Source organism: Podarcis muralis, chromosome 2 (genome assembly GCF_964188315.1).
Source record: "Podarcis muralis chromosome 2, rPodMur119.hap1.1, whole genome shotgun sequence".
In the NCBI taxonomy this organism is placed as follows: domain Eukaryota; kingdom Metazoa; phylum Chordata; class Lepidosauria; order Squamata; family Lacertidae; genus Podarcis; species Podarcis muralis.
Genome location: NC_135656.1, coordinates 109,034,210 through 109,277,456, shown reverse-complemented (window position 1 = coordinate 109,277,456; position 243,247 = coordinate 109,034,210). Strand labels below are relative to the sequence as shown.

At 45.8% G+C, this 243,247-nt stretch overlaps 9 protein-coding genes and 1 long non-coding RNA gene across 19 annotated transcripts in view; 4 read left to right on the top strand and 6 right to left on the bottom strand.

The window, feature by feature from the left end:
- Positions 1 to 20,167: 20,167 nt before the first annotated feature.
- On the top strand, positions 20,168 to 33,265 carry LOC114591959 (uncharacterized). The gene is made up of 5 exons (XM_077925260.1): positions 20,168 to 20,483; positions 20,894 to 20,997; positions 22,557 to 22,693; positions 31,674 to 32,026; positions 32,974 to 33,265. The coding sequence occupies exons 1-5, from the start codon at positions 20,241 to 20,243 to the stop codon at positions 33,091 to 33,093; spliced, it is 957 nt and encodes a 318-aa protein (XP_077781386.1). The 5' UTR covers positions 20,168 to 20,240; the 3' UTR covers positions 33,094 to 33,265.
- A 2,249-nt stretch (positions 33,266 to 35,514) lies between these two features.
- LOC144327043 (C-type lectin domain family 2 member D-like) lies at positions 35,515 to 44,084 on the bottom strand. The gene is made up of 6 exons (XM_077925186.1): positions 43,782 to 44,084; positions 38,961 to 39,112; positions 38,635 to 38,745; positions 37,972 to 38,165; positions 37,221 to 37,324; positions 35,515 to 36,794 (listed from the first exon to the last, which is right to left on the bottom strand). The coding sequence occupies exons 1-6, from the start codon at positions 43,919 to 43,921 to the stop codon at positions 36,632 to 36,634; spliced, it is 864 nt and encodes a 287-aa protein (XP_077781312.1). The 5' UTR covers positions 43,922 to 44,084; the 3' UTR covers positions 35,515 to 36,631.
- Positions 44,085 to 48,628: 4,544 nt separating this feature from the next.
- LOC114591957 (C-type lectin domain family 2 member D-like) lies at positions 48,629 to 57,150 on the bottom strand. Of its 3 annotated transcripts, none has more exons than XM_077925187.1 (5): positions 54,260 to 57,150; positions 53,554 to 53,667; positions 52,905 to 53,098; positions 51,978 to 52,081; positions 48,629 to 50,167 (listed from the first exon to the last, which is right to left on the bottom strand). In XM_077925187.1, exons 2-5 carry the CDS (start codon positions 53,558 to 53,560, stop codon positions 50,005 to 50,007), a joined length of 468 nt encoding a protein of 155 aa, XP_077781313.1. In that variant the 5' UTR covers positions 53,561 to 53,667; positions 54,260 to 57,150; the 3' UTR covers positions 48,629 to 50,004. The 3 variants fall into 3 exon arrangements, with proteins under 3 accessions (XP_077781313.1, XP_077781314.1, XP_077781315.1); XM_077925188.1 differs by lacking the exon at positions 54,260 to 57,150 and having other exon boundaries at positions 48,629 to 49,259; positions 49,991 to 50,167; positions 53,554 to 54,237; XM_077925189.1 differs by lacking the exon at positions 54,260 to 57,150 and having other exon boundaries at positions 48,629 to 49,259; positions 53,554 to 54,237.
- Positions 57,151 to 67,412: 10,262 nt separating this feature from the next.
- LOC144327044 (uncharacterized) lies at positions 67,413 to 72,277 on the bottom strand. Of its 2 annotated transcripts, none has more exons than XR_013392024.1 (2): positions 72,139 to 72,277; positions 67,413 to 68,057 (listed from the first exon to the last, which is right to left on the bottom strand). It is a non-coding gene; the product is annotated as an uncharacterized LOC144327044 (long non-coding RNA). The 2 variants fall into 2 exon arrangements; XR_013392025.1 differs by lacking the exon at positions 72,139 to 72,277 and adding an exon at positions 71,916 to 72,131.
- A 13,911-nt stretch (positions 72,278 to 86,188) lies between these two features.
- Positions 86,189 to 96,020, top strand: LOC114607759 (killer cell lectin-like receptor subfamily F member 1). The gene is made up of 6 exons (XM_077925190.1): positions 86,189 to 86,560; positions 88,965 to 89,063; positions 92,357 to 92,506; positions 93,441 to 93,595; positions 93,982 to 94,094; positions 95,422 to 96,020. The coding sequence occupies exons 1-6, from the start codon at positions 86,479 to 86,481 to the stop codon at positions 95,543 to 95,545; spliced, it is 723 nt and encodes a 240-aa protein (XP_077781316.1). The 5' UTR covers positions 86,189 to 86,478; the 3' UTR covers positions 95,546 to 96,020.
- A 6,396-nt stretch (positions 96,021 to 102,416) lies between these two features.
- LOC114592134 (C-type lectin domain family 2 member B-like) lies at positions 102,417 to 180,164 on the bottom strand. The gene is made up of 7 exons (XM_077925197.1): positions 179,982 to 180,164; positions 165,201 to 165,536; positions 111,031 to 111,182; positions 109,331 to 109,447; positions 108,087 to 108,274; positions 107,068 to 107,168; positions 102,417 to 105,382 (listed from the first exon to the last, which is right to left on the bottom strand). The coding sequence occupies exons 3-7, from the start codon at positions 111,149 to 111,151 to the stop codon at positions 105,268 to 105,270; spliced, it is 642 nt and encodes a 213-aa protein (XP_077781323.1). The 5' UTR covers positions 111,152 to 111,182; positions 165,201 to 165,536; positions 179,982 to 180,164; the 3' UTR covers positions 102,417 to 105,267.
- Positions 136,911 to 144,062, bottom strand: LOC144326751 (C-type lectin domain family 2 member D-like; the record flags this gene model as incomplete). Its single annotated transcript, XM_077923532.1, has 3 exons — positions 136,911 to 139,525; positions 141,011 to 141,114; positions 143,790 to 144,062. Coding segments are annotated over 3 exons (492 nt in total), but the record flags the coding sequence as incomplete, so codon positions are not given.
- A 2,243-nt stretch (positions 180,165 to 182,407) lies between the features above and the next one.
- On the bottom strand, positions 182,408 to 196,823 carry GTF2H4 (general transcription factor IIH subunit 4). Of its 4 annotated transcripts, none has more exons than XM_077925185.1 (14): positions 196,715 to 196,823; positions 195,308 to 195,444; positions 194,155 to 194,259; positions 193,761 to 193,892; positions 192,420 to 192,516; positions 191,593 to 191,681; positions 190,255 to 190,366; positions 190,086 to 190,154; positions 189,010 to 189,093; positions 188,282 to 188,414; positions 185,827 to 185,957; positions 185,564 to 185,611; positions 184,242 to 184,320; positions 182,408 to 183,116 (listed from the first exon to the last, which is right to left on the bottom strand). In XM_077925185.1, the coding sequence occupies exons 2-14, from the start codon at positions 195,436 to 195,438 to the stop codon at positions 182,944 to 182,946; spliced, it is 1,383 nt and encodes a 460-aa protein (XP_077781311.1). In that variant the 5' UTR covers positions 195,439 to 195,444; positions 196,715 to 196,823; the 3' UTR covers positions 182,408 to 182,943. The 4 variants fall into 4 exon arrangements, 3 of the variants coding, with proteins under 3 accessions (XP_077781311.1, XP_028575830.1, XP_028575827.2); XM_028719997.2 differs by having other exon boundaries at positions 196,604 to 196,757; XR_013392023.1 differs by having other exon boundaries at positions 183,064 to 183,116; positions 188,211 to 188,414; positions 196,604 to 196,759.
- Positions 196,824 to 196,834: 11 nt separating this feature from the next.
- On the top strand, positions 196,835 to 232,237 carry VARS2 (valyl-tRNA synthetase 2, mitochondrial). 4 transcript variants are annotated; one of them, XM_077925181.1, is made up of 30 exons: positions 196,835 to 196,962; positions 198,435 to 198,817; positions 200,782 to 200,866; positions 201,067 to 201,167; positions 202,102 to 202,223; positions 204,464 to 204,530; positions 205,178 to 205,275; positions 205,408 to 205,489; positions 206,182 to 206,301; positions 206,393 to 206,504; positions 207,773 to 207,861; positions 209,377 to 209,467; positions 210,318 to 210,445; positions 211,666 to 211,769; positions 212,646 to 212,727; positions 214,240 to 214,316; positions 216,052 to 216,139; positions 216,276 to 216,381; positions 217,144 to 217,214; positions 218,500 to 218,625; positions 220,669 to 220,773; positions 221,389 to 221,457; positions 221,567 to 221,645; positions 222,198 to 222,325; positions 223,230 to 223,382; positions 224,882 to 225,091; positions 226,470 to 226,581; positions 226,896 to 227,077; positions 229,174 to 229,323; positions 230,918 to 232,237. In XM_077925181.1, the coding sequence occupies exons 2-30, from the start codon at positions 198,539 to 198,541 to the stop codon at positions 231,017 to 231,019; spliced, it is 3,318 nt and encodes a 1,105-aa protein (XP_077781307.1). In that variant the 5' UTR covers positions 196,835 to 196,962; positions 198,435 to 198,538; the 3' UTR covers positions 231,020 to 232,237. The 4 variants fall into 4 exon arrangements, with proteins under 4 accessions (XP_077781307.1, XP_077781306.1, XP_077781308.1 ...); XM_077925180.1 differs by having other exon boundaries at positions 216,273 to 216,381; XM_077925182.1 differs by lacking the exons at positions 196,835 to 196,962; positions 198,435 to 198,817; positions 200,782 to 200,866; positions 201,067 to 201,167 and having other exon boundaries at positions 202,102 to 202,215; positions 216,273 to 216,381.
- A 7,145-nt stretch (positions 232,238 to 239,382) lies between these two features.
- Positions 239,383 to 243,247, top strand: part of LOC114592101 (E3 ubiquitin-protein ligase TRIM39-like) — a 7,939-nt gene continuing 4,074 nt past the window's right edge. Inside the window, exons 1-3 of the mRNA XM_028719988.2 lie at positions 239,383 to 239,957; positions 241,310 to 241,405; positions 243,152 to 243,247. The exon at positions 243,152 to 243,247 is cut by the window's right edge and continues 135 nt beyond it. Of these exons, the coding sequence (XP_028575821.2) occupies positions 239,499 to 239,957; positions 241,310 to 241,405; positions 243,152 to 243,247 (651 nt within the window). The 5' untranslated portion in view covers positions 239,383 to 239,498. The remainder of the gene's footprint in view (positions 239,958 to 241,309; positions 241,406 to 243,151) is intronic.

Genomic DNA, 243,247 nt, shown 5'->3' with positions numbered 1-243,247 from the left:
CGGGAGTAAACCAGAATGTCATCCAAGTACACCACCACGTACTTGTCTAGCAAGTCCTGGAACACGTGGTTGATGTACCGTTGGAACACAGCAGGCGCGTTGCACAAACCAAAGGGCATAACCAGGTATTCAAACTGTCCGTACCGGGTCCCGAATGCTGTCTTCCACTCATCCCCGGCGCGGATCCGAATCAAATTGTAGGCTCCCCGGAGGTCTAGCTTGGTGAACACCTGCGCCCCTTGCACCCGCTCCAGTAACTCCGAAATAAGGGGCAAGGGGTACCGGTCCGGGATGGTAATTTTGTTCAGGGCCCGGTAATCATGGCAAAGGCGGAGCTCCCCACATTTCTTTTTAACAAAGAGCACTGGCGCAGCAGTGGGCGAGGTAGAAGGTCTAATGAACCCACGCTCCAGGTTCTTGCGCAAGAAGTCCTGCAAAGCCTCGCGCTCTGGCTCTGTTAACGAGTATAAGCGACTCACCGGTAGAGGCGCTCCGGGCTGGAGGTCTATGCCGCAGTCAAAGGACCGATGCGGCGGCAGCTGGTCTGCCCCCCGTTCCTCGAACACGTCGTGATAGTCCCGGTACTCAGCGGGGAGCGTTGCAGCAGCCTCCTCAGTGGGCGCAGCTGCTAGCATCTCAGTCTCAGCAGGAGAACTGGGGTCTGGGAAGTGTACAGTCCGTTTGACCCAGTCAATCTGCACATTGTGAGCCTCTAGCCAGTCCATCCCAAGCACCAGGGGGAACCGGGGCATGGAGGCAATATCCAGAGTTCGCATCTCACGGTGCTGCTGGAGGCACAGGACCAGGGGCTGGGTCTCTTGAGTGACGGCGCCCGAACGCAGTGGCCGTCCGTCGATTGCCTCCACCTGTACCGGTTCTGGCTTGTTCCGAAGTGGCACCCGATGCTGGGCAGCAAAAGCAGCGTCCATATAAGAGCGGGTTGCCCCTGAATCCACCAGAGCATGGGTAAGAATCCATGGCCCTCCTGGAGGGTATAGATGTACCGGAACCATAAGGTGTTGTAATTCAATTGGTGCGGCCCCATTCTGTGCTGTTTGGGACCCCAGGTAGCCAGGGCCATCAGCTACTGGGGTTGGCGGTTTCTCAGGACAGGACCGTGCATAGTGTCCGCTTCCGCCACAATAGAGACATAGATTCCCCTCCCGACGCCGCGACTTCTCTGCGGGGGAGAGGCGTGGCCGCACTGCCCCAAGCTGCATGGGTTCCTCCAATGACTCAGCTGGGCCTGTGGGGCTGCTGGTAGACACTGGGGCCGAGAACTGGAGGTGCCGGCGGCCCCGAGCCTGACGCCGGTCCTCTAGCCGATCGTCTATCTGTAGACTCCGCTGAATAAGGGCGTCTAGCGTGGTGGGGCGTTCCATTGTGGCCAGCTGGTCCAGTATCTCATCTGAAAGCCCCTCGAGATACTGGTCCCGAAGAGCAGAGTCGTTCCAGGTCAAGTCCTGTGCCAGCAGCCGGAATTCTGTGGTGTATGCGGCCACCTTGGACTTGCCCTGTCTCAACCGCCGAATCGCCCGGTTGGCTTGACTCCCCTTCTGAGGGTTGCCGAACGCGGCCTCCAACAGATTGCAAAACCCCCCGTAGTCTGCCAGCAAGGGGGAGTCTTGCCTGAGCAGCGGCAACGCCCACTTGGCCGCCTGGTCCTTTAACAAACTAATCAAAAAATGCACCTTGGTGCGGTCGTCAGGGAAGTTCCGGGCGCGCCCCTGAATATACAGCTTGGCCTGGGCAAGGAACATGGGAAAGCTGGCCGGAGCCCCATCAAATTTCTCAGGCAAGGCCACTGGGTACTTGCCAGAAGCCGGGGCGTCGGCCCCAGGAGCCGGTAGGGTGTCCAAACGCTGCTGTAGTGCCGTAACCACGTTACTGAGCTGCTGCACGGTGTGCCTCAAGGCCTGGTTCTCCTGGGCTATTGCCAACAATGTAGCCGCTTGGTCAGCCATGGCCTCTGACTCTTCCCGAACGCACCCCAACAAAGAGGGAGTGCGGGTGTGGCGGGAGCAAACTGTGCTGGTCCCAGGGGGGATAAGGTACTATTACCGTAGGCCAAGATCAACAGGGAGCCGGGCGGGGTAGCAGGAACGATGGTAGGGCAGAAGCAGGAAGCCAGGCGAGGAACAGGAACACTGGTAGGGCAGAAGCAGGAGTCCAGGCGAGGAACAGGAACACTGGTAAGGCAGAAGCAGGAATCCAGGCGAGGAACAGGAACACCGGAGAGTCAGAAACAGGAAGCCGGGCGAGGAACAGGCACACTGGGAGTGCCGAACAAGGACTGGGTAAAGCAGATACTTCACAACGACGTTGCTCCCGCAACCTGGGACCGGGCTGCCTGACCTTTATCTTCTTCTAAGGCCGGGGGCGGTCCCGGCCCCCAGAAGCCCCGCCTCTCTTGGCCTTAAGGCGAGCACTCCTCCTGGGAGACACCAGTTCCCTTCGCCTCTCTGCCCTAAGCCTCTGCAGATCAGGAGAGGCCGAAGGGTTACTGGGCCCCGGGGGAGGCTCACCTGTAGCCACTGAGTCTTCCAGCACCTCTGGGGCCTGAATGATTTCACCTGGTGCCTGCTCTTGAGTTTCCTCAGCATCTAGGCCTTGCCCCAGTTCAGCCGGCCCTGGAGGCGGGGACTCCTGTGCCGGCTGGGATTCCTCCGGATCGCTCTCAGACTCGGAATCCCAGGCCATCACAAAGAGCCCTGCTGGACCAAAACAAAGACCTATCACTTCCAGCATCCTGTTTCTCAGAGCGACTGAACTGGTGCTTATGGGAAGCTGGGATCTACTTCTGGGGAAAGAGCACATCAACAGAAACTTGCCTATGCTTTCCATGGGTCACATTTGGCCAAGGTGTCCAAAAAGGTATCAGCTCACATTTGGTCTGCTGTTGGGTTTATCTCAGAAGCATTGCTCCACATGTTTGGTTTCACCTCCAGTCTAGGCCAGATTCCTTTCTGCCCTCTTCTTCCAGAGTCTCAGTTTTCCAGTCCTGTCTCCTCTGGAGTGAATTCCAGAGGTGCCCTCTTCTTCCAGAGTCTCCGTTTTCCAGTCCTGTCTCCTCTGGAGTGAATTCCAAAACTCAGGAACAAGTAGACCTTCCTAGAATCATCCCAGGGCTCCAGAAAAGGCTTTTACCAAAGAGGGCAGAGATACTTTGCTTCAGTGCCTTTAACCGAAGCAGGTTTACGTCCAGGATTCATTTGTCTCCCCAGTGAACAGGGGACTAGGTAAACATATACTGCTGGCATTCCCTTTCTGGCTATGCGCAGTGGGGCTTAAGGGGGACCCTAGCAAGAACCAAGATCCCCCTATCTCTGTGGAGAAGCCTTCTTAGGTACACAGCCTGTTCCCTGCATATCCCCTGGGCGCCTCTTCCATTACTCTGAGGCTTCTTACACCTGTTCCATCTCTTCCACCCTTCATTTTGCTTGAGCCACAGCAGCTGGACTCCTCCCCTACCATCAGGCATATGCCTAAGATTGCTCCAACCTTCTTTTCCTATAGGTAGAGCCAGATTAACACTGTTAGAGGACTTTAAAGCACTTGAAAGATTTGGGTGCCCCCGTATATATCCAACTCAAAATATAATCACAAGTAAGCCGTAAAATTATTTTTTTATTTTTCAAAATGAAACAAAGCTTACAGCAAGATGGGAAACCATGTTTATTTTTGTATACTTCCACTTTATCTATATTTGAATTTTTTTCTCCTCCTTTTTTCTAATTATAGAGTCTTTGATCAGATCCTCAAAACTAATCTTACGTAATACATCTGCTTCTGGCAATGGAAAATTTATGTAGTGTTCCCCTTTTTCCCTTTATGCCCTAAGCATGTGCTTAGTTTGCTTAATGGTTAATCCAGCCCTGGGTGGGGCCTCCAGGAAATGTCCACAGGTGGCCCCCTCAGGATCCATTGCCTGGTTGGTGTGGATTGAGGCCTACTTAAAAGGCCAAGCACTGGCAAAGGACTGGTGAACCCCGAGAGCCCATCACAGAAGCCAGCAACCATAGATGAGACATGCATTCCATATTAAAGACACAATTTCTGACAGAATACAGATGGCAGCAACATGATGGCACTAGTGGACACTTCCTCTGGCTATGATGAGCCACTGGACAATGCCAGGTGAAATGAAAGGAATTGGACAACCGTTTTGCCTAGGATGCCCAACTGTGCCGCCCAAGAATGTATGCCAAAAACACGAGAACTGCCAGTCTGAGTCAGTATAATGAACTCTTCAGTCACCAGCTAGATGCCCCCAAGAAAACTCACAAGTAAGAAATAATGGAGATAAGCATCCCCTCTGAGTGTCCTCAGAAAACAAAGTTGTACACCTGCCTCTGAATGGGGTGGTCCAGTCCCTGGTTGCCCTGGTTAATAGCTGTCGATACGCCTGTGCTCTTTGAACTAAGGATAGTCCACTTTGAAAGCTGCTTATGCTTGCGACCATTGTAGCATCCTATAGCAATGATCATGTGACAACTTCCTGTGGCAAGCCACCAGAGCAGAGTTGCACGTTCTTCTTGCATTCAGCCTGCACCAAGCAAACTTTTGTGTAGGTATCTGCTTTAAAGACTGGTGAGGGGGCGTTTTCCGTAGGAGGCATGAACGAAAAGGTTATTTTTAAAGTCTGAAGTGGGGGTGTTGTGGTGCTCAAGGAAATGACATGTGGGTGCACAATAAAGCCAATGACTTGGGGGGAAAGTATTAAAGATCCAAATATATTTCTGTGCCCTATCTATTGGGGGGGAAGGTAAAGGACCCCTGGATGGTTAAGTCCGGTCAAAGGTGACTATGGGGTGCAGCGCTCATCTCGCTTTCAGGCCGAGGGAGGCGGTGTTTGTCCACAGACAGCTTTCCAGGTTATGTGGCCAGCAGGACTAAACCACAACAGAACACTGTGATGGAAACCAGAGCTCATGGAAATGCTGTTTACCTTCCCGCCACAGCGGTACCTATTTATCTACTTGTACTGGTGTGCTTTCGAACTGCTAAGTTGGCAGAAACTGGGACAGAGCAACGGGAGCTCACCCCATCGCAGGGATTCGAACCGCCAACCTTCCAATCAGCAAGCCAAAGAGGCTCAGTGGTTTAGACCACAGCACCACCTGCTCCCTTCCAAACAAGAACAAAGAACAACCCACATGGAACTCGAATCCACAATCCCCAGCTCTGGTGGCTGATCCATTAGGCCACTGGGTCTCCTCGTATATGGGTGCTCCCATCCCCAAATAAATTATACTTTGCTAAACTTTAAAAGGTCCCAAATCCATTTTTGAGAGCAATGTTGTTGTCCTTATTCCACCAACATTCTGAGATCTTGGGCAAAGCACAGCAGTACAGAGGAGGCATATGACTTGCTTGTGGCTGGTTGGCCCCTAGATGGCGCTTATGTAGCTAACCTACCGAAAAACATGACATAATTGGCTGCAAATAATCGAGATGCAGACTTCTTGCAAAGCTCTAAAAAGAAGGGTCTACATGCAGGGATCTGACTTTCGAACGCTGCTACAACAGTGATAGCCCCAAACTGAAGGATGTCGTAACAATTCTGCATTAGGCCCTTTTATCCCAAATCTCTGAACCGCTGGTAAATTTCTGAGAGGTATTGTAAGGTGATCTAGTATAAAACAGTGAGACAGAGAGAGGGGGGGTGCTTAAACTAGGATATCATTGGAGTATTACCCCAGTGAAGTTATGTCATGTGAATCCAACCCAGTGAGTATGCTACGATGGGAAGAATGTGATTGGCACAATATTTTACCCGTGATCTTGTTCTGTGGGGCAGACACAGAATAGAATAGAATAGAATAGAATAGATTCTTTATTGTCATTACACAAGTGCAACATTGCACAAGTGCAACGAAATTGGATGCCATCCCTTAAAAACAACAAAAGCAAAACAACAACAACAACCAAACAAACCACATTCCAGCCACACCCACACCAACACCCATCAAACTCCCAGGTCTATCGAGTTACAGCATTCAAAAAGGCCACAGCTCTTGGATAGAAACTGTTTTTCAGTCTATTTGTCCTTGACTTGATGTTTCTATATCTCCTGCCAGAAGGCAGTAGTGCAAACAGACTGTGTCCCGGGTGAGATGAATCCTGCAGGATGTTGTTTGCTTTCCTAAGACAACGGGAACCGTACAGTTCTTCCAAAGATGGGAGAGGATGACCAATAATCCTTTGGGCTGTGGTTATGACCTTCTGGAGCACCTTCCTCTCCCTAGCTGTACAACTGGAGAACCAAGCACAAATACAGTATGTAAGAATGCTCTCTATGGAGCCTCGGTAGAAGGACACCAGCAGTCTCTCACTCAGATTGTTCTTCTTCAAAAGTCTGAGGAAATAAATTCTCTGCTGGGCCTTCTTCACCAGAGCAGTGTTATTTGCGCTCCAAGTCATGCCCTGATCGATAGTTACTCCCAAAAACCTGAATTCCGCCACCCTCTCCACCCGTTCCCTGTTGATATACAAGGGCTGAATGTCCGCCTTTTTTTCCCTGTAATCCACCACCAATTCCTTGGTCTTAGCCGTATTAAGAGCCAGATTGTTCTCTCCACACCAAACACAGAGCCGCTCCACCTCGTCCCGATAGGCGGACTCATCCCCTCCTGAAATGAGCCCTACCACCGTAGTGTCATCAGCAAACTTGATGATTTTGTTGCTGGAATAGATGGCTGTACAGTCATACGTATAGAGAGCATAGAGCAGGGGACTCAACACACAACCCTGTGGTGAGCCGGTGTTAAGGCTAAGGGCTGTGGACATATGTGACCCTACTCTAACCCTCTGAGAACGTTCTGACAAAAAATCCAAAACCCAGAGACAGGTGGAGTTGGAGAGTCCAATCGCCTCTAGCTTGGACACCAGTCTATGGGGGAGGATAGTGTTAAAAGCAGAGCTAAAATCCACAAACAGCAGCCTCACATAACTCCCCGGCTGCTCCAGATGGGACAGAGCAGCATGGAGAGTGGTGGTGATAGCGTCTTCTGTGGATCTATTTGCCTTGTATGCAAACTGGTAGTTGTCAAAAGTTGATGGAAGACAGGAAATAATGTGACGGCGCACCAGTTTCTCAAAACACTTCATGATGATTGGAGTCAGTGCAACTGGTCTGTAGTCATTCAAACTACTGATTGTGGATTTTTTAGGCAGAGGGACAATAGTTGACTACTTCAGGCAGGGTGGGACAATAGACTGGTGTAAGGACTTATTGAAGATCTTAGTAAAGACCCTCGCCAGCTGATCCGCACAGCCCTTCAACACCTTTCCAGTGATGCCATCAGGTCCAGCCGCCTTCCTCGGATTCGCCATCCTCAATACCTGTCTCACCTCATGCTCCTCTACCGTGAATGAGGGGCCCCTATGGGCTGGTGGCTGTAATACCGGCGTCTCAGGTGGCTCCCTCTCGAAGCGAGCAAAGAAGAGGTTAAGCTCCTCCGCCAGCAAAGGGTCACCGTCGACAGCACCAAGGTTAGGTTTGTAGTTGGTAATATGCTGAATCCCCTGCCACATCTGTCTTGTGTTGTTGCTCCTTAAATTATCCTCAATCCTCAGCCTATAATCCAATTTTGCCCGTCGAATACCCCTCTTCAAGTTTGCTCTTGCCACACTGTAAAGCTGCACCTCGCCTGACCTGAAAGCCCTGTTCCTTTCCCGCAACAGGCACTGGACCTCTCTATTCATCCAGGGTTTCTGATTGGGGTAAAACCGGATGGATTTATTTACTGTGACAGTGTCTGTGCAGTGATTGATATAGCACAGAACTGCCGCCGTGTGTTCCTCCAGGTCTGTACGATCGAAAATATCCCAATTGGTTCTCTCAAAACAGTCCTGCAGCTGGTGAATAGCACCTTCAGGCCAGATTTTAACAGATTTTAATATTGTGGGAGCCCGTTTCCTGAGTGGGATATATGCTGGTACCAGGAACAGAGACATATGGTCGGACTGGCCCAAGTGTGGCAGCTGTAAAGCCCTATAGCCGTGATTTACATTCGAATAAACTTTATCCAGTGTCTTGTCCCCTCTTGTGGGACATTTCACATGCTGATAGAGCGTTGGGAGCACTGTTTTAAGTTCAACATGGTTGAAGTCTCCCGCAATGATGTGCACAGCTTCAGGATACTTGTCTTGCTGGCTGCTGATAAGGCTCTGCAGGCATCCCAAAGCCAGGTTGGCATTGGCATCTGGTGGCACGTACACACCAGTTAACATAACAGCTGTGAACTCCCTAGGGAGATAGGCTGGTCTACATTTAACAGCCACATATTCCAAATCCGGTGAACAGTGACTGCCCACAGTCTTCGAATTATTGGACCAGCATTTGTTCACATATACACACAGCCCCCCTCCTTTGGTTTTTCCGAAGTCCATGCCTCGGTCATGACGATGTACCGCACAGCCTTCCAACTGAATAGCTGTGTCTGGTATGGACGGTTGAAGCCATGTCTCAATGACAAATAAAACGCAGCAATCTTTTACAAGGCTGTTCTTTGCTGCCTGCAGCCTCAATTCATCCATCTTGTTGGCAAGAGATCTCACATTAGCAAGAAATATGCTAGGGAGCGGTGGTTTAGATGGACTCCTCTGCAATCTTACCAGGACGCCAGCCCGACAACCCCGCCTTTGCCTCCTGTCTCTACGCCGCCTTCGCCTCCTCCCTGGAGGCATAGTAATCCATGGAGAGCCCGGTGGCCTGGCTACTCCCACAGGAACGTTATCTGGGCGAAAATAATCAGCTCTTACAGCTTGTTCACACTGTAACCCGACCTTCAGAAGTTCCTGCCTGCTGTAAATCTTTCTTGCCCGGCCAGACATACTCAGACCAAGTAAAAATAATAAAAACAAAACAAAACGCTAAGGGAGAGCACTAAGCCGCAGCGTCTATGCACGCCGCCATCTTGTATTGCAACCATTTTTAACCAAACGGCTTGTTATGCAGAGACTTAATCTTGTGTCTGACAGCCACTGCCTGACTAGAAAGAGCTCTTCGTTGCATGAGTTCTCATTGCTGGGATGAGGGTGCAAAGTTTGGTCTCTTATCTTAGCTGACAAGCAAAAACTTAAGATAAAGAGGTGTGAAAGCAGGTGGAACGGGTTTGCAGGTATATATGGTATGTGGAAGCCCTTCTTCTCTTACGTGGCCAGTTAGAGAGGTATAATACAACAGCCACAATGTTTTGGTTACATTACTGAGACGTCTCCCTGGCTAAGCAGCTCCTGGCAGGCATTGCTAAGTGGATGTATTTAAGGTACTTGTGAATTTTCTTGTCCAACATGTCAAACTCTAGTGCACTGTGTTGTTATTGTTGTGTTAAAGTTCTTTTGTTTAATTATTTATTGGATGATGTTATGCAGATGATAGATGATAGATTAGATAGATAGATGATAGATAGATAGATAGATAGATAGATAGATAGATAGATGATAGATAGATGATGATAGATGATAGATAGATGATAGATAGATAGATAGATAGATAGATAGATGATAGATAGATAGATAGATAGATAGATAGATAGATAGATAGATAGATGATAGATAGATAGAGATAGATAGATAGATAGATATAGGTAGATAGATAGATAGATAGATAGATAGATAGATAGATAGATGATAGATAGATAGATGATAGATAGATGATAGATAGATAGATAGATAGATAGATAGATAGATAGATAGATAGATGATAGATAGATAGATAGATAGATAGATAGATAGATAGATGATAGATAGATAGATAGATAGATAGATAGATAGATAGATAGATGATAGATGATAGATAGATAGATGATAGATAGATAGATGATAGATAGATAGATAGATATAGATAGATAGATAGATAGATAGATAGATAGATAGATGATAGATAGATAGATAGATAGATAGATAGATAGAGATAGATAGATAGATAGATAGATAGATAGATAGATAGATAGATAGATAGATAGATAGATGATAGATAGATAGATGATAGATAGATGATAGATAGATAGATAGATAGATAGATGATAGATAGATAGATAGATAGATAGATAGATAGATAGATAGATGATAGATAGATAGATAGATATAGATAGATAGATAGATGATAGATAGATAGATAGATGATAGATAGATGATAGATAGATAGATGATAGATAGATGATAGATAGATAGATAGATAGATGATAGATAGATAGATAGATAGATAGATAGATAGATAGATGATAGATAGATAGATAGATAGATAGATAGATAGATGATAGATGATGATAGATGATAGATAGATGATAGATAGATAGATAGATAGATAGATGATAGATAGATAGATAGATAGATAGATGATAGATAGATAGAGATAGATAGATAGATAGATATAGATAGATAGATAGATAGATAGATAGATAGATGATAGATAGATAGATAGATGATAGATAGATGATAGATAGATAGATAGATAGATAGATAGATAGATAGATGATAGATAGATAGATAGATAGATGATAGATAGATAGATAGATAGATAGATAGATAGATAGATAGATAGATGATAGATGATAGATGATAGATAGATAGATAGATAGATGATAGATAGATGATAGATAGATAGATAGATATAGATAGATAGATAGATAGATAGATAGATAGATAGATGATAGATAGATAGATAGATAGATAGATAGATATAGATAGATAGATAGATAGATAGATAGATAGATAGATAGATAGATAGATAGATGATAGATAGATAGATGATAGATAGATGATAGATAGATAGATAGATAGATAGATGGATAGATAGATGATAGATAGATAGATAGATAGATAGATAGATAGATAGATAGATGATAGATAGATAGATAGATAGATAGATAGATAGATAGATAGACGATAGATGATAGATGATAGATAGATAGATAGATGATAGATAGATAGATGATAGATAGATAGATAGATATAGATAGATAGATAGATAGATAGATAGATGATAGATAGATGATAGATAGATAGATAGATAGATAGATGATATAGATAGATGATAAATAGATGATAGATAGATAGAGATAGATAGCTAGATAGATAGATGATAGATAGATAGATAGATAGATAGATAGATGATAGATAGATAGATAGATAGATAGATAGATAGATAGATAGATGATAGATAGATGATAGATAGATAGATAGATGATAGATAGATTGATATAGATGATATATAGATTAATAAATAAATAGATGGTAGATAGATGATGGATAGATAGATACAAAGAATATATAATATATATGACTGTCAGCCCTGGGCTTGGATCTCCTATTAGCTCCTGGGGTCCATGATAGGAAAGCAAGTGGTTTATTTTCTTTTTGTTGGCTCCTTCCATGCAGCCCACATCACCAGATGCCACTGATGTTGTGAATTTTCACACGAATATAAATAATAAAAAATATTAGCACAAACGGTCATGCAAAGTATGAAATAAAATGAACCTTATGCCCAACTGCCCCCCTGCTCTCTGCATTTACTGCTAAGCAGCTTACAAACTATAAAACTCACTTACGCAGGGCGGTATTCGACAAAATGTTACTCAGAGTAGACCCACTGAAATTCATGCACATGACCAAGGCTATCTGCAGTATAGCATAGCAGTATTCAAAAGCACACTGCCTCCGACTGGCAGCATCGCTAGAAGCCACTGAGAGCCTCATCCTTCATGAATTCATCTAGTCCTCTTTTTAAGCCATCCATGTTGGTGGCCATATATTTGTTTCTTGCTCTTCCACCATATACAAGGTTGTATATTTTCCTCCCCTCTCTTCCTGCCTTTTATATTTGCACATTGCAACAGCCTGCAAGGCAGGCTAGACTAAGCTATACATTGCACAGCAGCTCTTGTCAATAGTTGCAGGGGGCCTAATCCAACACCTTTTTAGAATATGGCTCTTTAGGGGGATGGGTATTGTTTTTGGTTTGATTTTATATGTTGTGGTCTTGTTTGTGAACTGCCCTGAGACCTCCGGGTATAGGGCGGTGTATAAATTGAATTAATAATAATAATAATAATAATAATCCACTTACATTGTACCAAGCCCACAAAATCCTGTTGCAGTTTCCATCCAGCACCTCCTAACTAGGAACCTGGCAATTAGAGAAAGCTACCTATTGTTAGCAACTCTGAATGGCTTGCTAAAGCGATCAACAAGCCTCCTGTTCTAGTGTTTTGTGACAGGACAGCTTGACTTCACATCCTGCAGTATAATTTATATATATTTTTGATAATAATTTTTATTAGTTTTCAATTACACTCCAGAATAATAGCCTCATTATAACAACACCAATTGATAATACAATGATTAATACCAATAGTTCAAATACCAAATTATGCTAGAACTGATGGTTTGATTATTTGCATTATTTGTGCATTCCAAAATCCTATTAGTTTCCATTACATTCCGGTCATAATAATAATCCCTTATAGAAACCACTTCAATATGAATAACTTTTATTCGTGTTGACAGATTAAACGATTTATAAAAGTACAAGTGATGAACTCAAACTATACCCTTGTTCTTCCTGTGTGTGGCAATTATTCTGTCCGTGGTATTTCTTCCTGTCCTTGTAAGATGTGCAGTACAATTTATATCACTCAATGAACAAAAAACAAAACCCAGGATCTCACATCCAGTACATAAGTAAAACTGCAACTGACCTACACACACATTATAGAAACTGCTTTTTTTTTTACCCTGCAAACATGGAGGAAAACACTTTAATTCTGAGAAACAGGTTGCCGGACTTATCTATAATTGCTATAGTGGTGCAAATAGATCCAACAATGCTAGCAAAAAAAGGGGGGGGGGATTTGTGGATATAAACATGCAGAGCACATGAACACTATGCCAGAGGAACATCGCCCAGCTGTGAGGCGTGAAGGCCTCTCCCCGCAAGGCCCTTTCCACCTGGCCTTGTGTGAGGCCCACACTCACCAGCCCTACTGAAAAGGCTCCTGTGTGTCAATGTAATAAATGTATGGTTTTTAGTGATTACAGTAACTGTATCCATTGGGGAAGGATATGGTAGGGAACACAGTGTGCCGCTTCTGGAGTAGTTTGTCCACCTTTGGTCCCCACCCTGCACTCAGCTCTCACCTGTGGCTCCTAGAACCTGCCAGCATGCGACAGCACACACACCTGGGAACAGCTTTGTCTTCTTCTTTGGCGATCACTCGTAGCCGAGTAAGATTGTCTTCCATAAACACGGTTCTAACAATGAGTCCGTAAGTGACTGTGGAGGCCAATTCTGGATCCACACGTCCTCCAAAGTGGAGACATTGGTTCCCGGGCAGGAGTTGATCACGGTGTGGATTTGCCAAGTGTGCCTTCCTCCTAGCACGTTTCTCCCTTGCGTCCTGAGTTTGAGTGTATTCAAAGCCCATGACACCTTTGGTAAAGGCTGTTCTCCAACTGGAGCGCTCACAGGCCAGTGTTTCCCAGTAGTCTGTGTTTATCCAACTTTTTTTTTAGATTTGCCTTGAGACAGTCTTTAAACCTCTTTTGTTCACTACCGGCATTACGCTTTCCATTTTTAAGTTGGGAATAGAGTAGTTGCTTTGGAAGACGATAATCAGGCATCCGCACAGCATGACCAATCCAACCAAGCTGATGTTAACGAATCATTGCTTCGACACTGGTGCCCTTTGCTTCTTCCAGTACACTGATATTAGTTCGCCTGTCTTCCGACCCCTCTCACTCTCCAGGCTTCAGCGAACGCCTGCATTCGCACACACAGTTTCCCTTCATTTTTGGAGGGGAAAAAGTGCGTCCTATAGGGCAAAAAAATACGGTACTTCTCAGCGGAAGTTCCTCTAAGCCTTAGTCATTGAGGCACCGACCCCTCTCACTCTCCAGGCTTCAGCGAAAGCCTGCATTCGCACACACAGTTTCCCTTCATTTTTGGAGGGGAAAAAGTGCGTCCTATAGGGCAAAAAAATACGGTGCTTCTCAGCGGAAGTTCCTCTAAGCCTTAGTCATTGAAGACAGCAGGCTGGGTTTTTCTATGTTCATTTGTAAGATTACTAGTAGTTCTAGAGCGTCTGCTTGTTTGCTGTGCGTAGCCGAGCACCCTTTGCGCGATAGCAATGGACACCACAGGTGAAACAAAGGTAAGTGTTTACATTTTCCTGTTTTCCAACCCAAGTTAAGCACACCCTTTTTCTTGTCCGGTTAAAGGTTGAGTTGAGTACTGATAAGGGCTTGTTTCGAATGATGCAAGAGCAGCTGTGGGGAGCTGCTTCTTCAACAGGTGACACCGACGACTTTAAGCAGCGGCTGCAAGCTCGATCTGCTGTCGAAGGGTCTCCGCTGTGCAGCCATGGGGTTTTCGTTGTGGCAGGAAATAAGAGGAAAGAGGAAAGGGGCCCAACCTGCAAAACTTGCAATGCACAGGGAGGTGAGGAGGAGCCGCATACTCTTCATGGAAAGGTAAGGGTTTCTGCCTTGTCCTGGAGGAAAAACTCTCTAGGAACAGATTCTAGACTGGAAGCACATCGGGTGGGTGGGAGACGTTGTAATCGTAGAATCGTGGGGTTGGAAGGGGTCAGAGGGGCATTAGTCCAGCCCCCTGCAGTGCAGGAATCTCATTTAAAGCACCCAGGACAGATGGCCATCCAGCCTCTGCTTCAATGAAGAAGATATCTGATGAATATCAAGTGCTTGCTTCTGGAGTGTGGACCTTGGCTGTCTGTGTGGGGTGAGGAATAAAGGAGTTCTGGAGAGGTGGGGAAATGCTGTGCTGAATTCAGGCAGGGGGGCTCCCCTCACTTGGGGAGGAGGCTTTTGTGTAGCCTCTGTCTGTCAGGGACTGGGCAGAGGAGGAATGGGGGAGACCGTCACCCCAGCCTGACCCTTCCAGAGAAGAAGAAGACAGTTCAGAATTACAACAGGGGTTTGAGGGAGGTCACAGCTCAGAGGCAGATGAGGGGGAAAGCTGGGAAATAATGGGAGAGAAGGAGGAGGATGGGGATAACCAGGGGGGCCACAGCTGACACAGTGTCCTTAGAAAGCATTCCAGACCCCCCTTTCCAAAACATAGCAGGCCTTGGAAGTTGGAGGGCAAAGAGCTCAAAGGCAGAGGGCACTTTTCAGCACCCATAGGGATGATGAATGAGGAAATGGGAGAGACGGATGGGGTGCAGTTTCACTCAAAGCAACACATTATTCCAAGAGGCTGTATTCCCAAGCCTCTCTCTGTGAATACTGAATGAAGTTGGTCTATAGCTGTGGGCATCTCATTTTTTTCTCTTCTTTTAGCATGAATTTGGATTCCTAGGCTCCTGTTCAAAACTGAAAATAAAATAAAATAAACCTCCGATCCCCTCCTACTGGTGCCTGGCTGGGCTGCTCCTTCCTTTGGCTCCTCCCTGCCTCCCTTCTCCTCTGTGGCAACCCTTTCGGTTTGCCCAGTCAGCAGCTGAACTGTGTGCCCTGCTTTCCCTTGCCTATCTGTTCTTTTCCTGAGTGTAGCCACCCTCAGAAAGCAAACTCTAATTTTAATTTTATTCTTTGTACCCCGCACAAAATCTCCCAACATTCAGTTTTGTTGGATACCCACTGATTCTAGTGTCCTAAGAAGAGTGGGAGAAAGGCTTTTCTCTTTCCACATTCTTTGTGTCATGCATAATTTTATAAACTTCTATAGATGTACAGCTTATGCACAAAGGTAAAAATTACAGTAGCTGCCCTGCTGCCCTTTGCTTCTAGCTCTATGGAATGTGACACAGAAGGAAATTTGAGGGGGAAAGATCCCCCACCTTTTCCTTTCCCACGGCTACTGAGCATGCTCAGACCTCAATAGATCTTTTTTGGGGGGGCTGTCCTCTTCACTTAAATATTTGTACTTCTGCAAACCTAAATTTTTGATACCTCCCTCTTGTTTCTCATAAAGGCGTCTGGTCTTCTGCAAGCAAGGGTTGTTTTGCCTGTAAATAAGGTTTTCTATTATCTTTCTGAAGGATGAAGGATCTGCTAGATGGTGAGCCAAAAATGGTGGAACATGCCAATACCTACGAGAAACCTGTAAACGGAGCAGAACAAGTAACGCTTTTGCTTCAAGAGAACAGAGCAATTTATGATTCTGAATATTCAGAGAGGAGAGAAAATTCTGGTAAGCAAGTTAATTCTGATGCATGAAAAGTATTAAGATGGAGACTGGAGACAGATTGTAGTTGGTTGGGGGGGGTTTAAGAGCGAGCTCTTAAGAATCTCTTTTTGCAGAATGTGAAGTCATGTCATTCCATTTTGTAAGCAGGTTTTGGTAGTTTGCAAAATCCTGCCCAGCCTATGTAGCCATAGGTGACGATGGGCCATATTCACAACAGCGTGGCTGAAAATGAACGTGGGCCATTTTCAAATGAAACAAATAAATTGCATTTAGACTTTGCTACCAAATGAAGCAAAGTGGGTCAGTGAAAAGTGGGTATTAATGAAAAATCACCTGTAGCTGTTGTGATGATGATGGTGGTGATGTTAATAATAATAATAATAATAATAATAATAATAATAATAATAATAATAACCCCGCCCATCTGGCTGGGTTTCCACAACCACTCTGGGCAGCTCCCAACAGAATATTAAAAACATGATACCAGGTGCTTACAGGAACCTAGAACTAGAACATCGCAGGAAAGAGTGCGCACCTTGTAAGGAGGCTTGAGGTCCTATACCTCTCAGGAGGATTTCGGCATCCTAGAACTGCCTAAGATCTGCTTGCATTGCTCATGCCTATGGAGGGAGGAGAACGATGCAGAAACCCAGAACTGCCCAACCCCTAAGCCTTGAACACCCATCTCCTCGTTGCTTTTGGCAGGCCCAGTTTCAGCACCACCTGGCCTTGTTGAAAAGCGAGAGGGACAGCAGGGAGGTCCTCACAGTGAACCAAAGGAAAAGACTGAAAATGCTGCTGGTAAGTTTGCCTCCTTAGGCAAAGCTGTCTTTGATGATGATGATGATGATGATGATGATGATGATAAATACCCTGCCCATCTAGGTGAGATTCCCCAGCCACTGGGCGGCTCTCAACAGAATATTAAAAACACAATAAATCATCAAACATCGAAAACTTCCCTAAACAGGGCTGCCTTCAGATGTCTTCTCAAAGTCAGATAGTTGTTTATTTCTTTGGCATCTGGTAGGAGGGCATTCCACAGGACAGGCGCCACTACCGAGAAGGCCCTCTGCCTGGTTCCTAGTAACTTTTTAAAAGGCTCTCTGAATACTGTCATTCTGGGAGTAGTTGGCTTTTCTTCACTTCAGAAAAGCTAATGAAATGCAAAGATGCAAATGAGTGGGCAGGGGCTTGTATTAACGCCTGAAAATGGGGTTGCAAAAATAAAAATAAAAATGGGCATTTGGGATGACAGAGGGAGGGTCAGGAAACAGAGAATGCCTTTAACTTGCTGTATATATATGCTAGTCCTCAGCTACTGAGGCCCATCCTCATCATCTCCTATGGCTACTTAGGCTGGGCAGGATTTGGCAAACTATGAAAACCTAAAAGGATTGCGGATAAATGAAGATTCACCACCACAACTACCCTGGCTGTTAAATAAAACTTTTTTAGCCATTCTTTTGCTTCCAAGACCGAGCAGGCATTGTGGCATAGAATTAAATGAACTAGAAACTTTGTTTTTCAAAAAAAGAAAAAGGAAAAAAAGAATGAAATGTGGGATTCTGAAAAAGTTGGATTTTGCACCGAATATCACAAGTCGTAGTTCCACAGCACTGTATCATTCACGCTGTCTTGGCTGCAGTCATTCATTATTGCTTTTGTTCCCTCCATGCCCAGCATAGAAACACAAGCAGTTGCCCAAAGGGCAAATTGGGGGGCTCCCATCTGGCAGTCATGGTAGTTTCTATGCTGGGCAACCTTCTCCTCCCCCATCTCCCCCCCCCCCCCCATGCCTAGTGTAGATGAGGTTAAGGGAGAGACGAAGCCACCTGCCCCAATTCTAGCAGCTCACAGTCCATTTATCTGCACACAATTCCTCTTTCGCTATAGCAATCAGGAAAGTGGTTAAACAGAAGGTGGTTTTTAATATAGCTAAGCCTTTTGGCTACAAAGGATATGAAGATTTAAATAAATTGCTGCAGCATGACGACCAGAAAACCAATTGGTAATGACAAGGAAGTCCATATTCACTGCTGCCAAGCCCCATGCAGGGGCGTAGCTAGCTCCTCCGGTATCCGGGGTGGGGCGCCCTTCGGCCCCTCCCCCATTCCTATGCCAGTGGTCACATGAGCACAAAATGTCATCATTGGCTACTGCAGCATCTGGAGAGCATTGGCCCTGTTTAGATTTCAAGTTCAGTTTCAAGCTTTTATGTCTTTGAATTTGAATGGGTATGGTCAGTGCTTAGTAAGATCTAAGAAAACAGATGATGGCTGAGCTGGTTGAGGCATCTGTCTTTGCATCATTTTCTGTCTGTAGATGGACTGTGGGACCAGTTGAATTCTTCAGCTATAGATAAAAGATTGCTCTTTCTGATCAAATTTCTTATCTTGGTAGGTGTCTATCCCTTGGTAGGTGTCTATCTAGCTATTCCTAGTAGCGATCAGTTCTTGCCCCCAAAGGATGACCCCCAAAATCGCCTGCCCAGTTTAACAGCTGTGTGGATGAGCTGGATGGGGCCATCTGTGAGGTGAGGCCTCCAAGCCTTGCTGCGGGGATCGGGGGGGGGGCTGTCACTCATATCTCAGTAAGAATCTGACTGTCTGGGGGTCCAAAGGCTGCTGGCTAATGTGCTCCAACCCCAAATTAAGAAAAAGAATTTTGAGAATAATTTAGATAAAGGTACAGAAATATGTATGGTATGGGAGGCAAGTAAAGTATATATAAGAGGTTACATTATACAACATAACTCTTTACTTAAAAAAGAGAGACAGGAGAAAATACAAAAAGATTCTGTGTGAAATTAGATAAAAAGAAAAAGAGCTGGAGCAATTGCCAACAAATACAAATATTACCTGGCAAATAAAGATGCTGGAGAGACAATTAGCTATGCTAACAATGCAGGAGATAGAAAAAAATTGAAATATGCCAACTCCAAATTCCTGAATGCCCAAAAGAAATAGATATTGAAGTAACAACAACAAAGTTCTGGTATTAGTTTTGTGTGTGTGTGTGTGTGTGTGTGTGTGTGTGTTGTGATGTGGCTACATGTGAAACACCCCTTGTAGGTGAGATCTGTGTTCTTCTTACTTCTTCCCTACCAATGGTACATCAAGACCATTATTTGTGTGTGTTAATTTCCTTTCAGGGGGTCACCCTAATTATCGCCAGAAAAGAATCTCAACTGAATTCATTATTAATATCATCATCATCATTGAACTCCTCCTCCTCCTCATCACCATCATCATCACCATCCTTGCTCTTGCTGTCCCGAGAGGTGAGTTTTCTGCCTCTTTTCTTAGTGCTTTCTTCCAGGTCTGTCCCAGTCATGACCTCTGTCTTCCATCAGCACTTTGGCTTCTAATGGCCAGTTCACACTGAGCAGCAGCAGTTAGGAAAACAGTTGCCTTTGACTGGATCCGTATTATCCATGCTCTTGCCAATGGCTCTCTAGGACTTTGGAGGGGATCTTTCCCAGCCCTACCTGAAGATGCCAAAGATTGAACATGGGACCTTCAGCATGCAAAGCAGATGCTCTTCCCTGGGCGTGGGAAGGGAATGGCAGTAGGGGAAAACCACCCCAGGTGCCCTCACCGTGGGGGGTGATATTCAGCTCCCAAGCGTACCCCAAGCCGTTGAGGTAAGGGGGGGAGCTGCACCTCTTTGCCGACGGCATTCCCCCCCTTCCCCCTTCGTTTTGACAGCTTGAAGGATGTTTGGGAGTCACGGGCAGGCCAAATGTCCGCCATGGGCGGCTCACTCGTCCCCGGGGGGGGGGCTTGCTCTACCCCCGGCTGCAAGGCGCGCACACTGCTCCAGGTCACCCGAGCCTCTATCCCAGGTCACCCAAGCCTCAGTGGGAGGGCACCCTTCACACCACACACGCCTCGGGAGCGCCCACCCTGGGCAGCGTGGGCATATGCCACTGGCTCTTCCACTGAGCAACAAAGCTCCCCCAAGTGATGTGATTCCTCTACTGGTCCTTCCCATTCCTCTCTCCAAGATGCATCTGAATCCAGGAGCCACAAGAGCTGCTTATTGGTTCCTTCTTTGCCCTCCCTCCCAGCCAGAGGTTGAAATGTTATGTGCAGATCCCAGTTCAGAGCAGAACTTTCTCTCTCTTGCAGGGGGGAAATCCAACCAGACTTGCCCTGGTGTGAATTACTCTGCTGCTTTGAGAGCAGTGTGCCCAGCTGGCTGGATTGTCTATGGAGGGAAGTGTTACTTTTTCTCAGAAGAAGAAAGAAACTGGGCTTCTGCCCAGAGCTTTTGCATTTCCCAGGGCTCTTCTCTGGCTAAGATTCAGAATGAGCTGGAAAAGGTGAGACCAGCAAATGTATAAATGTCTGTGAGAATTATCTCCTGCACAACAATAAGGATGAGCTATCCTTATGGAAATATAAAGAGAATCTGTGAGGTAACTTGGCTTTGTCATAGCTTGATGCAAACAAATTATCCAACTTGCAGCCATTATGATCAAGGATAATAGGGATTGCAGATCAATTCCCCAACAAGTTCTCCATCCATGCCATATAGGCTTCCTTCAGCCCCTTTCCTATCCTCCTTGAACTCCTTCCTTCTGCTATCTAAGCCTCACTTTCTTTGCATCTCCAGTCTCACTGCCCAGGTCTGTGTTAGAAGTTCTTGTTCTCCTCCCACAAGTGGCATTATTTGAGGTGGAAGACTCATTTGGAGGCACTGTTCTAAGCTGTTTGTGTGTTTTCAACCAAGGTGTTCATGCTCCGGTTCAAGGGCGAAGCTGACCATTGGATTGGCCTCCGGAAGGACTTCAATGATACCTGGATATGGGCAGATAGATCAGAATACAGTAACACGTGAGTCCTTGGTCTTCTCCGAATTGGGACTAAGCAGGAGCCATGCTGTGTACAGTGAGTTGATCAAACCTGAATCTGCAACCAAAAATCACTCCAGAATGTGAACTTCAGGGAATCAGAATTGCACTCAAAGCATAAACCTCTAAGTAGCCTTCCTGATTTGTTGCGGTTTCTCACCTCTGACCAGACACACAGAAACCATCCCCACTGCCAACAAACTCCAGCTAATGCTCTTGAGCTCCTCTGGTGTAGAGAAAGTCCTTGTCCTCCTACTCTCATAAGACTTAAGGTCTTAAGCTGAACGGTAGGCAATTCAGGATGCAGTAATGTGTTTCTTCACACATTACAAATTATGGAATCGACTCCCACAAGATGGACAGCTTTAGCAGGGAATTAGACAGACTCATGGAGAACAAGGCTGTTGATGGACTCTGATGATGAGCCATCTGCTGCCTCCAGGAACTCAGGCAGTGTTGCTTTGAATACGAGTTGCTGTGGAACAATCATTCAAGAAGGTTCTAGTAAAAACGTACCGTTTCGCTCTATAAGACGCACTAGACCATAAGACGCACCTAGTTTTTGGAAGAGGAAAACAAGAAAAAAATATTCTGAATCCCAGAAGCCAGGACAGCCAGCGGGATCCCCTGCCCGGGAGAGGCTGCGCGTGGCTAAGGCTCCCCCAAGAGTCACACTCCCTTTAAAGAGCGTGCAGAGTCCTTCTGCCTCCTCGGGGAAAAGCCGCTCCATGGCTCTTTAAAGTTAGCGCTGAGCAGAGCCTCCCGCCTGCATGCGCTCCATAAGACACACACACATTTCCCCTTACTTTTTAGGAGGGGGAAAGCATGTCTTATAGAGCAAAAAATACGGTAAGTATTTTATTGCTTTTTCAGTAAACAGTGAAGAGAAAGGAAACAATGCAAAATTTCAAGTACAGATCATCCATCATACAACCAAAGTACAAAACCACACAGGGTGGAGCTTATCCGTGCATCAGATATAACATCCATAATGTTAAAGGTGGTTTCATTAGGGATGCAGATTTATGAGTATAATCAAGAAACATAAGCCATGTACTCTCACACTTTCTTAATCTCCTATCTAACAATCCTGCTATGCTCCCAGACCAGTCTGCCAGTCATGCATTGCAATCAAGCCATGCAACACAGGTCCCAAATCAATGGATTCAAGAAAGGAGATTCCAACCAAAACTCAGGAAGAGCTTTCTGGCAGTAAGAGCTGTCCGACAGTGAAACAGTCTCCCTTGGGAGGTGGTGGTCTATCCTTTATCGGAGGTTTTTAAATAGAGTTTGGATGGCCACCTGCCAAGGGTTCTTTAGCTGTGATGAACACAATGGGGTTTTCTTCTGAGTAGACATGTGTAGAGGATTGCACCATAAGTCTCTGAGCTGCAGAGTTATGAAATACTGATGATCTGGAACTAAGTTTCCATTTCTAATGGATCTGATTCTTGGCTACATGGTTCATGACACTGTCCCACCCATGCAAAACAGAGCAACAAACCTCCCTTGCCCATCTCACCTTTCCTCCTTGTGTTGCAGGTTGGTGGTGAAAGGAAGCGAAAACTGTGCCTATCTAAGCAAGGAGTTTGCCATTGCCTCCCGTTGCCACATACCAATAAAGTGGATCTGCAGTCACCCTGATGCGTATGTGAGGAATAAAAACTCTACAGCAGGAAAAATCAGATGACAAGAGAAATTATGATCAACCCCAGGGATGTAAGAAATCAGCAATTTCCATTCTGGCCCATTTTAATCACAATCAGCACTATTTCCACTCTGCTGCAGTTTGATTTCCTTCTAATGCTACAATATTTATCTCACTGTCTACTATTTAACATCGTTTGTGCAACTTGCATTCATTTCTGTGTAAAGGAAACATCAAAACAATGTAAGAAAGTATTTGATGACATATGCTTTGTATATATCAGGACGGCAACAACAATCAGGTGAACAAATACAGATTGTATTCACTTGATTCTCTGACCACAGAGCTGCCACAATTTCTGCTTGCTTTTCTGTTTTTGTCACAATTCTCTGACATGCTTAGGTAAGCCTTTCCATCGTATGACCTGGATACTATTTCTAGATGGAATGGCAGCAAATTGTATGTATGGAAACAATTTTACACCAAAGCTGGTGTGTGACAGGAGACTACAGAGAGGAGTGTTCAACTCTGACACTTGTTCACAGCTTCATACAAAACCTCAAATGATCTGAACTAGGCTTCAGTGCCTGCACACTTTCAACCTGATCTTTGCACAACATCAACTAGAAACTTGTCTTTATAATGAATCTTGAAATCTGTCACTAAGAAAAGAATGGAAAATCATAAACAGAGACTTTGGTCTTCTACATTGAACCTAGCCATTTGCTAACTAAGTAGAAAGGGAAGTTGATGATTTGTGGATTTATGCCATTATGGCAGAAATCCATGAATTGCTTCTTCTATTTCAGATTGTTATCAGAGTTGCAGAGATAACCACCTACAGAAAAGTTTGCTTGATGCAGGCTGAATGCAAGAAGAACGTGCAACTCTGCTCTGGTGGCTTGCCACAGGAAGTTGTCATGTGATCATTGCTATAGGATGTTACGATGGCCACAAGCATAAGTGGCTTTCAAAGTGGACTATCCTTACTTCAAAGAGTGCAGGCACATCGATAGCTATTAAGCAGGGCAACCAGGGACTGGACCACCCCATTCAGAGGCAGATGTACAACTTGGTTTTCTGAGGACGCTAAGAGGGGATGCTTATCTCCATTATACCCTGCTTGTGAGTTTTCTTGGGGGCATTGGGCTGGAGACTGAAGAGTTCATTATACTGAACCAGACTGGTAGCTCCCATGTTTCTGGCATACATTATTGTGCAACACAGTTGGGGATCCTGGGCAAAATATTATCCAATTCCTTTCATTTCACCTGGCATTGTCCAGTGGCTCCTCATAGCCAGACGAAGTGTCCACTTGTGCCATCATGTTGCTGCCATCTGTATTCTGCCAGAAATTGTGTCCTTAATATGGAATGCATGCCTCATCCATGGCTGCCAGCTTCTGTGATGGGCTCCCAGGGCTCCCTAGTCCCTTGCCAGCGCTTGGCACTTTACGTATGCCGCAAGCCACACCAGCCAGGCTATGGGTCCTGAAGAGGCCACCTGTGGACGTTTCCTGGAGGCCCAACCCAGGGCTGGATTAACCTGCAGGGACTGACCTGCTACTCTCCACCTGGCTTGGGGTGGGGCCTGACAGGCTCCATAAAGGAGTGCTGCTGGGCAGAGAGGGCTCCATTTTTGTTTTTGTTTAAAATTGTTTTTATTTTTATTTTTATTTTTTGCTTTTATTTTTAAATTGTGATTGATATTAATGCTGTATTCTTAGTTTTAGATTTTATGATTTATGTGGAAATGGTTTTCCATTTGATTGTGTACATTTTGATGTGTTTTATTTATTGTTTATTACTTTTGTTATGTTGGTAATTGTGTAAATGTTCTCATGTTGTAAGCTGCCTTGAACATTGTTTTAACCCCAAGCAAACTAAGGATGTACTTAGGACAACAAGGGAAGGGGGGAGCACAACAGAAATTTTCCGTTGCCAGAAGCAGATGTGTTACATAAGATTAGTTTGGGGGATCTGATCAAAGACACTGCAATTAGAAAAAAGGAGGAGAAAAAAGATCAAATATAAATAAAGTGGAAGTATACAAAAATAATCATGGTTTTCCATCTTGCTGTAATCTTGGTTTCATTTTGAAAAATATAATATAATTTTACGTCTTACTCGTTTCACTATTTTGGGTTAGATATATATGGGGCACCCCAATCTTTAAAGTGCTTAGGGCCTCTAAGGTGTTAATCCGGCCCAACCTATGGAAAAGAAGGGTTGGGCAGTCTCAGTCACATGCCTAATGTAAGGGAGGAGTCCAGCTGCTGTAACTCAGGCAAAATGAAGGGTGGAAGAGAAAGAAAGGATGTAAGAAGCCTCAGAGAGATGGAAGAGGTGCCATGGGGAGATGCAGGGAACAGGCTGTGTACCTAAGAAGGCTTCTCCACAGAGATAGGGGGATCTTGGTTCTTGCTAGGGTCCCCCTTAAGCCCCACTGCGCATAGCCAGAAAGGGAATGTCAGCAGTATATGTTTACCTAGTCCCCTGTTCACTGGGGAGACAAATGAATCCTGGATGTAAACCTGCTTCCGTTAAAGACACTGAAGCAAAATATCTGTGCCCTCTTTGGTAAAAGCCTTTTCTGAAGCCCTGGCGTGATTCTAGGAAGGTCTACTTGTTCCTGAGATTTGGAATTCACCCTTGAGGAGACAGGACCGGAAAATGGAGACTCTGAAGGGGAAACCTTGGATGAAGAGGGCTGCTGACAGGAATCTGGCCTAGGGGTGAAGCCAGACAACTACAGCAGACCAGATGTGAGCTGATGCCAGGTGTGACTCATTGAAAGCATGGGCAAGTCTCTGCTGATGTTCCCTTTCCCCAGAAGTAGATCACAGCTTCCCACAGCTCACTCGCTCTGAGAAACAGGATGCTGGAGGAGATGGGTCTTTGTTTTGGTCCAGCCGGGCTCTTCTTAGTTGCTGTACTGATTTAATAGGTGCACCTGTTTTCTTACTATGCTGCTGGGTGCCGAATTTGTGCTTCATACGTAGCTATATTTTTCCAACTGGCAAAGCCGGGTACCTTGTTTTGTTGTGAACAGTACTGCTGGTCTATAGCCACATAGAGATATAGTGGTACCACGGGTTAAGTACTTAATTCGTTCCGGAGGTCCGTTCTTAACCTGAAACTGTTCTTAACCTGAAGCACCACTTTAGCTAATGGGGCCTCCTGCTGCCGCGGCACAATTTCTGTTCTCATCCTGAAGCAAAGTTCTTAACCTGAAGCACTATTTCTGTAACCTGAAGCGTATGTAACCTGAAGCGTATGTAACCTGAGGTACCACTGTAGTATATAGAGACTATCAATAAATGGGCTTCCCAATTGGATTTTACCTAAGTTTTAACTCAAACTCACTGTCTCGTTGACCCTGATCTTGAGAGACCATTGATCGGAGAGCTTTTCTTATATTCCCTAGGGAAGACCTTCTGAAGCAATGTTGCTACTGTTAAGTCCCAGCAACGAAAGCTGTTCCATTCTAAGACTGGGTGTCAACATTTAACTCGAAAATTCAATATCTCAAAAGACACCTATAAAACAATGAACAAATGTATTGTGGATTGAATCAATCAGTTAAAAGGCACAAGGTTAATCAAATAAAAATGGGTTACTGGTCCTCAAGAATACCAGATGGCAAATCCCCAGTCCCCAAAACTAAGGGGGTCACAGGATGCCAGCAAGTGCAGTTTCTGGCAGAGAAGCAACAGTAGAATCAGATGGAGGGGGTGGCCAAGGACGCTGGTGCAGCTATAATTTAAACAGAGATGCACTCACTGGAGTGCATTGGTCTCAACCAATGATTCTTATGAGAAAAGGAAGTCTAAAAACAAAAACAAAAAACTTTGACAGAGACCACTTGGACCCTGTGTTGCTGAGCGTGCTAGTCGCTGTGGCTTGGAGCTGAACATTCACCTCAGCAGCTCCTGTTGCTGTAGCTCAGCTTCCTTCCTTTAGTTCACGTTCAGCTTTCTCTGCATGTGTCATGGCTGGGGAAATAGCATGTGCAGACCTAAACATTCAGGAAATGCCTTCCTGTTCAAGGATACCGATGCCTCGTCCTGGCAGGAACTGCAGTAAGTGGCTCACTTAGTCATGTATTTTTATTTTGTGTAGGGTAATTAATCTGCAGGCGGGTTGCAGAATCTGAGGTCCTTAGGTGTGTCTTGTGGGTCTCTGCTAAATCCTTGCTGCCCAATGTAGTTGCCTGGATAGTCTTCAGACCGATGCATCCTTCTTTTATTTTAGAAAATTAAACTTAAACTACAAAGGGTGGACATGCTAGAGGTTTACAAAACATGAACAGTATGGAGAGAATAGAAAGGGGTTTGTTTCTTCCTCTCCTTTGCATAATTCTCCAACCTTGAAGTCACCTAATAAAAATAATTGGAAGCAGGAGAGGCAAATGGAAGTATTATTTTCCTTCACATATTACAGAATGGGCTCAGTGATTGAATAAAGGCTTTGCCTGCAGAAGGATCACATTCATTTTTTAAATAAATTTTAAAAAAGATTTTCAATTGTATACCTTTCAATAATTTTACAATCATTTTAACATTTTGAAATTAACCTTCCTTCCCCTCTTTCTGCAGTTCCTTAAATTTATTTTTTATATTTTCTGCATATTCCAAATTAACTTAACGTAATCATTTATTCATCTACTTTAAATGTATACTCTTATTGAACTGCAGGTTATTATAATAATCCTGCCAGTGTTCTTATCTGTTTACACTTTGAAATAATTCAATAAACCTTTTCCATTCTTTTATTAAAAAAAAATGTTATCTTGATTTCTTCTATTTCTGGTAATTTTCGCCATTTCTGTGTATTCCATAAGTTTTTGTATCCATTCTTCTTTCGTTAGGACTTTCACACTTTAAAGCTCCATGTTCCTTCTTTTGCCCTGGAGATTTCCCCATGAAAACCTGCTCTTTAAAGCTCAATCGGTGCGAACAGCAGCCCACAGAAAAACCAAATTGATGTTTGTTGTGTTTTAGTTTAAAGAGGGGTTTTTTTGTGGGGAAGCTCCAGGGCAATAAAAGAGCACTCAGATATGGAGCTTTAAAGTGTGGAAATGTGCCTGGAAAGCAGGGGGACAGGTAAGTGTGGATAAGCCCACATATCTGTAAAAAGGTTTGAGGACCCCTCCAGGCAGGTATTTAACTGTGGATGTATTCAGCAGCATGTTATTGACACAAGAATAATGCATCTGTGGTGGATTTATTCTGCTGGTTTTGTAATGTTTCCCCAATTCTACCACATTACTGCTGCCTGGAGTGCAACAAAAGCAGGGCACACACATACAAATTCTCTCTCTCTCTCTCTCTCTCTCTCTCACACACACACACACACACACCAGAACTTCTGTGACATGAAAAATATGGAATTTCAGCAGGAAGACACAGGATAGGAACAGATTGGAAATGAAACAGTGTTGCCAGCAAAAAAAACACCCACCCTCTGCAGGAACAAACAAAATTGAAAGTCAGATTCTTTATGAGGGGCATCAGGAGCATAAATAATCATGAGTGAGCAGTAGAAATGACATCTTCAGGGGGCCAATAATAATAATAATAATAATAATAATAATAATAATTTTTATTTATATCCCGCCCTCCCCAGCCGAAGCCGGGCTCAGGGCAGGTAACAACAATAAAACAGTACAAAAGTACAGCATAAACACTCTAAAACCATTCATTGTAAAATTAATTAACTTGAAATTAATAACTTGAAGTTTGTTGAAGTGAAGGACATGAGGCAGGAGTTGGTAATGCAGGTGAGCTGTGCATAAGCAAGCTGTCCACTAGCTCTTCCGAGGCTCTTTTTATTAGCACAATATGCAAAACCAGTCAGATACATTTTGGACTGTGCCCTTTACATCTTCCAATCACGAGATCGTGGAGTGGTACAAAGTTATTTTGGCACCTGTTTCCACTGTGTCATTTTCCCCTTGAACAATGTATAGCGAAGGAGACAAAGGTCACAGACAGGGCACAGCAGACCACTCAGAGAACAAAGGTTAGATAGAGGGCATGATGTTCAGACAGCTGTGACTTTGTCTGCAGGTGGAAGTGTGCTCCACACCTGAAGGTCACACGTTCAGACAGTTGTGGCTTGTCTGCGGGTGGAAGTGTGCTACAGACCCAGCGGTCACTCCTTCATATGTTCCTGTTGATTGGTCCCAGTCAAGAACTTTGCAGCCATGTTCTGAACATGCATATGGCTCTGATGTTTTCAAAACTAGCCCCAGGTATAATGCGTCAACTACAAGCAAGTATCGGTGTTCGGTTTGAGACATTAGAAGTCTTCCTCCACCTGCATCCTAACCACCTGGCAGCTTGCATCATTGCAATAAGCTCTGGGCATAAGTGTGGGGCTGCTAAGCAGCAGAGGAAGTCAGGAGTGATTGTGTCAGCTGTCCAGGCCAGTGTTTTTACGGCACCAGACAGATTAGCTGGGAAATCACCCAGAGCAATCTGGAAATTCACCAGATTGACCAGTCTCTGAGGGCAGGCAATATTGTATAAACTGCCCTGCTTTGGGTGAAGCTAACATATCTGGTGAGACTGGTGAGACAGTGGAGAGAGTATGGCAGTGATGGGAAACCAATTCATGAACCAAGAGCTTATATATTGACCACTAATAATGAAACGTATGTTGTAGATATTTTCCCACATTTATTATGCTATTTTTTGTGATATACAAATGACATGAGAAGACTTGGTATACTTATTTGTATAACATTATTCTTGTTTATAAAACCAAATAAATAAAAAAATACAACGGCAGAATGTCATAGCTTCGATTCAGAGAAGAATTAGGTTTTCATAATTGCAAACAGAATTCTCTACTAAGAATCTTAGGTTTGATCCATTATCCTTTATAATTTGTGTTTGTCTACTGCATTCAATATTTTAGTTATGCACTGTATAAATAAGTAATAGATTTGATTTAAGTTGATCTTCTATCTATATTAGCTGAATTGCTAGCCTTTTAAAAAAAAAATGAGAGATCTCTTTTGGATCTCCTTTGGAACTGTACAAAAGCTTGTGTTAATTAAAACTGAATCTTGCATTGTGAATGTCATATTTAAATAAAACACTTTGAGTGTAACCCCCCCCAAAAAAAACCTCGACTTAATATAGAACAGGGTTGTTTGTGCAGGCAGTAGAACGCATAATTCATAATGTCACACCAGCATCAGTTGCAATCTCTTTACACCAAAAAGCATAGTTCTTTTATCAACTTTTAATTCTTACAGATGACCATAGGTATACACAGGGCCTTCACGTTGCTCTTGGAACTGCCTGCGCTGTGATTTTCCTCCTCACTCTGGCTGTAGTAAGGCTGAAAGTTTTGGGTGAGTAACTGCATTCTTAATGTTGGTTTCCCCAAGAATACCATATTTGCAATCCTGTGCAAGTCAAGCCCTGTTGAACTTAGTAGCGTTTGCTCCCAGGTGGGAATAGGATTGCAGCCTGAGAGTGTGAATACAGATAACGTTTCCTGGCACAGTCCAGTAAAAGTTGGCCATCCTGGAGTCTTTGCTTTTTGTCAAAGGCACCTTAGCAGCTGGTGAATAAAAAATAGTGTGAGCATTTCAAAAAATATTTATTTATTTGAGAAAAGATAAATTATGCATCAAATAAGCCCCAGCTCTGTGCTCTGAATAAACTGTGGGGAATTGTATTTCTTATTTTGCAACCCTAATGGTTAGCCCTATTTTCCACCTCTGTATTTTAATTAACATAATCAACATTATTTAATATTCCTCTGAATACTCTTTGATGCCCTGCTTGTTTAGCCCGTCAATGTGAGCAGCAGGATTCTTCATAATTTGATGACAGGTTGCAGGGTGCCAAACATATGTATCCTTTGTGAATTACATTTGGCTATGTAACAAAACAAAATGGCTATGTTTCTTTTCCTGTGCAACAAAAACAGACTGTATCCCAACAGTTGCCCATAGCATCTTTTAATACTAGAGCGGATATTCAGGACCAAATGCAATACTATAAAATGTATTTAGTTTTGCAGCCTAAACAAACACCAGAGGACACCAGCAGCAGCACTGACTCTGAATTTAAGCTACAGCTGAAACGCTATATGTGCAGCTCTCTAAGCCAGAGCGGAACAGGTAACCTCAGCCACTCATGGATGACTCATGCTATGTGTATGTGTACCAGAAACACTGTCTGGATGTCAGCCACTTCCATCTTCCGAATCAGATTTACTATTAAAACACCATTTAAAAATTTTACTTTTAAAATGACACAGAATTCAGATGTATTGACTTCCTCCTCCCCCTAGAAGGGCTGCTCAAATTAATTCTCAGCCAAAGTGATTATGCTGTGGTTCACAAATGTATTTTCCTATCTCTGTAATGAAAAGAACCTTGCAGGCTTCATTAACCTGCAAACCCTGAGAAGGACCAGGATAGCCAGATGAAGAACTGGAACTGAGGCATGTTGAAACTGTTGATGCAAGCAAAACATGATATTATATAGAAAGGAAAATTCCTGGATTCCAAGATCCAAGTTTGGGGCAAAGTAAAGTGTGGAAATATAGACTGTTAGACCTTTAAAATGTGTCTTTCCAATTGCGTTCCAAAAAAAAGTACCATCTTCCCTCAGCATAGGGAAAGTTCCCACATTTAGTACTTTAAAAATGATTTACTTACAAACTCTTCAAAGGTCAAGTTCATGTTCTTTTCCATACATCACTCAGAAAGGTTACACAGGCAGTAAATAGTTTAGTTCTAAAGAGGTGAAAGTTCATAAATTTTTGGTATAGGAGCACAAGATTGGCTTGTGAGTGTCATGCAGCCTGGCTAGAGCAACCAGCTTAGCCTCTTCACACGCTGAGTTCATCAGCAGTGGCATTGCGTAGGGAGGGCCAGAGGGGCGGTGGTCCCAGGTACATTTCCTCCTCATGCAGCCTTGCAGCATTACAAAGGCAGCATGAAGTCAGGTTCCCATGTAGTTTCCTCTCAAAATGCTTAACTAGCATCTGAGACCACTTGGGATTCTACATGTTACTCAAAACTCCTAGGAAGTTTATTTACTGAAATAAAGCTCCCCTTTGATATGAGACAATTTGTAATATGCAATAAATTCTCAGATTCTTCCAGGACGGGGAAAATAAAAGCATCCATTTATGCACAGAAATATTCTGCCTCTTGCTTTCCCTCTCTACCACTAGAGGATGCCCCAAACTGCAAAATATGCCCCAATGACTGGGAACTGCACAGGAACACCTGCTACTGGATCTCTCAAGTTATAAGAACCTGGACCGAGAGCCAAGATGACTGCAAAGGAAAGAACTCCACCTTGCTTGTGATTCAGGACCAGCAGGAGATGGTAAATATGCAGCTTATGAGAAAAGTCTAGCCACACAGGGATCCAGTTGAAGCAAAGCCCACAAGAGAGTGAGACTTCTGGCCAGGGATGTGGGACCTGTGGTCCTTCAGTTGTTGGACTTCAGCTCCAACAAGTCCTAACCATCCGTCAAGATGCTTTATTCCTCAACAGCACGTGTAACTTTGCTCAATGACATTTGTATAGATCTTGTAAGTGTTCAGAGGGCTTTACATGCATGAGCCAATTGTAATCCTTATAGCAACCTTTTTAAATGCTCAGTATTATTATGTTCCATAGTGCAGTTGGAAGACTAGAGGCTCAGAGAGTAGCTTGCTTAAGGCCACCTAGTGTGTTCATGTTATGGCAGAGGTGACATTCGAAACAGGGACTTCCTGGTTCAGACCTGGATCACCCTCCAATGAGGTGTATAAAAAGTAGCACAAAATGCACTTAAATTGCAATCCATCCATTCAATCCCTTGAGCCTTGCTGTCAATCCTGCCTTGGCCTAAAAGCTGCATTAGCCAGCCACTGCTGAAATCAGATACACATCTCCACAATATTAAATACACATTAGTTAAAATGCATGCAGATTTGTACAGAAGGTGCTTATACACACATACAGAAGTAGGGGACCCCCTCCTTTCCTCAGCTAAAAAGATTTCCACCCGGGTCAGTTGAAGATTGCTAAGGAGCAGGATGTTGAGCAATGAAGAGCTCCATAGAAATGAAGCTGATGGAACTGAGCATGAACTGTTGATTCAATGGTCAGAATGGCAACATCCAGTGCTATTTTTCTAGAAAAAGAGGTGCCAGAACTCACCATGAAGACCTCCCTTGTTTTCTTATAATGTTAACGGTGCCCACCTGAGAGGTGCCAGAATTGAGTTCCGGCAAGTTCCAGCTGAAAGAAAAGCCCTGGCAACACCCTTGTCTCTTCCATTATAGGCAATAATAAAGAATTTGACAAAGGAAACCTCGTATTGGTTGGGACTCAAAACAGCCAGACTCTCTGAAGAGTGGACCTGGGAATGGGTTGATGGATCCCCCTTCAATGGAGAACTGTGAGTAGTTCCAGGTGTGCACAGATGATTTCTGTAATTTTTTATTTTTTATTGATTTGCATGCTAGCAAAGAAGCATAGACCTAGTGATGTAAATAAAGCACAGAAATGAAAAAAGTGGGAGGCCATAACTACAACCTTCAAATCAACACATACACAAAGGCTGAACTACCAATATAAATAAAAGAGATGCCTTTACTGATGCTAAGGTATAAGTTTTCATCTGTCCCAAGAGGCGTCTGGTAATATCTGTTCGGATTATTTTTATTTATTAAATTTATATACCGCCCTATACCCACAGGTCTCAGTACAGTTACAACTTAAAATCACAATATGAAAACACAAAATACATTTTTATAAAAGCAGCCCAAGAGCCCCGCCCCCTTCTCCCTAATACCTGTTAAAAGGGCATTGGATGTCAATCAGCTTCATGTCAGTCAGCTGAGGATAAATAGCTCACCTCTTGGCATGAAGGGAAAGGTTTTGATGTGAAAATAAAAACAGTATTCTGATACTGAATGACACAGTCTTCTCTCTTTTGTTGTTGTTGTTTTTTTTAAAGCAACAACAAATCATTTCCTTTATTTTGCAGGTTTACAGTATCGGACCCTGCTAAAGTAAACAGCTGTGGGTTGATAAGGCGAAACAGTGTTAATTCTAACGCTTGTAGTACTTTATATAATTGGATGTGCATGAAAGCAGCTTTCCAGATATAAGCACAAAATGGAGCCAAGTGTTGGAAGGAAGAAACCATCTCATTCTGAACAATGAGTTGCCTACTGACTTCTTGTGCAGCTTGCAAGATCGCCTCCAGCCCAGAATAGTCTGCAGTTGCCAGGATGCTCCTTAACTGACTTATGGCAGGAAGCCTAAAGCCGTAGTAATAACTTGTGTATTATGGGTAAGGTTTTATTCCCCAAATGGGCAACTGTCATAAAATCCAAACCTTTGCTAGTGTATTGGGACAAAAGCAGCCAGTTTGTCAGTTCCCTTGAGTTCCCTTTCATTGATTTATATTAATATAATACTATTATAAAGCAATTAAGTGAAGAATCTGTAGCCAAAGGCAAAGGGGAGTTTTTCCAGATATTAGGTAAAGGTAAAAGGTAAAGGACCCCTAGATGGTTAAGTCACGTCAAAGGCAACTATGGGGTGTGGTGCTCAACTTACTTTCAGGCCGAGGGAGCTGGTGTTTGACCACAGACAGCTTTCTGGGTCCTGCCATTTACCTTCCCATCGCAGCAGTACCTATTTATCTACTTGCACTGGTGTGCTTTCAAACTGCTAAGTTGGCAGGAGCTGGGACAGAGCAACAGGACCTCACTCAGTCGTGGGGATTTGAACCACCGACCTTCTGATTGGCAAGTCCAAGAGGCTCAGTGGTTTAGACCACAGCGCCACCAGCCTCTTCACTCAGGGAATGACTAATCAAACAAATGAAGTGATGATTTGCACCCCCATCAGTGCACTGTCTGTGGGAGAATTTATGGATAGTAAATACCGTATTTTTCGCCCCACAGGGTGCACCGGCCCACAGGGCGCACCTAGGTTTTTGGGGGGGAAATAAAGGGGGGGGAATTATTTTTTCCCCAGGTGTGAGGCTGGGGAAGCTAGAGCTTCTCCCGACCCCAGCCCCCAGAACAGGCTGCTCTCCGCAAGCCGTGGGAGCCCTCCCGTGGCTTGCGCAGAGCTACCCGAAGCCCCAGCGTGACTGCTCAGCGCGCCTGGGCTTCGGGGTACAGGCAGCTCTGCGCAAGCCATGGGAGCCCGGCGGAAACTCCCGCAGGCTCCCAAGGCTTGCGGATAGCTTCCTGAAGCCTGGAGAGCGAGAGGGGTCGGTGCGCAACGACCCCTCTCGCTCTCCAGGCTTCAGCGAAAGCCTGCATTCGCCCCATAGGACGCACACACATTTCCCCTTCAATTTTGGAGGGGGGAAAGTGCATCCTATAGGGCGAAAAATACGGTATGATATTTATGGATAGTAAATTCACGACATGTTGTGCATTGTGGGAAAATATGACGAAAATGACCCACAGGTGATATTTAACACCTGCCAAACTAGCGAACATGTTTTAAAAAGAAAAAGGTAAATGTTGGGAATGCAATGAAGTAGAGGGATCCTTTTTCTACATGTCGTGGTCCTGCAAAGGAATCTGGGAATTCTGGGAAATAATAATGAATTTTAAAAGATATATCAAAATTACCTTCCCCAAAATGCATTCCTTTTGGGAATGGTAACAACAGAAGTCCCTAAGAAACAAAATAATTGATTATTATATGCCACCACTGCGGCTAGAATCTGATTGGCACAAAGGTGGAGAATGAGTATGGTACCCACCAAGGAAGAGTGGCAGTTTAAAATGCTTGAATATGCTGGATTGGCAGGCATAAAGAACAGGGCAAGGGAGAAAAAATGACAAAGAATATAAGGAGGATTGGAAAACGTTTATTGAATATTTTAAGAAGCAGTATAAACAAGTAACAAGTGCCTGGCAGTGCTGTGGTCCATGGGGTCACGAAGAGTCGGACACGACAAAACGACTAAACAACAACAAGTAAATAACCCAGGAGGAGGTCTTGAGTAAATCCAGCAGAATAAAAATCAACAGAATTAACAGCATTTAACAGAGAATGAACATTGAAGATTAAAAATTTGGAATACACTATTTAGCAGAAAGGTAAAGAAACCAAGAAAAGGGCAGAAGGGAAGCTATCAGACATTTATTTGTATGTTGAGATTGATATCAAAGTCGTACAACTGAGGGGTGGAGGAAAGGGGATGTGGGATAACAATCTGAAATAGAAGAAACAATTGATGGATTCCTGGCAGAATGGTTTAAATCCACAAATCATCAACTTGTGCCCTCTCCACTTAGTTCGCAAATGGCTAGGTTCAATGTAAAAGACCAATGCCTCTGCTTATGATTTTTCTTGGTGACAGATTTCAAGATTCATTATAAAGTAAGACAAGTTTCTAGCTGATGTTGTACAAAGATCAGGTTGAAAGTGTGCAGGCACTGAAGCCTAGTTCAGATCATTTGAGGTTTTGTATGAAGCTGTGAACAAGCGTCAGAGTTGAGCACTCCTCTCTGTAGTCTCCTGTCACACACCAGCTTTGGTGTAAAATTGTTTCCATACATACAATTTGCTGCCTTTCCTTCTAGAAACAATATCCAGGTCATACAATGGAAAGACTTACCTAAGCATGTCAGAGAATTGTGACAAAAACAGAAAAGCAAGCGGAAATGGTGGCAGCTCTGTGGTCAGAGAATCAAGTGAATACAATCTGTATTTGTTCACCTGATTGTTGTTGCCTTCTTGATGTCCACAAATGGCATGTCATTAAATACTGCCTTACATTGTTTTGATGCTTCCTTTACACAGAAATGAATGCAAGTTGCACAAACAATGTTAAATAGTAGACAGTGAGGTTAATATTGTAGATTAGAAGGAAATCAAACTGCAGCGGAGTGGAAATAGTGCTGATTGTGATTAAAATGGGCCAGAATGGAAATTGCCGATTTCTTACATCCCTGGGGTTGATCATAATTCCTCTTGGCATATGACTTTTCCTGCTGTAGAGTTTTTATTTCTCATATACGCATCAGGGTGACTGCAGATCCACTTTATCGGTATGTGGCAACGGGAGGCAAGGACAAACTCCTTGCTTAGATACGCGCAGTTTCCGCTTCCTTTCACCACCAACCTGCAACACGAGGAGGAAATGTGAGATGGGCAAGCCAGGTTGGCTGCTCTGTCTTGTATGGGTGGGACAGTGTCATAAACTACGTAGCCAAGAATCCATTAGCAAGCCGCATTGTGTTCATCACAGCTGAAAATCCCTTGACTGGTGGCCATCAAACCTCTCTTTAAAGATCTCCAATAAAGGAGAGTCCACAACCTCCCAAGGTTTGATTGTCAGACAGCTCTTACTATCAGAAAGTTCTTCCTGAGATTTAGTCCCCAACATATCAGGGAGGTTACTTAGAGGTTTATGCTTTGAGTGCAATTCTGATTCCTTGAAGTTCACATTCTCGACTGATTTTTGGTTACAGATTCAGGTTTGGGATCAACTCACTGTACACAGCATGCCTCCTGCTTAATCCCAATTCAGAGAAGACCAAGGACTCACGTGTTACTGTTTTCTGACCCATCTGCCCATATCCAGGTATCATCGAAGTCCTTCCGGAGGCCAATCCAATGGTCAGCTTCGCCCTTGAACCGGAGCATGAACACCTTGGTCGAAAACACACAAACAGCTTAGAACAGTGCCTCCAAGTGAGTCTTCCACCTCAAATAATGCCAAATGTGGGAGGAGAACAAGAACTCCCAACACAGACCTGGGCAGTGAGACTGGAGATGCAAAGAAAGTGAGACTTAGATAGCAGAAGGAAAGCTTTGCTGAAAAGGGAGGAAGGAGATTCAAGGAAGATAGGAAAGTGGCTGAAGGAAGAGTATATGGCACTTGCGGCCCTTGAGATTTTGTTGATCTATAATTCCCATTATGGCTGCAAGATGGATAATTTGTTTACATCAAGATTCAGGTTAGTAGCCGTATTGGTCTGATGCAGTCGAAATAAAAATAAAAATAATGAAAATAAATTCTCCAGGATCACCTTAGAGACCAACTAAGTTTGTTCTTGGTATAAGCTTCGTGTGCATATCTGAAGAAGTGTGCGTGCACACAAAAGCTCATACCAAGAACAAACTTAGTTGGTCTCTAAGGTGCTCCTGGAGAATTTTATTATTATTCTTGTTTGCATCAAGCTATGACAAAGCCAAGTTACGTCCCAGATTCACTTTATATTTCCATACGGATAGCTCATCCTTAGTGCTGTGCAGGAGATAATTCTCACAAACATTTATACATTTGTTGGTCTCACCTTTTCCAGCTCACTCTGAATCGCAGCCAGAGAAGAGCCCTGGGAAATGCAAAAGCACTGGGCAGATGTCCAGTTTCTTTCTTCTTCTGAGAAAAAGTAACACTTCCCTTCATAGCCAACCCAGCCAGCTGGGCATGCTGGTCCCAAAACAGGACAGTTATTCACTTCAGGGGAAGTCTGGTTGGATCTCCCCCCTGCAAGAGAGAGAAAGTTCTGCTCTGAACTGGGATCTGCACATAACATTGGCTCCTGTCCATTTCAACCTCTGGCTGGGAGGGAGGGGGGGAAAGGAACCAATAAGCAGCAATTGTGGCTCCTGGATTCAGACGCTTCTTGGAGAGAGGAACGGGAAGGAGTAGTAAAGGAATCACACAACTTGGGGGAGCTTTGTTGCTCAGTGGCAGAGTATCTGCTCTGCATGCTGACAGTCTCAGGTCCAATCTTCGGCATCTTTAGGTAGGGCTGGGAAAGATCCCCTCCAAAGTCCCAGAGAGCCATTGGCAAGAGCATGGATAATACGGATTCAGCCAAAGGCAACTGTTTTCCTAACTGCTGCTGCTTAGTGCGAACTGGCCATTAGCAGCCAAAGTGCTGGTGGCAGACAGGGGTCATGACTGGGACAGACCTGGAAGAAAGCACTAAGAAAACAGGCAGAAAACTCACCTCTCGGGACAGCAAGAACCGGGATGGTGATGAAGAGGAGGATAATAATGAATTCAATTAAGATGTGATTCTTAGACGTGATTCTTCTACTGTGATAATTAGCGTGACCCCCTGAAATGAAATTAACACACACAAATAATGGTCTTGATTTACCATTCCTAAGGAAGAAGAGCACAAAACTCACCTACAAGGCGGGTTTCACATGTAGCCACATCAAAACACACACAATAAACTAAAATCTTTCTCTTTAAAAAACCCCAACCAACTACAATCTGTCTCCAGTCTCCATCTTAATACTTTTCACGCATCAGAATTAACTTGCTTACCAGATTTTTCTCTCCTCTCTGAATGTTCAAAATTGTAACTAGCTCCATTCCGTTGAGGTAAAAACACAACTTGCTCTGCTAGGTTTACAGGTTTCTCGTAGGTATTGGCATGTTCCACCATTTTTGGTTCACCTTCCAGCAGATTCTTCATCCTTCAGAAAGATAATAGAAAACCTTATTTACAGGCAAAACAACCCTTGCTTGCAGAAGCACCAGACGCCTTTATGAGAAACAAGAGGAAGGTATCAAAAATTTAGGTTTGCAGAAGTACAAATATTTAAGTGAAGAGGACAGCCCCCTAAAAATAATAATAATAATAAACTGAGGTCTGAACATGCTCAGTAGCCATGCGGAAGAAGAGAGGTGGGCAATCTTTCCCCCTCAAATTTCCTTCTGTGTCACATTCCACAGAGCTAGAAGCAAAGGGCAGCAGGGCACCTACTGTAATTTTTATCTTTGTACATAAGCTGTACATCTATAGAAGTTTATAAAATTACAGTCATACCTTGTGTTGCATTTGCTTCAGGTTACATCTTTTCAGGTTGCATCCTGCAGCGACCCGGAAGTAGCGGAAAGGGTTGGAAGATTTAGGAAAAAAGAAAGTACTTCTCTACACAGCACATACTCTAAACTATGGCACTTGATCCCCCAGGAGACAGTGACTGCCATCGTGAATGGCTTTGAAAGAGGACCGGATAAATTCACTAGCCACCTGCCCTGTTGGGAGCACCAGTGTTTCCAAATACGAGCTGGCAGTTGAAGGCATGCAGAAGGTACCAGCACCCCTAGGTAGGGCTGGGAGACCTGTGCCTGGGGAGCCACTCCCAGTCAGTGCCTACACTACTGAGCTAGATGGAGCAGTGGTCTGATCCAGCAGAAGGCAGCGTCCTCTGCTCCTCTGCACCAAGAGGAAGGCTGGTTCAAAGCAATCTGCTCAGCCGGCACATGGCCAGACCACTTGCGGACCCTGAGAGCAGGTGGAGGAGGGAGGAGGAGGAGGAAGCAGGGGGTGAGAATTAGCTCTTTTCCAATTTACCCTTTTTTTTTTAAGTTCTCCAATTCGATTTCTTACTTTTGAGAGTTAATCGCTCCGGTGCACAAGCTCGGAGCTTCGCTCCTGGAGGTTAGCAATGGCATCCCGCTGCCTGCCTTTCTACCCTGCTGCTCTCGTCTCCTCTTAACAGAGGGTACCTGGCGGCCGGGGGAATCGCCAGATGGCTGTGCCAGGTTCCTGCCCCCTGGATCTCCTTCCAGGGGTCTTTGGGGGGCTGCGGCGCCCTCGAAGCACCCCCTTGTTCCCTCCTTGGAGCTGGATTCTCTCTCCGGAGGGCAATCCTGCTTGTCTTCACTTCACGATCAACCGGAATTCTAAAATGGTGTTGGATTAGGCTCCCTGCATCCCTGCATCCCTGCATCTATTGACGAGCTGCTGTGCAATGTACATCCATTAGCTTAGTCTAGCCTGCCTCGCAGGCTGTTGCAATGTGCAAATATAAAAGGCAGGAGGGTGGCAGGGGGGGAGAATATACAACCTTGAGCTCCTGGGTGGAAGAGCAAGAAGCAAATATATGGCCACCAACATGGATGGCTTAAAAAGAGGACTAGATGAATTCATGAAGGATAAGGCTCTCAGTGCCTTCTAGCGATGCTGCCAATCAGAGGCAGCGTGCTTTTGAATACTGCTATATTGGCAGCCTGCATATGCATTTGAGATCTGGTACCCAAGAAAAGAGCTAGACTGGGGCAAGGACCTTGCCTGCTATATACTGTGTTAGATTATATAATCTAACTGCAGGGCCAGCCCTATCATGAGGCAGAGTGAAGCAGCTGCCTCAGGTAGCAGATGGGAGATGGGTGGGAGAAAGTAATGGTGAGCTGTTGGAGAAGAGAGCTCTCTGTGCTGTTATTATCTGCCCTGTGGCCCCATAGCTCCTGCCCTCAGATATGGTGGAGGACACTGTCTGGTTACAACTGTAAGAGTCAAGTGCCTATCTGTGCATGGAATTGAGAGTGAGTGCTTTCTTGTCTTTCACTTTAAACAGCAAGATATTTGGGCCAACTCCTGGCTTCCGGAGAGGCTTCCTGTAGGTGGAGTTGTCATCCTGCCCTTGGCAACAGAACGTTGTTTCTCTTCAGAGACTGTGTGCCTCACTTTTGTTACTTTCAGCTAATCTTCCAAGATGGCTGGTGGATGGAGTGTATTGTAGATGTATAGTAAAAAGGGATACATATGTGCTTAAGACATACAGGCATGTGACTTGTGTTTTGCACTTGGGAATTGCAAAAGAATTCAAAAAAGTTATGTTTTAAGGAGTTGTGAGGTAGATAGCTAGGCCCTACTCTGTTTCAGCCGAATGATCCCAATTTCTGTCTGTGCTTCTCAGCGATAGCTGGGTGAATAATCTGGTATCACTGAATTCTCTGTACCTATCTTAGTTCTTTCTAACAGAGCAGAGCAACCAAGTAATACAACCCTGTTTTTGCTGAATATTGCCCATACAACTGGACTGGCTTTAGAAACAAATGCTACTACTTTTCGGAAGAAGAAGGGGATTGGAACTCCAGCTACATATTTTGCTTCTCAAACAATGCGTCTCTTTCTAGGATTGAAGAGGATGAAAAGGTGAGGTGTAGAAACATTGTCTGTCTAAGCTGTTTGATATATAAGTTCCCTTATATCCCTCTTAAAACAATAAACACATAGCAATCTTATTTAAAGTCAAAGCAAAGAAGCATAGACCTAGTGATGTAAATAAAGCACAGAAATGAAAAGAGGGAGGCCTTAACTACAACCTTCAAATTAATGCATGCACAAAGGCTGAACTACTAATATAAATAAAAGAGATGTCTTTACTGATGCCAAGGTATAAGTTTTCATCTGTCCCAAGAGGCATCTGGTGACGTCTGTTGGTATTATTTTTATTTTTATTTATTAAATTTATACACCGCCCTATACCCACAGGTCTCAGTACAATTACAACTTAAAATCACAATATGAAAACACAAAACACATTTTTATAAAAGCAGCCCAAGAGCCCCCCCTCTCCCCAATACATTTTAAAAGGGCATTAGATGTCAATCAGCTGCATGTCTATCAGCTGAGGATAAATAGCTCACCTCTTGACATGAAGGGAAAGGTTTTGATGTGAAAATAAGAACAGTATCCTGATACTGAATGACAGTCTTTTATTTTTTTAAAAGCAACAACAAATCGTTTCCTTTATTTTGCAGGTTTACAGTATCGGATCCTGCTAAAGTAAACAGCTATGGCAAAATAGAGTTAACTCCAAAGCTTGTAGTACTTGGATGTGCATGAAAGCAGCTTTCCCAAGATAAGCCCAAAATGGGGCCAAGTGTTGGAAGTAATAACCATCTCATTCTGAACAATGAGTTGGCCCCTGACTTCTTATGCAGCCTGCAAGATTGCCTCCAGCCCAGAATAGTCTGCAGTTGCCAGGATGCTCCTTAACCGACTTATGGCAGGAAGCCAAAAGCCGTAGTAATAACTTGTGTATTATGGGTATGATTTTATTCCCCAAGTGGGCAACTGTCATAAAATTCAAACTTTTGCCATATTTTAACAAAGGCTGTCAGTTCCTTTGAGTTCCCTTTCATTACTTTCTATTAATGTAATATTATAATGCAATTAAGTGAAGAATCTGAAGTCAAAAGCAAAGGAAAATTTACCAGATATTAGATTAAGGTAAAGGTAAAGGACCCCTGGGTGGTTAAGTCCTGTCAAAGGGGGCTATGGCTCGCTTTCAGGCTGCGGGAGCCAGTGTTTGTCCACAGGCAATTTTCTGGGTCATGTGGCCAACATGACTAAACCGCTTTTGGAGCAACAGGGCACCTTGATGGAAACCAGAGCACACTGAAATGCCGTTTACGTTCCCGCCGCAATGGTACCTATTTATTGCACTGGTGTGCCTTCGAACTGCTAGGTTGGCAGGAGCAGGGACTGAGCAACGGGAGCTCACCCGGTCACGGGGATTCGAACTGCCAGCCTTCTGATCGGCAAGCCCTAGGCTCTGTGGTTTAGACCACAGTTCCACTTGCTTTTGTGTGCATGCACACCTCTTCAGCTCGTACCAAGAACAAACTTAGTTGGTCTCTAAGGTGCTACTGGACATTTTTTTTTATTTCTACTGCGTCAGACCAACACGGTTACCTACCTGAATATAATCCACATAATTTTTGCCACCCCGTTGCCAAGCCAAACTCTCCTCCTTGTATCTTTGTGCTGTCGTTTCGCATCTTTCAGCACCCATAGCAAAGTCTTCACCCTTACCTTTAAAACTCTCCACCACTTTTCTCTACCCTAATCTTCTCCACTTCTTGTCTTGTCCTGCCCATAAGGCCGATTATACAAATAAATGAGGTTGTAAAATGGTGCCTGCTGCAGCGAGGGTTATAGTGGAGACATACTGAACTTCAAATGGCCGCAGTGCTCCACAAAAGAATCTCCCTCCCTTATTTATATCTCCTCCTACATTTGTCTCCTGTCCTTCTCGCTTCCTCCAGCTTCCCTTTCCCCAATCAATCCCTTAGCATCCTTTCTTCTGTGGTCTCCTCGTTCCTAAACCCACAATCGGAGTCAATTCCAGCCACACCTTGGGCGTAGCCAAGATTTTTGTTGGAGCGCGTTAGGTCTTTTGTGAGGCGGGGGAGCCTCAGTTAGCTATGTGTTTTTATATATTTTTATTGATTGCGGGGACAGCTGTCCCTCCCCGCCTGCCCCCTTTGCTATGCCCATGAACCACGCCTAGACACCTGCTCTTTATGTTAACCCCTGTGAATCCACAAAAGCTTCCCACCACCTACCTCCATCCGTTCGTTCCAGTCTCGTTGCCTGTTGGCTGTCCCAATTTGCGAAGACGACTGGCTACATTCCTCCTCTCTTCGCTGGAGCTGGGGGGTGGGGAGAGGGCGAGGAATCTACCTTCGATCTCCCCCCTTTCCATCCTGACCAGCCTTATTCGGGGTCTTTGCCAGCTCCAAGAAGAACTTGGCGCATAGTTTCCCGCTGCTCCCGTCCTGTGAGGCGCTGCCAAGTTCTCAGCCTCAACGCAAAAGATAAGCAGTCGCTCGGAAAATCAAGCCTCGGCTTCTCTTCTGGGAGAGGAAACTCAATAGGCACTCCCCTCTCCGTCCCTTCCCCCCCCCCCCGCCCCCCGCCCCTCTTTCAGGCAACTTCTCAGAAGTGTCCTAGCCACAACTCTGCTTCAGCCCTCATGCAAGACAAGGCGTCTCTCCCCTTTGCATCTTATGTGCCCTTCAAACACCACGCAGAAGGCCTTCTCGGTAGAAGTGCAAGGCCCTTCCATTAGATGCCAAGGAAATAATAAACTTTTAGAAGGTATCTGAAGGCAGCCCTGTAGAGGGATGTTTAAAATGTGTGATGTTTTCCTGTGTTTAAATTTGTTGGAAGACTGGTTGGGGCAAGCCAATCAGATGGGTTGTTGCTACTACTACTACTACTACTACTACTACTACTACTACTACTACTACTCATTTGGTTAGAGCATGGTGCTGATACCGCCGAGGCTCCAGGGTGGATTCCCGTACGGGGCAGCTGCATAGTCTTGCATTGCAGGGGGTTGGACTAGATGATCCTCAGGGTCCCTTCCAATTCTACGATTCTTTGATTATGATTATTATGTAAAAGCGACAGACAAGGCTTTAATGGGTGTGGGATTGCAGGACTTGTCTGTCTGTCTGTTCTGTTTGCATGAGTGTACACTGCCCTTTACAGAGGGAGGTGGGGAACCAGTGGTCCTGGGATAGCACACCCAGTAGAGCACGAGACACTTAATCTCGGGGTCATGGGTTTGCGCCCCACTTTGGGCAAAAGATTCCTTCCTTGCAGGGGGTTGGACTAGATGACCCTTGAGGTCCCTTTCCAACTCTACAATGCAATGCTTCTATGATTCTATGATGCGGATGCTGCCAGACTCCAGCTCCCCTCATTGCTGACCATGGTGCTGGCTGGGACTGATGGGAGCATGAGGCTTCAGGTGGAAGGATCCACAGGTTGGGGGGCAGGGAGGGGACTACTGAGGATGCAGCAGATTCGGCCTCCAATGAATGCCTTGGCCTCTGCCTCTGCTACAGTGGCAGCAGTAGCTGCAGCATGCGCTTTGCATTCTCAGGCAGAGGGGAAGGAAGTGTATACTGTGAACACGCCCTGTGTTGCCTCCGACACTGTTCTGCTCCCATGCACTGTCAAGCATATGCAAACTAGAGACGTATTTCTTGCCTGCTATAACCAAAACAAAAATATGTTGCATTAGACACGCTCCAGAAAAAGTAATTATCCCATCCACTTTAAGAAAGAAAAAGAGAAAAAGGAGGAAAAAGAGAAAAAGGAGAGAGAAAATAAGAATTGATAGTTTGTTGCAGGGCAGGCCCAAGACATTTTGGCACCTGTGGTATAAATTGGTGCACCCCTCGTCACCAAGGAGTAACTATTTCAGGAACAGGGGTGCTGACTAAAGAGGAATGTTTTTGCCTGGTGCTTAAGATGTATAATAAAGGCACCAGGCATACCTCCCTAGGGAGAGCATTCCACAAAAGGAAACCACGGCAGAAAAAGCCTGTTTGCGTGTTGCCTTCCTCTGGACCTCAGGCACACAAAGAAGGACCTTAGAAGATGATCTCAGGGTCCGGGTAGGTTCATATGGAAAGAGGTGGTCCTTGAGGTATTGCAGGCCTGAGCTGTTTAAGGCTTTATGGGTCGAAACCAGCACTTTGAAATGGGCCCAGAAACTTATTGGCAGCCAGTGCAGTCAGACCAGAATCAGTGTAACATGCTCAAACTCCCTTCAGATGTGAAGGAAATAAGCAGCTATCCTATCTTTAAAAGACATCTGAAGGCAGCCCTGTTTTTTTAATATTTAATGCTGTATTGTTTTTAACACTCGATAGGGAGCTGCCCAGAGTGGCTGGGGAAACTCAGCCAGATGGGCGGGGTATAAATAATAAATTATTGTTATTGTTATAAACTGTCTTGCTCCAGTGAGCAAACTGGCTGCTGAATTCTACACTCAATAAAGTTTCCAAACCGTATTCAGATGCAGCCCTACGTAATCTAACCTCAAGGTAAAATTTTGACCATATTGCATGAAAAAGAGTCTGGTTTTGCAGTCACCCCCCCAAAAAAAATTTCAGAGCTTGGGGGGGGGTGTATACTTTTTCCATAAAGCAGCTTACACTCTCAAGTAAAAACTTGACAGTAACAACTAGAAGTAAAAAATACAGTACAACTAAACAATAAACCGGCATAAAAAGTGGAGCACAGAATTTAAAATGGAAAGCATAACAGTATCAAGACATAAAGTAGGCTTGCCCTATTTCAGTAAGTAAAGAGGAGGACACACCAGAAGTTGTCGAGCTCAACAAACCCCGAAGTTGTTGAACATTTTTTTTACAAAAACGCCCAAAAATTGTGATTTATTTTTTTTAAAAAAAACCAACCCTGGTTGTCAATTGAAAATCTCGACTTATGGCAGCCCTACATAAAGTCCGCAAACAAAGCGAGAGACACAAATGACACTAATTTGGCACTGCCGAGAGCGAGGAGACTGTGATTCCTGAAATGCTAGGGATTGGACACTAGATTTATAGATTTTTGTTTTCAACAAAAAACAAAAACATGTTGGGGTTTGCTTAACTTTGTGCTAATATAAAAGGCCATATTCAAAAAAACCAGCAAGCTTCTAATAAAGTGTTTTAAACCATTCCCCCCCCACACGCATTTATAACCTGCCCTCCCCACTCCCCCAAGGCAGGGATTGCCAGGGTAGCTCTTTTAGGAGGTTGATCTGCAAAAACGAACAGGCAAACTTTGCAGGGCATGGGGGGGAAGCACCACCACCTGCTAATTAAGGTCTGTGCATAAAGTTACTGATGGCCAGCAGGGCTAACTAAATTTGCACCTCTGTCAAGTTTATTGTCAGAAGTGGTACGCAGATACTATCCATCTGAGCTGAGAATAAATAGCTCACCTCTTGGCGTGAAGGGAACGGTTTTGATGTGGGAATGAAAACAGTATCCTGATAACAACAAATTTCCTTTATTTTGCAGGTTTTCCGTATCAGGCCTTGCTGAAGCAAACAGCTGTGGGGTGATAAAGTGAAATGGTGTTATTTCTGATGCATGCAGTATTTTATCTAATTGGATGTGCATGAAATCAGCTTTCCAGCACAAAATGGGGTCAAGTGTTGGAAGTAAGAAACAATCTCATCTGAACAATGAGTTGGCCACTGACTTCTTGTGCAGCTTGCAAGATCGCCTCCAGCCCAGAATAGTCTGCAGTTGCCAGGATGCTCCATAACTGACTTATGGCAGGAAGCCTAAAGCCGTAGTAATAACTTGTGTATTATGGGTAAGGTTTTATGCCCCAAATGGGCAACTGTCATAAAATCCAAACCTTTGCTAGTGTATTGGGACAAAAGCAGCCAGTATGTCAGTTCCCTTGAGTTCCCTTTCATTGATTTATATTAATATAATACTATTATAATGCAATTAAGTGAAGAATCTGTAGCCAAAGGCAAAGGGGAGTTTACCAGATATTAGGTTAAGGTAAAAGGCAAAGGACCCCTGAATGGTTAAGACCAGTCAAAGGCGACTATGGGGTGTGGTGCTCAACTTACTTTCAGGCCGAGGGAGCCAGTGTTGTCCACAGACAGCTTTCTGGATCCTGCCATTTACCTTCCCAGCGCAGCAGTACCTTTTTATCTACTTGCACTTGTGTGCTTTCAAAATGCTATGTTGGCAGGATCTGGGACAAAGCAACGGGACCTCACTCAGCCGCGGGGATTTGAACCACTGACCTTCTGATTGGCAAGTCCAAGAGGCTCAGTGGTTTAGACCACAGCGCCACCAGCCTCTTCACTCAGGGAATTACTAATCTAACAAATGAAGTGATGATTTGCACCCCCATCAGTGCACTGTCTGTGGGAGAATTTATGGATAGTAAATATATTTATGGATAGTAAATTCACAACATGTTGTGCATTGCGGGAAAATACAGTGGTACCTCGGGTTAAGTACTTAATTCATTCCGGAGGTCCGTACTTAACCGGAAACTGTTCTTAACCTGAAGCACCACTTTAGCTAATGGGGCCTCCTGCTGCTGCCACGCTGCCGGAGCCAGATTTCTGTTCTTATCCTGAAGCAAAGCTCTTAACCTGAAGCACTATTTCTGGGTTAGCGGAGTCTGTAACCTGAAGCGTATGTAACCTGAAGCGTATGTAACCCGAGGTACCACTGTATGGTGGAAGTGAGCCACAGCTTATATTTAACACCTGCCAAACTAGTGAAAATGTTTTAAAAAGAAAAAGGTAAAGGCTGGAAATGCAATTAAGTAGAGGGATCCTTTTTCCACATGTGGTGGTCCTGCAAAGGAATCTGGGAATTCTGGGAAATTATAATGAATTTTAAAAGATATTTCAAAATTACCTTCCCCAAAATGCATTCCTTTTGGGAATGGTAACAACAGACGTCCCTAAGAAACAAAATAATTGATTATTATATGCCACCACTGCAGCTAGAATCTTATTGGCACAAAGGTGGAGAATGAGTATGGTACCCACCAAGGAAGAGTGGCGGTTTAAAATGAATTGGCAGGCATAAAGAGCAGGGCAAGAAAGAAAAAATGACAAAGAATATAAGGAGGATTGGAAAACGTTTATTGAATATTTTAAGAACCAGTATAAATAAGTAACAAGTGCCTGGCAGTGCTGTGGTCCATGGGGTCACGAAGAGTCGGACACGACTAAATGACTAAACAACAACAAGTAACTAACCCAGCAGGTCTTGAGTAAATCCAGCGGAATAGAAATCAACAGAATTAACAGCATTTAACAGAGAATGAACGTTGAAGATAAAAAAATTGGAATACGCTATTTAGCAGAAAGGTAAAGAAACCAAGAAAAGGGCAGAAGGGAAGCTATCAGACATTTATTTGTATGTTGAGATTGATATCAAAGTCGTACGACTGAGGGGTGGAGGAAAGGGGATGTGGGATAAGTTGTTTTTCTTTTCTGCTTTTGTATAAAAAAATGCAGATAAAAATAAAAAATAAAAAGGCATTTACATAACTTCTTAAAAGATCTTTTACAAAAAGAATCAATTTTGCTAATTTTCAAAAATGTTATGATACATAAATAAATACATTTTTAAAAGCCTTGAATCTAGATAACACCAAACTGAAATTTACACATGCTGCACAGATATTGACTCGTGTCCTCAGGGTTCTTTCCAATGAAATGTGGTCCTATTCGGAACTCTAATAACAATCTGAAATAGAAGAAACAATTGATGGATTCCTGGCAGAATGGTTTAAATCCACAAATCATCAACTTGTGCCCTCTCCACTTAGTTAGCAAATGGCTAGGTTCAATGTAGAAGACCAATGCCTCTGCTTATGATTTTTCTTGGTGACAGATTTCAAGATTCATTATAAAGTAAGACAAGTTTCTAGCTGATGTTGTACAAAGATAAGGTTGAAAGTGTGCAGGCACTGAAGCCTAGTTCAGATCATTTGAGGTTTTGTATGAAGCTGTGAATAAGCGTCAGAGTTGAGCACTCCTCTCTGTAGTCTCCTGTCACACACCAGCTTTGGTGTAAAATTGTTTCCATACAATTTGCTGCCTTTCCTTCTAGAAACAGTATCTAGGTCATACAATGGAAAGGCTTACCTAAGCATGTCAGAGAATTGTGACAAAAACAGAAAAGCAGGCAGAAATGGTGGCAGCTCTGTGGTCAGAGAATCAAGTGAATACAATCTGTATTTGTTCACCTGATTGTTGTTGCCTTCTTGATGTCCACAAATGGTATGTCATTAAATACTGTCTTACATTGTTTTGATGCTTCCTTTACACAGAAATGAATGCAAGTTGCACAAACAATGTTAAATAGTAGACAGTGAGGTTAATATTGTAGATTAGAAAGAAATCAAACTGCAGCAGAGGGGAAATAGTGCTGATTGTGATTAAAATGGGCCAGAATGGAAATTGCTGATTTCTTACATCCCTGGGAATTACTATAATTCCTCTTGGCATATGACTTTTCCTGCTGTAGAATTTACATTCCTCATATACGCATCAGGGTGACTGCAGATCCACTTTATCGGTATGTGACAACGGGAGGCAATGGCAAACTCCTTGCTTAGATACGCACAGTTTTCGCTTCCTTTCACCACCAACCTGCAACACAAGGAGGAAAGGTGAGATGGGCAAGAGAGATGGAGAGAATCAGAACTTACAGGGTTAAGAAGTTCTGAGTGACGTCTCACATTCTGAGGCGTGGTTTAGTATACTGAGGGGAGTGTTTCCTATGTCTCAGTGCTGTTCCGTTTAGCAACGGAGAGAGAAGCAAGATGTGTGCTTTGTCGCCGGGAGAATTATGAGTTGTTTTTCTACACGAATAAAGACTTTTGGAAGATAAGGAAGACAGCGTGCGTGCAGTCTGATTTTGCACACACACACAGCAACAGTTTCTACGCTGCGTAAACTCTGCTACAAGTAGCTGACCGGAGAGCTGAGGGAGAGTCGCGCAGAAGAAGCGTGTGGACTCCAAAGGCCAAAGGCTACACAATATTCCACAGCCAGGTTGGCTGCTCTGTCATGTATGGGTGGGACAGTGTCAAACTATGTAGCCAAGAATCCATTAGAAAACCACATTGTGTTCATCACAGCTGAAAATCCCTTGACTGGTGGCCATCCAACCTCTCTTTAAAAACCTCCAATAAAGGAGAGTCCACAACCTCCCAAGGTTTGATTGTCAGACAGCTCTTACTGTCAGAAAGTTCTTCCTGAGATTTAGTCGGAATCTCCTTTCTTGTAACTTGAATCCATTGATTTGGGGCTTGTGTTGCATGGCTTGATTACATTGCATGACTGGCAGGCCGGTCAGGGAGCATAGCAAGATTGTTAGATAGCAGATTAAGAAAGTGTGAGAGTACATGGCTTATGTTTCTTGATTATACTCATAAATCTGCATCCCTAATGAAACCACCTTTAACATTATGGAGAGATCTGATCCACGAATAAGCTTCAGCCTGTGTGGTTTTATGCTTTGGTTGTATGACGGATTATCTGTACCTGATATTTTGTATTGTTTCCTTTCTCTTCACTGTTTACCCAAAAAACAATAAAATACTTATGCTTTTACTAGAACCTTCCCCAATGATTGTTCCACAGCAACTTGTATTCAAAGCTACGCTGCCTCAGTTTTTGGAGGCAGCATAGGACTCATCATGAGGGTCCATCAACAGCCTTGTTCTCCATGAGTCTGTCTAATTCCCTGCTAAAGTTGTCTGTCTTGCGGGAGTGGATTCCATATTTTGTAAATCCCCCACCTTTCAGCTTAATTGATTGACCTTAAGAATTATGAGAGTGGGAGAACAAGGATTTCTCCTTGCAGGAGCGTCTCCACCCTCATCGTTCAGCCCGGACAGTGAGGGCCAGCGCCAAGGGCCTCCTGGCGGTCTCCTCACTGCGAGAAGTGAGGTTGCAGGGGACCAGGTAAAGGGTGTCCGCCATGTGGAACGCCCTACCATCAGATGTCAAATAAATAAAAAACTATCTGACTTTTAGAAGACATCTGAAGGCAGCCCTGTTAGGGAAGTTTTTAATGTTTGATGTTTTAATATTCTGTAGGGAGCCACCCAGATTGGATAGGGAAACCATGCCAGACGGGTGGGGTATAATCATCATCATCATCATCATCATCATCATCATCACCCCCATCCTCTTTCTCCACAGCAGAGGTAGCTCAAGAGCATTAGCTGAAGCTTGTCAGCAGTGTGGATGGTTTCTGTGTGTCTGGTCAGAGGTGAGAAACCGCAACATATCAGGAAGGTTACTGAGAGGTTTATGCTTTGAGTGCAATTCTGATTCCTTGAAGTTCACATTCTGGAGTGATTTTTGGTTACAGATTCAGGTTTGGGATCAACTCACTGTACACAGCATGCCTCCTGCTTAATCCCAATTCAAGAGAAGAACAAGGACTCACATGTTACTGTATTCTGACCCATCTGCCCATATCCAGGTATCATTGAAGTCCTTCCGGAGGCCAATCCAATGGTCAGCTTCGCCCTTGAACCGGAGCATGAACACCTTGGTCGAAAACACACAAACAGCTTAGGGCAATGCCTCCAAATGAGTCTTCCACCTCAAATAATGCCAAATGTGGGAGGAGAACAAACTTCTGACAGAGACCTGGGCAGTGAGACAGGAGATGCAAAGAAAGTGAGGCTTAGATAGCAGAAGGAAAACTTTGCTGAAAAGGGACGAAGGAGGTTCAAGGAGGATAGGAAAGTGGCTGAAGGAAGAGTAAGATGGATAATTTGTTTACATCAAGATTCAGGTAGGTAGCTGTGTTGGTCTGATGCAGTCAAAATAAAAATAAAAATAATGAAAATAAATTGTCCAGTAGCCCCTTAGAGACCAACTAAGTTTGTTCTTGGTACAGTGGTACCTCAGGTTAAGTACGTAATTCGTTCTGGAGGTCTGTTCTTAACCTGAAACTGTTCTTAACCTGAAGCACCACTTTAGCTAATGGGACCTCCTGCTGCCAGAGCACGATTTCTGTTTTTATCCTGAAGCAAAGTTCTTAACCCAAGGTAATATTTCTGGGTTAGTGGGGTCTGTAACCTGAAGCGTATGTAACCTGAAGCATCTGTAACCCGAGGTACCGCTGTATAAGCTTTCGTGTGCATATCTGAAGAAGTGTGCATGCACACGAAAGCTTACACTAAGAACACACTTAGTTTGTCTCTAAGGTGCTCCTGGAGAATTTTATTGTTATTCTTGTTTGCATCAAGCTATGACAAAGCCAAGTTACGTCCCAGATTCACTTTATATTTCCATAAGGATAGCTCATCCTTACTGTTGTGCAGGAGATAATTCTCACAAATATTTATACATTTGTTGGTCTCACCTTTTCCAGCTCACTCTGAATCTTAGCCAGAGAAGAGCCCTGGGAAATGCAAAAGCTCTGGGCAGATGTCCAGTTTCTTTCTTCTTCTGAGAAAAAGTAACACTTCCCTTCATAGCCAACCCAGCCAGCTGGGCACGCAGGTCCCAAAACAGCACAGTTCTTCACATCAGGGGAAGTCTGGTTGGATTTCCCCCCTGCAAGAGAGAGAAAGTTCTGCTCTGAACTGAGATCTGCACATAACATTTCAACCTCTGGCTTGGAGGGAGGGCAAAGAAGGAACCAATAAGCAGCAATTGTGGCCCCTGGATTCAGATGCTTCTTGGAGGGAGGAAAGGGAAGGACCAGTAGAAGAATCACACAACTTGGGGGAGCTTTGTTGCTCAGTGGCAGAGCATGTGCTCTGCATGCTGACAGTCTCAGGTTCAATCTTTGGCATCTTTAGGTAGGGCTGGGAAAGATCCCCTCCAAAGTCCCAGAGAGCCATTGGCAAGAGCATGGATAATAGTGATTCAGTCAAAGGCAACTGTTTTCCTAACTGCTGCTGCTCAGTGTGAACTGGCCATTAGAAGCCAAAGTGCTGGTGGCAGACAGAGGTCATGACTGGGACAGACCTGGAAGAAAGCACTAAGAAAAGAGGCAGAAAACTCACCTCTCATGACAGCAAGAGCAATGATGGTGATGAGGAAGGGGAGGATAATAATGGATGCAAATAAGATGGTACGCTTAGATGTGATTCCTCTACCCTGATAATTATGGTGATCCCCTGAAATGAAATTAACACACACAAATAATGGTCTTGATTTACCGTTACTAAGGAAGAACACAAATCGCACCTACAAGGCGTGTTTCGCATGTAGCCACATCAACACACATACAATAAACTAAAACTTCCATGATGAATTGGGTTGCTAATACCAGAACTCTTGATATTATTGCAATATCTATTTATTTTGGCATTCAGGAATATATTTCAATTTTGCTTCTATCTCCTGCGTTGCTAGCACAGCTGTCTCTGCAGCATCTTAATATGCCAGGTAATATTAGTATTTGTTGGAGATTTTCCCAGCTCTTTTTCTTTTTGTCTAATTTCACACAGAATCTTTTTGCATTTTCTCCTGTCTCTCTTTTTTAAGCCACGAGTTATGTTGTATAAAGTAACCTCTTATATATGCTTTACTTGCCTCCCACACCACACGTATTTCTGTACCTTTATCTAAATTATTCTCAAAGAATTCTTTTAATTTGGGGCTGGAACACATTAGCCAGCAGCCTTTGGACACCCAGACAGTCAGATTCTTACTGAAATATGAGTGACAGCCCCTCCCCTGCCCCACAGGAAGACTTGGGGGCCTCACCTCACAGATTGCCTCATCCAGCTCATCTGCAAAGTGGATGTTCAACTGGGCAGGCGATTCTGGGATTCATCCTTTGGGGGCAAGAACTGATCACTACTAGGAATAGCAAGAAGGGAAACAGGGATTGACCCTTGCCAAAATAAGACATTTACTCAGAAAGAGCAATCTTTTATCTATAGCTGAAGAATTCAACTGTTCTCACAGACCATCTACAGAACTGATATGCATCTTCAATTATCTGAGGCTATGCAGAAGACATTTCCCCCGGCCTCTGCAACGTGACTCACCTTCAATCCCTTTCAGTATATCTGAGGCAGGAGGGGAAGATTAATTTTTTGGGGGGAAATGATACATAATGAATTGAAGAAAATGTTTAAAATGACATTTGTAAAAAAAACCCAGAAGCATTTTTGTTAGGGATTGTGGGACAAGCCCTGCCAAGGAAAATAAGGAATTTACTTATGTATGCTACAACAGCGGCAAGAGTCTTGATAGCACAAGGATGGAAGAATGAGGAAACCCTGACAAAAGAACAGTGGCAAGAGAAATGGATGAACTATGCAGAACTGGCTAACATGACATATAAACTGTGAGATAAGGACAACTGTGACTTTAAAGAAGAATGGGAACTTTTTACAAATTATTTTAAAAGACAACAAAATGAACTGGACTCCTTGGCAGGTTTTGAATAAACATACACAAATTTATTGTTGATAACATGATGGACAGATATGGAAGGATATATACAATTTTATAATATGCAGAGAAAATATGTGCAGTGAAATCAGGGAGAGGAGCTGAGGAAAGTCCTTGGTGTGTGGGGGGGGGGAGAGTGGGGGGAAATAAAGGGGGGAAATTATGTAGGCGATTATATGGTTTGATAATTTGTTATGTTGAAATTGAGCAATAAAAAATATTTATAAAAAAAGAAAGAAACTGAACTTGAATAGTAAGCAGAGCCTTCCCAGACGCTGCAGTAGCCAAAGATGACATTTTGTGCTTATGTGGACTCCCCTGCCATTGCCAATTGCTTTTCTGGCCGTCATGCTGCAGCAGTTTATTCAAATCTTCATTATCCTTTGTAACCAAAAGGCTTAGCTATATTAAAAACCGCCTTCTGTTTAACCACTTATCTGGTTGCTATAGAGAAAGGGGAACTGTGTGCAGGTAAATGAGCTGTGAGCTGCTGGCATGGGGGCAGGTGGCTTCCTCTCTCCCTTAACCACGTCTGCACTAGGCATGGGGGAGGGGCCCAGCACAGAAACTACCATGACTGCCAGATGGGCAACTGCTTCTGTTTCTATGCTGGGCATGGAGGAAACAAAAGCAACCTATTCCAAGCCCAGCAAAGGAGTCAAGGGGACTTTTAATCTCACTATTCTACAGGCACCCCTCTGTGTTTCTAAGCTGCTTGAAACCAAAGTGTTTGAATTGCCATTTGCTCTGATTGAGCGCTAAAGAGCAGTTTTACCCAGGGGGAAGCAGCTGGACAAGAGAAAGCATAGATAAGTCCCAAGATGCAAATTAATAATAATAGTTGTTACTGTTATTAATTTTATTATCTATATGCCGCCTATCTGACTGGGTTGCCCGTCACTCGGGGCGGTTCGCAACAGAATATTAAAAACACAGCAAAACATCAAACATAAAAAAACTTCCCTGAATAGGGCTGCCTTCTGATGTCTTCTAAAAGTCAGATAGCTGTTTATTTCCTTGATGTCTGATGGGAGGGTATTCCACAGGGCGGGCACCACTACCAAGAAGGCCCTCTGCCTGGTTCCCAGTGACTTTTTAAAAGGCTCTCTGAATACTGTAATTCTGGGAGGTTTTTTTTCCACTTCAGAAAAGCTAATGAAATGCAAAGATGCAAATGAGCGGCCTGGTGCTTGTATTAATAGGGTTGCAAAAATAAAAATAAAAATGGGAATCTGGGGTGACAGAGGGCCATGAAACATAGAAAACCTTTAACATGCTGTATATATTTATATACTAATCCTCAGCTACTGATGCAAAAGATACTGGATTTCAAAAAAAGCAGAGAGATTGAGGCAATCTTTTGGCTAATATTTTTGCAGGGCTTAATAAGGATAATCCTTCAAACATGAAAGGCTTGTATACATTCCAGCAGCTGTATATAAATACATCTGAAAAACAGGCTCAGTTCAGTTAAACAAATCCCAATAGGATTTTCAAGAATGTGGCCAGAGTTCTGCAGAAAATAACGCCAGTGTGCCGCTTGCAGCAATTTCCACATGACTCTTGCTCAGACAGACCTCCAAGGACAATGTACAAAACCTCTAAGCAGCTTACAAGAAAGTCACATTAACAATGAAAACATTTTAAAACAATTAATACACTTAAAAAGAAATTACATGTTTTTACTACTTGTTTTTAACTGTTCTCATTGCTTAGAGGTGTTTTTTTTTCAATCAAGCAGTGTATAATTTTTCAGCAATGAACTGAAAAGAGACAACCATCTAGTTTTAGAGGGCGTGATCATTGATTAGAAATCAGCAAGATGCATATGTCAGATATTCCAGACTGATTAATGCAGCATATCAACATTACACACACACAGGCTGCCATATGTTTGGAAATTTCCAGACATTGCCAGTATTTGGCCTTTGAAAATTGCTTCTGGCTGGAAATTTCAGAACCAGTTTTAAATGTCTGGGGAAACCCAGGCATATGACAACCTTTCGGCAATTATCTGCATACAAGGAGGAGGCAAGGGGAAGAGTTGTATCTCAGTGGTTCAGAATGGACTTTGCATGCAAAAGGTCCCTGGTTCAAATCTGGCATCTGCGATTATTGCTGGGAGAGACTCCTGCCCTAAACCCTGCAGGGCTACTGCTTGCCACTGAGCCAGGTGGACCAGGGGTCTGACTAGTCAGAAGTTAGTGTCCTATGTATGAATGTACATCTATCGCAAAAAAGGACCGGGTAATTGAGCAAGAATTAAGAGGTGCAGGAATTTATCATTTGCATCAGCAGATACTCTACAGAGAACAAGACTAGCTCCTGTACAGACTCCACACGCTGCAGGTTTTGTGAAGTGGCATCGGCAAACAACACAATCTTACCACTTAATATTTTCTTCTAACTTACACAGGTGAGAACTTGGTCTTTCGAAGAAAAATATATTTGGGAAATGGAAGAGGAGAAAGGCACACACACACACATAATGTAAGCCAAACGCCAACAGGTTTCTAAACTAGGCATGGAGAACTGGGGGCCCTCCAGATGTTGGGGGCCTCCAACTCCCATCAGCCCCAGACTGCATAACCAACAGGGGCAGGAATAGTGGGGCTTTTAGTTTTAGGGATGCAGGTGGCGCTGTGGTCTAAACCACAGAGCCTAGGGCTTGCCAATCAGAAGGTTGGCGGTTCGAATCCCCGCAACGGGGTGAGCTCCCGCTGCTCAGTCCCTGCTCCTGCCAACCTAGCAGTTTGAAAGCATGTCAAAGTGCAAAAAGTGAAATACTTAGGGGTTAACATGACTGCTAAAAACGTGAACTTATTCAAGGATAATTATGAAAAATGTTGGACTGAAGTGAAAAAGGATTTAGAAGTATGGACAAATTTGAAGTTATCATTGTTAGGCCGAATCGCTGTGATAAAAATGAATGTGCTGCCAAGGATGTTATTTTTGTTCCAAACATTGCAAATTTTGGATAAGATGGATTGTTTCAAGAAGTGGCAGAAGGATATTTCTAGATTTGTTTGGCAGGGCAAGAAGCCTCGAATAAAATTTAAGATATTAACGGATGCTAAAGAAAGAGGTGGATTTGCCCTGCCAGACCTTAAACTTTATTATGAATCAGCTGCTTTTTGTTGGCTGAGAGAATGGCTGCTTCTTGAAAATACTGAAGTGTTGGATTTAGAAGGTTTTAACAATGTATTCGGATGGCATGCATATTTGTGGTATGATAAGGTAAAAGCACATAAAGCATTTAAAAATCATATTGTTAGAAAAGTATTGTTTAATGTTTGGATAAGATATAAGGATTTGTTAGGGGGGGGAGCCCAAGATGGTTGTCACCAATGGAAGCGAAGGCACAGAAAAAACTCAATATGGAGGCCAAATGGCCGAAATATTGGGAAATTCTGGAACAAGATGGAGAGAGAATAAAATTGCAGAGCTTTGAAAAATTGAAAAACAAAGTGCGAGATTGGCTCCATTACTATCAAATAATGGAGGCATACAAATTGGACAAAAAAGTTGGTTTCCAGGTGGAAAAATCAAAATTGGAAACAGAATTGTTAGATCCAAAAACTAAGAATTTGTCAAGAATGTATAACTTGCTGTTGAAATGGAATACTCAGGATGAAATGGTGAAATCAGCTATGATTAAATGGGCACAAGATGTTGGACATAACATAATGATGGCCGACTGGGAACGGTTATGGACCACAGGTATGAAATTTACGGCATGTAATGCCCTAAGAGAAAACTTAATGAAAATGATTTATAGGTGGTACATGACACCAGTTAAGCTTCAAAAAATCTACCATTTGCCCGATAATAAATGTTGGAAATGCAATGAGACTGAAGGTACATTCTTTCACCTTTGGTGGACATGCCCAAGGATTAAGGCATTCTGGGAGATGATTTATAATGAAATGAAGAAGGTATTTAAATATACCTTCCTGAAGAAACCAGAGGCCTTTCTCCTGGGCATGGTCGGTCAATTGGTGCCAAAGAAGGATAGAACTTTTTTTATGTATGCAACAACAGCAGCAAGAATACTTATCGCAAAGTATTGGAAGACACAAGATTTATCCACCAAGGAAGAATGGCAGATGAAGTTGATGGACTACATGGAACTGGCGGAAATGACTGGCAGAATCCGAGACCAGGGAGAAGAGTCGGTGGAAGAAGACTGGAAAAAGTTTAAAGACTATTTACAGAAATACTGCAAAATTAATGAATGTTAGATAAATGTTGGAATGAAGTTATATGGCTTTAGTAGAAATGTTACAAGAAATTAAGTATAAATAGATTATTAGAGCATTAAAGGGAAAAATAAGGTTAGAATGTGTTAAGGATAGAAAATAAAGGAAGATGGAAAGGAATTGCTGAAACAATTAATAGAAGTGGAATACAAAAAGGGAGGTGTGAGGAGGTCGTGGAAATTAGTGAAAGAAGGATAAAATATTGAAATTGGACTGTGCTTTAAATGGTTTTTGTTATGTTTTGTTAGCTGTATGTTAGTGTTTTGCAATGTTTTTTTGGTTTTTTTGTATTGTATTGTATTATTGTATGTTTTTTCTTTTTTGGATTTTTGTAGTGTTGTGTTCAATTTGTTGGAAAACTAATAAATATTATTATAAAAAAAAAAGCACGTCAAAGTGCAAGTAGATAAATAGGTACCGCTCCAGAGGGAAGGTAAACGGCCTTTCCGTGCACTGCTCTGGTTTGCCAGAAGCGGCTTAGTCATGCTGGCCACATGACCCGGAAGCTGTACGCCGGCTCCCTCAGCCAATAAAGCGAGATGAGCGCCACAACCCCAGAGTCGTCCATGACTGGACCTAAGGGTCAGGGGTCCCTTTACCTTTAGTCCAGCAACATCTGGAGGGCAAGAGGCTCCCCATCCCTGCCCTAATTCCCAGGAGAAAATATAGCTGCCTTGCAGACTACACGCTTGCATCCATACATACACACCACAACCAGCTGTCAAGGAGGCTCTGCAGCTTTTTCAACTTACCTGCCTTTCTTCTGTTGGACAAAAAAGACCTGGACTGGGAAACACCTTTTCCCCTTAGGGCAGCTTCTGTCTCTTCAGGCGCTCTCAGGCTGTGTCTCTCTACAAAATCAGCATCATGGCGTATCATTTCGCCTCTCTCATTGCTGTCCAGCACCAAGTGCCCAGGCAGAAGAGATCAATTCCCCTCTGACAGCACCTTAGAAAAAATAAAACATACTGTTGCACGATGCTACCCCAATTGCTTCCAGGGGTTCCAGTGTTTCCTTTTGGAAATGAGGCACAGCGAATTGGATGGTATGCATATTTTGCTACGATAATGAAGCAATGCAGCTGCAAAGTCCTAGCCTGAAGTGTAAACATGATGGAAATGTTGGGACTGCTGTGGGAACAGAGAGGCAGTCATTTCACAGTGCGCAGCACCGGAATTACCTCAGAGTGTAATATGAGCTGTACAGGAAGTACAGGAGGAGTTTGTGAGTCGACTGCTGGAATTTGATGAGTGCAGTCACGTTTTCTGTAACGCTGCAAAGACAGAAATAAAAGCATGTAAATACGTTTCTATCTATCTCTTTCCCCTGCCTGGGGAGGCAGGAAAGAGGGGTGTGTTCTTCTCACGTTTGAGAAGGATCGCCGATCGAGACCTTGCCTGCGTCTGCTGGGCAATGCAGCCAGGGAGGTCAACAGGGAACTCAAGCCGGGTGCCTGGGACTGCTGCCAGCTTCTCATGAGAAGGGCTTGATTCCCGACATATTTATGGTATGGGAAAGAGAAGGTTCACAAAGGATTTTTATAATCACATAATCAGAAGATCACTAATGAGGGTGTGGGAGAGATATAAAGATCTATTAGAACAAAAAACACCCTGGTGGCTATCACCAATCGAAGCTTTGTTGCTTAAACCAGTGTTTCCCAACTTTGGGCCTCCAGCTGTTTTTGAACTACAATTCCCATCATCCCTGACCACTGGTCTTGCTAGCTAGAGATGATGGGAGTTGTAGTCCCAAAACAGCTGGAGGCCCAAGGTTGGGAAACACTGGCTTAAACCACTTGGCAAAAAGGGGAAATGGCCTACATACAGAGATTTGCTGAAGGATCAAGAAGGAAAATGGAAATTAAAAGATTATGAGGAAATAAAAGACCATTTTCAGAGTTGGTTAAATTATAGACAACTACATGAGCTGTACAAGGAAGACAATAAGAAAGAGTTTAGTTATACAACTTCTAGATTTCAAAAGGAAGTTCTAGAAGAAGTGAAGCTGTTGAAGAAAGCATATAATATTTTGCTAGAATGGGAAACAAAAGATGAGGAGGTCAAATCAGTTATGATCAAGAGGCACAAGACATAGGACATAACATACAATTTGAGGACTGGGAAAAATTGTGGAAAGTAAATTTGAAATTTACAGATTTTTCTTTTGAAAGAAAATTACATGAAAATGATGTATAGATGGTATATTACACCAGTACAGATAGCAAAAATGTACAAAACCGGGTCAAACACATGTTGGAAATGTAAGGGAAAAGAAGGGACTTTTTATCATATGTGGTGGGAATGTAGAGAAATGAAAAAAAAAATGGGAAATGATATACAATAAACTGAAAAAAAATGTTTAAAATGACATTTGTAAAAAAAAAAAAAAAGCATTTCTGTTAGGGATTCTAGGACAAGACCTGCCAAGAAAAATAAAGAACTTATTTATGTAGGCTGCAACAGTGGCAAGAGTCTTGATAGCACAAGGATGGAAGAATGCGGAAACCCCAACGAAAGAACACTGGCAAGAAAAATTGATGAAATCGTGCTCCGGCGGCGCGGCGGCAGTGGGAAGCCCCATTAGCTAAAGTGGTGCTTCAGGTTAAGAACAGTTTCAGGTTAAGAACGGACCTCTGGAATGAATTAAGTACCTAACCAGAGGTACCACTGTATATATATTCTGATATCAGGTTTCAGAGCAAATCGTGATAACCGTGTTTTGTTTTGTTTTTAAAAAAATGACTTTGCAATTTACTGCATATTGTGCATGTGTTATTAAAAAAATCCCAGGAACAAGTGTGTCATTTGAAAGTATGTTCAGCACGGCTGGCAATGTTCTTCAAATACAAAGGGCACCTTTATTGCCAGAGAATGCCAAAATGCAAATTTTCCTTGCAAAAAATATAAACTTCATTTAATCATTTTTATTCTGTAAAATTCTATCCATCCTTACCGGTTTAGCCTGGGTTATAAAATAAATGTAAATTTTCCTGGCAATAAAAATATAAAATTTGCTTATATTTTGTTCTGATAAAATTTATCCATTACGTTCTTTCTTCTTTGGCCTGGTTTAGAAAAGGAAATTAACAAACAATCAAATAACTGGTGTTGTGCGATGCATACTAAGACTCAACAGTAAATTATATTTGAATATCCATTCAAATTGTTGTCTTTGTCCATGGAGTTTAAGGAAATCAGCCCTGAGTGCTCACTGGAAGGACAGATCATAAAGCTGAGGCTCCAATACTTTGGCCACCTCATGAGAAGAGAAGACTCAGGAAAAGACCCTGATGTTGAGAAAGATGGAGGGCACAAGGAGAAGGGGACGACAGAGGACGAGATGGTTGGACAGTGTTCTCGAAGCTACAAACATGAGTCTGACCAAACTGCAGGAGGCAGTGGAAGACAGGAGTGCCTGGCGTGCTCTGGTCCATGGGGTCACGAAGAGTCGGACATGACTAAACGACTAAACAACAACAACATCCATTCAAATATAATTTGAATATTTGTGACACTGAATTTGCTTTCCCCCCCTTGTTAAGTAGTGTAATTAAATTTTTAGGGAACCTTTGATATCAATGCTACTAATTACTTCTACAGCTTTAATTTTAGAGAAAATGTGCTACTTTTGGTACAGTACTACTCTAACGTAACAGTTGCAACAATATGTTAAAGGTTAAGTAAAAAATTATCAGGTTTAGAGTTATGTTCACCTTTACATACCTCTTCATTTTTCCAAAAACATTCCAATTCCACCCATCCACTCCCCAAGAAAAAAAACAGAGTTTTGCTCAATGGCTTCCAAATTTCCAGCTCCTTAACACCTCTGCAGTAATGTTAAGTCGTTTTTTTTGTTGCCTTGGGCAAGATAAAGTGACTAAGCAATTTAATTAATAACCAAATATGGTTCCTGCTATGTGGTGTCCTGCCATGCATAACCGGGAGGCCCATTTTTTGCCTTTCAAGGAAAATTCCCAGAGCTAGAAAAGCTAAAAATAAAAACAAGCACTAGGGAGCAGAAACCGATATTGAAAAGAAAAAGATCAAAAGCAGAAATCCATCTTGACTTGAGGAGCAGCATTTGCAAAAAGGAGAACGGCACGGGCGTAGCCAGGATTTGGGGGGGGGGGGGCAGAACCTCGGTTTGCTATGTATTTTTATTGATTTTTACTGATTAGGGGACAGCTGCCCCACCCATGCTCTACCCATGGAGGGGCAGCTCCCTCCTTGTCAAAAGGTCTAAAAAGGTTATTTTGCAATAGCAATTTAGCTGGCAACCATGTTCACCTCAGGCTATTTCCTAGCCTTGTAAACTGCAAAGCTCTTGACCCCATTTCCTGCCCCTGACCAACAATAACCAGCAAGAAAAATGCTACTCTGCCAATTGTGGCCACACCAAGAGAGGGATACAAGCCTTACCAGGATACCTGCAGCAGCAGGCAGGCGCCCACACCCAGGTAAGTTCCTTTGCTGAGCTTCTGCTGAGGACAAAGCAGCCTTCAGGATCCATGCAGTAATTAGCTGGGATGATGGGGAAACCCAGAACGGAAATGGCGTTTTTTCCCTGCTTTTTAAAGCATTCTAATATCACGCTCTCTGGCAGTGGTTTTCAACACTGGCCTCTGTCCCACTTTCCTTCCCTCCCTCCTCTGACTCACTCTCTCATGTCTCTGCCTCCTAAAGGCTTGCACAGCTGTTCGTTGCAGCAGCCCTGGCTACAAGCTCCCCAGGTGAGCTCCCCAGGTGAACGATGCCTCTGGGGCTGGCCAGGAGGGGGAGGTTGCCAGGAGCTGAGGCAGCTCAGGGACCATGGACAGCAGCAGCAGCTGCCCAGAGGCCTCCCAAGGAGAGGGGAGAGGAGGCTAAGGGAGCCCTCCACAAGGGAGGGTGTTTGAAAAAGGGTGAGAGGCTGCCGGCTCTGTAGGCAAGGGGTGACATAACTGGGCTGCTGAGCCTCGCAGGGGCGCCACAGAAAGAATGTAGTTGCTCAAGGGAGCCCTCAATAGCCAAAATATCTGTGGTTGTTTGCTTGTGGGCGATGTAATTCCAGACTATGACAGTTGTGCAGAGGTACAGTTTGGAAGGCCTGTTCGTGGGGAGCAGAGAAGCTCCACCTGAACTGAATTTGGTTTGAAAAAAACTTTCTGAGTTCACCTCTCTCTCTTCGTCTTTGTGCTTGATCTGGGTTAGAAGGCTTTGCTAACAATTAAACAGGCAGAGAATGGGCACTGCACCTGGGGAAGGGGAGAGTGCAAACAATGCAATGAATCATCCCTGCAGTGGTTTGATCACGGCTTGCAGGTTTGACTGAGGATACGTCAGGGGGCTTATTCCCACTTGATTCAAAACACTGTGATATATCGGGATATTGCAATGTTTATCAGGTGATATATCACAATGTTGAAACCCAGGTATCAGCCAGCCCTACTCAATAAAGGAGCAGATACTGTTACCGGGAAATAGGAAGGGGGGGTGAGAGGCCTTCCAATGTTGTTCTACTCAGAAGAGGAAAAAATCTCCTACTTTTTCTAGTTGGCATTGCAACTAATATATAGGACAACTATGCAATAAGGCAGGCTGCATGCCTTATCTCTGCGAGAAGCCAAGTTACAGGGAACCAGGCAGAGGGCCTTCTCGGTAGTGGCACCCGCCCTGTGGAACACCCTCCCGCCAGATGTCAAAGCGATAAACAACTACCTGACATTCAGAAGACATCTGAAGGCAGCCCTGTTCAGTGAAGTTTTTAATATGTGATATTTCAGTGTATTTTTTATCTTTGTTGGAAGCCGCCCAGAGTGGCTAGGGAAACCCAGCCAGATGGGCGGGGTACAAATAATAAATTATTATTATTATTATTATTATTATTATTATTATTATTATTATTATTATAGCATATGTTATGTAAGATTAATTTCAAGGATCTGGTCAAAGACCTTGCAATTAGAAAAAGTATGAATCCCTTCCCCCCAAATAAAAATAAAGTGGAAGTATAGATGGAAGCAGGAACGCGGGTGGCGCTGTGGGTTAAACCACAGAGCCTAGGACTTGCCGATCAGAAGGTCGGCGGTTCAAATGCCTGCAATGGGGTGAGCTCCTGTTGCTCAGTCCCTGCTCTTGCCAACCTAGCAGTTCGAAAGCACGTCAAAATGCAAGTAGATAAATAGGTACCACTCCGGCCGGAAGGTAAACGGTGTGTCCGTGCACTGCGGCTTAGTCATGCTGGCCACATGACCCAGAAGCTGTACGCCAGCTCCCTCGGCCAATAAAGCGAGATGAGCACCACAACCCCAGAGTCAGTCACGACTGGACCTAATGGTCAGGGGTCCCTTTACCTTTATAGATGGAAGCATTATTTTCCATCTTACTGTAGGTTTTGTTTCTTTAAAAAAAAAAAAGATTTTATTTAATGGTTTATTGTTGTTTATATTTTGGGGCACCAAAGTCTTTTAAGTGCTTAGGACCTTTAAAGGTTTTAATCTGGCCCCGGCTATACAAGGATAGGGATAACATGGCCAGTATAGTCCATGCCCTGGGAACCTTGAGACTGGATTACTGCAATGTGCTTCATGCAGGGCTGCCCTTGGGCTTGCTCCAGAAGCTTCAGCTGGGAGACAATGCAGAAGAGAAACTGCTGATTGGGAGGAAGATGACTGACAGCATGTGAAAACACTGATAACATCACAAGGGCAGCATGTGATAACAAGTGGCTGCCCTTGTGATGATGTGCAAAGCCCTGACCATAGGAAGCCCTGACCTTGATCCAGAAAAGCCCTGTTAGCTGTCCCCTGTATTACAGAGGCTTCACCAGCCTCAAGCAAAAGTCGGGCATTTTGTGGAACAGGAGAGATTTGGCAGAGATCCTCACTTTTGATTTTCAGGTGTCTCTTGAAGATATTTTTATGCCAACAGGCCTATGCAGTTGTATAAAATTTTACTGAGCAGCCAGTCATTTTAGTGATTGAACTGCTTTGAATTGTTGTTTTAAAAAAAACTGTATAAAAAGTTTGTATGTTGCTGCACACCGCTCTGATGTTGTATGAGGATGGCATATAAATGCTTATATAAATAAAATAAGTTACAGAACTGTAGCTAAGATCTTCACAGGACGCCTTTAGCCCTACTGCAACCTCCAAAACTCTTATCTTGTGACAAGGAAACTGGTGGCACCTACTCTTTTAAAATAATCTCATTTACTAAAAATGTATCTGCTGATATGTGCATATCTGACCACTGACGCCAGCTTTTAATGACCTTAGGCATGTGGATGCTTTACAGTTATACTTTATTGGGATACAGTGGTGCCCCGCAAGACGAACGCCTCGCAAGACGGAAAACCCGCTAGACGAAAGGGATTTCTGTTTTGGAGGCGCTTCGCAAAACGAATTTCCCTATGGGCTTCCTTCGCAAGACGACAGCCCATAGGGAAATCTCCGGGACAGCGGGGAAGCGCGTCTTCCCCACTGTCCTCGGACCTCCTCCCGCCGCCAGGCTTCGGAAGGCTGCTCCGAATCCTGGGGGGGGGGGCGGAGAGGTTTTTTAAAAACCCCGGGACAGCGGGGGACTTCTCCGCTGTCCGGGGCGATTTTAAAATGCTGCTGGGCGGCAGCGCCGCCGCCCGGCATTTAAAAAAACCCGGGACAGCGGGTTTAAAATCGCCCCGGGCGGCACGTTTCTCCGCTGTCCTGGAGGGCTTTTGAAGGCAGGCGGGGGGAGCAAAGACTTTCGCCCCCCGCCCGCCTTCAGAAGAGGTCCAGGACCTCTTCTGCAGGCTGGCGGGGGGCAAAAGTCTTTGTCCCCTCTGCCTGCCTTCCCAGGGGCTTTTAAATCGCCCCGGACAGCGGAGAAGTCCTCCGCTGTCCCAGGGCGATTTTAAAATGCCGCCTGCCAGCATTTTAAGATCGCCCCGGACAGCGGAGAAGCCCTCCGCTGTCCCGGGGTTTTTTAAAATGCTGGGGGTGGGAAGAAAAGCCCTTGTCCCCCCCCAGCCTTCAGAAGAGGTCGGGGGACAGACTGTCCCCAGACCTGGTCTGAAGTCGGTTTCCATAGGAACGCATTAATTGATTTTCAATGCATTCCTATGGGAAACCGTGCTTCGCAAGACGAAAAACTCGCAAGAAGAAAAAACTTGCGGAACGAATTAATTTCGTCTTGCGAGGCACCACTGTAGTTATTTTTTTATTTCTGTTTTTTTAAAAAAAAAAACCATGGGCATCAAACGAAAAGCAGTATGTAAATTATTTTAAATAAACAAACAATCCCCTGAGTGGATGGTGCAGTGGGCTGCTCCACCCACCTGAGCTGCCAGCAGCCTCAATTTTCCACTGATATGGTGTTTCGAGTGTATGTATTAATGGCAGGGATGCAGGTTGCCAACTTCTTTAGAGCGTGGGCCTATGTGGAATTTTGATAAGGTGCTGTTGGTAGGAATCACAAAATGGCTGCCATGGGGGCATATCATAACACAAAACTTGAGAAAGTGGTATACTCATTACCAATCCGTGCTGGTCCCCTCCAGACATCCATCTCTCCCTCTCCCTTGTCCTAGGAATTCCTTCTCTTTCCATTCTTTTCTCTCTCTCTCTCTCTCTCTCTCTCTCTCACACACACACACACACCCGAGCAATTTCTATTTAGCATTAAATGCCCTACCCAAACAATCTCTCCCCCTTCCCCCCACTTGCAGAGCTTTCCAGGGGTCCAAGGTGCTGTTCAACCACTGCCAAGGGATTATCTTATTCCCCTTTCCTGCCCTCCAAACACTTTCCAGTGAGGTACAGCCTGGTGGCAAATGTTGAATGCCTTGCTTGTTTAAGGCTCAGGTGCCAATGAGAGAGAACTATCTGATAACGGAGAGATAATTTAGTTAACAATTCTCCAGATACCACACTTCGCCTCCACAGCAGTTAACAACACCAAAAGAAACAGGAGACATCAGAAAACACTCAGCACAACAGAAGTCCTCAGAGTAATGAAGTAAATTTAGTTAAATAAATGTCTCCACTTTAAAATGTCATGAGTAACTAAACCGAACAACCAAGGACTAGGACTAGACAGTGTTTCCCAAACGTTTTTGGGCAACGGCACACCTGTTTACCGGAAAAAAATCTCGCGGCACACCACCATTAAAGCCCCGCCCCGTGACGTCAGCGCGCAGCGTCACGCCGGGAGGGACGCACAAAAGTGAAAGTTTTTTCCCTCCCCCTTGCCGGGGTGGGAGGAGGCAGCAGAGCGAGGGACTGAGGGACGGCGGCAGCTGAGGCGGCCACCCCTCGACGCCGTCCCAAAAGCCGCCAAAAAGCCCTAAAAAAAGAGGAGCAGCACAAAAAACACACCACACACGGGGGGCGTGTTCTAATTTGCTTCTAACTCCGGGTTAGAGCGCAGCACGTGGAGGATGGGTGGGGAAAGAGAGAGGAGGCGCACTGATAGAACGCCAGGCACGGGGGCCGCCAGGGAGAGCCAGCGCGCGCCCCACCCCGGACGCTCGCGGCCACCGCCATCCCTCCCTCCCAGGGAAGGCGGGATTAGAGCAAGCGCCCGGGCAGCAAGAAGCGCGCGCGCGCCGGCCCTGCCCTGGATCCCTCAGAACCGCCAGTCTCTGGGAAAGTGGGCTTGGCTTCAGAACTCTCAGGCAGCAGCACCCGCCGCCCGGCAAGGCTTCCCATTGGGAGGCGCGAATGCTTTAGTGGGCGGGGATTGGTGCAAATATAGGCAGGGCGGGCTGAGAGGAGGAGCCGCCGCCGAGGAGCAGCGACACCAGCAGCGTTTCCTCTCCCCCCTCCCCTCCCGTGTCAACAAGCGGGGCGCCTGCGCCGGGGGTTTGCGCGTCAGGCAGGCAGCCAGGCAGGCAGACGGCGAGAGCCCCGCGCTGGGCAGCCGCTGCTCGCCGCCGCCGCCCCGCGTCTCGCCGCCCGACTCGCCCGCCTCCCTCCCACGGCACACCAGCCGATGTCTCACGGCACAGTAGTGTGCCGCGGAACACCGGTTGGGAAACACTGGACTAGAGTAACAAATGATGCAAAAAGGCAGATAAACCCCTAGAATTTTACAATCTAAATTTCAACAGTGCAGCAATTGTTAATGAAGGGAAGGAGAAAAAGGGTGGGTATACAAACATAAAAAAGCTATAAATAAGTCAGAAATTAAATTGTTATAACAAAGGGGGGGAACTATGTAAAAACCGCTTAGAATTTTTTAAAAAATTTTTTGCTCTCCAGCACCACCAGGTTTTGCAGGCTTATAAAGCATGCAAAGCACTGTTTTTTGACTGATTGCAGCTGAGTCCAAAGAAGATGGTAAGACTATACTCAAGTCAAGTTACTAAACCCAGGAAGAGATTAAAACTAAGGGCTTAAATTGAGAAAGGATTCACGGGTTAGAGGTGGGGGTTAATAGAAATGTTCCGGGAGGGAGTTCTGAGCATTAGGGGGCAGATATTCCTGCTAAAGGAAGCCCTGTAAAACACAGTGACACCCACAGTCAGGTTTTCACACCCTCAGATACAGATCACTTCCCCAAAGCCCCTGGCCCCTTTTTTCTTCCAGTTTCAAGTCTCACTTGCTGCTTCTTTGCAGAACTGGAAAGGGAAAGCGAGAAAACCATCTGCTTAGACTGAGTGACTAACAGGTGTCTGTTGCTATAACCTTTGATCGGATGCATGAAGCCGTTATACCAAGTTGCTTTCATGCGCAAGCACACAAGAGAGGAGAGGAAGACTGTAAGCAGCATGGTCAGGAAGAAGTGAAACGCTGTGAAGCGCAAGCCGTGAGAATTACATTAACAGTGCCCATTCACACACGCAACATTATTGATAAATGCAACCATCCTTTTTCAACAGAGGAGCGTAATTTAATTTAATGAACTTCTGCGAATTTGCCAAAAGACACCTACCGTATTTTTCGCTCCATAGGACGCTCCTGACCAAAAGACGCACCAAGTTTTTAGAGCAGGAAAACAAGAAAAAAAAATCTGACTCAAATGTTGTACTAAGCTATTTAAAACAGCAAAGCGTGTGGCTCCTGTCCACTTTGCTGCTTTAAAGCGAGCCACGGTATATAATGAAGAGAATGGAAAAAGGACAGACATTCCATTATAAAGCAGCTGTTTTCATTATCACTGGGGTCAGTATTGGCAGCAGTCACAAAAACTAAAATTTGAGCATTTTACTGTTATTAAGAATATTAATAGTCAGGGAGAGAAACCAGGGCTGTGCAAATGAGAAGTGCTTGGAGTATGGAGGAACAGCAAAGAGATCAAATGATTGCGCTCCAGTTCCTAAATCTCTGAAGTTTTCTCAAAACAGGCATGGTTGTTTTGAAAGGAAGATTCAAAATGGAGTGACTGAGCAAAGAACAGAGGAGGAAAAGAGGGCAGGTAAATAGCTTCCATTCAATAACAAGAGAGCAAAATGTTTTTGGTTTGGTATAGGTGGACTGTACTTGTAAGAATTTGTACAATGAATTATAGATTTGGAGTGGTATATCAGTGCCTCTTTTCAGCAATAAAGATTAGCTGCTAGGAACACGGTCCACACACACACACAGGATGTCTGGTTATAGTTGTGCAGTTTAATCTGTTCCTGAGCCAGATGCCTGCTCGGTTTTAGCTGAGCTCACTATTACTGGTTTGTGGAGATGCTTTGCATGTATTTATGACTATTTCTGCAAAACTGCTACTTGAAGGAATCCCCAAACTTAATATTTTTAAACTACAAATGGAGCTCAGAATCCAGTTAGGCAATCCTCTGCAGTTGAATTAGGAGGCACTGAGAGACAGCAATTTGCTGCTCCCCACCCCCACCAAGCACCCCAGGAGCACACAGCCTTCCTTCTGCTTGCAAACCGTGTCGGGGCTTCAAGGGAAAGCAAAGGCTGTAGGCAGAGCAGTGTGGCTCCCCACCCCCAAAAAGCACCCCAGGAGCGCGGGGCAAAGGCACACAGCCTTCCCTCTGCTGGGAAGTCGGGGCTTCAGGGGAAACCTCCTCCCCCCACACCCAAAGAGCAGCCTCGGAGCGCAGGGCAACAGCGATTTGGCTCCAGGGACCACACATTCGCTCCATAAGATGCACAGACTTTCCCCCTTACTTTTTAGGAGGGAAAAAGTGCGTCCTATGGAGGGAAAAATACAGCAAATACTTCCACAGAATTATTCACAGACTCTTCAGTCCCTAACAGTTCTGGGTTCTCCCAAGGAGTTAACATAGGGATGCCAGTCACAGGTTCTTGCCATGTGCTGGGGCGACCTCTATACACACACATGTACGCGTGTTTCCCCCCCTCCATCTGGCCCCTTAATAGAGTAAAAACAATTGTATGATAGAAGCTAGGCAAAAGCCTCCTCCCCAAGTGAGGGGAGCCCTCCGCCTAAATTCAGCACAGCATTTTCCTGCCTCCTTTGCCATTAAGCTGTGACCTCCCTCAAACCCCTGTTGTAAATCTAAGCTGTCTTCTTCTTCTCTGGAAGGGTCAGGCTGGCGAGACAGTCTCCCCCATTCCTCCTCTGCCCAGTCCCTGACAGACAGAGGCTACACAAAAGCCTCCTCCCCAAGTGAGAGGAGCCCCCCTGCCTAAATTCAGCACAGCATTTTCCCGCCTTTCCAGAACTCCTTTATTCCACACCCCACACAGACAGCCAAGATCCACGCTCCAGAAGCAAGCACGTATGCGGCTTCCCAATTCCCGCCTCCTCAGTCACCTTACCTCTTCTTCATTGAAGCAGAGGTTGGATGGCCACCTGTCCTGGATGCTTTAAATGAGATTCCTGCATTGCAGGGGCTGGACTAGAGGACCCTCGGGGTTCCTTCCAAGAATACAATTCTATGATTTCAACATCTCCCACCCACCAGACCTGCTTCCAGTCTAGAATCTGTTCATATTGGGGTTCTAAAGATTCTTATCTCTGGGACAAGGCAGAAATCCTTACCTCTCAATAAAGAGCATGTGGCGTTCCTCCTCCTCCTCCTCACGTTTTCCGGGGTGGGCCACTGTACTCTTTCCTCTGGGTTCCTGCCACGATGTGAAAACCTATTGGCTGCACAGCAGAGGCCCTTCAATAGTAGCTCGAGTCCATTTGCAGCTAGCAGACTGGGGCACACCACAAGCTTGAAAGGGGCATTGTAACAATCTGAACTTTCAATTTTGAAACACGTGGAAACCGATCTAAACGTTAGCCGCAGCTGTTGAAGCAGTTGCTCACCGAGTAGCCAAACGAATCGGTGCAATGAGCAAAATGCCACAGAATCCACGACATTCTACCACAGCATCACTCAACCTGGGAGTCGTGAAGAGTTGGGTCTCTCCTGTCAGAAAACTCCAGTCAGAAAACTCCAGGAACGGGTCCTTGTGCCTTTGTTGTAGCTGCTGTTGCAGCCACTGGAAGAAAAATCAGGGGCCGGGGAAGCACAACGCTTGATATTATAGCGACTGCAAGGCTTGTTTGTTTTTTAATGCAGTTATTGAGAACTCCTTGGAGCTCAACATTTGTTGTTGGAAAAGCGGGGTGCAAATATCATTAAAAAAGAAATAGCAGCTGCGATCCTAAAATGAGAAAAGCGTGAAAACCATGATGAACGGTTCCTATACATTTAAAAAAAAGGTATAAAAGCAGGGGGGAAAGAGCAGCGTGTCTTCCTTGAAGCCTTTCAGGGTAGCCTGGGGGAAAAAAGTACAGGCGCTGAGGCGCAGCTGCTGTCGCAGGAAAACCGTTGCTGTTATCTTGAGAAATGCGTAAGAGCTGAGTAGGCACGGCTAGAATTGCTCTGCTCATAGCTTTGTAGTAGGTGTGGGTTTTCCACACAAACATGCACACAATTAGCATTTGGAAGCATTCCAGAATAAATAGCATCTACAGAAAGGAAGGGGGGAAAATAAGATTCTGCACGTTGGTTTAGACTTACCTAAACACAAATGGTTTAGGGATTGAAAGTTTATAGCGCAAACACACTCCATGTGCCAGCTGCACAACAGATGGAAATTCAGTCAAACCACGAGGCAAAGACAAAGAGCCACTGCTGCACATTACCGTATTTAGCAATTCACTGATAAATGTACCTATGTACTGGCTCAATCGGAAAATCTAACCAGAACATTTCTGGGTTCGGGTTAATTTTAGGACTGGGTTAGCGTTAGGGTAAGAATTAGAATCAGGTTTAGGTCAGTGTTTTATGTTTTCTTGTGATTTCGATTCATTTGCGGTTGGTTTGCTTTTTTAAATTTGTTGTGTTGCTGCTTTTTCACAAGTTTTTTCTGGAAAGTTTCAGTTTTAATTCTAAATGCTCAGCTGGGGAGCTAAGTCTCCCCTCTTCCCAGCTGAGAGAATCCTGCCCCCACTCCTGCTTGCATGCAGCCAGGGAATGCCTGGCTGCCTTCAGGTGGTGCAGCTTCCGGGCTGCCTCCACCTTCCCTGACCCCAGCAACTATTCAGCCTGGCTACCTTTGAGGAAGGTGGAGGCAGCCCGGAAGCTGCATCTGAGAGCCCCTGCACCACCTGAAGGAAATGGAGTTAAATGTGCATAATAGAAATACACCAGTTTTTAATTTGGTGGACCCTTGGAGCAAAGGGGAAAGGAAACAGTAATTTGGAAGCCCTGATTGAAACCATCCCAAATGGCCGGTTTCCTGCCATGGCTGCTGGCTGCTTTCCCAGAACACCAGACCCCAACTGTGCAGATTTTCAGGGGTAATATGGGGGTAATTATCCCTGCTGACCCCCCCAGGGTAGGGGGGGACTGGCCGTCACCCACAGTTCGTCCGATAACTGCCGCTCGCTACAGTATGCGGGGGCAGGGATGCTGTGTGAGGCTGCACTGCATGAACTGGCAACTCTCCAGAGTCATCGCTATTAAAATTTGGACTAAGAAACAGGCGTGTTCTGGAAAGGAGGAGATTTTTTTAAAAAACTTGCTAATTAAATCAGTCACTGGATGCCAGAGCTTTGATTTGAAAAGGACTTTCGTCGTGGTGCTTCATCGTGAGGTGAGCACCTATATCCTTTTCTACATTTGCTAATCGTGACTTCCCGAACCTCGCAAGAAAGGAATTCAATATTTAAGTTGCGTAGCTGTCGGTGGAGAGCCCCAATTAGAACTGGCAAAATAAGATCAGATATGAAGAGGCTTGGGCTGAAAAAAAATGGCGGCTATGGTGTAGGAGAAAAAGAAATGGCCTCCCCCCCGGGAGGGGGGGCGCTTAGGACATTTGGACACAATCAGGGGATATTTCACATTAAAAAACTGCATTTGGTTGCATGGATTTCCTTTCCCTTTTCAATATAAGGTGTAATGTGAATGCAAATGTGAAATTTTGATTTGGCTCATTTCCCTAGGGCCCGGGGAAGCGGGCGTGCATCCTTAGATGATCTAAGCTAAACATTCACCAAACAATTAGTGAAATATATTCCACGCCATTGCTTTTCTATGGACGTTCATTTATATTTGGAATACTAGCTCATTAGAAGTCTGAAAGACCTAAAGACTGCTGTGCCATAAATCTTATCAAAAGGAGGAGGATTGGCATCTGTTGAGAAAAGTGGGAACAGAGCCTGGAGCCTGGAAGATAAAGCGGAAAATCAAAGATGGGGTCACGGAGAGGACTGTGTGTGTGTGTGTGTGTGTGTGTGTATATATATATATATATATATTATGAGAACAACAGCAACAGAAGAAATTGCCTCCTGTGTTAGAATAGAAATGGATTTAATGGACACGAGAGTTCCACACCAGGAGTGCATAAAATAATGGTTAAGATTGGATTTATGAAGCTGGGGAAGAACAAAAGAAATGAACGCAGGAACATTGTTCCTGACATCCAGAACATGGGAAGCTCCCTTGAAATTATTTAATTCAGATTGTAATATTGGTTTTATTGTGTGTGTTTTAATATGGCAAGATTCAATTTGATTATCAATTGGAATGCCTTTAATTGAAAATTAATAAAACAAAATTACAAGAAAAAGAAACCGTCCCAAATGTATTAAGTCGACTCGGGATTTGAGTATTCATCAAGTAATTGTTTTAGTGAATGGAGCTTAATGGGGAGGCTTGCAAGCGAGAAGCAACTATTGCTCATGCATGCCTTACATGCCCGATTTTGGGGTTGCGCTAGGGGCTCCCTGAGCATGAAACCCCCAGCCCCCGAAAGTGCTACTTAACCCCAATTACAAGAAATGCGGGGGTGAGTTCCAAGGCACCTCTCGCATTTATGGGGAAATTTGCAGCTCGCCCGTTGGCAAGTCCCATCGTTGAAATCCCAGCAGACTTTGCGATGAGGATTATGCTTGGAGGCGAACTTAGGATGCCTGCTAGCCTCCTGCGGTTTGTTGTTATTTTCCGAATACACAATATCAAACCATAATGGCTGATCCAGCTGATCCCATCTGGTGTTGGATAGGTGGGAAGCATTCCGGCGAAATTCTGTGTCATAAGCTATTGCGACATCTTCTCCTGCCAGAGCATACACCTCCCTTACAATTTTGAGGTAGTTGATAAGATGCCACGCCCGCTTAGGGTAGGCCATGGATACCACTCCCATAAAAACATGAAAACCCTCAAGCCAATTGGCAAAGGACCTCTCGACCCGAGGTGCCCCATTCCGGCACTTCAACTTTCCCCTACCCATCGCAATCCATGACGGCACTAACTTGAATATGTCCACATATTCCCCGTTCAGAATTTTTGCCCGCAATTTTGTGCTCAAATGATAGCCAGGAACTTTGCCAGGAGCATCGTCTGTAGTGTTTACCTGTTCGACCAAAGCCCCGTCCTTCCACTCTAGAGTTCCCCCAAACCGTTTGCGGTGGGAGTTGGCTCTCCGCTCCAAGCACCAGTCTGGGAGGGACCCCAAATCCTCTCCTTCACCCCAATAACAACCAAGCGAGGCATCGCTATCATCTGAACTTGATGTGCCTGACTCATCATCAGAGTCGTCTTTGCGCCTTTTCTTCTTTCCTTTACCACTACGCTTCCTTTTGCACTTCTTTGCCGGAGACTTAGGCCCAGCCTTCTGATCCTGACCAGGCCCCCTCTTCCGCTTTTCAGCTACTGCAACCGAAACCCCTGAGCCACTCGGCCCCTGCACCATTGCAGCAGCAGCACCTTGAGACTGTGCTATTGCAGCCGCAGGATGGCTGGACACTTGGGCACCCTGAAATACACTAGCAGATGTTGTCGAGGACTGGTTAAACAAAACGGATGATGTGCTAGGAAGCTCTGGCGTCAATTGTACTGGAGGCGAGTGAGAATAGGTATGGCCTGGGGAAGTTGGCAAAAAACCCGGAGGCGCTGCCTGGGTTGAAGGGGGTTGGTAAGGCGAAAAGCCAGAAAAAGCCGGCGAAGATCCCACCACATGACCCTGGGTCGAGGACAAGGTGTGTGATTGGTTCAGTGCCCGAGCTTTGAAACTGTGGACCAAGCCTTCGAGCCCCTCGATGAAACGTATGAAGGCGTAACTGGGTCTTGATGCGGGCACTACGTCAGTCTGGGTAGGGGGTATGACTTCAGAAGTCACACCAACACTATTTCCCATTGCAGTCAGAGAAACTTGGCGAGGTAACAAACCAGACCCTTGACTAGCGTGGGCTTGGGCGGGAGGAAGCCTAACAGTCCCACGCCTGGTGCGTGGAGGGGAAACGGCCACCTTCTGCTTGGAGTTTACGGGCATGGCGACTTGGCCCAGGTACAATTCAATAAGGAGCTGAAATAACTAACAGATGACAGGACACACAGGCCGGCAGCAACGCAAGCAGGGCACTGAGCAGCGTTATAAAACAGGCTCAGCACTGTCTACACTGGCCAGCAGCAAGCACTACCCGGGCCAGAAGAAGTCAACTAAGGTCAATATTGCATAAGCAGGCCGGCAGCCAGCACCATCTGTGCACAGTGCAGTGTAATCAGCTAATCTCAATAGTGGCCACACTGGCAGGCAGCGGCACCTGTGCACAATCAAGCAAGCTCAGTATTACCTACACCAAGCTTAACAGATGGGACTTCAAAAGGACTGTCTAGTACTGCCTAGACACTGGCTGCAACACCAGGAGGCGGTCAGAGGCAGTATTGTTGACACTAAAAAGCCAGCAGCCTTGGGCTTAGCACTGACCACACTAACCAGCAACTATAAGCACAAAATGAGGAGGCAGGCGATCAGCAAGAATCACCAAACGATCAGGCGATCAGCAAGAATCACCAAACCAACTGCAGAATCCAAAAAGGACAAAACGTATTCAAATGAAAGCTAGAGTTATTATTATCACTTATTTCTTATTACTAGTTCTATTTTAACCTACTTCAATTTTGTTTATATTACTTTTATCAATTTTATTTTACAGTTGGGCAGAAAGTAAAAAGGCACATGGAGCAGGGAATATAAACCAGGACTTCCACAGCCCAGTGAGCGACAAGGGGAACTGGGCAGAAAATTAGGAGTGAAAACGCAGAATGAATCTAAACAAAAGTGTAACAAAGCAGCTCAGAATTAATAAGAGGAGGGAGAGATACAAGCCTGCAAATAAATAAAAAAAACCGCGCCTAAAAGCACAGAGGAATCCCAGCAAGCAAGTTGGGAGTTGACGAAAGAGCTGCTTCCCGCCGTTTACTCAAAACAAGGAACAGGGCCACGTGCCTCTCCCAAAATGACCGACTGCCCCGACCACGCTGCCCTGAATCAAAATGGCGACTAAGGCGACGCCCCTTAAAGACCAGAAACCGAATTGGGCAAACAAACCCAGAACAAAATAGGGCAACAGTCAGGATGCAAACTTTCAAGCCAAAAAGGAAGCAGAGTACCGTAGCTTTCCAAAGCAACCCCAAAGTAAGCAGAAAGCCCCTAGAGGCAAGGGACAGAGCCCAGAGACAGAGCAATCAATCAGGCCACACACAATCGGTGCCGCAAGCTCAAACAAGAAGCAAACGAACCCAATCGCTCTCAAAAGCACCCACTCAGTAAATGCAAATAAAGACGAGCACAGCCTTCCGTTCTCACAAAATCCACGGAGGAGAAGCAAAAGGGGTGTGCGCAGAAGAGTCAAAACGATCGCACCCAGAAAGAAGTCGCGCGCAGCTGCCCCCTTCTGTTGAAATAAAACGTGCCGCTGGCAAACTGTACAAGAAGCCTGCTGAGCAAAAAAAACCAAAAAACCCGCTTGCAGCCCAGCAACTGAGAAGCAGGAGCGCGCAGCTGATGGAGCCTCCGAGCAGCTAGTCGTGGGAGGCTTGCTGGAGACAAAGGCAAAACGCCTCGTGCAGCAGCAGCAGGGAGCAAAATCGGAGATGCAACTGTGTGATGGCCTGGGATTCCGATTCGGAGGATGAAACAGAGGAATCCCAGCCTGCACAGGAGTCCCCGCCTCCAGGGCCGGCTGAACTGGGGCAAGGCCTAGATGCTGAAGAGCCTGCACCTGTGGCAGTGCATCAGGAGCTGGCCCCAGGTGAAGCCCTTCTGGCCCTAGAGAGGCTTGACGACTCAGTGGCCACAGGTGAGCCTCCTCCAGGGCCCAGTAACCCTTCGGCCTCTCCTGATCTGCAGAGGCTTAGAGCAGAGAGGCGAAGGGAACTGGTTGCCCCCAGGAGGAGTGCTCGCCTTAAGGCCAGAGGAGGCGGGGCTCCTGGGGGCTGGGACCGCCCCTGGCCTTAGAAGAGGATAAAAGCCCAGTCAGCCCGGCCCCAGGTTGCGGGAGCAACGTCGTTGTTGGCTTCGGACCTTCCTGTGTTCCTGATCCCTGCTCGGTCTCCTGTTCCTGACTATCCGGTACTCCTGTTCCCTGCTCGGCTTCCTGTTCCCGACCATCCGGTGTTCCTGTTCCCTGCACAGCCTCCTGTTCCAGCGTTCCTGTTCCCCGCCCGGCTCTCTGCCTCGGACCTCGCCCCTCTTCGTGTGGACTCTGCTACACCCAAGGTACCTTACCCCCGGGACCAGCACAAACTGTTATGTAGTGTAGTTTCACCCTGGGCCAACAGGGGGATACTGTATATAGTTTTCACTCAGGTCTGTAGATAGTTTTCACTCAGGTCCGCGGCAGTTATTTTAGGCGGGAACTCTGGGGCTGTTGTGGTTACAATGTGACAGCCGGCTGCCTATAAATACAGGCCGGCTGAGCTGTTCACAGTCAGTTCTATTCCAGCTTACCAGAATAAAGAGCTACTTGAAGAAATCGCTGTGCCGGCTGCTATGTCAACCCACGACTTAACACTGGCGACGAGAATGGGATAGATGGACATCAGAGCACAGCCAGATGCGGCCAGCCTCTGAACTGAGCTGAATCACTGAGCTGAATCACAGAGCGAAATCACTGAGCGAAATCACTGGGCAGAACCAGTTCAGAGCTGACTGTTCTGGCTAGAGCACTGTGTTCCATCCATCGCCCTTCACGCCGGCATCGGAATCATGGCTTCACTTGTGCCTCTACCGCCGTTTGCGCCAGCCTCTGAATCATGGGACTCCTACCTCGCTCGGTTCGACTGCTACCTCCAAGCCAACGAACTGACAGCAGTATCACAGGATCGGAAGCGGGGCCTATTCCTCAGCCTCTGTGGGCCTGAGGTGTTTGCGACGGCCCGAGCGTTGGTTGCGCCTGAAGCAGTCCAGGCATCACCATGGGACACGATCCAAGAGAAGCTCCGCAACCACTACGCACCAAAGCCGTCCAAGATTGCTGCCCGCCATGCGTTCTACCACAGGAACCAGGCAGAGGGGGAGTCAATCAACAACTACACCACCGCCCTGCGACAGGCTGCAATGCACTGTGAGTTCCGAGACTTAGACGATGCCCTGATGGATCGAATCGTCTGCGGGGTCCGGGACATCCATCTGCAACGGCGTCTCCTAGCCAAGCCAGACCTCACGCTACAGAAAGCCATTGAGGAGGCTGTGGCCTCAGAAGCTGCTGAACGCTCCGCTCAGGAGATCCGCAAGTCCAGCAGCCTGCGTCTTGCTAGGGAGCCCGTTCCGGTGCATCATGAAGAGGCCAGCAGTGAGGAGGCATCCTCCAGTGAAGACGATGATGTGCACCAGACAAAGCGGGAGCGCAGGAAGTTCCAACAGAAGTCCAAGGGCCAACCGGAATGTGCTGGCTGCGGAGGCAACCATTCCCGTGCCAAGTGTCGATTCAGAGACGCCATCTGTAGGAGGTGTTCCAGAAGGGGCCACATCGCTAAGGTCTGCCGATCGGCTCCGTCTGACACCCCCCCTTCATCGACTCGCAAGTCCAAGTCTTCACTCCAGTCTGCCAAGGAAAGTTGTTTCGCTCTCACCAACTGCCGCTGCCCGTCTGGAACCACGATTGGCCAAACCGACTCGCCTACGAGACGCAAGCTGAACGTCACGGTGCTCATTGAAGGAGCTCCATGTGACATGGAGATCGACACCGGGTCTGCCCTGTCCATCGTGTCATGGAGCACCATCAAAAGACTGGTACCCAGAGTGTCCAAAAGGCAACTCGACTCTCACCGCGTACACCTGAGAGACTACCAGGGAAACGACGTTCCCGTGGTAGGCGTTGGCCGGTTCCGGATCGCCTTCAAGGATTTTTCGGGCCTGCTCCGGTTGGTGGTGGTCGAAGGTCAGCGGCCAAGCCTCCTAGGGCTAGACTGGTTTGATGCCCTCGGCCTGGAAGTCACCGGCATCAACTGCATCTCTAACGCAGAGACTGAGGGTCTGGTCAAAGACTTTGCCGAGGTTTTTGACGGCACCTTGGGCCAATATACAGGTACGCCCATCTCCTTTAGCCTGGATCCACAAGTCGCCCCCATCAAGCTAAAGCCACGCCGGGTTCCCTTTGCTCTCAAGGCTAAGGTGGACGAACAACTGGACAAACTGATCGCCCAAGGAGTTTTGGAGCCGGTTGACCACGCAAAGTGGGAAACCCCCATCGTCACGCCTGTCAAGCCAGATGGGTCGGTGAGAATCTGCGCTGACTACAAGTGCACGATCAACAAGGCACTTCAGCAGCACGCTTATCCGGTTCCTGTTGTCCAACACCTGCTGCATTCCCTGGGTGAGGGTAAGGTCTTCGCTAAGCTGGACCTTGCCCAAGCCTATCAACAACTGCCAGTCGATGATGCCACTGCTGAAGCCCAGACGATCGTCACCCACCGGGGGGCATTCCGTTGCCGCCGGTTGCAGTTCGGGGTGAGTGTGGCTCCTGGCATCTTCCAAGGCCTTATGGAGCGTCTCCTGCAAGGGCTTCCGGGCGTGGTACCATATTTTGATGACGTCTTGGTGTCTGCAGACTCACACCAGCAGCTGTTCGAGCGCCTCCGTGCCGTGCTGACCAGGTTCCAGGAGGCCGGGCTCAAGGTAAAAAGGGAGAAGTGCCAGATCGCCGTTCCACAGGTAGAGTTCCTGGGCTATCTTATCGATGCCTCCGGTCTTCATCCAACCACATCCAAGATCCGCGCTATCCAGCAGGCCCCCACTCCAAAGAACAAAACGGAGTTGCAGGCGTTCCTGGGGCTGCTGAACTTTTATAACATGTTCCTGCCCCACAAAGCCACAGTGGCTGAGCCTCTTCACCGACTCCTTAGCACTAAGACGCCTTGGGCCTGGGGTCATCGGGAGACGGCGGCCTTCAACGCGGTCAAGGCTCTCCTTTCTTCGGACAGTGTGCTGGTACAGTACAGTGAATCCAGGCCACTGGTCCTTGCCTGCGACGCCTCACCTTTTGGCATCGGGGCTGTCCTTAGTCACCGTTTTCCAGATGGAAGAGAAGCACCGCTCGCCTACTTTTCCAGGACACTATCTCCGACGGAACGGAATTACAGCCAGCTCGACAAGGAGGCATTGGCACTTGTGGCTGGAGTGAAGAGGTTTCATGAATACCTCTATGGCAGGACTTTTGACCTCATCACTGACCACAAGCCACTCCTGGGCCTCCTCGCCGGTGATCGTCCAACTCCACCGGTCCTCTCACCACGCATGCTGCGATGGACTGTTTTCCTGGCTGCCTACCACTACCGGCTCATCCACCGCCCGGGGAAATCGATGGGCCATGCCGACGCCCTCAGCCGTTGCCCTCTTCCAGCATTTGTGGAAGACCCGGCTCCAGCTTCATCGCTCCTTCTGATTGAGGATCTTCCGGCAGCGCCTGTGTCGGCTGCCACTGTGGCCTCCGCATCTGCCCAGGATCGCACCATCAGCCGGGTGCTCAACTGGGTGTGGAGGGGGTGGCCACAAGGGCCCTTTGCATCGGAGTTCCAGCACAACGGACCGCAGTTCACATCAGGCACGTTTGAGCGGTATCTTTTGGGACTGGGCATCCGCCATGCCCTAACGGCACCCTTTCATCCATCCAGCAACGGGCAAGCGGAAAGAATGGTGCGCTCGACAAAAGAGGCACTGGCGCGCCTGGACCGGGGAGACTGGCATGAGCGGGTCGCCGAATACTTGTTCGCGCAACACATCACCCCTCATGCGGCCACAGGGAGGAGTCCTGCGGAACTGCTTATGGGCCGCCGCCTCAGGTCACCGCTCGACCGGCTACACCCAGACTTTGCCGTGGCTGAACCCCCAGGCTGTGCCAACGCACCACGGTCATTTGTCCCAGGAAACCAGGTCTTTGCCCGGAACTATGTGGGGGACATCCCTTGGGTGCCAGCCACAGTAGTGGGAGTCACTGGACCTCGCTCGTACCAGGTGGCACTCGAAGACGGGCGCTTGTGGCGACGGCACATAGACCAACTTAGGCGCAGGGTTGGGGACTTGGACACTACCGAGGTGCCCCCAACTGCGCTTGCGGCTCCAGAAGAGACACGTACAGATGGCGAGGCCCCACCTACACCTCCCTCGCAAACTGCCAGCGTGGAGCCGAACCAAGCCGTCTCAGAACAGACTCAGACCACTCCACTTGCGGAGGCTCCACTCACAGCAGCGGATCCAGGGGAGTTGGTTCCAACGCCACCTAGGGTCGCACCACAGCCTCAGCGAGAACTGTGTGGCCCTCCGGACTTGGCTACCAGTCCCCGGCGGTCTGGCAGAGTTTCCAAGCGCCCAACTCATTTAAAGGACTATGTTGTTGGACAGGTATCACTGTTGGTCTAAGTATGGGAAATGTAACCGATATGCTTTTGTGCCTAATTGAACCATTACGCGTAGTGCTGTATATAAGGAAACCATTACGATTGTAACTAACGCCTTATCTCGGTGGGGAGGGGTGTTATGTAGTGTAGTTTCACCCTGGGCCAACAGGGGGATACTGTATATAGTTTTCACTCAGGTCTGTAGATAGTTTTCACTCAGGTCCGCGGCAGTTATTTTAGGCGGGAACTCTGGGGCTGTTGTGGTTACAATGTGACAGCCGGCTGCCTATAAATACAGGCCGGCTGAGCTGTTCACAGTCAGTTCTATTCCAATGTCAACCCACGACTTAACAGCAACAGCGACTGCACAGTCCTCTCTGGTCCTGATCCGAGGAAGAAGAAAGGAAGAAGGTGCGCTGAGATTAAATTGCCCGCGGCCACACCCACCCTGCCAGCAGATTGGCTGGGGCTGTCCCAGCTCGGATGACTCGCCCGGCCGTGACGTAGGAGGGGGAGGAAGCCTCCCTCCACCCCTACGCTGGAAACTGTCGAGGCGGGCCTGACTGGCCGCGACGCCGCCCCCCGTGGAAAAAACTATTTGTGTTGCAATCTGCCTCGTCCTCATGCCCGCAAGCCAGCAGAGAAACTGCCCCTACACAATGCTGCAAGGAGGATGCGCTCGCTTAGTCGACGCCTTGCGGCCCCAAAGGGAGGAAAGCAAAGCCCGACCCCGTTTGGAAATTGGGGGGTGCGCGTTGCAATCGCGCAGAGGGACCTCGGCTATGCACAGCAAGCAAGCAAGCAAACGCTCAGCTTTGCGCTCCAGTACTGCTAGCAATCTTACAAATGGATAAAGGCATTTTCCAGTAGCACCTTAGGGACTAGCTAAGTTTGTTCTGTCGTGTATCTGAAGAAGTGTGCATGCACACGAAAGCTCATACCATGAACAAATTTAGTTGGTTTCTAAGGTGCTACTGGACTTTATTTTTATTTATATATATATATTTCTACTGCGTCAGACCAACACGGCTACCTACCTGAAAATGGATGAAGGAAAACCCAGCCTGCGGCCTTCAATGCCTAAGGGAATCCTTCCCCCAACCCCACACGTGTAAATGATCTAGGTTAGGGTTACTCCAGGGGTTTTTGGAAGGCTGTCCTGCCACTTCCACCTTTTTTGGAAAAAAAACGGTTCAATAAAGCAAGTTCCCCAAAAGATAACCTCAAGCTGCTTTTATGGAACTCGCTTCAGGGTTTGCTTTTCTTTTATTATTTTTAGAGGAAGTGGGAGTAGCGCATACTGTGACTGTTGGACCCACTTTTGGTCTCGTCTGCTGCAGCCTGCCTTCGCATGCACGGGAAGTCCCTAAAACACCAAGAGTTTGAGACTCATAGGCTCCCCTTACCTGGTTTAGCCGGCCAGTCAAAGCCACGCTGACAGCTTCTCGGAACCGCAGGGGGAGAGCTGAGTGCAGGGTGGGGACCTGGACCGGATTTACGTATAAGCTAAACAAGCTATAGCTTAGGGCCCCTCTCGGGGGCAGCCAAAAAAATAAAGGGGAAAAAACTGGATATGCATTTCCAAAATAGAAGATAAAAAATGAATAAAATAAAACATACAGCAACAGTGTTTTGGGTTGTGTATGGACCTATTCGGTCCATAAATTACCTTATAGCATATATTCAACACAAAAAAAAACAGCTATAAAGGACAGGTGGACATATAAAGAGCCCCATTACCTTTAGTAGCTTAGGGCCTCATCAAACCTAAATCCGGCCCTGGTGGGGGACCAAAGGTGGACAAAACACCCCAAAAGTGGCACAATGTGCCCCCACCAGAGCTACCACCCCTCCCCTAATCACTAAAAACCGTACATTTATTACATTGACACACAAAACACATTTTAAATTCTCATCGCAAAATGTTATGTCTTCTGCCTTCCTCAGTTGCTCTGATAATAATGGTGCTGCTTTCAAGGTGGCATTTACAGACCTTTGCAGATGGAGTGCTCAGAAGACCTTCGTTCGCTAAAGCTATGCAAAAGTGGAGGCAGTGTAGTGTTAATGTGCTCAGCATGTTTATATCCACATATTCCTCCCCTTTTGCTAACATTGTTGGATCTATTTACATCACTGTCGCAATTACTGATAAATCCAGCAAGCTATGTTTCTCAGAATTAAAGTGTTTTCCTCCATGTTTGCAGGGTAAAAAAATTGCAGTTTCTATATTGTGATATATTGTGCATATTGTGTATATATATATATTGTGTGTGTGTGTGTGTGTATGTGTATATATATATATATATATAGTTGCAGTTTTACCCAGTGCTTTTTTCTGGGGGTACGCATACCCCTAAACATTTTGTGAATCTAAGTCTGGCCTGATTGAGGAGCAGTATTTCAATAAGAGTAGGAAAGTGAGAGTATCCCTAAACATATATTTTTTAGGGGGGAAAGCACTGGTTTTACCTGTGTACTGGATATGAGATCCTGGGTTTTGGTTTTGTTCATTTAGTGATATAAATTATACTGCAGGATGTCCAGGTCAAGCTGTCCTTGTCAAAATGCTAGAACAGGAGGCTTGTTGATTGCTTTAGCAAGCCATTCAGAGTTGCTAACAATAGGTAGCTTTCTCCAATTGCCGGGTTCTAGTTAGGAGGTGCTGGATGGAAACTGCAACAGGATTTTCTGCGCCTGGAACACGGTATGTGGATTAGGCCCCCTGCAACCCTGCATCTATTGACAAGAGCTGCTGTACAATGTACATCCATTAGCTTAGTCTAGCCAGCCTCGCAGGCTGTTGCAATGTGCAAATATAAAAGGCAGGAGGAGAGGGGAGGAAAATAGACAACCTCGAGCTCCTGGGTGGAAGAGCAAGAAACAAATATATGGCCACCAACATGGATGGCTTAAAAAGAGGACTAGATGAATTCAGGAAGGATGAGGCTCTCAGTGGCTTCTAGCGTTGCTGCCAGTCGCGGGCAGCATGCTCTTGAATACTGCTATATTGGCAGCCTGCATATGCATTTGAGATCTGGTACCCAAGAAAAGTGCTAGACCTTGCGTGCTATATACTATGTTAGATTATTATCTATTATGGTCACTTTTTAAGACCTTACCTGTGGTTTCACAGTTGAGACGCCGGAAAGGGTGCTTGCATTTCCTTTGCAACCCTGAGCCCCACATTCAAGAGAACTAGCCAGCATCTAGTCAAGCTCATTCTTTTTCATAGGTCTCTTGAGATTTAACCATTTGGGGCCATGGAAGATGAAGACGGCTACATGGCGTTAAGTCCCCAGCCAAGTAATACTGCACACTGGGCAGAAACTAAGAGGACACAAGGTATGGGTTTTTTAATAATAATAAAAAAATCTTCGTTTGCACTTTTATATTATTATTAAACAGTGCCCTTTCTGGGGCACACAACCCTCTCTGAATTAGGTTTGAGCAACTTTTTGGGGTATCACTGCTAGTTCATATTTTGTTGGTTGTATTCAACTAAGTTTTTACTCAATGTAGATTCATTGCAATTTATGCACCGCAAACCTAACCGTGTCTACTGAGGAGTAAGTTCTGCTGAATTCAATGGAGTTTACTTTCCAGGTGAAAGTGGGCTTAGGAGGATAGCCTTGGTCATGTGCATGAATTTCAGTGGGTCTACTCAGAGTAACCTTTTGTCGAATACCACCCTGCGTAAGTGAGTTTGATACTTTGTAAGCTGCTTAGCAGTAAATGCAGAGAGCAGGGAGCAGTTTAGCATAAGGTTCATTTTATTTCATACTTTGCATGATAGTGCTAACCTTTTTTATTATTTATATTTGTGTTAAAATTCACAACATCAGTGGCATCAGTGGCAGCTAGGGAGAGGCTGACATCGCTTGTTATTTGATATGGGACATCTGGAAAGGGAACCAAAAGGGGGAAACAAAATGATCTGGAGGGCCGGTAGAAAAAGAAGGCAAGGTCATGAATAAAGGCGCATAACATAAAGAAAATTTACAAAGTTCTCCTCTCCTAATCTAAGAACTAGGGTTCATTCAATAAAGCTGGATGTTGGGAGATTCAGGACAGACAAAGGGACAGTGCATATTGAAATTATAGAATCCACTCCTTCAAAACTTGGATGGCTTTGAAAAGGTATTAAACAAAATCATGGAGGATAAGGCTGCCAGTGGCAACGAGCAGTAGCGTCTTTTTAATCGTGCTTTTCACTGTTAAAATTTGTATGGTTGTGTTTTTAGGTTTTCATTGGTGTTTGTAATTTATTTAAACGTGAGCCACTTTGAGGTACCTTGCAATAAGAGTACCTAAGAAATATAACAATGTTATAACAGTCGTGCGCTCTCTGCTGAGTGGTGGCAAGAGGCCATGGGGTTCCAGGCATTCACCTGGGGTCTGTGTTCCTTTGGAGAATTGAGACACGGTGGAGACTGTTGTGGCTTTAAGAAATAATAAGGTCTAGAGCTGGCCGTGTCTTTGAGGCAGGAGAATCTGGACAAAAGCAAGGCTAGTCTAGAGCAGTTGATACACTTCTGAATATAATGCACTGTCTGCTCTGCACACTTTCAGTGCAATTTTTGACAGGGTCAAGTTGTTGTTGTTGTTGTTATCATCATCATCATTTATTAATCTTGAGGCCAGAGTGCTAGATACTTGTGGTACTGTTTTGTGATAAACTACTATTTCTAAAAGTTCAGGTTGAACCGGGCCAGCAGAAATGAATGCATGCTGGCAGTGTGATTTCTTAAAACAGCCCTGGGCCCACAAAGCCGGCTGAAGCCTCTTGCATTGCTACTTGTCTATCAGCTGCACAAATGCAACATTCATTGCAGTCCAACTGCAAACTAAAATAATGTTCCTTCCAGCACTCACCAGAGGAAGTTGGATGTGACACAAATTGTCATGCCCTAGAAGAGACCAAGATATCTGAGGGAACTTCTGGCCTGTTTTGAGCAACTGCGCTCCTCAGATGGGGCACTGCTGAAAGTATCATGCACTCCAGAGGTGTGCTTAGCATGGACTAGAAACCTGGCCTTTAGTGCTGCAGCTCCTGCTCTCTGGAATCAGATACCAGCCAAAATCAGATAGATATGCTATGTGTGATAATGTTCAGTCAACTACTGAAGACTTCGTTTGTTTGGGAAGGCTTTAACCCAGTCATTTATGGAAGATTCCTTTTGTATCTGATGAAATTGTGTTGCACTGCAAGTTTTATTGTTTTTAGAACCTGTGTTTTGTGTTTGGCTTTATTTTTAATCACAGAGACTGCTTTGATGACTTTATACTGTGAAGCATTCTTTAAATTTGTTTTAATAATAATAATAATAATAATAATAATAATAATAATAATAGCTGCTGTGGTCTACTTCTGGATACCAATTACTGGAGATTACAAGTGGAGAGAGTGGTATTGTGCTCATATGCTGCTTGCAAACTGCATAACAGGGTTTTTTTTGTATGTTCTGAGGTCTCCTCCGTCTGTGCCAGTCAGACATTGCAAAACCTTAGTGCGTGGAAGCCCCTGCAGAGAGCCAATAAGGCATGCTTACAACAACAGCTTCTCTGTCCTGAATATAATGATTGTTTCTGATTCAGGACATACGGTTGTTTCCAGGATACTCATGCCAAAAATATGAAACATGGCAATCTTAGTGCTGTGTTGAATATGTATTCGGAGGGGCGGGAATTAGCTGACAAGGGTCAGAACTGTGGCTAAGTTTCCTCACTCCACATTGAATTCTTGCAGGCAATTCTAGGCTAATCGCTCGGTACAAAATCTCGCTGGGGATATTAGGGGCAACCTGTGTCATTCTGGGATCGGCCGTGATTGCGCTGATCGTGTTTGGTAAGTTCTTAGATGTCTGTCTTCGTTTTCCAAAAAACAAACAAACAAACAAATCCAAAAACCCTTTATTTTAAAACCACATGGCATGTGTAGTGCACAGTTCCTTGATCAAAACTCTGGGGGGAAACGGAAATCATATTCAGAGTGAGGGGAGGGGGAGACAACGAAGGGGATTTGTGTGCCCTCCCCCAGTAAATGTTCAGGAAAGGTGGATCATCTTAAACTAGAGCACTTGGTATCTTCTCAGTTTAGATAGAGGTCGTCTGACTCTCAGGGCCGGCTTGCCCATGAAGCGAGGTGAGGCGTTGGTCTCAGGGTGGCAGGCCTTCAGACAGCTGGAAGGGGCGTGTGCCCACCCAAATAATGGCTGGCTGTGCTGACCATCAGACTAGAGCATGGGTAGGCAAACTAAGGCCCGGGGACCGGATCCAGCCCAATCGCCTTCTCAATCTGGCCCGCGGACAGTCCGGGAATCAGTGTGTTTTTACATGAGTAGAATGTGTGCTTTTATTTAAAATGCATCTCTGGGTTATTTGTAGGGCATAGGAATTCGTTCACCGCCCCCCCCGCCCCCCCCAAAATAGTCTGCCCCCCCAAAGGTCTGAGGGACAGTGGACCGGCCCCCTGCTGAAAAGGTTTGCCGACCTCTGGTCTAGAGCTCAGGGTGCGAGGTGCCTCTGCCCAAAGCTGAAACGCAGTGCCTAATTCTCTCCCTCTCCCTGGTGACGTCTAGTAATGCAAAATATTACGGTAGGCTTGTTGCATGCAAAGTGTTTTTCAGTCCAGGCAAGGGTCAACCAAGGGAGCAGGGAGGTGGGGCACTGTAACATTAGGTGACATCGTATTACACATAGCAGAAGATGTTGAGAGAGAGAGAGAGGGAAAACTCAAGTTTGCTGCTTTGGGCAAAAGACACATGACTATCATAATGTTTCATCGCAGCCTTAAGAGTTTGCATTTGCCCTGAGCAGTGGTGATTTGTGAAGTACATGCGCTGTTAATGGCAACCAACGTAGTCAAACCCCTTCTAAGACGATATAACAAAACTGTACTGTTGAGCGTTGCAGGCATTACAGCTTCCTAGTTAAGTCAGCTTTTTTCTATTTTATCCCTTCCCCCCCCCCCCACACAAAAAATAAAAGTTGAAGATAACATAGAGTTACGACCGTGAGGGTCATTTAGCATCTAGTTACAGATGGGTAGCCGTGTTGGTCTGCCATAGTCAAAACAAAAAAAATTCCTTGCAGTAGCACCTTAAAGACCAACTAAGTTAGTTCTTGGTATGAGCTTTCGTGTGCATGCACACTTCTTCAGATACCTATCTGAAGAAGTGTGCATGCACACGAAAGCTCATACCAAGAACTAACTTAGTTGGTCTTTAAGGTGCTACTGCAAGGAATTTTTTTATTTAGCATCTAGTTCACCTCTGTGGGGGTTTTGTTTTGGGGGGGGGGAGGTAGTTCCCTTTCTTTCAAGGAGGGAAGAAACATTTGTGAGTGTCTATTCTTTCATCCTTCAAATCATCTCTCTGGTGCTCTATCTACACCTCACATTAGTGGTTATTGTTGGAATTGGGAGGTACGTGATTAAAAGCTCCCCCCATAAGCGAGAGGCTAGACCAGGGTTGTCTAATTTTTTTTCAAAGAGGGCCAAATTTGATGAAGTGAACCAAGGGGCTGACCAAAGTTGTTGACCTTTTTTTAGGATTGAAGTTGTTGAGCTATTTTTACGATTTTACCACCGGAAAAAATGTACATGCTTGGGCTAGAAGGACTTCCTCTTTGTTTCCCTTCCTCTGGCAGGATAAGACCTTATTAATCAGACAGACCACTGAAAACTGAAGTGCAGATGATGTTGACCACCTAGCTGCTGCCAGAGCAAACTGCACTTTAGTGCTGGTTCTGAGTGGGTTTATTACTTTGCATTTTATAATGATGCTTTTAAAGCCGCCGTGAATCCCAGTTTGGAAGAAAGGTAGACTATATTAAATAAATAAGTAGGTATTTGGGGATGAGGGAGTGCAGTGTGACATGCATCTGCAACCCCATCATCTGGAGGTTTTCAAGGCTGGGAGGGTTAAATCATAGCTGTCAAGTGTCCCTTATTTGAAGGGACAGTCCCTTATTCCAGCGCCATGTCCCGCTGCTGTCCCTTATTGATGGATGTCCCTTAAATGATGTCCCTTAAATTTCAAAGGAAGCAGCTCCTCTCCCTCCCTCCCTGCCGGCCAGGGAGGAGGGAGGCTCCAACTGGGTTGCTTGGCTGTGTTGCTCACCCAATAAGAAGTCTAAGAACGACTGGGGGGGTGGAGCTTGCATGCCTTGTGTGTGGCTAGTTAATGCAAGCTGAAGAGTTTTTGGAATGCTGGACGCCATTTTGTTACACGTGCTGCTGCAGACTTTGCAGTGCAAAACCAGGCCGGGGAGCCATCTTAAGTTGAGGCTGCATAGGCCTTGTGGTGCATGTGATTCAGATTCTAGTCAGTTGAACCTCTGGTTACAAAGTTGGTTGGACAGTGTTCTCAAAGCTACCAGCATGAGTTTGACCAGACGGTAGGAGGACAGGAAGACTGGAGTGCCTGGAACAGGTGAGGCTGCAGGTCCCTTATTTTGGCTGCTGGTCCCTTATTTTCAAGGCTGCTGGTCCCTTATTTTCAAATCTGTAAGTTGACAGCTATGGGTTAAATAAAGATTTTTAAATAATGGTTCAGTTTGGCTCCCAGCCTTTGATGCTGGGAGGGAATACAGAGGTATAGCAGGTAAAAAGGGATGGCTTAACCCTTGCTGCTCCCATCATATTTAACTCGCAGCAGAGGTTTGCATCCAGAAAGGGGGAAATGACCTGGAGAACAGTATTTGGGGGGGGGGAGCAGCAGGAGGTGAGTTTTCCTGCAGTTTCTCCACTTCAGTGTCCCACCACCCAATTCATTTTAGGCCTCAGATGTTAGAAATCCAGTGATTGTTGTCTAAGGGCACTTCCTGACTGTCACTATTTTTGGGCGAGATTCAGTCCCCTACTGGCAAGATTCTGGTTGCGCAGTTGTCATGGATTGAGCACTTTTATGCAAGAAACCCACTTCTCTAAAAGCCTGGATTTAATTTAATTGTATTAAATTTATATACTGCTCTTCATCTGAAAATATCCGGGTGGTTCACAGTATTTATGGCAACAGGGAAAGAGATGGGGGCAGGGATGCATTTGAAATTGTGGGATAACACTTGCTTTGTGCTGCCTCGCACTGCTATTTATTGTAAAACGGCTTTCTGGTATCATCTGCCCCTCTGCGGCTCAAGCTTTGGAGAGAGGCTTATGGAAAGGCGAAACTTGGGGAACAGCTGCCAATGCTACTGAGGATGAAGCAGGAATCTTGAAAAACCCCTCGAGAGCAGATAGAAGCCCCTGTTCTGAACTGATGGCCATTCACCTGTGTGAGCCATTTACAGGTAAGCTCCCATCTCTTCCTCCTGCGATGCCTGAAACATTGGCCTATTATTGGTGAAAATGAGGTTCTTATGTAGGGACGGAGCTGAAAATAGTGAGATATTTGAGTCCCACATCCTTTAGGACTTCTGAAACTAACCTGTGCACCCTGAATTGGGATTGGACACTAATAGTCAAGCCGTGTGGCTGCTTCCTGCTCCTTCTCACAGCCATCCCCACCAGCAAACTGGCTGCTGCATTCTGTAGTTTCCCAAACAGTTTTCAGGGGAGCTTCACATAGAGCACCTTGCAGCTACCAGAGCATGGAGTATTGGTTCAGTCTTCATTTGTGTGAACAATCATAATACAGTGGTACCTCGGTTCTCAAACGCCTCGGTACTCAAACAACTTGGAACCCAAACACTGCAAACCCAGAAGTAACTGTTCCGGTTTGCAAACCTTTCCCGGAAGCTGAACATGCTCCGTTTTGAGTGTTATGCTTCTGATTTGAGTGCCACGCTGAGATCTGTCTTTTTGTTTTAGCAGCTCTTTTTTGTTTTGTTTTTGTGACTGTGTGGAACCCAGTTCAGCTACTGATTGATTGATTGATTGATTGTGTGACTGCAGTACATTTTTGCTTTCATTTTTCATTTTTTTATTTTCATTTTTTACATTTTCAATGAATTGCTTTCATTTTATGTATCAATAGTCTCATTAGATAGTAAAATTCATGTTAAATTGCTGTTTTAGGGGTTGTTTTTAAAAGTCTCGAACAGATTAATCCATTTTGCATTACTTTCTATGGGGAAGTGCACCTTGGTTTTGGAACGCTTTGGTTTTGGAGCAGACTTCCGGAACAGATTTGAGAACCATGGTACCACTGTATGTAAAGAGCTGAAATGATGACTAGACTAAAATAACCAAATGCCTTTTCTTTCTCTTTTTTCCTGCTTATAGAAAGTGCCAGGTGTAAGCTCTGTCCAAACAACTGGGTTGCACGGGAGGGGAAGTGCTACTGGCTTTCTAAAGAGAAATGGCAATGGCTTCGGGGCTACAACGACTGTTCCAGGAAGAGATCTCAAATGCTCGTGGTCCGGGATTGGGCAGAAATGGTAGGGAAAACAACATGACTATGGATTTTGCAATGCAGGTCATCAGTCAAGTGCTGTGTACAAAAATGTACATACTGGAGTTATGAAGCATGCATTATGAACCATGCATAAAAATGCATGCATTAATAAAAATAAAAAATGCACTGTATTAGGGAAGCTTCCTTTGCAAAAAAAAAATGTATGCATTAGGCAAAACTGCTTCTAAAATAGGTATATTAGAAGAAATTCACACACCCAAAATACTGATGTGAAAATGTAGAGAACTGTGTTGAAGGTTGGAAAAATTAGACACAGAGAAACTGAAACTGAACCATCCCTGCTCAACAGTTTTCGACAAAGAAACAAGAACACTAGCAGAATTACAATTTCCCTCATGTTATTGGCAGGAATTCATACAGGACTTCACTCAAGAGAAATATCCTGTCTGGATTGGACTTAATGTTACACATCTGCGCAACACCTGGACCTGGGTGGACGGCTCAGCCTTAAATCAAGCCCTGTAAGTGTTTTCCTACATTTGTACAAACACAACCTTTCCTGTACAGTAATAGCTTTCTCTGAATTGCAGATGCCTCATTTCCATATTAGTGCCTTTGTCTTCTCTACATTAAGTTAGCTTAGAACTAGTATTTTTCCTTTCCAAGTTTTATGTCCCTCCTATAATAAGTAACTTTTTTATTTTTCCTCTACAAATATCTCTCTCTCTCTCTCTCTCTCTCTGTGTGTGTGTGTGTGTGTGTGTGTGTGTAAGAGAGAGAGAGAGTGAGAGAGAGAGAGAGAGTGCAACAAGTAATGCCCACTCTCTAACCAAATTCACAAGCCGCACCCCACCCACCAAATTTCAGTAGCTTCAAACTTGGTGTTTAGTGTGGAATTGCAATGCTTTATTTGCTCTCCTTTTAGGGGGCATCCACAGTATTTCCCTTGCAGCTCTTCCACCTTTTCTCAGATCATAGCAAGATTAACTTTTTCCTAAAGAAAAGTAGCTCACGCTTCACAAGTTTCTTTAACACCACCCTACCATGGTAGGGGGAGGAATGTGGACATGGACTGTGAGATATTGGGAACATGAACCTATCGCAGCTCAGCACGTTGACACACAACAAGCACAGTACAAGGTCCTCAAATTGCGGGCCAGGCCTCCCTCACGAGGTACATTCAGACAATCAGGCTTGAGCAAGTGAGACTTCTTCCAAGGGCACATTGTGATTTTCCTCTAAAATTACTATAGCCACTCTTCTGTCATCTTAGTCCCTCAGTTAGGAGATTAGATGTTTGTGGGGTTAAAATCTGCAAACTGGGAAGTTCAGGTTAGCTTTCACAGTTGATTGCTGTTATCCATGGTTATATCTAATCTGAATTTCCCAATCTGGAGATTATATGTCTTGGAGAAACAGGATTAAATAAATGATTGGAGGATAGACTGCAGGCAGTGATTAGTTGTGACCACTAATTCAGACTGCTGTGTTTTAGATGCAGTATCCCTCAGAATATCAGATTTGGGGAGCAGAAGAAGGAAAATCCTCAGGAGCTTCTCAGAGACACTAGGCTGGATGGACTAGATCAGGGGAACCTTTCTTGGTCCAGCGGGCCAAATTCTTCTCTTATCACCTTGTGGTCCAACTTCCATAGGTGGACAGGACAATGTACCTGTCAACCATCTGGCATAATGGCATCAGTTGATAGACACCTGCTGGAGTCTGTTGGCAGCTCTTCTCAAGTTCCAGACAATTGGCTGGTCCCTGTTCCTGGACAAGATATACCTTTGGTCTAATCCTGCAAGGTGCTTCATGCATACTGACTAGAGGTTTTCTCTCTTTTCACAGGTTCCCACTGCCTCTTCCAGGAAATAGAGCCGGTTGTGGAGTTGTGAAATCTGGTCAAGTTCGCTCTGAAATGTGCACCGCTGAATTTAGGTGGATTTGTGAAAAAGAAGCCATTTTGTTCTAACCTGTGAAAGCCAGCCACCAACCTTCATATGCTAGTATGATAGACTCTTTTTATTTCCCTGAACCACAAAGGCTGGATGAGGAAGAGCTGCTATCCCAAGTAATCATCATCCCCTCTAATAAAATTAGGTGGTAGCTTCTGAACGCTCAGGGGACTCCTTAGATATGCAGACATATATATAACTTTGTAAATTAAATGTCCAAGTATTTTTATTTTTTAATTCCTGAAACAACCTCCTGAACTCTGTGACCCCCTTCAGTCCAAGCCCCATATCTCTGACACACTCTGTTATCTTGCAGTGTTCATTTGTTTTTCTAGTGCAGCACTGGATGTGGGAAGTACACACTTGAGGACTGCCTTCTGCACTGGAGCCGTGCTGGAAATGGGCAGGGCAGGGCAGAGTGGGATAGAGGCGTCCTACTGTATGCCATGATGTGGTCTGGAGAATTTCCCGTGTCATATCTTCACTGGTTTCAAAGTTAACCTCGCAATTCGAACTTTTGGCTCCCAAATGCCACAAACCCAGAAGTGAGTGTTCCGGTTTGCGAATGTTCTTTTGGAACCCGAACGTCCAACATGGGTTCTGTGGCTTACAGCAGGAAGCTCCTGCAGCCATTCGGAAGTTAAGCCTTGGTTTCCAAACGTTTTGGAAGTCGAACGGACTTCCGGAACGGATTCTGTTTGACTTCCAAGGTATGACTGTAAACATGCTAAATTAGCTTACTTTATAGGGCATCAGAACATTTTTCTATGTACATTATCCTGTGCAAATAACCTAATTTGCATAGAAATAGATAAGTAGGTACCACTGTGGCAGGAAAGTTAACAGCTTTTCCGTGCACTCTGGTTTCCATCACGGTCTTCCATTGCGCCAGAAGCAGTTTAGTCATGCTGGCCACATGGCCCAGAAAGCCAAGCCCAGGGCTAACAGTCATATATATTATATACTGTGTATCTATCTATCATCTATCTATCTATCTATCTATCTATCTATCTATCTATCTATCTATCTATCTATCATCTATCTATCTATCTATCTATCTATCTATCTATCTATCTATCTATCATTAGCTATCTATCTATCTATCTATCTGTATAGCATCATTCAATAAATAAACAAAATAACTTTAACACTTGAGTTTGACATGTTGGAAAAGAAAATCCACAAGCAGCTTAAATTCATCCACTTAGCAATGCCCACCAGGGGCTGATTAGCCAGGGAGACATCTCAGTAATGTAACCAAAACATTTTTTCTGGGGAAGTGGCTGTTATTTTATACCTCTCTAACTGGCCACATAAGAGAAGAAGGGGTTCCACAGGGGTACCTGCAAACCCGTTCCACCTGCTTTCGCCCCTCTTTACCTTAAGTTTTTGCTTGTCAGCTAAGGTAAGAGACCAAACTTTGCACCCTCATCTCTGCAATGCGAACTGCATGGATGGCAATGCACACAATGAGGAACTCTTTCTAGCCAGGCAGCGGTTGTCAGATACTAGATTAAGTCTCTGCGTAACAAGCCATCTGGTTAACAACGGTTGCAACCTCCTGTGTGTCTGCACCACAGAACAAGATCACGTGTAAAACGTGCCAATCTGGTTACACCCTTCCCATCGAAGCATACTCTCTGAGTTGGATTCACATGACATAACTTCACTGGGGTAATACTCCAATGATATCCTAGTTTAAGCACCCCCTCTCTCTCTCTGTCTCACTGTTTTATACTAGATCACCTTACAATACCTCTCAGAAATTTACCAGCGGTTCAGAGATTTGGGATAAAAGGGCTTAATGCAGAATTGTTACAACATCCTTCAATTTGGGGCAATCACTGTTGCAGCAGCGTTCGAAAGTCAGATCCCTGCATATAGACCCTTCTTTTTAGAGCTTTGCAAGAAGTCTGCATCTCGATTATTTGCAGCCAATTATGTCACGTTTTCCTCTAGCTTAGTTACCGGTACATGAGCGCCATCTAGGGGCCAACCAGCCACAAGCAGGTCATTTGTCCAATAAAGCAAATTTGCCTCCCATCCTCTGTACTGCTGCGCTTTGCAAGGGCATACAAAGCGGACTGCGGGCCGCCTCGGGTGCCACCCTGGGGGGGTGACAAAATGGCCCGCTGTCTCCCCCCCCCCCCGGCTGTAGGACAGCTGTCTGTATGGGTACCACATGTGCACAGTCGTGCAGGCGCTGCCGGGTGGTTTGCACCGCCCCTATAGGTGGTTTGCCCCGCCCCTCGGCACCCCACAACAGGTGCCGGAGAGGCTTTCTCCACTACTGGTGCTTTGCCTAAGATCTGAGAACGTTCGTGGAATAAGTACAACAACGTTGCTCTAAAAAATGGATTCGGGACCTTTTTAAGTTTAGTTAAGGATAATTTATATGGGATCACCCATATATGATGTGACCCAGTGGCCTAATGGGTAAGGCATCAACCTCCGGAGCTGGAGACTCTGGGTTCGAGTCCCATCTGGGCCGTTCCTTGTTCTTGTTTGGAAGGGAGCAGGTGGCACTGTAGTCTAAACCACTGAGCCTCGTTGGCTTGCCAATCGAAAGGTTGGCAGTTTGAGTCTATACAATACTTCACAGCCTTTGGACAGAGGAGAAGAGACCCAGAGAGCATGGTGTTTGATGTAGGCATGTCTAACAAAGGGACTTGGGGTTGAATAAATGTGCTGGTTTGAATGTTCTTGTCTGTGCAAGCGTATTAGAGGGGCTTGGACAACCCAGTCAGATGGGCAAGATATCATTGGTTGGCATCCATTTGTCTTGGGAGACAATGGAGGACTGTACCTTTGGAGGTGAGGTCAAGCTGTTGGATGGTTGTAGTGCCTGCTTGTGGCTGTAGAGACCGATGTGGGAGGACATGTTTTGTTGCATCTGGGGCAGGTGAAGACGTCCAATTGTGCTTCTGCAAATGCACCATGGCATTTCTTCTCTCTGCGCTCCTCCTCTGGTCACTGCTGTAGATGCACGACCTGGCTGTGTCTCTGGGCACTGCGGTCGTCTGCAAGGGTTTATGTTGCCAGCCTTCAAGTCATGTTTGCATACATCTTTGGTCTGCCGATTCGCCTTAAGCTGCCTGGGCAGGGCATCAGTGACTTCTTCTTCTTCTTCTTCTTCTTCTTCTTCTTCTTCTTCTTCTCCTCTCCCTGTGCTGTTCTGGGGTTATCCCACCCACCCCCAGGTAATTTGAGGGGCATGGGGGAAGGAGACCCCTTGCAAAGGGATGCCATTGACAGGGGTTCTGCAGACAGGGTTTGTGAGGTGAATCCCATAGTTTTAAATAACTCCTGCCTGGTGCTTTGTGGGTTGCAAGTGTCATGTAATTCTACTCAATATTGATCCAGAGCAGAACTCCAATGTATAGTTAGCAGAGTAAAAACTTAAACACATTGCAGGAGTCCCAAAAACAGACCAGAGACAATTATATTTCATCCAGCAGAGCTTTACTGCTACTGAAGGCAAATGAGCATAATGGTCACAAATCCAATAGTACATTCAGGATTGGCACAGTCCATAAGAAATCCAGTTGCAGCAGACTTAACTTAAACTTACAATAACTTACAATAAGTTAAGTCTAAACCTTAAGACTAAGCATACTATGTCTTCTTCTTCTTCTTTGGTGATCACTCGTAGCTGAGTAAGATTGCCTTCCATAAACACAGGTTTAACAGTGAGTCTGTAAGAGACTGTGGAGGCCAATTCTGGATCCACACGTCCTTCCACAGTGGGGACATTGGTTTCACTATGTACAGAACATCACACCAGAAGGAAAAGGAAAAGAGTTCTTCTTTTGCCTCACCAGGAAGTGGCAGTGCGTGGCAATGAAATTTGCAATTCTAAAGTAACAGGCCAGGGAATAACCCACCTTTGCCTGATTTGACAATAAAAACATGTATCTCTTATAAGGGGACGCTCAGGGCTTCAGAGAAAGCATGGCCACCATGGGGCTGTCCCTGAATAAGTTTGGCCCAACTCATAGCCACGGACATGCCTTAGACCTGGTGTTCACCTTTATGGACGTGGGTGATCCGACCCTAAGTAGTGCCATGGTCAGATCAGCTCCTGGTGCAACTAGATCAAGGGGGTTGGGTGAGCAGGTAGGTTCTCACTCTGGAGCTACCTCCTAGGATTCCCCTGCATGGAGAGAGACTTGGCTATAAAGACGATGCAAACTTTTCATGGGATATAATTAATGAACACCGAGGTGAGGGGGAAGGTCCTCTTCCCTTTCTAGCACCCTGCATCCCCCTCTGAAAGCTGAGAGCATGCAACTGAATCATGCAGGTGGCCAAACTTATTAAAAGGAAGATGATGAAATAGAAGTAATAGAAATGGACCGGTTAAAAAGTTAATGGCTTTTTAGCTTTAACTGGCTAGAAAGCACGTTAACTTTAAAAGTAGAAAACCTGGCTTTCCCAGGGGTTTCCCTGGCACTGCCCACTCTCTAAGGTAAAGGTACCCCTGCCCGTACGGGCTAGTCTTGACAGACTCTAGGGTTGTGCGCCCATCTCACTCAAGAGGCCGGGGGCCAGCGCTGTCCAGAGACACTTCCGGGTCACGTGGCCAGCGTGACATTGCTGCTCAGGCGAGCCAGAGCCGCACACGGAAACGCCGTTTACCTTCCCGCTAGTAAGCGGTCCCTATTTATCTACTTGCACCCGGAGGTGCTTTCGAACTGCTAGGTTGGCAGGCGCTGGGACCGAGCAACGGGAGCGCACCCCGCTGCGGGGATTCGAACCGCCGACCTTTCGATCAGCAAGCCCTAGGCGCTGAGGCTTTTACCCACAGCGCCACTCTCTAGGGCTCTCCATATGGCAAAATGGCATTTTATTGCCGCTGTCTTGGGCTTCTTGAGAACGGTTGCTGAACAGCTTGGTAGGTTTCTGGAGGAAACATTGGCTTTAGATCCATTTCAGTCCGGGTTCTGTCCTGGTTTCGGGACCGAGACGGCTCTGGTTGCCCTAACAGATGATCTCCGTAGACAACTGGATCGAGGCAGGTCAGTTCTGCTGATTCTTTTAGATTTGTCAGCAGCCTTTGACATGGTTGATCATGATCTTCTGGACCACCGCCTGGCCGACGTGGAGATACAGGGCATAGCCCGTAAATGGCTATGCTCTTTTATCTCTGGTCGGGGACAGAGGGTGGCGCAAGGGAGGGAGATGTCGCTACCCTAACCCTAACCCTAACCCTTGGTGTGTGGAGTGCAGCAGGGTGCAATCCTCTCCCCAATGCTTTTTAACATCTTTATGCACCCCCTTGCCCAGATTGTCCAGAGCTTTGGGCTGGGCTGTCACCAATATGCTGATGACACTCAGCTCTATCTGCTGATGGATGGCCACATCGACTCGGCCCCGGACACAGTGACCAGATGCTTGGAAGCTGTGGCTGGATGGTTTCGTGGGAGCCGATTGAAACTAAATCCTTCGAAGACAGAGGTCCTCTGGCTGGGTCGGGATGGTATGGAGATGAGGGACCAACTCCCTTCTCTTGTGGGGGCCCAATTAGTGCCATTGCCTTCTGTTAAGAGTTTGGGTGTAATCCTTGACGCCTCCCTTTCCACGGAGGCGCAGGTTACAGCAACAGCCAAGGCGACATTTTTCCACCTTCGCCGCATGAAGCAGTTGGTCCCTTACCTTTCCCGCCCCGACCTGGCCACAGTGATCCATGCGACGGTCGCCTCCAGGCTTGACTACTGTAATTTGCTCTACGCGGGGCTGCCCTTGAAGCTGTCCCAGAAACTCCAGCAGGTACAGAATGCTGCAGCGAGGCTCCTCACAGGGTCTCTGCCATGGGAGCATATTCACCCAGTGCTTTTCAAGCTGCACTGGCTCCCGGTGGAGTAAAGGGTCAGATTTAAGGTGCTGGTTTTGACCTTTAAAGCCCTTCACGGCCTAGGACCCTCGTACCTATGGGACCGCCTCTCCCAGTATGCCCCACGGAGGACCTTAAGGTCCATAAATAGCAACACCCTAGTGGTCCCGAGCCCTAAGGAAGTTAGCCTCAACCAGAGCCAGGGCTTTTCCAACACTGACTCCAGCCTGGTGGAACGCTCTGCCTCATGAGACCAGGGCCCTGCAGGATCTTATTTCTTTCCGCAGGGCTTGTAAGACAGACTTGTTCCGCCTGGCCTTTGGCTTGGAGCCAGTTTGATTCCCTCCCCCTCTTTCTTTTTCCTTTCTCCTCCTGTGATGAAGCTGCATTTTAATTGTTTTAATGTTGTATTTTAATCTTGCTTTTAAGCTGTATTCATTCAACTCGTTTTTATTATTGGCTGTTAGCCGCCCTGAGCCCGGCGTCGGCTGGGGAGGGCAGGATATATAAAAATTATTATTATTATTATTATTATTATTATTATTATTATTATTATTTTGGAGACGGAGATTTGGCCTCTTCAGAACTACACATCCCCAAGTTCCACAGCTCATCCTGGCCATTTCTGCACATTTCCCCAAGTCAGCAGGGCAGCCAGGTGGTGGCAGGAGAGAGAACAGGCACAAGCAAGCAGAGACATGGATCCCAGGAAGAAGGGCAGCCGCAGCCACTGCAATGGCTAAATCTGCAGACCCCAAAAGAGATATGCAAGGAAATAACCTATTTTTAATCTACAAGTTTATAAGCCTACTAGAGGTGAATGCTAGTGGGATTCTGTGGTAAAAACCACTTCAGAATTCTGGACATTGCTAGAGTACTGTGAAGTTTCCTGAACGAATAAACCCCCATTTCATATTAAAATACAAGCTTCAGTGTGTTAGCTTATTTTGTCACTTAGGAAATCTTACTTCCTGGTTATTCTGGTATCCTTATGATTTTCGGGACGCTCCCCTTCTGGCCGAGTCCCGTATAAACATTGGCACATATCCTTTTTTAAAAAAACATAATTTTTATTAACAGGCCAATCATATCACATTATTTCAATTCAAATTAGTTCCAAATTATACAGCCAAATTTTTCAATTTTGTTGGGGGTATCCATACATCAAGCTCCGAACGAGGATCCAAACATCACTTCTATTACTGCTTTAATTAAACAGTTCTATCCAGTTCTATCCAGATAGTCTCTTTATTACTTTCTTCATCTTCTTATTGTTGATCCTTTCTTTGCGATCTCTGATAATCTTCACAAGCAGGTTAGAGCAAACATCGTCTGTGTGGGTTTTACACACTCCACAAGTCATATCTTGGGACAGCCGCCGTTCCCCTCCTCCTTCAAAGATTTATCTTCGGTCTGCCCTTTAGTTTCCCCAAGCTCGCAAAAATTTATCATTTGCCCAATAATACATGTTAGAAATGTAAAGAGACTGAAGGTACATTCTTTCACCTTTGGTGGACATGCCCAAGGATTAAGACTTTCTGGGAGATGATCTATAATGAAATGAAAAAGGTATTTAAATATAACTTCCTGAAGAAACCAGAGGCCTTTCTCCTGGGCATGGTCGGCCAATTGGTGCCAAAGAAGGATAGAACTTTCTTTATGTATGCTACAACAGCAGCAGGAATACTTATTGCAAAGTACTGGAAGACACAAGATCTACCCACCCGGGAAGAATGGCAGATGAAGGTGATGGACTACATGGAACTGGCGGAAATGACTGGCAGAATCAGAGACCAGGGAGAAGAGTCGGTGGAAGAAGATTGGAAAAAATTTAAAGTTTATTTACAGAAACATTGTAAAATTAAGGAATGTTAGAAGGATGTTGGAATGAAGTTATGTGGTTTTAGCAGAAATGTTATAAAGGATTAAGTAAAAATAGATTGTTAATTGGTGAAAGGAGAGAATGTAAAGTTACATTATATTAAGATAAATTATAGGACAAAAACTGGGAAAGATGGAAAGGATTTGCTGAAATAGCTAACCGAACTAGAATACAAAAAAGGGAGGTGTGAGGTCAAGGAAACAAGCAAATGAAAGATAAGTTATGGGAAGGTTTGATGTGTTTTTTAATTGTTTCTATTTTTCTGTTTTTTCTTTTTCTTTTTTTCTTTTTCCTTATTGTGATGTGTTGTCTTGTTTTTGCTTAATTTGGTGTTTTTTCTTTTCTATTTTTGTAACCTTTAAAACTTTAATAAATATTACCTTAAAAAAAAAGTAAAATATCTCATAGAGGGCTCTGCCAGGTTAAATTCAAGTTCAATCATCATTCACATTCCAATGAGTCTTGGTTCTCCTCCCCCCGTCTTTCTTAAACAAGCCTGTCTTGCGAGACGCCATTTTAAACTGCGTCATAGAATTTTCCATTCTCCTATATTTACCAATCCTCTCTTCATTCATCATTAATTCATCCCACACAGTTTTTGAATTCCTGCTTATGATAAATAAAATATGGCGGTTCTTCTTTCTTCTTTCTTTGGGGTGGAGGGTTATTATTAATGCTCACAAAGGATAAAGAAAAGTTTTTTCCTCCACCCCCCTTCTCCAAACATACCAATCTCTTAATGGCGCTTCATCGCTTGATTTGTCCTCTCCCACCACTCTGATCCCAGAGATCCATTAATCAGCAGCCTTATCTCTCGAACTTTGCTTGATGTATGTGCTTCAGCTCCTTTCCAATTATATATTTCCAATTATATTTCCAATTGTGTTTCCGAGCTGAAACGAACCAGCACGCGCAGATTGGAGACGGCGTCTGGGAAGAGCCGACTTCACCGAGGACTGTGCCAAGTGGCCGGCACCCCCTTCTCTCGATTCTGGGGGTGCATTATGGCCACCGCTGGCAAGACTGTCCCCCCATCTCCTTGGGGGGGTCGGGAAGACTGCATACTTCCCATAGCAGCCTCTTAATTACCTCGTGTGGGTCGGAGAGATGTTATTGTCGGCCATCTTCCAATGCGCCACCTGGTGGCCCCCAACCATTGGCACATATCCAGTAAGATTATGTGCACACAGAATCAGCAGAGATCAGCAGAAGCAGAGTTGTGTTGGAATTGTAGCATCATTTTTTTTACAGCAAAGAAATAAAAGTAACTGTTGTGTGAGCAGCTTTCTCACACATCCTCTTTGTGAGAGACGGAAAGAAAGAACAAAAAGCAGAAGTTTATCAGCCTGACTTCTGTTTAAAGAGACATTCATAACAAATGTAATTATCTGGTCATGTGACCCTTTGGGACAGTACCAGTGAAAATACTGACAATGATACCATGACTTTTATAAAGTACACGGAAAGGGCAATAAGAATCATATATAATTTTCTGTTTTACAATTTAAAATACTCATTTTAACATCCCTAAAATATCAATGATTTCCCTTCTTCTCTTTCCATGGTTCATTTTGCGTATCATAAATCCCTGCATATTTTACAAAAACTAAACCATTCAGTATTCCATTATTGCATCCATCAAAACTTATTTACACTGTTGAATTTATCTTAATGCTGCCAAGGTTTTCAAGTATACATAATTCCACCCCATATATTCAATAAACATTTTCCAATCTTCTCTAAATGTATGTTCTTCTTGTTCACTTCTTCTATATGTTAAGTCTGTGAGTTGTGCATATTCTGTCAGCTTAATTTGCCATTCTTCTTTAGTTGGGACCTCGCTCATTTTCCATTTTGGGAATTTTTCAAATTGTGAGCTTAAAAAGGGATATAATTAATGATACAACCGAGTCTTTCAAAAATAAGGCACTTATTCTTTAGGACCGTGTTAAGAAATTGGTAAAGCTTTTGTTTGGGGGTTTGGGGGGTTTGTGCTTTTGTGCTGGGAAGACTCTGAGCTCTCTTCAAGCTTGGAGATGAGGTCTTCTGCATATCCAGTGTCTTTTGTTTTCACAAAATGAAGAACTGATGTTTGGGGCATTTAAGAAAGCGCAGTGGCCATCTGCTCCAAAATTAAACCTGCAACATTTATTATTACTATTATTATTATTATTATTATTATTATTATTATTATTATTATTATTAAAATTTGTATACTGCCCTTCACACAAATAACATACAACATAAAAATGCAACATGAGAATACAAAATACCTAATAAAACGAAAACAAATACAACCCCCCTCCCACAAATATATTTAAAAGGCCAAGGAATCTCCCAAAGGCTTGGTTGAAGAGAAATGTTTTCATCTGGTGCCTAGAGATATGTTATGATGGTGCCAGCAAGCCTCCCTGGGGAGAGCATTCCACAAATGTGGACACAGTAGAGATAGGATCCAAGCGAGGTATCAATATGCAATTTATTAAGGACTGGTTAGAAACCTGTTAAAACAACATTATGCTGCTTCAAAATCAACAGTGACCAAGTCAGGATTACCCTCCTAGGCAGGAGGATAAAAATGTCTGCAATGGGTACCAAAACCCCAAAACAGTCAATGTCTATCAGATATCCATGGAAAGGGAGTTCCACAACATTGCTGCACTAAATGTCCTGCAGTGAGGCCTAATGGAGCAGCATAACACCCCTACATTGACAGGCCTGTGGCTTGGGCTTGGGCTTGCCAATCGGAAGGTCAGCATTTCGAATGGGGTGAGTTCCCGTTTTTCTGTCCCAGCTCCTGTCAACCTAGCAGCTCAAAAGCACGCCAGTGCAAGTAGATAAATAGGTACCACTGTGGCGGGAAGGTAAATGACATTTCTGTGTGCTCTGGTTTCCATCATGGTGTCCCATTGTGCCAGACGTGGTTTAGTCATGCTGGTCACATGACCCAGAAAGCTGTCTGGGGACAAATGCTGACTCCCTTGGCCTGAAAGCAAGATGAGCACTGCAACCCCATAGTCACCTTTGACTGGACTTAGCTGTCCAGGGGTCCTTTACCTTTAACCTTCTACCTTCATACCAGCCAGAGCAGCTCCCAAACTGGTGCAGCAAATAGGCACAGATTTGGCCTGCCTCCATCCAGGGGTGTATGAAGGGGGGGCAGAGGGGGCGGGTCACCCTGGGTGCCACTTGGGGGGGGTTGACAAGATGGCCCCTGCCTCCCCCCAGCTGTAGAGCGGCCAAGGACATGCACAGTCAGTATGGGCGCATCTCACGCGCCATCCATACAGGCGACTGTACGGGCTGCCGTGCGTGCACACCCCATACATGATGCCGTATGTGCGCACTCCATATGGATGTCGTGCGTGCACCACCGGGCAATTTGCCCCGCCCCTCGGCGCCCCACCCCGGGTGCCAGAGAGGGTTCCTCCTCCACTGCCTCCATCATGTGACAGCAGCAGAACTGTTTCAGAATCCAATGGATCCTGTGCCCCCGCTCTTGAAACAAGTCTGTTTGGAGGGATTCTGCTGCCCTTTGGGGGGGGGAGGGAGAATACATTGGGGCACCGCTTGCCAGCAGGGCTCCCTCACCAGCATAGGCCAGAGATCTGGATGGGAGGGATGGGAGAAGGCGCATTTCTGCCTCATCCAAGCCCCCTCCAGCACAGCGGATCATGAGACAGAGGTTTCATTTCTAATTCTTTTAAAAAGAGACACAACTTTTCTCTCTGGGTGTGTATTTAATGGAGCAATATTTTGGGGAAATCTCCAATCACGCAACCGCCTCAAGATAATCTGAAACCTGAATCAGATGGATACCTTACCATTGGTTGAAATCTGAGCCATTTGCCCATTTCCAGGGCTGTCCTTCCTCCCTCTGTAGCCCAATCCAATAATCAGCTGGGTTATTCTTCAGTAGAAAATTCTGCAATTTTTTTTGGGGGGGGGGGGTGAGAGAGGCAACTCAGTATTTGACAGACCCTTTTCAGAACATCATCATTTTCAAAAAGAAGAACCTCAGAAATTCAATGTACTTGGCAGGATTTTCTTCAAATATACTAACATGCTTAAACATTTGCCACAGCAGTTGAGAAAAACAGTAATATAAAAGCTAACTGCAAAAACTAACAGTCTTTTTTTTTTTTTAGTCTTCAAGGCTAATTTATATTTTAATATTATTCATTAGGGGGGTTTTTGTAGCCGCCATTCCATGCACTCTCCCTCATATCCTGAAATGATGCTGGGCCCAGGGCATTGTGGGGGATACAAAATGGCTGCCAGAATGCTCCTACAGTTGCTTCTGTTGCCATGGCAACAAAAACAAAAACCTTTAGGCGACAGAGGGAGGAGGAGAAAGAAGCTGTGGCCCTGCAACTGCTAATGGCGAGCCCCACGTCCAAGGAAACTGTTGGGAGAACTTATCTTCCCTTCAGACAAATCTGTGGCGAGAGGGCCATTTATGCAGAGAGGCTGGAACACTGAGCACCATCTGGTGGAAAGGCAGGACATGAATTAGAAACAACCAAGCAAAATATGCTATGGCCTCATATACCACTTGCCATTACACGGTGGACTGTGTTTTACAGCCAAAGGTATTTCTAAACTCTCATCCATGGGAGCCTCACAGAAAATATATTACAGTACAGTAGTCCAATCTGAAGCTACAAAAGCAGGATGGTTCACTTAAAATGTTTTTAGACCACTTTTTAGTCACAAAAGAGAAATATCTAAATGATTCACGCAATATCTAGTAAAAAGCAGTGATAAACAAAGTAACGAAGAACCAGCACTCCACAATAGAATCTTGGCCTAAGTCCACAGGGCAGACTGGAAAGGCTCTCACCATTTCACTTGGAGTATCGATTGCCGTCAGGGAGCCACCATAAGAAGAACAGTTGCTCTGACTGGAGTTCCAGGTTGCCTCAGCAGTTGAAAAATAGTAGCACCGGGCTTCATGCCCAATCCAGCCTTGCGGGCAGGAGTTGGCCCATGAAGGGCATTGATCCCTTTGTGAGACTTTCAATAAGATACCTAAAAGAAAGAAAGAAATTTAAGAGCAGCTAAACTAACTGCACAGCTACTGCTCTGGAAATGGAGGGCCCTCATCCCCAGAAGTTCAGCTGGGACCTGGAAAACCCACACAATATTGAAGTGAAGGACACGAGGCAGGAGTTGATAATGCAGGTGAGCTGCACACAGGTGGGCTGCATGCAAGCTGCCGGCCAGCTCTGTGGAGCCTCCTTTTATTGAGACAAATATGCAAACCAGGCAGATACATTTTCGGCTGTGACCTTTACACATCTTCCGGTCCCAAGATCGTGGGGTGGTACAAAGTTATTTTGGCACCTGTTTCCACCGCGCCATTTTCCCCTTGCACAGTGCAAGACGAAGGAGACAAAAGGTCTCAGAGACAAAGGTTACAGACAGGGCACTGGAGACTACTGAGACCGCAAAAGGTTAGACAGAGGGGTGTGTGTGCTCCGCACCCCAAGGTCACACGTGCAGGCAGACTGTGGCTGCCTGCAGGTGGGGAGTGTGCTCCCTCCGGACCCCACTCCCCACTCCGCAATCATCCCTACACAATATAAGGCAATGCAAGGTGAATGCCTTCCGAAACAGAAGGCCTCTTCTAAGATGGTGCCTGACACCCACAGTTTCTGGAAGCTTTCATATTAAATGGGGGGCTGCTGCCCTGATTAAACACAGGACACATTTTTAGTTGATTAAAAAGGCTTTCCATTGATCAGTCAAGTGGTCATTGTAGTCCTAAAACCGTGATACATTATAGTCATAGCCAGAGCCGTCTCCTGCTGGTCTTACGGAAGCTAAGGCTGCGGTCCTCTGCACGCTGCAAAACACTAATTCACGGGCAAGCATTTTCAGGGGGGAAATTGGTTACATGGAAGAGGAGCCCCATCTCCCTGAGAATGCCACCTGTTTCCTCCACATTTGTGTTACCTTGGCAAAAAGGCATACAAATGCGTGTTTGCCAAGGTCCCACTGTTCTGCCTGTTAAAGCACAGAAGCAAACAATGACCACAAGGTGGCAGTCAAAGGTAATGAATAAGAGAAGAGCTGATAACTCACCGAGAACAATATTGCTAATAACAGAGAGAGAAAGTACAGCTCCGAATAAATACACAATCCAATCTTTAAAAGTATACGTTTTCCCCTTCTTCGCCACCTCTGGTTTATTTGCACCAACTACAAGGGAGGGAGGGAGGGAGAGAGAGAGAGAGAGAGAGAGAGAGAGAGAAATGCATATGCTACATGTCAGCTCCATAATCAATAATCTTTTGGACAGTTTTGTGAGTATTCTGAGCTAAAACAAACCAAAACCACACAACCTTAAGTTTTTGCACCAAGGTGATCAAAGTTATGTGCAATTCTGAAACCTGTATAGATTATGCAGGCTCAACGTATTAGCATAAAAAAGCTTTGCGGATAAATGAAGATTCACCACCACAACCACTCTGGCTGTTAAATAAAATCTTCTTAGCCATTCTTTTGCTTCCAAGACCGAGTAGGCATTGTGGCATGGAATTATATGGACTAGAACCTTTATTTTTAAAAAAGAAAAAAAGAATGAAATGTGGGATACTGATAAAGTTGGATTTTGCACCAAATATCACAAATCGTGGTTCCACAGCACTGTATCATTCACGCTGTATTGGCTGCAGTCATTCATTATTCTGCTAACTTGAAACACTTTTCAGACTTCTGGGCTATTAAATCATCACAACGGCTACAGGCATAGGCGCCGACTCCATGGGGCTTGAGGGGGCCCGAGCCCCCTCAAAAATTCGTTTGGGGGGGCTCCGCCCCCCCAATAATCTCCGGCGCCCCTCCAGCAGAGCGCCATCGCCGCCCCTCCGCCAGCCCAAAATGCACAGGGAGGGGCGGGCTGCATGCCTCCTGCCCTCCCTCCCGAGCAAAAGCTCCACCCAATTTCCTTTGGAGCTGATTAATAGGCGCAGCACGCTCTCCCCTATTCGCTCACGAGGAGGAGGCGCCACTTTATTTGCATATTCATGAGCTTATTTATTATTCATGAGCTTTCCCGGGCCCCCCCAATATTTTTTATAAGTCCGCGTCCCTGGCTACAGGTGATTTTTCATTATTGCTGTCTGGCAAGCTCACTGGACATTTGACCCCCTTCACTTCAGTTGGTAACAAAGTCTCCGTGAAAGTTATTTGTTTCTTTTGAAAATGGTCCACATTCATTTTCAGCAACACTATCGTGAATATGGCCCATCACCACCCTTGGCTACATAGGCTGGGCTTACAAAATGGAATGACTTTGCATTCTCTAAAAAGAGATTTTTAAGAGCTCGCTCTTAAAAAAAACCCAGAACCAACTACAATCTGTCTCCAGTCTACGTCTAAATAATAAATAATAATAATAAAATGTATTTATATCCCGCCCTCCCCAGCCGAAGCTGGGCTCAGGGCGGCTAACAACAATAAAATAGTGCAACATTCTAAAAACATTTCATTATAAAAATTAATTAAAATCAAATTGAAGGCAACCATTCAGCTAAAGTTCTGTGAAGATTGCGAAAGGAGGGAGTCAGGCTGCACCCTGACCAAAGGCCTGGTGGAACAGCTCTGTCTTGCAGGCCCTGCGGAAAGATGTTAAGTCCCGCAGGGCCCTAGTCTCTTGTGACAGAGCGTTCCACCAGATTGGAGCCACAGCTGAAAAAGCCCTGGCTCTAGTTAAGGCCAGCCTAACCTCTCTGTGGCCTGGGACCTTAATACTTTTCATGCATCAGCATTAACTTGCTTACCAGAATTTTCTCTCCTCTCTGAATGTTCAGAGTTGTAACTTGCTCCGTTCTGTTGAAGCAAAAGCGTAACTTGCTCTGCTCCATTTACAGGTTTCTCGTAGGTATTGGCCTGTTCCACCATTTTTGGCTCACCTTCCAGCAGAACTTTCAACCTTCAGAAAGATAATAGAAAACCTTATTTACAAGCAAAACAACCCTTGCTTGCCTACATGCTATTAGGAGCACCAGACGCCTTTATGAGAAACAAGAGGGAAGTATCAAAAATTGAGGTTTGCAGAGGTACAAATATTTAAGTGAAGAGGACAACCCCCTCAAAAAAATATTTTAAAAAATACATTGAGGTCTGAGCATGCTCAAGTAGCCATGGCAAAGAAGAGAGGTGGGGAATCTTTCCCCCTCAAATTTCCTTCTCAGCTACTTAGTGGAGGGTGTCGCCTTCCACAGAGCTAGAAGCAAAGGGCAGCAGAGCAGCAACTGTAATTTTTGCCTTTGTACATAAGCTGTACATCTATAGAAGTTTATGAAATTATGCATGGCACAAAGAAAGTGGAAAGAGAAAAGCTACTAGCCACCTGTCCAGTTGGGGGCAGCAGTGTTTCCGAATATTAGTTGCTGAATGGAGGAACCAGAGACCAAATTGCAAACATGTGCTGGATTATGGAGAAAGCTAGGGAGTTCCAGAAAGACATCTACCGTACTTCTGCTTCATTGACTATGCAAAAGCCTTTGACTGTGTCGACCACAGCAAACTATGGCAAGTTCTTAAAGAAATGGGAGTGCCTGACCACCTCATCTGTCTCCTGAGAAATCTCTATGTGGGACAAGAAGCTACAGTTAGAACTGGATATGGAACAACTGATTGGTTCAAAATTGGGAAAGGAGTACGGCAAGGCTGTAGATTGTCTCCCTGCTTATTTAACTTATATGCAAAATTCATCATGCGAAAGGCTGGACTGGATGAATCCCTAGCCGGAATTAAGATTGCTGGAAGAAATATCAACAACCTCAGATATGCAGATGACACAACCTTGATGGCAGAAAGTGAGGAGGAATTAAAGAACCTTTTAATGAGGGTGAAAGAGGAGAGAGCAAAATATGGTCTGAAGCTCAGCATCAAAAAAACGAAGATCATGGCCACTGGGCCAATCACCTCCTGGCAAATAAAAGGGGAAGAAATGGAGGCAGTGAGAGATTTTACTTTCTTGGGCTCCATGATCACTGCAGATGGTGATAGCAGTCACGAAATTAAAAGATGCCTGCTCCTTGGGAGAAAGGCTATGGCAAACCTAGACAGCATCTTAAAAAGCAGAGACATCACCTTGCCAACAAAGGTCCGTATAGTTAAAGCCATGGTTTTCCCAGTAGTGATGTGTGGAAGTGAGAGCTGGACCATAAAGAAGGCTGATCGCCGAAGAATTGATGCTTTTGAATTATGGTGCTGGAGGAGACTCTTGAGAGTCCCATGGACTGCAAGAAGATCAAACGTATCCATTCTTAAGGAAATCAGCCCTGAGTGCTCACTGGAAGGACAGATCCTGAAGCTGAGGCTCCAATACTTTGGCCACCTCATGAGAAGAGAAGACTCCCTGGAAAAGACCCTGATGTTGGGAAAGATGGAGGGCACAAGGAGAAGGGGACGACAGAGGACGAGATGGTTGGACAGTGTTCTTGAAGCCACCAGCATGAGTTTGACCAAACTGCGGGAGGCAGTGGAAGACAGGAGTGTCTGGCGTGCTCTGGTCCATGGGGTCACGAAGAGTCGGACACGACTAAACAACAACAACAACATACACCTGGAATTTCCCTGTCATAGCCAGTATTCAGCCCCCTTAAGCAGTGTCTGTTTGGAAATCGCTGAAAAGTGGTGTGCGGATTTTCACTTTTCGAAATATGGCAACCCTACTGGAAACCATGGGAGGTGAGAGTGTGCTCTTGCACTGATGGTCCCCACAGGCATCTGGCTGGCCCCAGTGAGAACAGGATGCTGGACTAGATGGGACATTGGCCTGATCCAGCAGGCTATTCTTATGGTCTTAAGCTAGTTTATACACTTCTCTCACACCTCTCTCTGTCCTTGATGCAGGCAGGCAAGTATTTGGATTTTGAAGCCACATTCCAGTCGGGCCAAAAGAATGGGTGTGAGATACAGTGGTACCTCGGGTTAAGTACTTAATTCATTCTGGAGGTCCGTACTTAACCTGAAACTGTTGTTAACCTGAAGCACCACTTTAGCTAATGGGGCCACCCGCTGCCGCCGCTCTGCTGGAGCACGATTTCTGTTCTTATCCTGAAGCAAAGTTCTTAACCTGAAGCACTATTTCTGGGTTAGCGGAGTCTGTAACCTGAAGCGTACGTAACCCGAGGTACCACTGTAAATGAGTCCCAAGGGAGACCCAGAGGGCTGCCAACAGAACAGCCTCCAAATCGGTTCTATGATCCCATCTAATGCCTATGGTTTCCGTCCCCATACTTTCCTCCCCTCTCGCGGGTTTTAGGGAAATCCTTTATTTGTTTACGCGCTCGTCCTAAATAGCGAGAGAGGAAGCAGAAAGGGCTTTGATTCCGAGTAAACCTGTGGGATTGGCGGCACGTGAGAGGGACGTGAGAAGGGTAGAAACATAAATCAAGTTCTGTCTCTTAATACTGCTCACCACCCCAGTAACTAACTTGGGGGGGGGGGGGAATGGCTTTAAGGCTCCTGTCCATGCGCATTCGCCAAGCAACATCTTGTTACACAGACGGTGACAAACTTCTTTAAGCACCTCCGGAACTGCAGCTTCGTCATCGCTTGTAGTTTTCTGCTCCTTTAAGCACCCTGCCCACCTCCTGCCTGCCGATCGGGCTGTGAGCGGCGAGGGAATCCAAAATACCAGTACGTGTCAGCCCACACCCTCAATGGCAACTCAGATGGTGCTCCGTCTTGCCTTGCATGTGGTCTGGATTGAGCCAGCCGGCTTTCCTTGGCGCGCTTTTCTATTGAATCACGCCGCCGCCGGCTGCTCTATAGCATTCTCATCTCCACGATGCCATTGGATACTCATACTTGTGATGAACACCTAGGCATACGAAGTTAAGTAGAGTGATCCGCTTGGCTTCCGATTTCATTCCCTCTCTCCTACATCAGAAGCAAACCTGCCCATACCCATAGAAACCCAATGAGAGATCCAGTATTTTAAAATAGCCGTGTTTGGGCATTCTCTCTTTCTCTCTCTCTCTCTCTCTGACCTGAAGTTGAGCTGGATCGAGAGCATAGCTGTCAACCTTCCCTTTTTCTGCGGGAAATTTCCTTATTCCAGCGCCGTTTCCCGCTGCTATCCCGGATTGTTAGATATCCCGTAGGCTGTCCCCGGGACAGGTGAGGCTGCTGATCCCTTATTTTCGAGGCTGCTGATCCCTTATTTTCAAATCTGAAAGTTGACAGCTATGATCGAGAGGAGGGAAAGTGAGGCTGACTGACCTTCGCTGCAGCCTGCAGGTACAGGAGAATTTCAGCTGGAAATTCAGTCCCGCCGCAGCCCCCACTCCAGAAGAGCGTTGTCTACACTGCAGGGTTGTTGCAAGTTTCTCTCTCAGCCCCGGCTCAACCCGCAGTGTGGACAAACAGCAGCGCGCAACTCCGCGGAAAAAGTTGTTGCAGGCCACCATGTCCGCCAACAACAGACTGGCTTGTAGGGCTTTTTGTATGTCCCTTCCAGTGGGTACTTTCTCGTGCCACCACAGTAGCCTATCTGCAGGAATCTCCGCAGCCGAGCCACCGCCGGAGCCCACTATCCCGAAGGCCTCTGGGATCAGAGGTGCCGCCTTCTCTCTTCTCCGACCCCCCTCCTCCCCGCCTGTTTGTTAAGTGCATCTGAAAAGCAAACTGAAATCCCACTCTCTGGGATGGCCACACTCCGATCACAGTGCCTACTGAAGCAGGTGCAATAAAATAAAACTATTTGGCTATAACTTCTGCTATTCACACAGTGACCGCTGTCAGAGAAGGAGCAGCGCCTATTTACAACTATCCTATTTAAGTTGATGGAGGAAAGGAAGAGCTTTACACGTGTTGGGCGCGAAACCAAGCCTACGAATCTGGGGTGTTATCTAGGCTGCGTCTCTCCCGCTCGCCCTCCCTCCTGCATTAGCCCTTTCCGCTCTGAGCTCGCCCGGGCGCATTTCTGTCCCCGTGTCTGTGCGCACACCTTCAGTGAAAAACTGGTCCATGGGGTCACGAAGAGGCGGACACGACTAAACAACAACAACCCCCACCTCCCAGCCACCCCCACTCGCAGGGATAAGACCCCCGTCCCCGTCCCCACAAGGGTCTGCTTACATCGCAGCAGGGCCTCGGTGAGCATCCGTCTGCCTCGGGATATAAGAGAGGAGCGCGCCTTCGGGGGAAAATGTCAGCCTGTTGCAGAATCGCAGCGCCTGCCGCTCGACACACCCAAGAGCCCATACGTCGCGAGCCCTCTGTCGGAGCTTCTTTTATAGCAAGCATCTAGCCCTGAACGCGCGCCAACCCCGCCCCTGCCCCCGCCCCCGTCTTCTCTCCTTCCTTCCAGCTCCCGTCCCGTTCCAAAGCCATTTCCTTTGACAGTCCCTAAGATGGGGGATTCCCTCCCCATGGAGTTGAGTCTGGCTGCTGGCATCTTCATTATGCCCCTTTTGGAAAATGCTGAAGATGCACCTCTCAACCCTGGCCTTGACACCCGACTATGTGTTTTCAGAGCCCACCCTGCTTTAATTGTTTTCCATTTTTAATTCTTGAAAGCTGCCCTGGAACCTGCTGGTGAAGGGCAGACAACAAAAATAATAATTTTAATAATCCTATGCACTCTTACCTGGGAGGAGATGACATAGAAATCAGCGGGACTTGTTTCTCAGTAGTAGGATGACCAAAATTGGACCAATTTGTTTAAGTAGCTTTAATTAACTTTTTAAAATGTTAACCTTTTTAAAAAGGCTCCAAGAATCAACCCTGTCTGGAAGCGATACCTTCTCTAGCCGTATTAGAGAGGGCTATTGTGGCGATCACACAGGGTCCCCGGACGTCTGACAGTCTATTGATCCCTGTGCCACCACTGTGATTGCCTCTTCGCTGCCACCACCCCGTTTCTCACGGGGACACACGGAGTCCAGACAGTTGTTAACATTAACAAATAATCAAGTTTATTTTAAAATGCAGGAACAAGTTTATGGTTTCAATTAATTTTCTTGTCAGTTTCTTAATCTTAGTTCCTAACAACTTCAAACTGATTATTCCCAACTATCTATCTGACTCCGCCTAACAATTCCTCTCACTCTCTCACAATACAACTCGACCAACCCACAGACATATCCTCCCTCTTCTCCTTCGTGGTCTTTTCTCAACTAACTTTCAAACAAAGCCGGCTCTCATTCTAACTCCTCCCTTTGGGTTCCCACTGGCCAATCACATCACACTCATTTAACCCTTTCCTTTTGACCCATCCTAGGAGGCAAACGCCACTGCAATACTTTCCAAAGATTTCCAGAGGCACTCTTCCCCTCCTTTTTTAAAAAAATCTCTCCCATGAACAGATTTGAGGTCTCTACTCTGCTGCCTCTTGCAGCCCCTGTGCAATGCTCCTTACAACCACAGAAGTTAAGGCTGCCCTTGTCTCTGCACTGCTGCTGTCCCTTCCCAGTTCTACCAGTCAGGGCTGACAGCTGGAACCTACCCTTAGGGAGGGCTGCATGCCCAAGAGTCCATACTTTCCAAATAGTGCCAGAGTCCAATAGTACCAGAATTTATATTTTCAAAAACTGAGCATTTGCCCTTTCCCCGTTTTTATCTCTGCTGCCCTAGGAGCAGTTTGAAACCTCCTTGGCACCCATGGGTATACAGTGAAATCCTATACCAGGGGCCAGCAACCTTTTTCAGCCATGGGCCAGTCCACCATCCCTCAGACCATGTGGTGGGCCGGCCTTTTTTTGGGGGGGGGGGGGATGAACGAATTCCTATGCCCCACAAATAACCCAGAGATGCATTTTAAATAAAAGGGCACATTCTACTCATGTAAAAACACGCTGATTCCTGGACCGTCCAGGGCCAGATTGAGAAGGTGATTGGGCCGCATATGGCCCCCGGGCCTTAGGTTGCCTGCCGCAGTCCTATACATACCGTATCTACTTGGAATGAAGTCCCGGACCCAGCTAAGTGGGTAAAAACATAAGAACAACCTGCTGGACCAGACCAAATCCCTATTTAGTCCAGCCAGAGGCATCCCTGGGGGTTGGGCTTGCTTAATGTCTTTGTGATATTGTGGACTACGTACAACTGCCATTATTCCTGACTATCGGCCCTGCTGGCTCAGGATTATGGGAGCTGCAGTCCAACAACATCTGGAAGGCTACACTTATCCAGAGCTACGATAAAGCATGTCATTTAAACAAAAATCTACTTGTAGGATTGTGCAAATCTCTACGAGCATATTTTAAAGTTATTTGAGCACTTTAGGTCAGGGGTCGACAGACTTTAGGCTTGAGGGGTCTGGGTTGTTGTTTTTACTTCATCTCCCTAAGTGGATGTGATACAAATTTAAAATGAGATAATTATTTGTTCAGGAATTTGTTTTGAGTACTAAAGTGGAACAGAAATTCTAATCAAAAACCCACTCCTGAAAAGCCCTCACCAGAGAGCCAGTGTGGTGTAGTGGTTAAGAGCGATAGACTCGTAATCTGGTGAACCGGGTTCGCTTCTCCGCTCCTCCACATGCAGCTGCTGGGTGACCTTGGGCTAGTCACACTTCTTTGAAGTCTCTCAGCCCCACTCACCTCACAGAGTGTTTGTTGTGGGGGAGGAAGAGAAAGGAGAATGGTAGCCGCTTTGAGACTCCTTCGGGTAGTGATAAAGCGGGATATCAAAACCAAACTCCTCCTCCTCCTCCTCTCACCCCCAAATGTTCATCATTTTAGGAGTATATTTGTGTTGGAAGGGGTCTTTTTGTGATTGCCATTGCCAAACAATTAGGATTCAGAAATCTTTGCTGATGGTGTATGTCAAAGCACATATTGGTAGATCTTAATCCACTTTCATCATGCGAAAGGCTGGGCTGGATGAATCCCAAGCCGGAATTAAGATTGCTGGAAGAAATATCAACAACCTCAGATATGCAGATGACACAACCTTGATGGCAGAAAGTGAGGAGGAATTAAAGGACCTTTTAATGAGGTTGAAAGAGGAGAGCGCAAAATATGGTCTGAAGCTCAACATCAAAAAAACGAAGATCATGCCCACTGGTCCCATCACCTCCTGGCAAATAGAAGGGGAAGAAATGGAGGCAGTGAGAGATTTTACTTTCTTGGGCTCCATGATCACTGCAGATGGTGACAGCAGTCACGGAATTAAAAGATGCCTGCTCCTTGGGAGAAAGGCGATGGCAAACCTAGACAGCATCTTAAAAAGCAGAGACATCACCTTGCCAACAAAGGCCTGTATAGTTAAAGCCATGGTTTTCCCAGTAGTGATGTGTGGAAGTGAGAGCTGGACCATAAAGAAGGCTGATCGCTGAAGAATTGATGCTTTTGAATTATGGTGCTGGATGAGACTCTTGAGAGTCCCATGGACTGCAAGAAGATCAAACGTATCCATTCTGAAGGAAATCAGCCCTGAGTGCTCACTGGAAGGACAGATCATGAAGCTGAGGCTCCAATACTTTGGCCACCTCATGAGAAGAGAAGACTCCCTGGAAAAGACCCTGATGTTGGGAAAGATGGAAGGCACAAGGAGAAGGGGACAACAGAGGACGAGATGGTTGGACGGTGTTCTCAAAGCTACAAACATGAGTCTGACCAAATTGCAGGAGGCAGTGGAAGACAGGAGTGCCTGGCGTGCTCTGGTCCATGGGGTCACGAAGAGTGGACACGACTAAACGAGTAAACAAATCCACTTTCTGCTCCACATTGCTCTATGGTACTATCTAAAAGCTAAATATGGTGTCATGAATAATTATGTACTGATGAGAAGTTTTGAATTCTGAGCTTCAAAACATTTCCGCTGAAAATCCACCAAAAACCTTTAGCCCAACCCCATTTTTCACAGTAGCTCCCCACCCCAGCGGAACAATACAACATTGACGAGAAAACAGTGGGTACCCAAAGTCATAAGAATCCATTCCATATTTTAAACATTTTTTTTGTTCCACTCATCCTTTTGAAAACATTTACACAACATTTATTCCATATCAAAGTTTTATTTGCTCCTTTATGTTTTAACAAATAAAATGAACCCAAAACACGAAAAATCATTGATGATTTTGAGATCAAATTTAGCTCATCCCATAGTTTTCTGGAATGGACCTGCTAAATCTCTATGCAGAAGCTCTAGAACTCACTTAGAATTTCTTTCACATTTTGTGTAAATGGGAGCTGTTGCTGATTTACACTCCCTGCAAGTATTACACCCCATAAAGGATTTACATGGCTTTAACTTCATATCTGAGCATTTTACTTATTGTCTGAAAATTGACATGTCCTAAACTCCTATGGAATAAATGTGTGGATTCATCATGTGGAGGCTTTTTTAACATTGTCATACCTGCTTTTAAATTTTCTTTGTTGTAAGATTCCAAACAATTTCCCCTTATAATATACAATTAATTTTCTAGCTTTCCTGCTATGCAAACTTTTCATTCCTTAATATTTCGCATTTCTCTTCAACAAATGTAACTTTAAAATTCATAGAAGTTTTGAAACAGACATTAAACTATGTCCAAGTTGAGGAATAACCAGAACATTAGTTAACAATAGTTCCTATATACTTTGCATACATAGGTCCTTTCCCCTCCACTTTTCTTTGAGTTCCAACAGCAAAGGTCATAAATTCCTTTGCTGAGGTCCAAAGTTCAAACATTTATCAGATGCTTTGCGCCAGAATCTATTACCCAATTAGCATTTACCTTTACAAGTCTACCATTACAACGTATGCAGAGAAATACACTTTTTCCTCTGAAAATATCCTCCTCTCTCTGTTGATTTGTAATCCAAAAGTTTGCTGTAAGCAGCATCCTGTATCTAGCCAGATGCCTGTTTCAGGCAAGACTGAGCAAAGGTGAATCAATGCCAGCACATTTACAGAGACTAAGAAGACTTTTTGCTGATCTACAGGAGAGAGATATACTCTTTTCCTCTGAAAATTTCATCCTCTGTTGATTTGTAATTCAAACATTTCCTGGGGCAATTTCTTTGGGGTGATTTTCTGATCCATAGTTGTAACAACTATGAATTCTATAAACTATATTTTCTTTTTGAAACCTTTTTTGTTTGATTTTACTACACAAAATTATATTTTAAAAAATCAAATGCATATCCATATACAGAGATTGCTCTGAATCACAGGACTTTCCCCCACCCCCTCTCTGGAGTCCCATTTTAAACATAAAAACTGTATCTTCTTCCATAATCTAACTATTATATCAATCCCTATTTTCCATCATAATTGTTATACTATGTGAAATCAAAATCCTGCCAGTGTTTCCATCTGCTTACAGTAGTCTTTTAAATAATTTACAAATTTTGCCATTCTTTTGTAAAGTTTTTGTCCTCTTGGTTCCTGAGTTTTCCAGTCAGCTTTGCCATTTCGGCATAGTCCACCAGCTTGGTTTGCCAATGTTCTCTGCTAGGGACTTTGTCTTATCTCCATCTCTGGGCTAATAGCATCTGAGTGGTTGTTCCATACATAAAAGTTCTTTTCTGGTCCTTTGGGATACTGGTACCTGTAATTCCTAATAAAAGCTTCTGGAGTTTTTTTATTAATAAAAGTTATTTTAAACATTTTTTTCCGTTTCATTATTTATCATCTCCCAGAAAGCTTTTACCACCTTACAAGTCCACCACATGTCATAAAAGGTACTTTTTTTTTTTTACATTTCCAGCAGATATTTGAATTTGCCATATACATTTTTGCCAGGTTAGAAGGAGTCAAATACCACCGGTACATGATTTTCATATAATTCTCTTTCAAAGTACAACAAGCTGTAAATTTTAAGTCTGTTTTCCATAACTTTTCCCAATCTACCATCTGAATGTTATGTCCTAAAGCTCTTGCCCAGTGTATCATTACCAATTTGAGCTATTCATCTTTTGTATGCCATTCTAATAACAAGCTGAACATTTAACAGTAATTTAACATTATTTTATAACAAGTCTTTTTTCTAACAAGCCATGTTGGTCTGCTGTAGTTGAAACAAAACAAAAAAATTCCTTCCAGTAGCACCTTAGAGACCAACTACTAAGTTTTTTATTGGTATGAGCTTTCATGTGCATGCATACTTCTTCAGATACGTGTGCATGCACACGAAAGCTCATACCAATAACAAACTTAAAGGTAAAGGTAAAGGGACCCCTGACCATTAGGTCCAGTTGTGGACGACTCTGGGGTTGCGGCGCTCATCTCGCTTTATTGGCTGAGGGAGCCGGAGTACAGCTTCCGGGTCATGTGGCCAGCATGACTAAGCCGCTTCTGGCAAACCAGAGCAGTGCCTGGAAACGCCGTTTACCTTCCCGCCAGAGTGGTACCTATTTATCTACTTGCACTTTGACATGCTTTTGAACTGCTAGGTTGGCAGGAGCAGGGACCGAGCAACAGGAGCTCACCCCATCGCGGGGATTCAAACCGCCGACGTTCTGATCGGCAAGTCCTAGGCTCTGTGGTTTAACCCACAGTGCCACCTGTGTCCCTTAACAAACTTAGTTGGTCTCTAAGGTGCTACTGGAAGGAATCTTTTTATTTTGTTTCAAGTCTTTTTGAAATCTTGATATCTCACAGCTAAATCCTTTCTTTTTATCTATATTGAAAATATCATTTAGTTCTGTAGGTCAGGGAAAAGACTTCTTAGTGTCTGTAAATGTGCTGGCACTTATTCACCTTTGCTCAGTCTTGCCTGAAACAGGAGTCTGAATAGATACAACTTGCTCTTTACCATTTCTCTAACATGCAAATTCTTTAAAGTAGTCCAAATTTCTTTTGCAGTTAACAGCCTTCGAACAGATAGTACCTGGGTGTCTTCCAGACCAAGAATTATTGTGGCTCATGCCCTCTCCTCTTTGTGAAGCCATTCAGGAGAAGGAGGGTCAGAAGCTGGGTCATTAACTACAGGGTCCCATAAATCTTCAATCGGGAGCAGCATCTCCATCTTAACACACCAACTGGAAACATTATTTTCTGTTAGTCTCTCCAGTGGCATACTGGTGTTCAGAAACACAGCCATTGTGAAACTTACTTGCTCCTCTCCTGCAGTTAAACTTTCTTCAGCTTCCACAACTACGGTACTCAGCCACACAGCCCCTAATTTGCCTCTGGGCTACCTGCAAAATCTTACCACCTTTGCTGTGCTGATTTATGGGACCCTGTACTGTTCAGGTTGCTTGTTTCCAAAGTGTGGCATTGACGTCAGCAAGATGGCCATTTTAACTGCAAAAAGTTTAGTCACTGCAGGAAAAAATGAAAAGAGCAAAGCAACAATCCACTTTCTGGCACAACTCCATTGAATGTAAAACTTTGAAGGAAACTGTAACAGGAAGTAGCAGGCAGCACCTTCTAACACAGTTAGAATGCTTTGCCTTTTTGCTAATAAAAAAAAGGTCCCTTTAATGATGCATTTAATAGGTGCCATTGGAGTAATTTTCTTTTCCCGGCAGCAAACCTGTGTAGACTACAGATTGTACACTTGTTGAATGTTACATGCAAGTAAGAATATATCCATAGTTTAAGTTGAACAAGTGTCAGTTTCCTCCATTCCAAACGCCATTCAGGAAAACAAGTATTTAAAGTAGAGTTTGACTTATATTACCCTTTACTGCAAGCAAATGTTCCACTGAGTTGCCAACTCATGTGACTGACCTGAAAGATGTTTGGAACAGGTGTAGGCCTCCCCTTCCCCTGTCTCACCCTCACCACACCCCTAGAACACCCCTCAGGATCAGAACCATTAAGAAGAACTAGCACTAATTCTGTGTAAATCTGAAAAGTTCAGGGCTCTGATATAACATGTCTAAAAATGCAAACTGTGAAATCAAAACAACCTGAATATTTACCTGCATAAGCCAAGGTATCAAATGCCACAGCCCAGGTAGAAAGGTGTTACTTCTGCAGAGATGTCATTCAGCAGACCCATCAGCAAATACAGTTCCTTAAATTCATGGAGCCAATAAGAAAATATATATCCACCTGTCCATATAGGCATACTTTCATGCCAAGGGATGCTCAGCCTTTTACTGTAGACATATCTGCCAAGCCTCATGGGTGAGCAGCATATGAAAATTCCAGTCTTCAGTGTCTCAGGTGGGCAACTGGAGAAACTTCTTCCATCCTGTTCTGCATAAGGTTGTGTGTGATGACAACAGATCCAGTAAAATAAAGGTTCTCTCAGGGGACCCATGGTGCTTATTAACCTGGAAAGAAGAGATAATAAGGTATGGTGAGATAACAATGGCTCTCAGGCTGGACTGACATGAAATTGGGCTCATTTAGACTGCCATTGCACTCGGCAAGTGAGGAGCCTGGTTTGTACGACACGGTAAGCCACATTAGGGTTTAATGGAACCATGCTGATGTGTAAGCACCCACGGAAGAACCTGCAGCCACTTTGCCCCTCCCTGGTCCTTTTTACTTTGACGCTGTGCAGAATTGCCTGAACCAGGACTCAAGGTCACATTTGGTCAAGGCACCCAAGGAATTTCCAGAGGAAGCAATCAACTCTTTATTGCCAAAGGTCACATACAAGTTAGGAAAAGGCATGTCCCTCACTCCTATGTCTCTCAGCCACTCCTAGGTATTCATCTGATGACTCAGTCACTGCAGCAGAGAGGCCACACTCCAACTTCAGCTTATGTACATATCTCCCCTATTTGTGCCATATCTCTAAACAATCATGATTTCATTATTTATTTATTTATTATTATTATTATTATTATTATTATTATTATTATTATTATTTGAATTTAGGTACCGCCTGACACCCAGAAGTTTCAGGGTGGTTCACAGAAAAGATCAACATAAAAACCACAATATATATAATCAAAATAAAAACAACAACCCAATAACACCCCCCCCAAGCCACATTTTAAAGGGGATATGATGTTGATCAGGTCCTCCAAAGGCCTGGTTAAAAAGGAACGTTTTTGCCTGGCACCTAAAGGTGCATAATGAAGGCACTCACTCACTGGATCATCACCTTGTCATGGTGAGTGGGCTTGCATGCTCCTATGACCAGTGGCGTAGCGTGGGTTGTCAGCACCCGGGGCAAGGCAAGTAATTTGCACCCCCTAATCCGTGGATTTGCGTCCCCTAACCCGTGGATTTGCGCCCCCTAACCCTAACCCCCAGATGTTGCGCCCGGTGCGGCTGCCCCCCCCTGCACCCCCCACGCTACGCCACTGCCTATGACCCTTGTGAGAGAAGCCGTCGGGAATCTCGTACTCCCAGCAGGGTCACCCAAGGCGGTAAGGTCAAAGGGAAGGAGCTAGTCAGAGAATGATCCAAGAAGTCCTCAATGGCAGAACAGGAGGATGATAACAAGCAGTATGTTACAACGGCTGTGAAGGTGGGTGAAGGCTACAGCAGATAGGATCTACCGGTTCCTCATGACTACTCATGCCATCAGAACAGAGCCCTACTGCGAAGACTGTGCGTTGATCAGCGTGCACTGATCTACACACATAAAACAAATTCACACACAGGCATCTTCCAAAAACCCAACCCAAACCCCAAAAGTCCTGTGGCGATCGGCAAATGGTAACGGGGGCAGGATCGTGAAATCTGGAAGTCCCTAGTCATGAACCGGCACATGGGCAGTGGATACAGATTCAGTCGTTCTTACTCAAGGAACGAGGCAGTTGAGCAGCTCGGCAGCTGTATCTGTGACTGAGGAGCCCTTTTTAGGACACTAATAAGTAACCAAACAATTAAACCTCTGTGTTGCAAACAATTATCAGTAATATCCAAGGCAACACAATGACCAAGTACAACAATGTGATATCAATATAAACTCTTTATATAATCTATACGGAACATTGAACAATATGAAATATATGAAATATGCACTCTCTGCAAAACCAAATAAACAGAAATCTTCTAAATCTCTGAAAGTCATGAAATGTGCACTCTTCATGGATTCTCTTGAAAACATAGAACCAAATAAACATAAGTCCTATAATTCTCTGAAAGTCTTTGTAGAATATGCAAGTCTCTGAAAGAAGCAATGGATCAGATTCTTATCTGGCGAAAACAAGCCATAAAGCTGCCGAAGTGGTACACAAACAGACGTAGTGAACTGTGATTCCAGATATACCCACTGTTTTGTAGAATTCTTCTTCAGCACAGCAGAAGGATACAGAAATGCTTCATAAACTGCAAATGAACTATTGAAACGATGACCTGCATATACACGGTAACTTACAATGTCAATTCAATATGAAATTAAACCAAAAGTACATACCCCATCTATATGGTGAACCACAATAAGCTAGGTAACCACTGCTACTGATTGCATGTTGCAAGAAACCTAAAAAGTCGACCCCAGGTGGTGCTCATAACAAGGAGATTGAGCTTGTTATACAGTACAGTTTAACAGCCAGAATGTAAAGAATCAAATAAAACAATTGAGATCTGCGTGATCTCAAATGAGAACCAGTGTGGTGTAGTGGTTAAGAGCGGTAGTCTCGTAATCTGGGGAACTGGGTTCGCGACTCCGCTCCTCCACATGCAGCTGCTGGGTGACCTTGGGCCAGTCACACTTCTCTGAAGTCTCTCAGCCCCACTCACCTCACAGAGTGTTTGTTGTGGGGGAGGAAGGGAAAGGAGAATGTTAGCCGCTTTGAGACTCCTTAAAGGGAGTGAAAGGCCGGATATCAAATCCACTCTTCTTCTTCTTCTTCTGTCAGATGCGCGTGTGGTTGCTTGAGAGTAAACAGGCAAGACTCCGACCTGTCTTTTCCAGGCTTTATTCTTGGTGCAAACTATTTACAGTGAAGAGCATCGCAAGTTCATGTCTGGCTCAGTCACTAGCAGAATCTGGGAGTGGTCAGTCTTTGTACCTCCCCCAGCATAAAAGTCGCGTCACCCCCAGCCTTTTGCTTCCCTCCCTGCACTGAAGCTTACTGCGCAGATTGGGCGCTGGCAGAGGCATACTTCCCACCTCTCCGGTTTGCTCAGGCTCGGTGTTGAGGCTCTTCCTAGCATCCCCTCATCCCTTCACCTCTTCTCCACTGGAGGAGGGGCTTTCCGCCTCACCGGAGGAGGAACTGCTTCACAAGATTTTCGGAGGCTCCTTATAACACAACTGCCCTTCCAACTCTCGCCTCTGAGTTGATGGCAGTTCCCTGACAAGATCTATTTCAGAATTAAGTCCTCCCGGATGAATGGTTTTGAACATAAAAATAAACCGAGATTCTTGCTGTCGTAACCGTCTTTTATCATCCTGTCTAATACTTATAGCTTTCTTATTCACCCACAATACTGTGAATAATAAATCCATGTCAGAATGGTTATAAGAAACAAAATGTTCTACAAGAGGCGCCTCCAAATTGGCATTACGAATGTGTGAACAGTGTTCCCCAATACGGACTCCAACTGCACAGGTCGTTTAAGGCTTTATAGGTCACTTGAGCCTTGAGTGACAGCAAAGGATCCAGGAGTACCCCCAAGCTATGAACCTGCTCCTTCAGAGGAAGTGTAACCCCATTAAGAGCAGGCGATCTCCCACCCATCTGGTCTAGGGAACAACCCACTAACAGTGCCTCACTCTTATCTGGATTGAGCTTCAGTTTGTTGGCTCCCATCCAGTCCATTACAGACACTGTAAAGGGGAAATAGAGCTGAGTATCACCAGCATACTGCTGACAATGTACTCCAAACCTCCGGATAACACCACCCAGCTGTTTCATGTAGATGTTAAACAACACAGGGGTAGGATTGAGCCCTGCAGAACCCCAAATTGAAGGTTCCACAGGGCTGAAAAGCATTCTCGAAGCAGCACCCTTTGGGAACAACCATCCAAATAGGACTGGAACCACCGCAAAGTGGTGTCACCCTCCCCTAGTTCAGAGAGTCGCTCCAGAAGGATACCATGGTCAATGGTATTGAAAGCCGCTGAGAGGTCGAGAACCATTAAAAGGGACATGTTTCCCTTGTCTCTATCTAGACAGAGGTCATCATACAGGGCAACCAAAGCAGTTTCTGTGCCAAAACCGGGCCTAAACCCTGATTGAAATGGATCAAGAAAATCAGTTTCTTCCAAAAGCGCATGGATGTGGTCTGTGACCATTCACTCCAGAACCTTGCCCAGGAAAGGGAGGTTAGCACCTGGCCAGTAGTTAGTTAGGTTTTCTGAATCCAGGTGAGGTTTCTTAAGGAGTTGTAGTAAAGTTAGTACTTCCCTAGTAGCTGTTCTTTGGTCAAGTGGAGAGTGAGGCCTTGCGGGAAACCAGTAAGAATTATGAGAGCCATCCTGTTGCTTTAATCTGTGGGCCCGTTGGCTCCAAGGGCGTGAGAGGACTACTATGGGAAAGGAATTGTCGGGCTAAATTGAAGGCTTAACACCTGTGTTCAAAGCTATGACCATACCCTCTGTAATGTTATCTATCCTTGATTGCTTGGGAATGTGCACCTGCCTAATAATAATAATAATAATAATAATAATAATAATAAATTTTATTTATATCCCGCCCTCCCCAGCCGAAGCTGGGCTCAGGGCGGCTAACAACAATCAAAATAATCCGACATTCTAAAACATTCATTATAAAATTAATTAAATCAAATTAAAATCAAATTAATGGCAACCATCAAGCCAAATTCTGTGCAGATTGCCGATTGCCAGAGGAGGGGGTCAGGCTGCGCCCTGACCAAAGGCCTGGTGGAACAGCTCTGTCTTGCAGGCCCTGTGGAAGGATGTCAGGTCCTGCAGGGCCCTAGTCTCTTGTGACAGAGTGTTCCACCAGATTGGAGCCGCGACCGAGAAGGCCCTGGCTCTAGTTGAGGCCAGCCTAACCTCTCTGTGGCCTGGGACCTTCAAGATGTTTTTATTTGCAGACCGTAGATTTCTCTGTGGGACATACCAGGAGAGGCGGTCCCGTAGGTACGAGGGTCCTAGGCCGTATAGGGCTTTAAAAGTTAAAACCAACACCTTAAACCTGATCCTGTACTCCACCGGGAGCCAGTGCAGCTGGTATAATACTGGATGGATATGATCTCGCAGCGAAGACCCCATAATGAGTCTCGCTGCGGCATTCTGCACCTGCTGGAGTTTCTGGGTCAGTCTCAAGGGCAGCCCCACGTAGAGCGAGTTACAATAATCCAGTCTGGAGGTGACCATCGTGTGGATCACAGTGGCTAGGTCAGGGCGAGAGAGATAAGGAGCCAACTGCTTAGCTTGGTGGAGATGAAAAAATGCCGCCTTTGTTATAGCTGTAATCTGCGCCTCCATAGAGAGGGAGGTATCAAAGATTACACCCAAACTCTTAACGGATGATGTTGGCACTAATTGCACCCCCAAGAGATGGGAGTTGCCCCCTCAATCCCATATCGCTCCGTCCCAGCCAAAGGACCTCTGTCTTCGAAGGATTTAACTTCAACCGGCTCCCACGTAACCATCCAGCCACAGCTTCCAGACATCTGGTCAGTGTATCTGGGGCCGAGTCAGGGTGGCCGTCCATCAACAGATAGAGTTGGGTGTCATCGGCATACTGATGGCAGCCCAGCCCAAAACTCCGGACAAGCTGGGCGAGGGGGCGCATAAAGATGTTAAAAAGCATCGGGGAGAGAATCGCACCCTGAGGTACTCCACACACCAAGGAGTGGCGCGATGACAATTCCCCCCCAAGCGCCACCCTCTGCCCCCGACCAGAGAGAAACGAGCGCAGCCATTGAAGGACTGTGCCCTGGATCCCCACGTCGGCAAGGCGGTGGTCCAGGAGTTCATGATCGACCATGTCGAAGGCTGCTGACAGGTCTAGAAGAATCAGCAGCCCCGACCCGCCTCGATCCAGCTGCCTGCGGAGATCATCTGTTAGGGCGACCAGAGCCATCTCGGTCCCATGACCAGTGCGGAAGCCGGACTGGAATGGATCGAGAGCCGATGTTTCATCCAGAAACCTACCAAGGTGTTCAGCAACCGCTCTCTCAATCACATTACCCAGGAATGGAAGATTTGAAACTGGGCGGTAATTGGATAGATCTAGAGGATCTAATGATGTTTTCTTTAAGAGTGGACGCACCACTGCCTCCTTCAGTTCCCCTGGGAATATCCCGGTGCCAAGGGACAAATTGATGATATCCCCCAGGGGGGCCCGCACCTCGTCTGGACACGCTCTAATCAGCCAAGACGGGGACGGGTCCAGAGGACAGGTGGTGGGCTTTCCAGCTCGGAGGAGTCTGTCCACATCGGCTGGGGATATCCGGTCAAAGTGGTCCAATACTGGACCCGAGGACAGTCGAGGGGCCTCCAGTTCCTTTATTGTATCCAAATTGGCAGGGAGGTCATGGCGGAGCAACAGGACCTTCTCCGCAAAAAAGCTCGCAAATGCCTCACAGCTGTGTGTAAGCTCCACCAGTCTCCATGGGAAGGGAGGAAACACCTTGATCTAGGTTCTGAAGGCTTAATTGGCTCAGCTGCGACAAGTTAGAATTATTAGCCCACAAGCTGGTCAATGGAGAATTCAAATGTAATCAAGGGTTCTGACTGGGCTTGGGGGTTTCTGATTCCATGTGCAAATTATGGATAAAAGATCTAGAGAATGGTTTGAAAGGCGCACGCTCTGCATTTCGCAAAGAATCGCCCGGCTGCTGATGTCCACCAGAGCAGCTGTCTTCTCGTCCTTTTGTGCTTTTGCGTTGAAGATTTTCTGAGACCTTTGGATGCGGATTTCTGAAAGATTCTAACTATCCTATCTTTGCCTTAGAATATAGAAGTGAGTCTCGAATGGATGTCTCGTATACCCCAGGTAGTGTGGTTGCTGACCTTGAGCCAAACATCCTGGAGAGTGATGTCAAATGGGCCTTAGAAAGCACTGCTAATAACAAGGCCAGTGGAAGTGATGATATTCCAGCTGAACTATTTAAAATTTTAAAAGATGATGCTGTTAAGGTGCTACACTCAATATGCCAGCAAATTTGGAAAACTCAGTAGTGGCCAGAGGATTGGAGAAGATGAGTCTACATCCCAATCCCAAAAAGGGAAGTGACAAAGAATGCTCCAACTACCGCACAATTGCACTCATTTCACATGCTAGCAAGGTTATGCTTAAAATTCTACAAGGCAGGCTTAAGCAGTATGTGGACCGAGAACTCCCAGAAGTGCAAGCTGGATTTAGAAGAGGCAGAGGAACCAGAGACCAAATTGCAAACATGCGCTGGATTATGGAGAAAGCTAGAGAGTTCCAGAAAGACATCTACTTCTGCTTCATTGACTATGCAAAAGCCTTTGACTGTGTCGACCACAGCAAACTATGGCAAGTTCTTAAAGAAATGGGAGTGCCTGATCACCTCATCTGTCTCCTGAGAAATCTATGTGGAACAAGAAGCTACAGTTTTAAATATTTTTTTATTAAGGATTTTCTTGTTTTACAGAAGTGTAGTGCCTCGTATTTTTTTCTTCTTCCATGTAACATTTTTACAAATCCGTTTCATTTGTTGAGGCATTAGGGGGAGAAGAAAAAAGAAAGAAAAAAGAAAGGGGGGGTGGAGAGAGGGAAGATGGATGGGGTTGGGGTTGGGTGGCGGTGTTTCTATTATGTTTAATGTGTGTAGAGTTTGGTGTCAGCGTTATTTGTGTCGTTCACTTGTGTACCTTGGGTGGTGAGAGAGGTTGGGGTTGGCCTAGGGTGTGATTGTTTGCTTGTGATTGGCTGTGGTGATCTTTGTTTTCGTGTGTGTGTGTTTTGGATCAGGTTAGCCATATTGATTTGTATGCTGTTGGTGGATTATTGTCATTGTCCTGTTGGGCTGTGTATGTGATAAAGGGGAGCCATACCGGGGTGAAGGTGTCTTCTTCTGTTTGTCCCCGTGTCAGTTTCAGTTTATTAGTTAATTTTTCTACTAGGGCTGTTTCCCATACTATTTGGTACCATTGGTCTATGCTTACTCCTGACAGGTCTCTCCAGTGTCTGGTTATGGTATTTCTGGCTGCTGAGAGCAGGTGGGTTATGAGTTCTTTGTGGTGTAAATGGGCATTGTTGTCTTGGAAGATGTTTAGTAGGGCCAATTCTGGGGTGATGTCTATTACTTGTTTAGTTATTTTACATATTTTCTTGTATGGCATATTTCTTGTACAAGAAGCTACAGTTAGAACTGGATATGGAACAACTGATTGGCTCAAAATTGGGAAAGGAGTACAACAAGGCTGTATATTGTCCCCCTGCTTATTTAACTTATATGCAGAATTCATCATGCGAAAGGCTGGGCTGGATAAATCCCAAGCTGGAATTAAGATCACGGAAAGAAATACCAACAACCTCAGATATGCAGATGACACAACCTTGATGGCAGAAAGTGAGGAGGAATTAAAGAACCTTTTAATGAGGGTGAAAGAGGAGAGCGCAAAATATGGTCTGAAGCTCAACATCAAAATAACGAAGATCATGGCCACTGGGCCCATCACCTCCTGGCAAATAGAAGGGGAAGAAATGGAGGCAGTGAGAGATTTTACTTTCTTGGGCTCCATGATCACTGCAGATGGTGACAGCAGTCACGAAATTAAAAGACGCCTGCTCCTTGGGAGAAAAGTCTCCCTCTACTGGAGAGACTGTGAAGGCCTTTCCAGCCCCACAACTGGTCAGGCCAGTTTTTCAACTTTCTCTTCACTCCCCACCTAGCAGTGTCAAGTTCAGTCCTGGGCTGCCCGCACAGCAGGGTGAGGTGAAAAACAAGAAGAACTTCTGAACAGGCAGCACAACTTCAGACTGCAGATGTCTGGCATGTTAAATTATCAGTTTGCAACAAAACAAAACGAAAACCTCAGATTAAGAGAGTTTCCCCGTCCTAGTGGCATAAAAGACGACCGTGGGAAACAGTTTCAGGGGTGGCAGAATATTTTTTTTGGGGGGGGGGTTGGGAGAAATAAATACATACAAACACGAAGGTATATAACACGAAGAGAGACTCGGAGCAGCTTCGTGCGGCCCCTGGCAGCTTTGTAGTCATGCTCAGGGAACGGGAGGAATAATAATAATAATAATAATAATAATAATAATAATAATAATAATAATAATAATAATAATAATTTATTATTTGTACCCCTCCCATCTGGCTGGGTTTCCCCAGCCACTCTGGGCGGCTTCCATAGAAACCAAAAAACACTAAAATATCATACATTAAAAACTTCCCTGAACAGGGCTGCCTTAAGATGTCTTCTGAATGTCAGGTAGTTGTTTATCGCTTTGACATCTGATGGGAGGGCGTTCCACAGGGCGGGCGCCACTACCGAGAAGGCCCTCTGCCTGGTTCCCTGTAGCTTTGCTTCTCGCAATGAGGGAACCGCCAGAAGGCCCTCAGCGCTGGACCTCAGTGTCCGGGCAGAACGATGGGGGTGGAGACGCTCCTTCAGGTATACAGGACCGAGGCCGTTTAGGGCTTTGAAGGTCAGCACCAACACTTTGAATTGTGCTCGGAAACGTACTGGGAGCCAATGTAGGTCTTTCAAGACTGGTGTTATGTGGTCTCGGTGGCTGCCCCCAGTCACCAGTCTAGCTGCCGCTTTCTGGATTAGCTGTAGTTTCCGAGTCACCTTCAAAGGTAGCCCCACGTAGAGCGCATTGCAGTAGTCCAAGCGGGAGATAACTAGATAACTAGGTATGGGAAGAAATCCAAAGAAAGGAAAGGAAAGGAACCAAATTCTTTCTCGGCTGAGTCAGCCATCAAGATAGCAGGAGGCCAGCAGATCCTGGCGCTCCCGCAGCTGTCCTTGCTTCTCTCCGCTTGAGAGGCACCTTTACGCAGCGTTAAACGATTTAATAACAACTCGCACATTCTCGTGGTTCAGGGACACGATTCCGTGCGCCCTTTGGCTTCGCTTTGAAAGACACGGAGACCCAAGACTCGAGCAGGTCGCCCCTCGCCCCCACGGCTGCAGAAGACGAATCGGCAGAAGCGGGGGGGGGGGGGGGAGACGCTTTCCCCGCCTGTCCTGTTTCTCCTGCCCCACCCCCTTTCCAAAAACCAATTATTGTACCTTAACGGCACCCCCCACCCCCCCAAATGGGGAAAATGCGAAAAAATACTGCACATACCCTCATTGCAAGCGCTCCACCTAAACTCAGAAGGACGTCGACTTCCTAATAGGGCTGTCAAACTAAAAGCGGAACAGACAGTTTCAACGTCCAAGCACTACGTGGCGCTTGCTGTTTTGCTTTGGTTTTTGGCAGCCTTCCTGTTTTCACGATAGGACTTGTGCAGCGCCTGTTTACGAAAGTGTGCCATTGCATATGTGCAGAGTGCAGTATCGCCCACCCCACCCCCACTCCAAATAAGTGAATGGGCGAATACTGCATTTCTGGGCGCAGGGTTGGGGGAAAGGATTTGCTCCATAATTATTGTATATTATTTTCATGAATCATCTTTATACAGTATAAGTGATTGAATGACTCCTCACCCCCACCCCGCTTCAAAAAAACGTGACCGAGAGAATGTCATTTGTTAGCCTCCATATAGCTCAGTGTGGGGCTGATAACACCAAGGATGTAGGTTTCATCTTCCTGCATTGCAGGGGGGTTGGACTAGATGACCCCCAGGGTTCCTCCCAGCTCTACAATTCTATAATAATAATAAAATTTGCACGCGCCCCCCCCCCCCCCGTTTTCCTTTACACCCAGGTGCTTAGAGGCTCACCAAGCCGGCAAATGATTTCAGACATCTAACGAAGTGGATTGTTGCCAGTGAACCTGACCAACCTGACCATACACACATCTCTCAGATTCTGCTTCGGTTTCACGCTGGGAGTGATTTGCAACAGCACATCGCTGACACCTAGTGGCGGATGGTGCAAAATCGGCGCCAAAGACGCGAGAACAGATGTTAAAACAGCTCAAAGCAGGCACCTACCAAGAGGTGAACATGACTCACCCAGCTCGGGTCCTCCCAGCGCTGCCCTCCCCCCCCCCCCCGCTGCTTAAGTTACGGCCCCTCAGGGCCCCTGTCACCACGCGATGGAGGTGCCCCATAGTCAATCTGGCAGCAAGAGATGGGAGTCAGACAGCCCCCCAAGGACAGCAGAGGAACCTGCTGGCATTGTAGTCAGAAACTCCCAGCTCAGGGTGCTGGCCCTTCAGTTTTCTGCTGCTTCTGGGGGTGCTTTCAGTGCTGTTAGAACGTTTATACTTTCTTCAGTTCATTAAATGTATAAACCGCTTGATTGTAAAAAACCCAAAAACCACCACCCTCAAAGCATTTACAAAAAAAGAGTTCCTTTTGGCAAGCCCACCCAGATATGTAAAGCTGACATGTATTTTAATACGTGATTTCACTTTATAATGTATACAGTGGTACCTCGGGTTACATACGCTTCAGGTTACATACGCTTCAGGTTACAGACTCCGTTAACCCAGAAATATTGTATTGTACCACTGTATTTATCTGCATAACATCATTCAATAAATAAACAAGAGTTTGACATGTTGGGAAAGAAAATTCACAAGCACCCTAAATACTGTCGCGCAGTGGTAAATTAATCAAGCAGAGTCTTCTTCATAAACAGAATAAAAGTTTACTGAAGAAAATAAAGTTGTTCATAAACAACATAGTCAAAGAGCATACACAGAGTGCTCATAACAGCTTTCTGATTCTTCATAGAGGCATACATCTTAGTTACTGAGTAACTGTAGTCCTGGAGCCGCTCTGTCTGCACACACATACTGAGCAGAGAGAGACTACGCTACAGACACAATCCATACAGCTCTCTGAGGCCCAGAGACAAAATGGCTACTTTATGTATAGGGAGGGAGTTAAGAACTTTGCTTCAGGATGAGAACAGAAATTGCAGCACGGCAACAGCGGGAGGCCCCATTAGCTAAAGTGGTGCTTTAGGTTAAGAACAGTTTCAGGTTAAGAACGGACCTCCAGAACGAATTAAGTACTTAACCCGAGGTACCACTGTACGTCGGGATTTCTTAAATCATATTATAAAAATACCATTATATGAAGTATGGATGAGATCTAAAGACTTGTTTGAAAGGAAAACACCGTGGTGGTTGTCACCCCAGGAAGCCTTTTTAGTTAAAAAATTAAATATGAAAGGAGCTTGGATTACCTATAGAGATTTGTTGAAAGAAGACAATACTGTAATATAATCAAAATCAGACCTTATGAAGAACTAAAACCTATATTGTCAGGATGGATGGAATATCACCAAATTAATGATATATTCCTTAAAGATTAAAAAAAATGGATTTAATCATGATAGATCAATACTGGAGACTGGGGTATTACAAAGTCGTACAAAGATGTTGTCTAAAGTATATGAATTTTTGTTGGAATGGCATACAAAAGATGAAGAAATTAAGGAGGTCATGACTAAGTGGGCAATGGACCTGGGATATAATATCAAGTATGAGAAATGGACAAGACTATGGAATTTAGGGATAAAATTTAACACATCCATGACCTTAAAAGAGAATTTGTTAAAAATGATGTATAGGTGGCACTTAACACCCACCAAACTAGCAAAGATGTACAAAATGAAAAATAACTGTTGGAAATGCATTGTAAAAGAGGGAAATTTTCTCCACATGTGGTGGTTGTGTGACAAGGTGAAGACTTTTTGGGATAGTGTGTACAGTATAATGAGTTAAAAAAAGATATTTAGGTACACCTTCTATAAAAAACTGGAGGCATTTTTGCTAGGAATGGTTGGAGAGGACATTAAAAGGGAAGATCAGAAACTCTTCCTGTACTGTATGCCACAGCAGCAGGAAGACTACTCCTCGCACAGAGATGGAAACAACAGGATATTCCAACAATTTAAGAATGACAACAGAAAGTACATACACTTCAGGTTACATACGCTTCAGGTTACAGACTCCACTATCTCAGAAATATTACCTCGGGTTAAGAACTTTGCTTCAGGATGAGAACTTTGCTTCAGAAATCATGCTCCGACAGCGCAGCGGCAGCGGGAGGCCCCATTAGCTAAAGTGGTGCCTCAGGTTAAGAACAGTTTCAGGTTAAGAATGGACCTCCGGAACCAATTAAGTACTTAACCCGAGGTACCACTGTATTGGAGTATGCGGAAATAACAAGGCTAACTGGAAGAATCCGACAGCAGGACGATGAGAACTTCCAAAAAGAATGGTCCAAATTTATGGTATACTTAGAGAAAATTGTACATAAATAAAGACACTTGCGGGGCTGAAATAAAACTCATAACGTTTATTGTAAACAGTTGGTTAGACCACAAGATGTAATACTGTAATATAATAAGGCATGTATGTCTAAAGTATAACACAAAAATTTATTAAGGAATTATAGACATTTATAGAATGTATATATTAAGTAGTGGGTTGACAAAGCAGACGGCACCGAGATTTCTCCAAGTGGCTCTTTATAAATAAGCTGGAACTGAACTGAACAGCAAACATCTCAGCCGGCCTGCTTTTATAGGCAGCCGGCTGCCAACATTGTAACAACAACAGCCCAGGGTTTCCCGTCTAAATTAACTGAAGTGGACCTGAGTGAAAACTATATACACAATACCCACTGGTGGCCTGGGTGAGAACTTCAATACATAACAGTATATACAGTAATCACGCTTAAGCAAGCGCATTGTAGAGGAGCCAGAAGAGGGGTGGTGGGAAGTTAATTCGGATAAGATATAGATTTAAAGGAGAATAATATTGTTAAGCTGTATTGTGTTCAGTGGCGTAGCGTGGGGGGTGCAGGGGGGGCCGGCCGCACCGGGCACAACATCTGGGGTTAGGGCAAATCCACAGGTTAGTGGGCGCAAATCCATGGGTTAGGGGGCGCAAATCCACGGGTTAGGGGGCGCAAATTACTTGCCTTGCCCCGGGTGCTGACAACCCACGCTACGCCACTGATTGTGTTTAAGATATTTGGAAAAAATTAATAAAAATTAGGGGGACGGGGGACAAACAGCCAAGTGTACTTAGAGAATAATCAACTACCAAGTGGAAGCACATGAACCAAACATGACAGAGATAATGGGCTGTATTTAACCAATTTCCATTCCGAGTGATCCCAATGGAATCAATGAGCCCAAGTTTGCCATGTCCAACAAGTTCAATGAATAGGATTAGCATTGGGTACCACCCAAATCCTGAACACCCTTGCCTTATAGGATCCCACTGCATGGACACAGCAACCAGCTGTTATTTGGAAAACATTTGAACCCAGCAACTGAAGTATTTCCCCCTCCATATTCTTCTGAATATTATTAATCACTGATTTATTTATTTTTTTACAAAAATATATTTCAGGATATCCATTATACAAACATATGAAAATAGATGTTGAGACAAGTAAAGGTAAAGGGATCCCTGACCATTAGGTCCAGTTGTGGAAGACTCTGGGGTTGCGGCGCTCATCTCGCTTTATTGGCTGAGGGAGCCAGCGTGCAGCTTCTGGGTCATGGGGCCAGCATGACTAAGCCGCTTCTGGCGAACCAGAGTAGTGCACGGAAACACCGTTTACCTTCCCGCCGGAGCGGTGCCTATTTATCTACTTGCACTTTGACGTGCTTTCGAACTGCTAGGTTGGCAGGAGCAGGGACCGAGCAACAGGAGCTCACCCCGTCACAGGGATTCGAACCGCTTACCTTCTGATCAGCAAGTCCTAGGCTCTGTGGTTTAACCCACAGCGCCTCCCGCGTTCAGTAGCTTAGGGCCTCATCAAACCTAAATCTGGCCCTGCTCCTAGCAAATGAACACCAGCTCAGCCTTGCTTCTCCTCGTCGTGCTTTTGTTAAAAATGCTTTCTTTCAAAGCATGCACATGAAAGCTTATACCAAGAACAAACTTAGTTGGTCTCCAAGGTGCTACTGGACAATTTGTTTACTTTTTATAGATATATTTTGACTGCATCAGACCAACACGGCTACCTACCTGATTCTAAAACTTAATAACGTACATCCAGTTTTTTCCCCCTTTAAATTTTTTGGGGGCTCACAAGAGAGTGGGGCACTAAGCTGTAGCTTGTTTAGCTTATACATAAATCTGGCACTGGATATGATGAACCCAGGTGAGGAGGAAGGTCTCCTTCCCTTTCTAGCATCCTGCATCCCCCCTCTATCCTGAAAGCAAGCGGCTGAATCGCACAGGCCAAACTTATAAAAAGGACGATGATGGAATAGAAGTCATAGAAATGGACTGGTTAAAAGGAATAGCTTTTCAGCTTTAACTGGCTAGAAAGCAGGTTAACTTTAAAATTGGGAAACCTGGCTCTCCCAGAGGTTTCCCTGGCACTGCCCACTCTCTAGACTCCTCTCCATATGGCAAAATGGCATTTTACTGCCGCTGTCTTGGGCTTCTTGTTTCACAGATGGAGATTTGGCCTTTTAAGAACTACACCTCCCTGAATTCCACAGCTCATCCTGGCCATTTCTGTGCATTTACCCAAGTCAGCAGAGCAGCCAGGTGGTGGCAGGAGAGAGAACAGGCACCAGCAAGCAGAGAAATGGATCCCAGGAAAGAGGGCAGCCACTGTTATGGCTAAATCCTCAGACCCCAAAAGAGATATGCAAGGAAATAACCTATTCTTAATTTACAAGTTTATAACCCTACCGCAGGTGTATGCTAGTGGCATTCTGTGGTAAAAACTGCTTCAGAATTCTGGATGTTGCTAGAGTACTGGGAAGCTTCCTGAAAGAACAACCTCCCCTTTTCATATTAAAATACAGTGGTACCTCGGTTTACAAACTTAATCCGTTCTGGGAGTTCGTTCTTAAACTGAAACTGTTCTTAAACCGAGGGGCGCTTTCCCTAATGAGGCCTCCCGCCGCTGGTGCCCTTCCACCGTTCGGATTCCTTTCTTAGGCCAAGGCAAAGTTCGCAAACCGGGACACTACTTCCGGTTTTGCGGAGTTCGTAAACTGAATCGTTCGTAAACAGGACTGTTCTTAAACCGAGGTACCATTGTACATGCACCAGTGTATTTTGTTACTTCCAGGTTATTCTGGTATCCTTATGATGCCATGACTTTTATAAAATACATGGAATGGGTAAGAAGAATCTAACTTAAGTATTGATAAACTGTTGCACTGAAAACTCTGTGACAGATAAGGACAGTTTTCAGAAACCCTACCTATGAGTAACACTGAATACAACTCAAGTCTTTCAAAAGGAAGGCACTTATTCTTTAGGACACTGTTAAGAAATTGGTAGCTGTTGTACAGAGTGCAGTCGATGAACCTTTCTTGCTGGGAAGACTCTGAGCTCTCTTCAAGCTGGGAGATGAGCTGTTCTGCATATCCACTCTCTTTCGGATGTACACCATGAAGAACTGGCATTTCTGTCATTTAAGTAAGCGCACAGGCCATCTGCTCCAATTTTAAACCTGCAACATTATTATTATTATTATTATTATTATTATTATTATTATTCATTAAATTTATATACTGCCCTTCATCCAAATAACACAGCACAGTTCACAGCATAAAAATGCAAAATGAGAATTCAAAAAAGCTAATGAAACGGAAACAAATACAACCCCCCCTCCTCCCACAAACATATTTAAAAGTCCAAGGAATGTTAATCTCCCAAAGGCTTGTTGAAGAGAACTGTTTTCACCTGGTGTCTAGAGATATGTAATGATGGTGCCAGCAAGCCTCCCTGGGCATTCCACAAATGTGGACACAGTAGAGATGGAGTCCATGTTTATTATTCCTTATTTAGAAAACATCTTAATCACTTCATATTCCAAAGAGCAACCAAGCAAGGTATCAATATGCAATTTATTAAGGACTGGTTAGAAACCTGTTAAAACAACTATGCTGCTCCAAAATTACCGTATTTTTCGCTCTATAGGACGCACCTTTTCCCCTCCAAAAATGAAGGGGAAATGTTTGTGCGTCCTCTGGAGCGAATGCAGGGGGGAGGCAGGCAGGAAAAGCCCCCAAAAGCCGCACACAAGCTCCATGTGGCTCTTGCGGGCTTTTCCTCAGGAGGGACAAGGGACTGATGCGGCCAGTCAGTCCCATCTCCCTCCTCATAGAAAAGCCCACAGGAGCCGCACGCTCCTTAAAGGGTGCGCGGCTCCTGTGGGCTTTTGCGGGAGGTGGGGGTATTGCCATAGCTGCGCGTCACCTCTCCCGGCTGGTGAGGTGGCGCGCGGCTATGGCAGCAGCCTCTTTAGCCGCGCGCCACCTCACCAGCTGGGAGAGCGTGCGCGGGGCTAAATAAGTGACCAAGTCAGGATTACCCTCTTGGGAAGAAACGGTGGGATAAAAATGTCTTAAATCAGTACCAAAACTCCAAAACAGTCAATGCCTATCGGATATCCATGGAAAGGGAGTTCCACAACATTGCTGCACTAAATTTCCTGCTGCGAGGCCTAACGGAGCAGCATAGACACCCTTACATGGAAAGGCCTGCCATTCAGAGCAGACTGGGCAGGTGATTACGACAAATGCCTCTTTGCTACACCAGCTTCCAAATCGGTGCAGCAAATAGGCACAGATCTGGCCTGCCTCCATCGTGTGACAGCAGCAGAACTGGTTCAGAATCCAGTGGATCTTGTGCCCTCAGCTGCCAATTGCTGGCGCAGGCTTCTGCCCACCTGCCATAGGGGTGGGCACATTGGGGCATCCCTTGCCAGCATAGGCCAGGGATCCAGGCAGAGATGGGAGAAGAAGCATCTCTGCCTCACCCAAGCCCCTTGCAGCACAGTGGATCATGCGACAGAGGTTTCGTTTCCAATTCCTTTAAAAAGAGACACAACTTTTCTCTCTGTGTGTGTTTAATGGAGCAATGTTTAACAGAAATCTCTAATCACACAACCGTCTCAAGATCACCTGAAACTTGAATTAAATTGATACCTTACCATGAGTTGAAATCTGAGCCATTTGTCCATTTCCAGGGTTGTCCTTCCTCCCTCCGTAGCCCAATCCAATAATCAGTTGCTTCCTTCTCGTTCAGTAGAAATTTCTGCAGGTTTTTTTTTTTGGGGGGGGGGAGAGAAAGTAACTCAGTATTTGACAGACCTTTTTCAGAGGACATTATTCTCAAAAAGTAGAACCTCAGAAGTTCTACCCACTTGGCAGGATTTTCTTCAAATACACTAACATGTTTAAACATGTTTGACTTCTGAGGTACAACTGTAATATGAAAACTATTTGCAAAAAACTAACAGTCTTTTTTATTTTATTCTTAGTCTTCAAGGCTAATTTATTCATTAGGTTTTTTTGTAGCCGCCATTCCCTGTCCTCTGCTTCATATCCTGAAATGATGCTGGGCCCAGGGCATTGTGGGTGATACAAAATGGCTGCCAGAATGCTCCTACAGTTGCTTCTGTTGCCGTGGCAACAAAAACAAAAACCTTTAGGCAACGGTGGGAGGAGGAGAAAGAAGCTGTGGCCCTGCAACTACTAATGGCGAGCCCCATGTCCAAGGAAACTGTTGGGAGAATTTACCTTCCCTTCAGACAAATCTGGCAAGATGGCTGCCAAAGTAACTGTGGCCAGAGGGCCATTTATGCAGAGAGGCTGGAACACTGAGCACCATCTGGTGGAAAGGCAGGACATGAATTAGAAACAACCAAGCAAAATATGCTATGGGCTCATATACCACTTTCCATTACACGGTGGACTGTGTTTTACAGCCAAAGGTATTTCTAAACTCTCATCCACGGGAGCCTCACAGAAAATATATTACAGTACAGTAGTCCATAGAATAGAATCATAGAATCATAGAATCATAGAGTTGGAAGAGACCACAAGGGCCATCGAGTCCAACCCCCTGCCAAGCAGGAAACACCATCAGAGCACTCCTGACATATGGTTGTCAAGCCTCTGCTTAGAGACCTCCAAAGAAGGAGACTCCACCACACTCCTTGGCAGCAAATTCCACTGTCGAACAGCTCTTACTGTCAGGAAGTTCTTCCTAATGTTTAGGTGGAATCTTCTTTCTTGTAGTTTGGATCCATTGCTCCGTGTCCGCTTCTCTGGAGCAGCAGAAAACAACCTTTCTCCCTCCTCTATGTGACATCCTTTTATATATTTGAACATGGCTATCATATCACCCCTTAACCTCCTCTTCTCCAGGCTAAACATGCCCAGCTCCCTTAGCCGTTCCTCATAAGGCATCATTTCCAGGCCTTTGACCATTTTGGTTGCCCTCCTCTGGACACGTTCCAGTTTGTCAGTGTCCTTCTTGAACTGTGGTGCCCAGAACTGGACACAGTACTCCAGGTGAGGTCTGACCAGAGCAGAATACAGTGGCACTATTACTTCCCTTGATCTAGATGCTATACTCCTATTGATGAGGCCCAGAATTGCATTGGCTTTTTTAGCTGCCGCGTCACACTGTTGGCTCATGTCAAGTTTGTGGTCAACCAAGACTCCTAGATCCTTTTCACATGTACTGCTCTCAAGCCAGGTGTCACCCATCTTGTATTTGTGCCTCTCATTTTTTTTGCCCAAGTGCAATACTTTACATTTCTCCCTGTTAAAATTCATCTTGTTTGTTTTGGCCCAGTTCTCTAATCTGTCAAGGTCGTTTTGAAGTGTGATCCTGTCCTCTGGGGTGTTAGCCACCCCTCCCAGTTTGGTGTCATCTGCAAATTTGATCAGGATGCCCTTGAGTCCATCATCCAAGTCGTTGATAAAGATGTTGAATAAGACCGGGCCCAAGACAGAACCCTGTGGCACCCCACAGTTTGAAGCTACAAAAGCAGGATGGTTCACTTAAAATGTTTTTATACCACTTTTTAGTCACAAAAGAGAAATATCTAAATGATTCACACAATATCTAGTAAAAAGCAGTGATAAACAAAGTAATGAAGAACCAGCACTCTACGGGTGGTGCCTGACTGAATGCCACAAGGACTGAATGCCATACAGTAGGCACCAACACAGAGAAGGCCCTGCTCTGCACTTTCACCAGATGGAGCTCTGTAGGTCATGGTACAGTCAGGAGGGTCTCATCCACAACCCAGCTGAGGTGTAGATCTAGGAGGTGCACCAAACTGAGCTGACAAAACATCCCTGGACGATACAGCAAACTAAAGTTTCAGGCATGGCAGTGAATCCACAAAGAGTCCAATGTCATAGTTCTGAATGACCGGGAGATGATGTGCACCCAAAGAATATTTCAGGCCCCTCCACTCCAGTGCCGGGGTTGAAGTGGGCGGAAAGATCCCTCTACCTGCCCCTTGAGAGAGAATCTCTAAAGAGCAAGCAGATGGGTGGTTATCTACTGATCTTAGCTAAGCCCTAGAGCACTAACTTCAAAGATTGAAGTAAGGCCAATGGAATACTATCTCTGACACTGCAGGGAGAACCTAGCCACTCTCCTCCACGAATTAATTTCTCTAATTTAATCCTCTTTCAATGCCATCCAAGTTAATGATGGCCGTCAATTCCTCCTGATGGAAAAGAGCCCCTGTCAGTGTTAAGATCAGAGGTGAAATAGGCTTATCTGTGGTATCCATAAAATGTAATGGGATGACTGGCAAATGGAACAGAAGCACTGAGCTTGATTGGGAGCTGTGGTGGACCTGAGACTCCCCGCTGCTGATTTAACTGGTAAATCACAATACAGCCTTGGTCTAAATGCTACTTGCTTATAATGAAGTCGAGAGGGCAGACTGGAAAGGCTCTCACCATTTCACTTGGAGTATCGATTGCCGTCAGGGAGCCACCATAAGAAGAACAGTTGCTCTGACTGGAGGTCCAGTTTGCCTCAGCAGTTGAAAAATAGTAGCACCAGGCTTCATGCACGACCCAGCCCTGAGGGCAGGGGATGACACAGGTAGGGTACCGATGTGATGGTGTGGGTTTTGACAGAACCCAGCCCTGAGGGCAGGGGTTGTGATCTGAAGGGTACTGATCCGTTGATGAGCGTGTCGACAAGATAACTGAAAGAAAGAAAGTAATTTAAGAGCAGCTAACCAAACTGCACATTCGAAAGCACCCTTAAGTGCAAGTAGATAAATAGGTTCCGCTTTATAGCGGGAAGGTAAACGGCGTTTCCGTGTGCTGCGCTGGTGCTGGCTCGCCAGAGCAGCTTTGTCATGCTGGCCACGTGACCCGGAAGTGTCTCCGGACAGTGCTGGCCCCCGGCCTCTTAAGTGAGATGGGCGCACAACCCTAGAGTCGGACACGACTGGCCCGTACGGGCAGGGGTACCTTTATCTTTACCTTTACCTAACTGCACAGCTACTGCTCTGGAAATAGAGGGGGCTATAACCCAAACTGCACTTAGCTTGGCAGTTAGCCCCACTGAATTCAATAGGGCTTACTTCTGAGTAGACAAGGTGAAGATTGTTGCTCTACTTAGGCTGCAATCCCACAACCATTGACCTGGGAGTTCAAGCCCAGTGGGACTTGCTTCTGAGCAGATAACATACCGATTTGTAATTCCATAGATTAAATTTGCAAATCTTTGCATAGGAATAAGAACAATAGCTCTGAAGAAAGTGATTGAAAACAAAGGCGTATTACTTTAACATTAAGAGGGAAAACAGCTGCGTCTGCTAGCACTGCGGCATAGTCCATTTATTCATCGCTGTGGTGGGAGGTGCACCTACCCATCTCCTGCTTTTCCTGACTGGTGCCATTCCTAACACAGTTTAACTCCTTACTGCAGAGATAGGGCCAAATACAGCCCTCCAATCCTCAAATATTTGGTCCTTGGGACCCAGGCCACCCCCCTCACCTGCCCTGCTGCAGGCCTAGGTTTGACCCAACTATGATGCGTTCTTGAATTATGACTTTTGACATGTGAGTGCAGAAGTCTCTGGGTGGAATTTAAACTAGCATAAAGGAAATTGTCCAATCGGGCAAGCAAAAACGTGTGTGTTTTCAAGCTATTTCTCCCTTTCTCCTCCCCACAGTCTGTTCTGAGGGTTCTCCTGACACACACCCCAAGCTGTTTAGCCAGGCAGGGAGAAAGTTTGTTCCACTAGAGGGACTTATGCTGGCTCCATCTAATGCAACTACAGTGATACCTCGAGTTACAAATGCTTCAGGTTACAAACTCCGCTAACCTGGAAGAGTTACCTTGGATTGAGAATTTGCCCCAGGATGAGAATGGAAATCATGTGCTGGCAGCGCAGCAGCAGCAAGAGGCCCCATTAGCGAAAACACGCCTCTAGTTAAGAACAGTTTCAGGTTAAAAATGGACCTCCGGAACGAATTAAGTTCGTAACTAGAGGTACCACTGAATTAATTAAAACCAGCCTCTTGTCTTTTGCTTGACTAGAATATAGCTTTGTACTTTTCCACACAAGTAGGAAAAGGAGCCCTTTTTTGCTTTAGAAAATAGAGCAGAAGAGAAAGTAAAAAAAAATGCAAAGTTCACTGAATTTGTTAAAATAATAATAATAATCTCTGAAGCACACAATTTCTAATCTATCTTCAAGTTCATTCTCTTATATTTGTCCTTAACTCTCCAAAACTCTTTGGGCCTTGAAGCTAAAATATAATAATTGCTGGGGGAAATAAACTAAACATTCTACTATCTGTGTGCCTTGATGTTTCCTTAGTCTTCTTAAGTATAATTTATATATCAACACAGCAGTTTATAACGTTCTTGTAATGCGTATGAGTTGCTCGTGCGTAAACTGCTGCCTCTCCAGGCTAAATTGCCTTGTTAAACCTTTCTGACTGCACAGCCCTTCTCATCGTGGCTGCCTCAGTCGCTAGCAGAATCCGTCAGGGGGCGTTTCTTAAACCTCTTCCAACATAAAAGCTGTTTGACGCCCAGTCTCCTCCTCCTCTCACTGCGCAGGAGTCTATTGCGCAGGGAGGGCGTGGGTAGCGGAGGACCTGTGCTCTCCCCGCTGGTGTCCAGTGAAGAGTCCTGGGGCCCTCTCGCCGATTCCCCCATCTGCCCCCTTTATCCCTGGTGTTGCACTGATTTCCTTCCCCCTCTACTGAGCTGCCTCTCCCCCTGCTGCTGGGTCCTTCGCCAGCATCATCTGGGAGCCTCCCCTTCGCCTCTCGCTCCGATGTCAGTTCCCTGACAGTTCTGGATGCTGATTTTTTTATAAAAACTTTTTTGCCAATGGTCATTCAGAAGAAATTGAATTAAACTGTGAACTAAATGCAAAGTGAACTAGTAGATACATACTTTGTTCCACACGTACTGGAAGGTTTCCTATGATGCTCAAAAAGGGTTCTGCCTCCCTGTGGCACAGGACTGCAGTCTAATTATCAAGCAACATGTATTAAATTGAGTGACACTTATACTTGACAATTTCCCTAAAGGCTCTCATGTTAGCCTGTTAGCCTGTTGCTGCTCTAGCTGGTGTGTGGTCTACTGTACAAAACTAAGAACCACACCTGTTGTGTTGCCCCTTTTTCGCCCTGGCCCTGCCCCTCAGCGGCCCTCATCCCCAGAAGTTCAGCTGCGGCCTGGAAAACCCAAACAATATAAGGCAATATAAGAGGAATGTCTTTTGTCTGCCCAAAACAGAAAGCCTCTTCTAAAATGGTGCCTGACGCCCATATTAAATCGGGGGTTGGGCTGCTGCCCTGATTAAACACAGGAGAAATTTTAGTTGATTAAAAAGGCTTTCCATTGATCAGTCAAGTGGGCATTGTAGTCTTAAAACCGTGATACATTATAGTCATTGCCAGAGCCGTCTCCTGCTGGTCTTATGGAAGCTAAGCCTGCGGTCCTCTGCACACTGCAAAATACTAATTCATGGGCAACCATTTTCAGGGGGAAATTGATTACGTGGGAGAGAAGCCCCATCTCCCTGAGAATGCCACCTGTTTCCTCCACATTTGTGTTACCTTGGCAAAAAGGCATACAAATGCGTGTTTGCCAAGATCCCACTGTTCTGCCTGTTAAGGCACAGAAGCAAACAATGTCCACAAGGTGGCAGTCAAGGAAACAGAACAAGGGAACAGAACTCACCAACGGCAACTGAAAGGCCGATAACAATAATAAGTAAGAAAATGGAGACAGCTAAGAGAACTTTATAAGTTTTCTCCTTCTTCGCCACCTCTGGTTTATTTTCATCAACTACAAGGGGGAGAGGGAGAGAGAGAGAGAGAGAGAGAGAGAGAGAGAGAGAGACAGACAGACAGACAGACAGACAGACAGACAGAGAGAGAGAGACAGCAATGCATATATTAGATGTCTGCTTCGTAATCAATAATCTTTTGGACAGTTTTGTGAGTATTCTGCACTAAAACAAACCAAAACCACACAACCCTCCCAAGTTTTTGCACCAAAGTGATCAAAGTTATGTGCAATTCTGAAACCTGTATAGATTATGCAGGCTCAACGTATTAGCATAAAAAAGCTTTGCGGATAAATGAAGATTCACCACCACAACCACTCTGGCTGTTAAATAAAACCTTCTTAGCTATTCTTTTGCTTCCAAGACCAAATAGGCATTGTGGCATGGAATTATATGGACTAGAAACTTTATTTTTTAAAAAGAAAAAAAAGAATGAAATGTGAGATTCTGACAAAGTTGGATTTTACACCAAATATCACAAATCGTGGTTCCACAGCACTGTATCATTCACACTGTATTGGCTGCAGTCATTCATTATTCTACTAACTCGAAACACTTTTCAGACTTCTGGGCAATTAAATCATCACAACGGCTACAGGTGATTTTTCATTAATGCTGTCTGGCTAGCTCACTGGACATTTGACCCCCTTCACTTCAGTTGGTAACAAAGTCTCCATGAAAGTTATTTGTTTCATTTGAAAATGGCCCACATTCATTTTCAGCCACGCTATTGTGAATATGGCCCATCGTCACCCTTGGCTACATAGGCTGGGCAGGATTTTGTAAACTACCAAAACCTGCTTACATAATGGACTGACTGTGCATTCTCTAAAAAGAGATTTTTAAGAGTTCGCTCTTAAAGAAAACCAGAACCAACTACAATCTGTCTCCAGTCTATGTCTTAATACTTTTCATGCATCAGAATTAACTTGCTTACCATAATTTTCTCTCGTCTCTGAATGTTCAGAATTGTAACTTGCTACATTCTGTTGAGGGGAAAGCGTAACTTGCTCTGCTTCGTTTACAGGTTTCTCATAGGTATTAGCATCTTCCACCATTTTTGGCTCCCCTTCCAGCAGAACTTTCAACCTTCAGAAAGATAATAGAAAACCTTATTTACAAGCAAAACAACCCTTGTTTGCCTACATGCTATTAGGAGTGCCAGACGCCTTTATGAGAAACAAGAGGGAGGTACCAAATACTGAGGTTTGTAGAAGTACAAATATTTAAGTGGACAACCCTCAAAAAAAACAAAAACCCATTGAGGTCCAAGCATGTTCAGTAGCCGTGGGAAAGAAGGGAGGTGGCGAATCCTTTACCCTCAAATTTCCTTCTCAGCTACTTGATAGAGACTGTCGCATTCCACAGAGCTAGAAGCAAAGGTCAGCAGAGAAGAAACTAACTTTTACCTTTGTACATAAGCAGTATAGTAGTTTATAAAAATTATGCATGGCACAAAGAAAGTGGAAAGAGAAAAGCTTTTCTCCTACTCTTGTTAGGACACTAGAATTGGGGGGGGGGGGGTATTCAACAAAGCTGAATGTTGGAAGATTTAAGGTAAAAGAAAGTACTACTGTACAGGGGACATAATCAAACTATAGTCATACCTTGCATTGTGAGTGCTGCAGGTTGTGTGTTTTCGGGTTGCGCACCACACCGAACCCGGAAGTACCGGAATGGGTTACTTCTGGGTTTCAGCGCTTGCGCATGCACAGAAACACAAAATGATGTCGCACGCATGACGTCGCGCCTGCACGGTGCGGGGTACGAATGCTGCGGGTTGCGAATGTGCCTCCTGCACAGATCATGTTCACAACCCAAGGTTTCACTGTATGGCACTTGCTCCCCCAGGAGACAGTGACTGCCACCGTGAATGGCTTTAAAAGAGGATTAGATAAATTCATGCAGAAGAGGGCTATGAATGGCTATTAGCCACTTGCCCACTTGGGGGCAGCAGTGTTTCCGAATAAGAATTTCGGTATTCAGCCCCCTTAAGCAGTGTCCGGGCAGAAATCGCTGAAATGTCCAGGAAAATCCAGAGGTATAGCAGCTCATGTCGGTGGTGTATGTTTTGTTGATGTTCATTAAAAATGGCTCAAAAACTCTTTTCTTGTTGCTGCTGCTGTGGTTTTGCAAAAAAAGGTGGTCAAAGTGAGAAGGTGATGCTGGACTAGATGGGCCAATGGCGCATGCAAGCAAGAAGCATTTGGATTTCAAAACCACATCCCAGTCAGGCAAAAACACTTGAGGATCAGTGAGGGGAGGGGAAGGAGATATTTGAGGAGAGTCCAGAGGGCCAAATGTTGTTGTTGTTGTTGTCGTTTAGTCATTTAGTCGCGTCCGACTCTTAGTGACCCCATGGACCAGAGAACGCCAGGCACTCCTGTCTTCCACTGCCTCCCACAGTTTGGTCAAACTCATTATGGTAGCTTCGAGAACACTGTCCAACCATCTTGTCCTCTGTCGTCCCCTTCTCCTTGTGCCCTCCATCTTTCCCAGCATCAGGGTCTTTTCCAGGGAGTCTTCTCTTCTCATGAGGTGGCCAAAGTATTGGAGCCTCAGCTTCAAGATCTGTCCTTCCAGTGAGCACTCAGGGCTGATTTCCTCAAGAATGGATACGTTTGATCTTCTTGCAGTCCATGGGACTCTCAAGAGTCTCCTCCAGCACCATAATTCAAAAGCATCAATTCTTCGGCGATCAGTCTTCTTTATGGTCCAGCTCTCACTTCCATACATCACTACTGGGAAAACCATGGCTTTAACTATATGGACCTTTGTTGGCAAGGTGATGTCTCCGCTTTTCAAGATGTTGTCTAGGTTTGCCATCGCCTTTCTCCCAAGGAGCAGGCATCTTTTAATTTCGTGACTGCTGTCACCATCTGCAGTGATCATGGAGCTCAAGAAAGTAAAACCTCTCACTGCCTCCATTTCTTCCCCTTCTATTTGCCAGGAGGTGATGGGCCCAGTGGCCACGATCTTCGTTTTTTTGATGTTGAGCTTCAGACCATATTTTGCGCTCTCCTCTTTCACCCTCATTAAAAGGTTCTTTAATTCCTCCTCACTTTCTGCCATCAAGGCCAAATAGAGGGCCAAATAGAGGGCCAAATAGAGGGCCAAATAGAGAGGCCCAGATGGTTGCATTTGGCCCCCAGAACTGAGGTTCCCCATCCCGGGGAGGGGGGGTGGACCAGGAAAGAGATATACATGGAATGGTCTGGTGGAGGAGGACATGTCTGGCGGGACTTTAAGCTGGAGTTGTAAAAAAAATATGTGAACACGTTGCAACTTTTTTTGTCGCAGGTTCCATGATACACAAATCTTAATCTGTTCCACATCCTGAATTTACGGGAGGGTAGGGGGAGGGAGAAGTCTATATTCTTGAGCTATTATAATTCCAGCAACAAAGTATCTCCCTCAATCTAATAAAAATAGATGCACTCACTACCATGGGAATAGAGTATGAACAGTAAACATTTACTCACCAGAAGACAGACCTTTGACAGATTTCGGTCAGTCCAAGGCAGATGCTTCCATCAGAAGAGGAGGAACTAGGAGAGAGAGGAAAAGTGATGTGTCAAGATCCCAGTGCAGCCCAAGCTTTCAATGACCAAAGAGTCCCATCCGGTGTTGGTCCTGAAAGTCTTAAGAGTCCCAATCTGCTGCCGCTTCTTGTGAGCAGTCTGAGGTCCGGCCTGATTTGCTCTCTGCCCCTCTGCCCAATCTTCTGTGGCGCAATGGGTCAGTGTGTCTATCAGTTAACCAGAAGGTTGGTGGTTTGAACCCACCCAGGGACAGCTGTGGGCAGAATTCCTGCATTGCAGGGGGTTGGACTAGATGACCCTCAGGGTCCCTCCCAACATGATTTCTATGAATCCCCCCACTCACCCCTGTCCAAACAGAAATCACACCTGTGAAAGGGAATGGGCTGCCCAGGTGGAGAAAAACCAGATCCTCAGCCCCCAATTCCATGCAGGAAAACTTGCCACCTCCATCAAAAAGCAAAAGAGGGAGGTAGCAAGAGGCCAACCCATCCTCTGCCGAAAGCAAAGGCCTCCCGCTTGGTTCCCTCTGCACCAAGAGGAAGGCTGGTTCAATGCAATCTGCTCGCGTGAGCAAGGGAGGAAGAGGAAGCAGGGGGTGAAATCGTGGACCAGCCAGATGGGCAGAGTATAAATAATAAAATTATTATTGTGATTAAAGCTTGCTTTCTGAGGGTGGCTGCACTCAGGAAAGGAACAGATAGGCCAGGGAAAGCGGGGCACACGATTCGGCTGCCGGCTGGGCAAAGCGAAAGGAGAACCACATAGAAGCCGTAAGAGCAGGGAGAGAGGGAGGCAGGGTTTCATTAGGCAGGGAGAAGCGGGTTGGAGATTTGTTTAATTTTATTTTAAGTTTTGTATAGGAGCCTGGAAATCCGAATTCACTCTAAAAGAAAAAGTGAGGTGCCCTCAGCTATAAATCAACCTCATCAGGAGGATGCCCTGAAAATCTGGACTCAAATAGCCTCCAATTAACAGTATAATCCGGTGTACATAAACTCTTAGTTTACAAATCGCACACTCCGGTCAAAGAGCCTGCTAGCGAAGCAGGTGCAATAAAATAAAACTAAAATAAAATAAAATAAAATAAAACTAAAATAAAATAAAAATAAACCCAGATGCCAACTTTGCTGCCACATACACCCGGACAACACCATTACTGGCCCCAACAACATCACACATACCATCTCGGGACTATTTAATTGCTCATCGTCTAACATTGTGTATGCCATCAAATGCCAACAGTGTCCTTCAGCTCTCTATATTGGACAAACAGGCCAAACCTTACGCCAAAGAATAAACGGACATAAATCTGACATCAAGAATCACAAGACAGAGAAACCAGTAGGAGAACACTTCAATCTCCCAGGACATTCTATACAAGATCTCAAAGTAGCTGTTTTACTACAAAGGAATTTCAGAAATAGACTGGAAAGAGAAGCTGCTGAATTGCAACTCATTACCAAACTTAAAACCATGGAGAGACCTGGTCTGGACAAAGACATTGGATTCTTATCTCATTATACATGACAAAGCCGTTTTTCACCTTCTCACCCCTTGCTTTTTCCTGTAAGACCTATTGCAGTCGTTAAGAGTCGTCAACAGGCTCATCACAGCTATCTGCCAATCACCCATTCCCACCACCCTTCTGAGTAATACCCCTCCCCACCTTCTCACTATATAGAAGGATCTGGCAACTTCTGTTTCAGTGTATCTGAAGAAGTGTGCATGCACACAAAAGCTCATACCAAGAACTAACTTAGTTGGTCTTTAAGGTGCTACTGGAAGGAATTTTTTTTGTTTTGACTATGGCAGACCAACACGGCTACCCATCTGTAACTAAAATAAAACTGTTTGGCTATAACTTCTGTTATTCACAAAGTGACCGCTGTCAGAGAAGGAGCAGGCCTATTTAAGGATGGGATGGTAAGCTTGGAGGAAAGGAAGAGCTTTACACGTGTTGGGCGCGAAACCAAGCCTACGAATCTGGGATGTTATCTAGGCTGCGTCTTTCCCGCTCGCCCTCCCTCCTGCATTAGCCCTTTCCGCTCTGAGCTCGCCCGGGCGCATTTCTGTATCCGTGTCTGTGCGTACACCTTCAGTGAAAAACGAACCGAAGAGGGGCGCAACAGCAAGCACTATCCAACAGCGGTGCCAACTTGAATAAACTACTTTTGCGCGGAAGGCGACAGGAAAGCCCCGCCACATAATCAATGACAAGATATGGTGCACGCCCACCATTTGAATGGCAATTCCTATGGACTTTGCGGGGTCCCGGCCCCTTCTCAAATGGGGGGGGGGGGGAGTCCGCCCCTATAATTTGGCTCCTACGCTATCAGAGGCAAAGTGCGAGCTTAACTTCAGACCTGGCGTGGCTGGGAACCGGGCTGCTAAAAGGGGGGGGGGGGCGCGAAGAAGCCCAGTTTGCTATGCATATTTAGGGTCTGAATTCCGTAGCACTGTAAGGCACAGTGCTTTACAACTGCTAAACAAGAAGTAGAAAATGTATGTATAGTGGCGGAGTTAGCTGCATGGGCGCCCGGAGCGGCGGCTATGCAGCGCACAAGGGCGAGGGCGCAAGCACACCCCCCGTCCCGCGGTGTGCCTTTTTGTCATCCCCCCCCCAGCCTCAGGAATGACACCAGGTGGGGCGCCCCCCCTTCCTACACCCCTGCGTTTGATGCCTCCCAGCCACCCCCACTCGCAGGAAGAAGACCCCCATCCCCGCAAGGGTCTGCTTACGTCGCGGCAGGGCTTCGGTGAGCATCTGTCTGCCTCGGGCGATAAGGGAGGAGCGCGCCTTCGGGGGAGAATGGCAGCTCGTTGGGGAGTCGTCGACGTCGACGTCGGACTGCCTTTAGCTGGCCTCAGGACGCGCACCAGCCCCGCCCCCGCTCCCCCCCCCCCGGAGCACTACAGTCATGTCCAACAGAGTTGGAGGTGCCGATGGAATGGCAGTCGAATCCTTTCCCCCCTTTTAACCCCCCTCGCCTATTTACCTTGTCTTATCACAGTACGGTACACGGCCGACACTTTTTAAAAAAAGACGGGAGAAAAACCGGGCTTCCTGCTCAACTTAGTGAAGTGCCAGCCCTAGGCCTCACGAGCCAAGCAAGCAAGCAAGCAAACTCCTTCCTGTAGGTTTTTAAAGACACCTTTTTCCCTTCTGAAACCGCCCCCGCCCAAAAAAACCCCCATTCATTTATGCTCACAAACTAGAGGAAAGAAAACTTGCTCGCCACTGCATCTTCTTAAATGGCACCCAATTCCACGTAAATGATGAAATGCAGCTCCCTGTGCCAAATAGAGCTTTGCCTGTAACTCTCCCCCCCCCCCCATTTGAGAATTGTGTGTCTTCTCCTGTCAGTGCACAGAGTTCATTATGCAGCGAGATCTTTAAACATTTTCAAGGGTTAATCAGAGGGCTCACAAAGGAGGGGGAAGGGGTAGAATTAGAGACCGGATTCCACAAAGAGCAGAACCCCGTCCAGCCAATTTTGAAACCTTATTTTCAGCGCTACAAACGCAGGTGTGACAATGCCGGTTGGTTTCCAGACCTGATTTAAGGTGCTTGAATCAGTGTTTAAAGCTCCAAATGATGCAGACCCCAAATATCTGAAAGCTCCTCCTTCCCTAAAGGCCTTCTTATGATCTTACTGTCATTCTATGGGGAATTCTGACTTGACAGCCCCTATGGTCAACCATCCTTTCTCCTTTCTTGCTGTTGGATGGCTACAGCATGAAGGCTTTTTTTTTTTAAGTAATAAAAGCAGAGGGGCTTGGGCTGTCCCATTTGACATATGGCTATCATATGTGAAAGGTCATAAGTACCCCCCTTTTGTAAGGCGGATGGCCTGCAAAAAGGTGTGAGGCAGATATCAGACACATACCGGTATTTAGCATCTGTCATCCAATCTTCTTCCTCAGAGTGACCACACAGGCTATTATTTCTCAGATGGGCCTTGGCCAGGCTTGGGGAATGTGGGAACCCAGAACATAGCTGTCAAGTGTCCCTTATTTGGCGGGACAGTCCCTTATCCCAGCGCCATGTCCCGCTGCTGTCCCTTATTGATGATGTCCCTTAAATAAGCTACTGAAGGTAATGGGGCCCTTTCTATGTCCAGCTGCCCTTTGTCAACAACAAATTGTTGCTGTTTTTTTGTGTTGAATATATGCTATATGGTGATTTATGGACCTAATAGGTATCTAAAGCCATTTGCACGCAACAAAATAGATATTTTATCAAAGTAATTGTTGATCCCTTATTTTGGCTGCTGATCCCTTATTTTCGAGGCTGCTGGTCCCTTATTTTCAAATCTGTAAGTTGACAGCTATGACCCAGAAGCAGACTCCAGCTGAGCCAAAACTACACAGGCCCCTTCTAGTCCAGCCCCCTTTCTCTTCCTCGATCCTCCTGTTCCTTAAAGTCTGGAAGTGGTCCAAGCTGCAGATGTAAGAAGGGTGCTTTATTCTGCTGCTAACAATGACAGGGCAGGTCAGATTAGGCTGCTGTCAGAGACACTTCTTATCTTGTCCTGTTAGGAAGTGTTAGGAAGTCTCTTGGCTGTCGTAGCTCCCTCAGCAGTTTGCATAGCAGCAGGCCAGGTGAAGCAATTCCCTAAGCTGGGGAATTCCCTCCCCATGGAGGTGATTCTGGCTGCTGGCATCTTCATTATGCCCCTTTCGGAAAATGCTGAGATGTACCTCTCAACCCTGGCCTTGACACCCGACTATGTGTTTTCAGAGCCCACCCTGCTTTAATTGTTTTCCATTTTTAATTCTTGAAAGCTGCCCTGGAACCTGCTGGTGAAGGGCAGACAACAAAAATAATAATTTTAATAATCCTATGCACTCTTGGGGACGCGGGTGGCGCTGTGGGTTAAAGCCTCAGCGCCTAGGACTTGCCGATCGAAAGGTCGGCGGTTCGAATCCCCGCAGCGGGGTGCGCTCCCGTCGTTCGGTCCCAGCGCCTGCCAACCTAGCAGTTCGAAAGCACCCTCGGGTGCAAGTAGATAAATAGGGACCGCTTACTAGCGGGAAGGTAAACGGCGTTCCGTGTGCTGCACTGGCTCGCCAGATGCAGCTTGTCACGCTGGCCACGTGACCCAGAAGTGTCTCCCGACAGCGCTGGCGCACAACCCTAGAGTCTGGCAAGACTGGCCCGTACGGGCAGGGGTACCTTTACCTTTACTATGCACTCTTACCTGGGAGGAGATGACATAGAAATCAGCATGACTTGTTTCTCAGTAGCTAGGATGACCAAAATTGGACCAATTTGTTTAAGTAGCTTTAATTCACTTTTTAAAATGTTAACTTTTTAAAAAGGCTCAAAGAATCAACCCTGTCTGGAAGCGATACCTTCTCTAGCTGTATTAGAGAGGGCAATGCTTTCCAAAGATTTCCAGAGGCACTCTTCCCCTCCTTTTTAAAAAATCTCTCCCATGAACAGATTTGAGGTCTATACTCTGCTGCCTCTTGCAGCCCCTGTTGATGCTCCTTACAACCACAGAAGTTAAGGCTGCCCTTGTCTCTGCACTGCTGCTGTCCCTTCCCAGTTCTACCAGTCAGGGCTGACAATTGGAACTGTTGTAGACAAAATCTGCCCTTTTTCCCTTATGGGGTATCCAAGAGCCCATACAGAGTCCTTACGTGGGTTCCCTATTGGTAGGAGAAAATAACAGAGGCCAACCAGAGAATATTGAGAAGCAAAGCAGCTAGTAAGCCTGATCTTTATTAAAGCTGTTGCAACAGTGTGCTCCCCCACATGCAGAAGGGAAGAGGAGACCCAGAACCCAGTTGTGCCTGTCCTTATATAGACATTTTAAATTCCCTGCCCTGGAGCCCAAGACCACCCCTCCATACATCATACATACATCACAGAAGGGGTGTAACCCAAGACCACCCCCCACAAACATCATACCTATATCACAGAAAAGGCGGTCTACAACAGAAATTTGAATGTTGTTGTTTGTCCTGTCTGCCAGGTTATCTGATAATGCCTTATCTGATTGCCTTTCCTGGTAGTCTGGCCATTCCTTTGAGATGGTGATTACCCAATTCCTGAGACAATGGGGAAGTTCCCTCACCCCCTCCCTCCTTGCAGAGAAAACGTTTGGTCAGTTTGGGAGTCAAAATGGTTTCGGGGCGGTCTTCCTGTGCTGCTCCAGACATGTTGTTTATATATTTATGTACGTGTTTGCTTGGTACATTTATGAACATTTATTACATATCCAAGACCTTAAAATTCTTATAACAGAACCTACCCTTAGGGCGGACTGCATGCCCAAGAGCCCATACTTTCCAAATAGTGCCGGAGTCCAATAGTACCAGAATTTATATTTCCAAAAACTGAGCATTTGCCCTTTCCCCGCTTTTATTTCTGCTACCCTAGGAGCATTTTGAAAACTTCCTGGCACCCAAGGGCATACAGTGGATTCCTATACATATCTACTTGGAATTAAGTCCCGGACCCAGCTAAGTGGGTAAGGCATGAGAAGAGCCTGGTGGATCAGACCAAATCCCTATTTAGTCCAGCCAGAGGCATCCCTGGGGGTTGGGCTTGCTTAATGTCTTTGTGATATTGTAGATTACTTACAACTGCCATTATTCCTGACTATTGGCCCTGCTGGCCCAGGATTATGGGAGTTGCAGTCCAACAACATCTGGAAGGCTACACTTATCCAGAGCTACGATAAAGCATGTCATTTAAACACAAATCTACTTGTAGGGTTGTGCAGATCTCTACAAGCATGTTTTAAAGTTATTTGAGCACTTTAGGTCAGGGGTCGACAGACTTTAGGCTTGAGGGGTCTGGACGTGAGATGGGTATTCACCAAGCCGAGAGAGGGTTTTGTCCTGTGTGCAACATTGTCATCATCATTAATTTGTATCCAAGTAACTTTTACTCGAAGGACGCGGGTGGCGCTGTGGGTTAAACCACAGAGCCTAGGACTTGCCGATCGCTTGGTCGGCGTTTCGAATCCCCACGGCGGGGTGCGCTCCCGTTGCTCGGTCCCAGCACCTGCCAACCTAGCAGTTTGAAAGCACGTCAAAGTGCAAGTAGATAAATAGGGACCGCTTACTAGCGGGAAGGTAAACGGCGTTTCCGTGTGCGGCTCTGGCTCGCCAGAGTAGCTTCGTAACGCTGGCCACGTGACCCGGAAGTGTCTGCGGACAGCGCTGGCCCCCGGCCTCTTGAGTGAGATGGGCGCACAACCCTAGAGTCTGTCAAGACTGGCCCGTACGGGCAGGGGTACCTTTACCTTAACTTTTACTCAAAGTAAGTCAATTGAAATGAACAGAGCTAAGCTATTCAGGCTGCTTAGTGGGTCTACTCTGAGTAAGACTAACAGATTCAATCTATAAATAACTTATTCTTCTTCTTTTTCTTCTTCTTCTTCTTCTTCTTCTTCTTCTTCTTCTTCTTCTTCTTCTTCTTCTTCTTCTTCTTCCTCCTGTGCTCCAAGCAGTGGCGTAGCGTGGGTTGTCAGCACCCGGGGCAAGGCAAGTAATTTGCGCCCCCTAACCCATGGATTTTCCCTAACCCCAGATGTTGCGCCCGGTGCGGCCGGCCCCCCCTGCACCCCCCACGCTACGCCACTGGCTCCAAGAGTGTTTAAGGAACATGCCAGCGCTGGATGAGTTACTTTTCTTCCCGGCTCACACCTCCTGAGCTGTGGAGATTCACAACTCCAAGAGGTGGTGGAGGTGGTGGAGCACAGTTGTCCTTTTCCTTCCTCCTGGGTGGGGAAGCAAAGATTCTGCCTCCAGCCTTTTGGAGAGACGCCAGCCTTGGAGATTCACAACTCTCTTGCATAACGTCTTTCCCAAAGGCAGCAGTGGCTGGAGCCGGAATATTTGTTCTCCCGCCAGGAGGGAAGGAAAGGGCCGCATGGCTTTTCAATGAGTCAGCTATATTAGGCACGTCAAGTATCCAATATCAAAACCTGACCTACCACCATGCTTGCCCATTGTCACTCTTCAACTTAAACATATTCTATTTGGCTGAGCTTATAGCCGGCTGCCTCAGCTGAGGACCATGTCCAGCCCTCCTCTGCAAAATGCAGTATCTTTCCAGGGTTGAGGAAGCTGCCTTATACCAAGACATATTCTGTTCTGAAGGGTAGAGGGTCAGGAGTGCCTGGGAGTGGGCCCCAGCCAACAGAATGGCTGGGGCAGGTTGGGGGGGGAGAGGTGCACTCAGAGGCGTATGAAGGGGGGAGGGGGGCTGCCCCGGGTGCCATCATGGGGGGTGGGGAGAGGTGAGCAGGAGCCTGAACCTGCAGGACACTCCACCTCCTCCTCTCCTCAGGGAGGCCACGTGGCAGCCCGGCTGCGCACTGGGCACGCCTGGTTTGGGTAGGAGCGGGAGCAGTGGGAGCGTGCTGTTCTAGCTCCCTGGATGGATCATGAGTCATGAGACTTCCTTTGGCTCTCTGAACAGAGATGCTTGCTTAGAAGAAGGGGTGGGAATTGCCATGCCTTCAAAGCCCCGTTTGCTCTGTTCTCTGTGAGCCTCCTGGAAGGCAGAAAGCAGCACGCTGCCTTCCCTTCCTCCCTTCTCTCTGTGTTAGCAATCTCTACCCGCCCCCCTCCTCACCCTTGAACTCTTCCCAATTCTCCCCTCTCCCCTTTGCTTCCCCACACATCTGTTTCCCCACCCCTAAACATCATTATTTGCTGCTGCTTCATTTTCTTCCCTCCACCCACCCCCACTGGCAGAAAACAAAGGGGGAGGGATGAAATAGCTTCCCTCTTCCCTCCATATTAAAAATGGGGGGGGGGGATTAAAGGAAGCTCGCTCTTTGCTTGCTTGCCCCCTTCCCTTCGATAAAAAGGAGAGAGACTGGTGAGAAGGGAGCTTTCAAGGGGCTTTCAATAGGGGTTAATGGAGGGGGAGATTTAAATGGCTGCCTCAACTTGAGGCTGCTTGAGTTGAGGTACCTCCATTGAGGGGTTGGACTGGATGACCCTCTGAGGTCTCTTCCAAATCTGTGATTCTGTGATCATCTCACAGTAGTACAGTGGTACCTCGGGTTAAGTACTTAATTCGTTCCGGAGGTCCTTTCTTAAGCCGAAACTGTTCTTAACCTGAAGCACCACTTTAGCTAATGGGGCCTCCTGCTGCTGCCATGCCGCCGGAGCACAATTTCTGTTCTCATCCTGAAGCAAAGTTCTTAACCTGAAGCACTATTTCTGGGTTAGCGGAGTCTGTAACCTGAAGCGTCTGTAACCCGGAGTACCACTGTATTCTCAAACTCCGCTTCCAACTCTGCCCTCAGCTCTCGCTCTATCTCCTCTTCTAGACTTCTCAAGACAGCAAAACAGCTTTTGGACGGGTGGCGCTGTGGGTTAAACCACAGAGCCTAGGGCTTGCCAATCAGAAGGTTGGCAGTTCGAATCCCCGCGACGGGGTGAGCTCCCGTTGCTCAGTCCTGCTCCTGCCAGCCTAGCAGTTCGAAAGCACGTCAAGTGCAAGTAGATAAATAGGTACTGCTCCAGTGGGAAGGTAAACGGCATTTCCGTGCGCTGCTCTGGTTTGCCAGAAGCGGCTTAGTCATGCTGGTCACATGACCCGGAAGCTGTATGCCGGCTCCCTCGGCCAATAAAGCGAGATGAGCGCCGCAACCCCAGAGTCGGTCACGACTGGACCTAATGGTCAAGGGTCCATTTATTTACCTTTAGGATGCTCCCCATTTCCCTCACTTCCCCTTTAAAGCAGCTTCTTGGGCAAAAAAACTACACACTTTCAAAAGTTAGGATTGCCTCAGAAATGAGAAAGAGCTTGAGGAAAAACACAGGTTGGGATAGATGGGATAGGATGGGATGGAGGGAGAGCGTCTGACAGGACATTGCAACCTTCACCAAATTTCTTCAGAAGTGAATCCCATTCACCTCAGTGGGACTCACTGCCAGGTAGGTGGAGTCAATCTAGGATTGTCAGTTTTGAGGAGAAGATAGGAAGTGGGGAAAGCAAACCAGGGAGACAGGGAGGAAAGAAAACAGGGGCAGACACTAAGACTAAAGCAGCCCTTGTGTGTGTGTTGCTCTTGTGGATTCACGACAAGTGAAACTGCCATCTTGAGTGAAGGTGGAAGATGCAGGGGACCAGACAGCTAGTGAAGGGCGAGTACTAGGCATTTGAAGTCACAGTGCAGGCGCCAAGGCAAAACCCCACTTTTATCTTGAATCAATGAAGTTGTGGGCATTTCTAACCCAGATCATTGTCTGCTTTTATTAATCATGTCTTATATTTAGCCACTGCCCGGGGTGTGGGTTTTTGCCACTATGACTGGGCCCACAATCAATCAATCAATCAATCAATCAATCATCTATCTATAATCTCGTGGTGAGTTTCCCCACCTGTTTTTCCAGAAAAAAAGCACTGCTCGGAACTCGCCTTGAAGCCTCCCTTGGTCTCTTATAATGGCAATGGCACCCACCTGAGAAGGGCTGGAACTGAGTTCTGGCGAGTTCCAGCTGGAAAACAGCACTGCCCATATCTCCAGCAATCATTTTTTGGTATTGCTAGGCTTAGCAAGAATATCTGTCTGTGTGTCTATCTGTCAGCCTACCTTTCTTTAAAAACATATAAAATATCAATCCAATTCAAAACATAAAATACAAAATATACTTAAAAGCAATGATAAACCTAGACAACATCTTAAAAAGCAGAGACATCACCTTGCCAACAAAGGTCTGTATAGTTAAAGCTATGGTTTTCCCAGTAGTGATGTATGGAAGTGAGAGCTGGACCATAAAGAAGGCTGATCGCTGAAGAATTGATGCTTTTGAATTATGGTGCTGGAGGAGACTCTTGAGAGTCCCATGGACTGCAAGAAGATCAAACCTATCCATTCTTAAGGAAATCAGCCCTGAGTGCTCACTGGAAGGACAGATCCTGAAGCTGAGACTCTACCTCATGAGAAGAGAAGACTCCCTGGAAAATATCCTAATGTTGGGAAAGATGGAGGGCACAAGGAGAAGGGGACGACAGAGGACAAGATGGTGGGACAGAGTTCTCGAAGCTACCAGCATGACTTTGAACAAACTGCGGGAGGCAGTGGAAGACAGGAGTGCCTGGCGTGCTCTGGTCCATGGGGCCACAAAGAGTCGGACACGACTAAATGACTAAACAACAACAATAACAGGGCGGGAGGGTGCGAGCCACTCCAGGTGTCATTACTGAGGAGGATGACAAAATGGCAGCTCCTAGGCTGCTTCCTGGCTGGGGGTGGGGGCGGGGAGCCACGCTGCTTTGCCAGCGGCCTCCCCTTTCCCCTGAAGGCTCTAGGAAGGCTTGGAAGTCACGGGCAGACTGTGTGCTGTTGCCCCGCACTCCCGGGCTGCTCTCTGGGGGTGGGGGTTGCACTGCTTTGCAGGCGGCCTTCCCCCTCGGGGGAGGCTTGGGAGGCTCCCCCCCCCCGGAGGCAACCCCAGAAGCGTGGGGCAATGGCGGCGCGCCACCCGCCCACAACTCCGAAGCCTCCCCCATGCTGTCAAAACATCAGGAAGTGGAAAGATCTCTCTTGGGAGGAGGTGGCCTCTACTTCCTTGGAGGTCATAAACAGACACTGGATGGCCATCGGTCAGGGATGGTCCTGCTGGAGATTCCTGCATTGCCCTAGGGGGTTGGTTAGATGACCCTCAGGGGTCCCTTCCAACTCTACAATTCTCTGGTGCAGGTTTGTGCAGGTTTTTAGGTACAAGTTGGATGCAAGGGGTGCATAGGATTGCAGCCCATCTTATGCACTGTTGGCTCGGGAATAAGTCCCACTTATCATGACGAGACTCGCAGGCGAGTAGATTGCTGCTGTGCAGTCCTGCTTTTTAAACAACTGTTTTCCTCTTCAGATAATACAGAGCTTGGTGAAATCACAATAAATAAAACCTCCCCTTCAGTAGTTTCAAGCACTACTACAGGTTCCACATAATATCTGTACTGCATTGTTTAGTGTGGCAGCAGCTGCACTTTGGAACTCCCCGCCTATTGCAACAAAGCACGTGCCTTTGCTATACGCTTTTCAGGCACCTGCTAAAAGCATTCTTAGATGCTTAGGAAGTTGAAGTAATTTTAATCTGTTTTAATATTTTAGCTTTTGTATGTTTTAAAGTAGGGTTGTTAATTTTTCTTGATTTTACTGATGTGGTTTGTTGTTGTTGTTACTCCTGAAATCCCCCGCACCCCCAAATATTCATCATTTTAGGAGTATAATTGTGTTGGAGGAGGTCTTTTTGTCATTGCCATTGCCACTGCTAAACAATTAGGAGTCAGAAATCTTTGCCAATGATGAACTTCAAAGCACATATTCGTAGATCTTAACCTACCTTCTGCTCCCCATGCTCTAAAATACTATCTAAAACAGGCAAAGGCAAACTCCAGCCCTCCAGATGTTTGGGACTACAATTCCCATCATCCCTGACCACTTTGCCTTTGCCTGATCTAAAAGCTAAATATGGTGCCATGAGAAGTGTTGAATTCTGAGCTTCAAAACATTTCCACTGAAAATCCACAAAAAACCCAGGCCAACGCCACTTTTCACAGTAGCCCCCACCCCAGCAGAACAATACAACATTGACAAGAAGACAGTGGGTACCCAAAGTCATAAGAATCTTTTCCATTCAAATATTTTAAACTTTTTTTGTTCCATTTATCCTTTCAAAACATTTACACAACATTTACACCATGTGAAAATTTTATTTGCTCCTTTATGATTTAACAACTATAATGAACCCAAAACATGAAAAATCATTTGATGATTATGAGATCAAATTTAGCTCTTCCCAGAGTTTTCTGGAATGGACCAGCTAAATCTCTATGCAGAAGCTCCAGAAGTCACTTAGAATTTCTTTCACATTTTGTGTAAATGGGAGCTGTATAAGCAAAATATTTCAAATACATACATACATACATACATACATACATACATACATACATATTTCAGGTAAGCACACATACTGTATATAAAAAAGAAGAAAAGAAAGAAGAAAAGAAAAAAGAAGAAGAAAAGTTGGAAGAATTTCTTCCAAATTTATTCTACAAATATCTCAATATGTTAATTAATTAATTAAATTTCATTGATTGACTTCCATCGCTTACACTGCACTCCCTATATACATTTTAAGTTTTCTTTGATTTCTTTCCATTTTTTGATATAGTTGTCTTTAAATAAGTTCGTATTTTTATTTGTTATCCAAAGACCTAAATATTTCACTTGACCTTCTATTTTTAGCCCTGTTGTTTTCTCTAACTCTTCTCTGTCTTTCTCTCCCATATTCTTTGCCAATAGTTTCGACTTTTCTTTATTCAACTTAAAGCCCAAAACCTTGCCGAATTCCTTCATTTTTTTCTAGAGTTCTTTGAATACTTTCTAATGGTGCTTCCCTCGTTATAATCACATCATCTGCGAATCCTTTAACTTTATAGCACGGGTTTCCTACATTTGTCCCTCTAATTTCTTAATGCTCCTAGAAGGGTTTCCAGCGCCATAATGAATAACAGTGGTGACAGGGGGCATCCCTGTCTAACCCCTCTCTCAATATCAAATCCCTCTGTAATTTCATTATTTATCCTTAGCTTCACTTTTTGTTTTTTTTAGATCGCTTTAATTCCATTCATTATTCTATTTCCTATTCTCAAACTTTCAATTGTCTCCATCAGGAAACTCCACGAGATACAATCGAACGCCTTTTCAGCGTCTATTAATAACATTACTATTTTTTTACTCAGGTTCATTTCGGCATATTCCAGTAAGTCAATAATTATCCTAGTGTTATCTTTTATTTGTCTTTCCGGTAGGAAACCGGCCTGGTCTTTCCTTATAATTCTTTTTAAAATGATTTTCATCCTATTTGCTAAGACCCCAGTAAAAATTTTATAGTCTATATTCCAGAGAGAAATCGGTCTATAATTTTTAATCAACTTCGGGTCTGCCCCTTGTTTTGGAAGGAGAGTTATCAAAGCATCTTGCCAGGATTCTGGAATTTCTCCTTTGTCTAATATTTCATCCATAATCATTTTAAGTTTGGGGGCCACTATATCAGAGCTGTTGTTGATTTACACTCCCTGCAAGTATTACACTCCATAAAGGATTTACATGGCTTTAACTTCATATCTGAGCACAATCCTGGCCTTTTACTTAATGTCTGAAAATTGGCATGTCCTAAACACCTATGGAACAAATGTGTGCATTCATCATGTGGAGGCTTTTTTCCCATTTTACATTGTCATCTCTACTTTTAAATTTTCTTTGTTGTAAGATTCCAAACAATTTCCCCTTATAGGATACAATGACTTTTCTAGCTTTCCTGCTATGCAAACCTTTCCATTTCACATTTCTCTTCAACAAATCTAACTTCAAAATTCAAAGAAGTTTTGAAATGGACATTAAATTATGTTCAAGTTGAGGAATAAACAGAACATTAGTTACAATTGTTCCTATACACTTTACACACATGTCTAAAAAGGCAAACAGTGAAAACAAAACAACTTGTATATTCACCTGCATAGGCCAAGGTGGTCAAAGGCAACAGCCCAAGCAAAAAGGCGTTACTTCTGCAGAGATGCCATTCAGCAGACCCATCAGCAAAGATAATTCCATAAATTCATGGTGCCAATAGGAAAAGATACTTTCCGCCAGATACTTCATGCCAAGTGAGGCCGAGCCTTTTACTCTAGACACATCTGCCAAGGTTCAGGTGTGAAAAATCCTGTCTTCAGTGTCTCAGGTGGGCAACTGGAGAAACTTCTTCCATCCTGTTCTGCATAAGGTTATGTGTGATGACAACAGATCCAGTAAAATAGAGGTTCTCTCAGGGGACCCATGGTGTTTATTAACCTGGAAAGAAGAGATAATAAGGTATGGTGAGATAACAATGGCTCTCAGGCTGGACTGACATGAAATTCGGCTCATTTAGACTGCCCTTGCATTGAACAAGTGAGAAGCCTGGTTTGTATGACACAGTAAGCCACACTATGGCTTACTGGAACCATGCCGATGTGTAGGCTCCCACGAAGGAACCTGCAGCCACTTCGCCCCTCCCTGGTCCTTTTTGGTTGGTGCTGTGTTCTAAACCATTGAGCCTCTTGGGCTTGCCAATCAGAAGGTTGGCAGTTCGAATCCCTGTGACGGGGTGAGCTCCCATTGCTTTGTCCCATCTCCTGCCAACCTAGCAGTTCAAAAGCATGCCTGTGCAAGTAGATAAATAGGTACTGCTGTGGCAGGAAGGTAAACAGCATTTCCATGTGCTCTGGCACTTGCCAGAAGCGGTTTAGCCATGCTGGCCACATGACCTGGAAAGCTGTCTGTGGACAAACACTGGCTCCTTCGGCCTGAAAGCGAGATGAACTCCATAGTTGCCTTTGACTGGACTTAACCATCCAGGGGTCTTTTACCGTTACCTTTTACTTGCCATGCTGTGCTGAGTTGCCTGAACCAGGACTCAAGGTTAACCTCTCTTTTCACTAACCATGTAGCCTAGGGTCACATTTGGTCAAGGCACTGGAAGGGCAAACAATTTCCAGAGGAAGTAATTCATTCTTTATTGCCAAAGGTCACACACAGGTTAGGGAAATTGTAGCCGTCCATGACTCAGTCGCTGCAGAAGAAAGGCCACACCCCGACTTCAGCTTACGTATCTGTGCAAGCAGACACATTCTGCCTGCATGTAACCTGCAGGAGGTGTGGACGTCTGTGACTCCCTACCAGCCTTCCCTGTCTCGCCCTCCCCCTGCACTTATTCTCCACTCTGCCATCCTACAGCCTCTGCTGCATCTGACTCATCTCCCAGCTGCAACCGGTTCCCTCAGAAAACTGATCCCTTCCTTCTTCCAGGTCCATTTCCAACCCTGCTTTTCCTGGTGCCCATTCATCAGTATCCAGCCAGTCCCAGACACATATGCACCATACATTTAAAGCCGTATCATGCCACTTTAAACCATCACATTTATGATGATGATGATTACTACTACTACTACTATTTATATTTTATATTTATATACTGCCCTATACCTGGAGGTTTCCGGGCAGTTCACGGAACAAAATCCAAATACAAAACCACAAAATATATAATCAAAATAAAAACAACAACCCAATAACAGACCCTCCCCTCCCAACCCCAACCCCCAAACCCACCATATTTTAAAAGGGCATAGGATGTAAACTGGATCAACCAAAGGCCTGGTTAAAAAGGAACGTTTCCTTTCAATCCCCGTTAAAGGGATTGATTGAGGGGAGGCTTTGGCCGTACGCCGAGAGGTTGTCATTGCTCTCCCCTGCAATGGCGGTGTAACAGGGGCGGGCTCTCTCTGCTTGAACATATGTTCTCCAGAGCCAGCCCATCCCCCCCCCCAACACTGGATAACCCTGATGTTCCCCAGATCCCCGCCGGGGGACCGGGAGGGATAAACGCCCAATGCCTGAGCCAAGGTCTACCCACATCTGAAACATAATAAAGTTGTGGCCAGTTGGGAAAGATGGAGGGCACAAGGAGAAGGGGACGACAGAGGACGAGATGGTTGGACAGTGTTCTCGAAGCTACCAGCATGAGTTTGACCAAACTACGGGAGGCAGTGGAAGACAGGAATGCCTGGCTTGCTCTGGTCCATATGGGGTCACAAAGAGCCGGGCACGACTAAATGACTAAAGAACAACAGCAACAATGGATAAGTTACAGATGGGTAGTCGTGTTGGTCTGCCATAGTCAAAACAAAATTTTTTTTTCTTCCAGTAGCCCCTTAAAGACCAACTAAGTTAGTTCTTGGTATGAGCTTTCGTGTGCATGCACACGAAAGCTCATACCAAGAACTAACTTAGTTGGTTTTTAAGGTGCTACTGGAAGAAAAAAAACATTTGTTTTAACAATGGATAAATAATGGAACCATGGAAGTGGGGGAAAGAGAAGTTGATGATTATGAATGTATGGTAATGTTGACTGAAATGCGAAAAATTGTAATGGAAAAGTATACATAAAAATATTTTAGAAAAAGAAAACCGGACACCTTCCTCTGCCCCACAAAACACGTCCCACCAATATCAGTCTCTGCAGCCACAGTAGGTGCTGTAATTCTCCGGTAATTTGACTTTAACCCCAAACGTGTACTCTTCCCTTTTCTACTGAGACAGATAGATGCCAACAACAAAGCAGTTGTTCAGCATATTGCCTCTGCAACTGTTTCTTGGCCAAGTAATTCTTGACCAAGTAAATGGGACAGTGCCAGCCTGGAGCTGGTGGCAACAGCCAAGCACAGTGCTGCTATGGGACAGCAGTAAGACCAGCTCAGGAACCATCAGATCTTAGGCTGGCTTTGCTTCTACTGCTCCCCACCTCCAGAGCAATGTGTTTTGGAGTGCGGTCATCACTCCTGAGTGTCTGGCAGACGGAATGGGATGTGCCCCTTATTTGCACCACTCGGTCAAGGTTGCACAATTAAGGGACTCAGTCTTTAGTGCAACGAAGAATCAGAGGTTTTGCGGATCAGAAAGCAAAGGAGAAAAGCATATGAATGTGGGGCGTATGAATGGCTAATAGCAAGATGTGTAAGCTTGCTGCAAGCAAATCAGAATGATTAATCAATAACGACCGGGATATATTCTAACCTCTGCATCAGCGAATCAGGGCAATCGCTCCATAAGCTGGCCGCCTGGAAGATCCCTCTGTTTCTTCCCCCTCTCTGCAGGGAAATTATTCCAGGAGCTCCCAGCCCCACTTCTGGGACAAATTAAATTGGAACGGAAAAATTCTCACACTGAGAGAAGGCTCAAAATAAAGTGTGCAGGTTAAATAAACAGACACAATGTTCCTGCTTTGTGCCAGTTGCTCCAGTTACAGAGTTTGCCCTTTTCTGAAGGAAAAGTGGGTTGTTAAAACAAAGGGAGCCAGAAATTTTGAAGTGAGAAGTTGGAGCGTCCCTTTCCATTTATTTCGTATCAATATCGGAACACCGTCTTTCAGAGCTAACCCTCCCGAGGGAGCTCACATCACACTAAAACAAAAATAAAATCCCATAAAATCCATTGCAGATCACGGTCTGTACTTTAACATCGACACAGCAGCCGTTGAAACCAATACAGAGCACTGGATATGCTAATCAAAAGCAGCTTGAACTGGAACAATTGTTTTATTGACAATTTGTTATTTTATACGGTTTATGTTGTGATTGTGATGTTCCGTTGTGTGATTGTTATTTATTGTTTGTAAGCTGCTTTGTGAACTCGTGTGAGTGAAAAGCGGCACAGAAATATAGTAAAAGAAAATGGAATGGAATGAAACATTAGAATAAAGGCAAAAGGTAAGGGACTCCTGCACGGTTAAGTCCAGCCAAAGGCAACTATGGAGTTTCGGTGCTCATCTCGCTTTCAGGCCGAGGGAGCTGGCGTTTGTCCACAGACAGCTTTCCAGGTCATGTGGCCAGCATGACTAAAACACTTCGGGTGCAACAGGACACCATGACAGAAGCACACAGAAATACCGTTTACCTTCCCGCTGCAGTGGTACCTATTTATCTACTTGCGCTGCCATGCTTTCGAACTGCTAGGTGATGTTTTATTGTGTTTTTAATATCCTGTTGGAAGCCACCCAGAGTGGCTGTGGAGGCCTGGCTAGATGGGTGGGGTATAAGTAATAAATTATTATTAATAATATTATTTTATTAGGTTGGTAGGAGCTAAGACAGAGCAATGGGATTTGAATACTGGAGCACTCAAGGCCACGTGGGGTGGCTGTGTGTCACACCCCTAGATATGCTGATATATATTTTGCATCCTTAGGGTGTTTCCTGATGGTCTGCGTCCTTTCAAAGTATGTTGGTTAGACTGGTCCATTATCCTGCAACAGTTTAGTGCAGTTCCATGTAGATTCCTTGAAAAGGAGACAATGGCCACTCCCCACATTAAACGGGGGGGGGGGCGCTCTTTGCATAGTCGCACACAGCCCCCTGGACCCTATGCGGCACCATTAGCACAGGCTTGGCTTTGCCTTCCCCAGGTGGGATACCTGGAGGTCTCCGCCTACCTCAGCCAGTTGCCCAATCCCGCCTGGGGAGGCGTTGCCAAGGTGATCAGGCCAGGTAGGGGGAGGGACCACCTGCCCACACAATAGGGGGAGGATCTTACCTGGGAATTGTCAGTTGGCTCCAGAGCTTCTCCCACCCTACCCACCCTCAGTTAAGACTTCTTTTGCAGGTTAACCTTTTCTCCACAGGTACACGGGCGCTGCTACGTCAGGGTGGCTGTTGAAGGGCCGGAAAGGAATTCTCCTGCATTGGCAGGTTTGCCTTTCCCGTAGCAAAATGTCACAACTTTGGCGGTATCAGGCCTTGGGTGGAATCCTTTAGTCTGTCTTCCCTAAGGTGGGGGGCATGCAGCAGTGACCCATGCCCCCTCCTCTTTGGGGCGGTGAGAGAGAGAGAGAGAGAGAGATCTGTATATAGTTTTTGTTAAAAGTGGGTCACATGCTAAAGGCTGGGAGATGGGGAAATGAGACAACTTATTTTGACCGTGGAACTATCGCTGTGTGGAGTGCAACAAAGGTAATGGAAGGCTACCACAAAATAAAAGACAAGATGAATAATGCATGCTTACATCAAATAAATGCAACTCTTTGTGGTAAGTTCTGAAAGATGCTCCTCAGGTAAAACTCTTCCCTAGGGTCTTTGGGGTATGTTACACTATAGAGACTGGAGTGCACACATCCCTACAAAGGGATAATTTGTTTTCTTTACAGTGTGATCCTATCAAATCCTACTCAAGGTACAAACTGGATAGGATTTGAGAGCAACATTAAAAGTTTTCTGTTGTGATACAGAAATGTTAGTTGGCAGGTACAAAAGAGAAGATATGTGATCCAGAAGAATAGGGAATTGGGAACACAGGCACAACCTAGCGAAACAATTTAACTGCACCAAAAGTGACAAGTGCTTGTAGAACAGGATGCTCACGAAGCTGCCGTAGTACAATAGCAAGAGCATCCAGCATAATCTCATGCCTTCCTTTGTTATCACGAGATGGAGTGAAAAATGCTCTTTTGGTCCCAGATATTTTCTCAGTTGGGGACGCGGGTGGCGCTGTGGGTAAAAGCCTCAGCGCCTAGGGCTTGCCGATCGAAAGGTCAGCGGTTCGAATCCCCGTGGCGGGGTGCGCTCCCGTTGCTTGGTCCCAGCGCCTGCCAACCTAGCAGTTCGAAAGCACCCCCGGGTGCAAGTAGATAAATAGGGACCGCTTACCAGCGGGAAGGTAAACGGCGTTTCCGTGTGCGGCTCTGGCTCGCCAGATGCAGCTTTGTCACGCTGGCCACGTGACCCGGAAGTGTCTGCGGACAGCGCTGGCCCCCGGCCTCTTGAGTGAGATGGGCGCACAACCCTAGAGTCTGTCAAGACTGGCCCGTACGGGCAGGGGTACCTTTACCTTTACCTTTTTATTTTCTCAGTTAAGGCCAGCAGATGATGAGTATCAGCTCTGTGTGATGTAGATAGTTTCACAAGAGTTTGCTCATTTATAAAAATATTTATATACCACTATTCAGAAAAAAAGGGACGCAGGTGGCACTGTGGGTTAAACCACAGAGCCTAGGGCTTGCTGATCAGAAGGTCGGCGGTTCAAATCCCTGCGACGGGGTGAGCTCCCGTTGCTCAGTCCCAGCTCCTGCCCACCTAGCAGTTTGAAAGCACATCAAAGTACAAGTAGATAAATAGGTACTGCTCCTGCGGGAAGGTAAATGGCGTTTCCGTGCGCAGCTCTGGTTTGCCAGAAGCGGCTTAGTCATGCTGGCCACATGACCTGGAAGCTGTACGCAGGCTCCCTCGGCCAATAAAGCGAGATGAGCACCACAACCCCAGAGTCGGTCACGACTGGACTTAATGGTTAGGATCCCTTTACCTTTACCTAATCAGAAAAAACCCCCAAAGCAGTTTAATAGTACATAAAACTATTAAAAATAAATAAATCAGCAATCAGGTAAGCATTGTGGAAAGATGTGTTCATAATTGCCTGCATGGGCCTAACAGAAAATATTTCAGCAGGCGTTGTACAGAAGGGCAATGTTGAATCTGTTGAGACTTTGAGTTTTCCTGCAGCTTTTGGAGGAAACAATTAGTGGGTTGGCAACAAGCCAAGTTAAACATGTGGAAAGTCTGCTTGGAGATAAGGAAGCCGAGCAACAGGCGGTGATTGGCTAAGTTCTTCCTTATCAGCAGGATGACAAAACAGTTTTTACAAAGCTGTGCTTTACTCTGCTGTGTTATAATTAAGCTAACTAAAAATAAAGTTATTAGTCAGCAAGTTCTGTTCCTATTCGTCGTCCTGGAAGTCACTGATTTGGCAGCTGGTAGCAAGAGTTATGGTTGAGATCCATCAACAGAATCTCTACAGACAGAGTTGCGGTTAGAAAATTCTAGTACAGTGGTATCTCTGGTTACATACTTAATTCGTTCCAGAGCTCCCTCTGCCGCCGCCACGCAATTTCTGTTCTCATCCTGAGGTAAAGGTCTTAAGCAGAGGCACTACTTCCGGGTTAGCAGAGTCTGTAACCTGAAGTGTTTGTAACCTGAGGTGTTTGTAACCCGAGGGTACCACTGTACATAGCCTGTCAGGGCAGGGTGCAATATGAGCTCAGATTTTTATATACACTCTTCCTGGGTTCTTTCTGTCAAATACCTACTAATCCTGGAGTAGATTTATCACAAAGTGTCCCTGAAAGCAGTTGGATGGGGAAGAAGTAAAATGTTGCACCACTGTGGTACACACAATATGTATGTGCATCTACACACTGTAGCAGGAGACACCCCCCCCCTTCATTACCTCGTAATGCACAAGCACCACACGCACACTCCCACCTCCCCAAGCCTGGAGATGCCCCTTTTAGAAGGGCATCCCCTAAAAGCCTTCCGTAAATAAGGAAGCGCTAGCTTGACGACTCCGCACGGAACTCTTTTATTTTTCTCGTATATTTCCCTTAGTCTGCCGTAACATTCTACCTCGCCCTATCCTTATTATGGGTAAACCGGGCGCCTGAACTCTGGGTCAGTCGACTGCCGCTTCAACCAATCAGCGTTACCGAACAGCGCCCCTTGTGGCCACCACGCAGGTACTGCAGGCAGCAGGCGGCCGCTTCTCTACCTTTGACAGCTCTCAATACAAAGTTTCCGAGTTAAATTGACCGTGACTGATTTAATCAAATTGTTGCAACCTGCTTCCGGAAAGGTGAAAGTGCTTTGAACTTCGAGGACAGTATTCTTCATAAATTCACCATAAATCGACCGTGCATCGGATTTTCACCGGACCATTTTTATTCTGCTCCACATCATGAGAACTATCAAAGGGGGGTGGCCTGATGTTCGTCAGCCATAATCCCTTGACCGAGCAGGCACGTACTCTGCAGCCCTTCCTCTGTTGACACAGCAACCTTGATAGCCTTCTTGATGGGCTCAGACGGAAGACTATCAAGAACACAATAGACTGTGTGTATCTGAAGAAGTGTGCATGCACACGAAAGCTCATACCAAGAACTAACTTAGTTGGTCTTTAAGGTGCTACTGGAAGGAATTTTTTTTGTTTTGACTATGGCAGACCAACACGGCTACCTATCTGAGACTGCACACAGTCTTCAACACAGACTTTGACAAAGGGACCATGGCTGGATCCCCTCAGGGGGGCAGGAAACTGTGCCTTTTCCTTTGTCTTCTGAAATGACTCATGGGGAGGAAGAGCGGGGGCTCCGGCCAGGTGTCAGGATGCTCAGATTACCTGCGCAACCCCTCCCCTGACTCCTCCCGATTTTAATGTAGTCATGATGTAAATATGATGTATTTCTAGGGGTGTAGCTTAGGGGATTAGGAACTAATAAAAGTTGGGGTCTCCTTTTGTTCGGGGCTTCCATCTTGCTTCACCTTGTGGGCGGTGGGAGTCCTGTCGCGACAGTCTTTTCTTCAATAAAGACCAAGCCTACCGGCTGCTGATTTGCTTCCAATTTGCTCTGGTTGGTGTCTTGATTTTGTCCAAGGGAGCCCTCGGATTTTCCGGTAACAACACACACACACACACACACACTCTTAATGGTCAGTGGCCTAGCAGTGCCCAGAAATACACATCTTGGCAGCTGAATGTTGACTATACAACACAATCTGGGTTGTGAGTTGAGGACCCGCCACCCGCATAGGAGTAGAATAAGATACAAAGACACATTATTTTAGGTTAATGGGCAAAATTAGGCCACAACTTTTATTGGTTACAGCATGTGAGTAGTATTGGCTTATGCATTGGATGAGACAGCAATACACAGCCGGGAGTCATATCAGGGTTAACAACCAATGGGAGGAGCTTGTTGATGCAAATACAACTGGAAGCTCCCCCATGACGCCACCGGGGGTCGTGCCGTGGCCCTAGGCACCAGCAGGGCATCCGACAGGATCCATGACTGCTGGATTCCTTTAACCGAATACCCAAAAGAGGAGGGGTAGATGATGGCCCATACCCAATCCTCCAACACAGCACACATATTCCAACCGCCAATACCAGAAAGTTGTGACGAATTGCTACGAGGTAGGCGAAAAAACCAAGAGGCTGGTGCCAGTTTGCCAAATGGATAAAAAAAGTCCTACCAGGCCCCTTGGGCAACCAAGGCTACCAACCGAAGTCCATAGCAAGGTCAATATGCAAAAAGAAGCTGACCTAAGAGGGAGGGAGGGTGGGAGATCCGAAGAAAGCAGGAACAGGCTGGGAGCTGAGCCCTGCCGCGGCTGTTTAAATACATATAGGCCCGGCCCTATTGCAGAAGCAAAAGTGACAAGGGAGCTGAGTACGGCTCCCTGTCCCAGCAGGAAGCTGCTCCTGTTCACAACCCCTTCCCTCTGGGAGTAGGAGAGGCCTTGCGAGGTATATTTAGCCTGGAAAATAGCCCGGAGACTGAGAGGAGGTATGGTAACCATTTTCAAATATCTGAAGGGCTGTCCCATGGAAGAGGGAGCATGCTTGTTTTCTCCTGCTTTGGAGGGTAGGACTCAAACCAATGGCTTCAAGTTACAAGAAAGGAGATTCCGACTAAGCATTCAGAAAGCTGAGATTCCTGCATTGCAGGGGGTTGCACTAGATCAGTGTTTTTCAACCACTGTTCCGTGGTACACTAGTGTGCCGCGAGATGTTGCCTGGTGTGCCGTGGGAAAAATTGAAAAATTCAAAAGATTTAAAAATAAAGTATTTTATAATTTTTCACATTTCTGTTTACTTACTATTTCATAATAAAGTAATTATAAAATACTTTCTTTGTGTTTATTTGATTCCTATTCAAGAGAATTACTTTATATATAGTCAATATAGGCACAGAGTTAAATTTTTTAACATTTTCTAATGGTGGTGTGCCTCGTGATTTTTTTTCATGAAACAAGTGTGCCTTTGCCCAAAAAAGGTTGAAAAACACTGCACTAGATGACCCTGAGTCCCTTCCAACTCTATGATTCTATTATTCTAAATTCTAATTGGAATACATTTCCCTTCTTTTATCTGCATTTCTAACTAGAGGTGCCCACAAGGTAGAAATACCAGTATCAGGACTCAGGGACAGACTGTCCTCCTCAGTCAAGGAACAGCATGAGGTGGTCCACCTTGTGAGCCATTGCCACCGACTCTAACGTTGAGCAGAAAAACTCCTGTCTCCCTATGGAGATACAGGAGCAAGGTATATTGACTCTGCCAACTCGTTGGAGGCAGAGTCATGGAATCATAGAATTGTTTCCCCATTTTCACCAGTGTGGTATACCATCTGTACATCATTTTCATGTACGTAATTCTCTTTGAGCAATATAGTCCGTTAATTTTAAGTTCACTTTCCATAATTTTTCCCAGTCTTCAAATTGTATATTATGTCCTATATCTTGTGCTCACTTAATCTTTACTGATTTAACTTCATCCTTAGTCTCCCATTCTAATAATAACTAATAATTAATTATTAATTGATTGATTGATTGATTGATTATTAATTAATTGAGTTTGTTGCTACATAAGCCATTCACCATTTCCCATCCAAATGCAATTCACAAAATAAATACAAAATAAGACGCAAACTACAGTCATACCTTGGGTTGAATGTGCTTCAGGTTGAGCGTTTTCGTGCGTCCCGCAGCAACCCGGAAGTACCGGTAACGGAGCATGTTACTTCCGGATTTCGCTGCTCGCTCATGTGCAGACGCTCAAAATGATGTCACACGCATGCGCAGAAGAGGCAAACCGCGACCCGCGCACTGTCGCAGCTTACATTCTATTCAGGATGCTAATGGGGCTCCGGGACGGATCCCGTTCGCATCCCGAGGCACCACTGTATGTCCACCCTTGCTTAGTCGTCCACTGTGGCACAAAACAAATACAAAACAAAACACACGCTAAGATAAATATTCCACGAGCGCAAGGATTTCTCCTTGTGCAAAGGAATGTTCTCCCCTCTCCCCCCACCATGAATGCCCTAAATCTGTTCTGGGGATTTCCCAAATTCTCCGAGGAGGAGGAGGAGGAGAACAAGAGGTAGGAAATCCTCTTGGGCTGGTGATAATCCATGCACTAATGCAAAAATATAGTTGTATACCATCCATGATCATTAAACAAAGATTATTTCCATACTAATAAAAATATTCATCAAAATTTCCCTCATGGAATTAATAAAACAAGTATCAACTTTCTGTAACTATAATTTATAGTTGATTATGCGGGTGGCACTGTGGGTTAAACCACAGAGCCTAGGACTTGCCGATCAGAAGGTTGGTGGTTTGAATCCCTGCGACAGGGTGAGCTCTCGTTGCTCAGTCCCTGCTCCTGCCAACCTAGCAGTTTGAAAGCACGTCAAAGTGCAAGTAGATAAATAGGTACCACTCCGGCGGGAAGGTAAACGGCATTTCCGTACACTGCTCTGGTTCTCCAGAAGCGGCTTAGTCAAGCTGGCCACACGACCCGGAAGCTGTACGCCAGCTCCCTCAGCCAATAAAGCGAGAAGAGCACCGCAACCCCAGAGTCGGCCACGACTGGACCTAATGGTCAGGGGGTCCCCTTTACCCTTTACATTTGCATACGTAAGTTATTTTGATAAGTAAACAAATGTGAAAATTATCGTTGAATGCATGAGATACCTGCAACTATGGTTTAAACCTGTGATCCATTTGCAAATGTTATGTCCCCTAAACCTTACGCCCAGAAGCAGAGGATTTGGAGTTATGTACCATTCCTTTGCTGATTCCCAGTTCTAATTAAATGAGGAGAGGCACTTCAGATGCTTAAGCATTGCCTGCAGGAAGTCAGATAAAAAGGTTAAGGACCCCTGGAAGGTTAAGTCCAGTCAAAGGTGATTATGGGGTTGTGGTGCTCATCTCGCTTTCAGGCTGAGGGAGCCGGCGTTTGTCCACAGACACCTTTCCGGGTCATGTGGCCAGCAGGACTAAACTGTTTCTGGTACAACAGGACACCGCGAGGGAAGCCAGAGTGCAAGGAAACACCGTTTACCTTCCCGCCACAACAGTACCTATTTATCTACTTGCACTGGTTAGTTACCCACTACACAGCACTAATAATAATAATAATAATAATAATAATAATAATAATAATTTATCATTTATACCCCGCCCATCTGGCTGGGTTTCCCCAGCCACTCCTGGGCGGCTTCCAACAGAATATTAAAATACAATAGTCTATTAAACATTTAAAAGTTTCCCTAAACAGGGCTGCCTTCAGATGTCTTCTAAAAGTCTGGTACAGTGGTACCTTGGGTTAAGTACTTAATTCATTCCGGAGGTCCAATCTTAACCTGAAACTGTTCTTAACCTGAAGCACGACTTTAGCTAATGGGGCCTTCCGCTGTTGCCTCGCCGCCAGAGCACGATTTCTGTTCTCGTCCTGAAGCAAAGTTCTTAACCCAAGGTAATATTTCTGGGTTAGCAGAGTCTGTAACCTGAAGCATATGTAACCTGAGGTACCACTGTAGTTATTTTTCTCTTTGTCTGGTGTCTCAGTGTCTGGGCAGAACAATGGGGGTGGAACAATTCCTAATGGAACAATTTTTTATTTAGAGATAGGGCAAAGTCTCTTTTCTCTCTACTGGGGAAACTGTAAACCAGTTTTTCCACATTGTCCCAGCCTCTTCACTCCCAACTTGGCTGTCTCAAATTCAGTCCTGGGCTGTCCGCATGGCAGGATGAAGTGGAAATCAAGAAGAACTTCTGAAAAGGCCACGCAACTTCAGACAGCCGATGTCTGACATTTTAAATTATCAATTTGCAACAAAAAAAAACCCCTCTGTGCAAGTAGAAAACCAGGAGATCAAGGAGAGGAGAGGACTGAGCTCTAAAGCCTTTCTCCAACGGCATGCAATTTCTCCCCTGACTCAACAAGATTTTCAGATGTGGGAGCCTTCAAAACGAGCACCCCTACTTATAATTTAAAGCAGTACAGCCCATCTGTCCTGCAGGGGTGTATAGATCAGGCCACAGTACAAGGGGATGCAGAACAGTGGGGGAAGCTAGGAAAGAATCTGCTCCATAGCACTAGGGAGGGCAGAACTGCATCGCTCAGTGGCAGAGCAGCAAATCTCAAGTTCAGCCTCTCGATGTTTCAGGCAACTCCCCCTTTTGAAATCGTGAGCAGTCACTGTCAATCCGTGTGTAGGGAATACTGAGCAAGATCAGGCCAATGGGAACAGAGCCGTTTTGCAGAAGCTCTTGGTAGTCATTTGTGAGTCTCTCCTATCCCTTGACAGGGCCAGGCCAAAGGGAATACTGAGCAAGATCAGGCCAATGGGAACAGCCATTTTGCAGAAGCTCTTCAAGTGAGTCTCTCCTACCCCTTGACAGCCTTTTGGCACCTGAGGCAGACCCCCCAAAATGGCATCCCATCTCCCTGCCAGTATCAGGGAAGACTGACATTGGATCTGCTGCTTCTGTGGGTCCTGCTGCCTGAGGCAGTCACCTGATCTCATGGGAGGGCTGGCCCTGTCCTTTGAGTCGTGGTTCGCCATGTATAAGGTGCCGTCCCTTCTTTCAGTAACAAAACCCGCTCCCCATCCTGAACTGCTGTATTTTTCGTCCACACCAAACACTGCCCTTGGTGGCACTAGGCAGGTGCATATTGTATTATTACACGTCTGCCGAAAACTCCAGGAAGCCCGATTCCAGCCACATAATTTAATTACACTTAGAATCATAGAACTGTAAAGTTGGAAGGGACCCTGGGGATCATCAAGTCCAACCCCCCTGCAAGGAAGGAATATATGAGGATTGAACCCTATGGGGATTGAACCTGCGACCTTGACTTGTTTTAAAATGTTTAAATTTTACCTTGCTTGCAATAATGATTCCCTACACACTTGCTTTTATTGGTTTGGTATTATAGTCGCGTTTCTAAGTAGCAAAACATGTGCCCTGCTTGAATAATTTTGTTCAACAAGCGGCTTCTTCGTTTTCCAAATAAAAGAAGTACAGGTAAAACCACATATGGAGTTTGTATTGGTGTGTGTGTGTGTGTGTGTCCTTGAGCAGTCCCAACAATCTAAAACGTGGGTGGGCAGATTCAGATCCACGCAATTGGGAACAGATCAAGAAACAATAATCATAATGAACAGTGGCGCTCTTTCCTCTGCCCCCATCTAAATAAAATTATCTCAAGCTTAGCTTCGGCTGAAATGTGCCGCATGAACCTCAGAGAGTTGCCGTCCCGTGGCATAAAAGACGACCGTGCGAAACAGTCCCAAGGGTGGCAGAAATATTTCTTTCTTTCTTTTGAGATCTAAATAGATACAATACACAAGATACACAGAGAGAGACTCCTCTTCGTGCGGCTCCTCGCAGCTTTGTACTTATGATAAGGGAATGTGAGGTATGGGCAGAAATCCGAAGGAAAGGAAGGGAACCAAATTCTTTCTCGGCTGCGTCAGCCATTCGCGATGGCAGGAAGCCAGGCAGAAGTTCGCCCTGCTAGTTTTCCTCCCGCCTGAACCACCCTTACCCAGCGCTATATGATTTGAGAATAGCAACGTACATATATCACCATCCGCAGGTGGCTGCGCACGAAGCAAGAAACTCGCACCTATTTCGTGCGCCCTTTTGGCTTCCCTTTAAAAGACACGGAGCTCCAAGCCTGGAGACCGCCGCCTCCCCGACTGTTGCACAAGACGAGTCGGCAGAAGCAGCGGGACGCTTTTCCCGCCACCCGCCTGCCCTGTTTCTCCTGCCCCCCCCTTTAAAAACCAATTATTGTACCTTAAAGGTACAACGGCCCCCCCCCCCAACACCAAAAAAGCGAAATACGTACTGCACTTACCCTCATTGCAAGCGCTCCACCGAAACTCAAGGCGCCCAAAATGGCTGCACTATTGAAAGCGGAACGGACCGTTTCCTTATCGAGCACTACGTGGCGCTTGTTTTGCGTTGCTTTTTAGGCAGCCATCCAGTCTTCTTCACGATAGGAATTTGTGCAGCGCTTATGTAGGAAAGTGTGCCATTGCATATGTGCAGAGTGCCGTATCGCCCACCCCCCACTCCAAATAAGTGAATGAATGAATACTGCATTTCTGGGCGCAGGGTTGGGGGAAAGAATTTGCTCCATAATTATAATTATTTTCATTAATCATCTTTATACTGTATAAGTAAATGAATGACTCCTCACCCCCACCCCGCTTCAAAAAAACGTGACCGAGAGAATGTCATTTGTTAGCCTCCATATAGTTCAGTTGGTTAAAGTGTGGGGCTGATAACACCAAGGTTGTAGGTTTCATCTTCCTGCATTGCAGGGGGGTTGGACTAGATGACCCCCAGGGTTCCTCCCAACTCTACAATTCTATGATAATAAAATTTGCGGGGCACCCCCCCCCCCCGCCGTTTCCTTTACACCCAGGCGCTTAGATGCTCACCAAGCTGGCAAATGATTTCAGGCAGCTAACAAAGTGGATTGTTGCCAGTGAACCTGACCAACCTGACCATACACACACATCTGATTCCGCTTCGGTTTCACACTGGGAGCGATTTGCAACAGCACATTGCTGACACCTAGCGGCTGAGGGCGTGAAACTGAAGCCAAAGAACCGACAACAGATGTTAATGCAGCTGGACATAGGCGCCTACCGAGAGGGACGTGACTCACCCAGCTCGGCTCTTGCCAGCGCCACCCCCTGCTGCTTAAGTTACGGTCCCTCAGGGCCCCTATCACCACGCGATGGAGGTGCCCCATAGTCATTCTGGCAGCAAGAGATGGGGGTCAGGCGGCCCCCCAAGGACAGCAGAGGAACCTGCTGGCATTGTAGTCAGAAACTCCCAGCTCAGGGTGCTGGCCCTTCAGTTTTCTGCTGCTTCTGGGGGTGCTTTCAGTGCTGTTAGAACGTTTATACTTTCTTTGGTTCATAAAATGTATAAACCACACGATTGCAAAAAAACCCCCCAAAAACCACCACCCTCAAAGCATTTACAAAAAAAGTGTTCATTTTGCCAAGCCCAGCCAGATATGTAAAGCTGACATGTATTTTAATCCGTGATTTCACTTTATAATGTATACAGTGGTACTCGGGTTACATACGCTTCAGGTTATAGACTCCGCTAACCCAGAAATAGTACCCCAGGTTAAGAACTTTGCTTCAGGATGAGAACAGAAATCATGCAGTGGTGGCACGGTGGCAGCGGGAGGCCCCATTAGCTAAAGTGGTGCTTCAGGTTAAGAACAGTTTCAAGTTAAGAACGGACCTCCGGAACAAATTAAGTGCGTAACCAGAGGTACCACCGTATATTGAAACTGCAGATTTCATTTGTATTTATGTCATTCTTTTAGTTTAAACTTGTTTAAACTCTTATTTTATGTAAACAGCATAAAGGGTTTTTTTGATTAACAGGTATCCAGATTCTGTCAAATTAAAAGAAATATTTTAATACCTAAATCTATCTATGCCATTTTCTGCTAATACTGCATTTGTTATTTAGTAATTACCTTTATATCCCACCAGTGGCGTGCAGTCAGTGGGTGAGGGGGACTAGGCTAGTCGTCTAAATTTCCCCCTGGTGCCTCCTTCTCAAAGCCCAGGAAGCTTCTGCCTGGTTCAGGAAATCAGGTGTGATGTTCACAAGCAGAATGTCACACACCTGACATTACTGCCCCCCCCCCAAACACTCGCAAGCTGGCACCTATGGCCCTGTTCCCTTATGAAAATTTCACAAGTCACTGTATCCCACCTTTCGTCCAAGGAACTCAGCCTGGCACTGCAAAAATGAGGAAGGGGTTAAGCCAGGCACCCCCAAACTTGGCCCTCCAGATGTTTTCGGACTACAACTCCCATCATCCCTAGCTAACAGGACCAGTGGTCAGGGATGATGGGAATTGTAGTCCCAAAACATCTGGAGGGCAGAGTTTGGGGATGCCTGGGTTAAGCTAATCCTGTGTACTCTTACTCAGAACAGCTGAATTGAGGGGGGTGTGTGTATTTCTAGATAAGTGTGTGCAGGATTGCAGCCTGAAAGCCCAGTCACCCACTCACAAGCCCAGACGAGGTAAAATACATTTCATCCAGACTACTCAGCTTTTTGTGGGTTGCTTTCCATGGCTGATTAACCACCTGGCCGAGACATGGGTTGATTCAACTTTCGCACATACAAGCACATTTGCCTGTAGTTCTTGACCTCTCTTATGTACTTATGTACCTTTATGTACTCGGCAAACCGGTGTGCTGAGCTCCTCCGTAACACGAAGAGAGAAAAGAACCTATCTAAAATAACTTCAGATGTGGGTGTTTTATTGCTACTTCTATCGCAATAAAAACATTACAAAAAAGAGGCTATTTACAAATCTGATCCGATGTTGTTACCCTGCTTGATCCAGGTTTTAGATCAACTTTCTGTTTAAACGGTGTGAGTCTGTTCCAAATCCATGCTGGCACCCTGCCACGTGCATTTTAAACGGCTGCTTAGTTGTCTTAACCTATTCCATATCAGCAGTAGCCCAGCTGGAACAGCGGGGCCACATCCGCTCAGAGAATGAGTGGCAGCCGGCAAGCTTTAGCCACTTCTGTTAAGAGGAAGCTGAACCTAGAGACGTTTTCCTGCTCCTCTTAATCAGTTCTTGACCGGAGCGGGGGTCATTAGACAACCCCTAAGAAACCTTCTTCTCCTTCCTCTCTGTCTCTCTGCTACTCCTTGACAGTTAGGGGCAGGGGGGATGCAGTTAACACCCCCACCCCGACTCCTGTTTCCCAGCAGAGAAGTCCAAGGAGAGAGATCTGGGAGTGCCGGCAGTTCCCCGGCCTTCAGGAACTGTGTTTCTGCCGCTTCCAGAAGCGCTTGACGTCCGAGTGGCCGGCGGGCGTCACCACCATGAGACGTTTGGCCGGGTTCTCAAAGACCAGGACCCCCAGCTCCTTTGCATGGTTGCGCAGCAGCTCAAAGTCGACCTGGGACAGGAACTGGTTGTAGAGGACACCTGGAGGTCAAGAGAGAGAGCAGGAAGACATGGTGAAAAAGCCCAGAGGAGAGCTCAAGAGTTTGAGATGCGAGGAGAAGATGGGGAGGCAGGCAGAGAAGGGTCAGGGAAAGGAACAAGGTGGCAGGGAGAGGACTGAGGGGGAAGATGGTGGATGCAAAGAAATGGGGATGAGAACCATGGTGGATTTGATTTAAATCAAATCGATTTAAATCACTAGTCAGTAAGACTTGATTTAAATCTCTCTCTCTCTCTTTTTTTTTACAGAAAGATTCATTCTTGCTGACATAATCTTAATATTTACAACCAGAGGAAGGTTCCGTTTTTGGATAATAAATTTTCAGAGTCCTTTTTACAGTGATATCAAAAATTACTGATTTGGTTAATACTCTTAGAAATACATAGACAAATAATTATGAAATGATTGTAAGGTTTAATAAGTTAACTACCTATATTGGGACAACTTTTCTGCTGTACTTTATTGGAAAGAGAAAAACAATCATTTCCTTAATAACAATTTAAAAAAATTATTTAACTAAAACAATAACATTGTAGCATATGTATCCATGATTGTTAACCGATGTGGTTAAACAATTTTTTTTCTTTAATGAGTTTTAGCACACATGAAAAACTTAAAACAAATCCTTATTTTCTGACGTTATAGCCTTTGGACTATAACGTAACTTAAATAGAAAACTATCTTTAGAAAGATTTTTTCCCTCCAAAAGCATGTTATTTTAAAAACCCAATTTAAATTTAAAAAATCCGATTCAAATAAAAAAACCCCCAGATATATTTTTTAAAAAATCATTGATTTTTATCCACCCGGATGAGAACACAACTGGCGCGCTGCTCTTCCGTGGTTTCCAGAATCTGGTGTTCAGAAGCATTGCTGCGCCTGACCATGGAGGCAAAAGAGCACTTGATGTGAAAGGAGGAAGAAAAAACACAACATGGGGGAACCCAGAAAGGTGGATCTGAAGCAAGAAGGAAGTTGGGTGGGGTGGAAGACGGGAAGATATTCTGCCAGAATGCAGATATTTCCACCAGAGATACGCCCCTTCTCTTCCCCATGTTCTTCTCTCTTTTCCACCCCACCGGAGTTCCTCACCCACAGACGCTCACCCTCAGAGAAGCGGAGTCTGTCTCGTTCCAGCTCCCACAGCCGGATCTGATCTGTGATGGTGGGAGGCAGCACTGGGGTCTATGGGACAAGACATCAGAGAAAGAGTCAGGGACGCATATGGAAAAGACAACGGGGAAAACAAAAAATGATCTACCGTATTGGCCTGAAATATAAGCCTCACTTTCCCCCCAAATTCCGACCGTGAAAAGTTAAAGTGCAGCTTATATTCACAACCTTATGGTATGTAGCCAGGAGTTCGAGGAAAACAGCGCCAGGAACGGCGAGGAATGGAGCGGCTTATATTTGGGTATTTTATACAGTATATTTTTTCTCCCCCCACTCCAATTTTAAAGGTGCAGCTTTTATTCGGGCCAATACGGTATTCCTATTGCTGCAGCAGCCAAGGCTTCCATTGGAATCTCCCTAGCAGAGGTTACCCAGAATCCTCGAGGCCACATTCCAATTTCTCTTGCCAACATGTGACGCCCATCTTTAGCCTTTCATAAGAAGAGCCCCGCAGGATCAGGCCCAATGACCCATCTAGTCCAGCATAATGTTATGACAGTGGCCACCCAGATGCTCACGGGAAGCCCAAAAGTGTAGCCTAAGAAGTGCAACATTAATTAGCAATAATAGAATTATATACAGTGGCACCTCTGGTTACGAACTTAATTCATTCTGGAGGTCCTTTCTTAACCTGAAACCGTTCTTAACCTGAAACCTGAGGTACCACTTTAGCTAATAGGGCCTCCTGCTGCCACCACACAATTTCTGTTCTCATCCTGAGGTAAAGTTCTTAACCCGAGGTACTATTTCTGGGTTAGCAGAGTCTGTAACCTGAAGTGTCTGTAACCTGAAGCGTCTGTAACCCAAGGTACCACTGTACTGCCCTTTGTCCATAGACCTCAGGGCGGTTCATAAAAGCATAAAAATATAGTGGTACCTCGGGTTACAGACGCTTCAGCTTACAGACTCCGCTAACCCAGAAATAGTACCTCAGGTTAAGAACTTTGCTTTAGGGTGAGAACGGAAATCGTGCAGCGGCGGCGCAGCGGCAGCAGGAGGCCCCATTAGCTAAAGTGGTGCTTCAGGTTAAGAACAGACCTCCAGAACGAATTAAGTTCTTAACCCGAGGTACCACTGTATCCCTCTCCTGACTTGCGATTCCAGGCAACTCGCATTTTGCCTCCAAACAGCTGAGCTGGAACATAGACTTATCCCACAGAGTCATAAAAACAGCACCAAACCCTTTGGAAAGGGAGGCGTGATCCTTTTATGCAGCGATCCACTGAGTGACCACACCCCGTGCCGTAATCCTCACCTGCTTCAGCATCACAGAGTGAGCTCTGGTACGTAGGAAATGAATGATCTGTGGGACAGAGAAAAGAAAAAGGGAACGAAACAGAGCTGGCCTTAATACTATTTGATTGACACCATCACTTGACCGCTTCTACTATTCCCAGTGGTGGCTTCGTCTGTGCTGGAAAACATCCAAAGGAAGCAGCCCAGTAGACAGAAGCGAACCACACTCTGCTAGGCTCCCTTTAAACTGGTAAACCCAACAGCCTCTCCCTGGTTCCCCACCTGGTCTGCTGTGATGCCATTGGCGATGGCTTGCTGCACGCTCTCCCGGGTGACCTGAGCCACCACCAAGTTGGGGAAGCGGTAGAGCATCTCAGAAAAGAGGGCGATGAGCGCAATCTGTAGTTCGGAATCTGGAAACCAGGGCAAAGAGAGAGAGAGAGAGAGGGAGAGAGAGAGAGAGAGAAATCAAGAGCTTAACTTTTGAAAGTACCGTAATTTTCGCTCCAAAACACGCACTTTTTTGCTCCTAGAAAGTAAGGGAAAATGCCTGTGCGTGTTAAGGAGCGAATGCACTCGACTGGATCCATGGCTGCCGTCAGTCAAGCAAAGCGGGAGCTGCTTGCAGGGCTTTGCACGGCTCTAGCTTTGCTTGCTTTACAGCCAGGAGGAGGGGGAGGAGCCGAGGAGGGAGGGAGGGAAGGAGAGCCATGGCAGCAAAGCGGGCAGCAGCCACTTACACGCGAGGAGGGACAGACGGGAGCCATAGGGAGCCGGAAAAGCGCCGCGTAGCCAGCAACAGCTGCTGCAGCCTCAGCTAGCAACGCTCTCTAAACGGAGCAATGAGGCTGCAGAGGGACGGCAGGGCACAGGAGGGCTCTGAGCCACGAGCGCAGTGAAAACCAGTAAAAAAGTTTTTTAAAAGGCTGCTGGGGACAGGAGGGCACGGGATGAGGGAGAGAGGGAAATTACGATTCTCCCAGCGTCTCAGCTGATCCGCTGAGCAGGACTTGGGTTGCAGGGGATTCGCCATTAGCTGCGTAAGGCAGCAAAGAGGGAGAGAAGGAGCAAAGTGGGAGAGGACAGGAGCTGCTTACACTGCTGTAAGTGGCTGCTGTCTGGTTGGCTCCTTTAAAGCAACAGTGCTCTTTCCCTCCCCCCTCCCCTCTCAGCTCGCCGAAAAGCTCCTTTTCCACCCACCCCACGCGTGTTCCTTCTCCCCTTAAATCCCTCTCCTGCATCATTAGCCACATCCTTCTCTAACACCCCACGCGTGTTCCTTCTCCCCTTAAATCCCTCTCCTGCATCATTAGCCACATCCTTCTCTACACACCCCACGCATGCTCCTTGTCCCTTGAATGCTTTTCCTTCCCTCCCTACTTAAAACGTGGTTACAAAGCACGGATCCACATGGATCCTCAGGATTTTTGCACTGGGTCACCCCAGGTTCACCATCAGATCACATAAAATGTCCATGGCTACAGCCTGCACCAAAAAAATCACGCACCCACTGTTTCATGGGGCTGCAATGGCGCAAAAACGTGGTTACAAAGCATGGATCCACATGGATCCACAGGATTTTTGCATTGGGCTACCCCAAACTCACCGTCAGATCTCGTTTGTGGCCACAGCATGAACCACAAAAATCATACATCCACTGTTTTGTTTAGAATATTTGTTTCTTGCTTTCCTCCTCTAAAAACTACGTGCGTGTTATGGTCAGGTGCGTGTTATAGAGCGAAAAATACGGTAAGTACACCCCTTCTACCCAGAAAAATGCCTACCAAGCTCAGATTTTTTTGGGTGCGTGTGAGATGGACAAAAAGTTATTCTGCACATGCTCACATGTACTCTCTTTTAGTATTATTTCACAACTGAACCCAAGAATGGGTGGTTAATAAATAAAATAATAATAATAATAATAATAATAATAATAACAACAACAACAACAACAATTTATTTATACCCCCCCATCTGGCTGGGTTTCCCCAGCCACTCTGGGTGGCTTCCAACAAAATATTAAAATACAATAATTCATCAAATATTAAAAGCTTCCCCAAACAGGGCTGCCTTCAGATGTCTTCTAAAAGTCAGATAGTTGTTTATTTCCTTAACGTCTGACGGGAGGGCGTTCCACAGGGCGGGTGCCACTACTAAGAAGGCCCTCTGCCTGGTTCCCTGTGAGAACCTACCCTGCCTGCAGAAGGCCTCAGATTCAACCTCAGGCATTTCCTATTAAATCAGCCTCTGTCTCCCGGAAAGCTGCTGTGAGTCAGAGTCCTTGAGAGGTCCGGAGGGTGGCAGCACGAGAACAGGTGCAGTGGCTCCCCGTCTGTGGAATGCTCTCCCCAGGGAAGTTCGCCTGGTGCCTTCATTATACACCTTCAGGTGCCAGTCAAAAACATTCCTTTTTAACTGGGCATTTGGTTCATCTGGGTTTTATTGGGGGGGGGCTATAGGGTTGTTGTTTTTATTAGGTATTATGTGGTTTTGTATCTTGATTTTATTCTGTGAACTGCCCTGAGACCCCCAGGTGTAGGGCGGTATATCAATTCAATCAATCAATCAATCAATCAATCAATCAACCATCAATCATTAATAATATGGGAAACGTGGATTAGCTGGGGCTCCCCAAGGTTTCAGGCAGCGGACATTCACAGCCCTACCTGGAGATACCAGGAATTGCACCTAGGACGCATGCAGAAGCTAAGATCCACCCGGGGAGTCAGCCTCTGACCTGTGTAGGCATAGATCCTGTAGTTGGTCTCCACAATTATGAAGCCCTGGTAATGGGTGTCCACTGCGGTGCCCGAGATGCCAGAGGAAAGGTTGATGGCCAGCCGTGTTGGGTAGTAACGGCGAGATTTCCTCTGGAAGGGGAGAAGGAGGGATAATGGCAGCAAGGCACCTGCAGGCTTGAAACCTTACCTAACTCTGCCTACAAGTGCCACTCCAAACTTCCACTTTGAACTCATTTAAGTTCCGCATCTTCGCAGCAGGTCCTCTAAAACGTTCGGTTCCCCAGCCTACAACAGGGGGTACAACTTTCTGCTGTTTCTTCCACCCTGTTCTTTCCCGCATATGATCTAACTCAGCCAACGTCCTTGGGGGGACCCCTGACCATTAGGTCCAGTCGTGACCGACTGGGGTTGTGGCCCTCATCTCCCTTTACTGGCCGAGGGAGCCAGCATACAGCTTCCGGGTCATGTGGCCAGCATGACTAAGCTGCTTCTGGTGAACCAGAGCAGTGCACGGAAACACCGTTCACCTTCCTGTCAGACTGGTACCTATTTATCTACTTGCACTTGACGTGCTTTCGAACTGCTAGGTTGGCAGGAGCAGGGACCGAGCAACGGGAGCTCACCCCGTCATGGGGATTCGAACCACCGACCTTCTGATCAGCAAGTCCTAGGCTCTGTGGTTTAACCCACAGCGCCACCCGCATCCCTTGGGGGGGTGTCTTACCTTTCTCTGAAAGACGAGGCCAAATTCCCGAAGGTGCTGGAGGAAATTCAGCAGAGACTCGCTCATCCCTTCCACGGAATAGTCCTGGGAACAGATGGGGGGGAAATGGGGGCTGATTTACTCACACACACACGGTGGGGGGGGGGGCACCACTTGGATCATTCAATGCTTCGTGCCTGCCAGCCGAATCAGGCCAAACTACTGAAAACCACCAGGAGGCAATGTGAAATTTCTTCTGCTGCAGTGATAGCGCATTCACACATGCAGGTCAACATCACTGCCGGATGCTGCCGATATCAAGAACCTGCATGTGTGGAAGAGCCTACAGACATAACACACTTAACCTTGCTTTGTTTTCCTGAAGCCCAATATAAACATCACCTCCAAGTGACTAAAGCTAAGAATGTGGTATTCTGGTATGAGGAGGGAGAAGCAATCTGGTTTTGGAAAAAGCATGATTCATGCATCCCCCCAGTCTTATAAAATCACAGAGCTGAAAGGGGGCAAGGACTCTTTTTCCTCTTTGGGCAGCCGTCCAGGCTGAAGCATATTCCCTTGAGGTAATGCAGCTTATAAGGGGAAATTTTTAAAGAAGGGACACAATAGAGATTTGTCAAGTTATAAATGGGAAAATAAACAGGAATCAATCCTAAAAGGCTTCTGGGGAAAAGGGGAATGTTTTCCCTTCAATGCAGAATTATGGAGTTGGCCCCTCCTATCCTTTTGCTCTCTGCTTTATAGGCTCCACTAAAAGAGTGCTTCCCCCCTTCCAGTATCAACCATCACAGACCCTACGATCAACCTGGAGCGATGCCACTACTGGTACTGCCTGGATGGAGCTGCAGGGCCTCTTCCGTGGTGGCTCCCTATCTCTGAAATGGCTTCCCTTGTTAAGCTGTGCCTGCCTTTGCCCATGATTAACACCCAGGAGGAACTGGATGGCTGAAAGACCATGCTTCCCGGCAGCCCTGAAATTCTAAATACGTACGGGGTATGCTTTTCCTTGTATTTTCAATTGTCCTGTTTTGCTACTTTGCTGTTTGCCAAACTGGGAGCTGATGGGGGGAGATGCTCACCTTGCCGAGAGTGGAGAAGCTGAGCTGGAAGAGAAAGGAAAGAATCTCCACCAGATCCATGCCCCGGGTCTGTAGGGGGAAAGAAGAGGTGGTTAAAACACAACAGGGAGATTGCCAGAGACGGGGGGGGGGGGGCAAAGACGGGGAGGTTGCCCCCTCTTCTCCTCACCTCAGCCGACTGGAGATACTGCAGCATGAAATACCAGAGCTGAGATGAGGTATCCAGCAACAGGAACTGGAAGCCAGAAGATGTGATGCAGGGGGGCTCCCCAGGTTCAGAACTAAAGAGGAAACACACAGAGGCTGGAGGAAAACAGAATGCGGTCCTCCTCTGTGGTGTATTTAGGTCTAGTAGCTCCACTTGGTACGCAGGCTGAGACCCTACCTGCCCGCAGACTGTCTCACCAGAGTGGTGCATGCTCTAGTTATCTCCCGCTTGGACTACTGCAATGCACTCTATGTGGGGCTACCTTTGAAGGTGACCCGGAAACTACAACTAATCCAGAATGTGGCATCTGGACTGGTGACTGGGGGCGGCTGCCGAGACCACATAACACCGATCCTGAAAGACCTACATTGGCTCCCAGTATGTTTCCGAGCACAACTCAAAGTGTTGGTGCTGACCTTTAAAGCTCAAACGGCCTCGGCCCAGTATACCTGAAGGAGCGTCTCCACCCCCATCATTCTGCCCGGACGCTGAGGTCCAGCACTGAGGGTTTACTGGGCCGAGGCCATTTAGGGATTTAAAGGTCAGCATCAACACTTCAAATTGTGCTCGGAAACATACTGGGAGCCAATGTAGGTCTTTCAAGACTGGTGTTATACGCTGTATGCTTCATTAACTATTCTCAAGTAGGCGGTGATTGTGAATTTTAAAGCCCACCAACAACATGCAGTTACCTATAAAAGGTAAGATAAAAAAAGGACCCCTGGACAGTTAAGTCCTGTCAAAGATGACTATGGGGTCGCGGAGCTCATCTCATTTCAGGCCGAGAGAGCCGGTGCTTGTTCACAGTTTTCCGGGTCATGTGGCCAGCATGACTAAAACACTTCTGGTGTAACAAAACACCGTGACAGAATTGTTTATCTTCCCGCCACAGAGGTACCCATTTATCTACTTACACTGGCGTGCTTTCAAACTGCTAGGTTGGCAGAAGCTGGGACAGAGCAATGGGAGCTCATCCCGTCGCAGGGACTCAAACTGCCGACCTTCTGATAAGCAAGCCCAAGAGGCTCAGTAGTTTAGACCGCAGCGCCACCTGCATTCCTATGCAGCGATCAGCACCACCATTGCCACATGGTTTGTTATGTTGCCCCCAAGGTGTTCAAGTCAGTGGGGCCTGCCAACTAGTGGCCATTCTTTTACGAGTGACATGGCTTGTGACTCCTAATCAGACAGGACCAGTACTGACAACTGCGCATGGGATGTTGAGATAGCTTCTTTTACCATTCATTCCTACTCCCTCAACCCCATAGTTTGTTTGCCCCCTTCTTCTTTGCCACTTACCTCTTCATCAGTCCGGCTTCAATGAGTAGCTGAGCTAAGTCCTGGCTCACAGCTGCACTTGGAGAGCCCACCATGAAATGCAGGATGACCTAGGAGGATGCACAAAAATGGAACCGGGTGGGAGACAAAGGGTTTGTCCAGACTGGTTCGCCACTGGAAACAGGCCCTGGTGCATCCACACTGTTCTACCACAGCTATGGCAAATGGCCAGGTAAACAATCCATCTTCCCACGGCCCAGATGAGGTGGTGTCTCCAAAAGACTCTTACAATGGAGCCCCGTCCTCGCACCACAAGGACAAAGGTGAGGATATTTATAGCAAGAGTAATAAAAAGAAATTGTTATTTAGGCGAATTGAATTTAATTCTAAATTATATTCCAGAAACGTGGGAGATTACAAGGGGTCAAAAAAAAAATGGATGTACCGTGCCATAATAGAAGCAAAAAAACTTGTTTTGATGAATTGGAAGAGCTGCAAAAAGATTCCATTGAGCACATGGATTGATAATATGGACAGACAAATTGCATGTCAACGCAAATTAAGAATGGATAAATATGAAGAAATCTGGAAGAAATATTTAAGCGATGAGGCGGAAAGTGGTGGGAAGCAGGGGGAGGAGAGGTGAGGAAATATTGTTAAAAAGGTGTAGTCATGGGTATATCAGTATTCAAATATGAATTGTCAAATTGTGTTATTAGTGTTATTATGGTTTTTGTTGTATGTGTTTATTGCTGTTGTTTGTATTGAAAAAATGATTAAATATTTTTTTAAAAAAACAACAACAATGGAGCCCTGTAACAGAGCACAAGGCCAAACAAAACACTCACCTCCCACCTCTCCTCGGCGTACTTGTCAAGAGACGGGACATCCCGGGCATGCTTGTCTGGGCCCAGCTGGCCAGTGTCATCAGACCAGGCCTTACCTCTGCAGAAACAGGATGAGATGCAAGGAATGCTGTTGGACAGTTATAGAGCCAGCAGAAAGCCGCAGGAGGGACAGAGCTTTCTCAAAGCCATAACCCCTGACAGAATAACACGAGAACTGGCATTCTGAAACCGGCCACCATTGCCTTCCACAGGTATGAAAGCGACAATGTCATTCTCAGTCAGAAACAGACGGTTGTAATCTACGTGCTCTTTTGCTCCCAAACATCTTACCATCCACATCATGGTCAACTGCGATCCATGACATGAAATGCTCCTCCTCCTCAGGGGCAAATCCCAGTACAGGACTTCAAATCAATCACATTTGCTTGGTTTGTTTTGCTTCTAGTAATCATGGTTTCTTGGAGGGGAGATTGACGAGGAATACGCAGCATGCCGTTCCTAATCACTGATTACACCAGGGTTTCCCAAACGTGGGTCTCCAGCTGTTTTTGGACTACAGTTCCCATCATCCTTGACCACTAGTCTTGCTAGCTAGGGATGATGGGAGTTGTAATCCAAAAACAGCTGGAGACCGAAGTTTGGGAAACCCTGGACTAGACGTAACCATGTCTGCGCCAATGCCAGTATGAGCATTAAACAATGGCTAAAGCAAACCATACAAACGTGTTAATAATAATAATAATAGTAATTCACATGCAAGGAGAAGACAAGTGTCTGAAAAACCCATGGTTTGCAAGCCGCCCCACTGTATCCGTGTGGGGCTGTTAGAAAAGAAGTTTTCTTTATTTAATTGTTCTATTTATTAAGGAAAGAATTCGTAATTGCAATGCAACTAAAGCACATCGGTCAGAGGCCTAGTTTGCGCTTAACACCTAACCATGGTTTGTTTTGCAAATATCTGATTGGTCTGAATGTCTGAATCCAACCCAGCTGATTAACCACAGTTTGTTTTCTAGAAACAAGGTGAGCCCATGGCTTGTTGCTGGCTTGCAAACTGTGCCTTGTTTCAACTGTTGTTTGGCGTTATGCCTCAGTCAACAACCTTGGTTAACCCACCCCACCCCAGAACCTCATATGCTACAGAGACACAAGGCAAGAGCAGATTAAAAACAAACACGAGTGCGGAAGAAACAATCCATGGCTTGTTGAACAAATCAAGGTTAAAGCAAACTATGGTTTAGCGTTGTGTGTGAACACAGCCACATACGGGATTATCTCGAGTGCATTAAATGCACTGAGCCTCTGCCTTGGTTCCTAATTCTCTCCATGGCTCTCGCTTACCCTCCCAGCAAAGCGATGCGCAGGTTCTCCTTAAAGATGGGGTTCAAGACGATTCCTTGGAGGCCGCCAGGGAGCAGCTGTGTGTGCCAGAGCCGCAGCCCCAGCAAGACATCCGAGCTTTCATCTTGTTCCCTGAAAGGCAAGAAGCAATTGTGAGCTAAGCTGAGTGCAAAACCGGGCTCCAGGGAAGATAAAGATCAGTCAGGTTGTTCCCTTGTCGAAGCGAAGAATGTAATATATGAATTGGACCAGAAGATACTCAGAAACTAATCTGTGTGTGTATGAATCACTAGGCCCCACAGAACAGAGGCTTGGTTTCTCTTGCTGTTCTGATACTTCGCTACACAACCCGAGCTTTTGCTTCTACACTGTCCTGTCACAACCAGCAACTCACTTGGTGAATTCCTTCTTGACCCATGAGGCCACAGCGGCCTGAGGGAGGGGCTGTTCCAGGAAAAGCATCCTCATGACATAGTTCTTGGCCAACCCCGGCAGCTCTCTGAAAATACAAAAATGCAAGGACAGTGCTGTGAACACAAAATAAAATAAATAATAATAATTTATACCCCGCCCATCTGGCTGGGTTTCCCCAGCCACTCTGGGTGGCTTCCAGCATAATCTTAAAATATTCATCAAATAGTAAAAGCTTCCCTAAACAAGGCTGCCTTCAGATGTCTTCTAAAAGTCAGACAGTTGTTTATTTATTTGACATCTGATGGGAGGGCGTTCCACAGGGCGGGTGCCACTACCAAGAAGGCCCTCTGCCTGGTTCCCTATACAGTGGTACCTCGGGTTACAGACGCTTCAGGTTACAGACTCCGCTAACCCAGAAATAGTACGTTGGGTTAAGAACTTAGCTTCAGGATGAGAACAGAAATTGCGCGCCCAGGCTTCGGGCAGCTCTCCGCAAGCCATGGGAGACCAGCCGACTTCCCGCCGGGCTCCCTAGGCTTGCGGATAGCAGCCTGTTCTGGGGGCTGGGGTCGGGGGAAGCTCTGGCTTCCCCCGCCCCAGCCCCACGCCTATGGGGCAAATAATTTTTTTTTCTTTATTCCCCCCCCCAAAAAAAACTAGGTGCGCCCTATGGGCAGGTGCGCCCTCTGGGGCGAAAAATACGGTATAATCACAGGAATGACTGGCTCATTTAAAACAACAACCTGTTGGAATAATACTACTAAAAAAAAGACTTGCCTTTTCCTGTTCTTGTGAATGGATGCAATTAAATGCTAAAAGCACAATTTAAGCAAGACACCAGAATGCACATACAATAAAATAAAATATCTGCACATCTTGTTTACAGGATTCTCACCCAGTGCAGGCAACTTTAGAGAATTGAGGATTCATGATTCAGTTAAGGTCAAGCCTAAGGCTGTAATCCTAACTCCACTTACCCAGGAGTAAGCCACATATAAACAGGAGTTACTACTGAGTATGCATGGTTAAGCTTGAACTGTAAATAGTCTAGTTTGGAACTAAACTGATTCTTTTATTCCAGCCTCCCCACTCTGGCCAGCACCCCAATATTTGGGAAGGGGGTTCTCGCTCACCGAAAGACGGCTAGGCATGTGGCAGGATGGTTGTAGAGCCGGTCTAAGATGCCGGGGCTGAGGCCCCGCAGGAATTCATGAAGGTTCTTGCATTTCAGCTGTACCCTCTGCAACTTCATCACTGACTCCATAGTAATCTACAGGAGGAAGGAAGTTTTAAAAGGGTTTTTTTTGGGGGGGGATTCTGAACCCAATTATTATCAGCACAGGTAAGCACCCTATTGTGAATCATTGAATTGCAGAGTTGGAAGAGACCACAAGAGTCATTAATAATAATAATAATAATAATAATAATTTATAGCCTGCCCATATGGCTGGGTTTCCCCAGCCACTCTGGGTGGCTTCCAACAGAATAGTAAAATACAATAACCTATTAAACATTAAAAGCTTCCCTAATCTAGTCCAACCCCCTGCAATGCAGGGATATTTTGCCCAACATGGGGCTCGAACCCATGACCTTGAGATTAAGAGTCTCTAGAAGAAGAAGAAACACCCTGCCGAAAGTATAACAGCCTGAGCTCTGGCCTGCTATGCAGAACATAGACACAAGTAGGGTCAGGATCTTTGCCCCTGTGCAATATTGCAAGCTCATTCTTATTTTTACAGATTCCTTACCCGCCTTTAACCAAAAAGATCCCAGATCAGGTTACAAGAATATGTTACTGCTTAGCGGTTTTTTTAATGATTAAGTGGAATACATAATTATGTTCCATACACACACATAAATAATTATCGGTCAAAATAATATATAATCTGAAAAATAAGGTGCATGCATTTAAAATAATAATTTTATTGGTTTTTTAATAAAACAACAAAACAGAACAACAAATCTGCATGAATATATGCAAGCTTAACATCTTACAAATACAAAGCCCTTACCCTGAGGCGGGAACCAGCTCAAGCAATAAAATAATCTTCCATATTTTTAATCAGGAAGTCTCTCCTCCCCCTCCCCGCCGGCCTCAATTGCCCTTACTTCCACTACGGGCTGCGATCCTCCTCAGCCAAGCTCTGAAGGTGCAACGTCTACTCAGGAGTAAGTCTCACTAAATCCAACGGGAGCTCCTCCTAGGCAGTTAACTGCTTGAGAGCCGCCTTGGAAGGGTGCTGATTTACCCTGAAAGCCTGGATAGGAATTGCACCGATCGTTACAAGACATTTGCAAAAAGTCTTTTGCAATTTCTTGGCAATGCGTGCTTGCACTTCCCGGTCCCACAACTAATTCCCAGCCAGTCCCGTCGCCTCGAGGAGCCCCTTCTTCCTTTCTGCAACGTCCCCTTAGGCTGCAATCCTCACCTCGCTCCCGGGAGAGTAAGTCCCATTGAATTCAATGGGGCTTCCTTGTGAGCACGCGCTCCCAAAGCTGCAGCGCTGCGCTCTCTCCACGAGCCTCGACCCAGCCCTCACCTCGCATGCATTTTCCCGATCTTCAGCTCCTCCGGATTTCTCTCGGCTCAGACAACTCAGCAAAGCCCTTCCTCTTCCTAGGGCTCTAAGCTCCCGTCATGCATTTCACACGAGACAGACAGGAAACCCGCCAGAGAGAGGTCGGGCTCGGCCTCTCGCCCTGCACGTGAGCTTCTTGCTTTTCCCCTCCGGCTGCAGAAAAAAGCCGCGCGTCCCCTTCTCCCTTTTTGCAGCGGGGGCCTCTGAAGGTAAGAGTCTCTTAGGAAACTGAATTGCAAACATGTCTCTTTCGATCTCTCACCTGATCGGAGTCGTTGCCTCTCCCCGCCCCAGTATTTCAGATTGACATTTTCTTTCTGAAGCGCAAAGTTGTTGTTTTTTGGCACCGTGGCTGTTTCCTATTTTCGGCATTTTCTTATATTTTTTTGCTTTCCGCAAGAAAATGTCTCAAAGTGACTTGCGAATGCCATAACGTGTGAAAAGAACCTGACATTCTGTTTAAAAAGACACAAATAAGGAAAATGCAACAAATGTCCTTAAAGGATCTGTCAAGACCATGGCAGATTTCAAGCGATTTTGAGTGTGTTTTGGAAACCGGTACGTTATATTGTATTTCACTGGGTTGGCTGTGTCTGAAGCAAGAGGAAGAACAAGCACACTAGTGGCCAAAATTGCTTAGGACTTGGGTTCATATTGCAATAGCTTTCCTTCATTTGAATGTAGCCAATGAGCATGAGTGTTTAGAGAGCCAATCGGGTGTTATGAGCCATCAATCCTCGGAAATACACTTTCCCCAAAAGGTTTCCAGAATTTTGGCCACTATTGTAGGTCCTCAGCATGGAGAGGATGGAGAAATGCAATTTGGTGACAAAGAGCAGGCAGAACTACTCCGTACCTGCTTTGCCCCTGTCTTCACCCAAAAGGAAATCTGAAACATAAAAAACTTCCCTGTACTGGGGTGTCTTCAGGTGTCTGTCTGATGCCAGAGAGCAGAGTGCACTTTTCAGAAAATTGTCATATTTCTGTCTGGTTGGGTGAGAGGGAGGGTTAGTCAACTTTCTTGATGGTAAAATTTCCTTACCGCCCACCGGCGCTCGATGGAAGGAGGATTCAGCTTGTGCCATAGAACAGGGGTCAGCAAACTTACTGCGCCTTGGACCGGTGTCTCCAGCGCCAATCGTGCATTGGGGTGAAGGGCGGGGGAGTGCGTGCCCATATGTGTGCGCACACGCTATTTCCAGCGCACTTCCGGGTCGGAGGAGCACCGGAAATAGCTTGTTTGCATGTGCACGGGCCTCCTCCGACCCGGATGTGCATCAGAAATAACGATTGAGCATGCGTAAATAACGCTTTCGCATGTGCACAAGCTATTTCCTGGAAGTGGGCAGCCGCACAGCGCCGGTGAGAGCGGGCGGTGGGGGTAGCTGCGGGCCGGATAAACAAGTCCCTCGGGCCTTATCCAGCCCGTGGGCCTTATTTGGGGGACCTCTGGCCATAGAACCCATTACTGCCCACCTAGAATCCTGAAACGCCCACTAGTGGGTGGTAGGGATCAGGTTGAAAACCCATGAGCTAAACCATTCAGTATTACATTATTATATCCACCAAAACTTATTTACAATGTTGAATTCATCTTAATGCTGTCCGTGTTTTCAAATGTACAGAATACCCCCCTGTATATTCAATAAACATTTAGTTTGCTTGGTTTTCTTTTCTGCAGGTTCCACCTGCCCACCGTGGAAAGACGGAAAAGAGAGCTTATGGCACTGCCAGACGGGTAGCTGCGAGAGAGGTGTGCTTTGCCCCACTGTGCCTGAGAACTGAATGTGTCCAATTCCAAGCATGCCATTGCCCCAGTACAATTCTGGGCCTGTCCGGCACCTGTGTTCTCTCTGCCGTCTGCTTCTCGGGGCTGAGAAGAGGCGCTGGGGAGCGCCTGGCGTTTGGAGGTCTTACTCCCAAGCGAGGAAGCCTGAAGGAAACCCGACGGATCTCCATAGCCAAGCAGGGAAAACGCCCCACCTGAAAAATAAGGCAGAGAAACAGAAACGGCAGCGGGAGAGGCTGGAGGCCATCGAAGCTGGACTGCTTGCTGGGTCCAAGGTGAGGCGGTGCTTGGAGGACCAGGGACGTGGATGTCCCCACTTTGGCTAATTATTTAATAGGGGAGAGTCGAGTGAGGAAGAGCTGTTGCTCAGAGGGAGTGCATCTGCTTTGAATGCTGAGGATCTCCAGTTCAATCCTCGGCAGGATTGTTAAAAGTCATGATTTTAAAAAAAAAAATTAAAAAACGGATTTTTTAAAATTTAAATGGGATTTTTAAAATTTAAATCGGATTTTTAAAAATAAAATGCTTTTGGAGGTAAAAACTTTCTAAAGAGAGTTTTCTACTTAAGTTACATTATAGTCCAAAGGCTATTCATCAGGAAATAAGGGTATGTTTTTAATTATGTAGCATGAGGCTTTATATGCAATGTTTAAATTCTTCGGTAAATGAATTCCATTAATCCATTCACAATGTCATGCTCTTCCAGAGGTCTCTGTAAGATTATTTGGGGCAGTTTTTCTAATGAGATGCTTGTTTTTGCAGTTCTCAAAAGTGTGAAATTGTGTCTGCAGAGATAACATGCCTTTTCTTCAAAGGAAAAAATGTTATAAAATGAACATACAGAGTTGAGGGAAAACCCTTAATCCCTTTGTTCTTTTGCAAATTTATAAACACAGAATCAACTCCTTACCTCTTAAATGTTAAGTTCCAAGAGGTTCAATGAATAGATTGTTTGGAGTGGAATAGATCTGCACAAGTAGCTAAGGGTGAAGCCATAAAATGAAAGTGCAACCTTCTGAGCAGAATACTCCACAAGTCTTGGGATCTTTGTGTAATAATTGTGCAAGTTTATTATTCCAAAAATGAAACCTTCATCTGGTTGTAAATATTAAGATTATGCCGGCAAGAAAGAGTATTTCTGTAAAAAAGTGATTTAAATAAAGTCTTACTGACTAGTGATTTAAATTGTGATTTAAATCGAATTGATTTAAATCATATCCACCCTTTGTCCATTAGTTAATGAATTTTGGAAACAGATTGGTATAGAAATATTGGGAATTGTGGGAAGGAACGTGGAAATAACTAAATTAATGGTTCTTATTACCTTGAGTAGTAACTGAGTTAAAAACAAAAGAGGAATGCAAATGGGTAAAATTGGTAATTGCAGCCAGACAGGTTATAGCGAGTAATTGGAAAAATGCAGAGCTAGGGGTGAACCAATGGGGGAAAAAACTGAATAACATTATAATTTTAGAATACCTAACTGTGAAGATACATAGAATGAAAGGGTTTAAGGTCAGTGAGAAAGAGGAGGATTGGTTTGAGAAGATGTTGAATTATTTGAGTAGGTTTGAACTTGGGGCAATTAAAATGTTAAAAGTTAAATAAACCTTGTGGAAGGAGGAGTGTTAAGGTATATAGAAGTGTGCACATGCTTAATTTGAATAGGATATTATTGAATATGTATATTATTGAATATTGTATACCCATTGTATCAGCCGCCTGGGGGGTTTCACTGTTTGTGTTTTAAAAAGGTAAAGGGACCCCTGACCATTAGGTCCAGTCGTGGCCGACTCTGGGGTTGCGGCGCTCATCTCGCTTTACTGGCCGAGGGAGCTGGTGTACAACTTTTGGGTCATGTGGCCAGCATGACTAAGCCGCTTCTGGCGAACCAGAGCAGCGCACGGAAACGCCGTTTACCTCCCCGCCGGAGTGGTACCTATTTATCTACTTGCACTTTGACGTGCTTTCGAACTGCTAGCTTGGCAGGAGCAGGGACCAAACAACAGGAGCTCACCCCGTCGCGGGGATTCGAACTGCCGACCTTCTGATCAGCAAGTTCTAGGCTCTGTGGTTTAACCCACAGCGCCACCCTGTTTGTGTTTTGGTGGTTGTTAAAAAATAAAATTAAAAAAATTAATCCTATCCACGCTGACCCTCGGCCTCTCCAAGTAGGACTTGCAGAGGAAAAGCATGAGCCCTGCCCTGGGAGCCATCTTGTCTCTGCTGTATTTTGCAGGAGCAGCCGCCAAGCCAAGCCAGGGGCCGAGCCTTGAAAAGCACCGTTCTGTACGACATCCCAACCACAGCTGGAGAAAAGAAAGGTAACAGTGGGGGGAACAGAACTCCTTGCCCTTTCCATAGCCTCCTGCATCTATGTCTGTTGGGAAGCCGGCAGTTTCAGAATGCTGGGTTCCACACCTTGTACATTTTATACAGATCAGTTCTGGGATTTAATGGAAATACGCATTATTGGTTTTTTTGATTTAATAACAGGTACCCTCTGTTGCATTCTTCCCCACAGATACCTCGGCACCGCTGCCCGTCTCGTATAGCCCACGCTATGTTGAAGCTGCCTGGTATTCCTGGTGGGTGAAGGAGGGATTTTTTAAACCAGAGCACCAGGTAGAAAAATCGATGCTGTAAACAAGTGGTTTTAGGTGGGTTGTGCCATAAACAGGCAAACCAAAGGTGTGCTGCCCTGCAGAGTTGACGGATGGCTGAGTGGCAGAAATGATGACCCCAGAGGAGCACTAGATGTAATAATGAAAGGGCTGAAGTTAACAGAAAAGTAGGTTTTGGTGGAGAAAAACACCTTGATAGAGAGTTTGACAGTGGAACCGATGACTTACAGCTGTCAAGCAATGACTTCCAACACCTGCTGGGAATGCACTAACTGTGGATTATTTGCATCCATCACTGGGTTTAACTCAGTTGCACACAAAAGCCTCCTCAATCCTGGGATTAGATGGGTCTTGGATCCTTGCCTGCAGGTCTCCCCTTACTTTTTTTCTTTTCTTTTTAAATATTTGTTTATTTATTTATTGGTTTTCACATATCACATTACAATGCAGATGTACCAAAACCAACACCATTTCCTCCCCATCCCCCCATACATTTACATTTATATTTTCTCAATCCATCATATTAATCTTTTCTCCTTCCTCCCACTTCCCTCCGCCCCCACTCGATTTCCTCCACATTATACAATTTACAATAATCTTTGCATTCTACAACCTTCTCAAATCATCTATATATTCTTATTATCTTTCCTTACTCATTTTTCTTCCATCCAGTACTTCACATTTTAATCTAGGCATATTAGCGTTTTTTTTTTTGAGCAATATTTTGCCATATATTCATCAAAACATTTCCGCTCCTTTTTAAATTTTTGATTCGACTGATTTCTTATTATAGCAGTTAATTTTGCAAAAAAATACTTTTTTTTTGGCAAACCTTGAAATTAGCGGTTCTGCCATGGTACCCTGATGGTGCAGTAGCCACCAGGCTGTTCTGACCTTGGACGCTGCTGATCTCTCTTCCTGTTTCTCTTTCCCAGTACCTCTTGCCCCATCGGAAGCCAGAAACGTTTTCGCTCTCCCTCCCTCCACCAAACGTCACGGGGTCCTTGCACCTGGGTCACGCCTTGACCGTGGCTCTTGAAGATGCTCTGGTACGTTGGTAAGTGATGCTCTGCGTGGTCATGTGGGTACTTCCCCTCCGGCAGCCGATGGCTCCCCTGCAGCTTCGTGTTTCTCGCTCATGTATTCATTTTTAGATTTATGGCCATCAAGCCCCTTAAGATATAAGGGTGAGTGGCTTGCAGCAGGTATACGAATATGCACAAGGGGGGGTTCATAAAAAAGAGCCCGTGCTTTTGATATAAGGCAGCTTCCTTGCTTCCAATGGGGCAGTCTAAAGCAGTGGCCTCAAACTACTTCTATCCGGGCCACACTTTGAGAATAAAAATTTGCTCACACCACGCTGAATTTTCCATTGGTAAGAAATACTTTGGAAAATGAAAAGAAACAACTGCTAGCAGTGTTTAAGTCATAAGAGCATCAGCTGGTGCTCTTGCTGTACTTTTGAAAATATAAGTCATATCCAAAGGCAACACAATGACCAAGTACAACAATGCGATGTCAATATAAACTCTTTATATGATCTATTCAGAACATTGAACAATATGAAATATGCACTCTCTGCAAAACCAAATACAGTGGTACCTCAGGTTAAGTACTTAATTCATTCCGGAGGTCCGTACTTAACCTGAAACTGTTTTTAACCTGAAGCACCACTTTAGCTAATGGGGCCACCTGCTGGCGCTGCGCCCCCAGAGCACAATTTCTGTTCTCATCCTGAAGCAAAGTTCTTAACCTGAAGCACTATTTCTGGGTTAACGGAGTCTATAACCTGAAGTGTATGTAACCTGAAGCGTATGTAACCCGAGGTACCACTGTAAACAGAAATCTAAAATATGCCGAGAGTGCATATTTCATATTGTTCAATGTTCTGTATAGATCATATAAAGAGTTTATATTGACATCGCATTGTTGTGCTTGGTCATTGTGTTGCCTTTGGATATGACTTATATTTGTTTGCAACATAGGGGTTTAATTGTTTGGTTACTTTTGAAAATATATTCTGCCAATCAAAAATTATCTTGAACTACACTACACTAAATGCTTAAATGTTTCTCCAATTGTCCTTGAATCTTCCCCACCACACTTGCCACATTCCCCTGCCACATGGGTGTGGCGTGACACATCCTTTGAGAACCACTGGTTTAGAGAGAGGGGTCCACCGTCTTGAATGTATCACAGCCCGATTTGCAGGGCTCCCAGAATTCTCTTGGGGAAGCCATGACTGTTTAAAGTGGTATCCTAGTGCTCTCTTATTCCTCCACTAAATGTCACCAAATATGGATGGGGCATTGGCCTGATCCAACTTAGGACTCTTCCAATATTCTTAACTTTTGTACAGAAGGCTACGTTCCAGCTATGCCAAATTCATAGGTTTCGACAGGCACACCCCATAGGTATCTGTCTCCGTCCAGGAAATGAGGAGGCATTATTACAGATCAGGGACACGTTCCAGCAAGGCAAAAGTGCTTGAGGAGGTTGCAGAGCATGGTGTGGCCTCAGCGGTGTGCTGAGGGCTAGGCAGAGAGGGCTGGTGGGCTGAATTTGGCCCCAAACCTGAGGTTCTCGGCCTACATTTAAAGCCCTATACAGCCTAGGACCCTCGTACTTACGGGACCGCCTCTCCTGGTATGTCCCATGGAGGACTTGATGGTCTTCAAATAAAAACACCTTGGAGATCCTGGGTCACAGGGAGGTTAGGCTGGCCTTGACCAGAGCCAGGGCTTTTTCGGCCATGGCCCCGATCTTGTGGAACGCTCTGTCACAAGAGACTAGGGCCCTGCGGGACATCTTTCCGCAGGGTCTGCAAGACAGAGCTGTTCCACCAGGCCTTTGGCCAAGGCACAGCCTGACCCCCTCCTTTGGTAATCCTCATAGAACTCTAGCCCAATGGTTGCCATTAATTTGATTCTGAATTGATTTTAGAATGAACTGATTTTAAAATGTATTTCAATTAATTGACTGTGATTTTATGTAAACAGTCGTATTTTTACTGTTGTTAGCCGCTCTGAGCCCGGCTTTGGCTGGGGAGGGCAGGATATAAATAAAATTTATTATTATTATTATTATTATTATTATTAATTAATTAATTAATTAATTATTACGTTGTAGAGCCTGTGCTCTGTCTTTGGGATCTGCTTCCTCTTTATGCTGTTTTTTTGGGGGGGGGGGCAGCTATGCTATTTCTAGAGATGCTGGTTCTGATCTGGCATCAGGTCACTGTGTTTAGCAGCAGGGCAGTTGCTGAGTTCTGCGCTGTGGTCTTTCGATGTCTTGCAGGAAAAGAATGCAAGGCTATAAAGTTCTTTGGGTTCCAGGATCCGATCATGCTGGGATTGCCACTCAGGTGAGAAGAACAGCTCCTATCGCGTGGTTCCCCATTCGTCACACGGAAGTCCAGTATTTTTCGCTCTATAGGATGCACCCGAGCATAGGACGCACCTAGTTTTTAGAGGAGGAAAACAAGTAAAAAATATTCTGAATCAAATGTTGTATAAACTACTGTTCTGGCTTCGGGGACAGCCTTTCAAGCCTCCGCAGGGCAGCGGGGTGCCTTCACCCCGCTGCCCTGTGGAGGCTTTGCGCAGCTAACCCCGAAGCCTTTGGAGCGCAGCACGAAGTCCCGCTGCACTCCAAAGGCTTCAGGCAGCTGTCCCTAAAGCCGGGAGAGCAAGAGGCGTAGCCTCCGGAGCGTGGAGGGAGCGCTCCCTCTGCGCTTTGGAGGCTTCGCGTTGCTTTCGCTGAAGCCAAGGAGCCTGCATTCGCTCCATAGGACGCACAAACATTTCCCCTTCATTTTTGGAGGGGGAAAAGTGTGTCCTATAGAGCGAAAAATACGGTAAGTCCCACTTTACCTAATGGGACTTGGTTCCTAGCACGTCGTCTTAGGATGGTAGCCTTAGAGGGGGATTGAATGAGAGTGTAGGGTTCTAGTCAAGTTTCCTACATGGGCTGCATTCAGATTCCCATTGTTTTCTACTGTTGTCTGGCCAGGCTGTGGTGAAAAGAAAGATCTGGAAGGAGAGGGGAGTCCTCCGAAAGGAGCTCAAGCGCGAGGAATTCCTTCAGGAGGTCTGGAACTGGAAAGAGGAGTGAGTATCCGAGGGACTCGGGCCATTTGCCTTAAATGTGGGAGAGGGTTAGGGTCCAAGGATAGATTGAGGATAGATTTACCTCTGTACATAAAAGGTTTGCTTTTGTTCTGCTTTTTCTCCTGAGATCAGGAAAGGGAATGAAATATTCCAGCAGCTGAAGGTGATGGGAGCCTCATTGGACTGGGACAGAGTCTGTTTCACCATGGACTCTGTGAGTAGCAGATTCTGAAAATGCAAATGTGGTTTGTATGTAACGACGTGTGTTATAGGAATGTCAGTCCGTGGTTGATTTCTTGGGTTGCTGATGCCCTATCAAGTTCTGCTTCTTTTGTACTGTCTCTGCGTGAAACAAGAAAGATATAAATAGGTGGCATTTTGGAAATTGCAATTGTAAATACAGTGGCACCTCGGGTTACAAACACTTTGGGTTACAAACTCGGCTAACCTGGAAGTAGTACCTCGGGTTAAGAACTTTGCCCCAGGATGAGAAAAGAAACCGCGCGCCGTGGCGACAGCGGGAGGCCCCATTAGCGAAAGCACACCTCAGGTTAAGTACTGTTTCAGGTTAAGAATGGACCTCTGGAACGAATTAAGTTCATAACCTGAGGTACCACTGTATGGGCAATGCTGTTACAGTTGCCAGAGCAACATATCTTTTTCTTTTACCTCTTCGTTAACTTTGTGGTATTAAATCTGAATATAAATAAAGGTGTGTTCTAAGGGGAAATGATGGACGAAAATAATGCAGATTTCCATGGACTTCAAGTAATTTGCAAGCTGATGCAGAAACGGGTGCAGACTGTATCTTCTGTCGTCGTCGTTGCTGCTGCTACAGACTGGCTGTAGCTGCCATCATTGTTTCTTTGCCTCCTTCCACCATTACCACAGCTCTTTCCTTCTTAGGGCTTCTCCCAAGCGGTGACCGAGGCCTTCGTGCGACTGCATGAGCAGGGCCTGGTGTACCGGGAGAGGCGCCTCGTGAACTGGTCATGCGCCTTGCGATCGGCCATTTCCGACATTGAGGTGAGTGGGGAGGAGTCTGGCGGCACACAGTGGCTGGGAGAAGGGGGTGCTCTTTAGGACCGAGGTGGCTCATGGATGGTGTCCCTGGCAGGTGGAGAACAGGCAGCTCAAAGGACGGACGGAGCTCTCTGTGCCCGGACTCCAAGGCAAAATGCCATTTGGGGTCTTGGTGACATTTGCCTACAAAGTGGAAGGAGAAGATGGTGAGTTAACAGCAGCAAGATGTCGTTCCTGTTGTTTATTTTTGTATCTTTAATTTAGATCTTGTGATTTATATTGAAATGGTTCGGTTTGGTTGTGTATCTTTGAATGTTTTATCTTCAGTCGTATCTTGGAAGTCGAACGGAATCCGTTCCGGAAGTCCATTCAACTTCCAAAGCGTTCAAAAACCAAAGCACGGCTTCCGATTGGCTGCAGGAAGCTCCTGCAGCCAATCGGAAGCCCCGTCGGATGTTCGGCTTCCAGAAGAACGTTCGAAAACCGGAACAGTCACTTCCAGGTTTCGATTGTTCAGGAGCCAAAATGTTTGATAACTAGGCTGTTCGAAAACCAAGGTACAACTGTATTGTGTTATGACTACTTTTGTTATTGTGTAATGGTGCGTTTTTTATGTTGTAAGCCACCCTGAGCTGTGGATAGGTGGCCTACAAATAGTAGAATCATGGAGCAAAGAGGAAGCTGGTAATAACCTAGATATGAACTTGAATGGGGACAGTTTAAGGTCAGCTATGTTCACTGCTATTTGCTTTTGAGTTTCCATCTGTTTCAATCGTGTTAGCCTCTTTCAAGGCCTTCCTTTACATATAAACAAACGGAAGGCTGTCATCACATTTGTTATCCTGCCCATCCTCCCAAGAAACTCAAGGTAGCCGCACTGGGGGCGAGGTGAGCCTACCTGCTTTTTAACCTTGCAACAGCCCTGAAAGGTGGAGAGATTTTGGTTCAAGATCACTGTGCTTCACAGCTGAGAGATGCGAAGGACCCATATCTCCCTGGTCCAAGGCTTTTTCTGTGGCATCGAATGCTGTCGGGTCCAGGTTGAGACACACTATCTTTTCATCGACATGGAAGATACCCTCCCAGCTGTGTTTTACAGGGAAAGTCAGTTCTTGGGACTCTTGGATGTTTCAGTTGGCAACCTATTGAGAAAGAAAGCCACAGAATCTCTTACAAACAAATGGTTCTCTTTTGTTAATTAACGGGAAGAGATGCGGCTCGGCTATTGGGCAGGATAAGAAAGCAGGCCAAGATTTTGCTCAGTTGGGTTAAAGGAGGCCTTATGATAAAAGGATGGGTAAACAATCCAGTGAGTAAATTAAGGCAGCTTAAATGGTCATCCCCATTCCCCTCACATGGCTACATGCTTCTTTTTTTTAATCTTGTGTGCTGATGAGCCCCACAGGAACACTACCTTTCTGACTAAATCACCTTTGTTTTCTCCCATCTCGGTCTCTGCTTCGACTGAGGGCAGGCGAGGAACTTCCTGTGGCCACAACCCGTCCGGAGACCATGTTGGGAGATGTGGCGGTCGCTGTCCATCCGGATGACCCACGGTATAGAGTAAGACTAAGTAGGAATGCCTGGACTCAAAGCATAGCAAGGCCCAGCTTGAAATTCATATTAGCTGGCAGAGGCCTTGGGGGAAGTAGATGTGAAACCTGACATGGGCAGCCTGTGACAGATTAATTTCATGCAGCCCACAAAAATGGGGTACAGAGGAGAGGGAAAGAAAGAGAGATGGAGTGGGATAGAGAGCTGTATAATCCTGCAACCCATCATTGACTAAATTTTCCTGCGAGTCATATTATTTTAATATTCTGTTGGAAGCCACCCAGAGTGGCTGGGGAAACCCAGCCAGATGGGCAGGGCATAAATAATACATTATGATGATGATGATGATGATGATGATGATGATGATGATGATGATGAAAACAATTTCCCATTCGGACTGTGTGGCTCAATTTGGCTTAGATGCTGTTGTGCCGCAAAATCTCTACCTACCTTGGGTTGTAGCCCTGTGAGTCTCTGTGTCTCTCTCTTGCTAGCTCAGTGGTAGAATCAGAGTATTGTTTTGCCCAGAAACAGAAGGAAGGAAAAGTCCCAACAAAAGGAAGATTGGATAACCAAGATGATGGGCTATGCCGAAATGGCAAAAATGACTGTGAAGATCAGACACCAAGCTGATGAGAAATTCAGTGAAGAGTGGGAAAATTTTATAGAGTACAGTAAAAAATGATGTCATGCGCATGCGCGGAAGCGGTGAATCGCGACTCGCGCAGACACGGGTTGCGTTCACTACAGGATGCGAACGGGGCTCTGGAACGGATCCCATTCGCATCCAGAGGTACCACTGTATCTTAAAGATAACTGTAGATATTTAAAAACATTAGGAAGATGGTTATAACACTTAAAATGTAACAAGGTGTAAGTTGAAAATGGATATAAAAGGCATTTGGAAAAATGTAGATTCAGCAGAAAGAATAGAAATATTTTGGGAAATGGGGCGGGGAGCCCAGGGATTCGAGTGTTAAAAAATTGGAAATGATTTAAAGTTATAGAACATTCTTTAAAGTTAGAGAACATTCTTTAAAAAAGAAAAGAATTTTTTTAAAAAAATTGAAAAAAGAATCAGAATTGTAGAACTGGAAGGAACCCCGCCCCCGAGAGGGTCATCTAGTCCAACCCCCCTGCAATGCAGGTGGATCAACTGCACTGCCTGCAGAAGGTCCCAAGTTCAGTACCTGGCATCTCCAGCTGGGAAAGACTCTTGCTTTAAAACCTTGGAGAGCCACTGCCAGTCTAAGTACTAAGCGAGAAGATTCAGTGGAAGGAAACTTCCTATGTTTCGATGAATCTGGGTGTGCAGATCAGGCAATACTGGGCAGGAGGGATCAGTTAGTGTGAAGCAGCTGCCCTGCTCACTGGGGTGGCCGGAAGTATTATTGGTAGCATATTGGGACAGTTTATGTGTGGGACTCTCCCACCACCACCAAAGGGGAGCTCCTTTGAATTTTCTCTTTCTTGAGAGCTGACCGCAGTATGACCTGGTTTGTCTTTCTGGGGTTTTTTTGCCAGCACCTTCACGGCAAGAGACTCTGCCACCCGTTCACCGGCCGCCTCCTTCCTGTCCTTACCGACCCCTTTGTGGAGCAGGAGATGGGCACAGGTAGGCCTGCTTTGTGGAAGCTGGATGCTTGTGTTGTTGCAGTCAATAAAGACAAACAGGTTCTCAGAGGAAGGTCAGAATTCATTTAGCTGCACGGAGGCCAGCGAGATGTTTCTCAAATGCTGAACAGCGATTTCTCGCTGGGGGCTGCCATTTATAATGAGCAACAAACAACTTCTTACTGGATTAAAAGGTAAAGGGACCCTGACCATTAGGTCCAGTCGTGACTGACTCTGGGGTTCTGGTGCTCATCTCGCTTTATTGGACAGCTTCCGGGTCATGTGGCCAGCATGACTAAGCCGCTTCTGGCGAACCAGAGCAGCGCACAGAAACACCATTTTACCTTCCCGCTGGAGCGGTACCTATTTATCTACTAGCACTTTGACGTGCTTTTGAACTGCTAGGTTGGCAGGAGCTGGGACCGAGCAACGGGAGCTCACCCCGCTGACCTTCTGATCGGTAAGCCATAGGCTCTGTGGTTTAGACCACAGTGCCGTCTGCTCCCTTAGCTTACAGGATTACTCAAGCAAAAAAGCAGAACTTTCCTCAAGCGGCAAAAAGCAGAACGTTTCTAGTCTCTCTCTCCACCCCTATCCCCCCTGTCTGCCCAAGCTGCCAGCCTGTGCAAGTTTCCCCAAACTGTTGTCTTACGCAAATTTTAAAACAGACACGAGTCAGCTCATCCCTTGTCACTGTCTTTCCGGCCTAGATGGCTTACGCAGCACTTTCTGCTAGTCTCCAGAGTGGGAGCTGTTGGAGGAGATAGTCTCCAATCAGTGTGACGAACAGCGGCGTCCGGCGTGGGGTATCTGTTCTCAGAGATGCCCCTTCTCACTTTTTCTCACTGCAGGGGCTGTGAAGGTGACCCCAGCGCACAGCCATGCTGACTACGAACTGGCTCGGCGGCACAGCCTGCCGTTCATCTCGGTTATTGCGGAAGATGGCACGATGACGGTCGAGTGTGGCCATTGGCTACAGGTAAGCTTGGCCTTTTAAGGTGGCATCCATGCAAGGTTCCGGTTGCTCGGAAGACTGCAGCAAGAGCCATTTGCAGTCGCCGCCACATCCCTCCGCGTTGGGGCTGACCCAACTGATGTAGCTTGCCAAAGATGGCAGATTCGGAGGCACTGTTAACTGGAAGGCAGTTGTTTGATTCTTCAATGTGGAGAATGAGAGGTGACATTTGGATTTTGTGCCCCAACACCAAAATGTCTTAGATGGAATCTGTTAATAATAATAATAATAATTTTATACTCCGCCCATCTGGCTGGGTTTACCCAGCCACTCTGGGTGGCTTCCAACCGAATATTAAAAACAATACAGCGTCAGACATTAAAAACTTCCCTAAACAAGGCCACCTTCAGTTGTTTTTTAAGGGTAAACCAGTTGTTTATTGCCTTGACTTCTGCTGGGAGGGCGTTCCACAGGGCAGGTGCCACTACCAAGAAGGCCCTCTGTCTGGTTCCCTGTAGCCTCACTTCTCGCAGTGAGGGAATCTCCAGAAGGCCCTCAGAGCTGGACCTCAGTGTCCGGGCTGGATGATGGGGGTGGAGACGCTCCTTCAGGTATACTGGGCTGAGGCAGTTTAGGGCCTTAAAGGTCAGCACCAACACTTTGAATTGTGCTCGGAAACATACTGGGAGCCAATGAAGATCTTTCAGGACCGGTGTTATACGGTCTTGGCGGCCACTCCCAGTCACCATGCTCATGAAAAAAGAACCCCAGCAAAACCTATGTCGTAATAAAACCGTTAATTACTGTACTTTCCCGTGTATAAGACTAGGTTTTTTTCTTTTGAAATTATGCTTAAAAGTGTGGGTCGTCTTATACATGGATAGTGTGTAGGGTGGACATTTGATTGGTTGCTGTCAGCGGCTGTTGGCCGTGTTATTGGTTGCTGCGTCAAGGGCTGGTGTTGATTGGCTGACGCTGCAGCAATTGGGTGGGCGATTGGCAGCTTCTGCCAGTGAGGGGAGATTTTCAGCAACCCCTCTAAAAAAGCTCAACAACCCTGTGTCATCTCCCCCTTAAAAAGCTCAATAACTCTGAGCCATCCCCTCTCCCATTTTCTTAAATTTTAGTCCCCCAGAATAGGCGGCATCTTATACATGGGGGCGTCTTATACACGGAAAAATACGGTATATTTTTTTTAAGTTAGCACAAGACACTGGATGATAGGAGAGGTGTTCCCCTTTCAGGGGCTGCATAGATTCCTGGCCCGTGAGAAGGTGTTGTCTGCTTTGAAGGAGAGAGGACTCCATCGGGGGGCCAAGGAGCATCCCATGGTGCTTCCACTTTGCAGGTAATGGTAGAATTATTATTTTTTATTCCTCTCCCCTCCCCTCCCCAGCCATCCTTCAGTTTCATCTAGCTGTCTTTATTGGTGATGGTGATGATGATTAAAGCCCTGCCGTAACAGGGTGCTCTACATTAGGGGTGGGGGGTATCCCAGCCATCCAGTTTTTTGGGGGAAGGGGTGGCAAGTAACATTTTTGCCGTTGTAGTCGCATACATGAATAAACTTCTATACGTCTTGGGTAGTTCTGTCCCTATAATTCCCAAAAGGAAAAAGAAGTCCCAGCGAAAGAAGAATGGATACAAAAACCTGTGGAATATGCAGAAATGACGAAACTTACCAGGGTGGGGGTGGGGGGGAGGAAAGAGAGAAATCAAGATAGCAAACTTTTTAATAAAAGAATGGAAATGGTTTATTGAATATTTACAAATCAACTGTAAACAGATAAGAACATTGGGAGGAGAATAACCTGCAGTTTTATAAGAGTATATATTTAAAGTCGATGAATAAGTGAGCAAATTAAGTTAATTTGAATATGCAGAAAAAGAGGGGGAAGGAAGCTGAGTTTTGAAATGTTAAAATGAATGTGAAATTTTTGAAATGTCTAAAACTGAAAATCATAAAATTAAAATAAAAATTTAAATTCAGCCATCCAGAGCTCTTTCTCTCTCTTGTCCCTGCAAACCACTGAGAATGTATTGCTCCTTGGGGCTGAGGCTTTTTATTATCATTATTGCATATGCTCCACCTATGCCCACATCCCTATGTAAATAGCACTAACATCCTGAGGCTGGAGGATTTTAGCTTTGCAAGGTGGAAGGCATCCTGGGAATCGGAAGTGACCCTTTGTTCTCTCTCTCCCCCAACTCCCACCCTTCACAGCCGCTCTGGGGATGTGATCGAAACCCTCTTGAAGAACCAGTGGTTTGTCCGATGTGAAGAAATGGCTCGTGGGGCCTTGGAGGTAACTCCCCAAACGCTTTAACATTGCTAGGATAATCTGATACAGCCCACATTCTAAGACTGGAACTATAAGGGAGGGGAGCATGCATGCGTTAGACTGCAGAGATCTTTAGAATTGCTATATAATTTTATTTATACATACATACATACATACATACATACATACATACATACATACATACCCCGCCCAACTGGCTGGGTTTCCCCAGCCACTCTGGGCGGCTTCCAACAGAATATTAAAATACAATAACCTATTAAACATTAAAAGCTTCCCTAAAAAGGGCTGCCTTCAGATGTCTTCTAAAAGTCTGGTAGTTGTTTATCTCTTTGACATCTGTTGGAAGGGCGTTCCACAGGGCGGGTGCCACTACCGAGAAGGCCCTCTGCCTGGTTCCCTGTAACTTGGCTTCTTGCAGTGAGGGAACCGCCAGAAGACCTTTGGCGCTGGACCTCAGTGTCCGGGTAGAGCAATGGGGGTGGAGACGCTCCTTCAGGTATACTGGGCTGAGGCCATTTAGGGCTTTAAAGGTCAGCACCAACACTTTGAATTGTGGCAGTGTGAGACAGCACAAAGTGTCCCGCTAACGCAACAGTACTTGCCCCCTTCTCCTCCTCTGCGATGCTTCCTTAAATCAGCTCTTTGGATTCGGGAAAGTCCCCAGAACAGCTCGTGGGGGGAGGAGAGGAGAGATTGGCCCATCTGACAAGCAGAAATGCTTGCTCTGATGGAATGATCACATTAAAGGTAAAGGGACCCCTGACCATTAGATCCAGTTGTGACCGACTCTGGGGTTGCGGTGCTCATCTTGCTTTACTGGCCAAGGGAGCCGGCGTACAGCTTCTGGGTCATGTGGCCGGCATGACTAAGCCGCTTCTGGCGAATCAGAGCAGCGCACGGAAACGCTGTTTACCTTCCCGCCACAGTGGTACCTGTCGAACCCTAACCCTAACCCTAACCTTCTGATCGGCAAGTCCTAGGCTCTGTGCTTTAACCCACAGCACCACCTGCGTCCCAATGATCACATTACGTGATGTTGAATGCCACCCATGGAGTTACTGGCGATTACTAGTCATGATGGCTAGATGCCATTTGCAGAATCAGAGGCAACCTTCATCTGAACTTCAGTTGCCAGAGAACCAAGAGTGGGGAAGTGTTTTGGTTTGACTCGTCGCCTGCTTGCATGTTTCCTGGGGGCATCTCATTGGTTACTAAGAGATAGAAAGATGCACTTCTCCACCTAATAATAATAATAATAATAATAATAATAATAATAATAATAATTTATTTATACCCCGCCCTCCCCAGCCAGAGCTGGGCTCAGAGTGACTAACACCAATAAAACCACAGTAAAAATATAATAGGGGGGGAAAGAGGGGGGGAAGGGGGAAAACCAATTTAAAATACAGGTTAAAATGCAATTTAAAATGCAGCCTCATTTTAAAGTAGCTGATAAATCAAGGTATCAGCTTGCCCTGAATTGAGTTAACCAGGTTCATCTGTTTCTTCCCTAAGGCTGTGGAGTCCGGATTCTTGAAGTTGACCCCTAAATTCCATGAGAAAAACTGGAGGACTTGGCTCTCGAATACCAGGTAAGATAAGGGAGCCCTGCCTCTTTGATCACCTGTGTTCTTCTTTTCCTCCTTCCAAGACTTGATGTATCTCTTAGGACTGGCCAATCAGGACTCATATGAGTGAGAGCCAGTTCAAATAACAGCTTCCTCTACGCTAGACCATTGAACACTGCGTTACTCTCTTGGGCTATTCATTTATTCAGCCTGTATTGCTTACTCTGAAAATAAATTTGTGGAGTGCTTTCAGGTGCTCCGCTGTCTTGAGCAGGATTTTTACCCATCACGAATATACCTGGGGTGCTTTTTTCTTGGAGATGACCAGGATAGAGCTTAAGGCCTTCTGCATTTAAAGCATGCACTCTTTCCCCAGAGCTGTGGTCCCTTTTTCTGTTCCACCTTCCCATTTCAGCTCTCTGGCACCCTATCTGCATAACCTAGCAATTCTAAAATATAGATGCGTTTTTACTCTCCCAAGATTGAATGTATTGCCCTTGGCTGTACTTGAGGGACGATTACAACAGATTCCACACAAAAAATGTTTATGTCCCTGTGGAGATGGCAGTCCCGAATCAGTGGTGCATGCCCTTCTGGCTTGCACTCTTTATAAAGACTTGAGGAATGAGATTATCACCCCTCTTTTCTTGTCCATTCCGGGTCGCCCAACCACTGCCACAGTGTCCTTTCTCTTGGCAGATCAAGATGAGCAGGTGACAGCAAAGGTTGCAAGGTTTTTAGCTGGGGCAATCTGAGTAAGATCCACCATTTGACTATTGATTCAAAACCCCTAAATGTATTTTATATAATTGACTTTTTATTTCTATTCTTTGTATATTGTATTGTTGTTTTACTGCTATGGCCGATGGCTAACGCAAATAAAGATTCATTCATTCCTGTTGTAATGAAGAGGGATTTTGGCTGCAATTCTATGGCCGTTGGGGTGGGCTGGCAGCACTTACCTGACCTCCTGTTGCCCGCATTAGTGTGTTTGCACCGCACCTACCTCGCTGCCACCTCTCCCTCTTAGTAAGCCAGTGTGGTGTAGTGGTTAAGAGCAGTAGACTCGTAATCCGGTGAACCGGGTTCGATTCCCCGCTCCTTCACATGCAACTGCTGGGTGACCTTGGGCTAGTCACACTTCTCTGAAGTGTCTCAGCCCCACTCACAGAGTGTTTGTTGTGGGGGAGGAAGGGAAAAAAGAATGGTAGCCGCTTTGAGACTCCTTAGGGTAGTGATAAAGCGGAATATCAAATCCAAACTCCTCCTCCTCCTCCTCTTCTTCTTCTAAGTGGCGACACTGGTTATGGGTCGCTGCCCCCTGGGTATAAGCCCCATTGAACTTGATGGGACTTAACAGAGATGCTTCTGTGAAATCTCCCTCTTGTACGTGGGAGGTGCTGTTTTGGCTATGCAAGCAGAGGCGCTCCCAGCCTGAACACCACAAATAAAGGGAATAATTATTCCAGAAGCATCTAGCTAGCCCAGCCTGATGCCATCCAGCTGCAGAGATCTTCTATTGAGCAAGCGTTATATAAATGTTGTTAAAAAAAGTTTTGGGGACCATAAGTCCCATCATCAACCTCCACAAACTTGGCTAATGGTCAGGGATGATGGGAGTTGTAGTCCAAAACCTGGAGGGCACCATGTTGAGGAAAGCAGAGCTAGACGGACATTCATTTGATCTAGTAAGTGGCCCTTGTGTTCTTGAAATCCAAATGGCATCATTTTGATTGATTTTCTCCTCCCTCCTGCTCAGTGACTGGTGCATTTCTCGCCAGTTGTGGTGGGGTCATCAGATTCCAGCCTATCGGGTGACGGTTCCCGGATCACCAGCTGCAGCAGAGGTGAGTTTTAGCTTCATTGACTGGGTATCAGCCACCGTAGCAAAGGAGTTGGCAGGGTTGTGGTTGGAAATGAGTCTGGCGCCTCCGGCCCTAGTTGCAATGCGACTTCCGCTTCTTTTCATCTGCATTGCAGCAGGAGGAGAGCGATGGATTATGGGTAGTGGGCAGGACAGAAGCAGAAGCTCGGCGGAAAGCAGCAGGCATGCTGGGAAAACCAGAAGTGGATCTGGAGCTGGTGAGAGGTAAGGCAGCAGCACAAATATTCGTACTTCTGGGAGGGAGAGTGCGAATGTGTCCGGCCGAACGCAAGGAAGTGCTTGAAATGAAATTTGGTGGCCTTTGTGATGGAACTGAGCCAACGTCGTTCTCCGTCACACATCCCTACTTTTCCTTTCCATCCCCATCACCTTGAGAAATTGCTTACATTGCCAGATACTCTGCGCATTCCTATAAGGAAGCCTTCTAAGAACCATACATGGCCTCAACCCTGAAGAAGCGTCTCCACCCCCATCATTCTGCCCGGACACTGAGGTCCAGTACTGAGGGCCTTCTGGCGATTCCCTCACTGCAAGAAGCAAAGTTACAGGGAACCAGGCAGAGGGCCTTCTTGGTGGTGGCACCCGCCCTGTGGAATGCCCTCCCATCAGATGTCAAGGAAATAAACAACTATCTGACTTTCAGAAGACATCTGAAGATAGCCCTGTATAGGGAGGTTTTCAATGTCTGAAGTTTTTAACATCTGATGTTTTATCGTGTTCTTAATATTTAGAGTGGCTGGGGAAACCCAGCCAGAAGGGTTGGATATAAATACATTATTATTATTATTATTATTATTATTATTATTATTATTATTATTATTATTATTATAATACATTGCAGATGGGGTGGGGGACAATCTGGATGGGGACTTTGGGATGGGGACTGGAGGGCCTTTAAACTCCTCCAGATCAGGCACCCTGGGCCTTTTGAATAAAACATTCACATTTGTTTTTTGTTTTCACCAGATGCTGATGTCCTGGACACTTGGTTCTCATCCGGACTTTTCCCTTTCGCTGCACTGGGCTGGCCCCATAAGGTGAGTAGAACTGGGAGTGACAAGGAGCTGAAGAGCCGCATGTTCACCCTGCCCCTGGCCAAGAAGAAGACGGCCAGTGAGTAGTATAATGGGGGTGCCATACTTACCTCTCCCCTTACAGCAACCCCAGGCATACATCCTCATGACCTCAAAGTCCCATCAGTCCTAGCCAGCATAGCCAATGTTGAGGGATGATGGGAGTTGGAGTCCAGCATCTCCAGCCCTGCCTTGGAGGTAGCATGTATGGCTTCTTGTTCACTTGCCATGGGTGAAGCATGAACAGCAGGCAGGATATTTTTAATGGGAGGCATGGCAGCACTCTTCTTGTGATCAGTCCTCTGTATGATTAACTTTTTGCACCACAGATAGAGGTTTGGTTTTGGTTTTTTAGCTGAGCAAGTGTAGTCTTTAAGCTTGACTTTGCAATATGCTTTTGAGTTGGGTTAATACTCCTCCCATTTTCTAAATGGGGCGCCAAGACTTAAGTGTTTGTTTCAAGGCTATTTGGTGAGCTGCTGGCTCTGGTTCTCCCAGGTCCATATCAAATGTTCAGCTTCACTAAACATTCTCTTTATCATGAGATTGGTCCAGAAACAGAGGGAGGCAGGAGGAATGGAGGTACTATTATAGGTCTGGTGTAGGTAGGCTTGCCATACATCTGGAAAATTCCGGACATGCACGGAAATTAGACACCTAAAATGACGTCTAGGGAGAATTTTCAAATCTTAAGAGATGTCAGGAATTTCCAGGATGTATGGCAAACCAGAGTTTCTTTCAGTTTTCTGGGTCCCGTCCCCCCCGTGTTGATTTTAAAATTATTATTATTATTATTTTATTCTGGGAGAGGCTGCACCCCAGCAGCAATGGAAGTGACAAGAGGTCACTTCCCTTGGCTGGGGAGTTGGGGGAGAGAAGAAGGAGGGTGGGGAAGGGAGGAAGGCGCCGCCGCCATGAGCTTGGCCATTTTCACTTTGGGGGTGGTGTTTCCAGGGGTTTTTTGCATATATTTTTTTTAAAGTTTCCTTTCGGAGCTGGGCAGAGTGGGCATCCAGATGTGCTGGGCGGCGATTGCCTTCTTCCCTTCACAGTCTTGCGACGGGAAAGCCAGCAGATCTCCTCCAGGGGTGGCGGTTAGTCATAAAACCCTGCAAAATGTGCCAGTTTGGGGCAGAAAAGAAAAGCTCAACAGCGTTGGGGGTGTCAGGAATGTTCCTTTTTGAAATATGGCGAGCCTAGATGTGGGGCGCGTGCTGACGCCACTGGTCCTGCCTTCGTCCCCCTGCAGACAGAAGATCTCCAGCAGTTCTACCCCAATAGCCTTTTGGAGACTGGGAGTGACCTTCTCTTCTTCTGGGTGGCCCGGATGGTGATGCTGGGGAAAGAGTTGACCGGAGAGCTACCTTTTTCTCAGGTATGGATTGGATGCTAGAAATTCTGTACTTCGGTTCCTGGAGGGCATTACGAGAAGATCCACGGGACTGAGAGAAGCAAAGTGTGAGCCCTAACTATTTATCCACAACTTATACAGTGGTACCTCGGGTTACATACACTTCAGGTTACATATGCTTCAGGTTACAGACTCCACTAACCCAGAAATAGTGCTTCAGGTTACAAACTTTGCTTCAGGATGAGAACAGAAATTGTGCTCCAGCAGCACAGCAGCAGCTCGAGGCCCCATTAGCTAAAGTGGTGCTTCAGGTTAAGAACAGTTTCAGGTTAAGTACGGACCTCCGGAACGAATTAAGTACTTAACCCGAGGTACCACTGTAATGTACTTCCTGATTATCAACACAGGATATGTGAGCACAGCTGTTGAAGAGGTGCTTGCAATTGGTTTATCGCAACCTGCATTTAAAAAATACTACAGTGGTGCCTCGCAAGACGAAAATAATCCGTTCTGCGAGTCTCTTTGTCTAGCGGTTTTTTCGTTTTGCAAAGCAACCCTATTAGCGGATTAGCGCTATTAGCAGCTTAGCGGCTATTAAAGGCTTAGCGGCTTAGCGGCTATTAAAGGCTTAGCGGCTAAAAGGCTATTAGCGGCTTAGCGGCTTAGAAAACGGGGGGGGGGGGAGCGAAAAAAATTGCAAGGCTCGCAAGACGTTTTCGTCTTGCAAAGCAAGCCCATAGGGGAAATCGTCTTGCGAAGCGCATCGAAAAACGGAAAACCCTTTCGTCTAGCGGGTTTTTTGTCTTGCGAGGCATTCGTCTTGCGGGGCACCACTGTACTCTACCTTTCTGTCCTCCTGAGTCTTAAAATTGGTGTGATAAGAACTTCATTCCCAGGCGGCCAGGTTTTTTATTTTATTTTGATTAATCCCCACCACTTGCTTTAACCTGAATTATCGTGTTTATCGTGCTTCTGTTCTCCTGGGTCATCATGGTGGGGCTAGAATTGCCTTTTAGATTCTCCTTCTGTGTGTTCTATTTGAAGAAATGTAGTGCATACAGGGCATGGATAGGAAGCCAGCGGCCCTCCAATCGTTGTGTTACAACCCCCATCGTTATGCCAGCGGGGGCTGATGAAAATCCCAACAGTATTTGGGCAGCCATGGGCAGGAGCGGCGCAGCCCATTTGGCCACTTGAGGTGAAACAGGAAACGCCACCCTGCTCTGCCGCTCCTGCCACCCCCATTTCAACGCTGCTGCCACAGAGTTCCTATCTTTGGACTAGGGATAACATGCAGCAGTTTGTGATCTTGAGAAACTGTAGCTGTTTCAGAAAAGAGAACTACTGTGTTGTCGTTTAGTCGTGTCCAACTCTTTGTGACCCGATGGACCAGAGCACGCCAGGCACTCTGCCTCCCACAGTTTGGTCAAACTCATGCTGGTAGCTTCGAGAACACTGTCCAACCATCTCATCCTCTGTCGTCCCCTTCTCCTTGTGCCCTCCATCTTTTCCAGGGAGTCTTCTCTTCTCATGAGGTGGCCAAAGTATTGGAGCCTCAGCTTCAGGATCTGTCCTTCCACTGAGCATTCAGGCCTGATTTCCTTAAGAATGGATAGGTTTGATCTTCTTGCAGTCCATGGGACTCTCAAGAGTCTCCTCCAGCACCAGAATTCAAAAGCATCCATTCTTCGGCGATCAGCCTTCTTTATGGTCCAGCTCTCACTTCCATACATCACTACTGGGAAAACCATAGCTTTAACTATACCGGCCTTTGTTGGCAAGGTGATGTCTCTGCTTTTTAACATGCAGCAGTTTGTGATCTTGAGAAACTGTAGCTGTTTCAGAAAAGAGAACTACTGTAGTCTGTGATTTGTAAGCATACAGACCAAAGTCTCACGAATCTACCAATTCAAATAATAACACAAGGCTGCATTCCATGTGTTCCTTGTGCCTTCCCATGGTTGTTATTTTATAGTATGGGTTGCCCTTGCTTTTCCTCGATATCCTGTTGGTGCTCTCTGCAGAGTTTTGAAGACATAACACATTTCCTGTCTCTCTCCCTTTCAGGTTTCCCTTCACTCAATGGTCCGTGATGCTCATGGCAGAAAGATGAGCAAATCTCTTGGGAATGTGATCAACCCTTTGGATGTGATTTATGGTGCTCCCTTGCAGGTACTTAACTGTTCAGAAAATTGGAACAAGTCTTTCTCTTCACCCTCTGTAGACCTTGACATCCCACTGCGTTGTCTGCTCTTGTAAAGGACTGTGGCCCTAGTATTTTTCTTATTATAACACATGTCTTTATGATTATGCCATCAAAAGTAACTAATAAAAGGTTTCCTTACACCAGGTATGTCCAACTCCCAAGAGAATGCAATCTACTCACAGTGTAAAAAACTGCCCTCCATTATCATTTTTAGGGAGCCCCAGAGTTTGCTGAGCGTCCTGCAGCCAATAAGAAGCCGTGCCTTACATGCAGCTTCCAAAAATCATTTGAAAACAATCGCTACCGGTTTTAGATCGTTCGGGAGCCAAAACGTTCGAGTTTGAAGGCGTTCGGCTTCCGAGGTTCCACTGTATCCATAGCTGGGAGGTTTAGAAACCTGCTTGAAAAATAAAGTTAAAAATGCTGAAATTCTTGTGATGTTATATGCTGCCTAAGGTTCTGTGTATATGGTATAGCCCTAAGCAGGGAAAACCCTGGAAAGCCAGTCTTGATTTCCCTTTATCTCTGGCTCCTCCTCTCCCTGAAGTTTCCCTCTTATTATTATTATTTATTGTTTTCAGGTGCTACAGGAGAAGCTTCAAAATAGCAATCTGGACCTGAGAGAGGTTGCCATTGCTATGGAAGGCCAGGTCGGTTCCTCCCCACACCTCACCCCGCCCTCCAGCCGGACCCACTCACCCTTTTGTTTTATGGGGTTCCTGTGTGTTCTCACCTCCTCCTATCATTGTCCCTTTCCAGCAGCGAGATTTTCCTCAAGGAATTCCCGAATGTGGAACCGATGCCCTCAGGTTCGCTCTCTGCTCCTATTCTGCCCAAGGTGAGAAGCTGGAACGTTCCCCTTTATTTTCTGGGGGGGCCTGTCCATGAAATAACCAAAGGAGAAGTTCCTGGCATTTCCAGTTGTGACTGGGAGAGATCCCTGTCTGTAATCCTGGAGATGCCGGACTCAGGGCGGCTAACAAGCAATAATAAAACAAGTTGAATGAATACAACTTAAAAACAAGATTAAAATACAACATTAAAAATATAGAAACATTATAATATTAAAATGCAGCCTCATCACAGGAGGAGAAAGGGAAAAGAAAAAAGAAAGAGGGAGAGGGAATCAAATTGGCTCCAAGCCAAAGGCCAGGCGGAACAACTCTGTCTTACACGCCCTGCGGAAAGAAATCAGATCCTGTGTTGAAAAGGCCCTGGCTCTGGTTGAAGCTAATCTAACTTCCTTAGGGCCCGGGACCTCTAGGGTGTTGCTATATATGGACCTTAAGGCTCTCCGTGGGGCATACCGGGAGAGGCGGTCCCGTAGGTACGGGGATGTGGCCGACTTGGAAACTGAGGCTCTTAACATCACATGCATTCCCTTCCTCAGGTGATGGCATTAACCTCGACGTGGCTGCGGTGGAGAGCGCCAGTCGTTTCTGCAACAAAGTGTGGAATGCCCTGAAGTTTACTTTGGGAGCCTTGGGGGAAGGATTTACCCCACTGGAGCCAGAGAAGGTAACTGGGAATGTGTGTATGCAGGGAAAGGGGTGATTTGCTTACAGAATATGTTGGACGTCTGTCTGTCTGTCTTTGTGCTGTGTAAAACGCAGACTGAAGAATAGAGGTCTCCCGAAGAAACAAACATCTCCTCAACCTTTCAGCACACCTAGGATTTGACTAGTAAGCGTTTTCTGCACTCGCCTACCACACTGACAGCCGAATCCTAGACACGTTGGCTCAAAAGTCAGTTCCACTGGGCGAAGTTTTAAATGTTTGCCGCTACTGCGGCTTGTGTTTTGTTAGCCCCAAAATGGAAAATAAGCGAGGTCCCAACTAAAGAAGAATGGCAACTTAAACTGATGGAATACGTGCCGCTCGCGGACTTAATATACAGAACATGGGTAGGCAAACTAAGGGCCAGATCCCCCCAATTGCCTTCTTAATCTGGTCCGTGGACGGTCCGGGAATCAGCGTGTTTTTACATGAGTAGAATGTGCCCTTTTATTTAAAATGCATCTCTGAGTTATTTTGGGGCATAGGAATTCGTTCATTTCCCCCCCAAAAAATATAGTCTGGCCTCCCACAAGGTCTGAGGGACAGTGGACCAGTGCCCTGCTGAAAAAGTTTGCTGACCCCTGATATAGAATAAGAGAACAAGAAGAAAATACGTTTAGAGAAGATTGGAAAATGTTTATTGAATATATGGGGGGGGGAATTGTGTACAATTGAAAACGTTAAGATAAATTCAACAGTGTAAATAGGTTTTGATGGACGTAATAATGGAATACTGAATGGTTTAGTTTATGTAAAATATGCAGGGATTTATGGCCTCTGTCTTGAGTTGCATGAGAGAAAAAAGGTGGGGTAGAAATTTTAATACACTGAAATACTTCTGCCACTCATTTGCCTCTTCCTCCAGGTCTTCCCTAGCTCCCCAATGGAGCGCTGGATCCTCAGTCGTCTCTACCACACAGCGGAAGATTGTGCCCGGAGGTTTGAAGGGTACGAACTGCATTCTGTCGCGTCCTCGGTCCATCTTTTCTGGCTGCACGATTTCTGCGATAACTACTTGGTGAGCTCTGCCTGTGGGTTCAGATTCCTACCACCTCTCTGGGAGTGAGATGGGCAGGACTAGGTTGCAGCCTGAGCAGTGTAAAACTTGCAGGTCAAGATGCAGGTGGGCATCGTCTAGGGCAGCGGTTCTTGACCTGTGGGTCCCCAGATGATGTTGGACTACAACTCCCATCATCCCTGAGCTCTGGCCTTGCTAGCTAGGGGTGATGGGAGTTGTAGTTCAACAACATCTGGGGACCCACAGGTTGAGAGGAGCTGGTCTAGGGAATATGATTTTGGTTCTCAGATTTTTTGTGAGATTTTTCACCGGAGGTGAGCCTTTGAGTAATCTGGGTGCTCTTTACGCTGAAGCAGGGGTTGATTTATTGCGGGTGGCAAGGTTAATTGTGGGGGAAAGGGGGCATGGAGAAAGAGAGAGAGAGAGGTGGCGACAGAAAGAGAATATGGAGTGCAGAAAGAGAAAGAATAGGATGTTGGGAGTGGCAGAGTGCTATTGCACGCATGTGCAGCTTATTATTATTATTATACCTCGGGTTACAGACACTTCAGGTTACAGATGCTTCAGGTTACAGACTCCGCTAACCCAAAAATAGTACCTCAGGTTAAGAACTTTGCTTCAGGATGAAAACAGAAATCGCGCAGCAGCGGTGCAGCGGCAGCAGGAGGCCCCATTAGCTAAGTGGTGCTTCAGGTTAAGAACAGTTTCAGGTTAAGAACAGACCTTCAGAATGAATTAAGTTCTTAACCCGAGGTACCACTGTATTATTATTATTATTATTATTATTATTTGAATTTATATACCGCCCTATACCTGGAGGTCTCAGGGCGGTTCACAGAAAAGATCACTATATATAAAATCAAAATAAAAACAATAACCTAGTAACCCACCCACCCCACACACAAATAGTCACATTTTTAAAGAGTATAGGATGTCAGTCAGGTCAACCAAAGGCCTGGTTAAAAAGGAACGTTTTTGCCTGGCGCCTAAAGGTGTATAATGAAGGCGCCAGGCAAACTTCCGTGGGGAGAGCATTCCACAGACAGGGAGCCGCTGCAGAGAAGGCCCCGTTCTCCAGGTGCAGGTTTCCCACAGTCATCTGGTCGGCCACGATGAGAAAAGGATGCTGGACTAGATTAGCCATTGGTGTGATCCAGCAGGCTCATTTTATGTCTTCCATCCTTTTTTGGGGGCTCTCTTCCCACCCACTGCTTGCATGTGCCCTCCAACAGGTTACCTCAAAGTAAAGGAAAAGTAAAGGAAAATATTCCCCCACCCCCATGCTGAACCATTTACAGATGCTTCATGAGCCCCTAAGTATATTACGGGACTACAACTCCTATTAGCTCCAGCTAGCCTGGATGACGATCAGGAGCGATGGGATTTGTAGTTTGTCAACATCTGGAGGGCCGCAGCTTCCCAACTCTGGCATGGAGTTGGATCTTCAGAAAGCATCTCTCTTCCCAGACGATGGTAACGCGCCTGTTTTTCATCCACAGGAGTCTGTGAAGCCCATATTGAGGAGCGGGGATCCATCTCGGCTACTCTCCACCCGTCGGACCTTGCACAGTTGTGCGGACGTGGCTCTGCGCCTCCTTTCTCCCTTTATGCCTTTCCTCACAGAGGAACTGTGGCAGCGCCTCCCCAGGATCGGCTCCCAGTCTCCTCCCAGTATCTGCGTGGCTAGATATCCCAGTGCGGAGCAACTGGTGAGGGCGTTTCCGGGGACCTGAAAGAAGGAAATGTGTTAAAATGGGGGGGGGGGGGAATCAAAATGGGGAATCAAAGTGATTCAGGGCTCACATGTGCATTTTCCATAAGTGCTTGTACAAGTTTACTTCATAAGCCTGGAGTACAGTGGTACCTTGGTTCTCAAACTTAATGCGTTCCGGAAGTCCGTTCCAAAACCAAAGTGTTCCAAACCAAGGCGGGCTTTCCCATAGAAAGTAATGCCCTTCAAGACTCTTAAAAACAACCCCTAAAACAGCGATTTAACATGAATTTTATTATCTAACGACACCATTGATCCATAAAATGAAAGCAATAATCAATGTACTGTCCTATAACATAAATAAGACAGTATTGTAGATGATGATGATAATAATAATAATAAATCTTACCTACACTGATGATAGTCATTGTTTGGATGGGGGACTTTTATCCATTTCCACAGTCACACAATCAATCAGTAGCTGAACTGGGTTCCACACAGTCACGAAAACAAATAAATTGAAAGAGCCTCAAAAGCAAAAACACAAAATAAATAGCAAAAACAAAAGCGCCAAACTTAATCAGTTCCGGAAGTCCATTTGTCTTCCAAAATGTTCAAAAACCAAGGCACAGCTTCTGATTGGTGCAGGCGCCCCGGAAACAATAGCCAACAGCCGCATTGGATGTTCGGCTTCTGAAAAGCGTTCACAAACTGGAACAGTTATTCCCAGAGTTCCCTGGGAAAGGGATTGGATAATTAAACCACTCTGAGAATTGTAACTCTGTGAGGGGAATAGGCATCTCCTAACAAGTCTCAGCACCATTAATAAACTGCTGCTCCCACAGTTCTTTGGGGAAAGGCATGACACTTAAATTGGTGTAAGGTTTTCTACAATATACAAGTTTCACGAACTAAATACGAAATACAATAGTGAACTTTAAAGGCATGGTGCAGGCATGGTTCTAATTCTAGAAGGAAAGAAGGATCTTTTCAAGTCGCCCCCCCCCCCCATTTCTATACCGCCTTATATTTTCAAGAAAAATCTCAAAGCTGTTTACAGCATATTAAACATCAATAAAACAATCCAGAATCAAACATTGCTGAAGAAAGTCAAATATAGCATATACAGTCAAAGAAACATAATTAACAGGAAACTAAAATATTATCTTAAAGATTTCAAAATAAAACATTACAAAGGAGGTCAGCTACAGAATACATATTTAACACAAACAAAGTTTTTTAAAAATCTTAAACATTCCAAAGGAAACATTGCTAAGTGAAGTTAAATATAAAATGCGCATTTGAAACAGCATAATTAGCAAGAGAATAAAATATTATCATAAGCATGACAGTTTCACCCTCCTCCACATTTCTAGGCTCACTGGTGTCATCCTGATGAAGAGGCAAACTTCCTGTTAGTACAGGAAGTCGTTAGAGCCGTCCGTGCCCTGAGGGCAACTTACCAGCTGACCAAAGCTCGGCCGACAGGTAAGACCTCTTAAGATGTCTGCTGTGTGGAGAACTGTTCATTTTGCACAAGGGCTTACTAAGAAAATATGGTCACTGGGATAGAAAAATAGTTCCCTCACTCCTGATAGAGCAGGTACCCCCAAACTCGGCCCTCCAGAGGTTTTGGGACTACAACTCCCATCATCCCTAGCTAACAGGACCAGTGGTCAGGGATGATGGGAATTGTAGTCCCAAAACATGGTATAACTGGTGCCCCCTTCCTCCAATTGGCTGATACCTTTGATTGTCTGAGGACAGTGGCTGTATTTTTAAATCTCTGTGTCTGTCCCTAGTGTATCTGGTTTGCCCAGAGGCAGTTCCCCGTGGCGTATATGAGACCTATCGAGAACCCCTGCAGACTTTGTCCTTGGCTGGAACTCTGAGACTCCTCTCAGGTATCGAGGGAGAAGAACTACCTGCGAGTTGCGTGGCTGCGAAGGGGCACGAGCACACTGCCATCTATGTGGATCTGCAGGTAATAATAATAATAATAATTTTTATTTACACCCCGCCCTCCCCAGCCAAGGCCGGGCTCAGGGCGGCTAACAAGCAATAATAAAACAAGTTGAATGAATACAACTTAAAAACAAGATTAAAATACAACATTAAAATATTGAAACTTTAAAATATTAAAATGCAGCCTCATCACAGGAGGAGAAAGGAAAAAGAAAAAAGAAAGAGGGGGAGGGAATCAAATTGGCTCCAAGCCAAAGCCTAGGCGGAACAATTCTGTCTTGCAGGCCCTGCGGAAAGAAATCAGATCCTGCAGGGCCCTGGTCTCATGAGACAGAGCGTTCCACCAGGCCGGAGCCAGTGTTGAAAAGGCCCTGGCTCTTGTTGAAGCTAATCTAACTTCCTTAGGGCCCGGGACCACTAGGGTGTTGCTATTTATGGACCTTGAGGCTCTCTGTGGGGCATACTGGGAGAGGCGGTCCCGTAGGTACGAGGGTCCTAGACCGTGAAGGGCTTTAAAGGTCAAAACCAGCACCTTAAATCTGACCCTGTACTCCACTGGGAGCCAGTGCAGCTGGAAAAGCACTGGGTGAATATGCTCCCATGGCATAATATGCTCCCGTGAGAAGCCTCGCTGCAGCATTCTGCACCCGCTAGAGTTCCTGGGGCAGCTTCAAGGGCAGCCCCGCGTAGAGCTAATTACAGTAGTCAAGCCTGGAGGTGACCGTCGCATGGATCACGGTGGCCAGGTCGGTAAGACCCAAGTTGGGGCAACTGCTTGGTTCAAGGAGACAGGTTCATAAGGAAACCAAAGAAAGGTGGTGGTATAAGGAAAAAAAACTGCTCCCTTTCCCTTATGGGGTATTCCAGAGCCCGTATAGAATCCTTAAGTGGGTTCCCTATTGGTAGGAGAAAACAGAGGCCAAGCAGAGTTATATTGAGAATCAAAGCGGCTAGTAAGCCTGATTTTTATCAAGGAACTGTTGCAATAGGGTCACCACTCGCAGGAGGGATGAGAACCCTGTACAATGGTGCACAAGCCCCTATATAGACTTTTGAAATTGCCCACCCTGTAGCCCAAGACCACCACCCCCTGAAACATCATACATACATCACAGAAGGAGGCCATCTACAGCAGAAATCCTGCCTGCCAGGAGACCTGATAATGGTCACTAATTGCATTACCTGGGCAGTTTGACCATTCTTTTGTGATGGTAAATACTTTTAGATCCTGAATCTGGTTGTACTATTTTATTGTTGATAGCTGCTCTGAGCCCGGCTTCGGCTGGGGAGGGCGGGATATAAATAACATTTATTTATTTATTTATTTATTTATTATTATTATTATTATTATTATTATTATTATTATTATTATTCATAGGCTCACCCTATTCATACACAAATATGCCCTTAAGGCAGGATTTGCAAGCCAAAAGACAATGGGAAGGCTTTCCCTATTTGCCTCCCTTATTGTAGAGGACCGGACGCGGGTGGCGCTGTGGGTAAAAGCCTCAGCGCCTAGGACTTGCCGATTGAAAGGTTGCGGTTCGAATCCCCGCGGCGGGGTGCGCTCCCGTCGCTTGGTCCCAGCGCCTGCCAACCTAGCAGTTCGAAAGCACCCCCGGGTGTAAGTAGATAAATAGGGACCGCTTACTAGCGGGAAGGTAAACGGCGTTCCGTGTGCTGCGCTGGCTCGCCAGATGCAGCTTGTCACGCTGGCCACGTGGCCCGGAAGTGTCTGCAGACAGCGCTGGCTCCTGGCCTATAGAGTGAGATGAGCGCACAACCCTAGAGTCTGGCAAGAGTCTGGTCCGTACGGGCAGGGGTACCTTTACCTTTATTGTAGAGGAACATTTGAGGTCATTGGGAGAGTAAAAATGGCATCAGAATTGCTCTTCTGTACTATTTCAGACACATGGTTTCATATATTTAGATATGTGTGCATTTATGAATATTCTACATTTGAGACCTTAAAATTCTTGTAACAGTGGTGACCAGGTGAAATGCATTGTGGGAGGATTATGGCCACCTTTCAGGGAGTAACTTCAATGGAGTCTAGAAGGAGGTTCTTTTAAATGTATATCATGCATTGAACCCGTGACTCTTCTCTCACCATAGGGATTGGTTGAACCCCAAAAGGAGCTCCTCAAATTTGCATCTCGGCAAAAGAAACTGGAGCGGCAGCTGGCAGATCTCACCGTACGGGTTCAAGGGGCCAGGTATCAGGAGCAGGTCTCCCCAAAAGCCAAACTGGATCACCAGCAAAAGGTATTAACTGCTATGGGAGGTGGCTATGGTTGCACACCACATTAAACAACAGGTAATGTTGTGTGGGTAAATTGTGGGACTTGGGTGGCGCTGTGGGTTAAACCACAGAGCCTAGGACTTGCCAATCAGAAGGTCGGCAGTTCAAATCCCTGCGACGGGGTGAGCTCCCGTTGCTCGGTCCCTGCTCCTGCCAACCTAGCAGTTCGAAAGCACATCAAAGTGCAAGTAGATAAATAGGTACCGCTCCAGTGGGAAGGTAAACGGCGTTTCCGTGTGCTGCTCTGGTTCACCAGAAGTGGCTTAGTCATGCTGGCCACATGACCCGGAAGCTGTACGCCGGCTCCCTCAGCCAATAAAGCGAGATGAGCGTCGCAACCCCAGAGTCGGCCACGACTGGACCTAATGGTCAGGGGTCACTTTACCTAATGTTTAATTGTGCAACACGAGTAAGTGGCAATCTGGATTGTGTGGCTCAAAAGTTGCTTCTTTGCTCTGGATTGTAACAAACTTTATTGCATTGTCTGAGCCCAAACTCGTGACTTTATTTTCGCCGAACGAAACTGCAAATGGTACTATGGTTTGGTTGGAGAGAAACAAACCTTTTGAGTGTCACCCAAAAAAGCATATGGGTATTTTCGAAATACTTCATTTTTGTTCTGGAAAACAATACTTTTTTCCCCCTTTCATTTTAGGCTTTCGACAAAAAAAAAAAAAATTCCTCATTATAATTTTCTTTTTCTTTTAACATCTTTATTGAAGGTTCAAAAAGTACATAGTTATATGTGCACTAAACATGGCAAGATGTAAATAAAAGAGAGAAAAAGATAAATAGAAACAGGGAACGGAAAGTAAGGGGGGGGAGGGAAAAACCCCCAAAACTGTATACCTTACAAGATTATTGTACTTCACCAGATCTTAACCTGGTGTAAGAATGGATTCCAAATATCATTGAATTTGTCCATGGCAAGTCTGCATTTATTTGCAAGTTGCTCATATGTTGCGAGTTTGTATAAGTCTTCAATCATAGAAGGGAGCCGCATTTTTATTTTTCCAATTCATCAGTATCACTATTTTGCTGTGGAAAGGGTATGGAGCCTCAGTGCCCTCATTATAATTTTCTTCTGTTATAATAGTATATCTGTCCTGTGCTTTGCTATTCAACCATAAACTGTTTCTTGGGGCTGATGTCTATAGGATTATACTGCAAGTTTCAGCAAACGAAATAGCATAAATACATGTTTGTGACATCCTTTGGGTATGAACTTGTGGGAAAATAAGTCTGTACAGTGGTACCTCTGGTTACGTACGTAATTCGTTCCGGAGGTCCGTTCTTAACCTGAAACTGTTCTTAACCTGAAGCACCACTTTAGCTAATGGGGCCTCCTGCTGCTGCTGTGCCACCACGGCGCGATTTCTGTTCTCATCCTGAAGCAAAGTTCTTAACCTGAAGCACTATTTCTGGGTTAGCGGAGTCTGTAACCTGAAGCGTATGTAACCTGAGGTACCACTGTATTAGTAACAGCCAACCCTCCTTATCTCACTGGTAGCAGTGATACTTCATCTGCGTGTTTAACGTTCTCCTTTTTTGTCACAGATTTCCTTGCTGCATTCCGAGCTGGAGCAAATAGAACAGGCCAAGTCAGCCCTCCAGAAGATGCCTGTGAGGCAGGGATTGTCTCCTGAACCACTTGAGTAGTGAGGACTGGCAGAATTAGCCTTAGGTGGATTAAATGAGAAGATATGGAAGACTGGGAAAAGAAGTTGGAAGCTCTGTGGGGTTCTGAGACACCCAGTTCTGCGATGGAGCCTGTCTTCCGGCAAGATGAAGGGTGGCGTTGGGTCGGCACACTGACTTGATTTTGAACACTTGGGGTCACCAGCTGGACTCCAGAAGCCTCCATGGACTGACATGCCGCCTTCACAAGTTTAGAGAAGGGATATTTTATCGCCAACAACAACAACAACAATAATTTATTATTTGTACCCTGCCCATCTGGCTGGGTTTCCCCAGCCACTCTGGGCAGCTTCCACAAAAACCAAAAATACAGTAAAATATCACACGTTAAAAACTTCCCTAAACAGGGCTGCCTTAAGATGTCTTCTGAATGTCAGGTTGTTGTTTATCTCTTTGACATCTGATGGGAGGGCGTTCCACAGGGCGGGCGCCACTACCGAGAAGGCCCTCTGCCTGGTTCCCTGTAGCTTTGCTTCTTGCAATGAGGGAACCGCCAGAAGGCCCTTGGCGCTGGACCTCAGCATCCGGGCAGAACGATGGGGGTGGAGACGCTCCTTCAGGTATACTGGTATACAAGGTTCAATGCCAGCCTTTACCACTGCAGAAGCTGTGGAACCGTTACAGCATGCCCTTACCCAACCACCGAGGGTCAATCTTGTGCCACAGGATAACCACACACAGTATGCTTGATGGGTTCAGCTGTTCAAAACCTTCTCCAGGCAACTTGTTCTCACTCTCCCATGGGATGCATTCACACAGAGAGAATAAATATGTGAGCCAGGCTGCCCATGGAGGAAGCCGCAGCTACCCACAAGTAATTCACACAACAGTGTTGCTGCGATTGTGGAAAAGTCTTCGTCTGTGGCTATCTGCTTTCTACACTAATTTTATCCATGCGATTGCACTCCAGAGACTGTTGGCACACACCATTCGGAAAAGGATTTGAACGCCTGAGCTTGTTGTCCCATCAATTTTATTTCATTTTAAAGAAAGAAATTTGGTCTTTGTAGTAAAACCAAAGGCTGTCTAAATTAATTTTCTTTCCTTTTCACTCCTTGTGATAATGCAGAGAGTTGAGAACGTATACACCGGCAAGGTTAACTATGCAGATTTAAGAGGCTTTCATGCCAAGATGAAGTGTAAAATAATGTTTGGAATTACATCTTCCTTTTAAGTCAATTCCTTTTAAGTCTTTCTTACCATTGCATTTTTGAACATGCAACGTGGATTTTGAACATGCAAAACATGGGCTTAATGCCCCCTGCAGGAGAGATTAAGGGCTGCAAATTGTGAAAGAGGTGTACGGGGAAAGAGAGCGATCGTAAACACCCCCCCCCCAATAGAGATGTCCATCTCAAGCACCCCTAAAAGTTCAAGATGCAATCTAGGTGATTAGGATCATGGGCAGCTCACTACATAACAAGACTTAGCAGGAGGCCAGGCTAAGGCTTGAAAGAGTTGCTCTAGCAAAAGGCTGGAGTGAAGTGTAGGTTTACTCAGACCTGCAGCCCAGGTGGGGGTCTCTTGGTCCATCACCTCCAGGTGCAAACTGCTTGAGGTTGATTCCAAACACCTGTTGTAGCACGAGAACAAAGGAACAAGAACAAGGGCTACAGCCAACTAAATTATTCCGAGAGCAGAACCATTGAAATTAATGGACCTAAGTTAACCATGTCCATTACAGTGGTACCTCGGGTTAAGTACTTAATGTTGGGAAACTGCCAGGGAGATATAGTCCATCATGGCCCCAAGCCGGCTGCCGAACGTCCATCGATCTCCCGTAGCCAGGCAGATCCAGCAGTTAGCGACACAAAGCCTCAGAAATAGTTTGCCACATTCCAGGCTTGTGCACACTGTTCTTTATCAGCAGAAACCACAGCCAGAAAGCTTGCACCGCAGAAGAGAGCATAATTTACAGACTTTATTTAGCGTTGAACAGAACAAAGGGAAAACATGACCGTTCTGAGTCAGTGACTCCGACCGACTGAAATCGAAAGGAAACAGCAAACATAAACATCCTCAACAGGAAATACGCAGACTCTGTGACTCACAAGCCTGCTCTCTCTTAAGGTGGAACGGAAATATCCTAACATCCTCCCCCTTTCCGTGTAACCTGTAGTACCTGTGGTTCACCCAATTGCAACCTCTGTGTGTAAACCTTAAGTTGTTCTTTGTTAACAACCTTAGACAACAGATCAGCAGGAATTTCATTTCCTGCCATGTAGGACACCCGAATCAGTCCCTTTTGAATACACTCTCTTGCACGATGTAGCTTAATCTGCAAGTACTTGGTTCTTTGCTTGCAACTCTCGGAGTTCAGCAAAGCCAAACACGATCTATTGTCTTGATACACTTGTATAGGACATTTCACAGAAACCCCGATGTCCTTAAACAGTTGCATCAACCATTCACAATCCATGAGTGAAAATGACAGAGCATTGAGTTCTGCTTCACAGGAACTTAGGCTCACTGTTGTTTGCTTCTTGCACAACCAGTCAAACAGGCAGTGGTTGTACATGTAGCATACTCCAGAAGTGCTTGTACCATCTGTGGTGTCACTTCCAAAACTTGCATCTGCAAAGATTTCAAGACCTCCAGTCTTCTGACTGGTGAACCTCAGCCTGTAGTGCATAGTCCCTTTCAAATAGCGGGCTATGCGCTTCAGAGCTTTCCAATCCTGAACCGTAGGATTGTTGGCATGTCTGCTAAGCAGATTACAGCTTACAGCTATGTCAGGTCTTGAACATCTGGCAATGAAATTCAGCTTGCCTAGAACGCATCTGTACAGCGTTGTGTCAGAAAACGCTTCAGCAGTACTGTCTACCTGGTAACCTGTCACCATCGGTGTGTCTGCTGGGTTTGCATCAACCAAATTCAACCTGGTTAATACATCAGCAATTTTCTGTGTTTGGTGTACCAGAAAATTACCTGCTTGGTCCTTCTCCACCTGCAGAGAAAGATAGTTTGATACCTCACCAAGATCCTTCATGTCAAAGTGCTCCTTCAGTTGAGCTAGGGTGCTTTGATAGAAAGCCTGATTCTTCCAAAACATCAGAAGATCATCAACAAAACATAAACAATACAGTTTGTTTTGCCCCTCCTCCTTGACAAACACACATGGATCAGCTTTGCCCTGGTGAAAACCTAGAGAAAGCAACGTTTCAGTGAGTTTTGTGTTCCAACACCTAGCACTCTGCTTGAGACCATATAAGGATTTCCGCAGTTTACAGACCATTCCCTTCTGTATCTGCATCCCGTCAGGTGGAAGCATAAACAGCTCCTCGTTCAAAATCCCGTACAAAAAAGCTGTATTAATGTCGTGGTGGGAAACATGCAGTTTCTCCTCTGCAGCAATCTTGAGCATCAGCCGAATGCTCTCATATTTGACAGTGGGAGAGTAGGTCTCGTGGTAATCCTGTCCTGGTACCTGTGAAAAACCTCTGGCAACCAATCTGGCTTTGTGTCTGACAACCTTGCCATTCTGGTCTGTCTTGGCCTTGAAGACCCATTTGCTGCCAACCAGTCTCATTCCTGGGACTACCGGTACCAGCTCCCAAGTTTGGTTCCTGTTCAAGGAATCAACTTCAGCCTTCATGGCATTAAGCCAAGGCTCAGCATCTTTAGAGGTTAACTCCTGAACCTCTTTGAAGCTTGAAGGTTCCCACACCTTCTCTGAGCTACTAAGAACAGCAGTTGCAGTCTTAGCAAACTCATCAGCAAATCTCTTAGGAGGTCTGCCTTTGGTCGCCCTTTCAGACCTACGTACTAGACGCAAGTCTTCTGGACTCATCTCCTCTTTCTTAGGAGAAAAATGACCAATGGTGAACAGTGGTTCTTCCAGTTCATTGTCAGACGCATCAGATGGTCTGACTGAGGCCTTTGCACTCTTGTAGTCTGCTGTGTCATCACTCTCACTGACATCAGCAGCAGCGCCGCCCACTGAACTGGAATCCGAACTCTGATCATCATCATCATCCTCATCCTCAGTTTCCTCAGCTTTCTCAGCATGATCTGCTTTCTTCACATCACCTTCATCCTCCTCTGGGTAACTCTGGAAAATTCCCACATTTTCCCCCCACTTAGGATTGTACTCAACACTCCTTGTGAACTTTATGGATTTAGAGTCAGTCATCCATACCCTGTACGCACCTTTTTCGTACCCCATGAACAAACCATGTGCCCCACGCTTCCCAAGCTTGTTGGTTTGTGGGGTGCGTACCCACATGTCAGAACCAAAAATTCTCATGTGTTTGGTGTTGGGTTTCTTGCCAAACATCTTCTCATAGGGGGTACAACCAATGGGTGATGACAATCTGCGATTAACGGAGTAAACCAGATTCCCTAAAGCCTCCCCCCAAAACTTATCAGGGAGATTGGCATCATGCAACAAGGTTTTCATTCCTTGCAGCAATGTCTGATTTGCTCTCTCCGCAAGCCCATTCATCCATGGCGATCTGGGGGTTGACATGTCATGCTGGATTCCCTTCTCAGTCAGGAAAGCTTCAAACTGCTGAGAAGTGAATTCCCCGCCCCGATCGGTAAACAGACAGGAAATACGTTTACCGTGAGCATTCTCCAACCAAGCACAGAATGCCTTAAACTTAGGAAACGCTTGCGATTTCTGCTCGAGCAAAAACACATGAATGTACCTAGAAAAAGAATCAATTAGAACCATGAAGAACCTTGCTCCTCCTAAAGAGGGCGTAAGTGGCCCAACCAGGTCTGCGTGCACTAGCTGGTAGGGCTTGGAAGCCTGCCTGCTAGACTCTTTGCCTTTTGGAGCAACCTTCACCTTGTTCTCTGCACAAGATACACACTTCATGTGAAATTTACAGGGTTTGATGTTCAAACCCTCAACCACCTCTGGCATCTTGGCCAGTGCCTTCCAAGAGAGGTGACCAAACCTTCGATGCGCTTCATGAATGCAACCTGCATGAAGAACTTTGTTAGTTTGTGCAACACAACAAGAATCAGCATTAGATACAACAGCAGTGTCCTCATAAGTTATATGGAACAAACCATCCATAAACTTTGCATGCAAATAGTCCTCTTTGCCTTTACTGATGACACAGACGCTCCTTTTGAAGGAAATCTGAAAACCACGTCCAGTAAGCTGCGGGACGCTCAATAAATTGCTTGCAGCTCCAGGAACATACAGTACATTACTGATGGTTGTATGCAAACTTGCAAGTTTCACAGTCCCTTCTCCTGCAATTTGCAACGTCCTTCCATCAGCCAGGTGGATCTCACCTTCCTGAGGCTTGAAGGAGATAAAGAGGTGGCGATCCTTCGAAATATGGCGGCTGGCACCTGAATCGATAATAAACCTGCCTTTGGCTGTTGGAGCAGTCTTTACAGCAAGCAAACCCTTGTTTTCCACTGACTTGGGCTTTTGCAGCTTGCCCCCCTGCTGCTCCTGGCCAGCAGACGTGCCTTTAGCCTTTGGTGAAGCTGTGCCAGCAGACATAGCTTTGTCTTCCACTGGCGTGGGCTTTTGCAGCTTGCCCCCCTGCTTCTGGTCAGCAGACGTGCCTTTAGCCTTTGGTGAAGCAGTGCCAGCTAACAAAGCCTTGTTTTCCACTGGCGCGGGCTCTTCACCCCCCTTCTGCTTCGGGCCATCTGCAGACGCCTGTTTACCTTTGCCTTTCCGGCCTCTGCAAAGGCGATGACCTTGGTTCTTACGAGAAACAGAGCTCTCAGCTGCCGACTCCTTGGCTCCCTCTGGAGGCTGGAATGCTGCCTGGGATGACATCACAGTCTGCTCCCCCTGCAGCTTGCAACTGGTGCCCTCAGCATCCCTGCATTCACTCGCATTCTGGGAAACAGCCAGGACCTCCGATGCAGTCAAACTCTGGGCTGGGATGACTGACTTGTGAGCTTTCATCAAAGCATACCACATTCCACGTGCAGTGGTGTTGCCAGCCAGCGTCTTAATTTCCTCAAGAGATACGGATAAGACTATTACGTCAATCGCCTTCGAATCATCGGCTTTCCATCTCTCTGTCAGAGGAACTGGGGGGGCCTCACTCACGGTATGCCACACCCTAAACTGACGCAGCAAACTCTCACACCATTTTGCCCAGGTTTCATAATTCTGCCCATGTAACTTAAGGCATTCAGCATTCACCTCAGAAGCTTGGAAAAACTCCATTCCAGCTTTTTGCTTCAGCCGTGAGTCTTTTTTGCCTTCAAAGACTCCTTATCGTGGCAGCTATTAATCACGAACTCTCTGGCTCGGCTCCCAGGCCAATTAAGCCTTGCCGGACATCAAAAGCTCTTGCCGGGGCCCACAGAAAAGCCTCTGCTTTCGCTTTTCACATACCTCTCAAACGCAGTCTGTTGCAGCTTTACTCTCCTGTAGGTGCTGTGAATCTGGGCCCGAAACCTTGTTGTTGGGAAACTGCCAGGGAGATATAGTCCATCATGGCCCCAAGCCGGCTGCCGAACGTCCATCGATCTCCCGTAGCCAGGCAGATCCAGCAGTTAGCGACACAAAGCCTCAGAAATAGTTTGCCACATTCCAGGCTTGTGCACACTGTTCTTTATCAGCAGAAACCACAGCCAGAAAGCTTGCACCGCAGAAGAGAGCATAATTTACAGACTTTATTTAGCGTTGAACAGAACAAAGGGAAAACATGACCGTTCTGAGTCAGTGACTCCGACCGACTGAAATCGAAAGGAAACAGCAAACATAAACATCCTCAACAGGAAATACGCAGACTCTGTGACTCACAAGCCTGCTCTCTCTTAAGGTGGAACGGAAATATCCTAACACTTAATTCGTTCCGGAGGTCCGTTCTTAACCTGAAACTGTTCTTAACCTGAAGCACCACTTTAGCTAATGGGGCCTCCTGCTGCCGCCACGCCACCGGAGCATGATTTCTGTTCTCATCCTGAAGCAAAGTTCTTAACTTGAAGCACTATTTCTGGGTTAGCGGAGTCTGTAACTTGAAGCGTATGTAACCTGAGGTACCACTGTAATTTTAGTGGATCTACTATGAGGTACCACTGTAACTGAAAAGCAGCTGGAGGAGCAGAAGCAGCCAAAGGCCAAAAACGCAACTGGTAGTATTTAGGGGGGGGTGACCTTTCCCCAACCTGAGGACCCCCTGGGAAACTTGCCCAAACTGGCTCTAGCCTGGAACTGGCTTTGGGGAGTGCAGCTGACCGCTGCTTGGGCCACAGCTGCGGACGGACGGCCTGAGGAAGCTTCCTCCAATACTTTGTCCATAAAAAGCAAACCCAGAGAGGGAGAGACGGGGGGGGGGGGTGTCAGCACTTTCCAGGGTTCCTCTCTACGGTGAGCTGTTGTGGTTGTAAGTTTGGGCCCCTGGTGGGGAACTGGGTGGGTGAAAGCATAGGCAAAAGCCAGGCTGCTGCAACAGGGAGACACAGGGAAGTGGGAAAGGGATCAGGTGAAGGAATTGAGATTTATCTCTATTAATTTGTATAAATGTAACTTTTGTATGGGGACGCGGGTGGTGCTGTGGGTTAAACCACAGAGCCTAGGACTTGCCGATCAGAAGGTCAGTGGTTCAAATCCCCGCAACGGGGTGAGCTCCCATTGCTCGGTCCCTGCTCCTGCCAACCTAGCAGTTCGAAAGCACGTCAAAGTGCAAGTAGAAAAATAGGTATCGCTTCAGTGGGAAGGTAAACGGCGTTTCCGTGCGCTGCTCTGGTTCGCCAGCAGCGGCTTAGTCATGCTGGCCACATGACCCAGAAGCTGTACGCCGGCTCCCTTGGCCAATAAAGCGAGATGAACGCTGCAACCCGCGAGTCGTCCGCGACTGGACCTAATGGTCAAGGGTCCCTTTACTTTTAACCTTTGTATATATAAGCTTAGTATTGCTGTTTTAAGTTGCCCGTTACTTTGGGGTAGCTCCACACACTATTGCACACGCACATTTGAAGCCCATAACCACCCCCCCCAAAAATTCTGGGAACTGTGGTTTAAGGGTACCAGGAATTGGAACTATTTGAGGGGAAAACGGCAGTTCCCAGGATTCTCTGCTTCTTGTGGATCTGCCCCTTACTCCAGGCGTGGGGGGAAACCTTTGGCCTGCCAGGTGTTGTTGAACTATTACTCCCAACAGCCCCAGCAAGCAAGCAAGCACGGGCCAATGCCGTGGGATGGTGGGAACTGTAGTCCAGCGACGTCTGCGGGCCAAAAATTTCCCCGCGACTGCTTTATGTACACTCCTTGGATATAATTTCTCATGCAGTAAGCGGTGTAGAAATAGCCACGTATTTAGCTTCCACGCGGCCCCCCTCCCCACTTCCCCGAGTTTCCTTTTATCGTGCACACCCACTTCTGGCTTTCTCCCCGCCTACTTTCGGTTTTGGGTGGCGGTTGTTTATTTTTGCACGCTTGAGCAAGAAAGAGGCAGGCGGTGCCAGCCGGGGCCGTTGCAAAAAAGCGCTGCTTCTCCCTCCTTCCTCCATGGCTACCGCCGCCGCCGCCCGCGCCCTGCGGGAAGAGCTCTTCTGCCCGATCTGCCTGGATTACTTCGGCGACCCGGTGATCCTGAGCTGCGAGCACAACTTCTGCCGCGCCTGCATCACCACCTACTGGAGCGGCCTGGGCGACAGCTGCTTCCCCTGCCCGCAGTGCAGGAAGAGGTCCCGCTCCGGGAAGCTCCGGCCCAACGCGCAGCTGGGCAAAGTGGCCGAGAGGGCCAAGGAGCTGGCCTCGCTCGCCGAGCTCCCCGGCGCCTCTCCCCCGCCGCCGGCCGGCAGCAGCAGCAGCCCGGGATCGGGGCCGGTGTGCCGGCAGCACCAGGAGCCGCTGAAGTTGTTCTGCCGGGCGGACGAGGCTCTCATCTGCGTGGTCTGCGACAGATCCAAGGAGCACCGATCTCACGCGGTGGTCCCCGCGGACGAGGCAGCCGAGGAGTACAAGGTAAATTCAGCGAGAGGAGCGGCGCCTTCCCACGAAGTTCCAGTCGGAAGGAATGACACACACACAAACCCGCAATCAGTCAAGTTCATTGCCTTCAGCAGGGCTACTCGTGAGTAAGGCGAACTTTGCACGCAACCCAGAATAGTGGGAAGGATCGTAGCTTGGGGTGCGTTTGCTCCAGTGATCTCTGTTCACGAGATACTTGCATTAAAAACAAAACATTATTTTGCTTTTGGGGGGGGGGCGAGGTGAGAGATTGGGGGTGCATTTTGCACGCAAATGATTTTTTAGGAATTGCAGCATTCCTCCTTACTGCTTTATGTATCGAAACAATAAAAGAAACACACACACACAGCACATATGCAGTGTATAGCTAAAGTTACGTCATATACAGTTGTACCTCGGGTTACATATGCTTCAGGTTACAGACGCTTCAGGTTACAGACTCCGCTAACCCACAAATAGTACCTCGGGTTAATAACTTTGCTTCAGGATGAGAACAGAAATTGCACGGCGGCAGCGGGAGGCCCCATTAGCTAAAGTGGTGCTTCAGGTTAAGAACAGTTTCAGGTTAAGAACGGACCTCTGGAACGAATTAAGTTCTTAATCCAAGGTACTGGGGCCTCCTGCTGCCGCCGCTGTGATTTCTGTTCTCATCCTGAAGCAAAGTTCTTAACCTGAGTCTGTAATCTAAAGCGTATGTAACCCGAGGTACCACTGTACTTCTGCAAGCAAGTAAGAGCTTGGTGTGCGGCAGATGTTAATGGATTCCTGTCCCCTTCAGCTCCATGCAAGCATGCATTTGAAACCCTGTGCAGGAAAGAAGTTTCTCAGGGGTGGTTTTGTATTAGGGAAATGGCTAGTGGGGAAAAGAGTTAAAATATTTATTTTCCCCTCCACCTGCTTCTTCCACTCTCAGCCTCTGCCCCTCCAGTGGATTTTTCAAGTTAAAACAGGCTGTTTGGCTACTGTTTCTGTTTGCATATGGAATGCACTTTGGCTCTTAGGAACGGTTGCCCACGACCTGCAGTCACAGGGCATTTTGAGATGGAAAGCTTTGTAAGGGTTCACGTTTCGGGAGTCTCGCCATTGTATGAAATAGGTGCTTACAGCACCAGGTGCTTACAGGAACGCAGAACCTAGAACTAGAACTTGCAGGAAAGAGTGCACACCTTGTAAGGAGGCTTGAGGTCCTACACCTCTCAGGAGTGTTTGGGCATCCTAGAACTGTCTATGATCTGCTTGCCGTGCGCATGCCTATGGAGGGAGCCTACGGCAGGAGAACGATGCAGAAACACAGAACTGCACACTCTCTAAGCCTTGAACACCCATCTGCTTGTTGCTTTTGGCAGGGACAATTTCAACACCACCTGGCCTTGTTGAAAAGCGAGAGGGACAGCAGGGAGGTCCTTGCAGTGAACCAAGGGAAGAGGTTGGAGATGCTGCTGGTAAGTTTGCCTTCTTAGGCAAAGCTGACTTCTTCTTCTTCTTCTTCTTCTTCTTCTTCTTCTTCTTCTTCTTCTTCCCCCGCCCATTTGGCTGGGTTTACCCAGCCACTCTGGGCTGCTTTTAACAGAATATTAAAAACACAATAAAATATCAAACATTAAAAGCTTCCCTAAGCAGGGCTGCCTTCAGATGTCTTCTAAAAGTCAGATAGTTGTTTATTGCCTTGACATCTGGTGGGAGGGTGTTCCACAGGGCGGGTGCCACTACCGAGAAGGCCCTCTGCCTGGTTCCCTGTAACTTGGCTTCTTGCAGTGAGGGAACCGCCAGAAGGCCCTCGGAGCTGGACCTCAGTGTCCGGGCTGAACGATGGGGGTGGAGACGCTCCTTTAGGTATATTTGGGGCTTGAGTGACATCACTTAGAAAAGAGGCACATTTTGTGTCAGAATGTGTATGTCCATCCGGCAAACGCTGTCAGACCAGCTGGGGCGACAAATAGCAACAGCAGCTCTTGAAACAATGGTGCCGCAGATCAAAATGTGTAACTGGGTAGCGCATGTATATGTATAGTTGCCAATTAAGAGGCAAATACCAGTCTAGGCTACACAAATAGAGAGCAGTTGTGCTGCTGAATCGATAGCAAACAGTGACCCTGGTCTGTACCTTGTAGGGGACGGTTTCCCAAAATTGGGTCTCTGGCTGCTTTTGCACTGCAGTTCCCATCATCCCTGACCACTGGTCCTGCCAGGTAGGGATGATGGGAGTTGTAGTCTGAAAACAGCCAGAGACCCAAGTTTGGGAAACACTGTTGTTGAGGAAGTCGAAACAAAAAGCAGAGTTGCTGCATTTCAGACCGGGGTGGGATGTAGAGTACAGTCCTCAGCCCAAACCTTAGATCAGGCATAGGCAAACTCAGCCCTCCAGATGTTTTGGGACTACAATTCCCATCATCCCTGACCACTGGTTCTGTTAGCTAGGGATCATGGGAGTTGTAGTCAGAAAAGATATGGAGGGCCGAGTTTGCCTATGCCTGCCTTAAAGGTAAAGGGACCCCTGACCGTTAGGTCCAGTCGTGACCGACTCTGGGGTTGTGGCGCTCATCTTGCTTTATTGGCCGAAGGAGCTGGCGTACAGCTTCTGGGTCATGTGGCCAGCATGACTAAGCCGCTTCTGGCGAACCAAAGCAGCGCACAGAAACGCTGTTTACCTTCCCGCCGGAGCGGTACCTATTTATCTACTTGCACTTTGACATGCTTTCAAACTGCTAGGTTGGCAGGAGCAGGGACTGAGCAACGGGAGCTCACCCCTTCACGGGGATTCAAACTGCTGACCTTCTGATCAGCAAGTCCTAGGCTCAGTGGTTTAACCCACAGCACCATCCGCATCCCATTGATGTAAGCAAAACCCCAAGCATAAGACCCAAACTAGACATGGTGGGAAATGCATGGTGTAAGGTTGTTAGCTGACACCTGGAATCTTTTATATGCAAGTCGGATGCTTTACCACTGAGCGACAGTCCTCACAGCGGCTGAGCAGTTGCTTGTGGGAAGCCCAGTAAGCAGGATTCAAGCAAAAGGGCGCCCTCCCCTCCTATATTTTCCAGCGATTGGTATCCAGGAGTATCGCTGAACTTACTCAGCTCCGATACTCTGGTTTTGCTGCAGCAAGCAAGGAGAAAATGTGCTTTTCAATGTTACCTGTCCTTACCCTTTTGGAACGGCGCCGTTTCCCGTTCCTTCCTCCGCAGGGTCGTGCGGAAGCCGAGAGGCAGAGAACTGCCCACATGTTCCAGCAGTTAAGGAAGACCCTGCAGGACAGGGAGAGCCATGCCCTACAGGGGCTT

What these genes read in the sequence shown, in the direction of transcription:
- LOC144327043 (XM_077925186.1), bottom strand. Translation starts at nt 43,921, where the DNA reads ATGGAAAGGGGGGAGATCGAAGGTAGATTCCTCGCCCTCTCCCCACCC. An exon ending in AGAGAGGAGAGAAAAATCTG is followed by an intron (nt 38,746 to 38,960) that starts GTAAGCAAGTTA and finishes ATTTCATTTCAG; the next exon opens with GGGGTCACGCTAATTATCAC. An exon ending in TTCAGAGTGAGCTGGAAAAG is followed by an intron (nt 37,325 to 37,971) that starts GTGAGACCAACA and finishes TTTTCGACCAAG; the next exon opens with GTGTTCATGCTCCGGTTCAA.
- LOC114591957 (XM_077925187.1), bottom strand. An exon ending in TTCAGAGTGAGCTGGAAAAG is followed by an intron (nt 52,082 to 52,904) that starts GTGAGACCAACA and finishes TTTTCGACCAAG; the next exon opens with GTGTTCATGCTCCGGTTCAA. An exon ending in GGGTCAGAATACAGTAACAT is followed by an intron (nt 50,168 to 51,977) that starts GTGAGTCCTTGT and finishes CTTGTGTTGCAG; the next exon opens with GTTGGTGGTGAAAGGAAGCG.
- LOC114607759 (XM_077925190.1), top strand. Translation starts at nt 86,479, where the DNA reads ATGGAAGATGAAGACGGCTACATGGCGTTAAGTCCCCAGCCAAGTAAT. An exon ending in AGAAACTAAGAGGACACAAG is followed by an intron (nt 86,561 to 88,964) that starts GTATGGGTTTTT and finishes GAATTCTTGCAG; the next exon opens with GCAATTCTAGGCTAATCGCT. An exon ending in TCAGCCTTAAATCAAGCCCT is followed by an intron (nt 94,095 to 95,421) that starts GTAAGTGTTTTC and finishes CTCTTTTCACAG; the next exon opens with GTTCCCACTGCCTCTTCCAG.
- LOC114592134 (XM_077925197.1), bottom strand. Translation starts at nt 111,151, where the DNA reads ATGGTGGAACAGGCCAATACCTACGAGAAACCTGTAAATGGAGCAGAG. An exon ending in TATTAGCAATATTGTTCTCG is followed by an intron (nt 108,275 to 109,330) that starts GTGAGTTATCAG and finishes TCTTTCTTTTAG; the next exon opens with GTATCTTATTGAAAGTCTCA. An exon ending in TCGATACTCCAAGTGAAATG is followed by an intron (nt 107,169 to 108,086) that starts GTGAGAGCCTTT and finishes AAAAAATTGCAG; the next exon opens with AATTTTCTACTGAAGAATAA.
- LOC114591959 (XM_077925260.1), top strand. Translation starts at nt 20,241, where the DNA reads ATGTTATGTGCAGATCCCAGTTCAGAGCAGAACTTTCTCTCTCTTGCA. An exon ending in TTCAGAATGAGCTGGAAAAG is followed by an intron (nt 20,484 to 20,893) that starts GTGAGACCAGCA and finishes TTTTCAACCAAG; the next exon opens with GTGTTCATGCTCCGGTTCAA. An exon ending in AGATCAGAATACAGTAACAC is followed by an intron (nt 20,998 to 22,556) that starts GTGAGTCCTTGG and finishes CTTGTGTTGCAG; the next exon opens with GTTGGTGGTGAAAGGAAGCG.
- VARS2 (XM_077925180.1), top strand. Translation starts at nt 198,539, where the DNA reads ATGTGTCCAATTCCAAGCATGCCATTGCCCCAGTACAATTCTGGGCCT. An exon ending in ATGCTGGGATTGCCACTCAG is followed by an intron (nt 204,531 to 205,177) that starts GTGAGAAGAACA and finishes TTGTCTGGCCAG; the next exon opens with GCTGTGGTGAAAAGAAAGAT. An exon ending in GACCAAAGCTCGGCCGACAG is followed by an intron (nt 226,582 to 226,895) that starts GTAAGACCTCTT and finishes GTCTGTCCCTAG; the next exon opens with TGTATCTGGTTTGCCCAGAG.
- GTF2H4 (XM_077925185.1), bottom strand. Translation starts at nt 195,438, where the DNA reads ATGGAGTCAGTGATGAAGTTGCAGAGGGTACAGCTGAAATGCAAGAAC. An exon ending in GCTTCTCCACTCTCGGCAAG is followed by an intron (nt 189,094 to 190,085) that starts GTGAGCATCTCC and finishes ATCTGTTCCCAG; the next exon opens with GACTATTCCGTGGAAGGGAT. An exon ending in CAGACTCCGCTTCTCTGAGG is followed by an intron (nt 183,117 to 184,241) that starts GTGAGCGTCTGT and finishes CTTGACCTCCAG; the next exon opens with GTGTCCTCTACAACCAGTTC.